This window comes from Plecotus auritus, assembly GCF_963455305.1.
Source record: "Plecotus auritus genome assembly, chromosome: 1".
Classification (NCBI taxonomy): Eukaryota; Metazoa; Chordata; class Mammalia; order Chiroptera; family Vespertilionidae; genus Plecotus; species Plecotus auritus.
In genome coordinates, this window is record NC_137770.1 from 206,545,542 (window position 1) to 206,833,899 (window position 288,358).

A 288,358-nucleotide genomic window follows, 5' to 3' on the forward strand; every position below is an offset into this window, starting at 1 on the left:
TGGCCTGATCACCCACAACCGCCTGCCCCTCTTGGCCTCTAACTGCCTCTACCTCAGCCCCGCCACCATGGCTTTGTCCAGAAGAACATCCAGAAGGTCTCCTGGAAAGTCTCCCAGTCTAATTAGCATATTACCCTTTTATTAGTATAGATAGAGGCCTGGTGCACAGGTGGGGGCTGGCTGATTTGCCCTGAACGGTGTCCCGGATCAGGGTGGGGGTTCTCTTGGGGTGTGGGTCAGCCTGGGAGAGGGGCCTGTGGTGGTTTGCAGGCCAACCATGTCCCCATGGGATGAGGGTCCTCGCTGGGGGGACGTGGCCAGCCTGGGTGAGGTGCTGAGGGCTGTTTTCAAGCTGGCCACACCCACTTCAGGGTGGGGATTCCTGCTGGGGTGCCTGGCTAGCCTGGGTGAGGGGCTGATGGCTGTTTGCAGGCTGGCCATGCCCCCCAGTGGGGACCCTCACCCCATGGGGGGTGTGGCCAGCCTGGGTAAAGGGCTGAGGGCTGTTTTCTGGCTAGCCACACCCCCTTCAGGGTGGGGGGTTTCCGCTGGGGTGCCTGGCCAGCCTGGGTGAGGGACTGAGGACCATTTTCAGGCTGGCCACATCCCCTTCAGGTTGGGGGTCCCCACTGGGATGCCTGGCCAGCCTGGGTGAGGGGCTGATGGCTGTTTGCAGGCTGGCCAAGCCCCGCAGTGGGGACTCTCACCCTATGGGGGTGTGGCCAGCCTAGGTAAGGGGCTGAGGGCCGTTTTCAGGCTGGCCATGCCTCCCGGTGACCCAGGCTCCCAGCCCCTCCTTCAGCCACTGCCAATGTGGGCTGGAAGCTTGGCTTCCTCAGTCGCCGGGGGCAATGCAAGTCTCCTGCTCACTCCAGCTCTGTGGCCACCACCATCTTTGTTGGGTTAATTTGCATACTCAATCCTGATTGGCTGGTGGGCATAGCGGAGTGATGGTCAATTTGCATGTTTCTCTTTTATTAGTGTAATTATTTACTCTGTATTGCTTATGTTGCAATAACAAAGAATCCCACAAATCTCAGTGGTTTAAAGCAATAACTGTTTCTTAGTTACACTACCTGTCCCTTTTTGGTGAGCAGGGAATCTGCATAACATAGTCACTTGGTGACATAGGCTGCAGGTGTTTCATCACAGCCATGTTTCCATTATTGTTAAAGCTTCTCCATGCATGTAATGCATATTACTTCTCCCCATTGCATTGGTCAAAGAAAATAAAATAGTTACCATCTAACTTCAAAGAGGCAGACCAGTGAAATCTTATGAGATATACAGAAATGAAAGAACCAAAATATCTGGTTGTAGGCAGATAACTGTGTTAGGCGGAACTCTAAGAAAGCTCTGATTCCCATCCCCTGGTGTACACATCAAATAGAGTCCCCTTGCTTTGAATGTGAGCAGGACCTGTGGATAGGACTCACACCTGTGATTAAATTATGTTATGAGGTAGTGGTGTTTTGCAGAGGTAATTTAGATGCCAAATCACTTGAGTTTGAAGTAATCAAAAGGGAGATTTATCCGCTTGGGCCTGACAATTAATGAAAGAGATACTAGGTTCTTCCTGAAGAGAAACAGTTTCCTGTTGGCTTTGAAGAACTAAGATTCTATATGTCCTATAGCCTCAAAGACATGAATTCTGTCCCAAATCACATCACCTTGGAAGAGAATCTCAAGCTTCAGGTGAGAACCCAGTACCAGCCAACACCGTGATTGCAATCCTGTGAGACTCTGAGCAATGGACTCTGAGCAGGACCCTTAGACCATTAAAATGGTGAGATAATAAATGTATTGTTTTTGAAGTTAAACTCGTTATTTATTATACAGCATAGAATAAATGCCAAAATAACTCTATAATTTAGGTAATATTTCCACTTTAACTGGCTCATAAATATGCCAGGTCTAGTATGGTGGAGCTGAGATTATTTGTTATATTGTAGCTTTTCTACTATACAACAGTTGTTTTAATAATTCTTGATCATTTAAATTTGTTATTTGAAGGCATTAGGAAGGAAGAAAAAAATTTTCTATGCTGAAAATAGAAAATCTGGATTAAAGTCCAATAATGTGTAGTACCCTTAGGATACAGAAATTTACAAGAGTGAAACAGGACAATTTCATCTTATCTTCCTGCTGTTTTTCCATCTCCTCTAAAAACTAGTGAGTCAATCCATTCATATTATTGACGTATACAGAATCTGTATTTCATCACCTTTGCAGTTATTCTTATGATATAAATTCTTGAAAACTTGTGAAAGTATGATTCTGAAAAAATAGTTTACCAAGTTAAAGACTAAAGCTCAGTAAATATCAATAAACAGTAACTAATACAATCACTTTAATCAATAATGTTGTTATATATAATTTATTTTATAAAAGCTAATGGCTTGTTAGCAAAAACATTTATTATCTTTTTTAAAAAAATATGTTTTTATTGATTTCAGAGAGAGGAAGGGAAATGGAGAGAGGGATAGAAACATCAATGATGAGAGAGAATCATTGATCGGCTGCTTCCTGCACAGCCACTACTGGGGATCCAGTCCGCAACCTGGGCATGTGCCCTGATCTGGACTGAACCATGACCTCCTGGTTCATGGGTTGACACTCAACCACTGAGCCACACTGGCCAGCCAACATTTATTATATTTATAAAAGTAGTGTTCTGTGAAAATATTGAACATGTATACCCATATGTGACCAAATGCAATGTCATTTATTGTCAATTGATAATTGCTTTATTAAACTATATTTGTTTCATTGAAACAAAATAAGTGCAAAAGAAAATCATTTGTATATATTTTTCAGCTTAATGAGTTAAATATGCACTCATACCACATGCAAAACTAAGAAAATAAACCATTTTAAAAATAATTTATTATAGATATATCTTGCTCATTGAAAATAATTAAGAATGATAAAATCAGCCCTAGCCAGTTTTGCTCAGTGGATAAAACGTTGGCTACAGACTAAAGGATCCCAGGTTCGATTCCAGTCAAGGGCAGTTACCTCTGTTGCAGACTCCTAGCTTTGGTCAGGGGCATGTAGGAGGCAACCAACTGATGTGTCTCTCTCACATTGATGTATCTCTCTGTCTCTCCCTCTCCCTCTCCCTTCCACTCTCTCTAAAAATCAATGGGAAAAAATCCTCAGGTAAGGATTAAAAAAAAAAAAGAATGAGAAAATCAAAATTTGAAATGGTTTCCTAAAAATAATAAAAACTAAATGTTAATAGAGCTTTCCCTCCAAATTATGTCAAGTTATAAAATCTCTGATAATTATATATGAAAAATTCTATGGGTTGAGAATACCTTGAGAGAATTACATGAAAAAAAATCACATTATATTCTCAAGGCTAATGGTAGTCAATACATTTAAATTTGGTCACACATATTGTGGATCAAAGTAAGCCCGATTATTCTTCCAGGCCAGACAAATGAGAATAAGATGTTCTCCAAATACAAAAGCCTTTGAAAAATCCCATGAGGTTGACAGTTATAATTTGAAACATTCACTTTGCTTTTAGCAAGAATATCTGGATCAAACAGATATTTTAAAAAATAGATAAAAAGACAAACATATTTTGAAGGGTGTTTTAGTTTTCATAAGCAATATTTATAGGAAAGTTGGATGATGTTCAAAGAATGGACCAATTGAATACTATTTGTTGTTCCCCTGAAAATTTTCATTAAACTCAATTAAAAAACCAAACACTGAGGGAAGATATTTTGAGTTTTATAAGTACTTCTAAAGACGTTTCTCTTTATTTTGGGCTTTATTCCAACATTGATTTTAGCTTACTTCACCATCCATGTTAAAGGATGATACCTTTAAAATCAAATCAGCAATCAAAGGTTGAAAATTTATTTACTAATCTTGACTTGATCATTTGTCTATTTAGCTATTATTCAGATGAGAAGCCTATGCTTTTCTTTGCTTATTAAAGATACATAGGTATTCAACACAGTACACCTGCAATCTGAATACAGATGCTCTTCTCCTGTCCCTCATGGCCGCTACAAACTTCACGTTCCAGTCTGCACAGTATTTCACCTCCTGAGGTCTTGAAGCATAATGTAGGTCATATCACCTTAGTTTCTCTCTGAGCATAACCTAGAGCATTAACATTATGCATCATCCAGAAACTTCTGAAATATTTTTTTTAGTCCTGTTTCCCTTTCAATACTTTCCCATCTGGGCTCTGGCTGTATCCTCAATCCCTTCTTCTATCACTGATATGTTTTATGTTTGTTTGTTTCCTAATCCTCATTAGAGGATTTTTTTCCATTTATTTTTTGAGAGAGTGGGAGGGGGGGGGAGAGAGAGAGAGAGAAAGAGAGAGAGAGAGAGAGAGAGAGAGAGAGAGAGACTCAGAGAAAGAGAGACTCAGAGAGAGAGAATCATCCATGTAAGAGAGACACATGTACTAGTTGCCTCTCGCATGCTCCCTGATTGGGGCCAGGGTCTGAACCTGCAACCCAGGTACATGCCCTTGACCAAGAATTGAACCCAAGATCCTTTAGGCCAACACTCTAACCATTGAGCACACAGGCCAGGGCACTGATATGTTTTTACATACACTGAAACTCTGTATCTGTAGCCTAATCCCAATTCCTCCTTACTCCTATTCCCTCTTCACTTCTAGCAAAAATATCCTCTAACAGGTAACCTACATGTAGTCAGATACTGGAATCAAGTAGAGTGAAATATTTATTTTTTAACATAAAGGGGATTTTAAATAGTTGATTATTATTCAGTTTTTTATTTGAATAGATCAAGATAGTTTTACCTGTTATGTACCTTTATTATCAACTAGAGGCCCGTTGCAGGAAGATTCCTGCAATAGGGCTTCCTGTGGCGGTCTGCTTCCCTCCCTTCTCCCCCGCACCCCTTGCTTGCTTCTCCACAGCTTCGCTCCCTTCTGCAGCACTTGGCTTCCTTCTACGCTGTCTTCAGTTTTCACTCTGCGCCTGGATATGCAAATTAACTGACATCTTGGTTGGGTTAATTTGCATACTCACTCCTGATTGGCTGGTGGGTGTGTCTTGTGGGCGTAGTAGAGGTACGGTCAATTTACATGTTTCTCTTTTATTAGATAGGATGGTCTTTTATATAAAATCTAAATTCCAAACTTTCAGTGTTCTAGAGGATGGTATTAGTTTTCCCTTTTATCTATTTAATCCTATTTATTGATATTAGCCAATGTAATCCATTTGCCCCTTTTTGGAACTTTATTTTCATACATTCAACATGGATGATAGCCTCTGTGCTTTGTTACACATGACCCCCACTTTGGAATGAATTCCTTTTAGTCTTTTAATTATACAAATTCTACCCATTATGCTAAATTCAGCTCAGCTTTTACATTGCCTTCATATTCAAAATGTGTTGCTTCAGTCCATAATAATCTTCAAAATATTTTGAGCTATAATTATTGCTACACTTCTAAAAATTCAATTATTTTCTACCATTTTGGCATCATTAATTTTATATTTCTTAATAAAAATAAAAATCTTCCAGGTTCTAGAAACATAACTTATGCTTCTTTTTTGTTACGCAGTATTCAGGTACTGTGCTAACTCACTAAAATGGGCACAATAATATCCCTAAGGTAAAACTACATGATATAGTAACATAAAATATTGAGCAAAATTTTTTATTGAGCAAAATAAGTGCTCACTAAATTTTAGCTAATAATAGTAAATCAATTCATGTCTTGGTTTGCTATTGCTGAAACTACTTAGAAAGTGGCTCGTTTGATCACTTTGAAAGTTTTAATTTCATATATATATAACTAATCAGGAGTGGGTTTTTATAAGGATGAATATACTAGTAATATAGTCCTACTATTAGTATGTAGAAAAATGTGATTTTGTCATTTGGACTGTGTTAAGGTTACACAATGCAAAGGGTAAAAGAAAACTTCTTTAACAACTGTACATTTATTTATAACAATGCTTGGATCACACATTCTTACAGTACTTACATCATCTTAGCTGAGAATATGTGATTATATATATATATTCTATTTTAAGATCAAATACAGGAAAGCATATAAATCCTAAACATGGTCCTTAAAAATGCTAACCAAATGATCACCCTTATGATTATATGACTATTCTGTTTTTAACTGGGAAGAGTCAAAGCAGGGGTGGGGAATGTCCCACCTGGGGGCCATATAAGGCCCACACAATCATTTAGTCTGTCTCGTCCAAGGCATTAGGGATGAGTTAATGAAAGTTTGACCAAATACAGCAGGCTAATTTTTAAGTTGGTAATTTTGTAAGGCCCTCAAATGATATAAATATTCAAATAGCCCTTGGCAGATAAAATGTTCCCCACCCCTGCTTTAAAGCCATGGTTATGATGGTGGTGATGGGTGTGGTGGTGATGTGTGTATGTTTTATGTGTTGTATACAATGAAACTGTCTCTCCTTTGTCATCTATAGATGTCCCAAACTTTATTCACATAAAAGCAGACAACCTCATATTCATGGGTATATTCCCAGATTGGTTTGTTGCTAGTTAAACCTCTAATTTATGGGACACAGTATCTGGGTAATGAGTTAAAAACTTATGAGTTTCATCAAGAAAAAAATGTTATGCTTCTATAAAGGTAAATTGCCTTGCTTTTCTCAAGCCACCAATAGCAATTTTTGGTCTGTAAGAAATCATACTGTCGAGTCTGCCAAGATGACAGGCATCTTGTTACTCCTAGGTGGCCCCTGTCTGTTTCCGTGATTCGGATCTGATTTGAATATTTAACTTCCTTTTGGAAAAATCATTATTAAATTACCAGGAGCCTTTTTAATTGTGCTAAGGCTAATAAAATAATGATATTTATTTAGGAAAAGAACTGGATGAATGAATGCAATATAAATAATATGGTCAAAATAACATTGTGGCCCAGTACCAGTATTAAAGCATCTGGCCCCATTTGATGTGTAAGAAAGTTTACCAGATGAGTTGGGCCTGTTTAATTGATGAGATTGTTATGTTCTCATGGAACCGGTTTTATGGAAAATGGCATCATTGATTTAATAATAAGGACACTGTTGGAAAAGATGTAACAATATGCTATTTCCTCTCTAATAAGACAACAAACATTAGGATTTCCAAGGCAAAATTACTAGAGTTGATGCTTTCCATCTGGTGGAAGGTCAAGGAAAATGGCAAGGACATAATTTTACCAAATAGCTAAGTTTTGTGACATGCATCCAGCTTTAGATGAGATAAAGGTTATTTAAATATCTGGCTATAAAAGGTGGGGAAAGGCCTGCATTTTGAAATTATCTCAAACCTCCCTTTAAAATATTTTCAAGGAAATTCTAAGGAGTGTGTAGGGCAAGATTCTCTTTGTCACTAAAACCTTTAAAAAAAACCAAGTGAGATATTTCTTGTTATATTATAGAGGGCCATATATTTTGTCTCAATTTTTTTCTTCATTACTTGTGGTAATAATCAATAGCTTTGTCCTTTAAATGTATTTAACCTGTTTTATCCTTTAAAATTTGACATGCACAATTTTAAAACAATTCCTTTAAAATAATTAAATAATATGTTAAAAATAAAAATTGTAAAACCACATTGACTGAAATCAGATCCCGGTTGAGGCATTTACTTGCTGTGTGACCTTGGACTAGTGACAGTATTTCTGTTCTTCAGTTTCTTAATTTTACCCCAAAGAATGGCTGTGATGAGACATAAATTAGTTCATACATGGAACTTAGCCTGGTAACTATATTATACTTGAAAGTTAAAAGTCTTCCAAAAGTTCAAAATTCACCTTGAATAAAATACCCAATGTTACAATCAGCTACTTTTGACATTATTATTAAAATAATTTCACATTGCTAATTGGTTGGGTAAACATTTTTGTTGTTTATTTTCTAGAGATTTTATTCTTCTCTCCTATGAAAATAGACCAGATAGAGGCTAGAATTTTTTGTATCTTAAAATCTATATGATTCTGTGCTTCAGTTTCTTCATCCTATCCCAGGGCTGTAATGATACTTTTTAATCTTTCTTCTTGATTATTTATTTTGAGGGCTCAAAATCACAGGCCCTTAAATCATAAAGTGCAGAATCTAAGTAATAAGACAGAATTCAACATCTTCTGATCCCAGAACTTCAATAATCTGAATCAATATATGCTATTTTGATCTCTAGTTCTTAAATATACAATCATTCTAATATCACAAATATGCTTTAAGCAAATTGTGAGAAACTAAATGTGATTTCTTTTAAATTTATTTTTATTTTTGATAGTATTATAGATATTCCAAATTCCACCCCCCCTTTTCTGGCCCCCTGCACCTGGCTCCCGCCCCACCCCAGGCCTTAGCAGCACTGTTGTCTGTGTCCCTGTATACTGAACTAAATGTAACTTCCAAAATTCATCTTGAGTCAAATACCCAATGTTACAATTAGCCTGTAAAAATCTGTGTACAGTTAACAGTGTGCTAATGTACATCTCTAGAACTTTGGTTTGATATGTATTATTTTAGTGCATCACTGATGTCATTTTATAATTTTTTTTTATAACAGTCTTCAGTTTCTGATCACATTCCAGCAAAGGGAATCTAACCCTCATTCACATATGGTAATAACAGAAAGCTTACTTCTTGGAGAAGTTTCATGGGTTTAATTTTTATAGTGAATAAGTGATTCTCTTAAAAAAGATTTTGTTAAAATTTTACACAATTAGTATTATCTTGTTTTCTAGAAAAGCTGTTTAAGTTAGTAACTATTTCTCATGTTTTTTTTTTTATTTCCTTCATTTTTTTTCCCAAGCAAAATAATAATTCTTTCAAACCTTCCTCATATGAAAATTTTCTGAGTATTGACTGTAGTTTGAATACAATCCTGTGTGGAATACTAAATTTTGAAGACAATCTGTCACTTATCTTCAATACTATGCATTGTGGACTCAGATTGAATTATTATTAGTCAACTGGAATCTCTGGAACGTTTTCTCACAAACTGCTATGTCTAATTCCACGACTTCTCCATTCTGTAGTTGAATTTGCTTTTTGAAACAACTTCATGTGTATAGATATTTCTATTACCTGACATACAGTATTTTCAGTGCTGTCACAATTTTTTTCACCTGAAAATATTATCATGCTATTAAAATTTGACATTTACTGAGCACTTGGTAATTCACAGCGAGTGCTAAGGAGTTATCTGATATAACATTTACAACAATCATATACAAAATATAATATTTTCATTTTCTATCTAATTAACGGGTCTTAGATGTTTGTCATCTGAAAATTTGATAAGCCTATCTTAACTCATCTTTTATGCCACTAACAAAGAAAATTTAAATGCCAGACATACACTGATGGATCAAACAAGACAATGCCTGTGTGGAGCTTACACTCTAACTTGAGAAGGTAGAAAATAAGCAAATATACAAGTAAATATATGTTTGTTTGTTTTTTAATCAAATTTGCTTCTTTCTTCTACTACCTTTATTGACTAAAGTGTACTGACATTCTATGTGAACATCCCCTCCTCATGGAGGCTTGCCCTGACTCTGAAGATTGCTACTCCCGGCTTCTGTGGGTAAAACATCCCTCACATTTTATTTTTAACACATCATATTTGTCATGATTTGTTTCAGGTATGCCATCCCTAATAGCCTGAAAACTCCATAAAGGCACAGCCCATTACCAATTGTCTAGTTGTATATCCTGAAACCACTGAATGGTTCCTGGAAAAGAGAAAGTAATCGATAGCTATTTACTAAATGATTGATTGATCAAGTACAAATTAAACATGAAGCCACATACTTTGCACTTTAACCAAATGATTCCATCTTAATTCTGCAGAATAACATTGCAGAAATTGAAAGAAGGTTTTATTCATTTTTTTCATATTTAGAATAATGTCTGGCTGCATAATGGATGGGAGAAGGGAGCTATATCATCTTACTAGATAAAATTCACATTAGAAAGTCATCATAATCAGAACAAGTGATACTTCCATAAAGATAAATAACCCATGAATGAGATGAATGGACCTAAACTTAGTACTATTTAATATATGTCAAATTTTAATTTTGAGAATTATTAATATTTGACATTAAAGATTAAAAAATGTATTATTTGAAAACAATGCTGGAACAACTCACTCACTTTTTGAGAAAATCTCTTAAATGTCTACTTACAGTATGAAAATAAATCCCATATTCCAAATAACAAATATTCCAGGTGAGTTAAAAATTCAATTGTGAAAAATTAAACCATAAAATAATAGAAGAAATGTTTGTAGATAATTAAATAATTTGGGGGATAACAAAGCCCTGTTTAAGAAAGGTCATAATATTGTTCAACCTCAGGAAAATTCTTACCTAGAGCATTGAGTGATTGGTGTCCCTTTCCTTGATGACTATATGAATGCCATTTTCTGGAAAGCAGCCCTTCAGTCTTTATCCTAAAGTGCCATAGGAACCAGAATCAAATCATGACTATCTTTTCCTATAATAATTTTTAATCATCGAAATTGCAAAACTTTAAGTAAATAGTTTTTAAATGCCATTCATGAATTTGGAATAGTATTTGATTTTTATATTATACCTTTAAAATATTCATAGTATATAAATTTCTCTTAAATATCAATAAAAACATGTTTATATGTATATATATAACACATTATAAAAATGTCAAATACTTTATTAAACATTTCACTAGAAAAAAACAGAACCAATCAAGATACAGTATTAAAATTGTCTTATAAATAAAAGTTCCAATTAAAATGAGATGTTTGTTGTCTAAAAATTCCAACATATCAGTTGAAATAAGTGTGGTGAAACAGGCAATCTTATTGTCTACTTCTTATAAATTCTAAAAATTGTTTCTTTGGTAAACTGTCTATAAGCATATCAAAATTCATATAATATAAACTAAAATTTTGTCTTATAAATGATGCATATCTCTAAAACAATGCATGTACAGAGTTTTAATTTTTGTATTTTGTATGAGAGTAAAAGTTTGAACACAAACTAAATGTTCAATAATAAAATTTGGTTAAACAATTAAGATAAATTCAAAATTTGTCTTTAAAAGTATTCAATCTACTAGTATAATGACATGGAAGAATATTGATGACAAAGTTTAAATCTGAAAAAGATTATAAAACATTACAGCACAATGGAATTTTTTATATAAAATGCATGAATTTATGTATATGTTTATATGGAAAAAATTCTCCAAAAATCCAAAACAAACTCTTAAAGATTGTTATATCTAGGTGGTGGAATTTCTGATGCTATTAGCTTTTGACAGCTTTTCTTAGATGTTAAGAGTTGGAGTCCATGACTTCAAAATCTAGGCTTCCCAAGTTACACAATATGTGAATTTTAGTGCCTCATTTTCTTCATTAAAAATGGTAATATTAATAGTATTTCTTGAGTTATTCTGATGATTAGTTTAGTTGTTATATGCAAATCAGAACTTTGTATAGAATAAGCACATAAAAAGTTAACTTTTTTCCTTTTATCATTCTAATTATTTTTATAATGATTATCAATTTCTTTTGTAATTAAAAATAAAAGTCATCTCACTAGGAAGTATCCTGTGTAATCTCTTCATATCAGAATGAGACCTACTGGATGACAAAGCTTAAATTATTAAATGTGCTAGGCAAGGCAAGAAAAATCTATACAGAATTTTCTCTATTTTTTATTGGAATTATTTATAATTTTATAAAATATTATTTTTATAGTGTTTCATCTTCTTGAAAGTCATTCCCTTAGAGTTTCTTTTGTATACAAGTCTAACTCATCCTATTTCTAATGTAGCTATTATGAATAGCCTTCTGATCCCATCTGCTTCTATTTTGATTTTTTTTAATAACTGGGATTGTTATCCAGATTCCTGTTATACTAGTCTATATGGTTACCCTGTCCCCCAATTCCCAGACAGATAAATTTCCAGAGGTTTAATCCTTTGAGGGGAACCCTCTATTTCCTTGACTTCATGTTACCATACTGAGGAACTCACCCCAAACAACCCCACCTTTTCTCTGTTACTCCTCCTCAAGGGTGAATGACTTCTTTGCTGGGTGAGTTAGGGAGGACTTGAGCAGATGACAAGTTCTGTCTATGCCTCTCTTTTTGAATCTTCTTGCCTTCAGGGACAGTGCAGTCTGGTTTGATTTTTTTGCTCTGAAATAAGCTAAAGTGATTGGCTGAGACCTTCAGTGTGAGACCTGTGGTGTCCTACTGAGCCAGTAAAGTAAAGCAGGATAGGAAGAAGTTAGGAAAAACTCCTGACAAGTGGAATAAGAAAGTAGGACATGACATCACAGGCCAATAAGCCAAAAGGTTCTCTCACCAGAGCCCCTACTTCCATGCATTATCAAAGGGAAATAGTTTATGGCAGGGAACTCCTTAAACTCCTTCCATGGTTGCAGAAGTCAACAACAAAAAGGACCAGCAAAAACCAGATCAATCTAACATAGAGGAAAAATTGACCAGATAACAACCACAAAGCTCATTATACCATTACGAGAGTCTGGGCACATGAAATTCATGCTCTCGGGGGGTTGGGGGGTGTCCCTCAGCCTGGCCTGCTCCTGCCACCGCTGCTGCACTTGGCTTGCCAGCTGTGAGCCCAGCTTCTGGCTGAGCAGGGCTACCCCTGTGGAAGCGCACTGACCACCAGGGAGCAGCTCCTGCGTTGAGCATCTGTCCTCTGGTGGTCAGTGAGCATCATAGTGCTGTCCAGTCAATTTGCATATTACCCTTTATTATATCTCTATACATACAAAGGCAGTGACCGTGACAACTGAAACAACCAGTCGAATGAACAGCAGGCTGCGTGAGGTGACCAGGCCGGCAGGGGGGGCAGAGAGGGATGACCAAATGACTGAACAGCAGGCTGTGTGTGGGCGACCAGGTCGGTGGGGGGGGGGCAGTGAGGGGCAACCAAATGACTGAACAGCAGGCTGTATGGGGTGACCAGGCCAGCAGGGGTTGCAGTGAGGGGCGACCAGGCTGGCAGGGTGGGCAGTTGGGGGCGACCAGGCTGGTGTGGGGGCAGTTGGGGGCAACCAGGCTGGCAGGCAGAGGCAGTTAAGGGTGATCAGGCTGGCAGAGGGGGCAGTTAGGGGTGATCAGGCTGGCAGAGGGGGCAGTTAGGGGTGATCAGGCTGCAGGCAGAGGTGTTGAGGGGTGATCAGGCTCGTAGGCAGGTGAATGGTTAGGAGCCAGTGGTCTAGGATTGTGAGAGGGATGTCCAACTGCCAGGGATCAGGCCTAAACTGGCAGTCGGACATCCCTCGAGGGGTCCTGGATTGGAGAGGGTGCAGGCTGGGCTGAGGGGGACCCCCCCCCATGCACGAATTTCATGCACTGGGCCTCTAATAGGATTATAATGACAACTGACATCACAAGTAGAAGAGAGGTGGAGAGGAATGACACTAGGACACTTCCAGAATGGATCATATTAGGGATAAGACCCCTTCCCAACCAGAAGGTGGAGTCAGAATTTAGCTCCACAAAGTTCAGAAACAACCCACCCTTGGAAATATAAAATCCCAAGAACTGACTGACCACATGCTCAACTCAGGAGTTAGCTTGTGTCCACTCAGACATCTACTTTTGCTTCTTTCACAGCACTGCCCTGTAAGACTTGCAAAGAGAGATGGGGGCAGCAGGGGCAGGGGCATCAACCCCTGATCCTGTCTCCAGGATCCCCTGTCCTGGCCTCTTTTTTTTTTTTTTCTCTACCAGAATAAAACTCTCTTTGCTCTCACTCAGACTCTTTTTTTGAATTTTTTTCCTGTGCTAGTCAAGAGCCTTGGGGTCCCAGATCTTGCAAAGGCACAGCCACTCTGAGTAAAGAGAGTCAGGAAAGAGGATGGCAGAAAGGCACTCTATTTCAGTATTACCAAGTATTACCAAGCACTTTGTTAACAGATCAAAAGTCATGACCGCCACTCAGCTATTTATAATAGTATAGCCGACATTTTTATCAGACTATTTCAGTGTCTGGTTCAGAACTTGAAAGAGATAGGTCATTACCTATTTATCCCTTATACAATCCTAAAAAAATTCTATCCTTATTATCTCTTATCTTATTTTAGGGAAACATCAAAACTCATTTTATATTAAAATAACAATAACTATAAAAAAACCCACAAGTGCATTACTTTGTGAGAAGGCTGAAATAAATAGTAAGTGATATAAAAGTATTTTTTTATGAATAAAATTGTATTTCCTCCACTTGGCATCTAATATAAAACGTGTTAGCTTTGAGTAATATTTATCCAACTTACCAACATCTATTATTTTAAATGATGTTTTATTTCAATTTCTTAATTATCTAAATCCTGTTATATAAATTTTTTTTTGGTTTTGTTGTCACATCTGGAAAACGATTTTTTGTCAATGAAAACAAACAATAGCAGTTTGTAATTTATATTACAAAAGAATAAACAGAATTTCTAAAACTCTCAATTGCCAGGACAAAAATCCTTTGAAATACTTGTATTTTCTTTGCCATCTATCAAAAACAGTTAGATGAATGGAGGCACAAAACTTTATTAGCTACTTAGGGAAATTACTTGTTTACAGAAAGCCTGTAATTGGATCCTAAATATATTAGTGCCTGAAAGACTTTTGAAGCAATTTTCATGATGCAGGAAGATAGTCAAGTAATTTGAAACTCCAATTTTGCTTGAGGATTTAAAATGTGCCAAATGTCATATAAAACCATAGACATTGTTGAATTATGGCCAATTTGTTGCCTTATCTTGGGATTTCAAATGACATTTTTCTTTTAAGTAGGAATAATAGAAGGGAGTTCCGTTTGACTTGAGCCAAGGCATCATTTAAAACAAGCACATGCTGTGTCATCTTGCATGCAAACCTTCCTCAGATGAGAAACTGAATTGGACACATTGTATGGAATATATTGAAAGGAGATCTAAAACATAGTTGTTTATCAGGATCCTTAATTGTGAGACTCTTTGAAGTCTTGAGGACAGCAGTTTGTTTCCAGCGAGTTTGGGGATGAGAAGGGTGGGAAATTTCTCACTGGTATTCCCTTTTTTTTCAGAGGAGCCATTATGTAAAATATTAGAAACATATTTCTCTGCAAGAGTCAGAGTTGAAACTGAAATACAACAGATGCTTCTTATTGATAAGATGAAAATTTGAGTCTCTTAGGAGGAGTGTAGTATGTTCTACACGTTTTGGATATACTAACTATGTATGTAGACTTTGGTAAAAGATGTGTGTGTGTTCTCATTAAAAAAAACTTTTTTAATAATACAAAATATATTTCTGTTGCTACTCCCAACAGCCATGCTCTCATGCTCCATCTTTGATAAAAGACTTCTTTCCAAAACTCTAGAATCTGAACAAGACACATGCTTTCCCAGACACACTTGCTGCAAAGGCTAGTTATGTAATTGAATCCTAGCCAGTGCACCTGAGAAGTATGAGAAATTTTCCTCCTCATTAAAAGTGAGTGGAAGGCATTCTGTCTCTTCCTTACTTGATGTATGTACATGAAGCCTAGGACTTATTGAGCCCAATTTGTGACCATGAGGAGAGAGACAGCACACAAGCTGTTGGATGGCAAGGTGGAGATGATCACCACCCCATCATTAACTACTTCATAAACTTGCAACATCAATGTTGGAACTGGCCTACCATTATTCTTCTGACATTGTGAGATGATACCTGTAGCCACACATATCCTAATCAAAACACAGGATGATTCTATTCTATACTTCAGTAACTGGAAGGCGAGATGTGATGAATTTCCCCCAGGGTGACCATGAATTGTACCCTTGTATAATCCCCTCTCCTTTTGTGTGGGGAAAATGTGTACATTGCTTCTAACCAATAAAGTATGGGAAATGGTTAGGTCAGGTTAGGTTCCATCATAAGACTCTATTTTGGCAGACTAGAGTGAATTCTCCTAAGGGCCACATTGCAAAGAACTGAAGGCAGCTGAGCGCAGCCCTGGCTGACAGCAATGAGAGAGAGAGAGAGAGAGAGAGAGAGAGAGAGAGAGAGAGAGAGAGAGAGAGAGAGAGAGAGAGAGAGAGAGAGAAAGAGAGAGAGAGAGAGAGAGAGAGGTTTTTCAGTTCTTTAACCATTGAATTCTGTCAATTATGTGATCTTGAAAGAGAATACTGAGCTCCAGAAAAGAATCAAGCCCAGCAACTCCTTGATTGCAGTCTTATCAGACCCTGAGCCTAGTCCAGTCAAGCCATGCTCAGATTCTTGACTTACTGATGTCATGAGATAATAAATGCATGCTATTTTATGCCTCTATGCTTTGGGTAATTTGTGATGCACTGACCTGATAACTAACACGTCACATCACCAATACTTGTTATAACAGGTAATTTTAATTTCACAATTACTTCAAATTCACCAAATCTAAAATTGAGGCCTCTATATCTTAAAACCTAAACAATATTAATTTTCTAATGATTTGTAAATTTTATTAATTATTTCACCCTTTTATAGCCATCGATGACATCTTTGGATAAAATTTACATCACAGATTAAGCATTATAAAGTGACCTTCTATTATGCTTCTTCCCTGAAGGGTCTCATCTTGTTTTAGTCTGTAAAACTGGCAAAGGTGTTTGTAGATATTAAATATTAACACCTGGCAACAGTGTGAAAAAATAGGCACTCTCATACATTGCCAGTGGGCATGATAAATTGACAAATTCTTTAAAGGGTAATTTGGCAATATATCTATATCTATATATAGATATGTCTATATATGTCTAGATATGTCTATATATCTATATATAGATACTTATATTTTTAATTTAAATTCTTTATTGTTTAATGTGTTACATAAGTCTCCTTTTTCCCCCATTGACCTCTCCCTGGCCGCCCCCAATTCCCAGCACATGCCCTCACTGCCCCGCATCTGTGTCCATTGGTTATGCTCATATGAATGCATACAAGTCCTTTGGTTGATCTCTTACCCCTTCACCCCCACCTTCCTTCATAGGTTGGACAGTCTATTTGATTCCTCTATGACTCTGGTTCTATTTATTTTAAAACCTTAAAATATTCTTATTCATTACTTTTATTTATTGAATAATTCAACCCAAGTGCCAAATCTAGTACCTAACATCTCATCAAGTTGTGCATGTCCAAAACAAAACTAACATTTGTCCCTCTCAAACTTACCACCCCAAACTCCCCGCCAAAGTTCACCATTTCAGTAAATGTTACTTCAATTCACCTATTGTTCCAGCCAGAGAAATTTCCTTCTCTCATTCTCTGTATTATTCAAATATTGACAATTTACATCTGCCATTTCTGCTCTCTATATAGAGCAATCTCTTAATAACATTGTTACTGCTACATATTAATAACTAGGTTATTATTAAGAGAAAATTCTTCAATTATGTCTCATTACATAGGTTACAAGAATGACCTTACTCAGTCTCTTTTTCATGGTTATATCAGTGGCTTTTTCTTTGATAATTCTGAGTAAATAATAAGACTTAGAATGTTAAATCTAAAAAGAGCTTTGATATCAACTAGTCAAAAAGTCTTATTTCATTAATGAGATTACAAAGTCCTGAATATTTAAAAATAATGCATCCTTAAGTTATATATTGCTAAGGATAGGTTTATTGATGTTTTGGACATTGTTAAGATTCTAGTTCATTATATCTTCTGCCTTAAACTAGGTAAATTGATTTTGATGTATTGTGTAGTTTCAGTTTTATCATAAATCATATCATTTTAATGAATGGAAAAATCAAGGTATAGAACCCTGGAAATTCTATATTGTTTTTTTCTCCTGAACTAAATCCCATGCACTTTATTCAACATGTGAATTTGAATTCGGACTCCATCACAGAGTAACTGAGCTAGAGTAGATTATTTCCCCACCCTTCACTTTTCTTGTTTACTATACAGTGTAATAATTACATCTGCTTCAAGGCTGTTGTGAACATTAAGTAACACTTGACATTTTCTAATGGTTTGTTCAATTTGTCACAGAATAGATGTTCCAAATAAAGCAGCTATCATGTTGTTGTTCTTATTGCTGTTTCTGTAATGACAAATTACATGAAAAGCTAATTGTAATATTAATGCTACAACAAAACTGTATTTTAATTCTATTTGGTGGACTTTTAGTTTTCTACACGAAATAGATCTATTTATAATTTCATTGTAACTGTAATGAAAATTCTTCTGAAAGAATATCCAGTAATATAACTAAATACTTAAGCAATAGTTGGAGCCACAATATTCTTGACTTTATAAAATAGGAATTGCCACTAATTTGTGGGAATATGATTTGCCCTGCCCTTAAGAAAGACTACCCAATAATGTCTGGTATAGCTTCTTTGAAAATACTAAACCATTTTTTTTAAATGAACATTGGTACAAGGCTTTAATTTAATTAGATTAAAATTTGGGGCTGTTTGACATTTTTTCTTTCTGGTTCAGGCATCCAGTTCAGCTTTGAGTTGCACTAATTATTTAGTAAATGTTTTTTTTTTAATTCTTTATTGTTTAAAGTATTACATATGTCTCCGTTTTCCCCCATTGATCTCTCCCCAGCCATTCCCAACCCCCAGCACATGCCCTCATACCCTTACTGTCTGTGTCCATAGGTTATGCTTATATGCATGCATACAAGTCCTTTGGCTGATCTCTTCCCCTACTTCCCCTGCCTTTCCTTTGATGTTGAACAGTCTGTTTGATGCTTCTGTTTCTGGATCTATTTTTGTTTATCAATATATGTTGTTCATTATATTCCACAAATGAGTGAGATCACATGGTATTTATCTTTATCCAACTGGCTTATTTCACTTAGCATAATGCTCTCCAGGTCCATCCATGCTGTTGCAAATAGTAAGAGTTCCTTCTTTTTTTATAGCAGCGTAGTATTCCATTGTGTAGAGGTACCACAGTTTCTTAATCCACTCATCTGCTGATGGTCAGTTAGGCTGTTTCCAAATCTTAGCCATGGTAAATTGTGCTGCTATGAACATAGGGGTGCATATATTCTTTCTGATTGGAGTTTCTGATTTCTTGGGATATGTTCCTAGAAGTGGGATTACTGGGTCAAATGAGCATTCCATTATTAGTTTTTTTGAGGAAACTCCATACTGTTTTCCACAGTGGCTGCACCAGTCTGCATTCTCACCAGCAATGCATGAGGGTTCCTTTTTCTCTGCATCCTCGCCAGCACTTGTTGTTTGTTGATTTGTTGATGATAGCCATTCTGACAGGTCTGAGATGGTATCCCATTGTTGTTTTGATTTGCATCTCTCAGGTGACTAGTGACTTTGAGCATGTTTTCATATGTCTCTTGACCTTCTGTATGTCATCTTTTGAAAGTATCTTAGGTCCTTTGCCCATTTTTTGATTGGATTGTTTATCTTCCTTTTGTTAAGATGTATGAGTTCCCTATAAATTTTGGAGATTAAACCTTTATTGGAGATAACATTGGCAAATATGTTCTCCCATGCAGTGGGCTTTCTTGTTGTTTTGTTGATGGTTTCTTTTGCTGTGCAGGAGCTTTTTATTTCAATGTAGTCCAATTTTTTATTTTCTTCTTAGTTTCCATTATCATATGAGCTGTATTAGTAAATATATTGCTATAACATATGTCTGATATTTTGCTGCCTATGGATTCTTCTAAGATTTTTATGGTTTACTGACTACATTTAAGTCCTTTATTTATTTTGAGTTTATTTTTGTGTATGGTCTAAGTTGGTGGTCTAGTTTCATTTTTTTGCATGTATCTGTCTAATTATCCCAACACCATTTATTGAAGATACTGTTTTAACTCCATAGTATGCTCTTGCCTCCTTTGTCACATTTTTAGTAAATGTTTTGAAGATAAGTAAACATAGCATGCAGGATACTGTTAGAGAGTGGGAATTTTTGAGCACTAGTGAGGCCGTGGACTATGTCCCAGATAGAGTTGTCAGTGCTGACACCAGGCCAAGCCTTGAGATACGGTCTCATTGCCCCTTCCCAGCACGTAGGCCTTCTTTCATAGATCACTGTCAGCTTTCTGAAGAACAGGATGACCCTGTGAATAACATGGTCGTCAATGGCATGATCCTGACATTGCTTAGGAAAAACTGTTTTGTTTTGGGTTGCTTGCTCTGCAAAAACAGGATGTGGTTAATGTGCTTAAAAGCGGTCCTACACAAAGGTTCGGGGCTGCTCTCTGGACTCCCTGCGTGGAGAAAGGCAGAGTAGTTGCCGGCCCGCTGGCCGGCTGGCCGGCCGGCTAATAAAGGCTTCCTAAATTTTAATTTGGTCTGGACTCCAGTGGTCATTCACTCGCGTTCACTCCACAACAGATACTTATCAACCTTGGTCATCTAGGCTTGATATCCTTGTTTTCTACTTTTTTTTTTCCCTCTGCTGCTATGAGCAGCATGGAACTACTTATTATCCATAGTAGTTTCCAGATAATAAGAATGCATATAACCATAACCAATGGACACAGACACTAAGGGGGTTGAGGGCATGAGCGGGGGGAGTAGTGGGGAGTAGGGACACATATGTAATATCTTAATCAATAAAGAAAAAAAAGAATGATACTTTGATTTGGGAATACATTGGTTAACAAAGTGAGTGAGGCAACTACTGTGGCACATATAGAGTGATCTAAGAATAATTTAGTTCTTACTCAAGGATTGCTTGCTTTACCCAAGACCATAAATAATGGCAGAATTTTAATTGCAACTGTATTATGTTGAATTATGTTCATATACTTAATTATTGTTATATATACAGAATATATGAAGCTCCATTTCTGTCAGAGCTGTAGCAATCATAATTTCTTTCTCATTCTTTACATTTTCCCTTACACAAATCTAATCTAGAGAACTACTTTGAATTTGGCTTAATATTTGATAAAGAAATTAATTGGTGAAGAGAGTTAAACTATTTTTCATTCATTCTATTTTTTTTCTATATTTGATCAAAATTTACTTAGGTTTTGCCTTTGTTGATTCACAGGAATACTATATATAGTTTTTATCTTTTGCTTTTATTATTTTTGCTTTATCTCCAGTAATTAAATATCCAATTATTATGTAGTAATATGGCAGGTTTCTCATTCAATTACTCTATAACAAAAATGGTACTGATGCATAAGTCCAATTCAAGTAGGGTCTACATCCCTACACAATTATATTAGATTGTTAATATAGTCATTGAGGTAAAATCAAGACAACTAAGCCTCAGGATAATAAGAGTTCAGATATTTTTATGTTTGAAACTCGAAAGTATATAAATACAATAAAACCTACTATATGTATAACACTAAAAATAACTTCCTGGCAATTATTTTATTTAAAGAGTCATGCCAGTTGAATATAACAAAAACCTCATATTGTCTTTAAATATCTTTATCAATTTAGAGACAATATTTATGAAAGATGTATTTTAACTCAGATTTTGGGCTAGTGTTTTCTTTCTCCAGCTTTAGCTACTGCTTAGACTGTTTTTAGAATTTTTACTGGAAATTGACCTGATGTCTGTCCCCAACTGCAACATCCAAGAAATTATTTAAAAAATATAATGACTAAAAGAGTTTACTCTAAATAGAAAATTTACTTGGAAAGTAATTTCTGATCTCAGAATGCATCTCAGTAATGCAATTTGTGTTAACAATTCAATAGTTCTTTTAAAAAAAACCCAGATTAAGCACTTGCTTTTCCCCATTCTCTTTGTGCTTTCAAATAAACTTGCTTGTATTGATCTTTTTCTTAACATTTCTACATTCCTATGACTCGATTGACTTCATCCTCTTTTTTCAATAGTTTTACAATGCAAAATGAGGCTATCTACAGCTAATGGGTAAAAGCAAGGAAAGGGGCAGTAGATACTGCTAATAGGGAAAGCAGGAGTAGAAGTCAGATCCTTATTTCTATGGAAATGAAGTGATGGAAGAAGTGTTCTTCCTGCTGTTTCAGGATAAATGGTGGATCCATGGCAGTAATGCAGCAAAGGTCTGTTAAGAGACTCCGGGATTTGGGCTAGTGCCTTCTTTATACTTACGTGCACAGCTGGTGCAGGTGCATTTTCAGCCATAATAACTAATAACATCCCCGGTGGAAACATTCAACTGTGGTAAAACAGACAGAAATCTATTATAAATGTGAGTGCAATGTCAATGTTTACAGAAGAAGGTCAAATAACGGAATTCTATTTGGTAAATGTCAGTACTGTATGAGTAGAAAGCATTCACAATATTTGCATTCTTATTAAAATGATACATAACAAAAACCCATAAATATTTCATAGATCTTTTGACTCCTATTTTTCCTCCCTCATCAGAAATTATTTTTCTTGCAATTTCTCTAAGTCTCAAAGTACACTCTGTTGCTTATGTGCTTTCAGCGTTTGGGGTTATATGGTGAGCCACTGGTCTAGTACAATGTTTAGGTCAACCATAAGCTTACATTCAGATATGAACCCTAGAAATGAACGTTTCTTCTATGAATCCACTCAAAGGCATACATAGATCTTTACTCAGTCACCTTAAATCAACCATTTTTGTCTTGCACTGCCACATTTATTCTGCAGAGAATTCAGCATAGTGAGGTGAATTAGACCAACCACATATGATCACATTGTTTTTTTTTAAAGAGGCAAAACCCTTAAAACCTTTTAATTTATAGTGAGTTATACATAAATACTTAAAAATACATTTTAAGATATATTCATATATTCAAGTGATTTTGTTTGTTTACCAATATTGAAACTGTATGATTATTTAAAACTAGAACTTGAGAGTGTGACATATTATGCTATTAGTATTTTTGGTAATGAATGTAGTCTTTGCTTTCTGTGAAGAGAAGTGAAGATTGTCCATTTATAAATTATAGAAATGGAGTCAATCCTTCACTGGTGTCTTCTTACTAAAACCATGTCTCATGTCAGGTATTTAATACCATTAAGTTCAAGGGATGTATGTGTAGAGATCATAGAGTACTTGCTCTCTAGAGGTGGGTTTATTTAAAAAAAAAGTATGATCCTAGAAATACCTTGTATGAAAGGTTAGAAAATTAAATTTACAGAAATATTCTGATTTCAGGTGTAAAAATCAAATTTTAATCTAATTTTAATCATATTTTAATCTGATTCCATGTGAAAAAATATGTTGCAACTTTCACTAAAGAATTATCTTATACAAATATTTGTAAGTGCATTTTCTAAATCTATGGTTTTAAGGAGTCTTCACTGGTCAGCCAACATGATTTGACAGAGGTTCTTTCATGAAAGATGTTGAAAATGATTAACCCTATTACCTCTATTTTAAGACATTTATCTCAGTAAAAGAAACGACCACACAACGCAGTGATGTACTAGCCTGGGGAATTCCATAGGTACCTAATTATGTTTAGTAATTGGGGTGAAACAAAATGATTTTCAAATTTTGCATGAGAAGATAAAATGGAGATATAGGAGGTTACAGAAAGACTTGTGGATGATAATAATTTATAAAATATATATTCTAACATAAAAATAAACTGTTATCCCAGGTCACTCAGATAGGATTCAAACCAACATGACTCATGGTCAATTCCCTAGGATTTTCAGTAAAACCACAAAGCAAAACCCTAGTTAAAGATCTCTCCATGGATTTGTTAGTAGAATGTTGGTCACATACTTACCTGCTTAGAAGACATCAGAAAAGGACTCTTAAAACCAGGTATATCCTTATGAAGGTATGATACATTACCTTAAATTTCACCATTTGATACGTACTCTTATTTTCTCCATTTTATAGTTGGATTTCTTATAAAGTGTAACACTGGTTTCGAAACTTTTCAGAAAAAGAACCTAAAGGTACTCATCCTATATAATAAAAGCTTAATATGAAAATTGACTGAATGGCGGAACTACCTGTCGGCGGTGGGTGGGGCTGGCAAGTGGGCAGCGGCCAGGCCAGCCAAGGCGGGTGCCAGCCGGCAGAAGGAGTGGATGGCAATGCGGGGGCAGCGGCAACCAGCAGCGGCATGGTGCTGGCTGTCTCCTCCTGCAGAGGGAGGCCACCAGTGGAAGCAGGGTGGTGGTGGGGGGTGGGGCCGGCCACTCACTGGCCGGCGCTGTCCCCTGATTGGCCCGCTGGTCAATTCCTGCAGAGGGAGGCCAGATTGTGGCTTAGACCAGTTCCTCGGGGAGCAGGCCTAAGCCATCAGTTGGACATCCCCTGAGGGCTCCCAGACTGCGAGAGAGTGCAGGCCAGGCTGAGGAACGCCCCCCCCCCCCCCCGAGTGCACAAATTTTCATGCACCAGGCCTCTAGTTGATTATAAAATGCATACTAATTTCAGAAACATTACAATATCAGAAAATCACAGTTCAGGGAATATAGCATTTATTAAAGGTCAACAAAATTAAATTTCACATGTTCTTCAGAAATTCACATTTAGTTAAAGCTGTTCACAACTGTAGTGGATGCTATGGTGAGATACTCTGATCTCCTCTTTAGGATTAAGATGCTCATACTCTTGCCATTAAGAGAATAGCAACTCTCAGGCTAGTCCCTGAAGGCCATCCTAGCTTCAGAGATCTCTTTGGGATTGGCTGAGATCTTACTGAGACTGTATTACAGTTTATCTTCTCCTTTTGCCCAAGAGTGTTCTTGAGACACTCCTCCAAAACCATTCTGTATGCAAATCCAAGTTTCAGAATCTGTTAATCAATGTCAACAGCCCATTCTATAATAGTAATAATTTCTATAACATAGGTTTAAATGTCTCACATTAATGAAAGAGCTGAACACCGAAAAATAGGAACTAAAAAGCTCAAATTTGTTGGATGACTGAAAGTTAGAGTCAAATACATGATGCTATGGACTTTGAACTACTGACTTTGTCAATCAATGGGAAAATGGTGTCTTATTATGTAACTACTGGAGGCCTGGTGCACGAATTCATGCACTAGTGGAGTCCCTCGGCCTGCAGGAGTGGGCTGAAACTGGCTCTCCAACATCCCCTGCGGGGTCCCAGATTGCAAGAGGGTGCAGGCCAGGTCGAGGGACCCCACTGGTGCACGATTAGGGCTGGGGAGAGACACGGGAGGTTGGCCAGCCAGGGAGTGACTGTGGGAGGGCTCCAGGGCCTGTCTGGCCCATCTCACTCAGTCCTGATCGGCTGGACCCTGGCAGCAAGTTAACCTACTTGTCGGAGCATCTGCCTCCTGGTGGTCAGTGCACATCATAGCAAGCAGTTGAGCAGCCTTAGCATATCATTAGCATATTACGCTTTGATTGATTGAAAGGCTTACCTGACAACTGGACACTTAGCATATTAGGCTTTTATTATATAGGACTAGAGGCCTGGTGCACAAAATTCGTTCATGGGGGGGGTGACCCTCAGCCTGGCCTGCACCCTTTCCAATCTGGGATCCCTCAGGGAATGTCCGACTGCTGGTTTAGGCCCGATCCTAAACTGGCAGTCAGACATCCCCCTCACAATCCGGGATTGCTGGCTCCTAACTGCTCATCTGCCTGCCTGCCTGATTGCCTCTAACCACTTCTGCCTGCCAGCCTGATCACCCCCTAACCGCTCCCCTGATGGCCTGATTGACACCTAACTGCTCCCCTGGCAGCCTGATTGCCCCCAATTGCCCTCCCCTGCTGACCTAGTCTCCCCCAGCTGCCCTCCCCTGCAGGCCTGGTTCCCCCCAACTGCTCTCCCTTGCAAGCCTCGTCACCACCAACTGCCCTCCCCTGCTGGCCTGTTTGCCCACAACTGCCTTCCCCTGCCAGCCATCTTGTGGTTGCCATCTTGTGGTGGCCATCTTGTGATGATGTGATGGCGCTGTGCAAGGACCACCTAGGCTTTTATTAGTATAGATAATTGTTTTTTAAAACAAAGAATTCCTAATAGAGGTATGATACTGGTTTTTGGATCATTAAACTTTGAGAAACTTTCCCAGTGGTTCTAGAATTTTGAAATTTGTTCTAAAGTGATACTGAGAAAAAAAAAAAGATGGATTCACTTTGAGCCCATATTAACTAAAACTTCCCTTTCTCTATAACAATGAGAAAAATATGCCTTACATTTCAACGCTAAAGAATTTACTATCTTCACTCTTAAGCATTTAAAATATCTAATATTAAAGATACATACATTTCTGTCTTATCTCCCTAATAATACTGTAAGTAAAAACAAAACAAAACAGAAATTATAAATTATATATCTTTAAAATTTCCCACAAAAACTTAAATATTATTTTGCAATCAGAAAGTACTTAATGCACATTTTGGATTAAATAGAAATAAGTTTTTTGATTGACAAGATTGATATGTCTCATTTAACTAATAAAATACATATTATATTGTTACATTTAATATATGAGTTAATGAGCTTGAATTTTAAAATCATGTATCATTGCACTTCCATGTACTGATATTTACTAGTACTATAACTTTCAGATTTAATTTTCTTATGTTTTAAACATATTCACATTGGTATTCACATTAGTAGAAATAACATTTTTAAAGTGCTTGGAATACTGCCTGACACAATGGTTACAAAATATTAATTTACTTTCCTCTTCATTCTCCAAGCTTATTATGAATATTTTATTTAATAATATAAATAATGCTTCTGCTACAAATGTCATAGACCTTTAATTAATGACAATCTCTATTATTGTTATTATTGTTATTATTATTGTAAAACAATACACCAGTATTCTACTTTTGTTTAATCTCACAATACTATACAAGAATAACCTTAGAGCCCTAACCGGTTTGCTCAGTGGATAGCACGTCAGCCTGTGAACTCAAGGGTCCCAGGTTCGATTCCAGTCAAGGGCATGTACCTTGGTTGCAGGCACATCCTTAGTAGGGGGTGTGCAGGAGGCAGCTGGTTGATGTTTCTCATCAATGTTTCTAACTCTCTATCCCTCTCCCTTCCTCTCTGTAAAAAAAAAAAAAAAAAAAATCAATAAAATATATATTTTTTTAAAAAAAGAATAACCTTAGAGGACTGATTGATGATTTCGTGAATGGATGTTTTATTATTTCTAAATTTGGTTAATTTCAGAAAATTGCCTATATTTTAAAGGGACAAGTTCACTAAATGAGTTTACCAAACCAATTAATCAAAAATACTTCTTGCTTCTATACTATGCATGTAGTTTTTAGGATAAGCAATTTTTCTCCTCAGGTTATTTGCTTTGGGGAAAGGCAGTGTAATAGAAAATTATAAATGGCAAGTTATGAAAATCTTAAAAATGACTTTTAATAGCACACCTTGTAGTGCTATAGAATTATGTGTCCTTACCTCAAGATTTTTTAAGATAGCTTCAGGATATTCCTATTCAACCCTAAGACTCAACATAAGAAGGAAGAAGCACTTTAGGAATCAAATAGTTTTGTTTACAAATATACAAAATATTTTAAGTGGCATTTAAAAACTTTGTTAGAAAACTGTGGTTTTTTTTACTGCCCCCAAAGAAAAACTTTTTCTAAGTCAATCTCAGAATTGACTTAAATTGGAGATTCAGAAATTGCTTGCTGATTATGATTGTTTTTCAAAGTTTATATTGGCCACTTAATATATTTTGCTTTAGAAATTCTAGGTCCGTATCAATAGTTTTCTTTTAAAAGTTTTAATTTTTAGAGGTTTAAGAAAAAAAAATTCTCTGAGGGAATTTACTTTTGGAAATAACTTTCCTATTTTAAAACAGCTGCAAATGTAGACAAAACCAGAAAACTTCTAAGAAACAAATTACCCCATTCCCTTTACTCAGATACATAAATGTAGAATTTAAAATGCCCAAACTGAAACAAAAAGAGTAAATGTAATGAGGACACAGAACAGAACACAAATATATTCAGTAAAAGTTAAAAAGCAGTCAATGAAAAAGAAACATTACATTCAAAGGAATAATGATCATAATTAAAGGTGATTTTTTGGGCAAAACAATGGAAGCCTGAGGTAGTGAAATGACATTTTTAAATAGCTGAAAGAAAATAGCTGCCTTTTTGAATGTTACAGCAAACAACCAAACAAAAACCCACAAAAAACCTTAAAATAGAGAATAAGTATAAATAGTTTTGGGCAAATACAGAAAGAGTTTTTTTGATAAGCTAAAAACACCTGAACTAGAAACAAAATAAAACAATTAAAATTAATAATAAAATGTAATTCTCCTAAAGGAAAATGATAAGACCAAAAAATATGAAAATGCAGAAAGGAATGAAGATCACCAGAAAGGATAACTTTGTGGGGACATAAAATTGACTATGGAGTATGTAAGACAATATTTGTTGTCTTCTGGAATGTGTCATACCCTAAGGAGACCCTTAAAAATCTTCATATTCTAGTATCCATGTTTCTATATACTAGGTAATGCTCTCCCCTATGGAGCAGGATCTTTGACTCACTTTAAAACAACAGAATATGGCAAAGATATGGGATGTCACTCTCAAGATCATGCTGTGTTACGTGAGACTCTGCCTCCCTGGCACACTTGCTCTAGGGACTCTCCTTGTTGGCTTACTGAATGAAGTAAGCAGCCATGAGGTGACAAAGAACAGCAGCCAATCTCTAGAACTGTGGTCAGGCTCTAGGGGCTTAGAGAGGCCTCTAGGAGCTAACAATGATCTCCAGTCCCCAGTCAGCAGGAAGCTGGGGCCCTCAGTCCTTCTGGCACAAGGAATAAATGTCCTCAACCTAAGTGAGCTTGGAAGTGGGGTTCTTCCTCATTTGAGCCTCCATATGTGTGAGACCTTGATTGCAGCCTTATGAAACTGAGCAGATGACTGTTGAGCGTGCCTGAATACCTGACCCTTGGGAACTGTGAGATAATACATACATTTTGTTTTAAGCCATTAAGTGCATGACAGTTTGATACACAGCATAGAAAGCTAACACATGCAGCTTGAAATATATGTAGAACTACTGTGCATGGTAACAATTACATGAAAGATGAGAAATGAGCAAATGAAGTTTAAAGATTAAAGTTCTAATGGTCTTGGGAAAATGATAAAATGAATGTGAATAAATTTCACAAACAAATGTTGAATAAAAAAATTCAGATACAAGAGCACAAACAATATATTGCCATTTTTATAAGGTATAAAATATGTTGAAAACAATCTATATTGTTAATGTCTGAACAGTTATTACCCATGAAGAGGTGAATTTATGGCAAGGAAATAGAATTAGGGAGCTTTTGGTATGTTGGCAATATTTTGTCTCTCAATCTGGTGCTAATTACAAAAATGTGTCCAATGTATGAAAATTCAGCAGTTGTGAACATATATAATATACATACAGAACAAATATTTTTATAAAAATCTTTTTCCCCCCAAAGTATTTGATGTGTTGACCTTGTAGGAAACACTGAACTACATGTTGGGTGGTGGTAATATTTAATGAGTAATTATTCTTACTCTTAAGAATTTTAAAAACTGATGGTAGAGATAATTATGAAAATAAGAAAATGCTGAGTCAGAAATCTATGGAGGCCACAGTAGGTAGGTACATTTGGACATTGATAGAGGATGAGAAGAGGAAATATAAACTCTTACTTGATGGGAAAAATAAGTAAGTGTTAGCAAAATAAGAAAGTGGTAACAGAATGTGTGCTCTCTTATCTCTATCTTCACCCCAAGGGACTGGCAGTGAAGGGAATAGGAAAGTTGTGGTAAAAACTGGAGAGGAGATGAAAGAGAAAATGAAAAAAAAAATTTTTTTTTGTATCGTGAGAGCATGCTCATACATATTAGGAAACAAATAAGTGTTTGTTTTTTAAAGAGGTGGGGCTCAACATGTAAACAAGAGTTGAAATTACTGATGCAATAAGGTACTAGTGGAAATAAGGGGGAGGGGAATGACTTTATGAACACAGGTGGAAGAATCACTCTTGAAAAAAAAAACACACAGATATTTCTCCTTCTCGGCAGGAATTTTCTGAAATGCACTAGACTGGGTATGTGTGGCTGGGCCAAAGTTACTTACTCCTTAACCGTGTCCAGCTTGGTTTGGTAACCTGCCTTCTCATTCTTCACATGTAGAGACTACTCTATGTAGCTTTGCTGAACTGGAAAATACTGAGGCACAGAATGTTAGAACTTCTATGATGTATATGAATATATACTTCAGAGATTGCCTAATCTTAATTAGACCTATGGGATCTGGTGATTAACTTAATCAATGAAAATAATCAGAATTCTACTTTACATCATAGAACAAAATTAGTTCTATGTAACGTAGAGATTAAAATCTCAGAGCCAAAGAAATATTTTTCTCTTTTAATGAAAATATTGTTTGATTAGTTAGAAAGTTAGAATGAAGATTTACATTCAATTGCAGTAGCTTTACTCTGTCTGGATTTTCTGGTAGCATCACTTTCCTTCAATATATTCCTCCCTTTTGCTGTTGTTGGTAAGCCTCACCTGAGGATATTTTTTCCACTGGTTTTTGATCGATTAGTTTGAATGTTATTTCAGTATACATATATGTCTGTTTTTGTTATTGGAGATTATCCTAAAAGAGAAAAAATAAAAGACTAGTGTATTTTTTAGGATATAGAAGGCTGAATCAAGGGTAACATTCTATTGTTGTTATGACAGAAACACAATTTTTCACTTTCAAGCTGCTCTGACTTCCAGTTGTTAGGTATTGAAGTGATAATTAGCAGTTAATGTTGCCAAGAGAGAAACAATGGAGTCTCTGCTAAATTTAATATCTTGCCCTGATATTGAGATACAGTTATAATCCTTAATTATATGGTTTGGTTTTACTGAATATGTGTTGAAATGTAAGTATAGATTCATATAAATATACCATGGTTTGTCTATCATTGATAATATAATTTGTTTTGTATAGTGAGTTATTAGGTTTTAGATGACACTTTCATTTTAGAGAAAAATCAAAGGACAAGGTCTGACATATGTTGGAAGGAATGTCTCCTCTAGGTCACAGATATTCTTTCTGGTTGATGTCTCTAATAATAAATATGTCTTCATATTTTACTGTGCATTCAGAATTCTTTCATTTTCACAAATGTTTATTTAGAGTCTACTATAGTCTAGGCATTGTTATGTGTAAATGAGGTTCAAGTTGGGGTTTGAGAGAACTAACAAATAATGTACTTATTTTCTTAATTAATTTTAAAAAGGACAACCCCAATGGGTGGATAGATGGTGGATGGGTGAAAAAAATGAAATAAAGGGTCAAATATAACTGGGGGGGGAAAGGACTTAAACACTAAGATCCTGGGAAGCTTCCACCTTTTACCACACCCATGTCTGGTATAAAATCAGGCTGTGCTGTCCAAACAGTGAAAAAAGATTACACTGGGACCTGCATTAGTTTCAGGTCACTGTGCCCACCCAGATGCTAACACACCCAGGTGGTGTGCCCCAGATGTGTTCCTAGGACTTAAAGTTTTATAGTGTTTTATAGTATATTGATATAGATTCTTCACATCTGAATCTATATCAATCATTCCTGTTTTAGTATGAATGGTGTTGAGTTGTATAAGTTATTTATAAATTTTGGATTTTAAACCCTTGTCAGATTTATCATTGGAGAATATGTTCTCCCATTCAATGGGTTGTCTTTTCATTTTGTTGATAGTATACTTTGCTGCGCAAAACTTTTTGACTTGATAAAATCCCATATGTTTATTTTTTTCTTTTGTTTCCTTTGTCCGAGGTGATATGTCAGAAAAAATATTGCTACGAGAAATGTCTGAGATTTTACTGCCTGTGTTTCCTTCTAGAATTGTTATGGTTTTGTCTACTAGTATCATGTAAGTCTTTGTTTAAAATATATTTTTATTGATTTCAGAGAGGAAGGGAGAGGAAGAGAGAGATAGAATCATCAGTGATGAGAGAGAATCATTGATCAGAGGCCTCCTGCACACCCACACCAGGATGGAATGGAGCCTGCAACCTTCCCTGACCAGGAATTGAATCATGACCTCTTGGTTCATAGGTCAACGTTCAACCCCTCAGCCACTGGCCAGGCTATCATGAAAGTCTTTAATCCATTTTGAGCTTATTCTTCTGTATAGTGTAAGAATATATCCTAATTTTATTTTATTTTTGCATGTATCTGTCCAATTTTCCCAACACCCTTTATTGAATAGACTATCTTTACCCCATTGTAAGTTTTCGCCTCCTTTGTCAACTATTAATTGACTATAAAGGTGTGGGCTTATTTCTAGGCTCTACATTCTGTTCCATTGATCTATATGTCTGCTTTTATGTCAGTCCCATGCTGTTTTGATTACTATGGCCTTCTAGAGCAGTTTGATATCAGAACACCTCCTGTTCTTTTTTCTCAAGATTGCTATGGCTATTCAATGTCTTTTGTGGTTCCATATAAATGCTTGGAATATTTGTTCTAGTTCTGTGAAATACACCATTGGAATCTTGATAAGATTTGTGTTGAATTTATTGATTGCTTGGGGCACTATGGACATTTTAATGATGCTAATTCTTGCTATCCATGAACACAATATATGCTTCCATTTATTTGTATCTGCTTCCATTTCTTTCTTCAGTGTCTTATAATTTTCCAAGTACAGATAATTAAATCTTGGATTTCAAGTTGGTGATATATATAATGGGATGAGACTTTTGAAGATGCGATAAATGTATTTATAGGTGGGAAAAGTGTAAATGATGGGCACAGAATGGACTTTATCGGAGAATCTCAAAATATGAATAGCAATAATTTCTACCATTTTAGTATGTACATGCTGCTGGAAGCTAATTTCAGCAGGTCATAAATGCACAAAGTTCATCAAAAAGTTGGTGGACCTTGAGCCTTCAGCAAGGGCTGAAAGATACATATTATTGCCTGTTGGAAATGGCTAAGGGCATTTCCCCAAACCTGAAAAGGATGCATAAATGATTGCTTGCTGCCAGACAGCTGAGGGCATTTCAATCTACATGTTATTGCCTCCTGCTGGCCAAACACGTGAACAGCTGTAGGCAGTTCTCCAATCTGATAATGGATTCTGTATACTAAACTTTGCCTTTGATATGTATATCTACCTTGCTTTAGAACAATTTGTGTTAATAAAAAGCAAGGGGTCCAGAGAGACAGGACTTGATTTCTTTAGCTGAGTCTTCTTTGGCTCCCCAAAATGCTTTCCTAATATATATTTCATCTCTAGACTCTTTAATAATTTACAGCAGCCCTTCTCCAGATTCCTGAACATTCAAGATGCTGGATTAAGACCTCTGGCACATGCCACTCTGCACATGTAGAGGTAGAGTCAGTTCTCCATAAGCTAATCTGTAAATGGTTTTGACTACTAGAAACCTGTGGCAGTGATGTTTTAGGATGTTTGAACCCCAGCTTTAAGAGGGCTGGCAGCCCAAGACCACATAGTAGGGATAAATTATTAAAGTCCCATGGGCAAGCAACATAAATTCAAGAATTCCTCTCTTCCTGAAAAGTAGTTTGAAATATACAAATATTGGGGTTTGGAAAGCTTAGATAGCATCTCATACTTAGGTATGCATTGACAATGTAAACACTGAACATGGCTAATAATCTGCAGCAATTGTGAAACTAAAGTCCTGGCCTGTGGACCTGCCTAAAAATACACTAAAGGTAGAAAATCTTTCTGCATACCATAGGCTACTAAGGTCTGATTCTCACTTTAGTCTGCCTATGCTTCCATGTTTCAAGGTCAAGCTGTTTAACCTACACATGGCCATTCATCTACTAAGGCCAATGAGGGCCAAAGCTATTTTGTGAGTGCCTTTGAGCCTGACATTTAAAAAAAGCTTTACTGTATAAAATATCTGTCACCTGTGTGGTAAAGTTGCAATTAGATTTCCCCATACACCAAGATCATAAATCCCTACTTGCTAAAAACCTAAGTCCTAAAGTTGTTCACCTGGGCTTCCCCACTTAAAATCAACCTTCCCTTCCCCATTCCTCAATCAAAACAAACAGAAAAACTTCACATAGTTCAATTATCCCACTACAAACTTCTATGAAAAAGAGACTTATTTTTTAAAGTCTACTCCCCCCTTCAAAAAACACGTTGGACATAATAGTCATACTATTTCTGATTAAACTCATATATTTCTCAAGCACAGTGTGCTACAACAGAGCTTAAATAACCAATTGCTAATGTTACTTTTCAGAATTTTGGCAAGCTTACTGTGTAGTCACAAGCTATACTGCAAAATGTCATCAGAGCGTTAGGATGCTTACAAATTACTAAACACAGACCAGAGCATGTTCTCTATTCACGCAGCCGGATCTCACAGAAAACAGAAAGAATGAACCGGACAATACCTGATCCTCTTTCAAACTCACCTATGAGTTAAGTCATTCTTGTTTCCCTGTAGGAGGAGAGAGTGAGGGTCAGAAAAGGGCTTTAGAATTATTCCAAGGTATAGTGAAGCAAAAAAATCACTCCTTTCAGGAAGCTGAAAGAATGTATGAGAAGGCACTGACAGTATGTAAACAAGCAGAAAAAAAAATGAGAACACTTTACAGGGTGGTTAGATAACAATACAGGGCATTGTGATAGAGAATGCCTGCATTCAGGGCAGGACTACTTCACATAGGGTGGCTAGTGAAGATTTGAAAGAGGTGACAACTGATCTGAGTTCTAAATGATGGTAAGATCCATCCTTGCAAAGACCTAGGTGAAAAACATTTTAGACACAGGAAAGAACAAGTGAAAATATCAAAGAATGGACTGAGCTTAACAGGTTGGGAGCACCCATGCAGTTTGAGCATAGTGAGAGAGGGAGAATCCTCTATACTAATAAAATGGTAATATGCTAATTAGACCAGAAGACGTTCCGGATGTCCTTCTGGACAATGCCATGGTAGTGGGGCTGAGGCATAGGCAGTTAGGAGCGATCAGGCCAAGAGGGGAGGGCAGTTGGGGGTGAGCAGGCCAGCAGGGGGCAGTTGGGGGCTATCAGCCCAGCGGATGGGCCAGTTGGGGGCAAGCAGGCTGGCATTGGGGGACAGTTGGGGCAATCAGGCTGGTGGGGGGGCAGTTGGAAGTGAGCAGGCTGGCAGGGGGGGCAGTTGGGGGTGATCAGATCAGCAAGGGGGGGGGCAATTGGGGGCAAGCAGGCCGGCAGACAGAGTGGTTAGGGGCGATCAGGCAGGCAGGCAGGAAGGTGAGTGGTTAGGAGCCAGTGATCCAGGATTGCGAGAGGGATGTCTGACTACTGGCAGTCAGACATCCCCTGAGGGGTTCCAGATAGGAGAGGGTGCAGGCCAGGCTGAGGAACACCCCCCACCCCCATGCACAAATTTCGTGCACTGGGCCTCTAGTGTTAAATAAAATGAGGGTGAGAGATGAACAGGACTGCATCAGGAGGGTCCCATAGCCCACACTAAGGAGGTTGCTTTTATGGCAATATGAGGACATGGAAGATTTTAGGCACAGGTGTTATATAGCAGGTTTATATCTTAAAGAGCATGCAGTATGTCAAATGGATTGATGGAGAAAAGTAGAAGCTATTGTCAAAGTCCAAAAAAGAGATGGCTTAAACTGGGATGATAGTGAAGACAGAGTGAAAGATTATTATTTTAATGTACATTAAGGTGTTGAAAACAGAATTTGATTATGGAATGAATGTTAGAGATAAAGAAAAGGAAGACATAAAGGATACAGCCAACTTTCTGGGCAATAAACAACATTAGTGGGAGTCATTTATGAAAGTGGGAAGAATGAGGATAAAAGCATGCTTGAGTGGGAAAAATTACATGATTTTGTTTTGGGTATGTGAAGTTTGAGATGCTTAAAAAACAGGCAAGAATAGGTTTGTTTAAATGAGCACGTGAATCAGTGTAGAGTCATTCATGGAGATACAAGGTTTTTATGCAATAGCCTACGGAGGGAAGAGATCCCTAAACAGACAGCAAGCATGCTTTCTACTAAATAGACTAGGAGAAGAGGAGGAGCCAGCAGAGGAGTCTAGAAAAGAGGTCACGGAAAAGGGACAGAATAAGGAGGAGAGGTGATAACATAAATTAAGAAAATAAATTGTTTCAAGATGGAAGAAAGAGCTAACTTCCAGATGCAGAAGGCTTCAAGAAGTGAGAAAAGTTGATAGTAGCTGTGTAGCCATGGTGTTTTCTCTTTCTTCTCTTGCTCCTGTCTCTTTAAATTGGAATTTCAGAACCTACCTCAGAAATTTGAATTCAAAATATCTGCATAGCACCCCTAGACCTCAGAAAATCCTTGTTCACATTATTTGAATGTTTTAAAAACAAAACAACAAAACACACTGGCATAGAATATTTAGGGAGTAAATTGTTCCATTTTGTAGTTAGAATTTTGTTGTTGTGTATTTGTGTGAATAAAAATAAATCAGTTAAGGGAACATTATTGCATTTTTAAAATTCTGCCTGTGTCCTCATTCCTGAAATTAGCAGCAGCAAACCTGTAAAATTTGGCAAGAATAATGTAATGGATAAGATTATAAGGGTGGCTGACAGGAGTGCTAGCAATAAACTGTAGGAAATTAAGAAACAACAATAACAAAAACAATTAAAACTGGCTGGTGTTTTATTATCAACACTAGAGGCCCACTGGATGAAATTCATGCATGGGGGTGGGGTGGTCTCTCATCCCAGCCTGCACCCTCTCCAATCTGGGACCCCTCGGGGGATGTCCGACTGCCAGTTTAAGCCCGATCCCGACCGGCAGTCGGACATCCCTCCCCTGCCGGCTTTCTTGTGGTGGCCATCTTGTGACGATATAAGGGTGGCCATCTTGTGACAATGTGGGGGAAGCCATCTTATGACGACATGGGGGAAGCCATCTTGTGATGACGTGAGGGCATCACTCGAGGGCGAAAGGGCCACCTAGGCTTTTATTAGTATAGATGTGTTGGCAATTCTAAACTATGTCAGTAACAAAATGTTCCTCTAAGCAACCACTGCAGTGACTGTTAAATTCTAAATATATATTTATGTTTACAAGTTTATGAATATATGCAATTTTTAACTGAGCACATTTTAATATTTACCCTTTAGTAACATATTTTATGTGGAAGTTAAATTGTGTCTTGAAGTTTGTCCCCAGAAAACATGGACTCAAAGATAGGGTGGCCCCCCAAAAATATACAGACAATTTAAATAATTATAAAGGCAGTATTTATTAAAGTACACTTTATTTTCAAAATTGACCTATCAGCTGTTAAAGTGTGTATACATTTATTTGGGACACCTTGCATGCATTTGTTTTGAAACTAAATTTGTTAAGAATTGTGATTATTTGAGCTCACTTTGGAAATAAAACATGTTTCCAACTCTTCTAGCCCTGTAAATTTCAGGTATTAAACATGTAGTTAAAAATAAACACTGATATCAGTGATTTTACAGGCAAAGGAAAAGAACATAATTCCATTGTGTCATTCATTGTGACCACTTTGAGTTTAAAATTTTTTTCTTTTTCTTTTAGTCTCTCTCTCTCTCTCTCTCTCTCTCTCTCTCTCTCTCTCTCTCTCCCTCTCTCAATATATATATGTATACATATATATATATATATATATATATATATATATATATATATTTATATACATCCTATCTAATAAAAGAGTAATATGCAAATTGACCATCACTCCAACATACAAGATGGCTGTCCCCATGTGGTCAAAGATCCTGCCCCCATGTGGACACAAGATGGGCACCACAAGATGGCTAGCAGGGGAGGGCAGTTGGGAGGGACCAGGCCTGCAAGGGAGGGCAGTTGGGGGTGATCAAGCCTGCAGGGGAGGGCAGTCAGGGGTGACCAGGTCGGCAGAGGAGGGAAGTTGGGGGTGACTGGGCCTGCAGGGAAGGGCATTTGGGGGGACCAGGCCTGCAGGGGAGGGCAGTTAGGGGCAAACAGGCTGGCAGGGGAGCAGTTAGGCATCAATTAGGCTGGCAGGGGAGTGGTTAGGGGGTGATCAGGCTGGCAGGCAGAAGTGGTTAGGGGCAATCAGGAACGCAGGCAGGCGAGCAGTTTGGAGCCAGCAGTCCTGGATTGTGAGAGGGATGTCCGACTGCCCATTTAGGCCTGATCCTACTGGGACTGGGCTTAAACAGGCAGTCGGACATCTCCCGAGGTGTCCCAGATTAGAGAGGGCACAGGCTGGGCTGAGGGACACAACCCCCATGCACGAATTTTGGTGCACAAAATTTGTGCATGGGGGGGGGGTCCCCTCAGCCCAGCCTGCACCCTCTCCAATCCGGGACCCCTAGGGGGATGTCTGACTGCTGGTTTAGGCCCGATCTGCCTAAACCAGCAACTGGACATCCCTCTCACAATCTAGGTTCACTGGCTTCTAATTGCTCACCTGCCTGCCTGCCTGGTCACCCCTAACTGCCCTCCCCTGCCAGCCTGATCACCCTCACTGCCTCTGCGTGCCAGCCTGATCGCCCCTAACTGCCCCCTGATGCCAGCCAGGTGGTCCCAACTGCCCCCCTTGCCAACCTAGTCGCCCCTTACTGCCCCCCCCCTGCCAGCCCAGTTTCTCCCAACTGCACCCCCCACCAGCCTGGTCACCCCTAACTGCCTACCCTGCCAGCATGGTTGCCCCCAACTGCCCCCCCTGCTGGCCTGGTCACCCCTCACGGCCCTCCTGCCAGCCTGGTCACCCCCACAGCCTGCTGGTCAGTCATTTGATCATCCCTTACTAACCCCCCTGCCGGCCTGGTTGCCCCACACAGCCTGTTTGTTCAGTCATTTGGTCATTCCTCACTAAACCCCCCTGCTGGCCTGGTTGTAGGCAGCTATCTTGTGAGGGCATGAGGGTTAATTTGCATATTACCTCTCTTTATATAGGATATATTTCAAAAGAATATATTAATATATTCATATATGTATATTCCATCTATAATAATAAAAGTGTAATATGCTAATTAGACTGGACATCCTTCTGGACGACCTTTGTGCAGAAGCCAGGGTTGCGAGGGAAGCCCAGGTCCTGGGTGCTAGAGGGAAGCCAGTGCCGGCAGCCTGGGGAAGGAAGGCCTACTCTTGCATGACTTTCATGCATCGGGTCTCTAGTATGTATATATTCATATATATATGTGTGTGTGTGTGTGTGTGTGTGTGTGTGTGTGTATCCTGCAGAGACATTTGGAAGCTGCTATAATTAATCCCGAAGAAACAAAGATAGAATTGCCATTTCTAAAATTCACTGTTAAATGGGATTTTTATGCATTTCTACTAAAATTATCTTTATGTATGTCTAAGACTTTTTCAAACTATTTGTATATCTGTTCATGTGAGTGAAACTTTTTGAAATAAAAATTAATGCAAATCATTGTTCAATAAGCAAAGTTAGTCTCACAGTCTCTATCAAATATTATTATGTGAAGAATACCAATTTTGATAAAATCATTGACAACTCTCTAGAATTACAGCTCAAAAATTGAAAATGTGATCATTATTCGTTACTTTGACCAACCAATATATATATATTTATCTTTCCATTTCAAAAAGTACACTAATATAATTTTTAAAGTTCATAATTTGTATAGTTATTTTAATTTTTACTGCAATAATTATACATACAAATATCAATAACAATGTGTTCCCTGTCAGCATTTCTTTTCTGCCCATTGTTATTATTCATTTTCTGTCATGGTTATTACTAAAAATAATTTTGATATACAGACAAGTATAGTGTTAAAAAAGTATCTGCTCCAGGTGTTAAATATGCTAAGTATTCCACTTATCCTAATTCCTATGGGGTCAAAGAAGAGATTCAGGTTTCTAATCAAAGATAAAAGTGGTTCATGCACATGAAAGTAAAATCAGTGCCCTCATTTCATTGTCAGAAATTATCAGAATGAAAAGAAAATGATGTTGATTTGTTTATATTTATTAAAGCCCACTTAGAAGAAAAGAGAATTAATTTTTTTCTAAGTCATCAAAGGCCTTTTATCTAAAATTGTATAGATAAGGACATACTTTTTATTAGATTAGACCGAATTGTTTTATAAGAAGAAAATCAAGCAGAGCAATGATAGGAACAGATATTGTTAGATGTAAGTAGCAAAATATAAGTATTTTTACAGATTTCAATGCACAACTTCATTTAATTATTTCAACCATCCTATGCAGAAATAGGCCAGGGCAAATATTTGGGGCAGAAACCACGTTTAGAAGGTAGAGAAGTGAAGATTTTGATGCAGTTAAAACAAAGAAACAAGGTAACTTGATTAAACTGTGATAATTGTAACCTGTGATTAATTCTAATTAATGAGTGTAGTGGTATTGGGAGTTTGAATTATAGATTTGCATTGGGATGCTGTATGCAAATCTCCCTACAGGACTCAGAGACTATTATCCCACTGCTGGGAGTGCTCAGGCCAGACAATGTCCGCTGTTAACCCTCTTCAATTTTGGCTGCCAAGAGCCACATCACCTGAAGCCATCTCCTTTCCAAGGAGGCTTGATCCAATGAATGGTCTAATAGGGTATAAAGACCTCATTGAAACCCAGAAGAAATCTGAAGGACTGTCCTAGTGTCAGAGTTCTCTATAAGTGCAGCTGAGGTTTTCATTAAGACTATATTACAGCCCAGCTTCTTCCCTTTTATTTTTTTTGTTATATTTCCTTACTTTCCTTTGCATAGGTTGTGATTCCTCCTTGCTAATATCTGTATAGAGTTTGTTCAGAGTGGAACCCCATCTATGACAGGTGCTTCTGCAAGTGACCAAAGAAGTCCATACTTAGTTTGAAGCTTATTGTCTGCCACTCAGATTGTGATAAGAACTCCATTACTGATTGTAGGTAGAATACAAATGACCTGTAGCACAAGTCTCAGTTCAATTCTTAAATATTTTATTGGTGGCAACAGGGATAAGCTACCTGCAAGAAGGCATGTACTACCTGGAATGATGCATTAGGAGTTTGGAAATATCAGGGAAATTGTAAGTATAAGGATATTGGAATTCGGTTGGTTGCTGTTGCTTAGCACTCAGCAGTCAGTTCCCCTGCACGTGGCCTGGGCAGAAGACAGCCACGTTGCTAAGAGCCATTCCCCTTTTCAGAAAAGCCCACATTCCATGACTGTTTGACTCAGGATAACATGATCCCACCCCTTAGCTAAATTCAGAAAAACTCTAGAGGGCCATCCCAGCTTCAGACCCACTGAATCACCAGAAGCCTCACAGTCCTACTTCCTTCTCTTTTCTTATTCCTAAGCTATTGATCCCAAGAGTGCTCCCCAATAAGCTGCTTGCACACCAATCTTTGTCTGACTTGCTTTCTGGGTAAACAAACTATAACAAATAGTAAAATGTTCAACTTCTTTTCAAAATCTTCTGCGGTGTGTGTGAACTATATTATTTTTATTGAATGAATGAAATAGATTATTAACCTAAATCAAATAGCTTTAAGAAGTGTTATCACCCATGATTTGCATAATTTTAAAGTACCATTATAAATGTATTTTTGCTAGGTATTATTCTTGTAAGTTCTAGTTCAAATGAGTGTTTATATCATTATCATTTTGTAATTATCATCATCATTAAGGTGTCAATTACAAGAAAAAAAAGCACCTGATTTTTTTTTCCCTTTTGCCTGAAGATGCAATTTCTTGTCTGCTCTATTAATGCACTCTAAGGATTTAGAGAGTGATTCTCTATGAAAACTGCAGTGTAAACCCTCACAATGATGTCAAGATTTCAATCGGGAACATTTTGAAAGCTGACTTTTCAGGTGACTCTGTGAAGGAAACAGCAGCAATAAACACAAATCCAGAAACACTTGAGGTTTTCCATTTTATAAGCACTTGAAATTTAATAAGGGGTTGACATTTTTGTTATTGTCATCATTGTTTATTTGTTTTCAAACAAAAAAAGGTTTTTCCATATTCATAATCTGTATTGTCAATCTGAAAAACAAATATGGGAGTAAATTTTAAAAAAAGAAAAGAAAAAGGCAACACATTCTCTGAGATTGCCAAAATTCATTTGGATAAACCATGTACTTGCTTAGGATGTGATGTGTACTTTGATAATCATATTGGAATATTTGAATGATCATACAATATGGTTTACTTGAGCATGGTGTGAATTGTAATGTTATAGCTCTCAATGTTAATTGTCAAAGACTCTTGGGCTGTTGATTTTACTCTGTGATATACTGAATTGATTTGATTAATTTAGTTGTACCCTCGATGTCTTTGATCTTCTGTTGCTATTTCTCTTTGTAGTAATAAAACAGAACTACCCCCAAATCTCTGAGTTCCAGTAACTAACACTTATTGCTTTTATTCAAAGTATCTGAGACAAAATGTAAACAGCATCTTGGGAAATACAGAAAACAGATCTGACAATGCCATGATCAGAGAGAAAAGAGAAATTTCCTAAGGAGAAATTCAACAAGGGTTATGTGAGGAAAACAGATAAGTGAGAAGAGCCCCTAGATGAACTTCAGTCTAAAATTATGTTTGACTATCTCTGTCATTATTTTATTGGGAGGATTGTATCTGAAGCCCAATTTTCTCTTGCTTTAGGAACTGCTTATTATTCCCTTTGACGTTTCTGTTGTCTAACTTAAATTTTCTAAAACATCTTACTTGACTTTTTCCCCAGATCTCAAATGTATTTACCGTAGTCTTGTTTACTTTCTCACTCGTGTACCAAATTATTATTGTCTAATAATATTCAGCTTCCTCAACCATTAAATACAAAGCAGTATTGAAGTGCCATATACCTTTATTCTTTACATATTTCACAAGTTTATCATGCTTAATACCACCACAGCTATTTATCATCTAACACCAGGATTATTGCAAGGACTGTTGAATAGGACTTTTTATTCAAATATTTTACCAAGTCAATTCTTCCAGAATTTTCAGTTAGATTAATTATTCTTAAACAACAACAAAAGTAGTTCAGTCATATTTTCATTTAAAAAATAACTTCCTGAAACATTCATAATTTAATTTGATTAAATCTGGTCCAAATCAATCTTTTCATTTTTATGTCATAATTCTATATATTTCCTTTTATGGGAACTATACTTTTTGTGAATATTAAAATTGTTTTGAGCATCACAATTCACAATCTCTTTTTATATAATATTTTACTAACTCTCTGCTTTGGCTGTATGAAATAGGAATTGTCATTCACTACTCGCCAACTTCATAGCTTGAACTCAGAGGTCAAACCACTTGCTCAGGTTGACCCAATGTGCAGAACAAGGATAAAAACACAGTTTCCTGACACCATTGCTTTTTTTTCTCTCTTTAAGTCACAGCTTTTCCATTCCATCTATTTAACTTCTTAATAAACTTTATTTTTTTCCTACACCCTTTCTTTGGTTCACACTTCTTCCTCTGCTGATAATTTTCAACTAACTTAATCCTACCTTTTATAATATAGATCAAATTGAAGGTCTAACATAAAGCTTTCCTGAAAGTCAAAGGAGAAATAATCTCCCTCTTCAGATTGCCTTGAATATATATGCTTTAAAAACTTATTAGTTATTTATTACATTTATTTATTCTTTTAAATATTAAGGGATAAACTGTGCCAGTCATTGTGTTTAGTATCCAATGAGTAAACTATGTTTCTTTCCTGGAAATGCTTAAAGCCACATCTCAATTGGTACTTATCATCTGTACCCTGCATTTTTCTTCCTTCACTGTATGTATGTCTCACCAACCCAGTTAGATTGTATATTCCTTGAGGTCTTTACTTCTGTGTGGTACTCGATAAAGCTTTGCACACTCAATATTACATTTAACAAAATGACTCATGTTACTGAAAATAGTATATCTGGGCTTCACAGGAGTTACTTTTATTCTTATTAAAAATATATATATGAAGGTAAAATTAATGATTGCTGTAATGATAGACATTTACAGTTCTGAAAGTTGTTGTTCATAACAACTTTGGTAGGTAAGCAGAGAGGCAACTGTACCTCAACTTTTGAATGTGGATAATCAGGCTCACAGAATTTAAGAGATCATCCTGGAGTCATTTAGATATAAATCAGCTCAATGTTAGCTATATTCCAAATGAGATACATGAATGTGATTCCTTCCATCAAAACACTAGGTGGATACAGACCCATACTTAATGCTGGACTAAAATGGCAGGTTGGAAAGCAATGATCATTCTTGTGTTTATTAATCATTCTTAAATGTGTATATAGCTCACATTTATTTCAGTGTTTAATATTTGAAGGGTTGGTTTTTTTTTTTTTTGGTGGCGGGGGGGGGGGGGGCGGTTGTCTTTATTTAAAAGTTTGATGACTTTTTTGTGGCCAGAAATATGCCATAGAAACTTAACTCAGTTTTTATCCATTAGCCTTTGGCAAACTGTTTCATTATATGTTATTTCACTTAAATTTTCAAGAATCTATCCATGACAGTACATGAGGATTTATTTATTCTATTCATGGAAGACACTGGGAAGTTTCAGAAAAAAAGGAAGAGAAAATGTGAAGGTCCTGTGGAGGGAGAAGCTCAGTGGTTTGAAGGAACAGCAGGAATTCAGTGCAGCTGGAACAGAGTCAGAGGAAAGTATGTGGTATGAGATAAGTCAGTGAATGGGACCCAGATCTGTAAGGCCTTGTAAACCATTATTAGGATTCTGGATTTTACTCTTAAAGTAATAAGTCATTGAAGGATTTTGAAGACAGGAATGACAGAAGTGTGACTTACTTTTTATCAGGAAAAATATGATTTCACTTTTAGATGCTACATTAAAAGTAAGACAAGAGCAGAAGTGGTAAGGTCAGTTAAGAGGATATTCAATAATCCAGACAAGAGAAGATTGTAACCTAAATTGGGATAATAGCAATACAGATTATGAGATATATCTAACAAAATTTAGTGAAGTGTGAGAGAGAAAAAGAATCCAGAATGGCACCAAGTTCATTTGTTTGGGGTAATTTTAAAGAAAAAATTGCCATTAACTGAAATAGAAAATACTGAAGAAGGAGGATTATAAGGCAGAGATCAAGAACTCAATCTTAAAAAAAAAAAAAAAAGAACTCAATCTTGTTTTTATATGTTCAGTTTGAAATATATAGTACACATTCATGTGGGACTCTGAATTCAGGGAAAAAAGGTCTACCGTATAGATGTCAATGTTGGAGTTGTTGGCCTATTGTAAGCTAATAATAGAGCAAACGAGAACAAAAAATCTCAATGCTTTGAGGTTGGAGAGAAGAGGAAGAATCATCAGGAAACAAAAGAGAAGGAATAGCCATTGAGGCATTAGGAAAGAAAGTGAAGAGAACAGCCAAATAACATGTATACATAGCCCATGAACACAGACCACAATGATGTGAGGGCCAGAGGGAGAGGAGTGTGGGTCTGGGTGGAAAGGGCAAATGGGGGGATTAGGGACATCTGTAGCAATGTCAACAATAAAAATAAAATATATATTCTTTTAATAAGCAAGATTGCACTGTATCCTAAAAGTCAAATGGAGAAAATTGTGGCAAGGATGTAGTGATTGACTATATCAAATGTTGCTGATAAGTGAAATAAAGTAAGGTTGAATGCTGGCCAGTAGATCTAGGACGGTGGCCACCATTGGTGACAGTGATGAGATCTAGAAAAAGTTTCAGCGGAGTGATGGGTTTCCAGCTCCAATGAAAATGGATTCAAGACAGAATGAGGAGAAAAACATCGGATACAGTAAATATTGACAATTAATTTTTAAAGTTTTAATAAAAATGGAAGAAAAGAAATATAATCTAGCTAAAGAAGAAATGGGGTCTGTATCTCACAAAGAACTTCAATCTAATTACCACATTGCTTCTCACACAGATTTCATTAACTATGATATTAAAAAGTTAAGAATAAATCTAACAGGCATAACTGTGCTGGATAATTGTATGTGCCAATTTAACTAAGCAAAGAAATGCCAAATAGCTGTAAAACATTATTTCTGGGTGTGTCTATGAGGGTGTCTCTAGAAGAGATTAGCATTTGAATCAGTAGACTGAGTAAAGAAGATCAGCCCTCACCAATATAGGTGGTCAGCATCAAATCCACTGAAGGTCTGCATAGAACAAAAAGGCAGAGGAAGGATGAATTCTCTCTCAACTTGAACTGAGATATCTGTCTTCACCTGGCTTTGGGCATGTTCATTTCTGGTTCTTAAGTCATTGAATTCAGACTAGGACTTATGTCACGTGCCCCACAATTCTTGGGCCTTTGGACTCAGACTTACACCACTGGCTCCCTTGGTGCTCACATCTTTGGACGTGGACTGAATTACTACCATATCTGCCTGTTTGGTTCTCCAAATTGCAGATGGCAGATCCTGGGACTTTTCCACCTCTAAAATCTATTGAGCCAATTCCTATAACAAATATATAGGTAAATACATAGATATATAGATTTGGAGATATCTCCTGTTGGTTCTCTTCTTCTGGAGAACCCTGACTTAACACAATAGCTAAACTTAGAAAAGGATGCTATAGGGAGAAAAGGCAGGAAGTGTTGAGCTAGAATTCTTTGTTTCTACTAACATATTTTCTATCTCCTGCAGTAATGTTCAATGTGCTATGGGAATGCCCAATACAAAGGAGTCTTATTAACAGGAAAAGTCTAACATTCTGTAGAGAAAATAAACAAACATAATGAACTAGGAATATTCCCTCAGAACCAGGGCTCTGACAGCAGAGATGGCAGATATTCAGAATAAAAACGATCCCATCAGGCTAAAGTAGACAATCAGGACAGGTCAGTCACAAAAAAATACACAGAAATCACAGTGGTCAAATGTCTGAGCTATGAGAACAAAAACTAAACACACTCTAGGGAGTGTTGTCCACAGATAAGCTACGAATAGCACAGGAAATAATTAGAATTAAACCTCATCTGAAAACTAAAAAAAACAAAAAACAGTGAAACCTTAATCTCAAACCAATGAAGATCCTGGCTAATAGAACCAGAGTACTAGATAAGAAACAAACTAAAAGCAAAATAACCCAGATTGCAAGACTCTAAATCAGTGACTTTCAACCTTTTTCAATTCACGACACACATAAACTAATTAGTAAAATTCTGTGGCACACCAAAAAATATATATAAGGAAGGCAGGCAGGCGAGCAGTTGGGAGCCAGCAGTCCTGGATTGTGAGAGGGATGTCCGACTGCCCGTTTAGGCCTGATCCCACCGGGATCGGGCTTAATCGGGCAGTCAGACATCCCTCGAGGGGTCCCAGATTGGAGAGGGTGCAGCCTGGGCTGAGGGACACCCCCCTCCCCCATGCACAAATTTCGTGCACCGGGCCTCTAGTTTTATTATATGACAATCTAAGAGAAAAGAGGCCAGTGCCCCTATTAAACTTTCTTGTGGCACACCAATGTGTCTGCCATGGCACACAGGTTGAAAGTCGCTGGTCTAAACTATTTTCCATGAATTCTATTTCTCTTCCTCTGGGAGACTTGGGAAGATTAAAGGCAGAAAACACTTTCATGTATTATACTGTTCTCAGAAGAGTGTTGCCTTTGTGGAGCAACTGCTCTTCTCATTTACTCTGTTGGGATTCTCTCTCTCTCTCTCTCTCTCTCTCTCTCTCTCCCCTCTGGAGGATAGAGCAGTGGCTATTTGTTATCCTGGCCTTTGAAATTGCTAGCAAACTTTAAATAGAGTAAGTTCTAAATGAAATGGACATTTTTTGCATTGAACACAATCCTTTCTCACACACAAACCTAATAGATGTGTGTGTGTGTGTGTGTATATATATACACACATATATATATAACCTTATATATATATACATACATATATATGTATGTGTATATATATATAATGAACATAGTATCACTATAATATCTAATTTCATAAAGCTGTGAGTTGATGATTATGTTGAGCGTCAACATTATAAAGAAAGAACCTATATTATGGAAGTTCTCATTCAACTCTTGTCCCTCTTGTTCTCTTGATACATTATCTAGTTCATTTTATACTCATTACCAGCAGTGCCCATATACCCTTGATTCAGCACCTTATTTATTTTATATTCATTACCAGCAGCAATGCCACATACCCAGCCTAACACAAAGATTCAGAAATTTCTCAAAATCTAAAACATTTTCTCCCCTAAATCTCCCAAATCCTGATTCAGAGATGAAGTTCCAAATATTCTTACACTACATTTTGAATGATTAGATTAAAGAAGATTTTATGTTGAAGTAAGGATTTAATCTAAAAAGATGATAAAGAGGGGGTAGGGAGAGTAAAGATGTCTGTCCTAATCAGAAGAATCTGTGAATATGTTAGGTTACTTTCAAAGGAAAATAAGGTTATAGAGAAAATTAAGGTTGCTAATCAGCTGATTTTAAGTGGGAAAAATGTTCTGAATTACCTGGGTGAGATTGATAATATCACAGATTTCTTAAAAGTGGAATATTCCAGAAAGGGATATAGCCCTGATGAAATTTTGATTTTAGTCTAGTGAGACCCATTTCATTTTCAACTAATAGTGTTTATTTCATTTTGAATGATTAAATTTGCAGTAATTTGTTTCAGCAGCAATAGAAAACCAACAAAGAAGAGAATAAGAGAAGTAAAAACTAACTGGATACCTATTATATGCTAAAGCATTATATAAAATATTTTAAACACTGACAAAGGCATGGTGCATCTACTACATGGCATGTTTAGTGGGTAGTTGTTCATTACCTGAGCTTAGGATCTGGAATGGAGACAAATTATATACTGTGTATAATCTTATGACGAGGGCAAGATAAATACAAGAAGAGAATAAGATAGCAAAGAAGATAGAGACAGAACATTAAAAATGCCACCCTCTAAGTGTGAGGGGAGAAAGGAGCTAGGAAAATGGACTAAGAAGGATCCGGAAAGCTAATCTAAGAATCAGCTATTTCATGTGTCATAAAGCTAACAGGGAAAACTGAAAAAGAGGGTGTGGTCAACCATGTCAAGTGCTTCTGAATCCGATGAGCACTGGCAGGTGGGAAGTCAACGTGGCCCCTTAGTGGAGAAGTCGTAGTGAACTAATCATAATAGCAGGTGCAGGAGGATGCGTGTGGAGAGGGGTTGTGGATAGAAAAGATATGCAACAAGACAGCATCGAAGTGAAAATATTTATGTAAATATTCCTATATGTTTTCTTTTGTAAATGCTTCTTAGCAAGATTTCATAAAATGGCTTAGGACCAGAAGTCTCATCCTCAAGAATTTCCAACTAAGCTCATGTTGTGTAATTTGTAAACAGCTATTAGTGCAATTAGGTACTGTTTATAACAATTGATGTAATGGGGAGGGCCGGCTACTTAAATATTGGTAAATTAAATAACCAAGAAAATGTTCATGATGAATAGAATTTCCAAAAGCTACATGCTATAAAGCTGTTCCTTAAGCTCTTGAAAAGTATCCAGTTTATGAGTCAGACATCCAAAGACAAAGAGCTTCTTAGAAATACAGGTAAGGAGGCTTTTCTTTGAGAACCGTACATTGACAAGTGGTCTGTGAAAGGTGACGAAACAAATCGGCAAGCTGTCACACTGATGTGCGTACAAGGGCCAAGTTTGCCCAGATGCCTAATGTAGCACAGATGGGCAGGCCAGGCATTGGGCTGTGTTTTTATTGTAAACATAAGAGAAAGGAGTATCCAAAGCTAACTTTTGAAAGCCTTCCAACTGGGGAAATGTACCAAGCTGGCTGACGGTCACAGCGTTAACTGCCATCGGCACCCTGCTGCTCTGCGCCTTGGCATCCGGAGAGAGGGGCAGCCCCTTTGCACTCAGCAGAGCTACAGCCAGAAACAGCTGTCAAAACCTGCAGCCGCTTGCTGACCTGGTTCCATGACCTAGTTAAGGACTTAGGACAATATTTTCTTCTTACACTTTGTGAAAGTTAGTATGCTTTTTATATGTAAGATGTCATATAGGGAAGGTGAACCTCCATGGCATACAGCACCACAGGAAAAACAGAGAGTGGGGAAAAAGAGGGAGAGGGATTTGCATGGAGTGTTCTGCATAAATTTCTGTCACATGTAGCAGCTAGGAAAATAGAACAAATCATTGGGAGAACTAGAGAGGCAAACATTTCCAAACTTTGAAGTCATGGTCAGAGTGTGCTTGTCAGTATGTGCACGTGTGCATGTGCGTTAGCTTTTATATCAAAAATCTCTTTTTGTGCTAATGAAAATATATATGATATTTAGCACTCTTACAATCCTGTCATTTAATTCACAGAAGCATAATATATTATACAAATGTGTTTTGCTATTTGCCAAGAGGTTTGCCTTAAATAAAAATAGCTTTATTTAAAAATAGCTATTTGTAAGTTAGTTTTAAATTTTCTTGTCTCTTTTGAATTTGTAGCTCAAAAAGTACTTCAAGTATTAATCAGCTTATTAGAAGATTAAAAAAACAGATATGAAAATATGATGTATGTCATTAAAGTTCAGCATATTAGTAAAATAAACAGAGTTACAATGTTCTCAACTTTTAGTGTCCTTCACAACATCAAGTAGATACCGAAAGCACTTATTTTCATAAATATACACTGATGAGAAAGGAAAATAAAATGGTAATTGAGGATAACCTTTTCCTCTGGAATGTTGTATAATCAGCCCCATTTTCTTCTGATCTTTGAAAATCAGCAGGTTCTGTTCCTTCAAACATCTCATGTTTATCCTAGTCACTTACTACTGAAAACCAGAGCTCACCCAAGATAATGACACACATCATACATACTCCATTCTTTGCATTCATAAATTTTAAACATTTTTATTTAAGAGATAATATTTTAGCATTTACATATAAAGTATAAATACAAATCTGTGAAGCCTAATAATAGCAATTTCAGAGCCAGAAATAGTACTGAGACTTTAGGTATATTTCAAAACTTTGGCTTACAAAATATACCAAAGTATTTAAAAAATATGGGAAGCAGATGAAATATCAACATAAGCCTTAACTGGTTTGGCTCAGTGGATAGAGTGTCAGCCTATGGACTCAAGGGTCCCAGGTTTGACTCCGGTCAAGGGCATGTACCTTGGTTGTGGGCACATCCCGAGTAGGGGATGTGCAGGAGGCAGCTGATTGATGTTTCTTTCTCTCTGTAAAAAATCAATAAAATATATTTTTTAAAAAGAAATAACATAAATTTAAATAAGTTGAACCAATGGGCTGATAAGAAATAGGGGTACATAGGATAAAAACATTTACTGTCACTAATCATCAGATAAATGCAAAAGAAAACCACATGAGATAGCACTGCGTACCTGTCAGGATGAATATTACAAAAAATAAAAAAGGACAACAGTGTTGGTGAGGTTGTGGAGAAATTAGAACCATTGAAAATTGTTGGTGGAAATGCAAATTTGTGCCGCTTCTAAGGAAAACAGTATGGAGGTTCCTCAAAAAATGAAAAATAGAACTACCATATATATGCTCCAGCAATCTCACTTCTGGGTATTTATCCAAAAGAATTGAAATCAGAATCTTGAAGAGATATTAGAATTCTCACATTCATTGCAGCACTATTCACAATAGTCAAGATGTGGAAACTTGACTTGGATAAATGTCCATCAACAGCTGAATGAATAATGATAATGTCATATACATACAATGGAATAGGCAAACTGAAAAAAAGAAGAAAATTAGGCAAAATGTGACAATATGGATAAACGTTGGGAACATTATGCTAAGAGAAACAAGCTAGTCACAGAAAGACAAATACTACCTGATTTCACTCATATGAAGTATCTAAATAGTCAGAATCACAGAATCAAAAGTATGGAATGTCGGTTTCCAGGCGTTTGGAGTAGATAGAAATCAACAGGCATAAAGTTTCAGTTAAACAAGATGAATAGTTTCTAGATATCTACTATACAACATCATACCTAGAGTCAACAACAGTGTATTGTATATTCAAAAATGTAAGAGGGTAAATCTCATATTAAGTGTTCTTATCACAAGAAAATCTTTTTTTAAAGGATACTTGAAGAGAGATAAACATTGTGGCATTCAAACAAATAGCTATGTGAGAAAGAAGATTGATCTTCCTGGAAGTGTCAATCTTCTAGAGACATTAAGCCCCTCTCTTTTCACAGGGAATCATACACTGTGTCACAGAGTACACATGGGAAACTCTGCCTCCCAATCTCTGTTCCCCACAAATAGAATGGACCTTAGTTTGAGTAGATCTTAGATTGTTGACAAGTACCAGATATTAATTGACTGGTATAGTTTAAAAAATAAATAAGAGAAATGAAAAACCTTAAGAAAAGCAGAAGTTGAAAGTGAGCTAAAATATACATTGGCCTTTACAATTTATGGCATATAAAAAAAGACTTTCATAAATGCAATCTTTTTTTTCTTTACTTCTAAAATGTTTATTTTAAACTTTTTAATGACATCAAATGGAATATTTAAATCAGTATTTTGTTGGTCAGCAAGTCTGTGAAAATGAAACAACACAGAGAGTGACTTTAGCTTTCCCAAGCTGGGTTACAATGTTATAGTCACAAAACACCCAAATATTCAAGTAGTCTAGAATAAGAGGGTATCAGTAATAAATATGAACTTTACAATGTTTATGGACATTTTACAAGTGTGTTTTTAATGTGAAGGTTTGATTTACTACATATCACAAGATATTGTTTTTTGCTCTCCCTTGAGTATAATTTCAAAAACCCTGTGCCCTTGTAGCATATTTGGATTATTGCTTTAAAAGTGTTTTGAAGACAGAAACTACATCTTTAGTTTGTTGCCCAAACAATGGTTTAATTATATTGAAAGTGTTTATTGAGAACCTTCATGATTGACATTCATAGAAAATTCATCCTTTGATCTCCCAGAGTTACACAACGTAACTCCTTCTGTGAAAAATGGAATCTTTCATGGTGGTATAGCTTTTCTGTTGCTACTTACCATTATGCAACACTTATTAATTTGACCTTAATAAAAACTAGTAAAGTAATACTACTGCAGCACCTGGACACACACACACACACACACACACACACACACACACACAACCCTCACTGGGAAATTAAAATATGAGCAAATAGATTATATATATATATATATATATATATATATATATATATATATCACAATATTAAACTACATTTCATAAAAAGTGTCTTTTCTCATAATAGCACACCAATATGCAGGTGTAGTGGTTGCTATTCATCTGTTATTCAGGGATTTCTGAGTACACTTGTACAAGATATAGACTAGGTATTCAATAAATGCTATTTAGAAGTATAGAACAGGAAATAGTGATTTCCAGGCCACAACACCATGACTCTGTAACGAATTAATTTCAGAACCTCTTTTCACTTTATAATTTGATATAATTTTAGACTTGCCTAAAGGTTACAAAAATAGTACAGAGAATTCTCATATAACCTTCAACCAGTTTTCCTCCATTATCATCATATATAATAAAAGGTTAATATGCAAATCAACTGAATGGTGGAACGACTGGTCACTATGATGCATATTGACAACCAGGGGCAGACGCTCAATGCAGGACCTGCCCCTGGTGGTCAGTGTGCTCCCATAGGGGGAGCACGGCTCAGCCAGAGGCTGGGCTCAGAGCTGGCTAGCGCAGCGGTGGTGGCGGGAGCCTCTCCTGCCTCAGAGACAGTGCTAAGGATGTCCGACTGCCGGCTTAGGTGGGGAGCAGGCCTAAGCAGTCAGTCGAACATCCCCCGGGGGCTCCCGGACTGCGATAGGGCGCAGGCCAAGCTGAGGGACACCCACCCCCAAGGGCACAAATTCTGTGCACCGGGCCTCTAGTTTTACATATTCATAGTGCAATTATACTAAGTAAGAAATTGACATTGGTACAATACTATCATCTGAACTGCAGACTCCATTCAGCTTTCACTAGTTTTCCTGCTAACATACATAGTTTCTGTTCCAAGACCCAATCCAGGATTCCACATTGCATATACACTGAGTGGCCAGATTATTATGATCTCTGAACGCATAATAATCTGGCCACTCAATGTATATCCTATATAATAAAAGGCTAATATGCAAATTGTCCCCTCGACCAGGAGTTCGACCAGCAGGCAGGCCGGCTAACTGCCCATGTCCCCTCCCCCTGGCCAGGCTGGCCGACCCCACCCATGCAGGAATTCATGCACTGGGCCTCTAATACACACACACACACAAACACACACACACACTGAGTGGCCTGATTATTATGCGTTCTGAGATCATAATAATCTGACCACTCAGTGTAGTTGTTACATTGTTATATCTCCTTAGTCTTCTCCAATCTGTGAAAACTCCTAAAACTTTTCTGTTTTACATGACCTTGACATTTTGAAGATAGGGTATTTTTCAGAATGCATATCAATATTGGTTTGCATATTCTAGTAGATTTTCATGATTAGATCAGGTGTGCATTTTTGCAAATGTCCCAAAGAAGTGATGTGCCCTTCTCAGTTCATCCTGTCACGGGGTGCATGACGTCCATATACCATATCGCTGATCATGTTAACCTTAATCACTTGAATAAGGTCATATCTCAGGTTTTTCAATGGTAGGAGTTTTTGATTTTGATATCAGACACAGTCTTTGTCCTCAACTACCTAACTAGTTAACTAACCTAATGGGAAAAACTAACAACCTACTAGAATTAGTCAACTTCTCCTGGAAGGTGATTGTAAACTGAGGTGTGAAGACAGGGTAGGAATAAGCCAAATGAAGAAGCGCCAGAGAGAGAAAGGATAACATGTTCCAACTGTAGTCATCAGGATATGTAAAGCCACAGATGTGTCGGAGAACTGCAGTTGGTTAAAATGCAGGGTGACCCAAAAATGTATATACACTTTACCAGTTGATAGTTCTATTTTGAAAATGAAATGTATTTTAATAAATACCGCCTTTATAAGTATTCAAAGTGCGTGTATACGTTTTGGAGACACTCTATATATTACCTATTGGTGAATCTGGGCAGTTAGGCTGAACAGGTTGTCAGAAGTCAAATTTTAAGTGCTCTGTATGCTTTCCCGAGATTTTGGACAATATCCTTTGGATTTCTCATTTCAGAAAAAAAAAATCTAAACTTTTTAAGCATGCTAGTCAATCCCTTGAACAAAATTATCTCACGCTTCTTTCCCAGCTTCATCCTCTACTAAACCCCACCATGCATATTGTGGTGCCAGTACTCAATGGCTCTCAAATCTACCATATGCTTTTATCCTCTGTGCTATTACATTGACCTGTGATATTACTCTTTTATGTCTGGCAGAATTCTATTTAATTAATAAAGTCCAGGACAAATATCAACTTCTCTAATGATAACTCCTTCTTTTTGACGCATTATGATGTTTCTATCATACTGGCATTATAACATTCATCACAGTATAAATTTTACATATTTTTATGCCAACCCAACAGAATATGAGTGATTTGAGGGTTGAAATAACATCCCTATGTTTTTCTCTTCTCATTTTCTATTTCAATATTTTGCTTACAGAGTCCAATAAGTAACGTGAATAATGAATAAAGAAACAAATAAACAAGTACTCAGTTTAATGAAAAGCTCCATTTGAGCCATTATTTTTAGTCATTATTGTAAGAGTTAATAAAAGTACTCAGTTCAAGAGTATTATTCATGTAATTACTGCAAATAGAATCAGCATAGAGAGAAATTAATTGTGACTTCTAATTTCTTGTCATAAATATTCAGTGACATTTGGTAAGATTGCAAGTGATTTTTAGTTTCCTTAAGAGTTTATATATTAAAATCAAACTTTATAATTATAATAAAATAAATATGCAGTAAGTTATTACAGGGATTATTATACAGTAAAAGGCAAGGAAATAAAAAATATTTTATAGATTTCCCTAATTTTTTCAGTACTTCAATGTAATAATCATAATTAAAATTAAGGATCTAAAATCTTTTCAGTTGATGAATGAGGTAATTTTTCTCACATCAAACCCAAGAAAGAACAAATGTTACTTGGATGATATAATATAAATCTGTACAGTTAAGCAGTAGTTCATTAATGATAAAATACTATTGATCAAAGTAAAGGTTTCAGTGAAGTGTTTTCTTTGGCTAGTTTCTGAAAATTTCCCTTCAAATCAAAGAAACAGATTAGCTCAATTCATCTCTGAACTTTCCCACCATTTTCACAAAATTAAATTTGAATTAATGCCAATGACCTTCTTAAGCAGTCTTATGTTATCCCATGTGGGAAACATGAACTCAGAGGCAAAGAGAAATTGAGTCCATTGTTCAAAGTTACTACAAAGTCAATGTTGCTTCTTTCACAAAATACAGATTCCTGTTTTACATAGATGCAGGAAGCTGAGAAATTAGCAAGATATTGAGAACATTATTAGAGCCATAATCTTCCTATTACTAAAGTAATTTTAATAGCATGTCTTGAAAATTATGCTTCCTGTTCTTTATTCTTATAGGGAAAGTTAGAGCAGTAACAATGATACTGAAAGAGGGCCAAGAAAGAAATAGTTGTAGTGGAATAATTGCTTATACTAGGAAAACCTGTGAGCAAGGGGGTGGAGGGAGAGTATGACAGACAAGATAAACCTAGAATTATCACACAATCAGATAATAATGAGTCATCATTTCCAGTGGTACAAACAAAACATTCTCAGCTTTGCAGAATCAGAGTGAAGTTAATGGAATAAGATAGTAATTACACAGAGCAAAGATACTGAAAAGTGAAAGTAAAACAATGTCCAGTAGACCGTGAAATTCCTGGACAGAAATGATGTAAATGACAGCAGAAGTTATGTGTTTCTATCATCTCGGAGTTCTTAAACAGAGGATGAATGCCCTCTGTGCTTACCCTCTAGAATAAGCAAAATTTCATTCATATGCTGCTAGCCCAAAAGCAAAGCCAGGATAACTGAGTTCTAAATAATAAAAAAGTAAACAAAGTGAAAAAATAAGTTATGATGGATCCTTCGAGGAAAAACAAAATCTGAGTTGAAGGCACAATTCTGAACAAAAAAGGAGTAGACTTGCCCAGCCAGTGTCACTCAGTGGTTGAGCATCCACCCGTGAACCAGGAGGTCAGGGTTTGATTGCCGGTCAGGGCACATGTCAATGTTGTGGGCTTGATCCCAGTGGGGGGCCCGTAGGAAGCAGTCTATCCATGATCCTCTCTCATAATTGATGTTTCTATCAATCTCTTCCTCTTCCTTCCTCTCTCTGAAATCAATTAATATATATATTATAAAGCAGACTTGCCAAGGTTAGACTTCTTTTAGATTGTGTATTTGGATGGGCATCAACAAAGTGCTTCATGGCAGGTTTAACTGCTCCTATGGAGACAGTGTTCAAGAAGCACAACTAAAGAAGGGAAAGAAGATATAATTCAAGCTTTTGGAAAGAGAAACCAGTTGCAGAAGGTAAAGGTTTTATAGTGCCTTCTCACAGATAATAAAACTGCATGAGAATTTTCTGTGAGGTATACTTGAATGGCAAGCTGCCAGGAGGGGAAAACACAATGATGGCGATAGATACAGAAGCTTCTAGGTATTAAGTTGCAAGTAAAGGGGAGTATAATGTTTCCCCTTTGCTAGGTTCCTTCTAGGATATGAAAATTTCTGTCAAAGGATTTATTTCAGCCTAAATTTATAAACCATTTGCGTACAGCATGCAACTTTGATAAAAAAAAAAAGGACATGTGGTGACTATGTCTTAGATGGATTATGCCAAAGTGTGTCAAAAAACTATAGAACATTAACAAATACAATTTTTCAAACTATTTTTGTGCTTCTGACAGTATGCTAGAATTATCAATGTCCTGCAGAGGAATGTGCTCAATAAGATGTACTAAAAATACACCCTTTTTGTTCACCCAAAAATAGAAACAAGAAAGGAGTCCTTTTCTGTTCTAATTTTAAATCTCTCCACTGCAAGGATTGAAATTAGATCAAAGGTATTAAAATATAAACACCAAATTTGCATTATTTTTTCAAATAGTATAAGTAAGCTATGTATATGAAGAGGGAAGTACATTAATATAAGGTTTTTATGTTAATACATATGAATAATGAGGCATTTAAAAGTATAATTACATCAATTTGATATCACAGGTTTCCAAGAGCTAGTTTCCTGACATCTTTGACTATTTCCATCCTTTGATTGAAACGTTATAATATGGATAATTCCAAATGTGCCTAATTTTCAATAAAAAAGTGACCTGTTTTTTTCCAAGTTACATATTTTTATCTATGGCCCCTATGGCCCCTTTTTTTCCTGTTAGTACTTTACTCGGTTGGCCTCTACCCTTTGTTAATAGATTTTTCTTTGTTCCCTATACTCAGATCCACAGTGATGCCACCTGTGAAATTTTCCTTGTAGCAAACTGTAAAATCATAAAATAAAGGCAGAGTAGAGAGTATTATTAACAATGATAGTTAATATACCTTGAGTGCTTCATATATGCCGAGAACTTGATGATTTTGTTTCAAATTTTACTCTAGCCATTTGAGATACAAGTATTATTTTCATTTACAGGTTAGGAAACAGATTTTAAAAGGTTAAACAGCTTTTCCAAATAAACTCTATTAATAATTGATGAAGCCAGGATTCAACCCAGTTCCATCTGAAGCTGGGGACTGAGTTCTTAATCACAGCAGAATAGGGAGGAAATAGACCTGAGGAGGGAGCCTTTGGCCATTTTCAGGCTAATATTTTGCAATTTGAAACTGCAAAAAGACTTTCCCAAATATTGGAGGCACATTTGGCCACCCACAGGAAAAAAAAAAAAAAAGGAAACAAAAAAACCCTCAAATATCTCCAGAGATATTTGTATCGAGCCTATTTCTACTTAAAAAATTAAATAATTTTGTCTTATGCTACATTAATTTTAGGGATCTATCAGCTGGTATGGTAAGACCTTTCTTGTATTTGGGACTCATGTATATAAAGCTAGTCTAGCCACCTGGAATTTTCTAAATTCCCCAAGAGAGGGACTAAGTGTGTTGAACATTCTTGCAAGTCTGCGAGAAGGAGGGGTGGAGGGACTAGGGGAGGAGCAATAAATGAGAAGACAGTGAGAGAGAGACAGATCACAATATATGATTTCCACCCCCATTTCTATTTTAAATGGGAAGTTTCCCAGATCTAGACCATCAAGGAGGCACTAAATTTCTGATTTCCTGGGTCCCAGAAATACCCACTAAGATATGTTGAATATATACCTGAAATACATACCTTTTCTATTTGTCATATACACTGAGTGGCCAGATTATTATGACCACCACATCAGTACTTCATTGGGCCACCTTTTGCCTTCAGTACTGCGGCAATTCTTCTTGGCATTGACTCCACGAAATGTTGAAAGGTGATGCGAGGAATCTGACACCAGGCCTGATGAATAGCACTGTCCAGTTCTGTGAGATTTGATGGTTGTGGAACCAGCTGCCTGATGGCTCTTTTAGCTTCGTCCCACAAATGCTCAATGGGATTGAGATCTGGTGATTGTGGGGGCCACCTAAGCAAGGTAAAGTCTCCCTCATGTTCTTGAAATCACTCCTGAACAATACGAGCACCGTGGCATGGCGCACTGTCTTGTTGGAAGAAGCCATCTCCATTGGGATATGCCATCAACATGATAGGATGAACTTGATCAGCAATGATACTTAGGTATGTTGTGCTATTCAGATGTTGTTTCACATGAATTAAAGGGCCCAAATCATGCCAGGAAAACATGCTCCAAACCATAACACTGCCCCCACCAGCTTGAAGGTTGTACTCATGCATGTGGGGTGCCTTCTTTCATGCTGTTTCCGCGAAATTCTCACTCTGCCATCTGCATGATGCAACTGGAAATGTGATTCATCAGACCACATGACTTTTTTCCAATGCTCAACTGTCCAATCCTGGTGTTCCTGTGCGAATTGGAGACGTTTTATCTTGGTAACTGCAGACAGCAAAGGTATTCGAACAAGCCTTCGGCTTCCATATCTCATATGATGCAGTGTATGGCTAATTTGCCTATAAACGTCAGGTGGTCATAATAATCTGGCCACTCAGTGTATATCTTAAGACAGCTGGAAAATAAAATATTGTGAATTTTTAAAAAAGAAGATCTGTTTGAGAGTGTTGCTACAAATCAACCTCACACATTATTAAAAGCCCAAACAGTGAAGCTAAAAACTAAAGTGAAGATAAGGAAAAAATATATATCTTTAAGTAATTTAAGAAATTCTCAATTCTATTAATTTATAAAATATAGATTTAAAAACATACATTTAGAAATTGTGATGATGTCCATGTTCCTCAAAGTTTCATATTCTTGCTGTTGAATGACCTCCACACTTAGTTCCCCTAAATATCTGTTTCTATGCTTTTAGCTCAAAGGAGTATCATAAAATTCAGAACCTTATATCCTATGCCTAATAAAGGTCTCCACTTAGATAATCTGCTATTATCTTAATATCACATATCTAATCTGAATTCTTCCTGTTGACTTAGGCTTATTTTTTTCTAAACATTCAATATCAGTCCTATACTCTAAATATTTCCTGGAGGTAGAACCAGAGATTCTTCATAAATGCCTAGAAATTATCTTATTTCTTGCAGCTACTATGGGTGAGTGTCATCATTCTACCTGGGAGTTGATTATAATGCTTATTGGAGAATTGTGGTTGCCCCTGCCAACCATTAAATTGGCAGTCTAGTTTGTATTATTCTTACTCCAGTGCTACTAAATGTTTCAGTTCTCCTGGCATCCTATATAATAAAAGAGTAATATGCAAATTGACCATACCTCCGCTACACCCACAAGCCATGCCCACCAGCCAATCAGGAGTGAATATGCAAATAAACCAAACCAAGATGGCTACAGCCACAGAGAGCAGGAGGGAGGCTTGGGTTTCCCTGGCAATGGAGGAAGCCAAGCTTTCCACCTGCCCTTGCCGGCCCAGGCCTCCACTCAATGCTATAAAGTGTCAATTATAGAAGATAAAAAAATCACAACAGAAATGGCGGCAGCCCCGGAACTGGAGAGAGCAGGAGGCTAGGGTTGCCCACAGCGATGGAGGAAGTCAAGCTTCTGCAGCACTGGCCTGCCTTGGCCTCCGCTTAAGGCTACAAAGTTTCAATTATAGAAGATACATAAATCCAAACAGAAATGGCTGCTGCCACGGAGCGAGAAGAAGGCTTGGCTCCACTCCAGGCTACAAAGTTTCAATTGTAGAAGATAAATAAATCCCAGATACCAGGGCCTCTGCTTGGGTCGCTGTGGGGCGTGGCCGGCCTGCAAATCACCACAGGCCCCTCACCCAGGCCTGCAAGGGAGAGCAGTTGTGGGTGATCAGGCCAACAGGCGAGTACAGTTGGGAGGGACCAGGCCTGCAAGGGAGGGCAGTTGGGGGCAATCAAGCCTGCTGGGGAGGGCAGTTAGGGGTGACCCGGCCAGCAGAGGAGGGAAGTTGGGGGTGACTGGGTCTGCAGGGAAGGGCAGTTGGGGCGGGACCCAGGCCTGCAGGGGAGGGCAGTTAGGGGTGACCAGGCCTGAAGGGGAGGGCAGTTAGGGGCAAACAGGCTGGCAGGGGAGCAGTTAGGCATCAATCAGGCTGGCAGGGGAGTGGTTACGGGGTGATCAGGCTGGCAGGCAGAAGTGGTTAGGGGCAATTGGGAAGGCAAGCAGGCGAGCAGTTGGGAGCCAGCATTCCTAGATTGTGAGAGGGATATCTGACTGCCCTTGAGGGGTCCCAGATTGGAGAGGGTGCAGGCTGGGCTGAGGGACACCCCACCTCATGCACGAATTTCGTGCACCGGGCCTCTAGTAAATAGTATAATATACTGGTGAGGTGTGGGGAGATAAGTCTTCCTTTCCCACCCTGAGCCTTACTGGGCCACCAGAGTCCATGATACAATTCTTCTTATGCTCAAGGCTTATGGATTCTTTGGGTCCTTTGCCCATGCTTTTCTCTAAGACACGCAAAACAATTCCAAGTGACAATTTTCTGGCAAAGGTCATTTATGCTCCTCTATATTATTATTCCTTATCTCTTAGCTCCTCAGTAAAGCTACATCTAGTTTTCCACCCACTAAGTTAATTTCTGTGTATATGAAAGAAAACAAACACCCAATGGAGGTTGTAGAGGGGAAAAAGAACAAATTAGTGGGAGGCATTTCTCTTTATGCTTATCACATTATCAGCCTTTATAAATGTCAACACCATCATCTCAGTTACATAGAAGGGTAATCATTCTAGATTCCTTGCTTCAAAATTCCAACATTTTGATTACTCATTGAATCTATTAAATCAACCTATTAAATATTTTTCAAGTCTACCCCTTCTTTCTCAGGACTTAATTTCTTACTTAGGTTACTCTCCTTAGCTTTTAAGCGATTCCATATGTTCACTCCTTTTGTGTCCACCTGGAATCCATCCTACCACAATCTGCCAAAATGGTCTTTATTAATAAACATCTTAGATCATGTTTTTGCCATTTACCAGATTTCCCTCAACTGTTTCCTATTGTCTTCAAATATTAAACCCTCCTATTTTAATATGATATTTTTTAACAGTTATGTAAGTCAGGATCTGGAAAAGTATAGGTAAGTATAGGTGACATAATTACAAGCTCCAGTGAACACTGCACAGCATGCCTTGAAGTTTCTAGAGATGAAGGTCTTTGAAAATATAGTACATTATGGGAAGGTCACAGGTTTTCTTGGTGTAGACAGCATACTATCCTAGTCACTACCGGTCACTTGGTTTATTTCTAGAAGTTTGTGACTTGCAAGATGTGCATTATTTCTACAGTCATTGCCAGCACTATAGCTTATAAACATCAACATCCTGTATGAAAGCTAATTACAACAGAAACTAAGCTACAGACCTTTGCATCTTTCCTGCAGCATCAGCATTAGTTTGAAAGATATTTCTCCTTACTGTGGTGCTGGTTTGCTTTGTTAGTTACTAAAGTTTTATCTCATTTGACTCTATAATTGGAGTATTCTTGACATCCACTTGTACACCTTTTATGTAAATGATTTTTTTCAGGATCTGCTTGTATTCTCTTTCTTTTTGAAGCATGTACCTCTCACAGCCCCTTGTGTATCTCTTCCATGGTATGAAATACACTCATTGCTCTCTGTTTATATAAGCTCATTATCTTATTCACTCATGTATATGTACTTATATCTTTAATGTAGAAATAACGATAATAATACCTTCCATTTTCTAGGTGAATGATTGAATATGCAAAGTGCTTAAGTAGACAATAGTAGCACTTAAACTCCATGGCAAGGTAGAAATGCTCATGTTATAGACATCAGGCCAGAGTAGGTATCATACTAGTTTGATTCCTATGGATCTTTGTTAGTGGAAATTGATCAGACTCTTTGCCAGTAAAACTGATTAGTAGCTCTTAATATCGAACTTTAGTTCCACAAGAAAAACAAAATAAAACAAAGAACAACACTAGGTCTAATGAGCAGTCGTGATGGAAATCTCCATTATAGATTCATAGCTCCTTTCGTTCTTCAGGACATTAGTCAGTTCACAGATCTGAGGCCTTGAATGAAGGAGAGTTCAGGTACACATGAGAAAGAACTGTCAATTCACAAGCATACATCTTCCTCCTAGCCTCCATTCAAAATTTCTGCTGCCAATTACAAGAAATATTTGCAATGGGGAAAGAAAAATATTATACTAAACCTTTTAGATATCCACAGATACTGGCATTAGGCTGACACTAATCTCTAAGCATCCACAATGCCAATGTGGCCCACCAATTTAAATGGGGACTTATGGAGATCAGGGGATAAAATAAATTTGGGTCCACGTCTGTCTCAAAGTCCAGTAAGGATAGTGTTTCTATGAACAGAACCTATATTCCTGAGTGTATAGTTGGCATACATATATTTTTAGCATAGGCAGAATCCTAACATTGATTTTCTTTCCTAATCCTCACCCTAGCATATGTTTTTTTTATTGATTTTGAGAGAAAGGAAGGCAGAGAGAGAGAGACATTGATGTGAGAGAGAAACATCGATCTATTGCCGTCTGTTGCCTGACAGGGATCAAACGCACAATCTTTTGGTGTATTGGACGACACTCCAACCAACTGAGACAGATATTCAGTGCCTAACACTGTTTTTCTTGTTCATTGAGTGAGGTTGAGTATAGTAGTTTGAGCCAAGAAGAAGCCCTTGAAGCTTTTTCTCCCTGTAGAAAAAGTAACTGAAAGCACAATCTCCAGGGCCATTAGAGAGATTGTAACTATCAGAGACTGAAAGCTGCAGGGGTGTTGACCTCTAGCACATCCTCATGTAAATTACCTGCTTACATTCATAGGACAAGTGGAACCTAGAGAATGAAACATGGGTTATAGAAAATGTGACCAGGTGGTAACACCAATGGTAGCTGTTTTTTTACAGACATGGTTTTTACACTGGTAGTCATATCTAATACGTATATGGCTATAGATATGATGAATGTATTTTTCCTGTGTGATGCTACTCTGTGCATAATAGAATCTGCTTGTTTGCAACTGACAGGGAAGCAGTATAGTTTCACCTTCTTTTTTTCTCAGAAATAACAGCATCCAGCTGACTGGTGTCATAAGTTAGTCTGGAGAAACTCAAATGATCTCTTACCATCTCAGGACACTTTATGCTTGTGCAATAAATTGATGACATCATAAAGTTTGGACGTGGTGAGCAGGGCAGAGCATGCTCATTTATGTCTTGTGCATGCCACTGGGTGGGGAAGACAGGCAATGCTTTTGCTAGCAAGCTTTATCATGGAGGACATAGTGTGCTTTGTTGTGATGTGTTTGTTTTTCCATCCATGGTGTCAGAAAGGTCTTGATGGATTATGTGGATGGCGATAGGCATAGCAAAGGCATCCCTTTTGCTTTGACTATGGCTGAAACAGTATGTACTTGGGGCCAATATTTTAAGAGTTGGCTTCCTGATTTCCTTGATTATGGAGGGTATGGTGGCCTGGTTTATACCAGAAGTTCAAGCAGAGATTTCCTGTGTCCTGAACTTCCTGATCATGGAGAAATTTCTGCTTGTGAATCAGTTCTTTAGATTGTTCTAGGAATCATTTCCAGAAGGTTAGTTTGGATCCTACTTTTTTTGTACCTTAGAATTGCTTAGCAAAAATCCAATTTTCAATGCTAAATTTCTTTCACCTTAACCAACAAACCTGGCTCTTGTCAGCTGCCATTAAAGCTTAACCCATGTAAGATATGGGCATTTAAGCCATTTACCTATGTTGGGACTAAGATTCAGTCTGGAATTGCATTTCAGTTGTATTTCAAATTTCTTTTTAAACCTCCTTTAGCACTACTTGGCATTCCCTTCCCAGTTCCAGCCTTCCTATGTTAGATTCCAAAGGCACTATATATGATTAACATGAGGCAATTGACTCATCACCCAGAACATGGGTAAAGATTCATGGAAACATATGGTTTAGGTGAGACTTATCTCCAAATATGCTTTATATGGATCCATAATATAAAAAAAATCTGTCAATGGCTATCACATGTACACATAAATATAAAGAACTGGACAAATGATCATAGTCAAATATTTGAGCACCTATAGGCAAATGACTCTTTTAGAGAATGGTGACCCTACCCATTAGTAATCATAATCTAACCAATGTCCTCTGAACATAAACAATCCTATTAGTCATTCCAATTTTCTGGAGAATGGTTTAGAAAGAGAAAGAGAAGGTATCTAAAACTTTCTTTCAATATAATATGAAATAGTTACATATACAATATAATGTCTTTAATAAAGTGCACAAATACATTTTTAAAAACTGCAGCAAATTGGAGAGGGTAATATCAGGGGCAGAAATTTATAAGTGAACATGAAGTTACTTTAATTCTTGCTTTGATTTATTATTGTACAATACCCAGAATAAGTTTTAACTAGGAAAATATTTTATTCAGTATTTCTCTGTTTCTATATATTGTGTCTGACTCTCTTGTTTAGATTTAGATTTTTCTCTTCTCTCCTTTATAGATAAAGACATTGAGCTAGGGTAAGATTAGGTAAGTTATCTAGAGACCAGAGTTGTCCTTAGACTTAGAAAAAAGAGGATGGGTAAATGTAACCAGTACTTAATATACATATTGGCTCCATAGTATGGAAAATTAGATGTGTAAAATCTGTATACTTCCACAAATTATGGCCTTGGACTGCTGAAAGTTGTAGCATGTCAGAAGGATTAAATTAATACAGGAGACTATTAATGGATATAGTTATTTGGATAAAAATCTAAGGCTCTAATTAATTATATTAAGGTCCTAGAAATCATTGCAACATGAATTTTCTTAATTGATTTATGTCAACTTCTATATGTAGCTTCTTTATGTAATTTGTGTGCATTTATAGTTGCTTCATTCACACAAACATCCAAAGTCTTGAAAAACCAGGAAGAAAAAACTCACACTTTCTTTGCACAAGGTTGGGAAGGAATTGACTTGAGGGTGGAATTAAATTTGAAGCACTTGGTGCCTTTTTGTTCCAGTGGCAACTATGAGGAGGGTGGTGTTTGGACTTTCTGCTTCTCTCTCCTACTTATCTTTGTTACCAAATCTGGTCTCTGAATGGAAAAAGTAGAAAAAGTAATGGATTTTTTGAGAACTGAAAGTATTAGCTTGGCAATGTACCTATGTGTTTACAGAGAAGATGGAAACATTTAAAGTGAAAATGGAATTTATATCAGGACAAGAATGCACGTCTGGCTTTGTCATTATTTGCAAAATATTAAACATAAATTCAGATAGCAAAGTTCATAAGATTTCTCTGGGAGCTCTAATTGGTTGTGTCTACTTCACTGATGAAGCTAAGCACGTTGGTAATGCAGTATTTTTGTGACCTCAGAAACAACCTTTCTCCTTTCATTTCTTCATTTCCTACACTTGATAGGCCTATGGCAGCTTATCAGCCAAATATACTGCACATTTAAGTGCAGGGCCTCTTTCTTAACAATATATCAAATAATGTGTGTGCCCTTGGTGGCCTCAAGTCTGACAATGTCACAACTTTCTGTTTGTAAGAGAGTGTTTGAAACTTTTGTCAGACTGCTAATTATAAATAGAGTGAACTTGTTGCCATAGTTATTTCTTCAGATGCATAGCAAGCACTTGACCCGCCAACTCTGTTTTCTTTGAGGTCATGGATCACTGAGCAATTAACTTAGCTGGAACATCGGCATTTATTAAACAAACTTACTTGGTAAAAGTTATTTTAAGTTTCATGGTTTGATGTAACAGCTGTTCAAGACATTGTTTCTCTTTGGAGTAAGCATAAAGAACTATATTTTATAAGGTGGGTCAGTTAGTCACCAGTTTTTTGACAGGTCATAATTTTACATGATTAATATTGGAAATAAAAACTGCCACACATATTCAATATATAATAATTGGTATTTTGAAACCACAAAGTGCTTAACTTTTTCCATAACCAATATCTTTTAGTCCAATCTTATAAAGCCAAGTAGGATGATATTTGAATACACAATATTAGTATTTCAGTTACCCACTAACTATTTGTACAGGGAGGATTTATTAGAGAGTGTTTGTCAATAATATGAAGCCAAAGAATTTGGTAAGCTGAATTGTTTTAATTAATCAACTAATTAATTAACTTTATTTTTTTCCCCAGCCATGGTGATTTAATTATGTAAATATAGTCATAAATCATTATGGGAACCAGAGATATTTACAGTCTTTGAGGTGAGGGGAAAGATAGCACACACAATAATGAAATGGTTTCCCGAAGATATAAATTTTGTACTAAAAAAGATGTTTCAGGATTGTGGCACTAGAGATGTAGGAGATATTTTTGGTGCCCAGCCAAGTTACTGTGAGCATCAGAACCTAACAGCTTACAGCTGACTCCTTTTCTGGAGACCAGCTCTTGGCCAAATGTTGTACAGGAGTCAGCTTGGCAGGAAAATTACATAACTGTCTCCACAGTTTCAGATACAGCTTGCCACCAAGGACGGACTTACAGCAAGCCAGACCCTGTTGTCTCCAACAACCAACTCAGTGGTCCGATTCATGCTCCAGAGCTCTCTGTGAGATCAGCCACAGCTATGGTCTCTGAGACACATTTTGTTCCTTGAGAGTATTCCCTCAATAAACCATGTGCAACAAATTTTCGTTTTAGGTTTTGCCTCTAGAGAACCCAATTTGAAACAATGGGTTTAATCAATTATTGCTGTGAATAAAAATATAATTTGTTCAAAGGGTCTGATTCTGAATGCAAACTTTTTTTTTAAATTAAGAAGAATATTGAATCTTAAAATAGTGGATTTGAGTCTGCATACAAAACTGGTTTGCCTGTTTTCCCTAGATTGGTTCTTACTAGCTCAGCAGTATAATATACTCATTTTGTGTTTTGACATTATTTTCATTTTTCATTGAGTAAAGAATACTGAGCACGTGGGCTTACTTAATGTTTGTTTCTGATGACATCATTATGGAAGCCAAAAACTGAGAGGTGAAACATGTTTAGAGGCTGTCTGGCACACATTCTTTATTCCTAATCACTATTGAAACAACATCATTTATAAACTTATTATAACAGTATCAAAAATAGGTTTTCCTCTATTAGGAATCCTTACCTCTTATTAGTCACAAATTTTTATCTTAAAAACCCAGAAGTCTATAAACCATAATATACAGAGTCTTATAAATATAAAGCAATTATACCTAGAGCATTCTTAACAGTTCTTCATGCACCTTCTGTTTGAAATTTCCAGTTATATGGAAGGGATCTCCCTACTACTCTATTAAGAATTTTATGCTTAAAATATGTGTGGAATCAAATCTTGATTTTGTAACTTTTGAGACCTTTACCTAGTTAACTATAAAAAAAATCTTCAGAAGGGGGAAAATAGTATCTGTGTTAGGCTGAAAAATGTGCCTCCAAAATATCTGTGTATTAATCCTCAGCAGCTATAAACATTACCTTATATGGTAAATGGGACTTTACAGATATGATTAAGTTAGTAAATAAGATAAAATGAAGGTCTTGGGATGGGGAAATTATCCTGTATTACCCATTTTGGCCCTAAATATAATCATAAGTATTCTTGTAAAAGGGAGACAGGAGCTTTGACTACAGAAGATGAGAAGGTCATGTGATGGCAGAAGCAAAGATGAGAGGGATAAACTTGGAGGAGGAATGACAAAGGGACCATACCACAGGAAATAAAGGCAGCTGTAGCCTCCCCTAACAAACAGCCCTGTCCACAGTTGATTTAGCTCAGTGACACTGATTTTGGACTTCTGAACTTCATAACTATAAAAATAAAGTTGTGTTATTTTAACTCACTAAAGTTCTGGCAATCTGTTACAATGGCAACAGGAAACTAATACAGTACCCACCTAATTTTAAGTTAGACTTAAATAATATAATGAATATATAGCCCAAGAACTATGTCAGTGCTCGGGAGCACTACTTAAGTATTAGAGTGAAGAATCTACACTCCATTCTGCATGGCAGAAGTTTGGGTATTTCGTGCCTGTGTGCTGCCTCTCAACACCTAGCCTATCAGACAGGACCCCTGCCACCACAGCTGCAAGAGAACATCTGCAGAATAATAAATCAAAGATGAAATCAAATGCTGAGCTACCAGTGTTTCAAAAAAATCATAGAGATGCATTCATTATTTGTTTATATCCTATATAATAAAAGCCTAATATGCTAAGTGTCCGGTTGGCTGGTCAGCCGTTCAACCAATCAAAGTGTAATATGCCAATTATATGCTAAGGGTGCTCAACCGCTCACTATGACGTGCACTAACCACCAGGGGGCAGACGCTCCAACTGGTAGGTTAGCTTGCTTCTGCGGTCTGGCCAATTGGGACTGAGCGAGATGGGTGGGACATGCCCTGGAGCCCTCCTGCAATCTCTCCCCAGCCCCAGTCGTGCACTGGTGGGGTCCCTCAGCTTAGCCCATGCCCTATTGCAATCCGGGACCCCTCAGGGAATGTCAAACAGCCAGTTTTGGTCCAATCATGCAGGCCAGGCCGAGGGACTCCACTAGTGCACAATTCATGCACTGGGCCTCTAGTCCATATAAACCCTAATATGCAAATTGACCAAACAGCGGAATGACCGGCGGAACCATCAGTCACTATGACACACACTGACCATCAGGGGGCAGACGCTCAATGCAGGAGCTGCCCCCAGCCCACAGGTCCCAACTGGCAGCAGTAGGGGGTAGGACCAGCGAGCTGGAGGCACCAGACCAACCAAGGCAGGTGCAAGCGGGGGTCCCCCAATTGCCCACCGGCTGCCCCATAGATTGGCTCTGATTGCCAGCCAGACCTAGGGACCCTATCTGTGCATGAATTTCTGGCACTGAGCCTCTAGTATAAACATATGCATGACACAATAAAGAAAAGTGCAATAAAGTACATTAAAAAGTACACAGGGGTCTAGTGCCATTATTCTAAACCTCATATAAACTCTTTATGCCGATCAATCACATCTTAGTTAAAGCATGCTTTCACTCAGCCAGGTTAAAAAGGATTGTGTTTATCAAATAAATAAAGATAAATAAATAAGTAAAACATATATAAACTTTCAAAGAACTGAATTCTATTGATGTTGACTGCCAAACTATTTTTATCTTTACTTTGTACCCCCTCCCTCTTTGAACAAAAGAAAAATATTAACAAAAAAAAACAGTTATATATAAAGATAGTATTTCTGAATATAGGTAAATTAAACAAAGTGTCAAATCTACCCCCCCTTTTTTTGTCTACAATACACTTATATCAATTTTCTGAAGAATGAATCAAACTAAATGAGCTTTTATAGTTATTAATCTAGTTAGCAATATCACACCTATAGTCTCAGTGAGTACCAAAATATGGTGATATAAATAAGAGTTTAGAATCTTATAATTTGTATTAACAAGATGGCTAATAAGCTATACTTTCACAATGGAAGTTTACGTTCAGAAATTGCAAAATATCCTAAGTACCTAGAGAGAGACTATGTATGTGAGGGACAAAGGGAAGAAGCAGAAATCAACATTTGTTACTTACTAGTAAAGTAAAGCTAATATTTATTCTACAATATTTGTTAGCTTTTAAATCCCTCGAAATATGAGAAATCACATATTAAAACAGAAACATATTACTGCTTTCCATTTTTTTTAAAATATATTTTATTGATATTTTTACAGAGAGGAAGGGAGAGGGATAGAGAGCTAGAAACATCGATCAGCTGCCTCCTGCACACCCCCCAATGGGGTTGTGCCCGCAACCAAAGTACATGCCCTTGACCGGAATCAAACCCGGGACCCTTCAGTCCGCAGGCCGACGCTCTATCCACTGAGCCAAACCGGTTTCGGCACTGCTTTCCATTTTTAATGTACCTGAACTTGTAGCCTCTCCAGGGAAAGTGAATTAGGAAATGTTGTTGGGAGTAGGCTACGTTTGAACAGTATGTTCCTACTTAGCAAATAAACCATGATAATTTGTATTCTCTGTCAATCTAGCTCCGTCTGTGGCTGGCCCTGTCTCAGCAGTGGCAGTCATGTGAGGAGGACCATTTAGATGCAACATTTATTTTTGGCACAAGTTTGGTTCCACACTCAGGTTTTCCTCCAGATGGGCTATCTCCACGTGCACATAGGTTTTCCTCTTAATTCAGCTACTGAGACTGGGGACATTCTCTGCGATAGCACTTGGGCAATATGAGAGGCAGCTGGCTGTCCTAGTGCCTGGATACTTGGCAAAGAACCTGCCTTACTTCGTAACCAAGTCGGACAAATGCAGCTTCAGAATAAATTATTTCTACTCATGGCCATTGTATCAGCACTAGTCCTGCGGTTTCTTAAGAATCCCTAGTGAGCTCTCAAATAATACGCTCAGATTGTTAAGAAGCATCACATAAATGTTTCCCGTGGTATAATACCTCAATTGACTTAAGCGAATGTCTTTATTTTAGACTTTTCAAAGAAATCCTTAAGGAGAAAATGAAAGTATCCTTGAATTTGGGGAGTTAGACTGATCCTCAGTGTATCAAGCCTTAAGAAGTAGATGAAGAAATTTAACATAATTGCTGTCTAGAAGGGTGAGATACATAAATAACAATGAAAATAATCCTCTAAAACTATTCATGGTTACACGATAAGAATCGCTATAGAAATTCTTATCATGTAACCATGATAACAATTTCTCTGAGTTTAAGAATGGTTCAATTGGTTGAGCATTGTCCTGTGTACAGAAAGGCTGTCGGTTTGATAACCGGTCAGGTCAGGGCACATACCTGGCTTGCGGGTTCAATCCCTGAGATTATAATGAATTATCCAAGTGGATGCAATTTAATCATAAAGTTCATTTAAAGTAGAATTGAAGAATCAGAAGGAGATTTGAAAACACTACACTGCTGGCTTTGAAGAGAGGACCACAAGACAAGGATCCGGCATCTCCAGGAGCCGAAAAGGGCGAGAGAATCAGTTCTCTCCTAGACCTTGCATAAGGAACACAGCCCTGTGGACACGTCTTCTTCCTCTCTTTATTTATTTTTTTAGTCCATTGAGATCCGTTTCAAATGTCTTACCTTCAGAACAATATTAAATTTGTCTTGTTGAAGCCACTAAGTTACGGTGATTTTTTTATAGCAGCAATAAGAAACTAATACAGGGTCCTAGAATAAGCACACAGTAAAGGAATATGAGTGTCCAATGTATGTTTGGTTACAATAAGAATTTTAGCTGATTACAGTCATTTGGCGCGGATGTACAGAGAAATAAGGTATGAAAGGGTAGGTTGTCTCCCTTCCAAACAGTGCTAAGAAACTTACATGTTTCTCAGGTGGTGGTCAGAAGTAGAATGAGCTATCAAGATACCTTACACTGTCTTCTATGAACATTTTTAATGCAAAACAACTTGTTTTCAAATCCTTTCTTTTTTCTTTCTTAGTATAACCCATATGATTTCACCAGTCCCCTGTGTTCCAAGATTTAATTTGAGTAAATCTTTCTTTTTCTGGTCCTCCATACAGAATATTTTGTTTTCTCATCTAGAAGATGTAGGAAAAGAAATAGACTTAAGCTCAGCTGCTGAGTCTCAGTGGTTGAGCATCAATTTATGAGCCAGGAGGTCATGGTTCAATTCCCGGTCAGAGCACATGCCCTGGTTGTAGGCTTGATTCCCAGTATGGGACATGCAGGAGGCAGCGATCAATGATTCTTTCTCATCATTGATGTTTCTATCTCTCTCTCTCTCCCTACGTCTCTGAAATCAATAAAAATATTTTTAAAAAAGAAATAGACTTAAAATGATATATATTAATAATTATTACATCTATGTGTCAATAATCCAAGACTTTGGAGTCATATACACATAATAATCAATGGATAAGGATTTTTAAAGCCTAATTCCTTCTCTATATCCTCTAAAATTTATATGGAAAAACAAGGGATTATGTGTATAATAATGGAAGATCTCTGAGTGTATTACAGGCTGAAAACAAGTATTTTACTATTTTCTATTTTTTTCTGAATAAAAATGGTACTATATTATAATTCCAGAAAAATTAGGCTATATTATTTTAGGCAAATTATCACATTGCCAAAATAAAACACAACAAAAACTTGCATTTATTTGATTTTTCACTTTTTCAGATTAAATCTTTTCAAAGTGTATGCTATCAAATTAGGAAATGTCATCATTCATATTCACTAAAGAGAATATAAAGGATGGAAAGCAGATAATGGCTTGAATTGAAAGAAAAAAAAAGAATTGGGGTTTTCTGAATAATTACAATTGAAATTCATTATGTTGGACATATATCAGGTAGAAATCAATTAGGTTTTCCAACTCAATAAGTTTGTTTAATGAAAATAGGGAGAATAAATTGGGGGAAAAAGTTCAAGAATTGTTTTACCCTCATTACAAAGGCCCATCAATATGGCCTAAAAAATTTATCTTCCACAAAGGTTGCAAAATTAATCCCCCATAGTCTGATGGAATTTTTTATCTCCTTGCTTTTTCTTAATTGGCAGTGAGGCTCTGAAAATGTAGAATTGAGCATTAGTACAATGCTGTCCTTTTGTTCTTTTTTCCTGGCACAATTTTTCTGAACCAAGCTTTCTCTTGGAAAATTAATAACAATAGCACTGTCATTGATTCTGTTTGTTTCTTATTAATAGCACCAGCTTTCTACTTCAAAATATAAGTGCCTTTCATTGCTTTATATTTTTCAAAATGGTCATTTAATTACTTTTGCCATCTTCTTTATACAAGAGATTGTTTTAAACTAACTTTACATATTACTATCAGAATTTTAGAACTAAGAGATCTAAATTTTCTTGTTCCACAAAATTATCAAGAGCTAAATCTTTTTTTTAACCATTTTTTGTTCATTTAATTGGACACACTAAGGTAATCCTCAAATGTAATCTAGTAGATGCATTTTGACCCTTAACATTGTGATAACAAACAAAACAAAGAATACAGCAAAGTGAAAGCAAAACTAAAGAATGATAAACATAAATGTGACTTAGCCAAAGATGTCATCCTATCTAATAAAAGAGTAATATGAAAATTAACCATCACTCCGCTACACCCACAAGCCATGCCCACAAGCCACGCCCACCAGCCAATCAGGAGCGAATATGCAAATAAACTCAACCAAGATGGCTACCGTCACAGAGAGCAGGAGGAAGGCTTGGGCAATGGAGGAAGCCAAGCTTTCCGCCTGCCCTTGCCGGCCAAGGCCTCCATTCAAGGCTACAAAGTTTCAATTATAGAAGATACATAAATCCCAATAGAAATGGCTGCCGCCACAGAGCAAGCAGAAGGCTTGGCTCCGCTCCAGGCTACAAAGTTTCAATTATAGAAAATAAATAAACTCCAGATACCAGGGCCTCCGCTTGGGTAGCCAGGGGGTGTGGCCGGCCTGCAAACCACCACAGGCCCCTCACCCAGGCTGCCCCATGCCCCAAGGGAACCCCCACCCTGATCCGGAACACCCTTCAGGGCAAACCAGCTGGCCCCCACCCATGCACCAGACCTCTATCCTATCTAATAAAAGAGTAATATGCAGATTGGCCATCACTCCAACACACAAGATGGCTGCCCTCATGTGGTCAAAGATCCTGCCCCCATGTGGACACAAGATGGCCGCCACAAGATGGCCAGCAGGGGAGGGCAGTTGGGAGGGACCAGGCCTGCAAGGGAGGGCAGTTGTGGGCAATCAGGCCATCAGGGGAGGGCAGTTAGGGGTGACCAAGCTGGCAGAGGAGGGAAATTGGGGCGACCAGGCCTGCAGGGAAAGGCAGTTAGGGGTGACCAAGCTGGCAGAGGAGGGAAATTGGGGCGACCAGGCCTGCAGGGAGAGGCAGTTGGGAGGGACCCAGACCTGCAGGGGAGAGCAGTTGGGGGGGACCAGGGCTGCAGGGGAGGGCAGTTAGGGGTGACCAGGCCTGCAGGGGAGGGCAGTTGGGGGGGACCCAGGCCTGCAGGGAGGGCAGTTAGGGGCAAACAGGCTGGCAGTGGATCAGTAAGGCATCAATCAGGCTGGCAGGGGAGTAGTTAGGGGGTGATCAGGCTGGCAGGCAGAAGTGGTTAGGGGCAATCAGGAAGGCAGGCAGGTGAGCAGTTGGGAGCCAGCAGTCCTGGATTGTGAGAGGGATGTCTGACTGCCCGTTTAGGCCAGATCATACCGTGATTGGGCCTAAATGGGCAGTCGGACATCCCTCGAGGGGTCCCAGATTGGAGAGGGTGCAGGCTGGGCTGAGGGACAACCCTCCGCCCCATGCACAAATTTCGTGCACCAGGCCTCTAGTCTATAATAATTAAGTTACAATACCAAATTCCTTTAGTAAACTCCCATAGTTTCATTATTTATTTTTCTCTACTGGTTTCTAACTTTCAATCATTTCCACAATGCCATTTCTTATGCTCCATTGTGGGGTTTTCATGCATTTTATTCTGATCCATGGTCACTGACTTGGTTATTCTTCTCAACTCCACATTTAAACAGTCTGACATTTCCTTGATGTTTTCTTGATGATCATCCCCACCAAGCTTCTGAATTATATTTTACAAGTCCCCAGCATTGAATACCTTTCTTCCTTTTGATGCATTTCCTTACCCAATTCACTGATTCCCCCGCGCATGCTTGTGATTGTAGTGGTGTTGGGGTGGAAGGGGAAAGTATTGCGTGTGGAAGAAGTAGATGTGGTGTTGAAAGTTGAATTAAGAAAACACCCCTTGTTTAAATTAGAATTCTATCTAAATTACAACTCAACATATTTATGTATTTTGTAATATCCTTGTTTTCTTATTGTGATTCTCCTTCCAAATCTGATACTTATAAAGGGTTTAAAATATTATCATTATATATTTTAGACTATGTTCTACTTCTTCTAATTTATCTACTGAGTTTCTCTAGATAATCAAGGAAGCGTTTTTTTTAATATAATTTGCAAATATTTAAAATATACCATCCTATACAATAAAGAGGTGATATGCAAATTGACCCTCATGCCTTCACACAAAATGGCCGCCCCCATGTGGTCAAAGATGACGGCCCCTATGTGGTCAAAGATGGCCACCACAAGATGGCCAGCAGGGGATGGTAGTTGTAGGCAGTCAGGCCTGCAGGGGAGGGAGGGCAGTTGGGGGGGGAACAACCAACAGGGGAGGGCAGTTAGGGGGGACCAGGCCTACAGGGGAGGGCAGTTGGGGGGGACCAGGCCTACAGGGGAGGGCAGTTGGGGGCAACCAGGCCTACAGGGGAGGGCAGTGGGGGCAACCAGGCTGGCAGGGGAGGGCAGTTGGGGGCAACCAGGCAGGCAGGGGTGGGCAGTTGGGGGTAATCAGGCCAGCAGAGGAGCAGTTAGGTGTCAATTAGGCTGGCAGGGGAGTGGTTAGGGGGTAATAAGTCTGGCAGGCAGGTGAGAGGTTGGGAGCCAGCAGTCCTGGATTGTGCAAGGGATGTCCTACTGCCAGTTTAGGCCCGATTCCTGTGGGATCGGGCCTAAACCAGCAGTCGGACATCCCCCGAGGGGTCCCAGATTGGAGAGGGTGCAGGCTGGCTGAGTGACACCCCCCCCCCCAGTACACAAATTTCATGCACCAGGCCTCTAGTATGTTAATAAAGAAGTAGGTTGAGCCCAGGCTGTGTTGCTCAGTGGTTGAGCATCTACCTATGAACCAGGAGGTCATGGTTCAATTCCCAGTCAGGGCACATGCCCAGGTTGTGGGCTCAGTCCCCGGTGTGGGGCATGCAGGAAGCAGCAGATCAATAATACTCTCTCATCATTGATGTTTCTATCTCTCTCTCTCCCTCTCCCTTCCTCACTCTGAATCAAGAAAACATAATTTTTTTTAAAGGTGAAGATAATCATGGAAAGATAGAACCAAATTTAAGAACCTTAATATTTCACATTTTATCAACTTTTTTTGTTAGTATGCAATACTTGATTAAGGTAGAAAATAAGATTTAGAAAAAGAAGAAAGCAAAAAAAAAAAAAGATCTCTAACAGAATTGTTCTTATTATCTTATGTATTCATTGGTTAGAGATTACTCTGTGAAGACATAAAATAAAATTGCTTCTCTATATACATTTCTTTGTCTATAACCCATAAGGCTTCAAACATATCAAAAACAAAAAGAATGTTAAAATAAATTATCATAAATTTTCTGCCAAAATCCCTACCTCTCTGTATGAAAGCTTCATAGCTTACCTTTCTCTAACTACAGTTCTACTTAGTGGTGGACCTTTAGAATATCAAGGGTTGTGGAGCATGACTGCAGTCACTCTATGAAAACTACTGCAGATTACAAGTGTTGATGAGACACATTTTGGACACATGTGTACATTGGCTTCCCATATTGAATCTATTTGAGACTTAGATTACTTGAATCTTATAACTCAAAATTTTGCTTGGAAAATAAAACATACAAAGTAAGCAAAAAGCCCTTCCATTTACTGATTTTGTATGATTCTAGTGATCTTTATTTAAAAGATTATTAATTTATTTAAAAGTTTTAGAAATTGTCTATTGGTAATATCAATTTATATTTGCAATTAAAATAATTTACACTTTTCTATTTATAATAAGCAAATGTATATGAATAAACCTGAAATTAAATTTTAAAATTAAATCATTAGCCTGGTTTGGCCCAGGATAGAATTTTATAAATCATCACTTTGAACATAGTATGCTTTTATAATACAATGAGAAATAAAATATAGTAAGGTCTCTAATTATATTTACATAATTTTTTTTTTGTATTTCTGTACAGAGTTTTCTTCAAGATATTGATGTAATACTTAATAAATCTTGGATAGTTGCATCATTCAAAGCATCTAAAATCAGCTCATTTTACCTTGTTTGTACAATTTATGAAGTCTAATATTCATTCAAAATATCTCATATGGAAAAAATCAAAATAATTCATCAATGTGTGTGAAAATTTTTCTCATTTATTTTTTACAAATATGTATATGGGGTATTTTTTGTAATAATGCTACACTGCCACCTCCTGGAGTGACTGGTAATAATGCTACACTGCCACCTTGTGGAGTGTTTGGATGAAAAACAGTTAAATAAACATCACTTACCAGTTGCCTCCCCTGGAGCTCAAGCGAGTCTTTTGAGGACTGACAGCTGTTATTTAGGTAATTTACAACTACATGAATGGGTACATTATGGTAATAGATTATATTACTTATGAGTGAATTCTCTACAAAGAATTAGTCAAATATCACCAATTACTTAAAGAGAAATTTAGTTTTTAAGTTATATGATTTGAAGTGGATTTTACTTGGAGAACAGAAAATATTAGAATTCAAGTACTAGTATCTACCATTACTAGGTGTTTATAGTAATCTCCTTTGACCTCAATTTTCCAATCACTAAAATAAATAGGTATCCTTTTGTTCTCTAAAAACATCAACACTGCCCTAGCTGGTTTGGCTCAGTGGACTGAAGGGTCATGGGTTTGATTCTAGTCAAGGGCACATATCCAGGTTGCAGGCTCCATCCCCTGTAGGGGGTGGGCAGGAGGCAGCCAATCAATTATTCTCTCTCATCACTGATGTTTTTATTTCCCTTCCTCTCTGACATTAATAAAAATATATTTAAAAACATCAACACTATCATTCATTGTGTATATAATTCCACTTTTATTAGTTTTGTCATATATGCATTCTGTTTTGTATCCTTGAATTTTCTTTTTTTACACACAAATTATTTGCTAGGCAATATACTTTATGCTTAGAAATTACTGATGAGAAAAAAAAATCCAGCATAATGTTATCTCTGTTTATGATCCCTATTGTCTAGTAAAAAGACATATTTAATTACAGTAAAAGATTGCTATATGAGAAAAACTTAATCCTTTCAGTTAAAAGTATGAATTATATATATTTCAAAACCCAATTATATTACTTTGAATTATAAACCATGAAAGATAATTATGTAAAGTATTAGTAGAGAATTTATTTTAATAAGTTTTGTAAGTATTTTTGTTTGTTTTAATAAAAGGGCAAATATCTAAATCATTTGAAGTATGTAAATAAAAGGATATAAATGGGTTTTATAAAATTCATATTTCTACAATTAAAGTTTTACAATGTAAATAAATCTCTAGATTTGCTTAGGAAAGGCAAACACTATATTAAATTTAGACTCTTTCTAAATTCTAAATTATTCAAATGAATATAATTAATATTCATACTTAATATAATATTTATATAGAAATTGATAAAATATTTTTTATGCTTTGAAAAGTGAAAAGTATTCTAAAATATATAATGCTATGTTTTTAGGCCATTATAAATATCAAACTTGGAAAAATCAGTAAATTTTTGCAATCAATAGTTACCTCAGTTATAATATCACTAGAGGCCTGGTGCACAAATTCATGCATGGGTGGGGTCCAGATGGTCTGCCCCAATGAGGGCCAATTGGGCTGGGTCAGCTGGGGGGAGATTGGCCAGCCCCACCCCCGATCAGGGTGGGGGGCGATTGAGGGTGGGGCTGGCCGGGGTGGAGGATCTGAGGGAGTCTGGGGGGCTGATCGGGGCCCTGATCGGGCTGGTTGGCTGCCACAGTGTGCATCATAGTGAACGGTCATTCCAGTCGTTCCAGCATTCCGAATGCTTGGCTTTTATACACTGAGTGGCCAGATTATTATGATCTCTGAACGCATGATAATCTGGCCAGTCAGTGTATATCCTATATAATAAAAGGCTAATATGCAAATTGTCCCCTCGACCAGGAGTTTGACCAGCAGGCAGGCCGGCCAACCGCCCATGTCCCCTCCCCCTGGCCAGGCTGGCCGGACCCCACCCATGCACGAATTCATGCACCGGGCCTCTAATACACACACACACACACACACACACACACACACACACACACACACATATATATATATATATATATATATATATATATATATATATATATATATACACACACACACACAAACACTGAGTGGCCAGATTATTATGCATTCAGAGATCATAATAATCTGGCCACTCAGTGTATATATAAATAAATTAATGACTGCCTTTTATATGTGTTTATGTATGTCTGAGTGTATATGAGTATGTATCTTGTGTTGTAACTTGTGTTTACTATATATCAGTATTTTAAAATACCATTAGCCCAAATTTCTACCCCTTCTATGCTAGCTATGTAGATTCTTTGGCTTTCATTTTAGTTTCTCTACTGAATAATTGCACAATATCATGATGGCACATATGTGGCGGACCTGCCATCACTCCTCCTTCTCACCCTCCTGGTTGACATCAATAATTAATCATGATATTATTCCTTGCTAATTGTCATTTTACTTATCCTCTTCCCAACTGAGTATAAGACAAACTCTAACAATTGATTAGAAGTGGCACACAAGTTAAAACCAATTGTCTATTTCCAATAATTATATTTAATATAGAGGTCAATTTCATTAATCCACCCAACTTACATTTATTGCATTGATTCTCCATATTAAAGAATTATTCTTGTCACTCTGTATTATTTACCTAAATGTATTTTCATACTTCAGAATACCATGGCTTTACAAACTGAAACCTAGTTGAGCAAAAGAAACTGCTAAAAAATACAAGGAGGGGAAATATTAAACCAAAATAGCACGGAGACATGATTCTAAATTCTAGGTTTATGGAATGCCTTGGGGAAAACATATCTTGTTTATTTGTCAATATATGTATGAAAAATACTTTTAAAAAGTAAAACATAAATATATATATACACAATTGTTTTGATCTTTCATGATTTTTAATAGAAAAATGTTTTACTCTTGTCTGACTATCCAGAGCATATGCCTGAGCGTATTCCTTTCATTAATCATTCATTTGTTCATTCAAACAAATAGTTACCAAATATCATCTATGGATCACCAGGTTTGAGGTACTAGATGTATGTGGTAGGGGAAATATGGGGTAAATAGCATGGGTAAACACAATAGGACTTACCTTAGCCTGAAAGAACAGGAATAACCCTAGAAGAAATGGTCATTAACTTGTGCCTGAAGGATGCCCAAGAGCTATCGAGGCTAAGCAGAGAAATGGGAAAATATCCCAAGTAAATCTTCAGAATACACTAAGTCCTAGAGGCCAAAAATTGGATCCAAAAATTAAAAGGGACTTACTGCTGGAGATTAAAGTGAAGAGGTGAAGTAACAAGAGGTGAGTCTATCGACATCGGAAAGAGACAATAAAAAATAATCCCGCAAGTTATAGTAAAGAGTTTGAACATCATTCCCAAGGAAACTTGAGAGCATTGAAATGTAAACAGGGAGGGAAATGATTCACTTTATTTTTGAGGTGTCACTCACTCTAATTGGTGGCGATTACATTGAATGGGTGAAAACTGGAAGGAGTTAAAACAAGTAGAGAAATGACACGAGTCCAGGCAACATATTATGGTGACTTGAAGTCATATGATCACTGTGGGGGCAGAGAAACATAGCTGATTCCTTGTTTGAACAGGCAGTGGTGCACTTAGCAGAGTTAGGCATTGTGAGAGGAGCCAGTGTGTGGAGTTAGATGCCCACAGGAGAAGAGCATAAATTAGTTCACGATGGGACATGTTGAGCGTTGAATATATCCAACAAATGTAACAGATGGGCAGTTTAAAAATGTGTTTGTGAGGCCCAACCTATGTGGCTCAGTGGTTGAGCGTCAATCTATGAACCAGAAGGTCACATTTCAGATTCCTGGTTGGGTTGCGGGCTCTATCCCCAGTGTGGGGTGTGCAGGAGGCAGCCAATCAATGATTCTCTCTCATCAATGATGTTTCTATCTCTCTTTCCCTCTCCCTTCTTCTCTGAAATCAATAAAAAATATTTTAAAATAATGAAAATGTGTTTTCAAGTGTGTTATTTTTGAAATATATGTATGTGCTTAAGGAGCATCATATAGAAAATAAATAACGTTATAAGAATGGCTACAGTTGCCAAAGTATGGGTATAAAGAAGACTTAATGAAGAGTGTTAAAATATAGTGCCAGAGAGACAGAAAATGCAAAAAAAAAAAAATAAAATAAAATAAAATAAAGACCCTACCCCTAAAAGATTAAGAAAAGGAAATAAAATAGAGAGATAGAGAGATTTAAATACATGTTAAAAGGAAATAGTAGGAAACTAAGATAAACTGCAGAAAAGAAATTTATGTGCATAACCATACTTATTAGCCTATAAACAAGACTTGAAATTGTTCAACATTATTATTTTTTAAAGTGACAAATATAACAAGTGTCCAGATAATTGAGTATATGGTGAATTTAATTAATATATGCATATATTTTATACTCATAGTTATCACTAGTTCATTCAAATTCTGTCCTTGCCAAATTGACCACTGAATTTGCTATATAATGGAACAAAATCTGGGATGCTATCGTTTTTCTCTTTTAATGATATCACCGAATCTCATCTGATTAGAATGAAAGTATATTACAGTTCAGAATTTATTCCATCAATCATTTGCCTAAAATAAATATATAATGTTAGGTTAAAAAATAAGCTGACTTAAAAACATAGGCAAACAATCTAGGAATGTTTCTATGCAACAATAGCATGTCTGACTGATTATTTTTGCTTCAGTCTAACTAGCAAATGCAATGGAACAAACATATAAGAATATATAGTAAAGGCACCCAAACTTTTTTTCTTTATGACCCACATCTTGATTTGAGAATATAGATATGCTTTAACCCTATTAGGAACAATATTATACCATCCAAGAAAAGTGATCTCAGAGCATCTAATAGTTGCTTCCATTACATACTTTGTCAATCAAAATTTGATTCATGTACTCCAATGGCCTTATTCACAAAGCAGATCACAGACTCTAACTGAGAGCTTTAATATCATGAGAAAAACCCTCCATTCCTGTTTTGTCACCCCACTGATATCTATAGTCATTATCACTTCCTCTCTGCCTTCCAAGCCCATTAGTGCTGAGAATTCTACAGATTCTTTATTCTTGTAGTTTTTGAACTTTAGATTTTCTTGGCCTGATGCCAAGAAACTATGCCAGATGGGAGAAGGCTGAGAAGAAAACATGATCACTGATATAGAAGAGTTTTAATCTTCAAAGCAAATTGGCATTTTTAAAATCACTGTAGAGATTGACTGACCCACAGAAACTTTGTTACTGTCACTATTTGCAACACTGACCTACAGTGTCAAAGTCAGTATATACATCCAACCATGTCCAATAGCAATACAATTAGCTGGAAGCAGGTAAATATGAAATCTCACATTTTATATTGATTTATCCTGCAAGCGAAAGGTTTCATTTTTTTAAGTGGAAGCTGAATTATTTCTTAGAGTAACAAATTTTTCCCAGAAGCAAATTTTTCAAAATGAACAGTGTCATCATTTCATGATTTGCATCCATTCATTTTAATTAGTGACTGTTATAAATGTTAATTTAAGCATCTATTCAATAAATGTATAATGCTAAGCAATGGATAAGAAGAAGCCATACTATTTTCTCCTGCTAGATTTTGCCTCAACATTTGATTTGTAGCTCACTGTGAAAGTTAAACATAACAGAAGGAAAGAAAAGCAATGCTTACTGAATTACATCCCTAGGAAGCTGCAGTTTTATACTCCTCAGGGAGCCACACGTCCATTCCCTGCAAGTCACTGGGGAAAGGCACTGGACAAAGAGGAAATGGGTGCATGCCAGTGAGTCTGGGGAATGTAGGGAAGGTGGCTGTCAGTCAGGCCTAGAGAACCACGGATTGGCTAGAGGAGGTGGAGCCAATGCAAACCCATGAAAATTTGAGGATACATAATCCGTCTGACAAAGGAGTTTCTTCTCTTGGCACTCTTGGATTTCTTGTGGCTCCCTTGCATTCGCCCGCTGTGTCCCTAGAGGCCACATAGTACAAGGCCCTGCGGAACTCACAAGCAATGGACTGATGGACTGCAGCTGGAAATACAAACTAGGCTAGTCTGCCTGATGCTGAACTGGAGTGTGCAGACATGAAACAAGAACTCTGGGCAATGGCTCTAATCCTTGTTCTGCTGAGGGCAAAATGGGACTTCCTCTATGGTGGGATGGAAGGATATAGAGCCTTGGAAGCTCAGGGATGTAACTTCACGCAAATAAATGCAACTCATTCTCCAGTGCAAGTCTCAGAAAATTCCTTTTCTCATGGCATCACAAGAAACACACATTCTCCAGCAACAGGTGGGGACAAGGAGAACTCCCCACAGATAATACTTTTGCCTCACCAACTATTTAGAAGTCTATGCTCTGTTTTATTGTATTATTGAATGGCACTAGTTTTTAGAAATATTTTATGCCATTTATCATAGCATAGTCTCATAATTGGCCCCTCACTTATTTTGGAGCAACTTATATTATTTTTCCCCCTTACATTTCCGATACAAACTCACATTTCTTTCCCACCATAAACACCCATGCTAACTGATCTGATACATGTCCTTTACTATGAATGAACTCTTATAAAATCTGCAAGTGACATTTGAGTGTATAAGTTTCTATTTTTATAAATTGTATCATTCAATAATATCACTTTGTTTTTTGAACTTTTAAGTTATATTTTATTTTAAAATATATTTTAATATTTACTCTATATAAACTAGTTGTACTTGCTAATCTAGTATTCTGAAGTACACACATAACAAATATACTTAATCATTCTCCCAGAGATGAACTTTCAATTTCCCTCTAATTCTTCTTTACTAGAAATATTACCAAATGCACACTATGCAAAATCAAACCCCAGTCCGTGTATAAGGCATACCGAGGGCCTTGATTTCTTAAAAATCACCTTTTATCCAAAAATCCCAGTAACACTGTAAGCTTCCTTAAACTTGGTCCATACTAATGGGAAGATATTTTCCTGTTTTGGATCCTGAGCTAGAGGAACACTGCCTTAGTTGATTTTTTACTGTGCTCTGATGTGGGCTGAATGACAGATTTCATCTCTTATAGTGAGCATTGGGAATCCAGATCTCTACTCTGAGATCTCGCCTTGACCTCACTCCTTCATGGGGGACCACAGATCACCATTGTCTTAAAGATCTTGATTCATTTGATCTCCTAATTTGGTTCTTTAGGCTATTTCTTTTAAATTAGGCCTTTTCTTTAATTATTATAATTTATCTAGAATTTCTATTTGACATAATAGGATATGTATACTACCTGAATTTGTTATGTTGCTAAAACCTCCTCAAGGATTGCTTTCCAAAATTTAATGTAGCTACATAGTTGTCAGCTGAGATTTTTGGCTAATGAGAACATATGGTACTGTCAGTACAATAGCATGCTACTTAGAATAAAATCCATTTTCTATCAAAATTAATTATCTATCCTTTTAAATAGAATGTACACTGCAGGGTATAGAGCACAATACAAAAAGTGCCTCCTGGAGTTACAAAATGTGGCAGTATTTTAGATTATTTGAACAACTACTAGCAGAGAAGAAATACTCATAAGAAGTAAGGATTTCATAAAGTCAGTTATTCTGTGATCCAGTAGATAAGAGTAAATCAGAGCAAATACGGTTTTGAAACTTGGAAGAAAAAGTATGAGACTTTAAAATCAGCATTGCCTTTATCCTTGGTTTCTGTTTCCTATTTTCTTCTCTCCAAGCAAAATTAGGATATTAAACACATGCCATGTATCCTGTTAGGTTCATTGTTGGTATTATGATGTATTTATTAAAGTCCGATTGTTGGCAAATCATTTGGAGAATGAGAGGGCAGAAGAAGTGGGTAAATTTGAAAGATTGGCACCTTGTTTAGTAGCAATTTTCTGAAACTGTTTTGACAGGAGTATCATTTTAATAATTTTATTTTTGACAATAATTGCTTCTAGCAAGCGGAGGTATGGCAGAAATAGAGGAAAACAAAATATAGGTGTAATATGAACATTTGACTTTCGGAACTCTGTCTGGATTTGTTGATAGCAAGGAAATAAATCTATGGATGACTCTTGTCTATGAGAGTGTTTAGGGGTTAATTATTATAATAATTTACTTTGATTGGAGAATAAAACTCATAAGTGTTTATTTGAATTAGCATAATTTTTGAGCTAAATTAAAAATGTCGACATTAAATTCATTTAAGATGATCTGAGGCTTCAGAAATTCCAGATAAACAAGGTGGCATTTGTAATTTAGACATTTTAGGATGTCATTCATTCAAAATAAAGTTAGGTTAGGCCTAGAAGTTTTTTTTTTTTCAAAATAGAAGAGTTTAGCTTTATAGTGCTACACATCCTGAAAAACAAATATTAGAGAGTATTCTTGGTATATTACGTTGGAACTTCATGAAGTTGAATATTAGAATTTTATTTTTGGTTGAGAAATTAAAACAAACTTTAAAATCAAATGAGTCATTTTGTTTATTAAAAACTAGACCATTATGGATAAAAATTTTCAGGTACCTATAAAGAGTAAAATGTTTGAATTCATTCTCAAAGTTTATATCTATAATGATATTATAAAATAACTAGAGGCCCGGTGCATGAAATTTGTGAATGGGGGGTGTATGTGTGTCCCTCAGCCCAGCTGCACCCTCTCCAATCTGGGATCCCTCTCACAATCCAGGACTGCTGACTCCCAACTGCTCACCTGCCTGCCTGCCTGATTGCCCCTAACCGCTTCTGCCTGCCAGCCTGATCACCCCCTAACCCAGGGGTGGGCAAACTTTTTGACTCGAGGGCCACAATGGGTTCTTAAACTGGACTGGAGGGCCAGAACAAAAGCATGGATGGAGTGTTTGTGTGAACTAATATAAATTCAAAGTAAAGGAGCGGAGGGGAGAGCAAGAGAACCGGATAGAACAGCCGGATCCGGCCCGCGGGCCGTAGTTTGCCCAAGGCTGCCCTAACCACTCCTCTGCCAGCCTGATTGATGCCTAACTGCTCCCCTGCAGGCCTGGTCACCCCCAACTGCCATCCTCTACAGGCCTGATTGCCCACAACTGCCCTCCCCTGCTGGCCTGGTCACCCCTAACTGTCCTTTCCTGCTGGCCTGGTCGCCCCTAACTGTCCTCCCCTGCCAGCCATCTTGTGGTGGCCATCTTTGTCCACATGGGGGCAGCCATCTTTGATCAGATGGGGGTGGCCATCTTGTGTGTTGGATTCATGGGCAATTTGCATATTACCTCTTTATTATATAGGATATATGCAGATATATACATAATGAGGGATATATTGGATAACTGGATATCCAAATAGTTGGATAGATGGTGAGAGCAGGAAAAATGTATACAAATCTAAGCAAAACATAGCCTTAAAGTCTTATATAGAAGATGTGTGTATGTGTGTGTGTGTGTGTGTGTGTGTGTGTGTGTGTGTAAACTATTGGAATACTGGAGTGATTTGCTATTTGCTATTGATTTTCAGGATCATAGAATAACAGAGTCAGTAGAAACCTTGGAGATTATATGACCTAATCTGTAGCTCTGACACTTGTTGGTTACTCAGTTATCTTGAATATATATGTGATTGCATGCTGCCATCTCAAGATTTGCAGGGACAATGTCTTATTATCATGAAAGTCAACAAGATGTTTTATTTTCTTACTTCTATATCTAGTTAAAATCTCTTTCCTTAAGTTGATTTATTTTGGCTTGTACAAGCCTATGTGGATAAGGAGATCTTGTAAGCATTTTCCCCCTTCAGTTGCACAGACACACGGCAAGGCAATTGAGCTGGGTTTTAGCAAGGTCTTTGCTTTCCAGCTATTTATGTTTCAACGGCATTTACCTTATTGTCCTTTCTTGTTTATTTAGCCACCTACTTCAGTTTCCTTCTCACAAAAGTCAAGATCTTACTTCACAGGCGAACTTATCTGTCCCTTAAGTAAGTTTGACATTTCTCAATGTTGAGGCAGGAAAGTTAGAATAGGGAACAAAGGCCTCAAGTTCCATCCCTCCCCATCTCTGTCCTCTCTGGAACACTACTGATGTGACTTCTACTGACCACCTGCTACCTGCTTCCCCCTCCTCAATTTTCTGTAACTGAGACAAACAAAAACCAGTCTGAACCAGATTTGGCATCCATATTGACATGAAAGTGACCAAAGGGGCTATTATAAATATCAGTATAATAAATTTGTATTGTGGTTTTGGAACCACTCTGCCCCTCCTCCACATTTACTATGAAAATTCCAGGAGGACCAAAAAATTAATTGCTATCTGGAGAGGAGCCACGAAGAGGAGCTGTGTGGGCAGACACCCCACAGGTGTCAGAAGCCAAGGACTACCCTATGGTCACCCCTCCCCCCTTGCCCACTTTATGACCTTGACCAAGTTACTTAATTTTGCCAAACTTAGATTTCCTTAGACCTCAACAAATGCAGTAATCATAACACATGCCCACTTTGTTGTGTTGTTACAGGTTTAAAGGATACCATCCATATTTAGTATTTAGTCCAGGGCCTGTCGTATTGTAGGTGCTCAATAAATGGTCACTGTAATTCTTATTTGTATTATCAATAATTGCACATTCTTCAGAAAATAAGGACTTATTATTTCTGGTAAATCAAACTACATCACTGTTTTTAGGTCACTGAAGTGGATGATGTACATTTACATAGGAATATCATATTAATTGAGCAAAATGTCATATTATCTGTTCACTTCTAATTGTCACTCACATGGGTCATTTCAATCTCATGTATGTGCCTAAGAAGCTGCATTAGTAAATCTGACATCATATGATGGAATTAAGGCTATGTTTTTTCCTTTCTGGTCTTACAGTGGATAATAATGCATAACGCAAGTCATCTGAGAGAACTCATTGACTCTCATATGAAGAGTTGCAGAAATCTAGTTGACTTTGTGTGTTCTACACTTGTAATTTTAGTAAATTTTTCTATTCTTTTCAATTCTGGCACATAGCAAATAAAAATTGCTGAATGGGTTGTTAAAAAATTAAAAAGTATACTTTTTAAAAAATGTAATGGGTAATACAGATAATGAAATATAATAAATTCTTATCACTTCAAATGAAATTCTCAGATACAATTATAAAAAATGTGACTATCATAAAGTGCAGCATTACTTCTTGTGGGGAAGGCAAAAACTCACTTTCTAACTAATATAGATGAGCATTATGGAATTAAATTTGTATTCTGTTAGGAGAAAGAAGCACTATTGATGGGAGAGCTATATGTGTATTTATTTAAGTACTAGAGGCCCAGTGCATGAAATTCGTGCACAGGGGAGAGGGGTGTCCCTCAGCCCAGCCTGCACCCTCTCCAATCTGGGACCCCTCGAGGGATGTCCGACTGCCCTTTTAGGCCCGATCCTGGTGAGATCGGGACTAAACGGGCAATCGGATATCCCTCTCACAATCCAGGACTGCTGGCTCCCAACTGCTCGCCTGCCTGCCTTCCTGACTGCCCCTAACCGCTTCTGCCTGCCAGCCTGATCACCCCCTAACCACTCCCCTGCCAGCCTGATTGATGCCTTACTGATCCCCTGCCAGCCTGTTTGCCTCTAACTGCCCTCCCCTGCAGGCCTGGTCCCTCCCAACTGCTCTCCCCTGCAGGCCTGGTCACCCCCAACTTCCCTCCTTTGCCAGCCTGGTCACCCCTAACTGTCCTCCCCTGCATGCTTGATCACCCCCAACTGCCCTCCCTTGCAGGCTTGGTCCCTCCCAACTGCCCTCCCCTGCTGGCCATCTTGTGGTGGCCATCTTGTGTCCACATGGGGGCAGGATCTTTGACCACATGGGGGCAGCCATCTTGTGTGTTGGAGTGATGGTCAATCTGCATATTACTCTTTTCTTAGATAGGATAGAGGCCTGGTGCACGGGTGGGGGCCAGCTGGTTTGCCCTGAAGGGTGTCCCAGATCAGGGTGGGGGTTCCCTTGGGGCATGGGGCAGCCTGGGTGAGGGGCCTGTGGTGGTTTTCAGGCCGGCCACGCCCCCTGGCGACCCAAGTGGAGGCCCTGGTATCTGGGATTTATTTATCTTCTACAATTGAAACTTTGTAGCCTGGAGTGGAGCCAAGCCTTCTGCTTGCTCCGTGGCAACATCTATTTTTTTTTGGATTTATATATCTTCTATAATTGAAACTTTGTAGCCTTAAGCGGAGGCCTGGGCCGGCCAGGGTGTGCGGAAAACTTGGCTTCCTCCATCACCGGGGGCAACCCTAGCCTCCTGCTCTTTCCAGCTCCGTGGCTGCCGCCATTTCTGTTTGGGTTTATGTATCTTCTATCATTGAAACTTTGTAGCCTTGAGTGGAGGCCTAGGCCGGCAAGGTCAGGTGGAAAGCTTGGCTTCCTCCATTGCCAGGGAAACCCAAGCATCCCTCCTGCTCTCTGTGGCCATAGCCATCTTGGTTGGGTTTATTTGCATATTCACTCCTGATTGGCTTGTGGGCGTGGCTTGTGTCATGAAGAAATCCTATCTAATAAAAGAGTAATATGAAAATTAACCATCACTCCGCCACACCCACAAGCCAATCAGGAGCAAGTATGCAAATTAACCCAACCAAGATGGCGGTTAATTTGCATATCCAGGAGCAGAGCGAAGACTGAAGACATAGTAGAAGAAGGAAGCCAAGCGTTGCAGAAGGGAGCGAAGTTGCAGAGAAGCAAGCAAGCGGGGCTGCGGAGAAGGGAGGGAAGCAGGCGGGGTGGGGGAGAGGGAGGGAAGCAGACCGCTGCAGGAAGCCCTATTGCAGGAATCTTCCTGCAATGGGCCTCTAGTAAAGATTATATTAGTTATAGGAATATTTTTTCTCTGTTTCTAAATTTTAATTTTGAATTTTAAATTTATATAATTGTTCCTACCAAAGATGACCATACATTTATTTCTAAGTATATCTAGATTATATATTTATTCTACAGAGAATAAATATATAATCTATTATTATTGGATTGGTTTTAATTTCTGCCAAAAAGACAAGGAAATCCATTCTCTAAATTTGACTACATTTTCGTAAATCAGTCTCTCTCTCTTTATCCTCTCTCTCTCTCTCTCTCTCTCTCTCTCTCTCTCTCTCTCTCTCTCTGTCTCTATCTCTATCTCTATCTCTAATCTCTCTTTACAGTAAAGTCATAAATTCCCTGCTAGCAACTAACTGTACTTAACATGAAAGCAAATGGTAATGAGTAATCACCAGTAATCAAAGCTAAGCTACAAATATGGTACTTTATTTAGAGAAGAGATAAAAGTAAAAAGAATCACTGTAGATGTCATGACAGTTTTCTTTCCCTCTGCTTATGAGTGATCTTTGATGGAATATGGTGCTACAACATAATTACTTGGCTTTTCTATGATGTAAACATTTGTAATATGTGATTTGGAGGCATACTGGTGGGAAGAAAGCCTAAAACATTTTGATAGGTAAGAAAGTTTCACCCAACTGTCAGGAAAACAGATGATTTATGAGGCCTATCTTTCAATAATTAAAAACCACTTACAGACATTCTGTGGTTTCAGGAGACACAATGCTGAGCTAACTCACAGAACTGTGAGAATGTATTGAGTTAAGGCTAGTAAAGAAATTAGCAAGGTAACTAACATATTACATAACATGCTTATGATAACAATTATAGATGTCTTATTGTTGTTGTTTTGTTTGTTTTTTTCTGTTTTAATGGTTTCTTTTTGGAGTTTTGCTCCAGCCCACCACTACTTCTTGGTTACAACTAGAAAACTTGAACTAGCCTAGTCTTTAGGCTGGGGACTTCAGCATCCAACCAAACCACTGACCACATGCCATGAATTTGGTTTACAGTCCAGCCTCTGGTTAGTTCCTATTCCAAACTTTGCACTGCTCAATGTTCTGGGAGGATATCTGTTCACCACTGTCATTCACAGAAGGAGTGAGGCCCATGGGCATTTGGGCCATTTCCCCATGTTTCATTCTTGTTGTATTCCCTTCTCTCTTTCAGCCTATACCTAAGGCTTTATTAGGGAGGTTTCTACAATAAGTTGATTAAGAAAGAGAAAATGGACCCCAGTTCACAGTATACAGACACCACCCAAAAGTGGACTACTGCAGCACCTCAGCCTCTTCCTGAGGTATCCATGAAGGACAGTGGTGACCGAAACCCTCCCAGTAAACTAATTTGTTTCCTCAGGTCTTGCTTGAGTCAATCATGTATACCCTTCTTCCATTTGATGACACACTGCTGCTGTGCACATCCAATTTTATGGCTTAGTGGTCAGACAATTCCCAGTTCATAGTGGACAACTCAGTAACTTGGTGGCCCACAGTTCAACATTCAGTTGCTTCTAAGGCCCACTAGCAAGAAAAATCTGTTTTGAAAAGAGAATAGTTATCTTCAGAAGATGTCAGGGTTTTGCTTAAAAATCCTAAGGGTCTTTACTATGATCCTTAACATGTAAGAGCTTGCCAAAGCATAAATACAGCATTTCTCTCTGCCACTGCCACCTTGAGCACCATTGAACCTGCTGTAAAATATGGCCACAGTGATAGAGCAGGTTGCACAGCAGACTGGACCTGCTGCCGAACCTTCTCTTGTTCTATGCCCCACTGAACACTAACAGCCTTTTGGACCACTTGGTACCTAGATTAGCATAACCAAATGAGAAATGTATGGCCTTCAACTCCCAAAGAGACTCGCTAGGCACTGTGTCTCACTTTTGTTTGTAGGAGAGACCAGATGCAATAACTTATGCTTCACCTTGGAAGGGATATCTCAACATGTTCCACACCACTGGATCCCTAGATAGTTCACTAAGGTAGAATTTTTGTTAGTTGTGTCTCATCCTCTGACACGCAAATGTCTTACCAATAAGTCTAGAGTATTTGCTACTTCTTGCTCACTAGGTCCAATCACCATAATGTCATCAATGCAATGTAATATCAGTGGGATGTTTTGTGGAAGAGAAAGGTAATTAAGATTCCTACAGACATAATTATGATGTATGGCTGGAGAGTTGATCTATACCTGAGCTAGGAGAGCCAAGGTATATTGCTAGTCTTGCCAGCTGAAAGCAATGTACTTCTGGTGTTTTGGATGACAGATATCAAGATAAAAGCTTTTGTTAGATCAGTTGCTGCTTTCAAGGATCTAGGGGCTATGTGTCAATGTTTTCAAGCGATGAAAATGGTACAAAACCTGCAATTAGAATCACCACATGGTTATGTTTACAATAGTCCACTGCCATTCTCCAAGACTTAGCTGTTCGCTGCACAGGTGAAATAGGCAAGTTGAATGAGGATGTGGTGGAAATTACCACTCTGTATCCTTCAAGTCCTTGATGGTGACACTTAATCTGATCCAACTTTTTGTTCCTTCCATCATTATTCCATAGCCTGACTATCCATTCATGTACAAATACCTCAGAATTATTTCTATGTTAACCAGAAAAACCACGCAGTTATTTTGCAATGTAGAGCACTTCTTTAAGTTTTACACATTTACCTTACGTTTCAGGGCCTCCCGGGACTGAAATCTAGTTATAGGTCTAGAAGCAAAGAGGGAGGTGGATTCTGAAATAAGTCATCAGGGTCTCTCAGGAAAGACCAGCTCAGGCTCCTGAGGCAAAGCAGGGTTAATTAACCTTCTCCAATGAGGATTGTATGGAGGACTGCTTCTACTGTCAAAACAGACGCAGGATAATTTAGGAATTCAATATCCAGAGCTTGATCTGAATCGTCCCACAGAATCCCATTCCAATTCACAGAATCCCATTCCTCCCCTATCAAGTCCCTCACTTTAACAGTAGACACCCTGCAAGGTTGGTAATTCAATTCGCACTGCATTTTAGCCACTTTATCGACCCCAACTATAGTAGATAAGGGTTTTGTGTGTGTTTTCCAACTAAGACATATAAATTTTTAGGTCGTTTATGTGACACAAGCAGAAAATTGGAAGCTATCAGCTCACCTTTTTCTTACCACACTGTTTCAAGTACAATTAGCAGCAAAAGTAATTTCATTACTCTGTAGTTTGACAAAAATGTTCTAAGGTAACAAATGCATGGTGATCAAGAACATTGTTTCCTATAAGTATTTGATTAGGAGTATCAAAAGGTAATATTTTGCCTATCTCTATTCTACATCACACCATAAGCTATCATAACTCTCTTTACTACTAGAAATAATCACCAGTGCCTTTAAAACTAATTAGAGAACCAATTCCAAAAAACCCTGAACCAATGTAGACAACAAATTCCTAAGATTCTGTTCCCCTGGAACCACCCTCATTACCAAAATCTCTTCCCCAAAGAAACCTATGTGTGTGCCTTTATGTGTATAAAATTAATGTTCCTTTTCAGTACTGCCCATTTCTATGTTGTCCCCAGACATGCTTCGCCCTCCTGTTCTCTTCCTTTCCCTGTTATAAACCTTAACATCTGGTCCTTTTCAAACATACACAGTTTGAAGGGTTGCTACTAGTATATCAGCTATTTAGAGTGAATTTAGCTAATGCATCTCTACAATTCAGATTTTCATCATTGTTCCTGAGGAGTAGACAATGGGACACTTCACAGAGAAACACTAATACCAACTGAGAGGCAACACTCTGCCTTGCTTGAAAGGGAACTATATAGTATGCATTACAGTTCTTTCAGAGGTACTAAATAAATCCCAAGCAAACTTTGTAACTAAGAATTTATCACACATGTACATTGTTATTCTGGGTCACATATATAGTTCTGATAAAAGACATTTTGTGGAAATGTGTGGCCTGGGGCTGAATTATAAGTGGATGAACAAAGTTTTACTGATGTTGAACAGGGCCTGCTACCAACTGATGTGACATTGGAAAATATCAGCTTAATTTGGAGAAGAAGAGCAAATTCAACCTTATTGTTGATGCCTGGGGGATTATGATTCTACATTTTCATTCTGATTCACTTATTTTGATCTTAAATTGTGAGACTCAATTACTAGAGATAAATTCCATCTAGTCTCATTGCATAATTGGTTTTTGTAGAGTCCATTATCCTAATAATTATATTCTAATTGGTGTAAAAATGAAATATTCTGATAAGGAACATCAGGAAATAATAACAGTAATTAATAGTAATTAAATTCCACATAGCCCATTATAGAGTACAGAGGTTTGAGGTGAATTTAAACATAAATTTATCTTGCCCTGGCTGGATGGCTCAGTTGGTTAGAAAATCATCCCATGCATCAAAAGGTTGTTGGTTTGATTCCTAGTTGGGGCACATACCTAGGTTACAAGTTTGATCCCTGATCGGGGTGCAAAAGAGAGGGAACTGTTCAATGTTTCTCTCTCACATCAATGTTTTGTTTTTTTTTTCCTCTTTCTCTTTCCCTTCCTCTCTATCTGAAAAGCAATGGAAACATATCCTTGGTGAGGATTAAATCATAGTAATAATAGTAATAAAATAATAAATTTATCTAGGACTTAAGCAGAATAATGAACACTTAGTATGCATTCTTTGGTTGTTAATTTATCTATATGAGGTAAAATATATTAAAACTCACAATCAATAATTTTGTCCATACTTAAAACAATTCTGAGTGAATTCAATAAGTATACTTATACTAGAAAGGTTGAGCATTTTTAAAATATATTTTATTGATTTTTTACAGAGAGGAAGAGAGAGGATAAAGAGTTAAAAACATCGATGAGGGAGAAACATAGATCAGCTGCCTCCTGCACACCCCCTGTCCCCCCACTGGGGATATACTCGCAACCAAGGTACATGCCCTCGACTGGAATCGAACCTGGGACCCTTTAGTCCGCAGGCCGACGCTCTATCCACTGAGCCAAACCGGTTAGGGTAAGTTGTGCAATTTCATTCATTCATTCAGTCCAACATGTTTATCCTATGTTATCATTGAGTTGAACTCTGAGGGAGTAAAAATATATATAAGATACACATTGAGCCTTAGGGATGTTACAACTTGATTAGAAATTCAAGTTTTGAGATGAGGTCTCTTGATAGGGGTCTATATGCAGGAGTTTATGTAGCCCCTGTTGGTGGTAATGGTGGACACGGAGATGGGGAATACCCTTTCCCCTACTATGGTCTCTAAGTGGAGGAACAGCATATAACGATAGCATTCTTGTTTCTATTTCCTCCATTACTCTGCGTCCCCTTAATCCCCTGCGGAAAAGGAGTGAGTTGTCTGATTAAGTTAGAAATAAGTTGAGTGTGCATGGACACATCCTTCTTCCTTTCCTTTTTAGAATGTGCCTGTCTGCAAGGGCATATTCAGTCCTGCTGAATAAGACACAATTTTTTTGTGGGACAGATTCAATACCTGTGGGGAGGGACTTATAGTTACCAGGCATTTTCCATAAATAGGGGGTATAAGACTGTCCATTCTGGGGTTCAATTTTAGAAAGCCCATTAGGTTGTATACCTATAAACCTAAGCCATTTTCTCCAACATCTCTGTTGTTTGATCTACATTAGTGTTTCAATGATTTATTGCTATATAACAAACAAGCCTCAAAATTCAGTGTCTTATAAAATTATTTTCTTTTCTCATAACACTGTGGATTGGGCTTAGTTTGACACTTCTGCTGTACATGATTTAGCTGAGGTTATTCATGTAAGCTGCATTCAAAGTAAGTTCAGAGCATGTCACATTACCAAACTCGAGGTCAAAGTGGGAGGTGATCTTACATGCGTCTGAATACTAAGATGTGTTTATCACTGGGAACTAAAATGTAACGGTCTACCACAATCTCTTTGACCCCGTTTACCTACCTCTTTATTGATTCTGAACTTGGGAAAAGGGTTACAATTTATTAGAGTCTTGAAACTTATTCTTATTCTTCCCATTTTTCTCTCATTGGTTCAATTTTCCCCTTAAATGTACTCTATATATTTTAGCAATATTTTGTTGCAATTCTATTGATTATTTAAACTTTATCTACCATTTCCCTACTATATTTGCTCCTAATTTTAATACATCTCATACATTTTAGCATTTAACCAGGTTCTCTGACATTAGCAAATTATATCCAAATCCTGGATAATAGTTTATTTTTACTTTCATAGTGGCTACCTTTTCCACAATAAGCAAGAGTTCTTTCTCGTTAAAGAGTTATTGTTTTCACCAGATGTTTTTGTCTTTATTATTTCCATTATTTTGTGTTTTAAACCAGCTAATTATATGTGAAATATTTAATGAAAAATTTTATAATTTTATTCAGGTGCAATTTATCATGTTCCACTTTAATGTAATAAATCTGGCACACTGATTTTCCTCAGAGTCACTTATAAGATTATAAGTAGTACAATACTAAGAAGTTACATTTTGTTTGGATTAAGAAGAATAGCTTGAAATGCAAAAATTAAATTAAGACTTTCACAAAAAGACAGGAAAGTAGCCTTAATAAAGTACATATTATAGCAAACAGTGTAACACTATTGGATCTCAAAAACAGAGTGGCCCACTTAGCCATGAACTACTCTAAATAGCTAAAATTTCAAGAAATATATATATATATATATATTTAATTTTCATACAAATTTTCATGAAGCTAGCAATGTGGAAAATATATAGAACACAAGGGGAAGGGAAATAACTGAATTTTTCTATGTGTCCAAATTTAAAACAAATATGTAGAAGTATATAAGTAGATGACAGGCACTCCAGACCTGTAATATGGAAGGCACAGAGTTTGGATTACTTTTTCAGTATTGGAACAATTATGCACTGATACATTTGCATTCTTTTAGCCTTTCCCATTCATGATGCCAGATCCTATATAATAAAAGCCTAATATGCTAAGTGTCCGATTGTTCAACCGTTCGACCACTCGCTATGACGAGCACTGACCACCAGGGGGCAGACACTCCAACTGGTAGGTTAGCTTGTTACTGGGGTCTGGTCAATCAGGACAGGGCGAAATGGCCCGATCGGCTCCAATGGCCTCGATTGGGACTGGGCGAGATGGGCTGGACATGCTCTGGAGCCCTCCTGTGGTCCCTCCCCAGCCAGTCAACCTCCTGAGGTCCCTCCCCGGCCAGCTGGCCCTGATCAGCCCCGATCAGGACTGTGCAAGACAGGCTGGACATGCCCTGAAGCCCTCCTAGGTCCCTCCCTAGCCCCAATCATGCACCAGTGGGGTCCCTTGGCCTGGGTTGTGCCCTCTCGCAATCCAAGACCCTTCGAGGGGATGTTGGAGAACCAGTTTCAGCCAGATCCCTGCAGACCAGGCCAAGAGAACCTTAAGCAACATACTAGTATTTCATCTTAAGAAAAAATATCAATAGCAAGAATTCAAATCCAAGTGATAAACAGGATTAAGAACATAATTGGCATTACTTTCCTGATCTTAGGCTGATAAATATCAACCAGAATTTCACCTTTGGTGACAAGGGACAATAAGGAATTGTGCGAAGTGTGGCAAATAAGAAAATATATGTCTTGTCTAAAGGTTCAGACATAAAACATTTGGACAACGGTTTGACCATATATGGAAATGAGATATTGAGACTATTATGTAATGTATGATTTTTAAAATTAAGTGATAGATGTAGTTTAAAGACATTTGTAAGCCAAATAAACAAAGAAAAGAGTCTGTATATTCTGCCAGTTTAGCCTCTGATCGATAGCATATATTACACATAGTTGGGGAGAATTATGGCAGCTGCCATGGTACATGCTTCTTTTCTGCCATTGGTCATATACCTTTCAACATGTGTACAAAGAAAAATACTAATGTTCACTGAACAGATCCTATATAATAAAAGGGTAATATGCAAATAGATGGAATGGCTGAACAACTGAACAACCAATCAAAGTGTAATATGCTAATTGTAGACAGCGCCTGGGAAGGCACATGGGCATTCCTTAATTATTGTCAGCTGAACCCAGTGGCGTCGGCAAAGCCACGCCCTGGGAACATGCCTTGCCAAAAGTGCAAGGGTGTTGTCACCTTGACCTTTATTTCAGCCCGTGGTGTGGGGAAGTGGTTTTGATATCTAAATCCAGCCTAGCACCAGGAATGATCAGGGCCTACTCAAGAATGCAAATAATCTCCTTTTGTCTTGACCTTTTGGTAAAACTTCCTGATATTTGGGATATAAAATAAACTCGCTGGATTGGCTCTGGGTCCCTGTCCCTGTCTCTCCATCAGAAGAGGATGGTGGTCCTACCCAGTCCCAGCTTTTCCCTTCTATCTCTGTGTCTTGTCTCTTCCTTTTATTTCTCAATCCCCAGCCACCCCTACTCCGGAACTGGACCCGCTCTCTAGCTGTGCTGGACGCGGAAAGAGAGAAATACCTACAGCTAATGATATGCTAAGGCTGCTCAACAGCTCGCTATAACGTGCACTGACCACCAGGGGGCAGATGTTCCAACTAATAGGTTAGCTTGCTGCTGGGGTCTGGCTGATCAGGACTGAGCAAGATGGGCCGGACACGCCCTGGAGCTCTCCCATGGTCCCTGGCAGGCCTGATCCCTTAGGCCACTCCCCTTGGGAGGGCACCAGATGCAGGGCTCATGGCTGATGAGCGCTGTTGCAGCAATGAGAGCCTCTCCTGATCGGAACTGATTGGGCAAGAGCCCACGCAGTCACTGTGGGGCCGGGATGAGCTGGAGCAGCAGGTAGGAGCTGCAGGTTTTGGCCTGATCCCTGCAGGCCACCCAGAGGGACCCCACCCATGCATGAATTCATGCACTGGGCCTCTAGTATATAATAAATACCTACTCATGAATGTTTCTGTGATTGGGCAAGGCACTGAAGAATTCAAAATTTATAGTTATACTTTTAGCATATGATACCCAAAAAATAAGTAGAAAATTTTAAAAATAAGCAAATAATTACGTTTCAGACTATACTGGTTGGAGACTTAGCATATTAGGCTTTTATATCCTATGTAATAAAAGAGTAATATGCAAATTGACCCTAACGGTGGAATGACCGGTTGCTGTGATGCACACTGACCACCAGGGGGCAGATGCTCAATGCAGGAGCTGCCCCCTGGTGGTCAGTACGCTCCCACAGGGGGAGTGCCGCTCAGCCACAAGCCAGGCTGACAGCTGAGAGCACAGCGACAGTGGCAGGAGCCTCTCCCACCTCCTCAGCAGTGCTAAGGATGTCTGACTGACTGCTTAGGCCCGCTCCCCAGGGCATCAGGCCTAAGCTGGCAGTCAGACATCCCCTGAGGGCTCCTGGACTGCAAGAGGGGCCAGGCCAGGCTGAGGTACCTCCCCACCCAGTGCACAAATTTTCATGCATCAGGCCTCTAGTATATAGATAAGCAGATATATCCCATATGTCTTTTTTCTGGTCAGGATTTGTACCCTTTAAAAGAAAAATATCAAAATTTATGGTGATGAATTGGGAATAGGGTACAATAGGTAAAGGTTTATAGCAATGCCTTTTATTTACATACTAGAGACCTGGTATACGAAATTTGTGCATGAAATCTGTGCATGGGTGCAGTCCCTAGGCCTGGCTGGCGATCGAAGCACGAGCATCTGGTGTGGAAGGGCAGAGCCCAGCTGACCTCTGGGCCCTGGGCAGCACTTGGGCCCCCGGGGCGCCCACACACTCCCCTCCACCTGAGTCACGGTGCCTGAGACCCCATGCAGAGATGCAGTGAGCATAGCCAGACGCTGTGGGTCAGGGCACAGTGTGGGCCTCTGGGCCGCCCAGCGGAGCTGCACGGATGCTGGGCGGGCAGTGCTCTCTCTCCTGGCTGGCCTTGCAGACCAGCTCCTGCGCGAACACACAGGGAGCCTGGCATTCCCGGCAGCTGTGGCCCTGCTCACCTGTCACCTGGAAGACGTCACACAGGTGTGTGGTGGGCTCCTTGTGGGCGCCTGTCACCTGAGTGCTGGGGAAGGGGCTACCCCGGTGCGCGAGCCCTGGTGTCCCGGGGGAGGGTAGCAGGGGAAGTGAGAGTGAGCTCGGCGGACACCCTGCATTCTCACCAAACCTCCATCCCTGTCACCCCCACCCCCAGGTAGCCAGCGAGAGGTCACAGCCCCCTGCCTGGGCACCATGGGAGGTTGTTCACCACTACCCACTCCCAGTTCCCCATCCCAGCCCAGGGCCCATCCTTGATTGGGTCATCAGAGCCTGCTGGCTGCTCATCACCATCTGTGGGGGTGATTGGGTCCCTGCTTGCACCAGCCTTGGTCTGGCACCGCCCGTTCACCTGCTTTACCATCCCGTCGTGGTCCTGCTCTCGTTGGGGCCCATCAGGCCCTCAGCACCTCCACTGCCGCCCACTGCAAGTGCCGTGTCATCGATGTTCGCCATGTTCTGTGCCACCCCCTGGTGGTCAGTGCAAGTCATAGTGAGTGGTTGAACTGGTCGAACTCCCGGTCGCGGGGGAAATTTGCATATTAGGCTTTTATTATATGGGATATGAAAGTCTCTTTTATTTCACACACATTCTAATAAAATATAATACATGTTATAACCCAAACACCATTAGCTACTATATAATTCTTGGACAGCAAGATGCCAAAATGTATTCATTCAAACAGTGGTAAAATCAATGAAGAGTACAAACTGACTGACTATTTCAGGAGAAAGCAATATAAAATAATGGTTAGTTGTAGAGGCTCTAGTGTCAAAATTCTAGCTCTGATGTAACTAGACTGATCTGGGACAATTAATTAATCTCTTTGTAAATCAGTTTACATGTCTCTAAATAAAATGAGAAATATAAAAATGCTTAATTCTTAGCTTTTTTGAGGTTTAAATTAAATATTACTGGTAGAGTACTTTAAAAATGACAGGCATAGCAAAATGACTCAAAAAATATCAGTTTTTTGCATATACAGATATGTGAGCTTTGGAAATTGATTAGTAATACTTGCTGTTATTGTTTAGTATCAATCATTCTTAGCATAAGTGAAAAAAATAAAATTTTGAGTAGTACATTTTCATAATTAATAAACCAGATGCCAAGTATTTGATTGTTATTTGGCATATGTGAAGCTGCAGAATTGAAGAATGATCAATTTTCACTATTTATACAGTGCTGCATTTAAGAAAAATTTACTTTAATCTTGTTATTTAACCAAAAAAAATGTATTTAAATGAAGCTCTTACTTCCCAAAACTTCACCTGGTAGAAGTAGTATTTAACTTTGAGAAGGCATTATTGAAATTATCTCCTAATCTATATATTGGTATAAATTCTTAAGGAGCAGCCCTCCTTAAATGCTAACAGAAACTGCAAGTGAGATCCTCCAAACAAATTACTTCTAAAAACTGTCTCCTTAAGTTACATGAGAGGGACTTGATGTTTCTCCCTAACTTTAGCCTGGAAAAGGCAACTGGACTGTTACCTGGACATTTCTTTCATTGCTTGGAATTACTTTTTCTTTATTTTGTTTTCTGTTTCCCACTATTAAATTTTCCTTGGTATTAAAACCTGAGGTGAAAAGTAATCTCATTTCAACATGGGCACAAGTTAGAAATTTGCTACTTAATTTAATAGTCTATATACTGCTGCAGATACAATGGGCAAGACTGAAAGGAGTCAGGAAGGGAGGTGGCAAAGGGCATGTCAGATGATTTTGAGTGGGGTTGATGGCCAGCCTGTGATAGGATATCAAACATTTCTCTTACTTGCTTTTGTGATTGTTTCTAGATGTCCTTAGAGATTATGGTTGTTCAAGAGTAAACCAAGAACTATATCAATGAAATATTTTTTACAGGACTCATGTCACTTCCCAATGTTGTTTAAAATTTGGGTGTCATATTTTTCAAACTGGGACACTTTTTCAAATGAAAAGAGGCACTATTAATAACTATATTAGCAATATAGGAATAAATCAGACAGTGACAGGCAAACTAGGATGTATAGATAACCTGATTATAAGGAAGTTTACTGGGTATTTTCATTCTCAAATAACTTGCTTGGGTTAGCAATTAAGACTTATGAAAGAACTGCTTTTCTCTGACACAGTTTAAAAGAAGTATTCTTTAAAGAAAAACAGAAAAGGAACATAGAAATGCTTATAGTACTTGTAGTATTTTAAAGTGAGCCCAAAGACACTAATCATTAGAAGATGCAAATTAAAATCACCATGTGGTATCACCTCACACCTGTCAGAATGGCTACCATAATAATTCAACAAATGACAATGTGCTGGCGAGGATGTGGAGAAAAGGGAACCCTTGTGCACTGTTGGTGGGAAGTCTTCTCAGTGCAGCCACTGTGAAAACAGGATGGAGTTTTTTCAAGAAATCAAAAGTGGAACTGACATTTGACCAGTGATCCCACTTGTAGTAATATACTTTAAGAAACCAAAAACACCAATCAGCAAGAATATATGCACCCCTATGTTCATAGCAGCACTATTTACAATAGCTAGGATCAGGTAACAGCTCACCTGCCCATCAGTAGATGAGTGGATAAAAAAGCTGTGGTACATTGACACCATGGAAAATTATGCAGCTATAAAAAAGAAAGATCTCTTACCCTTTGAGACAGCATGGAGGTACCTGAAGAGCATTATGCAAGCAAAGTAAGCTAGTGAGAGAAAGAAAAGTATCATGTGATCTCACCCATGTGTGGAATCTAATGAACAAAATAAACTGATGAACAATAGAGATCTATAGACATAGTAGCATGGAACAGACTGCGGAATATCAGAGGGAAGGTGGGGGTGGATGGGATAGGTGGGGAGAGATTAACCTGGGAACTTATATGCATATACGCATAACCTATAGACACATAACCTATAGTCACATGGTGAAGGCCTGGGAGGGGCAGGTGTGGGATAGAGAAGGTCAATAGGAAAAAAAATAAAAGGGGACATCTGTAATACTTTCAACAATAAAGATAAATTTAAAAATAAATAAAGTAGGATGAGGGTAAAGGTAGTTTTCCTTTCTTACTAATAACAATGGTTACATGTGTCAACCTAGACTTTAGAATTGATCTTGATCACATTTCAAACATGGCAACCTCTCATCATGGTGTCCTACAACAATTGCATCTGAAGCTAATATAAGTTTATTCTTCCTAACTCACTCACTAGTAGATTATGTCATTCCACTAACTTTGAGATTGGTATAAAAATAGGTATATCTTGCCTGGCAATTCAGTCAGGATCTACATGGATTAGTGTATTTGTTCATCTGCTGATGTTTCTGTTGCCCTCTGAAATATTACTTTACCAACTTCACAGAATTTGCTGGTCAATTTACCAAATACAATTATATTATATGTAAACTATTTATATTTGCATTGTTTCCTATAGAAAACTCTACTATGGGCCTATGAGTTAAGAATTTTATATCCCATACTTTTGTAAGTTAATGATGTAGATAAAAGCCTGTATCAAATAATCAGTAATAACCCATCCTAGCCATGTTTTCTTCTCACAGGGTTCCTTAATTTTAGTGTGTTTAGGAGTCGCATAATTCTATTTTCAAAAAATTCTCTTTCAGAATTTATTGGGTGATATTCAAGGACTTAGATGTTTTAACAATGTCTCAGATGATTTTGGCTGTGGGTCATCCATGAGCTTTGTTTTGTAAAACTGCTTTGCAACAAATACAAGAAATACGAGTACATGCAGGTAGGTCTCTTACAAGTTGTTCGTGTCAGTTCCTAAATAAAATGTCTTAATATTCCAATTGAGGAAGCTTAATATATTATTGAGTCCATTCATGCACTCAGTTCCTGCTGAGTGAGAACTCTGATGGATGCTGGTTATGGGATGGTACACAAAGGAGTCTGGTTCCTTTCCTCCTAGAATCCAGTGGGATAACGGCTCAGGCCAAATGATAAGACTACAGTAGGACATGTAGAGTGCTTTGGAAGCACATAAACACATTCTTAACCCAGAAAAAAAAAAACAAACACTTCAGAAAAGTCTTCTCAGAGAAAATGTCATCTATACGAAGACCCAAAGATTATTATGATTTAGTTAGGTGAAAAGAAAAGAGAGTGGGCAAATGATCACACATAAAGACAGTCAGTTTGAAGAACTGAATAATGAGACATCATATGAAGTGTATTGAGATGGGGGCAGGAGACAAGAAGAGATGATGGTGAGAGATGTATCTCTTTTTGGAAGATTTCATGAGATATGAAATGGCTGCTAAGCAATGTGACAGAGTTTAGATTCAATTCTAATTCTATAACAACTTTTATTGTTAGCTTTTATTTAGTCTAATGTTCTCTTTGATCAAATTAATATTAAATACCTTCTGTTGTTTCTTGTGTACTTTGTTGCCAAATGATTTCTGGTGGTTTTCTAATACTTAGGAACTATTATAAGGATTACTAAAATAGTTAACATATGGTGTGTGTTTTCTTGGTAACTTTTTATATTAATTATTACTATTTTTAAAATAGTAGTACTTTTACCAAGCAAAGTGCCTAAGATCAAATAAAATATCCTATACCCATTTTAGTCACTAGTTTTATTACAAACATGCCATTTTTAATTGAATAGATTCCTCTTTGTTGTTTTTCTTATTAAGGATAAACTTAATTGATGAGTTCAATACCCCAGCAGCTTTAAAGTCATCATTAATTTAATGCCACTCACTCTTCATTTATTAGTAATCCTAATTTCTCATCAACTTTGAATTATTTGGAAAAGCTGACCTATATTATTTGTTCCCAGTTGCAAGTATTAATTAGTGAAGCTCTCTGACTTCCCTGTGTTTCCCTGACAGCTTTAATATTGGAACAATCTTTACTGGGAATTTTTATCTCCATCAGTTACAGGACCATCCTCTTATGTCAGTAAAATTTAGAAAGAGACCTTTGGAAAAGTGATGTGCAAATCATATCAGAATAAAAACCTAAACATTGCTTAATACTTATTTAAATAAAATTTTATTTTAATTCTTGATTCTATCAAGCAATTTGGAAATGTATACCAGAAGCAATTCTTAACTAGTATACAGAAAATGTAATTCCCACCACATTTATTTTTAACAGAAATTAAATTCTACTACATCTCAGAAAGATGTTTCCAAATGTGTTGTCCAAGGACCACCTATGGTACTTAGGGTACTGGTTTAACACATACCTATTGAAGTAGAATCTTAGGGGTAAGTCTATCCATCATTATTTTAATACAATTAATAGGTGATCCTTCATACCAAAGTTTAGATTTAACTGGTAGAAAATTTAAGAAATTTCTCTTTTTCACAATTCAACATTACATCTAAACTCTCTCAGACAGTTGTGAATATGATTCATATAAACGGCATATGGAATCAGTTTCTTTTATATATAATTACAGTATGGATTTTTATTACCTTCATATGTAATAAAATTGTGACTTTTCTACTATAGGAAAGAAATTGAGCATTTACATTCATATACAAAAAATGCTGGATGGATACAATTCCATTGGCTGGGGTTGTCATTAGACATAAAGCAAAGATTTGAGAATTATATTGATTTAGAAATTGATTTCTAATATTATGAGGGATGTATATAAAAGGTAAAGAAAGAAAACATTAAAATTTGACTCAGTTTTCATTATAAAATTAAAAGGGTAATTGAAATTAAAAATTATTGTGTTCTTGTGTTAAAAATTACCTCTCTAAAATTTAATTTCAGGACATCACACAATATACTAGAAATATTTAACAACTAGAGGCCCAGTGCACAAAAGTCATGCACTGGTAGGCTGCTGACCGCGGGGCTGGAGCCTCCCTCCCTTCCCCCAGACAGCCCCACCCCCGGCCCCTGGTCAAACTCCTGGAAGAACTCCGGTGGAGGGAACAATTTGCAAACTATACTTTTATTATATAGGATTGGCTCTCCTAAAAGAAACCCTACTTTTTAGTGCTTGCTTATTTATATATTGTGTAAATAATCCTATGGCTAACTTCAAGGTGAAAATATGAGACCATTTTATACAGATTTTAGAAGAAATGCACAATAGCATCCAATTTACAGTGTCCTAATCATACAAATATAATAGATGTAATTAACTTAAAGAACCTAGATAATAGTAAAATGGAGTAATATAAATAAGAATTTATGACTTTTTATTACCTTTTTTCACTACAAGTTATTTTGTTGGTAGATTACATAATTTAACCTTTTTAATGACTAACTTTAACAACCGAATGGTATAATTCCTGAAAATTTTAAATTGGCTCTCACAAGCTAATATGAGTCAGATCTAGTACACTGATGGTACGATGAGTTTGTATTCCTTTTGATATAGAAATGCATACATCATTGTGTGTGTACATAGAGGTATATGTGTGTATACGTTTAAGTGTGTGTTCCATTTATGATATTCTTTTTCATTTGTAGTTTATGTAATCCAGTGTCATCTAATTATAATCCACCCCTCCAATCCTTATCACCACTGAGAAGATAATTGTATTCCCTTGACTAGCTACATGTGAAATAAATAAAAAAGTATAAAATACACCTGGGGAACAGTTAGGTGAAGAAGGAAGTTAGTTAGTTGAAAGTAAAAGGAACAATATAAACAAAGAAGCTTTAAAGCTCTAGGTCTTTTTCCATTGAGTCATATCTATACTAAAAAAAGATAATATGCTAATTAGACTGGGAGACCTTCCGGACGTCCTTCTGGACAAAGCCATGGTGGTGGGGCTGAGGCAGAGGTGGTTAGGGGCAATCAGACCAGGCAGGGAGGGCAGTTGGGGGTGATCAGGCCAGTGGGGGGATAGTAGGGGGCAATCAGGCCAGCAAGGGGGGGAGATGGGGGCAAGCAGGCCAGCAAGGGGGGCAGATGGGGGCAAGCAGGCCAGCAGACAGAGTGGTTAGGGGTGATCAGGCAGGCAGGCAGGTGAGTGGTTAGGACCCAGCAGTCCCAGAATGGGAGAGGGATCCCAGATTGGAGAAGGTGCAGGCCGGGCTGAGGGACACCTCCCCCCACTCCACCCCACCTCCGGGCACGAATTTCATGCACCGTGCCACTAGTACATAAAATAAGTCACTGGACACAAGCCTTCAGATTTTCTGACATTTTGCTACTTCTATTGATTCAAAGTTTTCTCTTTTAGATATTTGTTGATGTAAAGTCCATAGTAAAAGTTGCCTTTAACACTCTGACATAAACAGATGCTACCTTTAACACTCTGACATAAACAGATGCTACCAAACCATATACATAATTTTAAAATATCATGCAAACTGTGAAAGAGGAGTGTATTTCAATTCACCACTAGATTTTCAACCTTAAATCTTATGGTGAATCACAACTGAACCTCTATTATGTAAGCATGCCCATTTATACTCAAGCAGTAGAAAACCGAACCTCCTCTAAAAGTCTGTCTAAATGCTCTCCTCTAACCAAAATAGAAGACAGGGTTATGTCAATATTTGCAGCCACCATCCACACAAGACCCTCAGAGTCTGTTGCTATCTAGTCCCTTCTCATTCTGGTGGCTTGGTGTTGTGTTCTGCTTTTAATCATTAGATTTTAACAGCTTGCTTTTAAATTTCTTCAACTTCCTCAGAGTTGTCAGGCAAGATTGATACTTTTAAAATTGTTTCAAGAATGTGGCTATGAAATATGCTCATAAACCTAAAGTTAAAGAACATTTTAAACACTCTTAGTGCAGACCAATATATTTTTCCATGTTGTCTTAATAAATACAGCTTTCAACAACTTTGACAACTTGACATCATTATTTCATGGAGTAATCGGAATTTTTCCAATCATACAATTCGTAAAACTTTGCTCTGGGTGTTAACTGACAAGTCTTCCAATGAACAGAAATATTTTCAACATTTGCAAAACTTTAAAGTGCTTTATTATTACAGTAAATCAGTTTAAATCATCTTAAAGTCAGACTTTAATTAGAAAATAAATATTAGAGTGCTGCTAGAAAGTCTAGAAAGTAAAATAGCTAGGGATCAACAAAATCCATTAAATGTATGGGACTATAATATTGATAAGACAGTTTTCATCTCACATTTTCAAGCATTAGAAACTGTTTTCATAACGGTTCTGAGGGAAATTAAAATTGTGCTGAATCCTTCAGAGGTGTCCTACGTGAAAATATATAGTAACCATAACTTCCAAGATAGCGCCTCAGTTCCAATTTATTGTACATTTAACTACTTAATCTGTTATTATAGTTTTTTTTAAAGCAATTGCACTTGAAATCTATGTGAATTTGTACTCTATTTTCTTGTTTTCTCTAAAGATCTTCTTAATGCAAAGTAGTTGTCACAGCACGAATCACTTCTAATAATTTTTAGCAATTTGAGAAAATTGCTGACCATTCAGTAGCTGTTCCACATCAGCAGGAATTTTTGTGGCCTTTCAATTAAAAGGAATCATTCTAATAGTTGTATTTTGATACTTTTCTTATTCACATGTTTCTAAGTGGTGATAGAATGCTTTTACAATTTATGGTAATGGTTTCCTTTAAAATTTCTAAATTATCTGTAAAAGGGGGGTGTTTGAAATATCTGCTAACAAAAAATAATTTAAAAAATAAATATCTGCTAACTGCCTTTTCTTCGATATTACTGGAAAGCATTTAAATAAGGACTATAAGAAACTTTGAATTAATTTGGGACAACTGTTTAGAAAGCTCTAGAGTAGTATTAATAAAAAGTACTAACAAAAATATATTTGCACTTTCTGATAAACATTATTTGGGGTAGGGGTAGTCTAAACTGTGAATGCACATTCACATTTTTCTGTTTATTAACAAATGACATTCATTTTCCTGTTCTACAATTCCTTTAGATTTCCAAATGTTTTAAAATACACTCAAAGGAAGTGTTTAAATGACTGTTACTCCCATTCTATTACCATGATGCCACCAGAAGTACAATGGGAATATTTTTCAAAGGGGAAAAAATGGTTAAAGCATTGTTCCCAACTTCAACCATTCGGTTTATCCATCTCTAATATTTATGTATCTGCACATACATTTTAATTGTATTTAATTTTTAAAATGATATTAAATTAGCTTTGTCAAGAGCTGAGATAGAGAGAGAAAAATATTGAGAGGGAGAGAGAGGTGGGGGGAGAAAGAGAGAGGAGAGACAGAGAAATGTGAACATGGAAGAACTCATAATTGCCTTTTATAATCTTGACTATTGACTTGGCAGTCACATTGCATCACTTAGGTCACATGGTATTAATTAAGGCAATTTATTGATGGAAGGGGAGGGAATATAATAGACTCCACTTTTGATGGTAAATGACAAGGATCTGGAAGTACATGTGGGGTGGTAAATATTGTTGTGACCGTTTAAAAAATATCTGCCACACATAACGAGCAGGACAAAAATTAAAATAATCTCTACAGAAAAACTCAATGATAATCTGCCTCCAGGAGACACAAACTACGAGCAGGCATGCTTACTACCACTGGAAAGTAACCCTGTGGCACTGCCAACTGTGTGAGAGGAAGTGGAGGGTGGTTAAAGTTTCTGTGATGACCCTGAGCGCTGGAGAACAAATAAATCAAGTTTTCAAAGGTACTAAGTCACAAACTGAAGCATTTTCCAATTGGCAAAAAAATGTCAGGAAAAGCTGAAAATGGGAGGCAGAGTTTCTCGGATCACAATTGTATGCGTGCAAGGAAACTTCCAAAATGAGCCTCAGCACATTCAAAATTAAATGACTAAATCTTTCTTCTAAAGACAAAGTCCTGCTCTGAGGAAAATCTTCTGAATAGAACCTATATTTAACTGCACAGAAACACAAGACACAAAGGACGAGGATGTCCAGGGAAAAGTGTAAGAGGGGAGCAGAAAAAGAGAGCCTGGGATGTAAAAGGGCATATTTTTAGACACTTTAAAGTAACAGCAGCAATGGCAGTCAGAGAGTCATGAAACGAGGACAGCTGGCTTAGCTTGCTGGCATCGCTTGAGAATGTGTTTTAAAAGAAAATCTTGAGAAATAAAGTTGGCTAAAAAAAAGTATAATTTAAACTTTGTAAGAGTAGGACTGGCAATAAAACAAGTTGGGAAGCTCCCCACATTTTAGAGTCACCTATTTACAAAGGCAATTGTTTCAATCATCAGAAATTTACCTATCTACTGATCAGAATTTTCATTAGATCATAATTAATTAGAAGGTTAGATTAGTAATTACTTGAAAGATACATTTGTATACTTCATTTATTAAGATTCAAAACCAATTAGAAGTATTAATTTCATTAATTAGATCTATGTCTTTTTTTTTACTCAGAGAACCTAATTTTAACAAGACAATTTTACAAAACCATATATATGTGTATATATATATATATATATATATATATATATACACACATATATATTTATAAAAATTTTGCTACCTGACATTTATCTTCACACGATTAATACCTGATATAGCTATGGTTGTCCTATATTTGAAATAAATATTACAAAGGGTTTTGATCATTTTTGATTGCTTAGTTTCACATGGTTTTAAAATGCCTTTGTTTTAGCTCTCCAAAAAATGCCTTTACTAATTACTCCTCTCTCTACAACCTTCACTGATAGGAGAGAAGTGTGTTTACTGAAATGTCATTTTAATTTCTCAAGTAAAACAATTGATATTGCTTACAGTTGCTCACCCCACTGTTTAGGAAAATTCATTTTAACCTTTGATAACCCCTTTATCCAGCAAGAAAATGTCAATTCAGCCTTATTTAAAAGAGTTTGACCTTTTCTACCTTTACTGGAAAGGGAAAGTTTAATTGATTTAGAATAATTCACAGAGTTGTGTTGGTTGACTCTGAGGAAAAAACAAGAAACACAAACATTTACACATTCTACAAATCTCTAACTTCATTATCAGTTAGGTCCTATAGACAGAGGGTAATTAGAGACAGGTTAGCAATTATAGCTGGTGCCACAGTTGGGCATTGTTTAAAAAAGACATAGTTAAATGAACAATAATTGAAACATGTTCATGTAGACAAAAATCTTCCTTTTGTCTTTGGGTTTTCCTGCCATGTGTTTATGTTTCAAATGAAAGAAGTATTTATATATAACAATACACATATTAATAAATATAATGAAGTGATCAATATTTGATTTTTATGTAAGGCTACTCTCCTTCATTATTTTGTGGACATTGTCCTTCAAACTGTATTAAGTAAAAAAGAGGTTTCATGACCAGATGGATTATGGGTAATGCTGCATTAACAGACATTTGCTCCAGTCTTTATAGGCATGTGTGCTAACGGACTTGAAAATCAACTGGCTACCGTCACTCTTGCTTTAGTGATATAAGAGGTAAATTTCTCATTTATTTTCTCCTTTTCTCAGCCCTTTTACTGACAACACTCAAGTCCTTCCTCTTCCTCTTCCAAAGAACCACACAGCAGTTTTTTCGTATGTTTCTCATTTCCGTTCAGGGAGTGGCTGTAGACGTGTGGTGCTAGAAGGCATGCATGGAGGGACTGAAAGTTTTTTGTTTTGGAATGGAAAGATTGTCCCTACAATGCGTGAAAGATAAGTTTTCTTTGCTTATTTTCTCCATCATTCCTGAAAGAGATTGACAGTATTTTGTTTAGTTACAATAACGTAGGCTAATTTTTTTTTCACTTTGGGGAAGTTATGTTCTTATACCAATAGAGTGTTTCCAAATGATGTTGCTTCTCTGATAATGATTATATGGTTTCTGGTTTATGTAGTTCATCAATTTTCTGCCTAGTAGAATGTACCCATGAGCTCCAAAGCTTGCTCATTTTGTGGTTAAAAATAAAACATATTGTGCCCAACTGGCATGAGTGTCAACCTGTGAACCAGGAGGTCACAGTTCCATTCCTGGTTGGTGTGCATGCTTGGGTTGCAGGCTCAATCCCCAGTGCCGGGTGTGCAGAAGGTAGCTGATCGATGATTCTCTCTCATTATTGATGTTTCTCTCTCTCTCCCTCTACCTTCCTCTCTGAAATCAATAAAAATATATTTTAAAAACAACAACAACATATTGTCACTGAAAAAATCTATTATGTCATATACCTGTATCTATCAAGTTAGTATGTATGTTGGAATGAATGCAGTAGACATATTTAAGAAATTTAAGATTAGATTCTATCTTCAAGGAGTTGTCTAGCTTGACAGAATAGGTCAATGCATGCAAAACAACAGTGAATTCAACCAGAAATATAAATGCTGCTACTGGGCAGGGATGAGAAAGAAGCCTCAGAGGGCTCCATGCTGCTGGACAGTTGTCCACTGGTTCCTTCTCCCCACTACTTGCAGCCTCAACATGCGGATTTTCCTCAGAGAACCTTGGGATGAATCTCACATACCCTACATTTTATCCACCAGTCCTCACAAAATGTCATGGACCATCTGTCTACTTCTCAACTTCACCAGCTAGGCTCACATCTCCATCAGACTCTGTATGCCCATTCTAAGGCCATCTCCCACTCATACCTACCATGAAACCAATCACTCAGACCTATGGAACTCATAGTATAACTTAAATACAATTTCTTTTATCTTCAGTTTTCTTTGAAATATTCCCTTCCACGTCACCTTCTTCTTTTTTCTTTTTTTCATCTTTATTGTTGAAAGTATTAGAGATGGCCCCCTTTCTTCCCCAATCACCACCTCCACCTTACTTCTGCCCCTCACCAAAGGCATTCACTGCACTATTGTCTATGGCCATGGGTTATGCATATGTGTATATAAGTTCTTTGGATAATGCCCCCTGACCTTTCCTCTGAGACTTGTCAGTCTATTCCATGCTTCCATATCTCTGGATCTATTTTGTCGATCAGTTTATTTTCTTCATTAGATTCCACATAGAAATGAGATCATATGAGATCATTGTCTTTCTCTGACTGGCTTATTTCACTTAGCATAATACTCACTCAAAGGATAAAAGATCCTTCTTTTTTTACAGCTGCATAGTATTCCATAGTGTAAATATACTACTGCTTTTTTATCTATTCCTATACTGATGGACACTTGGGCTGTTTCCAGATCTTAGCTATTGTAAATAATGCTGTTATGAACATAAGGGTGCATATATTCTTTCTGGTTGGTGTTTCAGGATTCTTAGCATACAGTTTCCTTAAAATTTTAAATATGGAACTGCCATTTGACACAGTGATCCCACTTCTAGGAATATATTCATTTTTAATTTTTTGAGGAAACTTCACACTGTTTTCCATAGTGGCTGCACCAGTCTGCATTCCCATTAGCCATTTAATAGGGTTCCTTTTTTCCCACAATCTCAGGCAGCACTTGCTTATTATTGATTTATTGATGGTAGCCATTCCGGCAGGTGTGAGGTGATACCTTATTGCCATTTTAATTTCCATCTCTCTGATGATTAGTGACATTGAGTGATCTAACTGAAACCTGCTTCTGTTTTGAAGAACTAATTTTTCTTTGGTCCTTTCAAATATGGCTGCTAACCCACATTCTTCATGTCACTTGGCTTGGAGGTAATGTGACAGTTTCCAACATTCATTATTGTTGCTTCTAAAAAAATATTCCCTCCCTTGTTCATAAAAATGCAGGACTTGACCCACAGGCCATGAAATCATATTTTTCAGTATTGCTCCTTAGAGGAACAGCCACAGGTTCCCAACAATACTTGGTCTCTGCCTTTGACTAATTCAAAACCTAGTTTACACTCACTCTCCCTAATGCTATTCCCATCGTTGTTATTAATAATTTGAACTTCAATGTAGACTATAACTTTGTCATTAAAAATTACTGCACCCTCTTTATAATCTTGTTTGCAAGCATTTCATTCTTGAAACATCCTTGCTATTTTTCTACAATTCTCCTTGGATTTCAACTCTAACTTTTGTTTGATTCTACTGAGACCTTCTATCCATTAACCTGGCAATATTTTAATGTCCCTCACTCTTTGGTATTCACATTCCTTTTTTCTTGGTTTAAGTGGCATAGCCTATCAGCATAGCTACTTGCTTGCAGATTATTTTACCCCTATTCCTTCTCTACTTTTCTCATACTTACCAGACAAATATCCGACTGGCTAAAACCATCTCCCTGTGTGCTTTTCTCTTGAACTCTAAAGCTAAATATGACTGAAGAAAAATACACTATGATGTCAACTCATTTCACTTTAATCATAACCAGGTATTATAAGCAGAATATTAGTGATAGCGGAAGGGCACAACATAGAAATAGAATCACATTTGTTTAACAGCTACTCTATATAGATCAGAGATTTTTCTTACAGACCCTGGGAAACTGGAGGATGTGTTACAAGAAGAACAGGCCGTGGAGGTAAGGCAGCCTGGGAGTCCAGATGAACCTATCACTCAAAAGAAAATATGTTGTAAAAGAAGATCCAGGACAGGATCTATCTGAAAGGAGACATGTTCTGGGCTAATCTTTGCAAGGTCAATGGTAGAAGGCAGGCCCTGGGAACTCACTAACTTTAGATTTTTCCCCACCCACTAACCCTATATAAGAGCTTTTAGAAATGAAATGTCAGAGCGGTCTTTTCAGGTTGTTACACCTGCCGCTCTCTGGGATGGCCGGCTATCTGATTAATAAAGCGCAGCATAAAGATTCAACCTCCTCTCTACTCAGCAGGCAGCCCAGAACCTTCGTGTTCGGTATCATTAGGGCTGCCCGACAATTTGATACCATTTCAGTAGTTGTTAAATTTTCTTCTCTCTGTGTAACTATTTCATACCTTTCCTTCAATACAACATCTATTGTTTATTCTTAGCTAATGATGCTGCTTCTTGTTTTTTCCAGAAAACAGAAAATCCTAGAAAAATCAACCATAAACTCATACTAAAACTAGCATCTTACCTGAATGCCTCTGAATGCACATTCTTCATTCTCACCTCAATGGATGGACTGCCCTAGTTCAATGCAACATTATTCCTTCACTCCTTCTATGGATTCTATCCCATCATCCTGCCACGAGGATGCTGCATCACTACCCATGCATCATCATGTCTTTCCTTTCTCTACTGGGTCATCCCCCAAGAGCATACAGATAGTCTCTGATAGCTCCTGTATTAAGAAGAAAAGGAAAAAAAGAAACTTCCTTTACTACAACTATTGCTCCATTTATTACCCCCACATTTATCACAAATTCTTTATGTTCTTGTCTCTACTCACAAAGGTCCACAATAAATCAACTAGTAATCTTATTGGCTTTAAGTTATAAGTCAATATCGCCATGCCTCAAAAGAGTTACTGCAACCACTTGAATGGTTTCTAAGAATCTATCCATTCTCTTCAGAGGCTGCTCCACAAAATAGCGAAAGTGATCCTTCTAAAATAGAAGTCTGGGAATACCATTCCTCTGCTAAAATCCCACTTTGTTCAGAGCAAATTCCAAACCTTATATGGCCTACAATACCCACATGATGTAAACACCATAAACTTTTTCTACTCCCTTTTTTTTTCTCATTTCTAACCTGTTTGGTGTTTGTGGGTGTTTTTTTTGTTTGTTTGTTTTGTTTTGTTTTTCTAATTTTCTCTTCTCAAGCTTCTAAACTTAGGCTTCTTTATAGATATGCCCCTCATCCATATTTCCACATGATTTTTTCTGTACTACTTATTGCAGATCCCTGCTCACACGTTATGATATTATCTGGACCTTGCTAATCGTACTATATAATAGCAACACTTCATTCCTTCCTGGCCTTATTTTCCTCTGCAGCACTTCTCACTCTCTGATGTATTTATTATATAATTACTTGCTCATTTCCTTATTGTTGAGAGAGAATTTTACCACTGACTGCCAAATACCTACCTATAAAGTTGCCTGGTACATACAATATGTTTATTGAATATCTATTAAATAAATTATTTTGATAAATACCTCATAGTAAAAATTTCATATGGAATTATATATTTCATCTATTATATGATGGACATGGTGTTGTAAACTTGTAACAAGTTGTACTCCAGGGTGAATTGTACTGAAGCGGGGGTTTCAGTTTCTTATTGTTTTTAATCCCTAATCTCTGGTTGAAATAAAAGTTTACATAAATGTACTTTCTGAGACTGATTTTCTACATTAATGTGCAAATGACACTATATTGATAATGCTAACAAGACAGTTGTAAGTGATTAAAGCTGGTGGAACACATTAATGTTTAATGAAATGTAACATAAAAACATATATTTGTATTAAAAAGTAAAAGTTTACGAGAAAAGGAAACATCTTTAATGTAAATGTTTTTGAAACTCTATTTATTTACTTTTTGTTATATCTCTGGAAATAGAAATCAAATATAACAGTTATGTTGAATAATTTTTCTATTCTGGTCTATCTTACAATGGCATGTAAAAGCCAGTGCCTTTCACCAAAGTAGCCTCTCAGATCTTATTGTTCTCCTTAGATGGCCTGTCCTTAGCCTCATATCTTCAGGATGTGAAGTTTAGTGACTTTAAATGATAACAGAGTGGGAATAATTTTATGTAACATCTGCCAGCAAGAGGTTCAATAAATCAATTTATAGCCATATACATTGCCCTTCGAGGGTTCTATTGAATGTATGATATCATTCTTTTCAAAATGTTTGTTCTGGTTTTAACATGGATTAGGAGCATTTGACTAGGTTTATATTTTGAGAGAAGAACTTCATATCTTTGGGGATGGATTTTTAAAATTCCCCTGAAAAGTACATTTTGTTCATTTTTCTTTTTAGGATGAGTTGCTATTTAAAATTATTATTATTGATGAACTCTTTATCTTCTAAGAATAGAGTTTTATGTCAGAGAACATATCATTTCTTTATTCTTATTACCTAGCATTATGTGTGCTGCAGATAGTAAGTGCTAATTAAAACTTGACTAAATAAGAATGAACTATTTATAAGGAAATAGATTTTCTGCATGTCATTCAATTTTGTATTGGCTTTATTTGCTATGGCAGATCTAAGTAACTTGTTTATATGTGGACTTATACAATAACTAGAGGTCCAGTGCATGAAATTCTTTACTCAGGGGGGTCCCTCAGCTCGGCCTGCACCCTCTCACAGTCTGAGAGCCCTCAGGGGATGTCTGACTACATTTTAAAAAAATCATCCTGTACTTAATTTTCTTACTAACTCCTCCTTTTAAACTCCCCTCACTCTCACATTCTGTTTCTTCTTTTATTTAACTATTTTCCTGGCCTCACCCCATTTTAGCATCCTTCTCTTTCCTGCCTTCTCTCCCTCCCTCCCTTTGAACCTCCTGCAGCCCCTCTCCTTCCCTCCCTCCCTCCTCTATTCTCTCCCTTCATTCCCCATGTCTGTCTCCTTCTTCCTCCTCCACCCTCCCCCCCATTCGCCTTTCTCTTGTGAGCCTGAACCCTGCCTCCCTCCCTCCTTCCCTATTATTGCCCCCCTGCCCCCCGCCATGTTCACTGGTTTATCTTATAAACCTTCCCCTTCTCTCTCTGGGACCTGCTTCCAGCCCCACCTGAGCACACTGCAGTCCTCCTCCCATTCTCTGCCTGGGATGCCCCAACTTCTAGTCAATAAAGTACACTTAACGTGCCACCAACCTAACCCTGGCCAGTGTCTTTGGGGTCCAGCTCTTGGGGACAAAAGCAGTACCCTCCTTAGTGTCCGACTCTGCCCCAGCTAACCTGTGCCTCCCCTCCCAACTCAGGACTCCCGGCCCAGCGACGGTGGCTGAGGCCCGCATGGCCCGGGCCCTGCAGCCGCGAAGCAGGAGTGCCTCCGCCCGGAAGGCCTCGGACCGTCCACCCCTCCATCCCAATGGCCTGCACTGGGAACCACCGCCCTCCTCCCACGTCTGTGTGGGGCTCCCCACTCTGTACTGCCTGCACCCTTCCCCTCGCTGGCACAGCTGCTCCGCCCCCCAGCAGTCGCCACCCCCCCCCCACATTTCCTTCCCTTTTCCATTCCTGTGTCTTTTTCTTGTTCCCTTTCTGTATTTCTGTTTCTCCTCTCAGCCTGTCTGCATGCAGGCCTGCCTTCCTCTTCCTCTCCTTTCTTATCCCCTCCTATCGTTTCCTATCCTACCTACCCTGGGCCTTGCAGCTGCCTGAGCAGGGGGCGGGGACGCAGTCTGCTGAACCGTCATTATGTGGCGGTGTCCCAGACAATTTGCATATTCCTCTATTATTAGTATAGATTACATGTGGAACAATTATATACAATTTAATTATAATATAATTTATTTTATAGTTGGGAATCTGAGTAATTAAATAAGTTAGATACATAGTTTTTGTTTTTTTTCAAATCTTCACTGCACCTGGCCTTGATTTTGTCATTGAAAAAATAAAGTGGGAAAGACTGTTTTAAAGTTCTTTCCAATTTTAAAATTTCATTACCTCCAAGTACAGGATATCTAAAAAGTTGCCCAGTCATATAGGGCTCCATTCCAATGCATTCAATTATAGTCTATTTCTCTCTCTCTCTCTTGCTTTTTTCCCTCTCTCATCTTATTTCTCTATCCTAACGTAAGTACAATAGGCCAATTCAACCCCAGGTCTAATAACTTGTTTGTAATGTGATCTTGTGTAAGTAACTAAATATGTCTGCAGCCCATTCTTTTTATCTTCAAAATGAACATGAGTATAGTATCTACTTCATTGAGTTGTAAAAATTAAATTATATATCATTTGTAAAGTACATAGTAGAGTTATTTTCACAATGTAAGCAACCTATAAATTTTAGCTATATCAAGTGTATCAGATTTTTTCAACTCCTATTCTATTGTTAATTTTCATTTATGTATTCATTCACCCAACATTTATTGAATTGCTCTGAATTCATTTATTTAGTTAACAAAGCAATCTGTATATTTTTCTAGGAATCTGGAAGACAGTAGAGACAAAATCTTTCTTTGTCTTGTGGAGATTAAATTTTGTTGAAGAAGACAGACAATAAACAATACATGTAATACCTGAATAAAGTATGTAGTACATAGAAGTTATAGGTGCATGGGAAAAAAAGTAGAAAGAAAAGCAAAATAATGAGAACCCAGATTCAGGGAAGATAGAACACAGCTTTAAATGGTGTGGTCAGAATAAGACTGAGTGATGAAGTGACATTTAAACAAAGCTTAAAGGAAGTAAGTAGTAGGAATCCATATAGGTCTACCATATGTTTTCACATAATTTGGGGCTAGATCTTTTATCAGGTAAAAATTCTCTTCTAAGTACATTTGCACTGACAATATGGTTTAGTGGGAGAACATCTACTCTAAGAAAAATTCTAAAACTTCCTTGAGTATATAGCAGTCCCTTTAATTATTTTAATAAGAACAACTTACCAGTTGCCTAGTAATGTTGGGTGAATGAATACATAAATGAAAATTAACAATAGAATAGGAGGTGAAAAAATCTGATACACTTAATATAGTTAAAATTTATAGGTTGCGTACATTGTGAAAATAACTCTACTATGTACTTTACAAATGATATATAATTTAATTATATGGTCCTATGTGCATAGAGTATACTAGATCTATTTTTATTTTCATTTTAATTATTTTAATAACAACTTACCAGTTGCCTAGAAATTATTATTTATTAATTAGTAAACAATTGACTTAATTGACGTGGCTTAAACTGCTGAGATCAAATAGTGATAGATAAGAATTTAATTAAAACAAGATGATTTGCAGTCAGCTTTTGGACTCGCTCTACTGTGAAATAGTTACATTACATTACAAGTATACTATTTTAAATGAAGAGAAAATTCCTTTAAAGCCTTGATACTCACTCAATCATTTACACATTAATCTGCCAATTTTTTTTTCTTTCAAAGCATTTCCCTTATATATTTGAGGAACTTCAAAAACATTACTTATTTTAAATTGTTTTTCTCTATGGAAGACATTATTCTCTGGCATTTATTCAGGAAAATTTGATTTACCAATTAAAATCAATTGGAAATTTTATCTATTAGTATTTAATTTTTTAATTTATTTTAAAAGATTTAGGAATAAGTTATGTGCCATTTTAAACTAGATTAAAATATGTAACTGTGTAGGACAAATAGCAAAATAGGACAAAAAAGAAGAAAGTCCATACAAATGGCTTTAATTTGTAAAGAGCTCAGTATTTAATGCTAGGAATGATGCTAGGAATGGCTCCAATGACTGGGGCTACAAATGTTGAACTGGTTTCTGAGCACAGGCTTCCCTCCACTTTCCAAAGGGAAATCTTTTCAAACTTAGTTATTGAAGGAACATCATTATCGGTGTAGTTCAGGGTGACATATGTGATAACTATATGCCCAGTGCATGCATTAGTGCACCAGTGGGATCCCACGGTCTGGTCTGCAGGGATCAGGCAGAAACCAGCTCTCCGACATCCCCTGAGGGGTCCTGAATTGCAAGAAGGCAGTTCTCGGGTGATGCACCCCGGAATCGGGCTCCCTCCTCTCTGGTTCCAGGTGCGTCACCCGAGAACCGCAGCTGCCAAGTCACTGAAGCTCTGCAACTCCTGCATTGAGTATCTTCCCCCTGGTGGTCAGTGCTTGTCATAGCTACCAGTCAGAGCGTCTGCCCCCTGGTGGTCATTGCAGTCATAGCTACCGGTCAGATGGTCACTTAGGCATATAGTATGAGCCAGATGAAAGGAAACAGCTTAACTTAATATGAAGTCAGGAGAAAGCCCTTAGTAACTCTGTCACACTTCTATGCAGTTCAGCAACTTTTATGTTCCCGGTTGCCCAAATTGAACAATTGAACAGATGCCACATTTTTCTTTCAGGTGGCATAAACTTAATCAATTGTAATTATTTTAAAAGAAACACAAAACACCAGAGCTCTAGAGGAGAAATATAAATCTAAGCAGTCTCAGGCTAATCTTTTTTTTTTTTTTTTTTTGCCTGACACCTGAACACAAAAATATCTTTGTTCATTCACTCTGGCTGATAAGCTTTAAATACTGAGCTCTTTACAAATTAAAGCCATTTGCTATGGACTAACTCCCTTATTTTTTGTCCTATTTTGCTATTTGTATTATACAGTTATATATTTTAATCTAGTTCAAAATGGCACATGATTTACTTCTGAATTTTTTAAAATAAATAAAAAATTAAATACTCATAGATAAAATGTCCAGTTGGTTTTATTTTTTTCCAATTGATTTTAATTGTTAAATCAAATTTAAAAATTTCCTGAATAAATGCCAAAGAATAATGTCTTCCATAGTGAAAGACAATTTAAAATAACGTTTTTGAAGTTAGAAGTTCCAGTTCCACATCAATAAAAATTATGTAAGAATACCTTTCTAACTGGATAGATATTGTTATGACTAGAAGGAATTTTTAAAGTACAACAATTGAAAGGCATATATATTTGCCAAAAGGAAAATTATTTTGATAGTGAAGTGGGACTGTGGGTGATTTTTTCATTTCTTATTTCCCAAATTTTTCATAATACTGTATTTTAGTAAAACTACAATAGAGAAAACAGAGATTTTACAACACAAGAAAGATCAACTCTGAGGATTTAGCTGGATAATATTTGGAAAGTTATTTGACCACTTAGATTCAATTTCTCATGTGTAAAATGGGAGTTAAGAACATCTACCTCATAGGATTGTTAAAACCAATGATATAACATTGAAAATTTCCTCTGTTTAATTTAGCACATTCTATTGCATGGTAGCAGAGTTAACAATACGTTAAGAATTTATAAATAATATTTATTTTTTATTTATTTTATTTTATCTTATTGTTTAAAGTATTACATATAGTACTATACATATCTCCTTTTTTTCCCCATTGACCTTTCCCCAGCCTCCCCTATCCCCTGACATTTAAATCGAATCATTTTTAATTCAAACTTATTTTAGAGACTATCTCCAAGGCTAATAGTCAAACATCATAGATGATGCAAAAAAATTGCTCTTCATGATAATTCTATGAGCTATGTATTACTGGTATTTTACTACTTTTTTTCAGATGATAAAAGTGGGTCTGTAAGGGATCAAACAACTTGCCTATAGTAATGTAGTAATTAGTCTTCCACACATAAAAAACTCATGCTCTTTAAACAACCTTTTGCTAAACTATGCAGTACACAATAACAGCATGTATGCATCTGCTTCCCTCCTTCCCCAAGTCTCAGGGGGGTGATGAGAGGTGGTCCCAGTTGTATCTGTTCACATGGGATCTGTTTTATAGCTAACTATCTCTGACATTAGAAACTCTCCTATCTTGTAAGAGGATTGCCGGCAAAATTGTCCTCCTCCCCTCCAAAAAGAGATATTTTTATAATCCTGGAATATAAGCAAGGGAAGCAAAAAGACATTCTCTATCTTTACTATTCTAGTTCAGCAGCAAATTTACTGCCTGACACACTCATACTAATACAAAGGGAGTTAGTTGGCACACAAAGACACTATCTGTAGCCTCGAAGACTGCTGTGCAGACATCATTGGAAAAACAGTTCAGGACAAAACCTGTTACAAGACCTGTAGAAACATCATGCAAGATTCACACACACACACACACACACACACACACACACACACACACACACACACCTCCTCCTGCTACAATAGTTGAGCGTAGTGGGTATCACTGTCTAATTTGCTCCAACTTGTGTCTTGAGAGCACTTTAGGTCATTTAAGAATTTGCTATAATCTGCACTGAACCCCTGGCCTGGCTTTTATTCTAAGCTTCTGCTGCAGATTTACTTCATTCCTTGCTACATGGACCCCATGGTCATTAGCTCAACTCACATACCCTCCAAACTCTCCTTAGGACTTGAAAAAAAAATGAAATTGCAGCTTAATCTCTGTTCAACAGCACTGTTTTTCTTGTTGACTTTGGCAACAAGGTGGAGTATGAGCAACTTGTCAGGTAATCTCATTGTATAATCTACATGCAAATATGAGCAAGGGCCCTTTATTTCCAGGTTATCCTTAACCTACACGCTTACCTTTCATACAGCTGAAGGCCATAAAGGGGAGGTCAGAACCTAAATGACCCCATGCCTCTGTCCCCAACCCTTTCCCCACCATGCACTAGGTGTTGGACTTCATGTTTCAACTTTCAATCACCTTTATGTCAAAAGTGTATCACTTCATCTATCTATCATCTATCTATCTATCTATCTATCTATCTATCTATCATCTATCTATCACCTATAACAAATGCTATTATCTGAGTTATCCCTTGATTCTTTTTGTTTATAGCAACTTAGAAAACCCTTGCTCTCTTGTTCTTTACAAAGCCTATCTTTCAAGCATATTGCCTTACAGGAAAAACTTTATACAGAATGTCAAAACCTGGATATTATTAGTACTTTTATTTTATACTTAGTTGATGATAACACAAAACTCCCATTATTTCAACTCCAGCTTCAAATCTTGCTTTGACTGGGGAAAATGTCACATTCTGGTGTTAAAATAAATAAAAGAAATCTCATTTAAAATGGAGATGGAGTTGGGAATCCAAGAAGGGAGAGTTTTCACACACATACTGCTTGTGCCACTCATTGCAACTTATATAGTCAGCACCTATCTACTCAACAGGGAGAAGGAAGAACCTCTTGTTACTATTTGCCTCAGTAACACCAACTGCCCATCCTCTTTCCCCAGCAATAGCAATCAGCTACCACCAGCCACCAATGAAAGACCACCATAGTCTTTTCTTAAACCCTGCAACCGCTGACTTCTTTTTTTATTTTTATTATTTATTTATTTATTTATTTATTTATTTATTTATTTATTTATTTCAGAGTGGAAGGGAGAGGGAGAGAGAGATAGAAACATCAATGATGAGAGAGAAGCATTGATCAGCTGCCTCCTGCACATGCCCTACTGGGGTTCAAGCCCACAACCCATATGCCCTTAACTGGAATTGAACCCAGAACCCTTCAGTCTGTAGGCTGGTGCTCTTCCACTGAGCAAAACAGGCTAGGGCCTGACTTCTTTTTTATCTCCTTTGATTTGCCTATGGTTTACCATAGTTTTCATGTCCTGAATTGCAATTCCTCTGTTATTCTCAAATAGGCTTGGTTGCCACTCAAATAACCTTGCTGCTTTATTTTTAAGGTTGACACCAGAAAAATGCAAATAAGAAATCATGTCACTCTGTCACTAAAGATTAACCCATTTACAACTAATAATTTATTACATCTTAGTTATCTAGGTTGAAATTCAGGACCACCATAGTTGGCCAATAGTCTAACCTAACACTGTCTGTCTCAACTATTGCATTCCAGAGTATTATCTTGTTTTTCGTCAGCACTAGGGTTTATATAAGTGCTGGCTCCATTGTTGTGAGTGGGAAAAATTGGATGCAGTTCTCGATAAAATGCTGACAGGAAGACTACCCTTTGACTATATTATGATCCCCTCCTATGGCTTCTTCTTATTCCTGTTCCTAGAGCTATGGGCATGAACAATAAATTCTAAAAGCTGCATCCCATGTTCTAACTGCTATCCATATTTAACCATTTAACTTTTTAAATATATTGGTTATGACCATGCTCATTAATTGTTAACATTATATTTTTTTGGTACACTGTGAAAATGAATCAATTTGGTCATTGAAGCACTCAGTTATTTTCAGCTGCTGAGCACTCATTACTATCCTCCCAGATGCTCAATTTTATATCCATTTTTATCTTCTGCATTCATTTCAATGTAATGAATACAGGCAATAATAATTTTAGAAAATTAGCATCTCTTAGCAGCTTCAAACAAATCACTCCCCCTATAGTTTATGTTACCATTCTTCTTTATTTTAGAATATTCAGAAGAGATTCTTGAATATTCATACATTTTTGCTTTTAACCATGGCAAAAACACAAAATATTGGCAAAAATTTCACTCTGAAAATTAGGAGGTCTGACTTTTCTCTTGGCCTAATAATAACTAAATATAAAGCCTTGAGAAAGAAACAAGCTGTGTCAAACTGTTTTTTCACCCCTAAAGTTAGGAGGTTGAATTGGATAGTCCTAAAGTCCTTTTCTATTCTATAATCCCATGAATCTTTATACATATATATAAAAGCCCAGCGACCGAATGGCAGAATGACCAGAACAACTGGTCAACCAGTAGCTATGACATGCACTGACCACCAGGGGGCAGTCATTCAATGCAGGAGCTGCCTCGTGGTGGAAACAGCTGCTAGCAGGCCCAGGGTGAGGCTGAGTCCCTGCGCCTATCAAATACCTGAGACAATCCAGATTCTGGCCTGACCCCACCAGCTGATGCAGGCCCTCGAAGGTGTGTTCTAGAAAGAGCATGGCAAGCTGGCATAGGTGGATGGCAAGAGGAGGCGTGACTGTGGACCCCCCCAGGGAGGTTGTCCTGATGGCTGAGGATCCTGGAGCACAGCTGCCCTGAACATCCCCTATGGTGTCACCAACCTGGCATCACACATCAAGGACATTCACCGAGTGGCTTTGGGGTGCAAAGCTCTCCGCCAAGTTCCCCCAGGACACAGAACACACCTTTACCCAAGACATTACCCCAAAATATCAGGTCAGACTAATTTCCTCATTCAGCAGCCACTCAGGGGGCGGGTCCACAGCTGCTTGGCTGATAGGGATGAGTGGGGCTCCCACAATGGGCTGATCCCCACAGGCCACACCCTCCACCAGTGTACGAATCCATGCACTGGGCCTCTAGTTTATTATAATTATGTATCTAAATAAAAGTATAATTTAAACAAAAGAGTAATTGCAATAAAAAGGTTTAAATAAATCTAATTGCAATGAATTGGCTCATTAATTTATTCAATAAACATCTATTGAAGTTGTAAATGTTAAGGACACAGAGTCCCTCCTGAGTATATAGTAGAATGAGTGACACACAGTTCCTGTCATGAAGAAGTCTGAGTATATTTCAATAGTCCAAATAGAGAGCAATTATTTGCTACTAAATCATAACTAAAATAATCACCAAATTAATTGAAAAAAAATTTGAAGACATTTTTAGCTAACAAGAGCAAAGCAAACTGTATTTAAAAGCTTAATTTAAAGGATTAAGAAAAATATTTTCACATTTTGTTTGATCAACTAATCCACTCATTCGACAATCGTTTATTGTTTTCATACTGAGTGACTAAATGTTGGTAAACAAAACAAAAAATCCTGCCTTTGCACTTGCTCTTGTGCTCCCTCGCTTCATTCATCACTGGAGGCTAAGCTCTGTGAAGACCGAAGGAAGCGAGTGAGGGAAAGAGAAACGTCAAGGATGATTTCTAGATTTTTTTTTCTTTGCCTGATCACATTGGTGATAATAATGCCAACTCCTCTAATGCTGAAGACTGGAGGATGTTCAGAGTTGTAGGAAGAAATACACAACTTATCTTTTTATGTTTTATGTTTGAGAAGCCAGTTGTGTTTAAAAATGAACATGTAAAATTAGCAATGGCTTGTCTGAGTCTGAATGCCTGGAAACTCATTGGGACTGGAGATATAAATTTGGGATTACTCAACATATAAGTTATATATAAAGTTGTGAAGCTTTAATAAAATTGCTTGAGGAGTTAAAATTGACAGAGAAAAGAGTTTTTCATTATCTTAGGAGTTGAGACACCACTGAATGTGTTATAAATATAAAAAGATAATACATTTTAGAAAAAAATTGATTTGTTTTTACACTTGAGTCTGACTTGAAAGCTAATTTTATTTGATGTATATCTCTTACTGCTAAGCCTCATGGTTTACAATGAGAACTATTTCAAAGAACTGGAAAATAAAATTTGGGTAGAAAAAGAAAAGAAAATTACCACAGAACAGGTAATGGGGGATGTTGAAAGAAGGAATTTACAAGATCAGTGTTATCTTTTATCTATGTACTTATTTTCGTTTAAGTGAATATCTAAAGCACTTAGTTTCTTTTAGATCATAGTTTTCTTTATTATTTTCTTTTTGCCAATAACTCATGAAATATTTCTATGTGAAAATGAAGGGTTTTTAAGATTTTCTTCTCTTTTTTCAATTGATAGAGATGAAATGAGTTACTGGGAAATTGTGTTTCTCAGTAGAAGTTAGAAATATTATCTAACTTGTTGACATAGGTGGAATATATGTGTCTTTATCGGCACTATTGAACTATAGAGGAGTAAGAAGAAGAATAAAAGTTAAATTGCAGGTAATGTTTAGACATGCATCCATCTTTATTGAAAATAGCCACATTTTCCTACTGGTAATTGGCCCCTATGACTGTGGGGACTTTATGTGAGTACTTTTTGAGAATGATAGACTTGAAGATTTTTTTACAATTTATACTACATTTATATACCTAAGGTATTATTAAAAGATTCATGCAAAAGTCCAAGTTATCTATTATATTGGAGCAATGTGCTTTTTCTTAGCAAATAGTTTTACATTTTAACACTTTCATTATACCTTCAAAGAAGACACAGAAGCATATATATATAGAGAGATTCTCAAACTCTTTAATAAATAGAAAAAGTAAATTAAGACCAAAAATCACTTTATAAATATTAGACTGGTGAAAGTTGAAAGGTTGGAAATTGCCAGCTGTTATCCACAACATGTGTTAATGTTGGAAATGTAAATAATACAGTCATATTTGAGGAGCAATGTTTCAGTAATTCTTTTCCTAAATGTTCCAAATAAACTATTTCAGAAATCCTAAAAGACGCATATACATATATGTTCATTTCAACTTTACTCAGATCAGTGAGTTGGAAGTAATGTAGGTGTTCATCATGGGAGAGGAAATATGTAAAAAATGTGGTAGCTGCAAATGGTAGATACACACACTGGAGCAATCAGAAGTAACAAACTAGATGTACACATGGCAATAATTACAGCTCTTACAACAGCATATATAGTAGAAAAAGAAAGGGGAAAGTAAGAAACAATGAGATATTTAACACAATACAATCTACTTAGAAGTACATGTACATAGGAATTTTATAAAACATGAAACATGTATATTATACAGAATTGTATGGTTGCTTATTGTAGGGGAGGGCAATGGGGTGTAGAAGGAAGAGGATCCTTGAACAGAAAAAAGAAAAGATAATAACCTTACGTAAACAGTGGTTCAAAGTATCTACACTAATAAAAGAGAAAGATGCAAATTGACAGTACCTCCACGACACCCACCAGCAAATCAGGAGTGAGTATGCAACTTAACCCAACAAAGATGGTGGGTTAATTTGCATACGCAGCCACAGAGCGAAGACTGAAGGCTCCGCCTGAGCAAAGACTGAAGACTGAAGACTAAAGACTGGAGACTGAAGGCTCCGGGCACAGCAGAGGCTGAAGGCTTGCCTCCGCTGAAGGCTGAAAGCTTGGCTCCGCTACAGCCTGGGTCTCGGGTGCAAGAGGAAAACCAGTGCTGGCAGCCAGGGGAAAGAAGTCTTATTGCACAAATCTTCATGCAACGGGCCTCTAGTCTATATATATAAAAGGCTAACATGCAAACTACCTTGGGAGTTTGACTGGGAGACTGGGAGTTCAATCACTCGCTATGATGTGCACTGATCACCAGGGGGTGGCGCGGAATGAAGGAAGGCCCCAGCTGGCAGCTGGCAGCCAGGGAAGGAAGGCCCCCACCAACAACCAGAAGGCCCAAATCAGCCCTGATCACCATGTACTGGGCCTTTGGTTAAATATAATATTGAGAGTCAGAAACCCATAGATGTTGGTTAAACCACAGGACTTAATGAAGTCCTTCAGGGAAGAATGTACAGATAAGGTGAAAGAGCTACCTATATAATTCTGTACACTACAAATATGTGGATGGTAGATAGAGAATATGCAGCAAAGGAGATGAATATGAAACTATACATTAAATAATACCGAATGCTTACATAATCCATCCTTATTGTGCTATGATTGTTCTAACTCCTTACCACAGTTAGCTTATTTAACACTAGCAACAATATAAGTTAGATAACATTATCTTAATCATCATCTCCAGTTTACAGATTTTGGGAAACTAAGGAAAACTTTTTTTTTCTAAAGTCACCCGGAGTGGCAAAATTGGGCTTCAAAGTCAAGGAACTTTCCTGAAGAGCTTAAAGACCTAACTACCACACTATGCCACTATGCTGTCTGCATACTTACAGAGAAAAAATAGAGGTTTGGAATCATGAACAAGAAAGTTTTCAAATCAAGGCGGTGACCAGTTGGGTTAGATGTAATCTGTCATAAAGAGAGAAGAGCTACCTGCAAGAGGAAGGCAGTTAAGTCACTGACTTGGTAATTTTATAGAGCTCATGGCCCTGAAACTTTTTCCCATCCTCCTGATCATTTCAACTTTATGAAATGTTGAGTTGGAGGCAATCAAAGTTTGTGCATCATATTCAGGTTTGGGTAAGGCATGAAACAGAAAATTACAGTGAAAAGCAAAGAGAGAATACAAGAGTTAAGAAAAAAGAAAATGATGCTGATTAGAAAAAATGGGGTTCTTGAACAGCAGACTAAACCATGCTACTGAGCAATGGCAGAAAAGCTTAGCGCTCTCAAAGAATCCCAAGGAGAAAGCACTGTTAAAGAAGCACCATTGTGTCAAGGTTTAGAATGAAATAAAAGATGAGCCCAGAGCCATTCAGTATCCTGTGAGGAAGCATAGCATCATGGATAATGTCAGATACTACTGCTGTTGATTTTTAGCCATGAAAGATAAACTATGTTTAGTAAACTTTATAATCCTATATAATAAAAGCCCAGCGACCAGAACGACCAAAGACCAGAACCACCAAGGCCCCTCGCTGGGCTGGCCCCGCCCCCCAGCAAGCAGTTAGGGGTGATCAGGCAGGTGAGGGGTTGGGGGTGACCAGGTAGGCAGGTGAGTGGTTGGGGCAATGAGGCAGGCAGGCAGAGCCCCGCTTACCTCAAAGAGGGAGACCCAAGCCACCAGCCACAGCCTTCAGGAGGGATGCTTGGCAGCTGCGATGGAAGTCAACTGGTGGCAGTGGATGCTGCAGGGTGGGGCTGGTGTCACGGCACCTCCTGAGCAGGCATGGCGCCTGCAGCCTGGCCCAGGCCTTGGGGTTGCAGCCTCTGCCCGCGGCTTCTGCAGGACTGGACTGCTACTCCTCCTGCTATGATGCCTGGGCAGATCCCGTACCCTTCCATAACTGCGGGCACTCTGCCAGGGCTCAGCTCCCTGACTTGAATCCCCAGCTCAGCCCTGACTGCAGAGGAGCTGAAATATGCTGACATCCACAACATTGGGGCCATGATCACCCCTTTGCACTTCCTGGAGGTGAAACTGGGCAAGAGGCCTCAACCTATGGAAAGTGAGCTAGACAAGGAAGGTGAGTGGAGGAAAAGGCACTGGGAAAAGAACAAAGTGGCAGCAGCCCCATGCTGGAATAAGAAGAAGGAGCGGACAGAGTTTCCGCAGCAGGAATCTGAGTGCCTGGAGCTCATGAATGCAGAGCTGAAAACCCAAATGGAGGAGCTGAAGCAGGAGCAGCAGCAGCTCATCTGATGCTCAATCGGCATTGCCCCACCTGCATCGTTAGGACCGACAGCATTAAGACCCCCGACTCAGAAGGCAACCCACTGCTGGAGCAGCTGGAGAAGAAGTGACCATGGACTGGGAGGAGAAAGAGGAGGAGGAGGAGGGTCCCAGAGGGCTCTTCCTTACTGCATAAAAACTCTTCAATGAGGCTAAGCATAGCCAGCATCAGACAGGCTTTTTTGTGAAACTCAGATCAGCCACACCAGGGGAAGTAACCCAGGCTGATGAAACCCAGGATCAAGTGCTGAAACCAAAGTAGTCCTGAGGCGGGGAAGGGGGGGAGTTGTTCTCCCTGGGGCCAGGCTTGCAGGAGGCAGGACAGAGGCTCTGGGCTGGAGAGCCGCCCAACCAGGCAGCTATGGGCACTTCTCTGGCCTCTCCACCAGGGCACCCACCCAAAGGACCTCCGAGCAGCCAGGAAAAGCCATGAGTTGCAACCAAAATTAGGCTGAGTATGGAACTCAGAGTGAAACTGCAATCTGCCTGCTCCCAGCCCTGACCCTGATCCTGATGCAAGGCTGGAGAAGGGCACGGTGCCAGGCCCTGCTGTACCCACCCACCGTGGTCCAGCTCAGTCCTGCCTGGAGTGGCAGCCAGGGCGCACCCTCACCGGCCTTGCTGGAGTTGCTGTGGGCATGAGGCATGGGCGCCCTTCCAAAGCACATACTCACTGAATGTTTACAGACTGGCTGTCCTGGCAGGGCTATCAACTGCACATGTTTTTTATACTTTCTTTTTTTAAATATTTTTTACCAAAAAAAAAGATTGTATACAAGCAATATATAAATGGATTTCTATAATCACTCAATGTGATACAGTATAAATATGCTAAGGTCTGTTCGTTATGAACAGATATTCAGCAGTTATGGCCATTGTGTGTAACTTCTAAGTACTGTAGTCTCTGGGTGTTGGGGATGGCAGGGGCAGGGATGGCCGGGGGGGGGGGGGGGGGGGAGCAGTGCATTTTCACCCTGGTAAACCCTTCATAGTACTCAGTTCTGTATCGCTCAGTAAACTTTACTCTTACTTAAAAAAAAAAAAAGAAAGAAAGAAAGAGGGAGGCCCAGGCTACAGGCCGGCGACACTGTGGCAGGTGTGCGGCCGGCCAGCGATTGTCCCACAGAGGGAGGCCCAGGCCAGCCAAGCCATTGCACCCCATGCCTGTCGCCTGCAGATGGAGGCGGCCAGTGGCAGGGGAGGGGAGGGGCAGTGCTGCACAGATGGCAAGCAGTGGCAGCGGCGGGGCCGGGACCAGCTGCCTGCAGCCGGAGGAAGGAAAGCCCTGATAGTCCCTGATCTCAGACCAGGCCTAAGGACCCTACCCGAGGCGTCCTGGATTGTGAGAGGGTACAGGCTGGGCTGAGGGACCCCCGCCCCTGAGTGCATGAATTTTCATGCACCGGGCCTCTACTACATATTATAAAGTGTTCAGGGATCCTCAAACTTTTTAAACAGGGGGCCAGTTCACTGTCCCTCAGACCGTTGGAGGGCCAGACTATAGTTAAAAAAAAAAAACTATGAACAAATTCCTATGCGCACTGCGGGCCCGGGACGAGTTGGCTGCTAAGCAGGACAGGCAGCGGCACCCGGCGGGCCGGATAAATGTCCTCAGCGGACCGCATGTGGCCCGCAGGCTGTAGTTTGAGGACCCCTGAAACAAAGGAGATTGAAATTCAAAATCAACTGGGACCATCAAATATATATAACACAGCACTCCTCACTGAAGTCATGTTAGATAATGAAAGTATCATAATGAGTAATTATAGATTGTTATGGTATGAAGAGAACATGAGTTCTGTATGCATAGTGTAGATTTATTCAATGTTCATAAATCATCATTCAAAGTAGTCTTGATGGAAGCCAGAAAACAATGAAAAGATGTTAAAGAACTTATTAAATAGGATAGAGGGTACCCATAAATTTGGAAACCATGTTATCTAAAAACAGAAATAAAGAGGAAATATTAATAATTTCTACTTAAGCCTGAATCAGAAATTATTTTCTAACTTGTTTATCAAGTGGTTTTATTATGTTTGAGTTGTATTGATAAAAGGACAATAACTGGGCTGACCCCACAGGTGTAACTTAAGTTTCTCTAAAGCTAGAAAAAGGATAAATGAAGAATTCAAACAATACTTGGTCTTTATAACCATAGTTGTGCCATTCATTAATTTATTTTTAAATGGAATGGTAATATAATCAAATAAGTCATATTATAACTGACAAACTTGAAAACATTTTTATGTTAATCCCAATGACATAGAATTCTTTAAAAATCCCATTGTTGCATGTGTTTACTAATAAGAAGAGAAATCTAGGAAATCTCAAGAGAGCAGAAAAAGTATCTTAATTGCAATTATTACTCATCTATGATTTAATGAAAAATTACTGCCTGTATGATGATACCATCAATCATAAGTTCAAAAACTATAAGTTGGGTGTTAGAAATTGTGAAAAATTCCTCTATTTAACTGTTCAGGAACAATGAGAAATTGTGTGTTGTAAAGACATAGCCAATGAATTTGGAAAAAGACCTAAGCTAAAATCCAGGTCAAGATTGATCTTGACCAAGTCATTCATATTTCATTTCAAATCCATTTCCTGTAAAAGAAAATGAATCAAACATGTTTTGCCTTCTACAGAGTTGTGAGTCAAATTAAGGAAGTTGTAGGTAAAATATGAAAATTGTAGCATGTTCTATAGATAGATGCAAGTTATCCTGATTATCCTGTATAATAAAGAGGTAATATGCAAATTGACCATCACTCCAACACACAAGATGGCCACCCCCATGTGGTCAAAGATGGCCGCCCCCATGTGGACACAAGATGGCCAGCAGGGGAGGGCATTTGGGAGGGACCAGGACTGCAAGGGAGGGCAGTTAGGGGCAATTGGGCCAGCAGGGGAGCAGTTAGGTGTTGATCAGGCTGGCAGGGGAGTGGTTAGGGGGTGATCAGGCTGGCAGCCAGAAGAGGTTAGGGTCAATCAGGCAGGCAGGTGAGTGGTTGGGAGCCAGCAGTTCTGGATTGTGAGAGGGATGTCCCAGATTGGAGAGGGTGCAGGCTGGGCTGAGGGACACACCCGTCCCCTGCCCCCCAGGCACAAACTTCGCGCATCAGGCCTCTAGTATAACATAATTGACATCCATCTAGTTCTTGGATAATCTATTGCAGTGTATATGCCTGAATAATTAATGGTTTCTATTGGCCAGTGAACTTTTATTTCTCTCCTAGTATAGCATGACTAAAAAAGAATCAAACATTTTAAAGCATAATATCCAATAACTAGTTTACAGATTAATGTGTTTTTAAACATTTGTGTAAGAACTATGACATTTATTTATATAATTTTACAGATGTTCATTGTGTACTCCTCATATCACATTGCATACATCAACCCTGCAGTCTAATTCATACCAGGCTGAGAGGAGCCTAGCATTGTTATTGAGTGAAGTGATATACTATAACATTAATCATCCAACCCAGGATATTTTTGATAATGAAAGATAGTATTAAAATATTTTAAATTATATTTTTTAAATATTTACTTTAGCTATCAGTAAATTGGCATACTTATAAAATATTTCTACCTAAAATTATTTTTAAAATATTAAATTATTTTTAATACTAGAGGCCCAGTGCAAGAAAATTCATTCACTGGAAGGGGGTCCCTCAGCCTGGCCTGCCCCCTCTCAGTCTGGGAGCCCTCAGAGGCAGGAGGAGACCTGGCAATCAGGGGAAGGAGACACCCAATCACACCTCTCCTGCAGCAACTGACAACAACGTAAGCCTCAGCCAGCCTTGGTTACCTGAGCCTTGGGTGGCCCTGGGCGGCTGGGGGGCTGAGGGGACCAAGGGACTCCGGAGACAGGCACATGGAGCAGCCAGGCCCGCCTGCCACCCCAGTGGGGTTGAGAGGACTGGACAACGCCATCTTGTGGCTGTGGGCACCACCATCTTTGAGGGCATGGCAGTCAATTAGCATATTCCCTCCTTATTGGCTGTGGGCACTGCCATCTTTGATAGTGGGGTGGTCAATTAGCATATTCCCTCCTTACTGGCTGTGGGCACCACCATCTTTGAGACAGCATGAGGGTCAATTAGCATATTCCTTCTTTATTAGATAGGATAATATCATATATCCATATATTTATAAGAAAGCAAAGTTTGTAGTAATTCTTCATATTTATTTTCTGATCATCAAAAAATATAAGCAGAATAATTATTCTTGGCATATAGTCATTTACTGTAATCATTTTCTGAGCCATTGATGTCTCTAATACTATGCCATAGTTATTTTTCTGAAAATGCTTTCTCTCAAATATGGCCTAATTATTATTATTGGCCTCCCTATATTTTATGAGTGTTTTACATAATATAATTATTTCTTTATACATTTGGCAGCAATATTCTTCAAACTACCACTTAATGGCTAATTGACTCTTCTCTGTAGATCATGACATTTTAATCAATAAAATATTCTTTGTATAGATATTGACATACTTGATAACTTCAGGAAATACTCTACTGAATGGAAGCTATCTCCAGTCTCATAGTTTCCATGTTAAAATATGTACATATCTCAGATTTAACATGTTCTTGGGTACTACATATTTTCAAATACATTTTTATTGATTTCAGAGAGGAATGGAGAAGGAGAGAGTGATAGAAACATCAATGATGAGAGAGAATTACCAATCATCTGCCTCCTGCATGCTCATGGGTACTGTATTTTTACCTCCAAACATAATCTCTTGCTTTGACAAATATATTATGAATGTTATATGCATACTCTAATGGTTTTTACTTCTTACTCAAATTGGACTCTAGAAAATGTATATATTTCCAGAAACAATAAATTTTAAGAAATATTTTTCTCACAAGTAGAATTTACCTCAAAATGAGTTTTGATTACTTTTGTGTATTGTCTATTGGATGTGTGATACAAATAGAATCTTATCCTATCTAATAAAAGAGTAATATGCAAATTGACTGTCACTCCAACACACAAGACGGCCTCTCTCATGTGGTCAAAAGATGGCTAGCCCCATGTGGACACAAGATGGCCAGCAGGGAAGGGCAGTTGTGGGCAATTAGGTCAGCAGGGGAGGGCAGTTGGGGGTGACCAGGCCTTCAGGGGAGGGAAGTTAGGGGTGACCAGGCCAGCAGAGGAGGGCAGTTGGGGGAACCATGCCTGCAGGGGAGGGCAGTTGGGGGTGACCGGGCCAGCAGGGGAGGCAGTTGGGAGGGACCAGGCCTGCAGGGGAGGGCAGTTGGGGTTGACCAGGCTGGCAGAGGAGGGCATTTGGGAGGGACCAGGCCTGCAAGGGAGGGCAGTGGGGGTGACCAGACCTGCAGGGGAGGACAGTTAGTGGTGACCAGGCCAGCAGGGGAGAGCAGTTGGGGGTGACCAGGCCCACAGGGGAGGGCAGTTAGGGGCGAACAGGCCTGCAGGGGAGAGCAGTTGGGGGCCTCCAGGCTGGCAAGGGAGCGCAGTTAGGGGTGATTGGGCCAGCAGGGGAGGGCAGTTGGGGGCAACCAGGCCTGCAGTGGAGGGCATTTAGGGGCAATCAGGCTTGCAGGGGAGCAGTTAGGCATTGATCAGGCAGGTAGGGGAGTGGTTAGGGCTTGATCAGGCTGGCAGGCGGAAGTGGTTAGGGGCGATCAGGCAGGCAAGCAGGTGAGCAGTTGGGAGCCAGCAGGCCTGGATTATGAGAGGGATGTCCGACTGCCCAATTAGGCCCGATCCCACCAGGATTGGGCCTAAATGGGCAGTTGAACATCCCTCAAGGGGTCCCAGATTGGAGAGGGTGCAGGCTGGGCTGAGGGACACACACACCCGTGCACGAATTTCGTGTACCCGGCCTCTAGTTTTTAAATATTGTGATTACTTAAAATTAGCTTGTGAGGATCAAAATATATTACCTATTTGTATTTTTATGTGTTATACTATTATGAGCACTAGTGATGGTAATAATAAAAATAATAGTATATCATATATTATCACAAGCAGTACTAATAGATTATTTGATAATTACGTGAGACAACTCATGTTAATTGATTAGCACACCTCCTGTTCCATAGAGAGAGGTGAGTACTTTAGCTGCAATTGTTATTTCTCTAGTGAATGTTCCATTAATTTTCTTTTCTAATTCTCAATCAGTATTTTATTCTTTTTTTTTAATATATTTTATTGATTTTTTACAGAGAGGAAGAGAGAGGGAGAGAGAGCTAGAAACATCGATGAGAGAGAAACATCGATCAGCTGCCTCCTGCACACCTCCCACTGGGGATGTGCCCGCAACCAAGGTACATGCCCTTGACCGGAATCGAACCTGGGACCCTTCAGTCCGCAGGCCGACGCTCTATCCACTGAGCCAAACCGGTTTCGGCGGTATTTTATTCTTTTTTATTACTTTAATATATATATGTTAAAGTCATTAATCTTCGTTACATATGTTGCATTTTTTCCAGTTTATCATTTCATTTTAACTTTAGACATTGTGAGACTTGATTATCTAGAGCAGTGATTCTCAACCTTTCTAATGCCCCGACCCTTTAATACAGTTCCTCATGTTGTGGTGACCCCCAACCATAAAATTATTTTCGTTGCTACTTCATAACTGTAATTTTGCTACTGTTATGAATCGTAATGTAAATATCTGTGTTTTCCGATGGTCTTAGGCTCTACAGCAGCGATTCTCAACCTGACATGTTGAGACAGGCCTAAGACCATCGGAGAACACAGATATTTACATTACGATTCATAACAGTAGCAAAATTACAGTTATGAAGTAGCAGCGAAAATAATTTTATGGTTGGGGGTCACCACAACATGAGGAACTGTATTAAAGGGTCGGGGCATTAGAAAGGTTGAGAACCATTGATCGAGGATGATATGACTGAACGCGTACTTTATTTAGTTCCCAGGTAAATTTGCATTTCTTCAGGCATAATCCTGAATGGAGAATTTAAACATTAGACATTAAAAATACGAAAAGATTAATATGAATCCAATCTTTGCCCTAGAAACTTCATAGCTAATCCTATGTTATAGTTAGGTAATAAAGAATCAAACAAACAAATCTATTTTAAAAGCTTATTTTAAACTTTAACTAAAGTAACACCTTAAAAATTAAAAATTGACTGCTCTAAGAGTTGGCATGGTCTTAATAAGTACCTGCCTTAAACTCAGGATGACATGCGGAAAAGCAGGATTATTCACTGAAACTAATCTCATGTTTCTTTTATATAAAGGCAAATCCAAAATCAATGTTGCTTTAACAGAATTGATTTGGGATCAGGACTACATATAAATACTGAATCAACATTCAAGATAACAAACTATATTGGAGACATTCTTAATGCAGATTGACAGTCACTAGATGAATGTGACATGATTAATCCTAGTTCTTGTTCTAATAAGTATTTATTCATTCGTGTCCAAGAAAAAACAACAAACTCTTCTAATTTTCTCTATTTATAAATTATCTCCTCTCTCCTAACTTTCAAATTTCTAAAAATTTCCAATTTAAATGTATTAAGTATAATTCCTAGAAAACTAAGTCCTGAAAATTTTGCTAATTTAATTATCTGAATAACTCCCTGGGAGATAAGCAAATTAAAGATGAATAATAATAAATAATAGATAATAATTATTATCATTAATAAATAACTTTTCATTTATTATTAATAAATACAATTAATTATTATCAACAATTTGTTAATAATTTATTACTTATTAATACATAATAAAATGTTTTTAAAATATTAGGAAATGTTATTTTGAAGATATTCTCTGGAAGATTTTGTAGATATACATGAAAATTTTTGGTTTCAAATTTGAAAGAGTAATATATTTTGTTTGTTTTAAAGTTTTTTCTTTCTGGGTCTTAAAGCTACCCTTTCCTTTGTAGTTTCACTGTAACTACAACTTCCTAAGTTCAAAGATGTATTACTTTAATTACCTTGCAAAAATGCTCTTGTTTTCAACATATCACTCATAGTGCTATAGGAATTTTATTTCAATGGGACAATGATCTTTGACCTTGACAGTAAGAGTAACAGAGTGTGGTGAATGCCTTGACTGCTATCATATGGGTTACAAAGAAAGCTGTCTGTCCTTTACCAGCACTGCTAAAGCTGAACTGTTATTTTCTGCTCCTATAATTCACACAAACTCTTCACAAATCCATTGGCCTTCACCGGTCTGAAGTTGGTCTTATATGATTTTATCTTCTATGATAGAGGGGAATTTTTTTAAAGTTAGTCTTACCTGGCCCAACACTTGTTTTGTACCATGATTCTTTACATAGTCTTATACACTCAATTCCAAATGAAGAAGAATAAGTTGTCTGATCAAGATTCAGAAAAATCTCTCCCTCTCTCCTTTCTTATACACCTTGCTTTTTCTCTGTCTTGTTCTCTTGTTCTCTTTGTATCTTTCCATATGAAAAAGTTTCTATTCATTCTATTCTGTTACTTCTTTCAAAAGATTTGCACACACACTCCCCCCAACACCCAAATCTGGCTTCTTTTAAGGCAAATCTGTAAGCACATTTTTCTCTCTTTTCCAAGTGAAAAGACTCTAAAGATGGAAGGTAAGGATTCTAAATTGAGTGTATCTTCTCTATAGATGCAAAATCTCCTTTGGTTGGATTGCCCAAGATTCAATCATTTAATCATGCATAGAAATTAAAATAATGCATGCTTATGATCTATATTTAATCCACAATTTCTAATTCAGTATTTATTGTCAATACCAATAATTTGATATCTTCCTTTTGACTCCATTGCTTGATTTCTTAATTGATTCTGAGACATTAGAGGGGTGTGGGGAAATCATTATTAGTAAACCCCCAAACAAAAATAACCCCCAATCCAATAGATCTGTAGCCCTGACAGCCATGTTAGCATATCTTTTTAACCCTAGCACAGTTAAATGACCAGAGTTAAACATTTTTACTCATAAATAGAAGAAATTCTATTTCTTCAGTATTTAAATTTTGTACTGAGATATTCTCTATCTCCATGAATCTGAAAACTATAAAGTGGCCAACATTTGCTCTGCCCTATAAAAGGAAGAGTAGAAAGATATAAAATGTGTGAAGAAAAATGAAAATAAATGAGATCAGACCAGAGATAATACATTGATGTTTCCATAGCTTGATTTCAAGATTTAGTTTGAGCTGAACATAAAACTTTGTATTAATTGCATCTATATGGCACTTAAGGTAGGTTTCTGTGCCTTAAAACAAATAATTTATTACAGAAAGAATTTTGCCTATAGCAGAGACTAATATCTAGTTAACTCAAAACAAATTTCCCAGCTCATTCTTCCTTGTCTGGTGAGGTTAAATATTAACTTCCCCAACTTTTCTAGAAAGTATGCATTATAAAATCTAAATCTGCTTGGGGCTTCTATGAAATTTTTGTATTCTTCATAATAATGACTGAGAGAACTTATACAAAACCTTCCCTAAACCTGGGTTGAATATTTCCTATAACTAATTTTAACAAGGGACACTACTCATTAGTAATTAGCTACTCCAGGAGAAAGGGAAATATTGGATCAGATAATGTATGTCCTTATACGAGAAAGGGAAATATTGGATCAGATAATGTATGTCCTTATATGATATTCTGTATTTCTTATACTCTTAGATTTCAAGGTAGATTTTATAAGATTTTATAACTATTGTTCTAGGGAGTATAAAGGTTTCAAGAGTAGAGCTTAAATCACTGTCACTGGAGTCAGTGTTTAATTAGTTCTAGATATCTTCTCTACTTAAGACTGATAGATTAACTTGTTGGAGCTTTATTTTTCATTACTAAAGTCCCAGACTGATTAACTTGTTCTATGATCTGTGTAATCAATTGTTTATTGTGAATTGAACTAGCAGAACACAATTGGAAGTAACCCAGGAGCAAACAAGTCATGATTTTAGGAAGAGAAAAACAAAATGTAAGGAATCAAGCCAACTGAAATATAACTTATGCAAAAATGAGTTTAAAGGTGCCTCTTGTGTGCTACTTCTTATGTATTAACAAAAATTAGTCACAGCCCTCAGGTCCGAAAGCAAAAATACTGACACAAAGTAGGAATAGATTATCTGTGAGCATAACTGAAAAGTCTATGCTCCTCTTTTTACATTAAAATGTTTATTTACTAGAAAAAAATAATGGTGCTCCTCAGGGTCATTTTATTGTTGTTGTTCTAATAATATATACAATTTAACTCCAGTTCCTTTATTTTTTCATATATGAAGCAAAACTCAATATATTAATTTTTAATACATCTATTAAGAAATGCCTATTTAAGATAATTTCTAAAATATTATCTCAACTAACTTAAGTGTTATTAATTATAGTGATGAATTCATTATTAAATTATTAGTGTGAGCTATAAACAGTGAAGTTTGTAGCAAAAAATATTTATTTGATTGTTAAATTTATTTTTAATTAATTTGTTAGCATTTAATACTAAGGTAAATTAGGTTTGCACAAAAATATTTTATATTTAATTTCAAAATTATGTTTTCAAAAAGAACACAGAAAACATGGAATGAGTGAAATTAATCAATTTTTATCATAATTCAAAATTTTTATTTTCTTCCTTTTGCTTTGGAGTGATTTTAATTATTTTTTTCCAGTATTTGCCCTGCTTTTTTCACAGGACTTATGTCCTATAAAAATTGTTTGCACATTATGCTCTACCTTAATTTCTGCTGCTGGAGAACCTAATTTGTGACAATATCCTATATTGATATTGAAATCAGGTAAAATTCATTCTATAGCATTTTCTTTTAACTAGTATTTGCCCTATTAATTTAGTCTACTACATTTTTCTTTCTTGATATAATTTTAATGACTTAGAGAAAGTACAAAGTTACTTTATATAAAATGATTGATCTTATTAGCTTTAGCAGCTTCATTCAAAAAAATTAATGTCTTCCTGTACAGCTCATTGACTGTCTCTAACTAAATCAAATCATTTTCTCAGTAAAAATGAGATAATGAGATTACAATATGGATATATGGAAATAGGTGGAGCTATGTAACAAAAGTGAAAAGCAATGTCTTTCAAGCTTTCCCAAATTATTTGTTTTATTATTTTTCTATCTTTTGTCTATTTATCTAGCATCAATCTACCAATAATCTATCACTCTTCTATTTATTATCTATTGATGTTTTATTTATTACCTATCATCTATCTATCTTAATGTCAGGGAAGAAAGAGGTAGTATAGTATTATAATTTTTTAAAAATAATATTTGAAAAACATTTTAATTTTTTAAATATAATTTCAAGGTCAGTTTTATTGAGGATTTTTTAGTTGCCCAAGTCATCATTACTTTTAAGCACGTGTAAATTCACTACATTATTCAGAAGTAAATATTCATTACCTATATTTCATTGTAGATATTTTAAGCTTTAGAATATAATTCCATTTTTGATGTAAAAAATACGTGAGAGGTATACATAGTCAGAAAACATGAATATATTCATTCATTTACAAATTGTTGGAGTATTTATCAAGGTCCATTGTATAAAAGATAATCTGATACACATGGCAGATGCATAGATAATTAACAAGTTATGCCAAGATAATTAACAAGTTCAAAGGGCTTACAGCTTATTGAGAGGGCTAGATAAATAAATACTAGAGACCTGGTGCACGACATTCATGCACTTGGGGAAGGCGGGGTCCCTCAGCCCGGCCTGCACCCTCTCACAGTCTGGGAGCCCTTGGGGGATGTCTGACAGACGGCTTAGGCCCAGTCCTCGCAGGGAGCAGGCCTAAGCTGCAGTCAGACATCCTTAGCACTGTCGCGGAGGTGGGCTGCTGCGCTCGCCAGCGGTCAGCCCGGCTTGTGCCTGAGCAGCACTCCCCCTGTGGGAGTGCACTGACTACCAGGGGGAAGCTCCTGCATTGAGCGTCTGCCCCCTGGTGGTCAGTGTGCATCATAGTGACCAGTCATTCTGCCATTCTGTCGATTTGCAAGTTACCCTTTTATTATACACTAGAGGCCCGGTGCATGAAAATTCATGCACTGGAGGGGGAGTCCCTCAGCCCGGCCTGCCCCTCTCACAGTCCAGGAACCCTCAGGGGTGGGAGGCGACCTGGTGATCAGGGGAAGGTGATGCCCCATCACAGCTCTGTTGCTGCCACTGCCGGCAGCGCAAATCTTGGCCGGCCCTGGTTACCTGAGCCTCAGGCAGCCCTGGGTGGCTGGGCAGCCACCACCCAACACTTGCCTGTGCCTCGGGCCAGCGCTAAGAGCCTGGGCAGCCACCATCCAAGGCTTGCCTGCACCTCAGGCCGGCCCTGGGCAGCTGGAAGGCTAAGGGGACTGGGGTACTCCTGAGGCAGGCGCGCGGAACCTTGCTGCATGTCTGCTGCCCCAGTGGGGCTGAGGGGACTGGGTGCCGCCATCTGGTGGCTGTGGGTGCCACCATCTTTGAGGGCGTGGCAGTCAATTAGCATATTCCCTCCTTATTGGCTATGGGCGCTTCCATCTTTGAGGGCGGGGCAGTCAATTAGCACATTCCCTCCTTATTGGCTGTGGGCACCGCTATCTTTGCGACAGCATAAGGGTCAATTAGCATATTCCCTCTTTATTAGATAGGACCTAGTGCACGAAATTTGTGTGCGTGTACAGTCCCTAAGCTTGGCTTGCGATCAGGGCCATCTTCCCCAGCTTCCCGCAGCCGGCCCAGCCCCCCACCACCACCCACCCCTGGGTCCCCATTCGCCATCAGGTGATTGGTGCATGACGGCTGAAGGAAGGGACCGAGAGGTTGGCTGTTCCTGCCCACTCGCCGGCCCTGCCCCTGCTGTGGGTAGCCATTAGGTGATCAGAGCCTGCTGGCTAGGGAAAGGGACCAAGAGGTGGTCAGTGAGCCTCATAGTGACTGGTCTAGCGGTCGTTCTGGTCGTTCTGCCATTAGGGTCAATTTGCATATTACCCTTTTATTATATAGGGTAGAGGCCTGATGCATGGGTTGGGTCCAGATGGCCTGCCCCAAAGGGGGCCCCAGATCAGGGTGGGGGGGTCACTGCTGGGGGCAGGGCTGGCCTGGGCAAGGGGCTGCAGGAGGTTTGCAGGCTGGCCACGCCCCCAATAGGGGTGGGGGGTCCCCATTGTGGGGTGCAGCTGGCCTGGGCTTGGGGCTGCCAAGGGTTTGCAGGCTGGCCACGCCCCCGATTGGGTTGGGGGGGTCCCCACCGTGAGGTGGGGCCGGCCTGGGCAAAGGGCTGCCAGGGGTTTGCAAGCTTTGTCAGGAGGGACGTCTGGAATGATGTCCGGAAGATGTCTAGTCTATCCAGTCTAATTAGCATATTACCCTTTTATTAGTATAAAGGATGTAACTGCAGTATGGCATAATATCTGCTGATAAAGAAACTGAGATGAAGAAAATAATAAATGCTTGAAGAAACAAATCACACTTGTATATTAGTTGAGAGGGGGATGAAAAGAGATCAGGGAACTCACAAAACACACACACACACACACACACACACACACACGCACACACACACACACTCCTTCCAACTTCCAATATCACAATTGTCTAATTATATTCCAATTTTGGTTTAGTCAACATTGTGAACAAAATGGGAATTTTAATATAATTTATGACTATGTAAATACTAATTCAAACAATAGCTACATAGTATATTATGTTTTCATGTCATCCTTTAATAATATTTTATTTCTTCTGAAGTAATTTGATGCATTTCTTTTTGGTTTCCTAATTTTCTACCTGCTTATCATTATTTCTTACCCAGGTGCTCTTCACAGTTTCATTTCATCAGATCTTCTCAAACCCCTTCACCATCACTTGCCCTCACCCCTCACCCTACCAACATACCACACATATTTTGGAGTCTCATCATCTAAACTAGACTGTACTAGAGTTTCTAGGTGTACTATTCATTTCCATCCTGAGATACCCCTTATGATCATCCTTGGGATTCCTTCATCTCTATCCTGATGGAATACAAAATTTTGGATACAAAATTCTGAATTCCATATTATTTTAGTTGATTTTTTTTATGTAGATGATATCATCTAATTATGTAGCTATTAATAGTTTTATATATTTTTTACTATTTGAAAATGCTATTATTCAACCCAGTGACTTATTAATGTTTCTGACTGATTATTGATATTTGTCATGTCTTTATACTTTGGGGAGCTCTTAAGACCTATTAATTATTCCAACTATTCTAAATGTTTAATGCAATTAAAGATTTTTTTCATTCATTTTCTTGGTTGCCTAGGTGACTTATATTTTTATTTTAGGGAAACTTTTTGCATTTCCTAGTATTTAATTACTAGAGGCCTAATTACTAGCAAGTGGTTGAGCGACCTTAGCATATTATTGGCGTATTACACTTTGGTTGGTTGAACGGCCAACCGACTAGAAACTTAGCATAGTAGGTTTTTATTATGTAGGATTACCTTCTCTTTTTCTTATATTTTTTAATTTCTGGGTATATTATTGAATTGGATCACTAGATTTTAAGTGATATTTTCTAAAATGTTTCCTTTTCTGTTTTGTCGTTTAAAAAAATTCCTAAACCTTCTCTTCTAATTATTCTTTTTTAAAATTACAATAATAATATTTTAATTTTTAGTAGATATTTCTTATTTTCTAAATTTTTCTTTTTATAGCATCCCAGTATTTTTTCTCAGCTGAAATATCTCCATTTATCTCTGATTAGTTTTCTAAGCCTTTTCTTTTTCTCTGAGGCCCTTGATTGTTTATGTTTACATTTCATTCAGTTTTTCTTTTTGAGTATTTTGGTTTTGGTTTCTTGTATTAAAGACTCTTCTCAAATGTCTGATGATCTGGAAACCTCCATTCATATTTACTAGTAAGATAAACCTTTTTGAAACTGGTTGGAAGGTCATGAGCATGGGTTGGGCTTGTGAACTGGTGGCTCCCCTTAGAGGATGTGACTTGCCAAGTCATTAAGGAAACCCTAAACAAGTAGCAAGCCCACATCTCTTTACTGACTTCCTTTATTAAAAGGATGTCACTGGGGGAGAGGGAGGATGAAGGCAAGTGACCAGGTCAAGTTAATCAATCTGAATTCTAAGTAAACAGACTAGTGATATTTGCTAGGATTAAGAAAGCTAAACTCTGAAATATCCTTAGCAGGATGTTCCTAGCTGAAGGTAACCTACCTATCCTATCTAATAAAAAAGTAATATGCAAATTGACCGTACCTCCACTACACCCACAAGCCATGCCCACCAGCCAATGAGGAGCGAATATGCAAATAAACCCAACCAAGATGGCTGTGGCCACAGAGAGCAGGAGGGAGGCTTGGGTTTCCCCAGCAATGGAGGAAGCCAAGCTTTCCACCTGCCCTTGCCAGCCCAGGCCTCCGCTTAAGGCTACAAAGTTTCAATTATAGAAGATAAATAAATCCCAACAAAAATGGGGGCAGCCACGGAGCAAGCAGAAGGCTTGGATCCACTCCAGGCTTCAAAGTTTCAATTGTAGAAGATAAATAAATCCTAGATACTAGGGCCTCTGGTTGGGTCACCAGGGGGCGTGTCCTGCCTGCAAACCACCACAGGCCCCTCACCCAGGCCTCCCCACGCCCCAAGGGAACCCCCATCCTGATCCGGGACACCCTTCAGGGCAAACCAGCTGGCCCCCACCCGTGCACCAGACCTCTATCTTATCTAATAAAAGAGTAATATGCAGATTGACCATCACTCCAACACACAAGATGGCTGCCCCCATGTGGTCAATGATCCTGCCCCCATGTGGACACAAGGAGCGATCAGGCAAGCAGAGTGCTGAGGGGCAATCAGGCAGGCAGAGGTGGTTAGGGGCTATCAGGCAGGCAGAGACAGTTAGGGGTGATCTGACAGGCAGGCAGAGTGGTTAGGGACCATCAGGCAGACAGGCAAGTGGTTAGGGGCCATCAGGCAGGCAGGCAGAGGCTGTTAGGGGTGATCAGACTGGCAGGGAAGTGGTTAGGGGTGACCAGGCATGCAGGAAGATTGGTTAGGGGTGATCAGGCAGGCAGGTGAGCAGTTAGGGGCCAGCATCCAGGATTGTGAAAGGGATGTCTGACTGCCGGTTTAGACCTGATCCTCAGGGATCAGGATCGGACCTAAACCAGCAGTCGGATATCCCCTGAGTCATCCCGGATTTCGAGAGGGTGCAGGCCAGGCTGAGGTACACCCCCTGCCCATGCACAGATTTCGTGCACTGGGCCTCATAATAAGATGTTAATAACAGGGGAAACTGTGTAGAGGGTAAATTTGAATTCTGTATTCTATCTTTACAATTTTTCTAAAAATCTAAAACTGTTATAACATGGAAAGTTTATTTTTAAAAAGGAAAACAGTGAGAATATGAATAAATAAACCACAGACTATGAAAAAATATTCATAAAACCCTTCATAAAGTACTTTTGTTTATCAGATATACATTTCCTACAATTTAGCAATAAAAGAAAAATACTTGAAAATGGGGGAAAGTTATTTTCTTATTTCCAGGGAAACTGTTTCAATTGATTTTTTTTCCTGGATGAATATTTTGCAGGGGAGATCAAAGTAAAAAGTCACTCTGTCCTCTAATGAACGTGCTAACATCTGAACAGAAACTCACATGTAACCAGACACTTAGAGTGGTATCATCTTGGGGTACAAGTGCAAACTTTCTCTGTGAAATGATGTGGCTTTGCTTTGATTATATTGGAGTAGATGAATAGAGGAAGAAAGAAAAGATAAAGCCATAACTCATGTAGCTCAGATAAGAATTTAAATTTCATAGTCTGTCTGAACTGAGAAACTAAATTTCATAATCTATAAATAGGCAATATTAAAGCATTTGTCAGGGTTTGGTGTTTTGTTTTTCTGATTTAACTTTGTTCTTAATTTTTTTTAAAAAAAGTGCTTGTTTCTTAACTATTAAACTTTAGAGATGGTATCATATATACAAATCTGTTTTCTTTCCTTTTCCACTTTGGGAGAACATTTATGTGTTTTACTAATAAGCCTTTGCTTTTGTTCTGTAATAGGTGGGAATTGGTGGAAAAGCTCTGGATTGAAATGGGGCATAAATATGGTCTGGAATGTCCCCTAGATAAACATATCAGAATAAAATAAAAGGGTAATATTCAAAGATTATGTACATAATTCTTTGTTTCAAGTAATAAATTGTTATATTTTAAGTTCTCATTAGGAACCTCTTCATTTAAAAGTAAAATTGAAAGAACCAGATACTGTATTTGTTGCTTATTTCAAAATTAGCATTCAATTAATGAGAGATGTTGGCAAGGGTTAAGGATCAAGGACTCTGCATTATTCATTCATGTGTTTATTAAATAAAAATTGGGAACCTTGTAACACAATGAATACAAATGTATCTTAGCTGTGTAGAAATGTATTACTTGCATATGCATTAGAATCATAACACATTAGACTTGGACCTTATAGGTCATTTAGTCCAATTTTATCATTTTTCAAATGGTATAGAATGGGCAAAGGAGTTGTTTTGCAGAACTGAAAAAAACGCTATGTTAAATAGCTTCTCAAATTTCCCAAGCATACTTAGTTTCAGAACTAAGTTGAGCTACAATCTAGGCATCTTTATTTTCAATGAAACACATCCTTTACTTCACTAGGCTGGTAATTTGAAAAATGTGACAATGTTATATCAACTTTATGTGAAAATGTATAAACTCTGATAAAAATAAAATAAAATATTAAGTAACTGCATATATATTTTAAACTACTAGTTACAAATAAAATTTAAAATATAATTTGTCATTTTTTTATTAATTGAAAGAAAACCAAAGTACTAAATAATAGGGGTCAAATACTTAACATTTTGCATTTCAAAACTTTGAAGTCCTTTTTCTTTCCATCACACTAATATCCCTAGTGTAAGTATTTTTTTTCCTAAATATAATTACAAATTATACTAGAGGCCTGGCACATGAAATTCGTGCATGGGGTTGAGTCCCTCAGCCTGACCTGCACCCTCTCCAATCTGGGAGCGCTCAGGGGATCCCTCTCCAATCCGGGAGCCCCGACAGCTTAGGCCCACTCCCCATGGTTCTCTGCTCTCTGCGGGGCGGGCCACTCCACACCCGCTGCCCAGAGGCTCTCCATGGCCCAGGGGCTCTCCATGTCCCAGAGGCTCTCCATGGCCCAGAGGCTCTCCGCAGCTGGGCAGGACGCTTGCCTCGTTGTGGGCTTGATCCCCAGTTGGGGACGTGCAGGAGGTAGCAGACCAGTGATTCTCTCTCACGGATGATGTTTCTGTCTCTCTCTCCCGCTCCCTTCCTCTCGGAAATCAATGAAAATATATTAAATTATAAAAAATAAAAAGAAGAAGAAGAATGAATAAAACAAAGTGAAAAACAGCCATTCTTCAGATCATTATCCCAACCCCTTAAGATTCTGCTTCCCAGCAAGTGTGGACAGTTTGGCTCAAGTAAACTCATAAAAGTTCTCTACAAGTTTGAATGTTTTTACATGAACACGACGTATACACTGCTGGTTTCTGAGGGCGAGGCAACAGAATCAGTCCATGAGGTCTGCTGTGAAACTCTAGAGGAGTCTGTTTTTGCTGTCAAAAGCCAGGTCACCCTTAGAAAGAGTGTAGAAAACCGGAAATGGGATTTACAGAGAAAACAGACAGAAGGGAACAGAGGGATGCTCCCACACTCTTTTCCACTCAGACAGGCTGATTTCTCAAACATCCTCCCTCCCTGAAGTTGGTGAGCTGCAGCCTAAGGGTGGGGGAGTCAGAAAAACCCGAGGCGAGGTCTGAGGCTCTGAGGTCACAAGAGAACTTTCTGCATTTGAATGAAGTCTTAGAGTGAGATCCATTGGAATGAATCCCTTTACCTCCTTTCCTCCCACTTGCTCCCTACCCCACCCCCTACTCCCGGAGCCCAGGATCTGTCTGCTCCCAGTTGCCTTCTAGAACATGCCAGGCACAGGTGGATCCCAGAGAGTGGGCACTGCTCCCTACAGCAGCGCCCAGCTCCGGAGGGTGCCAGCGTCCTGCAGCCTGTGGCGCTCCAGTCCCAGGGACAACACCCAGCAACAGCAGGTCCTCAGCCTCCCTCCAGACACAGGAGGAAAGACAACCTAAGCAGCAAGCCTAAGGGATGCCCGGGAGGGTCATGCTTGCCAAATTCCATGTAGAAGGCAACGTGCACGTGCTGCCCAGAGGCCCTCTGGGGCCGGGGTGGGACGCTTGCCTCGAAGCAAGCATCCAGCCCCGCGGGGGGCAAACACTTGCCTCGTCGCCATGGCGACTAAGCAAGCATTCCGCCGGATGCTCACGCTGCCTGCTCTCATTGGCCGTCCCCCCAGGACTGGGGGACTCCAGTGGGCTGAGGGGACTGGGAGCCGCCATCTTGTGACTATGGGCATCGCCATCTTTGTGACGGAGTGACGGTTAATTTGCATACTACCCTTTTATTAGATATGATGAATAACCATAATATCTGATTCAATTGTATATATTTGATGTATATAATCTTACTGCTCCTACAGGTAAGAAGGTAAATAATTAAATTCTGACACTTTCCTATCTATAATTAATTTTAATGAATTCTAAATATTTAACAAAATGAAAAAGAATAGAACATGGTCCGAACAGTGTTTTATCTGGGGTTGGCTAAGATATCACAGTGTTTCTATCCCTCCATTTCTAAATCTCCTATTTCTCTTATGAATAGGCATTAAAGCTAACATTAAATAAAATAAATAAAAGCCAATCTTATTTTGTAGAATTAGAAATTTTTCTTTCATATCTTTTCCACATATAACTGATATATATTATTATTTTAGTTTCAGGTGTACAAAATAATGATTAAATATTTGTATACATTGTAGAATGATACCACAATTAGCTCAGGTAATGTCCATCAATTTATAGGGTTAAATTTCTTTTTCTTATGATGAAAATTTTTAAGATCTACTTTTTGCAACTTTCAAATATGCAATGCAGTATTAACTACAATCACCATTCTGTGCATTATATCCTAATAACTTATTTTATAACTGAAAATATGTAGCAATAAAAACTAGCTTTAAATAAACCTGATGATTAGAAATAGCTTAATATGCTACAAAGAAAAATAAATGGGAGTTAGAAGGTCATATACCATACCTAGCATTGTAACTGATATGTGTCACCGAACATTCATTGGTCCTTATTTTCCTTAATCTTGTGGAACAACAAGGACAAATAACTTCACTTTGTTAATGTTGTATCTGTTTCATAAATTCCATGCTGATGAATTTCTTTACTATGAAAAATGTCAAGTCTTGTAGTTTATTTCACTGATCTTACTTTATATAAGCTGAAATTAAAAAATAATGACAATAATTAAAAGAAGACACAGTGTTCACTGAAAACATATTATAACATAACTCAAAGAACATGCTATTACTTAAATGAATGTAGACTACAAATCAACTGCTTAAGTCACTGCAATTTAATTAAAGACTATTGAAAACACCACTGAAACTTTGTTCCTCAACTCTTCAAGGTAAATAATAGTTCTTCCATGTTTACTTTTAGAACTAGTTCTTCAAAACTCTAGCAGAGGTTCAAAAATAAAATTTAATTATTGGAAAGACATACATTTTTTAATCAGATGTCCTATATCAGGGTCAAATAATGAGTATCTGGGCAAAGTTTAAAAAGAATCTGGCTAATTAATGATTACTGGTCATGGAACCAATTAGGCCTGAGGATTTTTCTAAAAACCATGATCCATGTACTTGTTTTTGTATTCAAATTAAATGCAGAGGATCAACTACAAAGACTTCTATTTATGACAATGTGGCAGATTCAATGACATGAATCACCTTTAACAAATATAGCTGAGCTGCTAGGAAAACAAATAACATTCTTATTGGCAAAAGAAGAAAGAACTGACAATTGGAGTGATGAGCACATGAGATGATATTATAATAGTTTTGGATAGCGCTGGTTACTTCTAGTGTCAGAACACACAATTCTTAGTTTTAATGACAAGACATGAAAATGAAGGATGAGATGTAGGGTCACATAACTACAATAGGCCATGATCTCAGTGAAAAAGTAGCACATACATAAAAATAAATCTTACAGACAGAAACCTTACGTCTACTTTTTTTTAAAAAAAAGTTTAAATGCTATAATTTTTAGTTTTATTTTGTTATGTTATTTTATGTTATGTTATTGTCACTGCTGTTAAAAGCACTTACTGAAAATAAATTAATTTATTTGCAGATTTCTGCCAAATACTAGTATATACAAGATCACTTAGTTCAAATATTCTTTGATGTGAGAGAGTTTTAAGAGTGTATGCAAATCAGGGTTTATTTAAGAAAGGTAAGACTAAATATAAGATTGTAAGCCATTTTTATATATTTATGCTATTTTTTTCATGCAAAAATTATACATGCAGAATAGCAATTAAGAAAGTTTTTATAGTCACTAGTGGGAGGAATCTCTTTTTTTTTCATACAATGAGAATAAACCATACTTTTGATTGAAAGAATGGCTATTGTATATGATGCATCTGGAGCTTTTCATTTAGAAGTCAGATGTTTCATTCATGAATACTGCAGTCAATGAATGTTAAAAGAAGGCACTGATTCTAGATTGATAAGGCTGTACTAGCATCCTATTTTATAGGGCATCTGTAATAGCTCTATAATTATAAGGGAATTACATGTTTCTACAAATTACTTGATAATTATACTCGACATTACCAAGTAATTCAAAGATTAGTTACTATGTAACTTGCAATTTTGAGAACTCATTGGCATGTATTGCCTTCCCAATTTTAAGGGTTTGCTGATACCCTATCCTAAATAGTGGACACTCAGAATATATTTCTACTTATTTTTATGTTATTTTTCTACATAAATTTGTTAAAAAAAAACAAACTGTTGTTTTTTTTTCAGAAAGGACAAATGCAAATGAATGTATTGCAGTCATTTATCTTCATACTTAATTTGTGTTTATGCTATATTTCAGCATTACATTTACTTTCATTTAGATGGTTCAATGAGGCCAGCAAGAGGTTTCTAATGAAAGTGACTTTTAAACCAAAATAGTAAATTAAGTAAACTAATATGTAATATAACCAATATGAAATAATCAAAATGTTACATTGTACCCAAGTGCATATATATATATATATATATATATATATATATATATGTATGTATTGACAGCAGACTTTAAAGATAAAATGTTACACCAGAGACTCAACAACATTTATAAATTATTTGGCATATGGAACTCATAAGATTTCAGAAATAATATAATTAATGAAAGTATAACTGCAGAGCAACTGATATATGTGTTTTAATATTTGAGTCTAGTAAAAATCAAGGAAGAAAAAGAATTATAAAACATTTCTTTTATATCCTATGCCAGTTAATTGTAATTAATGTTTTATATTGATATTATGGAATGCACAGATATTTATTTGCAAGAAGACAACCCAAAGAGTGTAGTAGGGTGCTAGCACTATACACTCCTTCAATAGATGGGACAAGAATTGCTTAGTTCAGAAAAGCAGAGCTCCAATTAAAGTTGAAGGAGTTAAGCCACTCAAAGAAAAAATTAGGGTCTCTTACTAAAAATTAAGAATATTAAGACAGTAACAGTTGAGCATTAAACAGACATTAGGGCCTTCTGAGATTGGGCTCTTTGCAACAGTGTAAGTTGCATGCCTATATAGTTGGCCTGGTACCAGGGTCCAAATTATTTGCTTTTGTGATCAATATTGATCAGGACACAACAAAAAGGATTCCAGAATGGAAAATTATTAGAAATCCAAGCTAGCAACTTGAAATAAAGAAATATTCTTAACCTCTAGAATAAAGTAGAATTGATTGACCAATTATGTAGAAAGTGATAAAATGATTGCATCATAAAATATTTTGAACACTTGTAAAATTTCACTTTGGAAAAATGTGACCACTTATGTTTCATTTTTTTTTAAATGATGTATATACCCATCTAAAAACTCATATAAAGATTGAATTGTACACACAAATTTTATAAGATGAGTTATAGTTTAATTGAGAGAGAACTATTTTAACTAATGAAATATTATTAAAATCAATAAGTATTGACTTTTAAACAATTGTTTTTCAATTTCAGCTGACATTCAAAATACAAAATAATATTGTATTAGTTTCAGGTGTGCAGCATAGTAGTTAGAAAATCATATACTTTACAAGGTGATCCCTCTAATATTTCAAGAACCCACCTGGCACCATGTTTAGTTATTATAATATTACTAGAGGCCCAGTGCATGAAATCGTGCACGGGTAGGATCCCTAGGCCTGGCCGGCAATCAGGGCTGATCTGTGGGGCAACCAGCAGGGCAATCAGGGGCCCCTGCTCACACCGGCCTTGGCTGGCCTGGTGTTACCCACTCGCTGGCCCCGCACCCTGCCACTGCCACCACCAGTCACCTCCCTCTGCAGGGTGACCAGCGGGGTGATCGAGGGGCCCCCGCTTGCACCCACCCTGGCTGGCCTGGTGTCACCTGCTTGCTGGCCCCGCACCCCACCACCACTGCTGGTCAGGGCCTGTGGGGTGGGGGCAGCTCCTGCATTGAGCGTCTGGTGGTCAGTGTGCATCATAGTGACTGGTCGTTCTGCCAGTCATTCCGCCATTCAGTCGATTTGCATATTAGGATTTTATATAGATAGACTAGAGGCCCAATGCATGAAATTTGTGCAAGGGCCTTGGCCCTTGCAGCTGCAGCAGCTTCCTTAGCCCTTGCAGCCATGGCACTGCCTTCATCCAGAAGGTCATCTGTAAGGTTGGCCAAAAGGTCATCCGGAAGGTTGTTCCGCTGTTCGGCCATCCAATCTAATTAGCATATTACGTTTTTATGTTTATAGATAGACTATATTATCTATGCTGTACTATACATCCCCATGACTATTTTGTAACTACCAATTTGTGCTTCTTAATCCCTTTACCTTTTTCACCTATCCCCCCAACTCCCCTCCCTTCTGGATAAAAAAATGTTGTGGTACAAACATACTATGGAATATTGGAATATTACTTAGGCATAAAAAAGAATGAAACCTTATAATTTGCAACAGCATGGATGGACTTGGGTGGTATTATGCTAAGTTAAATAAATCAGACAAACAAAGACAAATACCATATGATTTCACGTATATGCAAAGTCTAAACAATAAAAGAACAAATAAAAAAAAGATTCACAGATACAAAAAATAGGTATTGATTATTATAGAATTGAGCTCAAAAAACAAGAAAATTCAGGAACTTTGTGTAGGTTCTAACTTAACAGAAAAAATAGTGACACAGAGGGAGAAATGGCACTAAAACTATTATTCTGGATTACAAAGTAAATGTACTAAACAAGTAATGCATAGTTCAGATTAGTGATGGGGATAGAGTTCTTCATGGGAACTGTCTGTTAGGTTATTTTTTTTTTTTTAATATATTTTATTGATATTTTACAGAGAGGAAGGGAGAGGGATAGAGAGCTAGAAACATCGATGAGAGAGAAACATCGATCAGCTGCCTCCTGCACACCTCCCACCAGGGATGTGCCCGCAACCAAGGTACATAAAAGATGCGTGAGGAACCTGAAATGTTCTGTTATTGGTTGGGGGGTGTAGCCTTTTCCTGGGAAGATGAGCAGCTCATTGGTGGAAAGATAAATAATCCAAACAGAGGTAATAAGTTAGATTTTGCTATAATCCTATCTGAAATTTTACTGTACACTTATCTCAATTTTTTCAGTGTTAAATATTGAAGAGCCCCTCTTCAAGGAAATAGAAATGTAATATGTTATAGTAGCTACAAAGTATGCTAAACATAGCTCTAATGCAAATAGTTCACTTAAGGAATATTAGAATGAGATTTGATATAACACAATAATAAACATAACTCAAATAAGAAAGGATGTAGCAAAATATGAAAATGTATAAATATCGGTATGGATTTGATGGAAGAAAAGGAAGAATAAATATATTCACTTAGTGAGTCAAACAAAGTCATTTTAGAAAAATAGTTTTCTTAAAGAATAGGAGGAGATATTCCATCTCAAGAAAGAATGATTCAAATACATAGAAAGCCATGTTTTAGTCCTGCAGAGGAAGTCCTCATAATTATTTAAATATATTATTTAATCTATATTTCAATTAAATTCATAAGTTCAATGCAACTAGAATTTAAATACCAGCAGAAATCTGTGGGTAAGCAATAAGAAGGGAGGACACAGAGAAAAAAGTTACAAATATTCCCCTGGGAAATTAAACAATATAAACAGAAGTTTTCAGAAAATAAGGATGATAGAAAATGTTAAAATGTATTTAAGCAATAGTAAAACAATTTCATAATGCAATAGGCATAAACAAAATGATGAAAAAAGGCAGGATACATCTCTAGAGAAAGTTCATATAAATCCTTTTAAATTAGTACAGTGATGGATTACATGATAAATAGTGTTGGTATATCTGTCAATCTTGCCAGAAAAACAAAACATTCTTCACCTCACTCATACTGAAATGTATTCAGATTTAATCAAGATTTAAATATTAAGAATGATCATTAAGCCTTGCCAAATCTCTGAACAAAAGCCAAAAAAGTGATAATGACATACTTTATAATTATAATGGAATGAAGAATTTATAGAGGAAGAAACATGTAATATACCATAAGTAAAGTTATACTAGCTTCTCATTACTTGTAACAAAGAACTAATTCTCTTAATATACAATAAACTTTATAAATCAGTAAAAAAAAAGTCTAAAATGTAATTGAAGAATCTGAACTGAGAACACGAACATATGGTTCACGGCAAAAAAACAATATTCATGGATAACAGCCATGTGAAAAGATTCTCAACTTGCTCCATAAAGAAATGAAAATTCAATCAAGACTCCATTTTTATTACCCTATTACATTGTCAAGGGTTAAAGATCTGAACTATAGCTTGTATTGGGAGGTTATGCAGACAGGGGTACACTTAGGCATTGTTTACAGTGTAAAGTGACTCCACCTGTTCAAAAGGCAATTTGGCACTATTCATTCACTTTTTTAAAAATGTCTTTATTGATTAAGGTATTACATATGTGTCCTTATTCCCCCCATTACCCCGCCATCCCCCCACTCATGCCCTCACCCCCCTGTTGTCTGTGTCCATTGGTTAGGCTTATATGCATGCATACAAGTCCTTTGGTTGATCTCTCCCCTTTACCCCCAACCTCCCCTACCTTCCCTCTAAGGTTTGATGGTCTGATGGATGTTTCTCTGTCTCTGGATCTGTTTTTGTTCACCAGTTTATGTTGTTCATTACATTCCATAAATGAGTGAGATCATGTGATATATATCTTTCTCTGACTGGCTAACTTCACTTACCATAATGCTCTCCAGTTCCATCCATGCTGTTGTAAATGGTAAGAATTCTATTTTTTTTTTTTTACTGCAGCATAGTATTCCATTGTGTAGATGTACCACAGTTTTTTAATCCACTCATCTGCTGATGGGCACTTAGGCTGTTTCCAAATCTTAGCTATGGTGAATTGTGCTGCTATGAACATAGGGGTACATATATCCTTTCTGATTGGTGTTTCTAGTTTCTTGGGATATATTCCTAGAAGTGGGATCACTGGGTCAAATGGCAGTTCATTTTTAGTTTTTTGAGGAAACTTCATATTGTTCTCCACAGTGGCTGCACCAGTCTGCATTCCCACCAGCAGTGCATGAGGGTTCCTTTTTCTCCACATCCTTGCCAGCACTTGTCCTTTGTTGATTTGTTGATGATAGTCATTATGACAGGTATGAGATGGTACCACATTGTCGTTTTGATTTGCATCTCTCAGATGATTAGTGACTTTGAGCTTGTTTTCATATGTTTCTTGGCCTTCCTTCTGTCTTCTTTTGAAAAGAATCTATTTAGGTCCATTGCCTGTAGGGAGCGGTTATAGGGTTAAGCCTCGGACTGACCTGCTGGCAAAGTCCCAAACAAGTCACAGCATGGAGGGCACAGCTCTCTAAGCATAATTAAGCTTGATCTTGTGATTGCTCCCTAGATCTTTCCTGGGTAGCTAATGGGCTGTGGGAGGTGCAGCAAATGTTGCCAAAACAAGTGAAGCTTACAAGAACATTGTAAATTACCTTGTTTACCTCTGACTATAAAATAAACCATCAGCTTGCAGTCTGGATCTGTTCTGTGGCCTCAGCCAGGCACAGAAGATCCACCCCTAGACCCAGCTTATTCTCTTTGTCTGTCTTTTTCTTCATCCTTCACCAGCCCTCCCTCAGGCTCGCTGAACCCTTGGTTGTGCTGGCGGGGCATAGTTGGTTATTTTTTGATTGGGTTGTTTACCTTCCTTTTGTTAAGTTATATGAGTTCCCTGTAAATGTTGGAGATTAAACCCTTATCATATATAACATTTGCAAATATGTTCTCCCATGCAGTGGGCTTTCTTGTTTTTTTTTTTTTTTTTTTTATGGTTTCTTTTGCTGTGCACAAGCTTTTTATTTTGATGTAGTCCCATTTGTTAATTTTCTCTTTAGTTTCCATTGTCCTAGGAGCAGTATTAGTGGAGATTTTGCTGCCTGTGGATTCCTCTAGTATTTTTATGGTTTCCCGTCTTATGTTTAAGTCCTTTATCCACTTTGAGTTTATTTTTGTGTATGGTGTAAGTTGGTGGTCTAATTTAATTTTTTTTTTTTTTATGTATCTGTCCAATTTTCCCAACACCATTTATTGAAGAGACTGTCTTGACTCCATTGTATGTTCATGCCTCCTTTGTCGAATATTGATTGGGCATAGAGGTTTGGGTCAATTTCTGTGTTCTCTATTCTATTCCATTGATCTATATGTCTGTTCTTGTGCCAGTACCAGGCTGTTTTGAGAACAGTGGCTTTGTAACACAGCTTGATATCTGGTATTGAGATCCCACCTACTTTGTTCTTCTTTCTCAGGATTGCAGCAGCTATTCAGGGTCGTTTTTTATTCCAGATGAATTTTTGGAGAGTTTGTTCTAGGTCTGTGAAATATGCCGTTGGTATTTTAATGGGGAGTGCATTGAATCTATAGTTTGCTTTGGGTAGTATGGACATTTTGATGATATTGATTTTACCAATCCATGAACATGGTATGTTCTTCCATCTGTTTATGTCTTCCTCTACCTCCTTTTTCAGTGTCCTGTAGTTTTTTGCATATAGGTCTTTTACCTCCTTAGTTAAGTTTATTCCTAGGTATCTATTTTTTTTTTTTTTGGTGCGATGGTAAATGGGATTGCTTTTTTAGTCTCTTTCTGTAAGTTAATTATTGGTGTATAGAAATGCCATAGATTTCTTGGCATTAATTTTATATCCTGCTAATTGCCGAATTCATTTATTAAGTCTAATAGTTTTTTGATGGAGTCTTTAGGGTTTTCTATGTACAGTGTCATGTCATCTGCAAATAAGGACAGCTTTACTTCTTCTTTTCCAGTTTGGATACCTTTTATTTCTTCTTGTCTAATCACAATGGGTCGTACTTCCAGTACTATGCTGAATAGGAGTGGTGAGAGTGGGCATCCCTGTCTTGTTCCTTTTCTTAGGGGAAATGGTTTTAATTTTTGCCCATTGAGTATTATGTTGGCTGTGGGTTTATCATATATAGCTTTTATTATGTCGAGGTATGATTGTTCTATTCCCACCTTGCTGAGAGTTTTTATCAAAAATGGGTGTTAGATTTTGTCAAATGCCTTTTCTGCATCAATTGATATGACTGTGTGATTTTATCTCTCAATTTGTTTATGTCATGTATCACATTTATTGATTTGCAGATATTGTACCATCCTTGCATCCCTGGGATAAATCCTGCTTGGTCATGGTGTATGATCTTTCTGATGTACTGCTGGATCAGATTTGCTAGAATTTTGTTGAGGATTTTGGCATCTATGTTCATGAGGGATATTGGCCTGTAATTCTCTTTCATTATGTTGTCTTTATCTGATTTTGGTATTAGGGTGATGCTGGCTTCATAGAATGAGCTTGGAAGTGTTCCTTCCGCTTGAATTTTTTGGAATAGTCTGAAGAGGATAGGTTTTAGTTCTTCCTTGAATGTTTGGTAGAATTCCCCTGTGAAGCCATCTGTCCCTGGGCTTTTGTTTGCTGGAAGCTTTTTGATGACTGCTTCAATTTGTTCCATAGTTATCAGCCTATTGAGATTTTTAGAATCTTTCTGATTGAGTTTTGGAAGGTTGTATTTTTCTAGGAACGTGTCCATTTCCTCCAGGTTGTCTAGTTTGTTAGAATAGTGTTGTCCATAGTATTTTCTAACAATCCTTTGTATTTCTGTGTGGTCTGTTGTTATTTCACCTCTTTCATTTCTGATTTTGTTTATTTGGGTCCTCTCTCTTTGCTTCTTGGTGAGCCTGGCTAGAAGTTCACCAATCTTGTTTATCCTTTCAAAGAACCAGCTCTAGGTTTCATTGATCTTTTGTATTGCTTTTTGGTCTCCATGTCATTCATAGCTGCTCTGATCTTTATTATCTCCTTCTGCTCCCTGTGGGCTTTTCTTGTTGCTCTCTTTCTAATTCTTTGGTTGTAGAGTTAGATGATTTATTACAATTTTTTCTTGTTTTTTGAGGTAGGCCTGTAGAGCTATAAACTTCCTTCTCAGGACTGCTTTCATTGTGTCCCATAGATTTTGGATTGTTGTGTTTTTATTGTCATTAGCTTCCAGGATGTTTTTAATTTCTTCTTTGATCTCTTTGGTAACCCAATAGCATGCTATTCAGCTTCCAAGTGTTTGAATTTTTTGGATTGTTTTTATTGTAGTTTATTTCTAATATTATGCCATTGTGGTCTGAGAAAATACTTGATATGATTTCAATCTTCTTGAATTTGGGGAGACTTTGCTTGTGACCCAGTGTGTGGTCTATTTTTGAAAATGTCCCATGTGCACTTGAGAAGAACATATATTCCATGGCTTTGGGGTGAAATGTTCTGAAGAGGTCAATTAGGTCCATCTAATCTAGTGAGTCATTTAGGATTGCTGTTTCTTTGCTAATTTTTTGTCTAGAGGATTTATCCAGTGATGTCAGTGGTGTATTAAAGTTCCCTACTATGATTGTATTGTTGTTATTCATTCACTTTTAAATATACACATCAGCTGTATTGTTTAGGATTTTAATATAGAGAAATACATATGTTCTCAAAAATGTCTCTACTAAGGTCTTGGTTGATCACTGTGTATAAGAAAAACTATAACTATTGAGATATTAACAATTAGGGGCTAAATTATGCCATAGCAACTTTGGGAAATGCAGCAAAACTAAATCATGAATACCATATATTAAGTATAAAGAAGAAATTGTAGAATGGTGTCATAGTACACTCCTACTTTTATAAATATACTAGAGGCCTGGTGCACAAAATTCGTGCATGGGTGGTGTGTCCCCCAGCCCACCCTGCACCCTCTCCAATCTGGGACCCCTCGAGGGATGTCTGACTGCCTGTTTAGGCCCAATCCCAGTAGGATCAGGCCAAAAAGGGCAGTCAGACATTGCTCTCACAATCCAGAACTGCTGGCTCCCAAGTGCTCGCCTGCCTGCCTTCCTGATCGCCCCTAATCACTTCTGCCTGCCAGCCTGATCACCCCGTAACCACTCCCCTGCCAGATTGATTGATGCCTAACTGCTCCCCTGCCAGCCTGTTTGCACCTAACTGCCCTCCCCTGCAGGCTTGATTGCCCCCAACTGCCCTCCCTTGCAGGCCTGGTCCCTCCCAACTGCCCTCTCCTGCCGGCCATCTTGTGGTGGCCATCTTGTGTCCACATGGGGGCAGCCATCTTGACCACATGGGGGCAGCCATCTTGTGTGTTGGAGTGATGGTCAATTTTCATATTACTCTTTTATTAGCTAGGATAGTGGCCTGGTGCACAGGTGGGGGCCAGCTGGTTTGCCCTAAAGGGTGTCCCAGATCAGGGTGGGGGTTTCCTTGTGGCATGGGGTGGCCTAGGCAAGGGTCTTGTGGTGGTTTGCAGGCTGGCCACACCCCCCGGCAACCCAAGCAGAGGCCCTGATATCTGGGATTTATTTATCTTTTATAATTGAAACTTTGTAGCCTTGAGCGGAGCCAAGCCTCCTGCTCGCTCCGTGGCCACAGCCATTTTGGTTGGGTTAATTTGCATACTCACTCCTGATTGGCTGGTGGGCATGGCTTGTGGGTGTAGTGGAGTGATGGTTAATTTGCATATTATACTTTTATTAGATAGGATGTATATATACATAAGATTGTACAGATGCATGTGTAATATCTTACCTAATAATAAACAAACATGTAAATTGACCTTACCTGCGCTACGCTGACAGCCAATCAGAGTGAGTATACAAATTAACCCAAATTTGCATATGCAGGCACAGAGCTGCCGGGAGGGGCAGGATGTCTGCTATGAGGAGGAGGTGGGCATGGAGGGAGCTACAGGAGCAGTGCTTCGGTCAGAAGCAAGGACTTGCCAGCTCCCGAGCAGCCGGGGAGCCGCGACTTCCGGCTCCTGGCGGCGGGGAGTGAAGCCAGGGGAAGGAAGGCCTATTCTTGAACAAATATCATGCAACGGGCCTCTAGTAAATACATAAGCAAGTATGTATGTAGAAATATTATAAAAGAATATACCTGTAAGAATCATCAATATTTATTACCATATAGCTGGCTTGAAGCATTTATATTATTATGTGCTTCTGTTGTCTATGTATCTTTTAATTATGAGCCTATATTCATTTAATAAAATAATAATGGTAGTTATAATCTTTATTATTGAATAAAAATTAAAAATATTACTTAAAGGATTTGGTAAGGCTTAAATTGATGTGGAATCAATATTAGAAGGAGTTTGGTTTTAAATTCAAAGAGGATTCCAAGGGTTTGAACTTGGATGACTGCAATAATAGAGCCACTTGGAAGAGACTATAAAATGAAGGCTATCATCATTTACTGAGAAAAGATTTTCATTCTTTCTTTTTGGTGTTGGGCTTGACATAGCATTAAAAATACAGGTCTTTAGCTAGAGACTAGAAATTTTGGTGTGGATCTCAAATAGTGTTTGAATTAAAAACTCCTTAATTTAAAATTTAAGTCATAAATAAATGGAAGAACAAAAGGGAAGAAATAATATTAAGAAGTAGCTATCATTTTACTGTGATACATTGAATATTTTAAAAGTCTTAAAAACACCAATAATTAAATTATAATGCTAGAAGTTGGGCTTTCTTAAAATTCCATCACAAAAAAAAAAGAAGAAGAAGAGGATAATCAGAGGATTGGGGCAATAAAGTTTGAAATAATCAGTTGTGATGTCTAATGATGACAGGGAGGAAATTAATATCATGTTGGTGTTCGTAGGCTAAGCTAAAATGTTTCATGGAATAATGGTAACAGTTTCAGAAACTGAGGGAAGGGTGGAAATCTGTAGTTAGACATGGATTCCTAGAATTTAATGTGTTAACAGTAGAAACTCTCAAGAATGGCCAGGCCAATCTTCTGCCTCATCTACTGCTTTGTTATAGAATAGGCTCAACATATAAAATAATCCTCATTTAAATAAGCAATGAAACATGCTTTATTTCCAAATAATAACCTGTCAAATATAATGGGAACGTATATATGGAAATTTATAGATATACTGTTTTTACATGTGCATAGTCTAAACATAACGTGTTTATAGTTATTTTCTTTTACCCTCTTCTGTAACCTATGTTTTGAGAAAGGTTTTGAAGAAAAAAATTAAGATTGCTTCTGAAAGTAACCGAAAGCATTCACAAGTCAGTACTAGTCAGAGGCTGGAGAGTTGCTGGCAAAAATTAAATTACTATCTAGAAAAATTAAGGCAAATGGTATTCTTTCAACAACAAAAATGTATTAGTATTTTTTGCTCCAGGCCATGTGAATGAAAGCCACAGGGTGAAGTGCTTTAGTTCTCCATGGCTATGTTATAAATTGTGCCTTTTCTTAAAAAATTGTATCAAACCTAAAATATTTCGAACTGGTTTCAACTAGAAGGAAAAAAAAAAAAAAAAAAAAAAAAAAAAAGCCTGCAAGCATCAAGGGCACTCTAGTTGGAAGCTTAAAAATCAGTGAGGAAAGTACTGAACACAGAAACCGTGACACGTGTTATAAAGTGGCAGGTAACACTTGCCTAAGGTAATGCGGGCAATTTGAAAATATACCTAACGGTCTTGTGGAAATGGCTATGGAGAATTCCAGGCAGAATGTAGACAGTGCCAAATGCCTCTTTTACAATTTGGGAGGAGAGAAATGTACTGAACAAGGAATCGTCCTGTTTCAAGGAAAATTTAGAGAAATATTTCTACCTAAGGACTTGCTTGGCTGGAAAACAAAACTATTTCTCTTTTCAACTTTACCAGTTGGCAAAATGTTCAAAGTAAGAAACTGCCTCAGGGCAGCAATGAACTTCAGGGTAAAGATTATGCTGGCAAAATGTTCTCAAGGTAAGAAATTGCTTAGGGCAGCAATGAAATTGAGGGTAAGGATTATATCCATAGTAGAGAGCTGCAAGACTCTTTTAATATAGCAGAAGGACTTAAGGCAATGCCTCCTAGACATTCTGTTCCAAATTCAAGTGCTTCTAAAAATCACATGGACCTCGGTCCCCAGTTGTTTGATTGAGGGCCCAAAGTAGAGAGCAGAAAGTCTTGGAGTCAGTTGTGTGTATGGCTTTTGTCTAATGATGCAAAACTGAGTAAGATTCATGGGAAATCTTCAGCTTTTTAAAAAGAGTTTTGTATTGTCAACAGTGCCATTAGTTCGGAGGAGACAACAAAAGAAATATAAAAATGAAAAGAAACTTCTGGGTCCCTATACTTCTTTGGGCAGCAGGAAGTAGTCTAAAAATAATGCTACTCACTGGCAAAGAGAGACTACATCTTAAGGATAAGCAAGAATGACTCAAATGGGGGGTGTGGGTGGAGAGGGTCAAGATTTCAAACAGTGGAGCAGAGAGCCAAGGTGCATCCATCTTGCAGACCCGGTCCTACTCTACTCACAGTTCATGCTCCTAATCAGAGAGACCTGGTGACAGATGCTTGCCAGAAATGCTATGGAGCAAGGCTTACTTCATGTTTTTTCATTTTCTCTGTTTTGAACTGTTGCTATTGCCACAATGTCATCAGCTGATTCTTGTTTCTGTTATTGTATAACCACTACCTTCCACTTGGTCTTTTTAGATTCAGCACCCCAGTTTTATTAAAGTATACACACATACAAAGCAGTTCATTGCCCAAGTGTTTTAGACAGCTGATCATTACAGTTTTGTTAGAAATGTGGTTCACTTGGTAGGTCTTTGTGAATCTGAGATATATTGGGCATTGTGGATGTGAGATATCATCCAGGTTTTTTTTTTTTTTTTTAAATGACTTATGAGTCAATTTTGAAAGCGGAGTAACACTGGTTGGATGAGAAGGCATTCATGTGCGGCCTAAATACAGTCTTCAAAATGTATGAGTGCTGTATTTTGAGTGGCGATGACCCACTTCTCTATATTCATTTATGACAAAACTAAATGAACACCATGAGCACTTCAAAGTAACCCTAATAACTCTGGTCAAAAGTTTAAAATGTGAAATTTTCTTTCCCAGACACATCTGTATAGTTGAGGTTTTGCTTAGGAAGAAGCAGCAGGTTGACATACTATTTATAATTAAAGAGAATTCTGATATATCTACAAGACTGGAAGTTAAGTCAACTTTTCAGAAGGAAGAAAGTAAATAAAGTAAGGACCATGAAAAACCACAAGTATGGTATTAATTCTTGGTTTTAGGGGAGGGGTATATAAATACTGGCAATGCAATTTCTAGAGTCTAGGAAGACAGCTTTTAAAAATTGATAATTTTACTGCAGTAATATTGCCATTTACAACTATATAAATCGGTGAGCTGCATTTTAAGTTTAATCCATTCTGTTTGATTTCCAATCTACATATGCTGTATAAATTCATACACAGAGATATAGTATTCCAAAAAAAATCCAAAAACATTGTTTAACTATAGTGTCATACTAGCAAGGGAAAATACATTAAAACTATTCATTTCTTTTATCCTGAAACAATGTAGCTTTATACTTAAAAGTACTTATTAAACTTCATCTGCATTTTTGCAGTAGAAATTTCAGAGGATTTTAGGGAATTTGTTCTCATTTCTGAAAGTAGGTATTCTTACAGTAAATTGTAATGCAACTTTATAGGGAGAAGGAAGTTGTTAAGACACATTTTCTTGCATTTTGAGTAGACCAAATATAGCTGTTTCAAAAGAGCAAATTGCTATACATTCAGTAATAACACCTATGACGATCTGGAAAGACTTCTAGCCTTATGTTAATTATCTTTGTTGTGAAACTCCAGTGTTTGAATAGTTTCACCTGTTTCTCTCCTGTGTTTCCCATGCAGAAATTATTGAAATATTTTCTAAAAGACATTAACAAATGTCTCATAGGCAGTCTGTAACTGTCAAGGGAGGGGATATATATAGCCAGGCTCCATCATCTAACATTCTTCTAATGACTTGTCAAATCTGTACATAACAGAGATCATTTCTGCATTATAGGCATGAAAATGGTTGTAATTAACTTCTCAAGCCCAACTGCATGGGGAGAGGGATAATTATAAAAGAATTCAAAGCAATCTCAGCTTAATTATTCTGCACAGCAATGGGGTGGGGCATTTCCAATAGCCTCCTGTTGTGCTATTGGAACCCAAGCAAGCTTGTTTAGCACAGATTGTGTCAGCTTCTTCCTCATCCAAACAGGCATATTTACTCTCAAAGTAAAATGCAAGTGAACTTGCATTGGTGAACTTATAGAACTACTAGAGGCCTGGGCCTAAACTGGCAGTCGGACATCCCTCTCGCAATCTGGGACCGCTGGCTCCTAACTGCTCACCTGCCTGACTGATCGCCCTTAACCACCTCTGCCTGCTGCCTCATCGCCCCTAACTGCCTCTATCTGCCTGCCTCATTGCCCCTAATCACTCTGCCTGCCTGATCGCCTCTAACTGTTCGCCTGCCTGCCTGATCACTCCTAACCACCTCTCGCTTGGCCCCTGTTGCCATGGCTTTGTCTGGAATGGCATCCAGAAGGTCGTTCAGCTGTCCTGTCTAATTAGCATATTATGCCTTTATTAGTATAGATTTCAGAGAACTTAGTTTAAGGGTATTTGAAAGAGGAGTGTATGCTATAGATTAGGTTGAGGTTAAACACTTTGCAGAAAATAGATGCTCTTAGACAAGAACGCAAATCTGAGTTGACAGCAATGGCAGCAAATTAAAATACATCTCTGTTTTTGACAGGTTTGATATGCAAAAGCACCTGTTGTTGTTTATCCTTACCCCAGGATATTTTTCCATTGTTTTTTAGGGAGTGGAAGAGACACACAGAGAGAAACAACAATGTGAGAAAGACACATCAATTAGTTGTCTCCCACATGCACTCTGGCCAGGCCCAGGGATCAAGCCTGCAACCTAGGTCCTGCCCTTGATCAGAATCAAACCCGAGACCCTTCAGTCTGTAGGCCAACACACTATCCACTGAGCCGAACCAACTAGGACTAAAAGGCACCTTTTATCTGGTTTGTGCCATCATACTCTTTAGTGTGAAGAGAAGGAAAGCACTGCAATCTCCATCAAAAGAAAAACAATCCAACTATTATTGTTGGTATTAGCCCAAATATCAGTTAGTTTTGTTTTTATAATTTTAATGTGTATCATTCTAAAATTAGTAAAAAATTTTCTTCTTCCTTTTATAAAAAGACAGGGATAGCATACCAGTGTTGTAGTGAGGGGCACAGAATATCACAAAAATGGATGAAGCACACGGTACAAAGTGAGAGGCACGGAAGAGGAAGCTGGTAGAGGACTAACATATTGTGTGAGTGCTTCTTATGAAATGCTCAGTACTGACAATCTTAGATGCACTCATGATATGCCTTATATAATTATTATGCCTTATATAAGTATACATCTAAATTTAAATACTTAAAGTATATAGCAAAACACATTAAAACAAGGATTAAAACATACACAATGTCAAGAAGACTTCTAGTATTACATCCACAAATAAGCCAAACATATTTACCACAAACATCTCAAATATAGCTCTGAGCCTCCTGGAAGCCTGGAAAAACAATAGATCTGAGATGCAAAATATGTGTGATACACAATTCTGAAAAGGAATCATTATGGGGAATCTTGAGTAACCTGGCCTCATACCAAATTTTATTTGAAGAATAAGAGCATGGAAATTAATTATTATTTTATTTAACCATTGCTCCATATTTAATGAAATATCTATGCGAATCTAATGTTATATAGACCAATATATAGCCTTACTATATATTACTTATATCTATATTCAGTTTTGTTATAATTTCCAATTATGATTTTCATATTGTAGCTCACTTTTAATTTATTCTTTTAGAACTGATAAAATAGAATATACATTGAAAGTAAATTATATGACAGTCTAAAAAAATATTGAGGAAATAAGGTTAATGTTGTGTGACAGAGCTATTACCAATATTGTACACCCTCTCACTTAAAGAATCCTAGATTAATAAGGCAGCTTATAACTATTTAGTCCAAATTATTTCCCCTATGTAGACTTTCCTCTGCCAACCCTGCCAGGGTGAATACTTCTGAAAAAAGAGTAGCTGTACTTTTTCAGGGAAATGCAAAAGTTCCTCAAAGTAACAAATCCTAATGATACTTTGTAAACATAATTATTGTTCTTAGAAGTCCTATCTAAAGCAACAGCGGATGGACACAATTAAGAAGTGTGATTGTGTGTATGTGTGTATGTGTATGTTAGTGTGCATATGTGCGTTTTACTGATACTGATCAATTTAATGGCAAAGCCTGCTTTAAATATGACTTTTGATAGAATCATCCCTAAGTTTTCACAGTAGTGAGATTAACTTTTGATTCACAATCAGAATTCAATGACATGGTATACATATTGCCTGTTTTGTTAAGGGAGTTTTCTGGAAATATAGTCTCCCTGCTGGCTGTTAAATTAATCTGCCATGTGGTTAGTAAATAGTCCTAGAATTTACTCTGGTTCCTGGCGTTTTTCTGACTGCTCTCACACCGACTAGTATTTCTCTTTCTTCTCCCTGCTCCATTAGTGGCTGAATCCTACAATGTAGGTTTTCCTATTTTATTTGTCAATGGACTAAGCTTCTACCATTGACAGACACTGGCGAGAGATTGGAGTGTGCAGGGCTGGGTGAGAAAGCAGATTAGTTCTACCTCTTTTTCTCTCCACATTTGTAGCATCTTGAGTGGTGGCTTTTTCTTATCCATAGTTCCAGCTCCTCCCAGATCTTCCCTGTGCTTCTGCTGACTGACCAGAGAGCCTGAGCTCAGGCCACCTTATCTCCTTCATTTGTCCTTCCGTCCCTCAGAAAGACCGCTGCTTTCTGTGTTTGCTAATCCCTGGTTGCCTCACTGTCTACTATTTGCACTTCTCCGTTTCTATGCATATAAAATTTACATTCCTGTTATTTTAAACCTCACCCAATGATATTTTTTCACATTGATTTTTAGAGAGTGGAAGGGAGGGAGTGGGGAGAGAGAGAGAAAGAGAAACAACGATGTGAGAGAGACATACCAACCAGTTGCCTTCTGCAGGCCTGGATAGAACCTGCAACCCAGGTAAGTGCCCTTGACCAGGAATGGAACCCATGACTCTGGTGTGCAGGCCGACGCTCTACCCATTGAACAACATTGGTCAGGCTAAAACCCTTTCTTAAATTGCCTTTATTGAATTACTTAGTATTCTTTTGGTTTCTTGCTGGACACTGACTTAAAACATTTCCATTCTTTGTGATGGACAACTTAAATGACAATCTGGAGAAACAAGTGCATTATGTTAATATCATTTACTGCAACAAGTTATACAAAACAAAGAAAAGGGGATTGATGAGAATAATAAAAAGCTGGCAATAATATCTCTAGGTGTTACTTTAGAATTACTGTTCTGAGACAGAAAGACCTGAGCTAATTTAGTCACAGTTTCCCTCAATGACAACTAGATGGTTGAGTAAAATATTTACAATAAAAATTTAGTTAGCAATTAGTTCTTAAAATGTAACCATATTTTATATTGTATATGTAAGTATATGTAAATGCAATCCAAAATTCCATATTTAGTTCTGCTAGAATTTTTCAGAATTCCTCAAAGAAAAATGTCTAATAATATCCATCCATTTCAAACATTTATAAACTCACTTAAGTCACACAGATAATATTAACTTCAATAAAGAAATAAATATGACATTTCCTCAGCTTTTTCTACCACTGACACAGAATGTTATAGTCCTTTCTGATAAAAATCTCTAGCACATTTTTCTTTATTATTAAGTGCAACTTCCTGCAAATAGCAGATTTTGAGCCCTTTGATTTCATGGGATGTCTCTATTAAATAGTAATCTAAAAAAATAAAACAAGTACTATTTATTTTTAAGGCATTTTATCATTTACTGTATTTTCTCTTGTAGTATTTATTTATTTATTTATTTACCTTGTGGCAAGAGAAAGCAAGATAAAATATTTTCTTTCCCTAGATTTTGTGATGCCTAGAAGTGGTTCATATTTAAAGTTTATTCTTTCACCTTGAAGAATCTGACAAGGACAAATGATTCATAAATCAGGAGATACCTTGAACTGAAAGGTGAGGCTCTCATACTTTGTGTACACAGTGTCCTACAGAGGTGACTATAATGACTGTAATACATCATCTGGAAATGGGGCTGCAGAATCAGGGTGAATCCACGTCTCAGGGACAAAGGTTATTTATTTCTGCTGTTTTGAAAGGAGCTGCTAGAAGCATTTTTCTAATGATTTTAATGAGTCTCTGAAGACCTTGCTTCTTGTCTTATTTCTTATGGCACCTAAATATAGAGGTCAGTATTTGTGCAGCCATGGAGCTAGATAAATAAATAGATTCAAGAGCATTCTACAAACTATTTTATTTTGTGATGTTGTTTTTTCCCCCTGAATGGACTTCTGGAGAGTTTAAGCTTATATTCTGTGGTTATCGATGATCTCCCCAGGAAACACCAACAATTGAATATGAAATATATGTAACATGCACTAAAAAAGTGATTCATATCCTTTGGGTCTTAAAAGTGCAGCACTTTCTAGCCATGTCCAGAGTCATTCAAATTCATTTTAATCCTGTCCTCTGACTATTTAAGACACGCACTACTATGACCTCTAAATATCAAATATAGAAACAGTTCGTTGGGAAAATAGTTTTATTATTTTACTACAAGAGTATTACCTCCACAATGCTCTTGGCAATTTTATAATTTTGGAATTATGTAAAGTACTTTAGCCACACAGTTATTTGCAGGTTTCTGCCTTTAACAAGAAATTATTCTTTACATTTTTAAAAAAATTAGGGATAGAAGAGATTTGTATTTAAATAAGATTGGGATCTGCAGGCAGTGACTCCAGGTGGCTTTTAAAGCTGGGCCCTATCACCATGGGATCCTGATGTGGCCAGTAATCCCAGACTGGTCAATTATCAACATAGGTCTGAGTCTAGAACATTCCATCCCAGGAGGGTAAAAACCCTTAGAAATATCTGTTCAAATATTAAAACTTACAAAAACTTAACTTGAAACAGTAGAACAACTTAAAAATATTTTTGAGAGAATGAATAAGTAAAATGGTTATATATTTACATTGAATAACTGATTTACATTTTAAAGTAGAGAAAAATATATGCATATATCCTATAAAATAAAAGCCTAATATGCTAAATCTCTGGTCGTCCGGTCAGCCATGCAACCAATCAAAGCGTAATATGCTAATGATATGCTAAGGCCGCTCAACCACTCACTATGACATGCACTGACCACCAGGGGCCAGACCAGCCTTGGGCAAACTACGGCCCACAGGCCGGATCCGGCTGTTCTATCCGGTTCTCTTGCTCTCCCCTCTGCTCCTTTACTTTGAATTTATATTAGTTCACACAAACACTCCATCCATGCTTTTGTTCCGGCCCTCCGGTCCAGTTTAAGAACCCATTGTGGCCCTCAAGTCAAAAAGTTTGCCTACCCCTGGGCCAGACGCTCAGACTGGTAGGTTAGCTTATTGCTGGGATCTGGCTGTGGAGCCCTCCCGTGGTCCCTCCCAGGCTGCCCAACCTCCCACATCCCTCTCTGGCCCCAATCATGCACCAGTGGGGTCCCTCGGCCTGGCCTGTGCCCTCTCGCTATCCAGGACCTCTTGGGGGATGTCAGAGAGCTGGTTTCGGCCCGATCCCACAGGCCAGGCCGAGGGACCCCACTGGTTTACAACTTCGTGCACTGGACCTCTAGTCCTATCTAATAAAAGAGTAGTATGCAAATTGACCGTACCTCCGCTACACACACAAGCCAAGCCCACCAACCAATCAGGAGGGAATATGCAAATAAACCTAACCAAGATGGATGCAGCCACAGAGAGCAGGAGGGACGCTTGGGTTTCCCTGGCAATGGAGGAAGCCAAGCTTTCCACCTGCCCTTGCTGGCCCAGGCCTCCACTCAATGCTACAAAGTTTCAATTATAGAAGATAAATAAATCCAAACAGAAGTGGCAGCAGCCACAAAGCTGGAGAGAGCAGGAGGCTAGGGTTGCCCGCAGCGATGGAGGAAGCCAAGCTTCTGAAGCCATGGCCTGCTTTGGCCTCTGCTTAAGGCTACAAAGTTTCAATTATAGAAGATACATAAATCCCAACAGAAATGACTGCCGCCACAGAGCGAGCAGGCTACAAAGTTTCAATTGTAGAAGATAAATAAATCCCAGATACCAGGGCCTCTGCTTGGGTGGCCGGGGGGCGTGGTCAGCCTGCAAACCACCACAGGCCCCTCACCCAGGCTGCCCCACACCCCAAGGGAACTCCCACCCTGATCCAGGACACCCTTCAGGGCAAACAAGCTGGCCCCTACCTGTGCACCAGGCCTCTATCCTATCTAATAATAGAGTAATATGCAGATTGACCATCATTCCAACACACAAGATGGCTGCCCCCATGTGGTCAAAGATCCTGCCCCCATGTGGACACAAGATGGCCACCACAAGATGGCCAACAGGGGAGGGCAGTTGGGGTCGATCAAGCCTGCTGGGGAGGGCAGTTAGGGGTGACCAGGCCTGCAGGGGAGGGCAGTTAGGGGCAAACAGGCTGGCAGCGGGGTAGTTAGGCATCAATCAGGCTGTCAGGGGAGTGGTTAGGGGGTGATGAGGCTGGCAGGTAGAAGCGGTTAGGGGCAAGCAGGCAAGCAGTTGGGAGCCAGCAGTCCTGGATTGTGAGAGGGGTCCCAGATTGAATAGGGTGAAGGCTGGGCTGAGGGTCAACCCCGACCCGGCACGAATTTCTTGTACCGGGCCTCTAGTATCTCTATAAACTTCAGTGGTTCAGTGACTTTGTCAAACCACTTGGCATTTCATAAATACCCTTTTTTACTTCTGAAAGGTCATATCACTAGTCACACATCCTCTGTCCTGTGCCTCTTTTTGCATCTGATTGCTAAGCTCTTCCCTCCTCTTCTTGTCTTTCTATACTAAAACTCTTTATTATGACTCACTTTCTATTAAAGACATCATGAAAATACTATCCAAAGGTATCAGTGATATTGTAAAGACAAACTTTTCAACATCAACTGAGTTCCTCAATATATCAAATAAAGCTTGGAGTCCCTACACAATATTTTAAAAAGTGCATACAAGAGGGAATGCTTTTATTTCTCCTTCTTATCAACAAGAGTGCTGTACATTTTAATCTTTTAATTAAATGAAATAAATTTATGATCTTCTAAACATAAACTATAGGTTTTAGTGTATGTCTTGTCATAATATTTTAAGTGAGATAAATAGGCTTATTTAAGTAACAAATACAAACTAAAATTCTATTGAAACCAATCATGAGAATCTCAGATTTTCCCCGACCCAAACTGGTAAGTAGGAGAGAATGTGGGAATTCTTAACTCTGTATGTAGTAGCCTATTTTAAAATATGTCTTAACATTCCAGTGAAGATGTTCTAATTTGATCCTCACCTAAGGTCACTAAAAAATTATGAAAATACAATGTGAAACAGAAGACTGTTTGTGTTGAACAACAAAACACAATCTTGATAAACATGAAAAATAATGTTTCATCTCCGAGTTAAACTGCTGGGTCTATTCTTAAAGAGTCAGAATGACATCTCATTGAATTTGAAAACAACTGCAGAACATTTGGAAACTTACTTAAAGTTAATTATTCGTGAGTTTTTTCCTTGCTTACATAATTTGGGAATAGAAATTACAAATGATTCTTTGAAATTATTTTAAGAAAATTATCTATGGTTGAAATATATTGAAATTCTCTAAGCTAAATTCCCACGAGAAGTCTTATTATAATAAATTGCTTCTATTGCCTCATTTTGGTGAGCAGGACCATTTATTTTACTTAACATGGGTGAGTAACTTACTCTTATGAACTATATTATTTTAAATAAGTTTATGTTGCAAAAATAATGATTCTTATTCTTATTGCCTATTACAATGTGAGTAGTGTGTAACTAGTTCATAACTCTTTCATTTAGAATCAGTGCCTTAGAAAAAACACATAAGGATAAATTGTTGCAAGATTTTAAAATATGCCATTTTCCAAACCCTAGAAATCTATCAACTCTGCTAATAAATCTGCAATAAAAGCAACAATATTTTCCTTTTATTGTATATCATTTATAGTAATAATGCTTTCTATTCATTATTTGTCATTTATAAATAGAGATAAACATTTTCCCCTCAATAATAAATCTAAATGTTATGGTATACTATGGACTACTTTATAATATAAAATCAGATGTACTCCATTTACATAACACAATAAGAAAGATCATATTTATAAAAAACATGGTCTAGCATATTTTATTTTCCCTTTAAAATATTTTTTATTGATTTTTAGAGAAAGAGAAAGAAAAACATCAATGTGAGAATGAAATATCAATTGGCTGCCTCCTGGACATCCTCACTGGGGATCAAGTTGGAAACCTGGGAATGTGGCAATTGAACCAGCAGGCTTTTGGTACATGGGATAACCGATGTCCAACCACCTGAGCCACACTGGCCAGGGTAGTCTAGAATATTTTTTTAAATATATTTTATTGATTTTTTACAGAGAGGAAGGGAGAGGGATAGAGAGTTAGAATCATCAATGAGAGAGAAACATCGATCAGCTGCCTCCTGCACACCTCCTACTGGGGATGTGCCCTCAACTAAGGTACATGCCCTTGACCGGAATCGAACCTGGGACCTTTCAGTCCGCAGGCTGACGCTCTATCCACTGAGCCAAACCAGTTAGGGCTAGAATATTTTAAATGAATAAATAAAGATAGCAGGTTCGCACTTAAAAGAACAAGTAAACACTACAATTGAGAAGAAAAATTGAGTCCATAAACAGATTCCACTGTCAAGATTTCAAGGAGTTGATAATCTGAATAGAAGTAATAAATTGAAAGGCTATGGAATATATTTTGACAAAATTTTAGCTTTAATTTACATTTAAAGCTGATGAATGGAACACACATATATAATGCAAGCAGTCACGTTATTTAGGGTTGCTTTTAAATGTATTTTTTAAATTCTTTACTTGCCTCCTTTTGAACAATAATGATTCAAAAAATAACAAACGTTACATTTTTGCTTTACTGTTAACCAAGACCATATCCTTCTTCATAAATGCAAATAAAACTATTTTGGAGTTCTTTGTAAGATGGTAGCCAGGAAGTTTGTTGTACTGAATAGAGAAGGGAAGACATTGTTTAGGGTAGACCCAAGGGTGTATAACTAGGAGTAATGGCATGGAATGAAGTAAAAAGAAAATCTAGGCTGATCTTCAGACCGGTATCCTAAGTGTATTAGGCTACACTACTCTCTCCCAAGGGAAATGGTAAAAGCCCCATTATTTCAGTCACTTACAATTAACCAGGCAGGAGAATACTCTGGGACATAATATAAAAAATAAACCTGTGTTGCCATAATCAGATGGAAGAGATGATCTAAAAGGTCTTTCAATCATTAATCTCCAAGGTCTATGAACCAGGGACTGTGGCTGCAATTAGCACTGCTTAAATGAACGTGCAATTTCAGTGCCACAACCAGCTTCCCTGGAGCTAAAAAGCCTGGACCTTATTCAAAGTACTAACAACTAGAGGAGGACTGGAGCCAAACCACACTACAAGAAATATGCTTAGAAGTGACAAAGAAAAGGGGATTCTGATGTTGTCAGTGCTACTACACAAGGCTGTTTAGTCTCAACGCCCCCCAACCCCCCTTACAAAGAAAGCTTTGGTGGCTGTCCCAGTATTATTCTTTTCCACTCATGCATCATTGTGATTCACTAATTTACTTGCAAGTTTGGGAATAATGAGTATTTGGAGAATGTAAGGCTTGGCTCTCTAGTTAGCCACTTGAAATGTGTCCATGTCTTCAGTCTCCCATTTGTATGTCATTTTATCAAGCAACTTCTAAAATTTTCAAAATGTACAAATTTATGTCTATAAAATTAAACTGCCCAGGAGCATTGAAATACTGGATCTCGAACTCACCTGACATCCATGTCATAATACTTTTAAAAAGTATTTAACTCTTTTCACATATCTGTGAGTTATTTATTCTTTTTTATCATGCAAAACATGGGAGAAATGAAAAAGAGCAGCTTTATATTATTGTCTCTGATTCTGAAAAATAACTTTCAAAATAAGAATAAGACTAATAGTTGACTATCATACTTTCTAGAAGTACGTTTTTCAAAAAGGTAAAATGAACACTGAATTGCAAAACAGTTACCAAGTAAAAGAGAAGAGCATTTTCATTATTAATAACTATGATCATAGAAGTCTATCTGACATTTGCAAAAAGGCAGAAAAAGAATTTTGCTGATCGTACTTTTAGTAAAAAAGAACATACTAGCAATATTTCCCTAATTCTTCAAACAAAATAATTCTTATGTTTCTGAAATACACTCATTACTAAGCCAGTTTCTGTCCTCAAAAATCACTAATCTACTGGATGGAAAAATGTAAAAACATGCACTAAATACAGTACCAATTATAATCAAATAGTTTAATAAATATAACTGCATGTGACAGAAAGATTAATTTGCCTGACTGATTCAAGGACAAAGCCATAGTTTGCTAATCTGTGACTGTGTGTGTGTGTGTGTGTGGTGTGTATTGTGAAGATATGAAATGATACCATTGTAATTAATCTAGTTATAAATAACTTGAAAAGAACAAAGGGAAAGCCAAATATTATAGGCATGTCATTCGGGCATCTTTGCCAGGAAGCTACAACTTTACACTCCATGGGGGTCCAATAGAGGGGCGATAAACACATGCCCAGTAAAGCTGGGGGGACTAGCAAAGGTGCTGTTGTCAGTCACACCTGTGAACAGGTTGTTGGCCAGAATAGGCGTGGCCACTGCAAGAGCATGAAATTTGAGATGCTACTTAATTCCCTGAACAAAGGAGTTCACTCTTGGTTCATCTTGTACTCTGGGCTCTCCTGGGACTCTTGTGGCAGGGAGGGAGCTCTCTTGGCTCCCCTGCATTTGCCCACACGGTCCACAGCCAAGTGGGTCCCACACACGAGGGACTGATGGGTTGCAACTACCCTGATGCTGAACCGAACCCAGCTGCAACATGGAACGGAAACTCTGGACCCTGGCTTTGCTTTTAGTTCTATGGAAACCCCAGGTACACTTCTTCCAGGACTGGATTAAGGGAAATGGGACTTGAGATTCCACACAAATAAAAATTACTCATCCTCCTGTGTGAATCTCAGAAAATTATTTTTCTCAAGATATTGTAAGGACTTCACCCCCAGCATCCACTGAGGAAAGGGGTATCCTAATTACTCTGGTGACAAAATGACATTCGTGCAAATTGGGGCAGAATGAACAATTGCAGAGTAAAGTGAAATATAAAATGTATTCGGAGATAACAGTTGTACATTGTCAAAGGGAGGAGTTTAGGAAGGAGTGGTAAGAAAAAAGGTAGAAACAATAGAACAGGGAGTCTGAATATTATGGACTCCTTTCATTGGCAATAGAGATACATTAAAACATTCTGTGTTTGTTTGTTCATTTGTTTAGCTGGGGACTACCATGGTCAAGTGTGCATACTGCTTGTGTCCAAAGATTACTCTGATGGACAAAACGAAAAAAAGAGATTGCTGAAACCACGGGGCTTAGCTTAAAGGCTAACACAATAATGCAGAAAGACAATGAACATTTCTCCTTTCCCCAAATTCCTTCGAACTGAACTTGTCCCCCTCAACTTCCTCCATGAACAAACAAACCAACAAAAAAAAACCACATGAAGAATATTGCCAGATCTTGGATAAGTATGAGTCTATTATAATTCAGAGGAGATTAAATGTAATGAAGCTGAAAGAGATAAAATAAAGTTTATCCATGTCACTTATGGCAAAATAAGCAGCATAATGACCTTGGAAGAATTAGTAAACAGAGCAGCAAGTTGAATAGTTATCAGATGGCAGCGGAAACCACCCTGTAAGCTAAGGAAGTACCAAGTACAAAAACTGGCCTAAGGCCCTTTAGCTGCTGTTGTGAATTTAACAGGGCAAGGAACGGATCCAGAGCTGTTCTCAACTGTTAGGCTAGAATACTACAGAGGCAAAAGCTTGGAAGACTGCAGCGGGTGCTTTTATTGAAAGCAGCATCATTCATGATCAGAAAGGAACATCTCTAAAAAAAAGATTCTTCTGAAGAAAAAAAAAATGTATTTTCCTATTATCACTTTTAGACATTTCTTTTTTCTATCATATTTTTTTGATGGCAGGAACATGAGCTTAGCAACATGAACATTCAGCTCATAGAGATCTTATAGCTATAGGCACCTTTAAAGGAACACTCTTTTAATCATTTTTGAAACCACCTCTATCATTGAGTACTACCTAGGTCTGAACTTCTACTTTTTAAACCATTGCATTGATGATTTATTTTCAACTTTTAAACATACCTTTATCACAAACACTGGAGCGTCCCCAAATCCTGTTACTACAGAATGAACATTACTACAGGGGAAGCTGAGACCTTATCGTTGAAAGTATTTTCACATATCAGATGTTTCTATAGCAATTGTGTCTGCAATTATTACCGAGCAAGCTCCAGTATGTTTAATGCCCCAAATTGTTTATGTAGCCTCTCTCTGTATAGACAAAAGTGAATATGCATTATCTTACATGTTTCTCTGGAACCTATTGGCATCCCATTCACCATACATGATCTTATATCCCAAGGTCATAAGAGAACATGGAAATGAATATATCTAAGAACTCTTAGAAATTTCTTAATATCCACATATAAACTTTCCATTCACTTATATCTATTTTCCCTCTTTTGTTCCACTTCCATGTGCATGTGGACAATGTTAAATAGCACAAAGCACACACAGTTAAAAATGAGAAGAAAGTAGAGCACTTTCAAGCATAAGCACTTCCAAATCATGAGTACAAGTGTCATACTCCTTGTGGTTCACCTAATAATGTCCCCAACCATCTTCCTAGACATGTGAAACTTTATGACATGAGAGACAACTGCATTTGGGACAATATTGTAAAATATTGCACTTTAGAAAGGTATTTCTTAACAAAAATATATTATATATTTATATATTTAAAAATACAATATATACAAATGTATAATATATGTTTATTAAATAAATATGTATTAAATAATAAATATGACACTGGTGAAAGATATTTCTTAAAAATATGCCATATATTTATATGTTTAAAATATATATTTCTATTATAATATATGTATAATAATATGCATTAAATATTTATATTTTAATACATATAAAATATATGTATATACATAACATACACATACTTTAAATACATAAATATATTTATATATTATATTACAATATAAATATTAAAAATATATACATATATCATATATATCCTATTGCCATTTGAGATAGACTTGTTGAATGATAGGCTCTTAGCAGAAAATAAAATCTCCCAAGAGATGCAAATCATAATCATCTTTGTCTTTATTAACTTACTTTCGCATGTCTAGGGAGTCTCATTAGTAATGGACAGTGCTAACGCCAGCCTTACTCTGCAAAGCATGATTCATTTTTTGACCATTTTGATTAGCATAGTGTTAACTAGGTAGCAAGCAACTTACCTTGCTACCTAGTTAACACGGTCTGAATTCATAAACATTTTTATATTTTAAAATGTTTTGGCAACTATTTTGTGCATTTGTTTTATATTATGTGCTTTAAATAGATTTTCTTTACTTTTTTGGATAAGAGAACTAAGGTGAGTCTGACTGGTCCTGGGAATAAAGAGTGAGTTTAAGAAAGCCCTGAGCAGATCACACCACTGGCCTGGTCCATGTTCCCATAGAAAAGAGTGGCAGGCCTGGCAGCAGGCTGTAGTCACTGCAGCAGTGGCTGAGCAGTGAGAAAGGTACCTGCGTGCCACTTACCACTGGGTCTCCCCCGATTTCAGAAAATGCACCACAGGCAGAAGTGAGTTGCAGAGGAAGCTACAGTTCAATGACCTCAAACTCATGACATCTTCAAGTAGCATCTTCCGTAAAACATATTTAAGGTATAATCAAATGAATAACACAGTGCAAGTTCTTGTTGTCCAGAAGACTGCAGTAAAGTAGGTAAATCAGGACGTAACTTAGGAGGCAAAGAGACTGTGGAATTTGATGTTGTTGAAGGGGGTTAGGTACAGCAGCAGCTAATGTTACAGATGCTGCTAGTTCAAGGCAGTAAAAATGTAGCAGATGACAACCATCATAGGCATTAACCACCCCAAATTGCCAAAAGCACCAGTAACACAATAAGCATGAGAAAGGTAAATTCAAAGATGGCTCCAGGAAAGCAACCCAATAATGCCATCATTATGGAAAATGCTGGTGACTGTCACTTTACTAGATGTGGAGTCACTATGAGTACCGTCAAACATGGTTAAGGTAAAGAAAGTAGACCAGTAAAACAGAACATACACTAAGCCAGCAGATAGCCACTCCACAGAGGTCCTCTTTACCAATGACACCCTAGAGAGAGCATCAATAAAGAGAATGAGGAAAACAGAGAAAATGGAACCCAGGGAAAATAGCCACCTCAATGTGAGTACTGCTACATCTTCATATACCTACCTAGACATCTATAAAACTCTAAATTACAAGATGACAAAGAGAAGAAATGTAGCACATCTATCATCTGGAAAAAAAAAAATCACTTAACCCAGCAAACCCTAAACTCTTGCCACTCAAAAAGTGTGATGCAGGGGCCAGCATCATCAGCATCTCCTAGGACTTTGTTAGAGATGCAGAACACTCAGGCCCCACACAGACCTACTAAATGAGAACCTGCATTTTAACAAGATTTCAAGATGATATGTGTATATACCGAGTTTAAGAAGCACGGCCTTAATTCACAAAAGGGCAGAGACATTAGCATCAGATCCACCAGATGAGAAAAACACATTTTCTCTAAGGCTGAGCAAGGAATTACCAATTAAATGCTGTTTTAGTAACGTTAATCTCAACCAGTTCTGCTATTCACTAGAAGTAATTGACATGAAATTACAGAAATAAGATTTGAACTATAGGAGATAGAAAGAGGTCAGATGTTAGAAAATGATAAAATGTATATATTTGTAAAGGTTACTACCTTTGAAAATTTTCCATTGCTTTGATCAATCCTTAATAAGTAAAATAAGAATAATAAATATGGCAAAAATAAAATTAAAAACGCTTGCCATCAAAAGAAATAAGTAAATGCAAATGAATGATCTTTTTGTTGTTATTGAGAACAAAGTTTCCATGTAGGAGACAGACTCCACAGATGTAAGATTTAAGATATTTTTTTGGGGGGGAAAAACAAAACAAAATAAAATAACCCGGAAACCCTAAATTTGATTTGGAAATACTGGTTTGGAGATGTATGTTGAAGTACTTAGATTTAAAAAGGTTATTATTTCTGAAATTTACTCTCAAATGTTTTAGCAAAATAATATTAATAGTGTATATATCCATACATATTAATACAGATAGATGGATGGATGGATAGATAGATAGATGATAGATAGGTAGATAGATAGATAGATAGATAGATAGATAGATAAAACAAAAGTCACAAAATGTTAACAATTAGTAAACCTAGGAAAGATGCAGAATATGTTGCCCCATGTGAAAGCAAGGACTCCAAAGACTGCTAGAGTTACATCATAAACTCCTTGAAAAGTCTTCCACAAGTCAAAAGTGGAAAAATGAGAGCATTAACAAGAATAACCACTGCAATATATTAAAACATAAGATGTCAAATTCCTTTAGTTTATCAAGATATAAAAATATTTTAAAATGTCCATTCTTCACTTTTAAGAGATATCTAGATTTACTTTGCCATTTGAAAACTGGAAAATAAAAGAAAATAAACTTGTCGGACACATCTTGACAACTATATCACACATAACCAAATAATTATCAGGGAGATGTTTTTCTCTATGGAAATACTGCAGCTAATAAAGAAAAAATATATAAAAATAATGTTTTTCAAATCTCCAATGAAAGTCTGAATTTAGGCAATGATAATCAACAGCCACTAATAAAATAACAAGACAAGTAGCTAATACGTATCTTCTGATGGAAATACACAAACCACCCATGATGAATTCTTGCCAAAATATCTAACATGAATCTGATTCTAGTTCTTATATTTTGAAAGAAATAAAGAACAAAAGAGAGAGAGAGATGAACAAAAGAATAGAGTTGAAAAAAATTTAAGTATCGGCTAAGTATTCATCCACTAGATTACTAGAACTGTCTACATTATCTGTGTAGCAGGAGGACCATTGTTGTTGTATTTAGAAAATAATGGCCCTTTTTAATAATTGTCTGAATTTTTAATACACCTTTAAAGAATTCCACATCCTATATAATAAAAGCCTAATATGCAAATTGTCCCCTTGGGCAGTCATTTGACCAGGAGTTCAACTGGGAGACCAGTTTTACCACTCTCTATGACATGCTCTGACCACCAGGGGGCAGTGCGGAACATGGCAGGTGTCAGTGATGCAGCACTGGCAGCAGGCGGCAGGGGAGGCACTGCCAGCCCTGATGGGCCCCAACAAGACCAGGACCACAGCGGGATGGTGGAAAGGTGAGCAGGTGGTGCCAGGCCAAAGCAAGTGAGAACAAGGGCCCGATTGCCCCACCCGGCTCCCAGGTGTTGAGGGATCTGGGCAGGGGGCCTGGCCCCATCCGATTGCCTCGCAGATGGCGACCAGCAGCCGACAGTCCCGGATCTCCTGATCAGGGCTGGGCCCCGGGCTGGGACGGGAAACTGGGGGTAGGTGGCAATGACCAACCTCCCATGCACCCAGGTAGGGGGCTTCGACCTCTAGCCAGATACCTGGGGAACGGGGGTGACAGGATGGTGGTCCACCAAGCTTGCTCTCACTTCACTTGCTACCCTCCCCCAGGACACCAGGGCTCACGTGTGGGGAAGACCCCACGCTCAGGTGCCGGGCAGCTGTGAGGAGCCCTCCCCACACCTGCGTGGCCTCTTCCAGGTGAGCTGGGCCGCAGCTGCTGGGACCACAGGGGCCAGTTGGGCTCTCCACGGGTTCGCGCAGGAGCCAGTCTGTGAGGCTTCCGTGCAGTGCTGCTGGGCAGCCCAGAGACCCATGCTGCACCCTGGGCCACGGCATCTGGCCGTGCTCACCATGACTCAGGTGAAGGGGGGTGCGTTAGGGTCTGGGGGCCCAGGTGCTTCCCAGGACCCAGAGGTCAGCTGGATGAAGGGGGGTGCGTGGGGTCTGGGGGCCCAGGTGCTGCCCAGGACCCAGAGGTCAGCTGGATGAAGGGGGGTGCGTGGGGTCTGGGGGCCCAGGTGCTGCCCAGGACCCAGAGGTCAGCTGGATGAAGGGGGATGCGTGGGGTCTGGGGGCCCAGGTGCTGCCCAGGACCCAGAGGTCAGCTGGATGAAGGGGGATGCGTGGGGTCTGGGGGCCCAGGTGCTGCCCAGGACCCAGAGGTCACCTGCCCTTGCATGCCAGATGCTCACGCTTTGAGCATCGGCCAGGCCTAGGGACCACACCCATGCACAATTTTGTGCACCGGGCCTCTAGTCTCCTCATACACAGTCACGTTGAACAAGTTGCACATTTTTATAACTTCATTTATAATTTCAATATGATTTTGAAACTTTTTTAAAATTTAAACTGTAAGAATATGGTCATTGAAGTGAATGAAGAGGCATGAGTTTAGCCTTCATAAAAAAACAGATGTGTTTTAAAGAAGTGGTGAGGGAATTTTAGAATTTCATATAAAAAGTAGGTCGAGCTTAGATGTTTAATAGAGATTAAAAAAAAGTCTAATTCAAAACATTTGATTGAAATTTTACATAGGGAAAAGTTATAAATGTGAATTCTATACCTACATGAACTTTTACAAATGCTCCAACTAATTGAACCATCCAGCCAGGGCTTTAGCTATTATCTTTTGAGAGATAAAATTATATTGACATTTACTGCATTGCATTGGCAGAATATTTATTATTAAATTCAAATATTCATGCATAACCAAATTAATCCATTGGTTAAAACAGTGCTTCTAAAAGGCAACAAACAGAATGCCAACCTACAGACAATAAAACAAGCTCAGAGCTAAAATCAATGCTCTGAGCATTGAAAGCAATCTTCATTCGTTAGAAGACTAAGACTAAAGCTTGATAAAGCACCCTAAGCAAATGTAATACAAACATTAATAAAGATGCCCTGGTGCGTGTGGCTCAGTTGGTTCGGCATCATCCAGTCATTGAAGTGTTTCAGGTTTGATTCCCAGTCAGGGAACATGCCCAAGTTGTGGGCTCAATCCCCATCAATCCCCAGTACGGTTCGTGCAAGAGGCAGCCGATCAATGTATGGCTCTCACATGATGCTTCTATCTCCCTCTCCCTCTCCCTTCCTCTCTCTCTAAAAATCTATTTAAAAAAAAATGGCCTGAAGTCACTGTCTACTTTCTAAACTAATATCTAAATTAATAAAGATATTATATAGACTACTTGGACAAAAAAAAGTGTAGGGCTTCAGGTTTAAAATTAAATTAGTCTGCAAATAATATTCACATAAATGAAGAAGGAATTTAGAACATTTGCAAAATAGGATAGGGTTTCAGATACTGAGAAAACATTACAAAAATGTGGGGTTTTTTGTGTATTAGAATAAAATGAATTTAAACACTATGAATCAGAATAGCATCTCAAAATGCCTATTGTTTTCTATTTTCCACATTTTACTTTTATTTTATCTTTGCACTAAGAACTGTATTGGATAGAAAGAATAAAATTTCATTCAACATACTTAATCTTGGCCAAGCACAAATGACTTAGCATCGAAATAGCATCAGGGAGGGGACAGAAGTGAACAGAAGAGAAGTACAATTCTATGTTCTGAGGCTGCAAATGGAAACCCTTATCAAAGAATATAGTCTAAACGTGTGATCCTCTGAATAGAAACAAGGGAACAATGTGCATGATTTGTTAACAAGGTTTATCCTATGAAGTGTAATAATGTAATTGGCTGCTACATCAAACAGAGGTATGCTGATTCATTCACTTAGTTACCATCTGTATAATGTCCTAATTCTCTTAATTTTTTTTTTATATTTTGCTTTATTTTGATGACAGGTCATAGTTTAAAAGAAGAAAAATGAAAAAGTAACATAAATTATTTTTTAAATGATTTAAAAATACTTTGGACTTTAAAAATGTGTTTATGATAAAGCTAATTCCCATAAGAAACTATTAGAGTCTACCCAGGTGTGTGTCCATTCTCAACCAGAGGACAAATAAATACTTTTTTTAAAATTGATTTCAGAGAGGAAGGGAGAGGGAGAGACAGAAACATTAATGAAAGAGAATCTTTGATTGGCTGCCTTCTGCACACCCCCTACTGGGGATAGAGTCTGCATCCCAGGCATGTGCCCAGACCAGGAATCAAAACTTGACCTTTTGGTTTATAGGTCAATGCTCAACCACGGAGCCACACCAGCTGGGCAAATGAACACTTTTTAATGCAACCTGATATTTTACGGTCAGGTATACATAAAAGTTAAGCAATATTGTTTAACTTGTGTTATGCTTCCAAATTTCCACTTATTTGAGGCAATAAGTAATATTGTAATGAGCCCTCTAGTTCTTGACTACAGTAAGCACTGTGTAGGCCGGGAGCATGCCTATATGGTTCATTGCTGTATGAACTGAATTTTTTTTAAACTTTTGCCCAGATAAATGAGGGGAGGACTGTATAGTAGTTCTCTCTCCTAAAAATTCATAATGCATATTAACAAGTTAGAGTCTTACAGAAGTCTTGAAACAAAACAAAACAAAATAAAGCAAAATAAAAACATGTTAACGTTGTTTAAACAATTCCAAAATTCAAATTCAAAATAGTGCCTCTCCCTGCCCTCAACCCCAATCCCCACCCTAATCCCCAGACATTCCTATTCATTTACCCGTGGGCCTTTTTATGAAGACAAATGGATTCTCTAGGCATCCAAGACAAATTCAAATGTGAAAAAATAAATAAACATCTTATTTACTTACTCTCTGTTAAGGGATAAAATTATATTTAAGCGTATTGCATTGAGTTGGCAGAAGATTCACCCTAAAATTCAAATGTCTCTGTATAACCAGATTAATCTTAATGTTTAAATCAATGAATCTAAAAGGCAACAAACGAAATGCCAACCTACAAACAATAAAACAAGCTCTGAGCTAAAATCAAGAACATTTATCTTTTGCTTCACAATTTTTTTTGTATAATATTTGCTTGGATATTCTTTATATTTTCTTTTGTGTCTTCTCCAAGTGCTAAGCAAGGCTGTTTTTTTACAGGTCACCATCCACTACTCGTAACTTTACCAAACTACTTTACATTGTGACAAAATTAAGAGTTAATTGGTTTGTAAACACCACTTTGATTCTTTGACCACTTACTTAGAGTTCCGCTTCTCTTTCTTCAATCAGAGATCTTACTTACCTTTTCCCATTTAAAGTCATCTTGGATTTCAAGTCAACCACATATCAGATACCAAAATTAATACTATATACGCTATCATTTGATTCTATGTCTCCCTCTTCAGTCTGAAACTTATTCTGTACCTCCATTTATTCCATGGCATGTTATTTCTTAAAAGTGTCAAGCATTATTTATTGTTAATGAATTAAATTCACTGATTTTCTAATAAAAGCAATGTAAACAGAGATTTAATCCTATAGGAGTTTTTTAGGGAAGTCTTGTATGTAGGGGATTCATTCAAAAGGATGGGGAGAATTGCTGCCATAAAGTATTGACAAGGGAACAGATTTGTACCTCTCTGACAAATTTCAGTTACTTCACAACTGGCCTATGGCTGGCCCTGGAACTACAATTTTGATGTGTGTATTTGGGGAGTGGTGATAAGAATGACTATATAAAAAAAAGACTTATTTATATAATCATTCTTATCACCACTATCAGAAAAAAATTAGCATGTAACTCCCCAGAAAAAAAGAAATTCAGGTATATTATATTTTCATCTTGTGTCTCATTGAAAAATTGACAAACAAAAATATATATCTTTGCTAAGTATGGATTAAGATTTAATTCTCTGAGGCCAGGAATGGCATAGGTAAACACCTATACTCATTTTAAGATTTTTTATTTAAAGCAGATCTGAAAATAAAGTGTAAACTGTCTACATAAGACACAGTTAAACCTATAGAGAATTTTTATAAGTTTATTTGAGCCAAACTGATGACAGTTGCTGGGAAACAAAATCTCAATGGATTGAGAAAATGCTGTGGAAAATGATAGTTTTACCACTTATTTTCTACATCACAATCAAAGGGGAAGAAATAAGGGGATTACATGAAATCTATTAGTAATAAATTAGGAAGGGAGGAAAAGGCAAACTGGAGAAATCTCTGAGATTGGATAAAAAGTAAAATGGACAGACACATACTTCTTTCACACTGGGAGTGGGGTACAGGATTAGTTAACATTTACAGCTTGAGGGATTCTCACTCTCCTGCATTTGCCCACATGACCATGTGAACCCCACACACAATGGACTAATGGGCTGCAATGGACTAATGGACCACATAGAGCTGGTATGTGGGAGAACAAGATAACAATGAAGGGTTATGTGGTCTCCTATTTTGGTGGGGGATTGTGCCCTGAGGAGTCTGGGATAAGGGAATTACTCTGACATTTCAAAGGGATGTTATCATAGATGCAATAGACAGGCTCAGTTAAGGTAAAGATTGACCCTTGTTAAGGAAGATAGTACGGGCCTAAGTCATAAATACCCACCATGAGTAGCTTTCGTTAGGAAGTTTTAATTTCAGACCATCATATCTGACTTTGTAAGGCCTGCCACGCAGGCCTCCCTTAAGCTTGTCAGATTTAGTATGTGGCCCCTTTTTTTGTCTATAAAACAATATTTAAAAAGTAACTTCAATAGAGAAATCTCTGATGTACAAGAATTCCAAATAATTTATGTACCTACTCCACTATGAAGAAGGTGGGATGTGACTCCCTACTCCATCAGTGTGGACTGTGCATTGTGACTTCCTTTCAAAGGCTACAGTATGGAAAGGGAAGGGAGAATTAACATTAACTGGACACACACCACGGCAGCCAGGTGACCAAGGTCAGCTTCAACAGTGACAGGTCAAGCGGGTAGTATGTATCCTTGGTATGATGTGATGAGAATGGTACTTTTCCTACGTGGTTTGTTCTTCAAAATCCAAGACCACTTTAGTTATGAGAAAACCATCCAAGAGCCAATAACGGGGTAGTCTACAAAATACTTGACTCCTCAAAATTGTCAAGGTCATCAAAAACAAGAAAAGCCTGAGACACTGTCAGTTAGCAAACAGTTAACTTTGTGATACATTGACTAAATGCTCTGGGTATCCTGGTGGGATCTTGGCACAAAAATATTATATTAAGTTAAAACTAAGGAAATCTGAATAAATCATGGGCTTTAGTAAATAATAGTGTTTTTACATTGGTCTTTTCACTGTAACAGTGGACCACATTAATGTAAGATGTTAATAGGGAAAATGAATGTGACTCCTTCAACGTTTTATCTTCACACTGGGAATAAGTCAGTGATACGGTTACGAATTAACCCAGTTATTAATTAACCGGAAATGAGGAAAGGGGAGGCCAAGTATAGGCATGCCATTTGTGCAGCTTTGCTAAGAAGCTGCAATTTAAATTCATGCCCAGTAAAGTTTGGTGATACAGAGAAAGTACTTGCTTCTCAGTCACACCTGGGAACAGATCAATGGCCAGAGTAAGTGTGGCCACTGCTAACAAGGGAGGATTGGAGATACTTAAGCTCTTAAACAAAGGAGTTTGCCTTCTCTTGGTGCACGCTCCTGGCTCTCGGGATTCTCATTCTCCTGCATTTGCCCACATGGCCATGTGAACCCCACACACAATGGACTAATGGACTGCAACTAGTCAAATGCCGTACTGAATCCAACTCCACCATGGAAAAAACACTCTGACACTGGCTTTGCTTCTAGCTCTACTGAATCCCCAGCTTTGCATTTTCCAGGACTGGATTAAGGGAAATGGGACTTTGGAATCCCAGGAATGTAATTCCATGCAAACAAAGCTTTCTACTACATCTTATCCTCCTATGGAGGCCTCCAGAAATGCTTATTCCAGTGACATCCCAAGAACCTCACTCCCACACTAGCAATGGAGAGAGACAACCCACACATTACTCCAATAATAAAAGTCTTGACATAATTACAAAATCTTTAGTTCACCATGTGCTTGCTAATATATCAAGCTTCATCTAATATATTCTCCAACACGCATGGTGATCTATCAGTACTAATTTTCCTGTTCTGTGAGTGTGTCCTGACCTGTATATCTATATTAGTTCTTTCCTCTTCCTGGAATAGTCCCCATTTTCTGACTTTGTATGGCGAATGCCATCTTAGATGTCATCTTATCAGAGACCTTTCTTGGGTGGTTGTGCAACCACCCTCTATTTTTATTCTATCACAACACTTTTATTTCTTTCTTTGGAATTTTACCATCTGAAATTGTTTTGCTTATAAGTGATTTGCATGTTTATGAGGCCTTTACATCACTTGAATATAAATTTTATGATGATAGGAATTTTTTTATGTAGCATAAGGTCTAGGTGAGGTGCTCAACAAATATTTGCTGATGAATATATAAATCAATATAGAAAATTTAGCCAATGAGGAGATGGCAAGAATTATTCTTAGACTTTCAGCTTTAACAACTGTTAATTAAGGCATTCAGTTAAATAGTAAATGAGGATAAGTATACAGTATTTGTGGGTTAGAAAGATAAATTCAATTTGGGATGTTTTCAGTATGAGGTGAATATAGGACATCAGAGTGAAGCTCTCCATTTGACATTGTAGATTTGCCTCGTTCATAGAAAGATTTAGGCTGTGGATACATTTTAATAATAAGAAAAAAATCACGATTGAAGTTTGATTGCATTAATCAGTAAAGTTAAATATCCTATCTATTTGACAAGAATAAGATTTGAATTTGCATGCCAGAAACTAATTGTGAACCAAGAGCTTCAGTAAATGTTTGCTTGATTTTATCAGAACATTATTTTCAAATATATTTTCTAATTCTTTTACCTTCCTTCTTTTATTGTCATGAAAACTAGTGCATTTGTAGGTCCATAGTCCCAGCATCTGGTATGACATTATGCAGAAGATATTCTATTTTTTTGAAGGGGAAATCTAATAAGTGTACCTTGAAATATTTACCTTTTGCCATTGAGGCTTGCATGGCAATAAATCTTTTGTCTAATGTGTGGAAGGCCCACAACATGAAAAGAGAGTGAAGACTAGCAGAGTGAGAAGTAGAGTGACATGAACATTGTTCATCATCCTACTTGTATTATAATCCGATACCCCAACTCTCTAGATTTAACATAATATGGGTGGAATATCATGGTAGCACAAGAGTGATATTTATAGATTTAGGACACCAGGCATTCTATAACCTCACAACAGCTCTCAAGGTATTATTAGTCTTATATTAGAGACAAGGAGATTGAATTTCAGCAGGATTAAATCAACTTCACAGAGCTAACAAATGGCTGAGTTGTGGTTTGAAAGAAGATATATCTGATTTCAAGGCTATGTTCTTAGCACTATACCCTGCTGCCTCATTTGTCAAACTTACTTCCACTGCATTAACTTTTTAAATCCATTTAACAAATATTTATTGATTGCTTACTGTGTACCAGACATTCCTCTAGGGCTTGGGACACACAAATTAACTAAATAGACAAATATCCTTCCTCTTGTGGTTCTTTATGCTACGGATGAGCAAAGGCAATAATAATAATATATAAATTAGATTATTATGGGGTGATGATTGCTATAAGGCAACTGATTTAATTAAAGGTAATCTGAATGCCAAAAGAGATGTACTAGTAGAGGTTGCAATCTTAAATAAAAATATCAGGACAGGCCTTACTTTTAAAAAAATGACATTTGAGCAACTACTTAAAGGAATGAAAAATTAGCCATGTGAATATCTGGGAGAAAGGTGTTCCTGGGGGGAAAAAAAAAGTACATGCATACACCTTGTATCATCAAAATCATAGTAAAGAATACATAGTTCACTCAAAATGGGTAATAGAGGAGTTTAATAAAGGGACTATTTCTAATGTTGACAGGATATAGGGAAGCCATAAAGTAGATTGGGGGATCCCAGGGCTAGTAATAGAATGAGAGGCTGAGAACAGTTAAGGTTAGACAATGCAACAATATAGAAAGACCACTACCTCGCAGGAGCTCCAAAGCCTTTCATTAAGGAATTCAGCCTGCTTGCAGCGATCCCACATTGGAGGAGCCATGGTAGAAACATGTGGACAACTCCCTGCCCTCCTTCTGATCCCCATTAGCTGAACCAAAGGGTGAAGGAACCACTGAGAGGTCACAGAGAAAGGTGGGGAAACATAAAGAGGATCTAGAGAGGCAAACCAATGTCTCCAGTAGAGTTCTGAAGGTCAAGAACAAGCCTGGTCTTTTCCAGGAGGGATAAATAGACAAATGCAACTGGAGCAAATTGAGTGACAGGAAGAGCAGTGGAAGAGTCAGAAATGTAGTAGGAAAGAGGAACAGCCTACCTAGGAAAGAGTGAATTTGAATTTCAGATGAAATTTTTGTTTGAAATTACATGTGTGCTTGTAGCTATTGATTTGTTTAATGAAATTTCCAAATATCCTTACTAATTTTATATTTTCTATAAAAAGCTGACTTCTCATTTGAAGAATTTCCAGCAGTTAGCAGTTCTTTGAATCGAAAGAAAGCCAGAAACTCTTTTTTTTTAAAGGTACATAATCTAACATTAAATATCAATAGTGCACTCTGTTTAAGAATCTGAGCCCCTGGCATAAGCCAACTTATTAGTTAGTGGGCTAAAATATTTTTTACTCCTCCTGCAGAGCTCTACCTTGTAACTTTCAGACATCTAAATAATTTAAGAAAAGGAGATCTCCACCCATGCTGTGCCTAGGAGTCTAGGGTAAGACTCAAGTAGGGCAGTTAGCCGCTTTTATTGACCATTTCCCCCCTATGTATTATACAACACTGTTGAAGTACAAGAACAACTGAAATGAGATTAAAAAAAAAACAACACACAAAACATTGTCTAAACTGCAATTTCATACAAGCTACCCAGTAATTAACACAATTCAAATGTAAGCACGTTGGCAATAGCACATGCCCTTGGGAACTTCTGCAGTTTGACCCAAATCGGGCCTATAATTTAGGAGATCCACTGTTCAAGTATAAAGTTACTCACTGTAAGGAATGAAGTGTTTGGGAACTCCATATAAATGGGGTATTCGTTGAACTTGGGTTGTCTCTCTGCTGTATTGTTTTGTCAGTTAAGAACCTAAGAGCCTTTGAAGTATTCCCTTCTGACAACTCGTTTTGACATAGAGCTGCCAGGCATCATATATCCCAATAAGAAGTGACAGTCCGAAGATTAAACTATCATTTCCTTATGAACATTGTGAAGGTGCATTTACTTCTAATTAGTATGCATGCTTTGACGGGCCAGACATTTGCAGTACGCTTTCAAATAAAAAGACTAATTAACTAGAAATTAATATTTATAAGGGAATCTAGTGCCTGAATTTAACTATATGTATAGAAAATGATTCCACAACGAAAAATAATAAACTAGGGTTAGCTGCCTTTCAGTAGTAAAGAAAAAGAGGAGGAGGGTACTTTAAAGTAAGAGCGGAGCTGTTATTCTTTCTTGATTTGAAGTATTTTATTTTATTTTAGGCTTTTAAATCTTTATTTAGGGAACATTCTTTTGTCCAACACACATTTTTTTTTTCTGTGCAGACAGATGGTTGCATTGGTTGGCCATTTGTGTTTTAGTTAAAAAGCGTTATTCTGAGTGGAATGCTGAATTATTCCATGTGCAAAGGGAAGCTGTGTTTGAACTTTATTCAGCTTTAAAATAGATGATAGATAAATAGATAGATAGATAGATAGATAGATGATAGATAGATGATAGATAACAAGAACCATCATTTGTCAGTCTCCTCCAAAACCAGGTGAAACCTTAAACATGGTATGGTAAAACCCAAAGAAATGCATAATGGTGCCATTATTGATAGATTAGAGAACAATCTGACATATTCTACCTTGGTTTTCTGTTTTCTATAAATATGCAGTATCAAAATTATAATTTATAAACTTATCTTTTCAATCTCAATATGTTCTACCATAATCACCTTAAATGAAAAAAAAAAAAAACAGCTCCCTCTGACAAGCCCTCACTACAACAAGCCCTCCTTATATGCTACTTTTTTTTCCAAAACAGTTAGAGATATAATATGATATATAATTTGTCATTTTTGATTTATTGTTTATTAGCCATCTCCTTCACTAAACTCAAAGGACCTGAAGAAAGGATTATTTTTGACAGATATTTCTATAGCACATTAGAAATTCTCACTAAACCTTTCTAAATAAAGAATAAATTTAAAGGTTTTCTAAGATTTTACTTTGTTCTAAACAATGGTATGACCAGCAGAAAAAAAAGGATACATAGAAAAGAGATACAAAAGAATTTTAGGCCCTAACCGGTTTGGCTCAGTGGATAGAGTGTCGGCCTGCGGACCAAGGTCCCAGGTTCGATTTCAGTCAAGGGCATGTACCTTGGTTGCGGGCACATACCCAGTAGAAAATGTGCAGGAGGCAGCTGATCGATGTTTCTCTCTCATCGATGTTTCTAACTCTCTATCTCTTCCCCTTCCTCTCTGTAAAAAATCAATAAAATATATATATTTTTAAAAAGAATTTTAGATACTTTTCAGGTCTCCTAACCTCTTTGGCACATACCATTTCGGTCAAGTCCTAGGGAAAAAGGCATGGCGAAAAAATATGATTTAAGATTACATATGGTTGTGATCGGCCTTTTTTAAAAAAAAAAAAAAAAATGAGAGAGAGGGAGGGAGAGATAAACATCAGGTTAGCGGCCTCCCATGCACACCTGGACTAGTGAACCAACAACCTGGGAATGTGCCCTGACCTGGAATTGAATTGCCGCCTTTTGGTGTACAGAAACGGCACTCCAACCCACTGAGCCACACCAGCCAGGTCTAGTTGTAACCATTCTTAATATCATCTTGGCAAATAATTCTAAATAAAAAATTAAATATAAAGTTATAGCCTGATTTCAGGAAAGCCCTAAAACTCTCTCTAATTGATGGGGGGGGGGAAAGATACAACATCTTCCACCTTTTAATTAGTTCTAATCATTGTTTTGTGTGGCATATGTAGAAAGAGAATCTGTGCATCTGTGCATTAGAGAAAGAAGAATAAAGAGTTTGCCTGGTATCAGAAAGTAGTGTAATTCAGAATAGGACAGCAGAACCAAGCAAATAGCATACAAGACACAAATATGTTAATGACAATATTGCCAATGGTTAGATGTGGAGGAGATATAGGGACCATGTATCAGAATAAAAGATGATAGATCACATTAAACATAAAGAATCCTGATACACAAGGTCTGGAGAAGTTTGAAAAATTGGGTTCTGCAATCTCATTCCAGAATGTTTTAAGATGATAACTTCCCATCTGCGTTTAGCAGAGTCCAGGAGATACCTTGAGAAACCACCGTAGAAATTCACACACCCTCTGGAATTCCTCCAGACCATAAATTATTTGTAGTATATTCTCAGCCTTTCCTTCCCTCTGTCTCCCAACCACTAACCTCCTCCCTTCAACCCCACCCACTGGGATTCATTGTACGGTATTTGGAAACTACCCCAAATACATTGGTAGTTAGTTGAATGTAACAATGGTAATGCAGCAGAACATTAATACTTACCAAGAATGTATTTCAAGAACTTCCAATATGTCATCTTTTTCTTGGAAATCATTTCCATCACTACCGCTACCAGGAAGCTTTCTTTTTAAAGCATATTTTACATAATGGGAATGCATGCACGATAATGGCAGAGATAGGATGAGGAACATTTCCTCTAGGCAGTGAAGTCTTGAAAGCAGAGAAGACAGGAGTTTCTGCTCATCATTTTATTTCTTGCATAACACATGCAGCTTCATACAGTGTGCAGAGTAAAGGCATCCTGAGTGGTTCTTTGGCTCTGTTAGTTAACTACATGACTGATTCATATTAACTACATCACCTCTGGAATGTTGCAAATGCAAAAGCATGCCATGGTCCTTCAGGGCTGCTCATGGATAGTCCAACCCATACGTATCCACCATGCAGAAGCCATAGACCTAATTTAACTGACATTTGTAACATGTTCAGGTGTTAATGTGTAAACTTTAATGTTCAGCTTTATCTGAGACATGTGCTACTCCTAGCATGGAATGAAATAAGCTGTCAAGAAAAAAGGAAAGAAATAAATGGCAACAAACACTCCCAGACTGTTTTCTTTCTAAACCCAGCTATTGAAAACAGGAATTTAACTGCACTAAGCATGAACATGAGTTCAAGTAACTGTCTTCAACAGAATATTCAATCCTTTCCCAGACACACCTTAGGGGGAATCCAACCCATCTTTAATTAATTTAATTAGAATCAATTTTGTCAATTAACCTGATAAAATGGAGCTACCGATGGGCTGTCTGCTTGTGTGCTCAAGAGTCCTGCCGCCTGGCTCCTGCCTTTTGGAAAGCCAGCTGCTAATTATTTGCCACATTTGCAGGCAGTGCTTTTGTTAAGGGTGGTGTATTTGTTGAAGCTTTAACATGTTTTCAGCTGACGTTCAGCATTCCAGCATTTCTGTCAAGCTGTGTCTGTTGTATGTTGTAACCTCTGCATGCCTGTATTTTAACATGCTCATGAGAAGTGTTAGCCTTGGTATATAGTGGGTAACATTTCCTACAGATAATTAGAACTAACAAATATCAGTCCTATCAGGTAAGGAGGAAATGATGCTCTGGCAACATAAGCACAGACACACACGTTTCCTGCAACACCAGCCACATCATTTGATATCAGTGGGAGTGAAAAGGTTGCTGTGTGCTCCCTATTCTATTCCTAAAGCTGATGAATTCTTTGCAACACAAATGTTTAACCACTGACAAATCAGCAGGACCCAGTTTTTGTACAAATTGCTGACCTAGCTGGAGGAAGAAGAGCAATAAAAAGAAATCAAATATTTTTAAAGCAAATTTTAGCCATCACATTTTTGCTGTTAGCAACTATTTAATGTTTATTTGGTGGCTGTGGGCAAGAGATAGCAAAACCAATAAGAATAATCTAACGGAAAAATAAAGCACTTTTTAATAAAAATAACATATTTGTTATTGAATGTATATTATTTCTAGAAAACCATAAGATGAGGAGAGTTACAATCTCACTAAAGCTAAATGTATAGCTAAATACATAGTCTTAATATTTATATTTATATAATTTTATATTATATATATAACTGATCATCCTCAAATAGTACTTAATGTCTTAGAATAAAAGGAGTACATATTATATCCAACTCAAAATTATCCTCATAATATTTTTAATAATAAATTGCAAAATGAGGAGTTGAGCATGATAGAGAATATGATATTTCAAAATTCCTAGGAAGACAGTCAAAATTCCATGACAGTTTTCTAAAATAGTAGATGACCTATGAAGTGATTAGTATGTCCTTGACTTTATGTTTTATTAGATATATTATAAAGTACATTACACATATGTTATAGAAATATGTATATACATATATATATCATTACATACATATGTATATATATTTATTTCAAGTAGTAGACCATAACTGTCTGTTTAATACTAGTAAATAAATCATGATAATTTCTTGAAGAAAAAACACTAATCTTATTAAAGAAGAAATAGTACTTAAGAGTGTCTTATTTTTATTTATTTTTTATTAAATTTATTGGGTTGACATTGGTTAATACGATCATACAAGTTTCCGGTGTGGGTTTTTATGTTACAAGGTCTGCGTATTGCACTGTGTGCCCACCACCTAAGTTTAAGTCTTCTTCCATCACCATATGAGAGTGTTTTAGAAGAGTCATTTTAGGATAAAAGATAAAGATATTGATGCTTGATGAGCAGGGATATGATAAAAACAGGAGGCGAGGAGGAAAGGGAAGGAGGCAACTAAAAGACAGACTTTGACAGCTGTTACACCAGATGCTTTAAACAAAAGTCACTGAGATTGGCAGAATTGGAGAACAGCTTTTCAATAAAATTATGCAAAATGGGTAAATTGGACAAAGAGCCTTTATGTTGGCAAAAATAAATTCCTTCAATTACTTTTAAGACTAAAAGCCTAAAATGCTTGAGATCCCAGAGTTAGATAATACATTCGAACTAACAAAAAATAGTGTGGAAAACATGATTCCAAAATGTGAATATATGAAAAAGAACAATGAATTCATCACTTTTATCTATTATTGTTGATTCTTAGGCATGATTTATTTATAAGCTGATCAGTGTGTAACAAAATCACAGAGAATCATCTAGGGAAATAAAAGAAACAATGAATGATGAAAATTACTTTGTCTAATATAAAGAAACATTTAATTGCATACTTATAGATTATGATAACCAATAATGATGGAATCATGACAGCCATATTAAATATGTTTATACATAGTACTCTCCATCATAAGATCAAGGAATTCTATAACTATGAAGAATAAATCTAAAACCTGAATTATACTACAACCAAGAAAATTATAGTGAACTGTTAAAGAAATCCCACTAAAGTTTGTATTTTACAAAGACTGACTGCCTATTTTTATTGTAATTGTTTCATTTGAGATAAAATTATTTAGGGCAAGTCATTGCTTTAAATAGAAAAAGGCATTATACTTATTTCTTAATTTTAATTAACAGATGCCTAGGGTCAGTAAAGAAATAGTACTTTGTATTTTTCCCAATTGTTATTTTTTAGAATTGTGTAATAATTATGAAGATCTATATGAGTCTCTTTCATTCCCTCCCTTAACTTGGTCCTAAACTTTGTGACCTGAGGACTAAGTTAAGGGAGGGAATGAAAGAGACTCACATAGGTCTTCATAATTATTACACAGTTCAAAGTTTAGAACATATTCTGTATTAAAGAGCTATTAAAATACAATTTTATTAATCCCACTTATTAATTCAACAAGTCCCAGGAACCTAAAATGTTAAAGTTCTCCTAGGAAATTGCATGTTTTCCACACTTTCATTGTTGTTAAAACAACAGACCACACTCCCCCTATCTGAAGGCTCAGTTTTCTTTGGAACCTAGGCCTTTAATGAAGTGCCTACTCTTCCAGGCTATTGTTTAACACTAAAAGTATATTGCTTCAGTGTCAAGATAGTTATACCTCATTCTCTTTATTTTTTTCTCTTTAATATGTCATATCACTCAGTTTTATGGATGTAATATTACTTCTTTTATCTACCCCCTTTTGAGATTATTTGTTATTTCCTACACAATGTTACAAACCATATCACTTACATATATTTTTGTTTATTCAGAAATATATTTGTAGGATGTTTTCTAAAAATTAAAATTATATCAAACACATTCTTTATAAAAAATGGCCAAATTATTCTATAAAAAATAATTATATTTTCAATATGTAAGCATTTTCCCCTATATATTCTGATCTGAGTATTATATCCTTTTAATCTTTGCTTTTGCCAATTTGATACATGAAAAACTGTGACATCTTTTATTTTTTAAATTTGTATTTCTCCCCGGCTAGTGTGGCTTACTGGTTGAGCATTGGCCAGGAGGTCATGATTCAATTCCCAGTCAGGGCACATGCCCGGGTTGCAGGCTCAATCCTCAACAGGAGGCATGTAGGAGGCAGCTGACCGATGATTCATGTAGGAGGCAGCTGACCGATGATTCTCTCTCATCACTGATGTTTCTATTTCTCTCTCACTTCCTCTCTGAAATATATATATATATGTATATATATATATGAATATATAATTTTCCCAATTAGGAAAAATCATCTACCATAGGATTATGGTTATAGTTATTTTAATGTGTTGTATCTGTTCATATTCTTTTCAAAATATTGAGATTCTTTTTATAGTGAATGTAGAGAAGTTAGAGAATAATTTTTTCACAAATTCTCCTTTAACAAGAACTAGAATCAGCATTCTGATGTCAATGTTCTTTCCAATGAAAGACAGAAGAACACAGCTACTGTCTATGGGAGTCAAACATGGCTCTGTGTGCCCCTAAATATCCAATTGAAATTGCGTGGGAAATTGTAATTCCAGAAACTCAGACTACTACCTAGGAGGGAAACTATCTTTTTTATTTTTTCTACTGCATTTTTGTTTTGCTAGTGATTTTTTTTTACTTTCATAAGCCAGCTACTACTACTCTTTTGTTATTCCCTATTAGTTTACTTATTTTTAGTTGATACTTCATAACATTGCATTTGAAATGATAATTTTAATTGATCCTAGTGATAGTAACTCTTACAGGTACGTGTTAGACAGTGTTCTAGGCACTATATATTTTGATTCCTTTCAGTTTCACAATAAATTTCTGTGGTGGTACAGAGCGGTTTATGCACAATCCCCTCTTACTATCCTGTGATGAAGTGATCTGATCTATTCCTTGGCCGAGAATTTAGGATTATTCTCAGACTTCCACAATTAAATACCAGCTTTGATTCACTTGCAACTAGGATCAAAATGTTATAGATCTCAGGGTAGAATACTGAGTCTGGAGATATTTGATGTTTATGAACTCAGTGTGATGTTCAACTAGCCAAATCTGATTTAAGCATCTTTAGATAAGAAAGGTAGTTTATGTCCAGGTAAATCACAGAGAACCCATACTTTAACAGAGACTAACACACATGATAGACCAAATGTGATCTACTGGTTTATTCTGGCTGTATCCCACCACCTCAATCTACGGTGCAGGAGGCTTTCTAAGCCACCAAAATCTAAGTTTATAGGTCCCAATCTCTAATTCTCAGATGATTTTAAATGTCTTGGATTGTCTATTCAATGTGTGACATGTAAAGAGCAAATGACCAGGCAACATGCTTGCTGCTGTTGAATGTTGCTACTTAATGGAGAAAGACAGAGGGCAAGGACTCTGGTTTCATGGAATTCTCAGGTGCTGATAAAACACTGTGTTTGCTTATGAGGAGTCTTGTGTTCTCCTGAACCTACTGCTTCTATTGTGTGGCCCCCTCCTTTACTTCCCTTCTATAGTAAATGGAGTATGAACAGAAAAAGTACTAATGAAGTATGCATACAAATTAGGTGCATATCTTTAAAACTTTAATTAACAAAAACTTCTTTCCTGCCCTAGCAAGTTTTGTTCAGCCGATAGAGCATCCACCTGTGAACTGAAAGGTCCCAGGTTCAATTATGGTCAAGGGCACATGTTCAGGATTGCAGGCTCAATCCCCAGTAGGGGGCATGCAGGAGGCAGCCAATCAGTGATTTTTTCTCATCATTGATGTTTTGTTTCTCTCTCCCTCTCCCTTCCTCTCTGAAATCATAAAATAATATATTTAAAAATAAAAAAGAATATTTTTTTAAAAAAAACAAACAAGAAAAAACTTCTTTCCTCTTTTTCTGCTTCATAATTGTCTTTTTCCACAGAGCAGTGAATAATTCATATCTGGCTAGTAAGACTGGGAAATTGAGTGGTGGGACCTTTAGTATTCAAGTGAAGGCATTTGATAAATAGAAGGCCAGAGGATAATATTGTGGGTAGTATTTTGAAATATTTTACCATCACCAGTAGAATGCAACAGATAAAAATTTTTAGTGAAGTTATAGCCAAATGTACATAAGAAGGAGTAAGGAGTCAAGGAAAGATTCACATATATGATGACAGTAGAACATAAAGCACGCAGGGCAAAAGGTTCTCGTATATTTATAGAACTCAAAATTGATACAACTTTTTGTAGCATGATACTTAGAATGAAAAATACTTTACCTCTGATCTTGCTAAGTCTGTTTATATTGTATTTAGCTCAGATTCTTCCCAGAATTTTATTTATCTTTATTTTTTGGCTTTTTGTAGTCTTCAGAGATATTGCAAAGTTACTTTTTTTTTTTTATTTTTACCTAGTTTTCATGAGACCAATACTACACTAAATGGGAGGTTTTGTAAATTTTTACAAACTATTTAGTAATGAGTTTCTAAATGTATTAAGCTGTGATCAAAGATGAAATCCTGTATCAGATTTGTCTATTATAGGATACATTTATAATGTCTTATAGGCATTTTAAAAAGGTACAGTCATTTTAGGATGCAAAATTTTTATTTAGATGCATAACTCAATCATATTACTTACATTATTCAAAAATTCTGTACTTGATAAAATTTAATTTATTTTTCTGTCATTGACTTCCACTATGACAATAGCTAAAAGTAAAATTAAGTTTTGAAATACTCTACATTGATTGACTTGAATATATTGACCTGAAATTTTACATATAAGGGTTTATAGAAATCTGTGTTGTGCTACTTTACATTTTTATGTTAAATCCCTGTTATAGAAATCAATTAATTTTTATTTTGGAATTCATTGTGCCTGAAATTGTAATTGCCTCCTCCATATTTGTTTGTATTTTCATAATATATTTTGCTCATCCTATATAATAAAAGGTTAATTTGCAAATTGTCCCCTCGACCAGGAGTTTGACTGGGAGTTCAACCAGGGGCCGGGGCTATCTGGACAACCACCCACTTCCCCTCCCCCCAGCTTGCCCCACCCCTGATTGGCACTCCCAACCCCCATCAGGCATGGGGCTGGCCTGCTAACTGCCCTCGGCCCCTCCCCCTGATCAGCCCACTGCCCCCTCCATTGGGGGAGGGTCCGGCTGGCCAACCTCCCACGTCCCCTCCCCCTGGCCAGCCCTGCCCGATTGACCCCAATCAGGGTGGGCTGGCTGGACCCCACCCATGCACAAATTTGTGCACTGGGCCTCTAGTCCTCTATAAATACAGATATAAATTTGTCATTGTGAGCCTCATATCATTGGGTTTTATTTCTTATAGTAAATCAAAGTGTTTGCTTTCTAATAAGAGAAGGTCATCTCATTTATACTTGCTGGCAAAAAAATATTTTTATTATTTTTCTTTAAAAATATTTTCATATCTTAATGTTTCATTGATATTTTTGTTATTCTTTTCCAAAATGGGAAAAATAAAATCCTAAAAGATTAAAGCTGATCTTTGGTTTGGGGTCAGTGCTCTCAGGAAATTTCACTCCAACATAAATCTTAGCAAGTGTGTTCTGTTTAGTTAAAAATGGGTATGTTCTCAGTGGCATGCTCATATGATTCTGTTCTCAAAAATAGAAAATAGGGAATATAATAAATCAATTTATTTTCAGAAAAATATAGTGGCAGATGCTAAAAGTTCATGTCTTATTCCTTCCTGCTAACTTAAATGTCAGTTTAAGAAATGACTTTTCTCCCGCTTAGAATTTATCTCTTAACCCAGTAATTCTCAACCGGGGAAAGTTTTTACTTCCTTGAAAACATTTGTCAATATCTGCAGACATTTTATTTGTCATGACTGGTGAAAGCGTGCTACTGGCATCTAGTGAGCAGAGGCCAGGATGCTGTTAAACATTCTACTTTGAGCAGGACCACAAAGAATTATCTGGCCAAAATGCCAATCATGCTGAGATTGAGAATCTTTGCCTTAACCTAAAGTTTCATCTACAACATTGAAAATATTGTTATTAAAAAAAAATTTCAAGGCTGAAACTTGAGATCCTCATAAACAGCTGCCTGCTATATGTATACGTTGTCTGAGATCAATCAGTGAGGGTTAAAAGGTAAATTATTTTTTAAAAATTGCCATTGATTCTTTCCCTCTTTTGTGGGCTGAATTATGTAACCCCAAAATCCACATGTTGAAGTCCTAACTCCTAGCACTTCAGACAATGACTGTGTTAAAAGAAAAAGCCTTTAAATAGGTCATTTAAAGTAAATGAGGTCATATGGATGGGCTTTGATCTAATAAGACTGGTGTATAAGAAGAGATTAGGATACAGAAACACAGAGAGAATACCATGTGAAGACATTGGAAGAGATGAACATCTATTAGCTAAGGGTGAGGGCATCAGAAGAAACCAAACCTGTACAAACTTTGATCTTAGATTTCTAGGCTTCAGAACTGTGAAGAAATAAATGTCTGCTGTTTCAGCCCCCCAGTCTGTGGTTACTTCCTTATGACAGCTCTAGCAAACTCCTATGCCCTCTCTGTAACCAGATCTTCTTGCCATGTAACTTTGAGTGCCCTCCCCTGATTTGCTTTGGCTAAAGCGATATTAAAAAGCATGATATAAACAGAGACTTGACAATTTCTGGTGCATGCAGCTTATCGTTGATTGCTATTCTTGGTAACCCTATGTCATCTTCATGTGAACAACCCTGGGCAAGCTTGCTGATGGTGAGAGGTGTGTGGCTCAGTGACACTCCACGCCAACCACCAGCCCCATTTCTCCTGGCCAACCATCATCCAACATCCAGAAACTGAGGCACTCTGATGAGTAGAGTATTGCCCATCTGAGCGAAGCTCAAATTACCAAACCACAGAATCTTGCGTTAAATAGGCCACAATAATTGGAGTGGTTTATTATGGCAGCAAAAGCTTATTGCTATGTAAGTTATACATTTTACAAGTTAGAGGTAAGTTTCCTTAGATTTCAGGGTTTCCTTTCTACAATGAAATTTAGATCTCTTTATTAGTAATCTAACTAGGAAAAGTCTACCAGTTGCTATTGCCATCAGTGGAACTGGACATTTTTCTTAGTATTTTATTGTAAATATAGATAATTTTCTTGAGACAACATGATTCAGCAAATGATGGCCAATAGTCAAAGCCATTAGACTGTGGATATCCAGGGAACAATAGAATGCATTCAGTATTCAGATAAGTGCTAAGCTAAACTCAAAAGATTGATTATAACAAAAGTTTGGGGAGTGTATTTTTTATATCATTTATTATATTGCACTGTTTGACACAGTGTAGTATATTGCACCTATAAATCAGTTGCAGCAAATTATTTAATGATGCATTAACTGTAGAATTTCACACATATTAGTGTTCTTTAGTCAATGTTGAGTGCTTTTTCAATAGCTTAATCCATCTCTGAAGTGCTGGAGCACATATAGCCATCTATCATTGTAGGACATACCATTTAAAATGCAGATTTTTTATATTCTTTTGTTTTATATAAAAGTAGCCCTACCCTCGCCAGTTTGGCTCAGTGGATAGAGTGTTGGTCTGTGGATTGAAGGGTCTCAAGTTCAATTCTGGTCAAGGGCATGTACCTTGGTTGAGGTTCCCTGGCCCTGGTCAGGGTTCGTAATGGAGGCAACAAATCCATGTGTCTCTCTCACATCGATGTTTCTCTCTGTCTCTCCCTCTCCCTTCCACTCTCTCTAAAAATCAATGAAAAAAATATCCTCTGGTGAGGATTAACAGAAAAATAAATAAAAGTAGCCCTATCAATAGTAGGTCAGATACTAAATGAGAACTGCCACTAAATATATACTTACATGTGTATGCAAAAGGTGTGTCTTTAATCCATCTTTAATGTTTTATTTATTTATTTATTAACTTGTTCTTCTGCTGCTGCTCTCCCTTCAGTGTACCTTACAGGTAAAAATTTAAGCAAAATAAAACTGGAAAATAAGTTTTACAAAGATGAATTGAATAAATGACTTTAAACATTTATCATTACATATTTAGATAGGGATAATTAAAATGACTTGCAGTAAACCCAGTATTAATTTATTTCTTGCAAAAATTTTCCATGTTATTTTTGTTGTTTGCATTAGTTTAATAAACCAAACAAATTCCACTCACTTCCCAGGTAGACAGTAAGTAGACATGAATTATTGGAGCTTTCATTAATCAGGGAGTGCTGAACACACTTATTTGTCCCTACTCCCTCCTGAAATTGAACTAAAATAATAATGATAATTAAATGTGAAAGTTACTAATCCACAAGGACCCTTCAAAACTAAATCTGGGATTAGAGTTTTAATTTTGAAAGACTCAGCATATGGATATTGCTTTCCTTTGAATGTTCACCCCCAAACCTTGGAATTGTCCTTTACTACTTTTGCTCAAACTCCACGTAAAATGCATCAGAAAAATGGTTGTAGTTTAAATTGCAAATTATATTTGACTTCTCACCATGCTCCCTGTGGTCCAAAGCACTTTTGTCTTTCACCTAGATTTCTTGCTTGTTTCCCTTCTCATATCCTATTCCTCTCCAAAAAAGCAGCAGTGAATCTAAAATGAAAGTCAATTATTTCAGCCACCTTCTCAAAATTCTTCAATGTGAAGAAATTCTCCTGGGCAAGAACTAGTCTTAAGTGGTTGACAAGGCCTCTTCTGATCTATCCCTCTGCTCTTTGAACTTCTCTCCCACTTCTAATGTACTCTACTTTAATTACTAGAACATACAAAGTAAGGGCCTGCCTTCAGCCTTTGAATGTGCTCTTCTCTCTCTCTGAAATATTCCTCTCTCAAAACTATTCACTCTTGCCTGTTTTCAGGTTTCTCCTAATAATCCCCATATCAACAAAGCCTTCCCTGTTCACCCAACATGAAATAGCAATTCCCCACCCCACACTCTGACTCCTTAGCTCTTAGTTTGCAGTATTTTTTATAGGACTTATATGTGATCTCTATGCCTAGCTGTTTCTTTTTTAAATTTTATATCTTTTCACATTTCTACCCATCTCCATGAGTATATAGGGCCTTTTCTATTTTGTACACTGCTCTATACCCAGTTAATAAAAAAAAATACTGGTATTTAATAGTAGGGGTGAATATAAGTTTGTTGAATGAAAAAAATGAATGATTACATTGGAATGTGTCATATCTGAAAGGTTCTCTACCACTAAGATATTTTCATTTTGAAAATCTTCACTTTGCCCTATTTTCTGTTTCTGTTTTTCTATTTTCTGAATTACTCCTTTAGGGCTTAAAAAATCTGCAGGCTTTTAAATCTCAATATTCCTACTCCATCCATGGACAAACTCTATTATTATATCCTTTGATATAGATACCAAGGAAAACCCCCATGGTTAGGCTTCTCATAGGTGTTATCATCAGTAAATTAGTACTACATTTCCATGTTAAGTTCTATCATGCTCTCTTGATAATGATCAGACATGAGAGATTACTACTGTCTGCTTCCTCTGTTTTTGTTGTTAAGCTGCTGGTTATTGCTACAAAATTTCACAGAATCATACTCTTTGGATATGCTATGCATTCCCCTTTCTATATGTCCATATTCAAAATGATATTAGCTATATCAGGCCACTAGGTAAAGAAAGAATATGTTAATTTTAAGGTCACTTAACTTATTATAATAATAATAAAGTATGTTTCTCTTTGACCTGCTTACAGAAAAATAGGTCTAGCCCTAGCTGGTTTAGCTCAGTGGATAGAGCTTAAGCCCTCAGACTGAAGGGTCCTGGGTTCAATTCCGATTGATATGTACCTCAGATGCAGGTTCCCGGGCCCTGGTTGGGGTGTGTGCATGAGACAACCAATTGATGTGTCTCTCTCACATTGATGTTTCTCTCTGTCTCTCCCTCTCCTTTCCACTCTTTAGAAATCGATGGAAAAATGTCCTCAGGTGAGGATTAACAATAAAATTAAAATAAAATAGTTTTTTTTAGCAGATCATATTGTCTACTTAGTGCCCAATTATAGATCACAAAAATTTAAGGGAATGGGAATATAGTATAGTGTACTGTGAATAATATATTAATTCCCAAAGACATTTATGGAGAAGAACCCACCCAATGTTGGTACCTCAGTATTACCTAAGTAACTGATGATACCTAAGTTTTATCATTTTGAGACAAGTTAAAATAAAAATAAAACAAGAAGACAAATAATACATATCACTGAAAATTAACCAGCAGGTATTTTCAAACATTTCAATGAAGAACCTAAGAGGGGAGAAAAAAACTATACTCTTATTTGGAATCAATCAAATAGGTGCTGTTTCTTATTGTATAAACCCATTGTGTCTTTTCTGAGTCTCACCTATTTCTGCATATGGAACTCCAGTATCATAGATTGTACCTATAGTGTCTGTCACTGAGGATGGAAAATCCTATTATCACACTACAGACAATAAGAAGCATCTCAGACTATGAGGAGGCTTAAAAACGAAAGAGAATTGGTGTTTCTTGTATTCTAACTTGCAGTTTCTAGTTAATGAGTGCTAGCTTTGTTATTGTCATTTTTTAAAATTCGTTTTAGAAAATGAACCCCATCTATTCACTAATGTTTGAATGGTCTGTCTAGAACCACCATTTTCTCTGGGACCGAGGTTCTACCTACCTTCTACCAGTATTCCATTGGTTAGATAATGCCATGAACTTTTATTTTTAGTTGGTCTTTGCTACTTCTTGCCACATTTAGTCAGTACCAAATACATGCCTACATAGACCTCTGATATATCATTGTTGATTCAATACCTTTCTGACCCTGATTGTCTCCCTGGCTTCATTGTGTTGTCTGATCTTCAGGGCCTTCTCTTCCTGGACATAGCAGTCTGTAGCCAATCCTGTCTATGTCTTCTTGACTTCCTATTCAATACTTTGTTTCATCTTTAAGCTTTCATTCTTCTCTTTGTGTCTTTTTATCTCAGATGTGATCTCCCACCTCTTAAAGGTAATCCTTTCACTAATATCAGGTTTCCATTCTTCTTTTTTTCCCTAGACAATTAGTTTCTTCTCTTTTGTCCCTCTCCCTGTCCTTTTATTTCTTTCTCCCCATAGATAAAACTATACCCACTTCTTTTGTGAACTAAATTGAAAATAATTTATCTGAATTCAATTACCTACTATGAACTACTTAATTATCTCCTGTGTTTATGTAATTTATAAACTTCTTGAAAGGGCAGTCTGTAGTCCTTATTTCTACTTCCTCCTCAAATATTAACCCAGCCAGTTCACAATGCATTACAGCAGTTCATTCTCACAAACCCCTTCCATCTTTCAAATCTCTTAAAGTAATCAATATCCTTATATTCTCCAGATTAACAATGACCATTGTGTAATTCTTATCTTTCTTATAACATTTAGATTACCTCTTATTTTTAACATTATTTCATTCCTTGACTTTAATATTTACATACTTCTAATTTTCTTATTCCTTAGATCCCTTTTTCTTGTGCATCTTTTTGACATGTCCCCCTCCTTCTTTTATCATTCTTTCCCTAATTCAGTATGCATTCTTTAGGTTTTGTTTTCAGTCCTTATTCTTCTCTTTATATTTTCTCTCTGAGATGTATCATCAGTTCCTTAGTTGCATAGAGATAATAGTTGAAGGTAACAGACAAATATATATCACAATTATTTTCTCAAGTTCTATGAGTGGCTTCCATAAAGTATTAAATATGGCATCTCACATTTAGAATTACCATACCAAAATTTGTTGTTTCTTTGTAAATAAGTTCTTTATCTTGAGTCTACTTTTAATAATTGGAATCTTCCTTATACAGTCTCCCAGAATTAATATTTAGAAGTAAGTTTGTCACATCACATATCCTAATAGTTGTACAAATTTTAAAATTATGCTTTCTGTGAAATTGCCATTACCCTGATCTAAATTATTATTACATTTTTGTTGGTTTGTTTAAATAGAGTATTCCAGAAACATGTATACACACTTTAACAATTGGTAGCTCAATTGATGTTTCTTTTCTGCCAGACTAAGCTTGAACAAAGAGAATTCATCCTAAACTACTACTAGAAGTTTGCAAATGCACTTGAAATACAAACACTGCCTTTATAATTATTCAAGGTATGTATACATTTGGGGACACCGTGTGTCCCCCCAAAAATGTATACACTCTTTAACAGCTGATAACTCACTTAATTTTTACTTCATTTTGAGTTTAACTCATTTGAAATAATAGATGAAGCTAGACTAAGCTTTGAACAAAGAAAATGTATCCACTAGACTTTTTTATGGGGACACATAAAGGATAAAGCTTATGGTAGAAAACCAGTAACAGCTGACAAATTGAGGGCACACAAATACTGAACAAAATGATTCTTGATGTCTGTGATTCCATTGCTTCAAGTTATCAGCAGTGCTTGCACCAGAAAGGTCATCAGTTTGAAAACAGGCATTGACAAAAGCATTATTTATTATTGTAGATTTTTTTTAAAATTTGAAAACAAACTGTATGTTAATAAACACTGACTTTATAATCATTCAAAGTGTGTGTACATTTTTTGGGACACCCTACAGTTTCTTAAATGGTATGAGGTCCTCCAATCTTTACTGACATGCCAGTAAAAAGAAAAAACAAAAACAAAAACAAAAACTCCCAAGTAATTGCTAATTATTCTCACTGCTTATAGTATTAAACTTTGTCTTTTTATAACCTTTAGGCTTTCAACAATCAAATATTAATAGGCCTTTTCAATGAGTATTATGAGTATTTTCCTGCACTCACTCATATACCAGTCAAACTGACCAGTCCATGCTTTCACATTTGTTTTTACTAAAAGGCTTTTCTAAGAATTTATGTTTAATATCAATCTCTCAAACTTATACACTCTTCAAAACCTAGCTCTAATGTCACTTATTTATATAAAACTATTTCTAGTTTTTCCATTATTAATATTTTTTCTACAAATTTCCATGATATTACTGTGTATCTCTTGGAGTATTTGTTAAACTGTCCTTTCTTAAAGTTCATCCATTCTTTTTTTTTTTTTCAAATTAATCCTTTAGTGACCGAGAACACTTGGTTTGCAAAATCAAAATGTCTCTAGGTTTTGTCATTAAAAATCACAGGATTTTAATTATAACAAGTGGATGGTGTTTTATTTATTTATTTATTTATTTATTTATTTTTCCTTTAGTGATTAAGGTATGACATATGTGTCCTTATCCCCTCATTTGCATTCTTTGGAAAAGTATTTATTGAACACTTTACTTCTTTCTCAATGAAGCCGATCCTACCTACTGGTTTAACATTCCAACCCTTCTCCTACCTCCATGATCCTCATTATTCTGTTTTCATAGCATTCATCAACTTCTAAAATACCACACACACATGCACATAAACACACAGACATTTTAATATATATATTAAAATATCTTTCTTTTGCACACTAAAATGGAAACTTCATGAATGCAGGAATTTCTGTCTATTTTGTTTACTAATATATTCTTAGTACCCAAAATCATGCCTGGCTCTTAGTAGACACTCAAAAAAATTATTGAATTAATGAGCATTGACAATATTCCAAGTGTTTTCTACAGTAAACAAAACAGACACAACTCATGGTTTTACTTGTTCAGGGAGGGAAATAGATATTAAAGACAAAATTAACCTACAATTAGAAGTGTGGAAAAGGAAAAGAAGAATCTAGTCTGCACACATAATAGATAAGCCAGGTCCTTTAAGATATGTAGTTGGTATTCTGCAATGAGATGTCCAGTGAAAAAATAGCATGTGTGAAAGCACTAAGCTCTCAAAAAGTTCAAGCAGCTTAAGTTTTGTGAATAGGACATACACCCAGAAGTTAGAGAGAGAAACCCAGCTTATATCATGTAGAATTTTAGCCTAAGAGCATTGAGCAGTCATTACAGGATTTTAAATCAGAAAAACAAAACAAAACACAAAAAACTACTTAGTAGCTTATTATAACACTTCATGAGGAGGAGATAGTGACTTTGATTGGGATGGTAGCATTTAACATGGAAAAAGTGAAAGATAGTAACTTTTGATTTTTTTTTTTATAATTCAAGCGTATTTTTTATTTATTTTTATTGTTGAAAGTATAACATATCTCCTTTTCTTTCCCCATCGACCCTCTCTACTGCACATCCCCTGCACAGGCCTTCAACACACTAATGTCTGTGTCCATGAGTTATGCATGTGTGCCTATGAGTTCTTTAGTTAATCTCTCCTCACCCATCCACTCACCCACTCCCACCTTCCCTCTGAAATTCATCAGTCTGTTCCATGCTTCTATGTTTCTAAATCTATTTTATTCATCATTTTATTTTGTTCATTAGATTCGACATATGAGTGAGGTCATGTGATACTTGTTTTATTCTGACTGGCTTATTTCACCTAGCAAACTCCAGGTCCCTTCATGCTGTCTCAAAGGGTAAGCAATCCCCCCCCCACACACACTTTTTTGTTTTTTATAGTTGCACTAGAGGCCCGATGCACAAATTCATGCACCAGGGGGTGTCCCTCGGCCTGGCCTGTGGGATCGGGCTGAAACCGGCTCTCCAACATCCTCCGAGGGGTCCCAGATTGCGAGAGGGCACAGGCCAGGCCAAGGGACCCCACTGGTGTGCGAACAGGGCCAGGGAGAGACACAGGAGGTTGGCCAGAGGGAGAGGGGCCATGGGAGGACTCCAGGGCATGTCCGGCCCTTCTTGCTCAGTCCTTATTGTCCGGACCCCAGCAGCAAGCTAATCTACTGGTAGACTGCCTGCCCCCTGGTGGTCAGTGCACATCACATCATAGCGAGTGGTTGAGCAGCCTTAGCATATCATTAGCATATTACACTTTGATTGGTTGAACGGCCGACCAGTCGACTGGACACTTAGCATATTAGGCTTTTATTATATAGAATAGTATTCTAGGGTGTAAATGTACCACAGCTTTTTTTTTATCTAGTCATCTACTGATAAAAACTTGGGCTTTTTCCAGACCTTCGCTATTGCAAGTTGCACTGCTATGAACATAGGGGGTGCATACATTCTTTCTGATTGGTGTTTCAGGTTTCTTAGGATATTTTCCTAGAAATAAGATCACTGGTTCAAATATGGCAGTTCCATATTTAATTTTTTGAGGAAACTCCATACTGTTTTCCATAGTGGCTGCACCAGTCTGCATCCCCACCAGCAGTGTACTAGGGTCCCCTTTACTCCATAGCCTCACCAGCACTTGTCATTTGTTGATTTGTTGATGATAGCCATTCTAACAGGTATAAGGCGTTTAATTTGCATCTTTCTTAGGATTAGTGACTTTGAGCATGTTTTCATGTGTCTCTTGGCCAACTGTATGTCCACTTTGGAGAAGTGTCTATTTAGGTCCTTTGCCCATTTTTTTAATTGGATTGTTTGTCATCCTTTTGTTAAAGGGAATGAGTATGAGTCCCTTATATATTTTGGATATTAAACCATTATCAGATTATCATTGCCAAATATATTCTCCCATACAGTGGGCTCCCATTTCATTTTGTTGATGGTTTATTTTGCTGTGCAGATGCTTTTTATTTTGATGTAGCCCCATTTGTTTATTTTCTCCTTAGTTTCCTTTGCCCTAGGAGATTTAACCATAAACATATTGCTATGAGAGATGTCTGAGATTGTACTGCCTATGGTTTCTTCTAGGACTGTTATGGTTTCATGACTTACACATCAGTATTTTATCCTTTTTGAGGTTATTCTTGTGTATGGTATAATATTTGATTTTCACAAAGGACATTGCAGATGGCTTGAGGTTCATAGATTTTGGCTATTATGTGGGTGGCACCTTTATACTGAGAAACATTAGGTTTGGATACAGATACACCAGAATTGCAGTTCACTTTCATCCTCTTTAAACTATGTAATTTTATTAAGAACTTAACTCTTTAAAGCTCGGTTTCTCCTCCTACACACTCACATACTACTTATGGAGCTTCAGTTAAGGCTAAATAAGACTATGCATGCAAATCCTCTAACAGAGATCCTGATAGATGGATCCCTTCAATAAATATACTCCTTAATAGATTACACAGTTCTTTGAGTGTTTTTTTTTTTCTTTTTTTTACACTCCTATTTACTCAGAAAATGGTAAATATTGGTACCAGATAAGTTTGGAAGAAGTCTGATTTCCTTTTCAAAAATGCAAGTAAACAAACCTTTAAATTGTTTTAAAAACAAGCTTAGACATTTTTAAATGATACATTCAAAACCACTGACTAGAATAATAGGTATCTGAAATAACTATCTAGTTTGCTGAGTTTTATCTTCCAATTTTTATTCTAATATATCTTTTTGGGAGAAAAAAAGAACAACAAATTGCTTAAGGACATACATGTAAAATTTATTAAATGGAATTAATGACATTACGTTGCTAGCAACTTTATAATAAACATTATTTTTCCGTTGGTATCTCCTTCATATATCTTCCAGAAATATGCATGCTGCATATGTCTGATAATTGAATAATCTTTTTTATTGTATAAATGAGAAAACCAAGTCCCAAGGTAATTAATTGGTGTGCTCAATAATACATAGTTACATAGTCAAATTTTACTTAGTTTTTTACTTCTAAGTTAGCACATCTTTTGTCTATAACTACTCTTTCTTATGAGTTGTTTCATTTCTCACACATAACTTCTACTAATATTGCACTTCTGATACTCCAAGAAGATTCAGCAAAAAGAAAGCAAGAAAAGGAGGGAGATGAGTAAAGAAACGGGGCTCGGAAGAGGAATTGAGGATTAGAGTTAGGCTGCTGCAAACTATGGAATGCCCAGGGCTGCTGGCTACCCCTGAGGCTAGGAAGGATTCTTTCCTAGTGGCCCAGAACTGTGGGGAAGTAACACTCTGTTGTTAATCAGGTTGGGTACTTTGCTACAGAAGGCCTGGTAGTCTAATAAAGTCACTATCATTATCATTATCATCTTCTTGTTGCTGAAGGTCCCTGTTGTCCATTGATGTTTTTTTAACTGCTTTCAAAAGCTCCTATGGTATGCCAGATTGGAGAAACCACAGTTGTTCCAAAGTATCTTCATTTTTTTATAAAGAAAAGATAATTTTTTCAGGGGCATATAGATTTGGAGGTTTCAACACTCAGTGTTATAAACTAGAGACCAGGTGCACAAGATTCGTGTACTGGGTGGGGGATCCCTCAGCCCGGCCTGTGCCCTCTCACAGTCTGGGACCCCTCCGGGGATGTAGCCAGCAGTCAGACATCCCCCTCACAGTTTGGGACTCTTGCAGCCCAGAACGCCTCGCTTCTTACCGCCCGCCTGCAGTGGAAATGGGAGAGGCTCCGTCACCACCACAGCACTTGCCAGCAGTGAGCCTGACTTCTGGCTGAGCAGCGCTCCCCCTGTGGGAGTGCACTACCACCAGGGGGCAGCTCCTGCGTTGAGTGTCTGCCTCCTGGTGGTCAGTACGTGTCATAGCGACCAGTTCCGCCATATGGTCAATTTGCATATTATGTTTTTATTATATAGGATGAGCTGAGCTATGGATCTTTGCTGGGTTTTCAGATTTTCAATTAAACCTAGGGCTTTGGAAAGGAGCAAAGAAACACTTCAACTAATAACATGATCTGGAAATACCATTTCAATGATCAAGTAGATGGTGCTGAAATGAAAAAACACTTGTTAAAATGTTAAATGATTAGGTCATTGAGTATTTTTTTTTTAATTTGGACACAGTTATTATTTATAATCATTACCTGTATTATACCATTTAGTCTTACATATATTAAGTGAACACAGAAACTTTAAGCAGCGCATGTAAGTAATACAAAACCGAAGTACTGAAAAACATCTTTGGTTATCCACATGGAGACATTCAAGTTTTGATTTAACCTCATTTGATTGTAGTGCAGCACATAAAAATATGGGACAAGCTTTTAAATGGCACCTATTTAAAATGACATGCCAATGAAACACGGCAAAATGAATCTCAGGGGAAGGCAACTTAATAAGACTATAAATTTCTCAATATAAATTTAAATGAAATGCCTTATGAGATCTTGAAGGATTGCTGGTTAGCCCCTGGCTATCGGGGAAATGGTGGGAAGGTCCCATGAGAACAAGAACTGAGAAACGAAGGTTTTCTGAAAAAAGGGGGATGTTATGCTGGGAAATTAATCTCAGCTGGAAAACCTAAAAGGGTCAAATTTAATGGGTTTTTGATAACTCTTATGTATATACGTGGTATTACCTAGCTCGAAGAACATTCTCTTTGTGTAATGGGCTTTGATATAATTTACAGCCGCCACTCATTTTTTGTTATAAGTGGTATACTTTCCTAACCATCCCAGAACTGACACGCTGTGTGTCAAATCAGAAAATGTTTCATTTCATATGAAAAGAAAATGCTTTCCTCTAAAATTGTTTTTTTCCAGAGAAATACTTGTAAAACACATTTTTGACATACATTTTGGAGAAAAATTTCTTTTTTATTATCACAAAAAGTCACTTCAGGCTGCGCTGAGGTACTGATTAATGCTCGCCTGGGTAACACTGAAGGTACTCATGTTTCACTCGCTCTCCAGACAGACATTAATCGCGACAACACACCGTGTTGTCATTTCTGCTCTCAGGTTGGAAGCACTGTTAAAAAAAATGCTTCAAACATGGGGCACAGAAAAAAATTTCAAGTGGAAGTTGAAAGGACTATCATCTTCATTACCTCATTTCTATTACTTAATTTGTTTAAATTATTGCTGAGTTAGGAGACTGTGCTAAGCCAACAGAAAAGGGGAAAAAACCCTATTTCAATCTTTTGTCTGCAAGCCTTAATAGAGGTAAAATTAAAATTGAAGTGAAGATTAATGTGAGGTTGCTAGAACTTTGCAGGCAAAGAAAGGCTTTTTTGTCCTTGATTATAATTTGTAGAGAGGATTTTATGAGTCTCTGATCTCCATTTGTTTGATCCGAATAAATTGTTTGATGATGGACTTGACATTGATAGGGTATAGCAGCCTTTGGCCATGACCCATATGTAGCACTGGCTAAAAATCCAGAGGCATTCAGACATAATTTCCAGACATTTTTCTTTTGCAATCCCTTGAATTAGCTGTTAAACTTACTTCTTTGCACACTGTCAAAATGACTAACAATATCAGTTAAAAAGTACATGACTAATAATACAGATTGGTAGCATGCTTTTTTTAAATGTTCTAGACATTAAAATGAGTCTTACTTTGTAGATTTTTTTTACAAACTAGGGTACATAGAAATTAGATAAATTTCTGCAAAAACACTCATTAATGTGTGGAAAAACCAGAATTTAAACCCAGTTTTACCTGATTACTTTTGCTACATCTTAGCCACTACTCTAAGATACTTTACTGACACCACATTGAGTATTTTAGATTCTTCACACACATAAAAAGCCAAGACCCTTGTCTGTGAGCCTTATAGATATACAAATAACAGAATTAAATGATTTATTAAAGGTATGGGATGACACTTAGGAAAGTTTCTCAGATGCACAATACTTCAACCATTATGGCCATAAGTTATTCTTTAAAAACTTTTAAGAGAAAAATCATTCTTTTTCTAAAAAAATATATTTTATTTATTTTTTATAGAGAGGAAGGGAGAGGGATAGAGAGTTAGAAACATGGATGAGAGAGAAACATTGATCAGCTGCCTCCTGCTCACCCCCTACTGGAGATGTGCCCACAACCAAGGTACATGCCCTTGACTGGAATTGAACCTGGGACCCTTCAGTCTGCAGGCTGACACTCTATCCACTGAGCTAAACTGGTTAGGGCAGAAAAATCATTCTTAATAAAAATTAAGGAGCATTGTCATAAGAAAGGTATTTTCAATAATATTGTCTACAAATATGTTTCTGTCAAATCTACACATAAAATTTTATCCCTTAAGTACCCTACTATAAAATGTAGTAAAGATTGCTTGTTATTACTAAATTTTATATAATAAAACCCCAATATGCAAATCAACTGAACAGTGGAATGACCAGCTGAACAACAGGTTGCTATGATGTGCACTGACCACTAGGGGGTAGATGCTCAATGCAGAAGCTGCCCCTGGCTGGGGGCAGCTCCTGCGTTGAGTGTTGCCCCCCGAGAGGGAGGTGACCGGGGCGGCAATCAGGGGGCAGGGCTGGCTGGTGGGCGGTGCCAGGCATCCAGCCAAGGTGGGTGCCAGCAGGAAACCCCCAACAACCCCACCCACCTGTTGCCCCACAAATGTCTCTGAACGCCTGACAGGCCTAGGGACCCTACCCTATATATTGGGAACAGTCTCTTAAATTTAAAATCTAAAACCTGGCAAGGCTACTCTAACACTGAAAAACAGGATGATGCAGCGATGACATGCATGGACTCTGACTTGCACTTTTTGTGGTCAGCCCTGGTTCTGACACTTATAACTGTGTGACAAAGCCAATTACTTAATTTCTCTCTGCTTCAGTTTTTCCACCCATAAGATGGGGAAAATGGTACCACTGCCTCAGAAGGATCATGTTATGTACTACTTTTTATAATCAGGGCAAAAAAAATGTAGCTGCCCATACAACAGCAAGATGCCTTTCCCCTATATGAAAAGTATGGTCACTGGTGCATGCAGTGTCCTGGATTGCGAGAGGGATGTCAGACTGCCGGTTTAGGCCCGACATCCCCTGAGGGGTCCCGGATTGCTAAAGGACCCAGGCCGGGCTGAAAGACTCTGCCCCTTCCCCCCTCCCCCCCCCCCTCGCACATATTTCATGCACCGGGCCTCTAATAAATATATAAACAAACAACAGGTTGACATTGGTTATCATTGATCTTTATTGCTTTCAATACTCAGTATTGCAAATGATATTTTTCTAGTTTTGGTCATGTCCAGGCTTATATTAAAGAACATTTGCAAACTAGAGAAGGAGAGAGAGAGAGAGAGAGAGAGAGAGAAATGGTTACCTTTATCTGAAAGGCTAACCAAAATAATGTAATAACAAATACTACTCTAATTATTTATTCTCATCTTTCTGCATGTCAACTGTATTTTTAAAATTTTCCCAGTGTACCCTGAAGTCTATTTATCATAAAGAAAGCTTTAATTGATAGTGATGATATGGCAACACTGAAATTAGAATGTGGAAATATGTATCATATGGGATGCGCCACCATTTCATTATGCATTCCCTCCCGAAGGACATCTTGGTTGCTCCCAGGTTTTAGTAAATATAAATAAAGCTGTTTGTGGGGACATAAGTTTTCAGCTCCTTTGAGTAAATACCAAGGAGTACATTTGTTGATTGTATGATAAGAGTATGTCTTGTTTTAAAGAAGGATGATGTATTTTCTTTAATTAGAAAGTTAGTTTTCTTGATTTATAAAAATTCCTATAATGCATGTTAATTTTTATTTAAAAAGGCAATTAACATTAAATAATGTACTTTTGCCCAAATAATTTAAAAAGCAAAATGAGAAAAATTATTTAAAGTATTATAAAAGGAAGTTTATAAATTAACGTATTGGTATATTTTTATATAGTTACCAGTAAGTAGATTGAGCCCTTCAAAATAATGGTACCAGTTTGCCCTTTGTATTATTTATAAAACACCTGTAGTGGAGTAGTACACATTCATATAACTGTTAGAAAACCCCTTTTTGAGGAATGGAGAGAAAATTTTGCTTTTCAGTGTTCACATTCATGCTAATCAAAGTTTGAAGACAATTTTAAAGTGCTATGCATTTTATTTGATCTCCTTCTCTAGATATTAGAATAAAATAATCAAATTTCAGAAAAATAGGGCCTGGCTAATTATATAATGCTTAATATCTAATATAATCTAATATAGATAGATACATACATAGAAATATTTACATAGATACATTAAATATGTTTTGATCATGCATTGTACATGAAGTTTCATTAAGCCACTTTAAAAAATAATCACTTTGTAAATAAAGTAATGCTTTGAGATATTTGCATAGAAAAACATTACCTAATTTCAAGTAATGTAAGTTAAAAGAAAAATATATAACTGAATTTGGTAGAATTTTATAGAAATCAGGAATTTTGTTAAACCATAATTAACACATAATAAATTGAAAATACAATATTGGTGTAAGGTAGAATTTAAATAAACTGATATGCTTGGTTCTTTATAAGGGGACGTTATACTGGAAGAAAAAAAAAGCTGAATCTATGCTAAAAACTAGTTTCTTTCCAATTTCTTACTCTATATTTTACTGTCTTTGAATTTCAAGTTAAGTCCACACCTGTTCCTTAAAAAGAGAAAAAAAGCTGTGACTAACCTAAAACTTCTCAAGAGTTTTAATCAAAGTATCCTATCTAATAAAGAGGGAATATGCTAATTGACTGTCACACCCTCAAAGATGGCGGCGGCCACAGCCAATAAGGAGGGAATATGCTAATTGTCTGCCATGCCCTCAAAGATGGCAGTGCCCAGTCCCCTCAGCCCCACTGTGCGCCTGCCTCCAGAGTCCCCCAGTCCCCTCAGGCCCCCAGCCGCCCAGGGCCGGCTTGAGGTGCAGGCAAGCATTGGATGGCAGCTGCCCAGCCGCCCTGGGCCACCCGAGTCTCAGGTAACCAGGGCCAGCCAAGGCTTGCACTGCGGCACTGGCAGCAGCAGAGGTATGATGGGAGTTTCGCCTTCCCCTGATCACCGGGTCGCCTCCTGCCCCTGAGGGCTCCCAGACTGTGAGAGGGGGCAGGCCAGGCTGAGGGCCCCCCCCCCCGCTCTTATGCATGAATTTTCATGCACCGAGCCTCTAGTATTATATATATTGATCCCAAAAAATGTATACACACTTTAACAGCTGATAACTCACTTAATTTTCACTCCTTTTCGGATTTAAATTATTTGAAATAAGGGTGAAGCCAGACTAAGCTTTGAACAAAGAAAATTTATCCACTAGACATTTTTATGGGGGTATATAAAAGATAAAGTTTACGGTACAAAACCAGCAACAGTTGACAAATTGAGGGCAACCAAATACCAAACCAAATGACTCCTGATGGTTGTAATTCCATTGCTTTGCATTATCAGCAGTGCCTGGACCAGAACAGTCATCAGTTTGAAAACAGGCATCGACAAAAAAATTACTCATTTCTGTAGATTCTTTTAAATTTTGAAAATGAACTGTATGTTAATAAACATTGGTTTTACAATCATTCAAAGTGCATATACATTTTGGGACACCCTGTATATGATATGCAGTTCTTGTTTAAAGCCTATTTTGCATTAAAAAAATGAATAAAGTAAACGAGAAGGGAAAAGAACAGGAAACTTTGGAAGAATGAGTAGCATTCAACAGTGGTCCCTGGGGTCCCTGTCCATACTCCCTGTAAAGGTTAATATGTAATATCTACCAGGCCCTATACACTCTATTATTTTGTGTAAATTAACATGAAATAGGAGGAAAAAGCAAGTTGGAATAGTTTAATTTATATGATACTCTATAAAATACAAACACATACATAAAAAGAAAATAGAAATTATTAAAAACACTGAATGCAGATTATTTATAATATAGCTGGAGAGTATTGAACATCCTATATAATAAGAGAGGAATATGCTAATTACCCGTTACGCCCTGAGGCGTAATGACCGATCACATAACGACCGGATCACGGATCTGCTGGAGGGTGGAGCAACAAACCACAAGCTGGTAGCAGAGAGCTAGAGGACGGGGCAGGGCAGCAAGCTATGGGGGGGATGGGAGGGGGGAGCTACAGGAGGGTGGAGCTGTGGGCGGAGAGCTACGGGAGGGCAGCAGCGACCTACTGGAGCACGGGTTCATAGCAGGGCTACTAGATGTATTATATGAACTATTGAGATGATAATTTGCTTGTATGCTATCTTCATTTCTAATTTGAAAAATTACCATCTTAGTGCGAATGTATTAAGAATCAATATTACGTATGCTGCCTATAAAAAAATTAGAGTTTCTTAGAGATCTTACAGATGCTAGAGAGCCGAAATTCTGCTAAAAAATGATTCTCGTGTTTACTCAATCTGTCAGAAAAATCTGGGATAACCTCTCAGTGTCATTCAATGTAACGCATGTGGCTTTTTGTTTCTTTCTTTTCCCATGATTCTTATCTTCTAATAAGGTCATTTCTAACTTGACAATTCAGGTGCTTCATCTCTGCTGAGCATACTTTCTATATGTCACCGACGTGGTAATTTATCTCTTCTTGTCTTTTATAACCGGGTATGAAACATTTAATAATTGACACTTTGCACGGTCTGTATTAAATCATTTTGTCAGCACTATTTCATTTATTGGGCTTCACACAATCATAGCTCTTGGTCTCCATGGTTTGAAAAAAAGCAAATCTATATTGTCATGAGAAACATTACTTTCTTCAATGGTGGAAATGTCATACAGTCACCTTGTTTGTTTTTTAGAGAGTTTCAAATAACTTGAGGAAGAGACAAGAGTTGCCAAAGTTCAGATTCTACATTTCTGGAAATTGCAATCAATATGGAAAAGAGAGGTACTGTCATTAGACTGAAAATGTTTTTTTACTGAGTTAGAAGAGTCAGACTCCTCTGTAATTTTATGACCTTGAGCAAAGCCTTATCTCTGAACTTGTTTCTCATCTATAAAAAAAGAACAGATTGTACCAGATGAGCATTAACTCACATTCTAGCTTGAACAGTACCTAATTCTATGTGAAAGACTCACTTTATCTCTTGGAGAACAAAAACATTGTAAAAACTGTTTTGTAAATTATTTATAGGCATTTAAAACTAAACATGAGTATTGAACATCTTTTCCTGTATTTACCCTGAAGGAAAGAGTCCAGTGATGGTATTTGAAATACCATGTGCCCTAATGGCATAGAAATATCTGAGCAGGTGGAATTTTCTATGTCATTTTATTCCCACTGTAGTAGTAATCACACACACACACACACACACACACACACACACACAGTTCCTGTGGTAGTTCCTTGATAGGCATGGTCATATTAACACAAAGAACAATTAGCTAAAATCTGGAAACATGACTAATGAATCGTATGGAGGGAAATAAAGAATACTTCAGGAAGCAAAAAGGAAATTGGATGGAGATTTATATTTGATTTGTGTAAACTATCTGTTTTTCTTATAAGTATGGGATAACTATGTAGTGAGATGTTAAAAAAAAAAGACACAATTGCCACTGAATCAGTTTAGAAACAATAACACCTGTGTTTGTGTCGGAACCTCCTTAAAGGTGCAATCTTTTTTCTCTTCATTCCTTCTGATAGACATTTAAGAAGCCAATTAAATTTTTATTTGTGACCTTGAAATAGTGTTAAAAATGTCATCTGGAATAGGCCTAAGACATAATTATCTCATTCACCAGTTTTATATAGTTCTGGCTGGGAGCAGAGCAACTAAGAGACTTTATTCAAAATAACAGGTAATTATTATTATTAATGTAAAAGGAGTTTTATATTATATTTCTATTTAGAAGTTTCCTATTTAACTTTATAGCTTTGCTGTTGCAATGGAAATTGATGTACAATATTCTGAATATTTCCTAATGTCTTATTTGTGATTATATAAAGTTTGTGGTTCATTGGCTGAAAGCAATATAAAATCAGGAGTCAGTGGTTCCCTGAGAACTTTTCCTCTGCAGAATATTATTGTTATGATCTTCATACATTGCTCCCTAAAAATATGTAAAAGATACACAAATCATATTATTTTTGTTGCTCTAATTATATATAAGGTTTGATTGGTATTTTATAATGGTTCAGAGATTATTTTAAACTGGTGAGCACGATTTGACAGAGAATTGTGTTAATTTCAAGAACTAGAAAAACTACCTCCATATTTATTGGCAAGATAAACAAGCAAAATAACAAAGAAGAAAAAGTAAGCATTTATTTCTATTTAAATAAAATTAGCTTTTATATTTCATTATAAAATAATGCATATTCATTGGAGAAATATGAAAAATAAGGGAAGATATGAAGAAGAAAATAAAATTAGTTCAAAATCCTTAAACCCACAAATAATTGGTGGGTCTTTCAGACTTTTTTGGTAATCATTTTAGTTTTATGTGTTTTTAATGAAACAATAATATATAAATAAATGCTTCACTAAAAATTAAAATATTATTACAGAACTCAATGAAATTCCCCACAAATCATTTAAAGCCACACTCTGTAAACTAAACCAGTTTTATCTGTTAAAAGTTTGTTATTTATCCTAAATATTTTCTTGTATATTAATACATGTACTATATAAATAGATGTATGACTCATTAAAGAGACATCTTTGATTGTGATATAATCAAGTTTCTTCTTTGTAATTTTGTTCTTTGTGTCTTCTTTAAAAAATTCTTATTTTGCTGTCAAAAGTGATTCTTCTTCATTTTCTTTTCCTGTTTAGAGTTTTCATGATTAGGTCTTTAACACTTCTGCAGTTTACATTTTATTATGAAGTAAGTTAGGGATTTAATTTTATTTTTATCTATATACTGTGCCAGATTTTATGTCACTATTTTAAAATCCATAAGGTTTAATTAGTTTGTTAACATTTCTATCAAATAACAATTATGACATGTAAAAACATTTTGTGTATTCTATTCTATTAATTTATTTAACTTTCACTAGTGGTACACAATTTTAATTATTATAAATATTGCAATATTATATTAATATTTGTATGAGAGCATTCCCAGAATTGTGAATATTTTATATGAGTTTTTCTAGATATTTGTAAATCTTTATATTTCTACATACATTTTTTAATCTATTTGCACAATTGATAACATAAAATGTAGCCTGAGTTTTGATTTGAGTTGTAGGAGTGGCATAGATTAATTTATGAATATTGACATCTTTATAATATGTTTTTATTTCAACCACAAACATGGTACCTCTATTTATTTGGAACTTCTAATATGTATATTAACATTGTTAAAAAACTATCTGTAGTAGACTGAATAATGACATCCAAAATGTCCAAGATTAAATCCCAGGAACCTGTGAATGTTATCTATAATAATAAAAGCATAATATGTTAATTAGACCAGACAGCCGGATGTTCTAACAGATGAAGCTACAGCAGTGGGGCTGAGGCAGAGGTGAATAGGGGCGATGAGGCAGGCAGGCGAGTAGTTAGGGGTAATGAGGCAGGCAGGCAGAGGCGGTTAGGGGCAATCAGGCAGGCAGGCAGGCAGAGTGGTGGTTAGTGGTTTTCAGGCAGGCAGGCAGAGGCGGTTAGCAATGATCAGGCAGGCAGGCAGGCAGAGGCAGTTAGGGGCAATCAGGCAGGCAGGCAGAGTGGTTAGCAGTGATCAGGCAGGCAGGCAGGCAGAGTGGTTAGCAGTGATCAGGCAGGCAGGCAGGCAGAGGCGGTTAGCGGTGATCAGGCAGGCAGGCAGGCAGAGTGGTTAGCGGTGATCAGGCAGGCAGGCAGGCAGAGTGGTTAGGGGTGATCAGGCAGGCAGGCAGAGTGGTTAGGGGTGATCCTGAGGAACCACTCCACCCCCCCACCCCGTGCACAAATTTTGTGCACCAGGCCTCTAGTCATATAAATGTGGAGATTACCCTGGATTATCTGGATGGACCTTAAACAGAATCAGAAATATCCTTAGCAGATAAAAGCAGAGAATGATTTGACAGAGAAGTTAATGTGACCATAAAAGCAGAGACTGGAATAATGTGCCATAAGTCAAGGAAAGCCAGCAGCCACCGGGAACTGGAAGAGTCAAGGAACCTAGTCTCCCCTAAAGCCTGAGAGGAAGCCTGCCAACATCTTGACTTCTGCTCCGAAGACCGATTTTTGACTTCTGATCTCCCCAAATATAAGAGAATAAATGTGTGTTCTTTAAAGCCACCAAGTTTATAGTAAGTTGTTACAGTAGCTAGTTATATGTATTTATTTAGGTTAAGCTCATGTCTAGATTCTTTATCATTTTTTCATAGTTGCAGATAATATAGGTTATCCATTGTGTTTTTATTGGCTACTGTAGTGAGGAAAAAGTTTCTTTATTTGTATATCTTGATCTAGTATTCATCAAAAGTATTAATGTTCTTATTGATTTTGAAGGCTTTCTATGTAAATGATTAATTTATAAGGTTTTCTTGTCTCATCCATTATTACATTTTTTCTTTTTTCTTTGTTTGCATTGATCAGAAATTTACGTTGAATAATAGTAGTGATCATGATCTTCCTTGTCTTTGCAATATCAAAGGAAATACTTGTAATGCATTTCTGTTAAATGTGCTGTTTCACCCGTATTTATTTTATATGGGTTATTTGAGATTAAGGAAGTTGCCTTTTGTGGGGGTTTATATTATGCCAACTTGATTAGGTTGGAGCTGTGTTCCCCAAAATACATTTTTGTATACAGTTTCAAGTTAGAATTGGTTGAAGGAGGTTTTGCTTAGAAGTTGGAATTCGTAAGTGAAGCTGTAGCTATTACTCTCTGAAGTTCAGTGTGATAATGGGTGGAGATAGAGAAATGCAAAAGTATTGGCAGTTTCCAGGTTGTCCGCACTTCATCTGCTCCACATCCAACGCTCACTTCTCTATTGTTGACCATGTACAAACTGGAGTCCCACACTTACCACTGAATTCTAGGTGGCACATCTACTTGCCAACTTCCCATAGACCTAGCCATGAACTTCCCGTCCTTACATGGGTACATTTGGAAGAGGTTGTGGTTTCAGTGTGTTAGTTTAACTGGCTAGAAAGAACTCCAATAGGTTGGTTATTTGCTAGCTAAAACCAAGATACGAAGGTGACCTTTTTAAATTCTGTTGACATGCCAGAAATTCTTGGTGTACTGTAGAGTAAGAAATACAGAGGCAAAGAGATATTGAAAGCTAGAGTGGATTTATTATGTAATAGTTGCGTATTTTTAAATCATATCCTGTAGGAAAATGCATAGAACACTCTTAACAAAGGCTTTGAGAAATATACTGAAAATGGAAAGACATCCTGTAGCATTTCTATAATGGCTATTCCCTGCAGATCAGGAACAACAGTGAGAAATGCTGTCATTGAAATGGAAAAGGGCCAAGTGGTAGCATTTACTCACTCCCAGTCAAGGTGCATGTGATTACCATAATGAGTACACAGAGATCATTTGCATTGGCTGATTGATCATGATGTCCCTGGACTGCAATTGGTGAGCAACCTACTAAGTTTCATTGATTTGTACAAAGTAGAAAAGCTCAGGGCAGTTGAACACAAGTCAGATAGGAATCTCAATAGAGTCTCTACTTAGGAAATGAGTCCATTCAAAGACCTATTTCACCTTAAATTAGGAAAGATTATGTCCTTCAAAAGAAAGATATTAATACACTAACACATTTTAAATCTTCCTTTTAGCCTTCCCTAAAATGACTGTGGTCATTTACCAGGATTAACACTGCATTACAGAAGTAAAACTAACCAGACTTTGAAGATGTTACTGGACACTGATTCCAATGTGACTCTTAATTCATGATGACCCAGAACACCATTGTGGTCCACCAACTAGATAGATGCTTATGGAGGTCAGAAGAATTGTTAGAGTTTTAAATCAGATTTATCTTACATTGGTCTAAATGCGTCTTAGTACAACTACTTAGGTTATAAAAGTTAATTGATCACTCAAAAATCTCAAAACAGTTAAGACTACAAATGGTACAGACCCTTCAGGAATGATGGTAGCTTACACCAGGCAAGCTACTATGATAAAATAAGGTACTTGCTGAGAGATGAGGTAATATGGGAGAGATAGTGGAAGAAATTATAAATATCACTTTCCTCTGACCAAATGAACAGCTGGAGGAATGAGAAATTCAGAACATATCAGGATCTTTTCCTTATTTTAATGTTCACCAATTGTGTTTTCTTTTCCTCTACTGTCTCCCTCTTTATATTTTGTTCCACTGTCTAACATATGATAGCTCAATATTTAAATTACAGAGGGAATGCCACTCAACTAGAAGAAAAATGAACCATCAACTCAAAGATGGATAAAATGTAATATGAAACTGTTCAATCATCTTTTGGGGAAAAGGTTTGTATGCTTTCAGTTGTAAGAGAGCTGGTTACTTTATTTTACATGGAATTATAATTTTGCTATTGTCTTTGTTTGAACATTAACCATAGGTAAAAGCAGTGTTTGTGAAGGCCAAGATGATTACAGTTGATAATACTTTTTGGAATTTTGTCAAATTAATAATGTTAGAATTGACCAAAATGAAAATTTTGGTGAGTTTTAGAAGGTGGATATGAAAGTACTACTTTCAAAAGGTTGGCCTAGTTAGGTGTGGGTGACATATAAATATAACAGTTGCCAGCAACTTCCGTCTTGTCTTCTCACTTTTCCACATATTTATATACATGTGTGTTTTTATTCACATCCCTTCTTTCTAACTATTGACCAACACTGGTCCTGGGTCCTCCACCATGTGCTTGTCAGTGGACCCATAGAGGTGGATCCTCACGAGAGCACTCCAAGAAGCTTTCCTTTGTCTCATTTCAATGGTCAGATGTGCTGGTGTGTTTTTTGTTTGTTTGCTTGCTTACTTAAGGTTTTTAAAATTGATTTTAGAGAGAAAGGAAAGGAGAAAGAGAGAAACATTGATATGAGAGAGAAACATTAATCGGTTGCCTCCTGTACCCGGCCTGAATGAGGATTGAACCAGAAACCTAGGTATATGCCCACTGAATCAATTTAGAAACAAGGGCATCAATTTTGTAGCTGACTAGAAAATGGAATAAATGGTATGTAAGAATTCACATTCAGTCTGAGGCTATTTGGGTAAAATAAGTGAGAGATAATGATGACTTGGTCTGCAATGGCGAATGCAAAGAGCAAAAGAGGATTGATCCATGACCTGTGGAGATGATGGGGACAGAACCTGCTAAAGATCAAATGCAAGATATAGAAGGCAAGCAAAGAATCAAGAAAGACTTCTAGGAGTGGTAGCTTTTACTAAAATAGAAAGACCAAGTGAAAAATAGTCTTGAGCGTTTATTCTGGAGTCTACTGAACCTCCTAGTTAGCAGCTCCTATAGAAGCAGAGACATTGAAGCATGAAATGGACTGATATATTTCAGAGGGAAGGAGTGGCAGAAAAATTAACCAAATAATTTATATGCGTATACGCATAACCCATGGACACACAATAGTGTGGGAAGGCTTGGGGAGGGGAAGGGAGTGAGGTGGAGGGAGTCAATGGGGGGAAAAAAGGGGGCATCTGTAATACTTTCAACAATAATTATAAATTAAAACATATACATACTAGAGCAGCCATGGGCAAACTACGGCCCGCGGGCCGGATCCGGCCCATTCGGCTGTTCTATCCGGCCCACGGAGCCGAAAGAGCGGAGGGTTCTCTTGCTCTCCCCTCCGCTCCTTTACTTTGAATTTATATTAGTTCACACAAACACTCCATCCATGCTTTTGTTCTGGCCCTCCGGTCCAGTTTAAGACCCATTGTGGCCCTCGAGTCAAAAAGTTTGCCCACCCCTGTACTAGAGGCCTGGTGCACAAATTTGTGCACCAGTGGGGTCCCTCCACCTGGCCTGCAGAATCGGACCAAAATCAGCTCTCCGACATCACCTGAGGGGCCCCAGATTGCAAGAGTGCACAGGCCAGGCCAAGGGATCCCACCAGTGTAAGATTGGGGTCAGGGAAGGACCTCAGGAGGGCTCCAGGACGTGTCCGGCCCATCTCGCTCAGTCCCAATCAGCCGGACCCCAGCAGCAAACTAACCTACCAGTCAAAAGGTCTGCCCCCTGGTGGTCAGTGCATGTCATAGTGACTGGTGAACCAGTTGACTGTCTGCCCCCTGGTGATCAGTGCATGTCATAGCGAGTGGTTGAGCAGTCTTAGCATATAATTAGCATATTACACAGATTGATTGAACCAACAATCGGACAACAGGACACTTAGCATATTAGGCTTTTATTATATAGGATATAAATAAATAAATAAATAAATGTCAGGATTGTGGTTTCTAGGAAAGGAAAGGCTTGTGTTATCCACAGAACAAGGCTAGTGTTATCCATAGAACAAGGCTAGTGTTATCCAGAAAGGTAGGCATACTTCAAAAGGCTGTTCAAAATAAGCACAGACATTTGAAAGCAATCAGTATTTACCCAGTGCATTTCAACAATCAATCACTTTGCTAAGTTTATAGAAATTGGTTTATGGAGATGAAAACTCTTTTCTCTTGTTATGCGGGATGATGGGATGATCCCTTCATCAGAGTCATTAGTGACAGATGGTACCATGTGGACCAAACTGGCAAGATCAACATATGTGATTCTACCATTGATCATCAATGTCCTTTATGAGATCCCAAAGAGAAGAGAAGAATCTGTTCCCAGCTGACACATCAGGGGCTCACTGCTGGTCCTCAATAATTACTGGATGTGCTCTTAGAGATCACCATGTAGAAGTCCTTTCAGTGAAAGTTTCTTCAAATTTACCACTATGGTAGATGCTAGGATTGAAGAACTGTGATCTGGCAGCATACAACAGGAAATATAGTGCATAATAAAGAGCATTACAATTAAGTACTTAAGAGAAGGACCCATCCAGAGGACCCATGAGGCAATACTTTTTGGAGAAGAGAATGCCTATAGTAAGTCTAGAGACAAATTAGTAATTAGGTAAGCAAAAGCAAAACAAGATTCACCATCACCTCTGCTTGGTCACTGACAGTTGCAACTCTCACTCAATTTATCTCTGGATATTTCAACTTGAGGCACAGCTTCCATTAGGCTGAGGCTAAAAAAAAATCAGTTTCTGTTTAATTTTCATCCTTGATTACATTTATGCCTCTGCAGCTGTGTAAAGTGTGCCCACTTCCTGTCACATGACAGAATCCAACTTTTGTCTTCAAAGGCATAGGGCCACAATTTCTTTAATTATTTTCCAATAATGTAGCTTTAGAACGTTCACCATCCTAATCACCATCTGCTGGGCACTCACTTTCTACAATGTTCTTAAAATGTGATGTGTAGAATTAAACATGCCATTCAAACTATATTTAAAACACCAAGGAGAATGAAGGCGGGCAGAACTATTTTGTTTTTAGAGTATTGAAAACAACCATGCTAGTAGCTTTAAAGTGGTAGTTTTCACATAATCCATAATTTGAGCAATCAGACACATTTGTGTTTTATCAAAGGTTTCCATGGTTAGGCAGTGTATGAAACATGTTTAAAAGGTGGGTTTATTACTCAATAGTCTTTATGGTTTATCTGCAAACATTAGTGTATATTATGTGAATGTGTGTTCTGGCAAACTGCATAAGTGCAGTGAATAGGGCATAAATATTACCAAGATCTTCATGAAATTTCTTAAGAACCTAATAACACTGAGTGGCCAGATTATTATAACCACCTGACATTTGTAGGCGAATTAGCCATACACTGCATCATATGGGATATGGAAGCCAAAGGCCTGTTCAAACACCTTTGCTGTCTGCAGTTACCAAGATAAAACGTCTCCAATTCACACAGGAACACAAGGATTGGACAGTCGAGCATTGGAACAAAGTCATGTGGTCCAATGAATCACATTTCCAATTGCATCATGCAGATGGCAGAGTGAGAATTTCGCGGAAACAGCATGAAAACATGCACCCCACATGCATGAGTACAACCCTTCAAGCTGGTGGGGGCAGTGTTATGGTTTGGAGGATGGTTTCCTGGCATGATTTGGGCCCTTTAATTCTTGTGGAACAACGTCTGAATCACACAACATACCTAAGTATCATTGCTGATCAAGTTCATCCTATCATGTTGATGGCGTGTCCCAATGGAGATGGCTTCTTCCAACAAGACAATGCGCCATGCCACGGTGCTTGTATTGTGCAGAAGTGGTTTCAAGAACATGAGGGAGACTTTACCTTGCTTAGGTGGCCCCCACAATCACCAGACCTCAATCCAATTGAGCATTTGTGGGACGAAGTTAAAAGAGCCAATTAGGCAGCTGGTTCCACAACCATCACATCTCACAGAACTGGACAGTGCTATTCATCAGGCATGGTGTCAGATTCCTCGCATCACTTTTTAACATCTCATGGAGTCAATGTCAAGAAGAATTGCTGCAGTATTGAAGGCAAAAGGTGGCCCAACAAAGTACTGATGGGATGGTCATAATAATCTGGCCACTCAGTGTATATCTCCAAAAACAGTGACTCCAACACAACAAAAGATCTGGACATGCCTGTGTCCTTTAAATAATTTAATAAGACCATAGTGCATTAACCCAGGTGACCTTCAACATATATTTTAGATATAGAACAATGATTCTTAAGAGAGAGTGGGAACAACAGGTATAACAGAGAGCAGAGAGGAAAGATACAGTTTGAGTCAGTAGAGAGACATGTTTAAGCTCCTCACATTCCTAAAACTTGAGATTTGGGCCATGGTTGACATTTCAACATTTGATGTGAAACAGCATATGAAATAGTTGAAAATACTTTTTCTCTGTCAAGTTACTGATTATTTATTAATGAAAAGAGAAAGGGAAAAATTAAATTAAGCATCAATTTTGTGCCTCTCCCACCAAATTATCTGGCAAAGAGTTTTTTGCCTTTTGACTATGTTTTGTTTTAATGTACATGTGTACTAGGCACTGGAGAGGCTGGAGTGATCACGGAATACAGGAGGAAATGTAGAAGGTTCCTGGTTGGGTATAAAATCAGATCTCTTTTCAAATGCCTGTAAGAGTGGCTGTCCAAATGTTTTCCATGTACACTGAGACTTTCTTGTCTCCTGACAGCTTGAAGGGCTGTCTTTGGAGGATGCACATTTGAAGGTGTGGGGAGACTTGTGCTGATGTAAAGTAGAACTTGCATAGTCACAGCCTATTAACAAAGCTGGAGGAGGCAGGGATGCTGTAGCTACCTTCTTTTACTCCTACACTATTTTATATTTTGGTTTAATATGTTTGTTTGTTTTTATTGATTTCAGAGAGAGGAAGGGAGAGGAAGAAAGAGATAAAAACATCAATAATGAGAGAGAATCATTGATAGGCTGCCTTCTGTATGCCCCCACTTAGGATTGAGCCCACAACTTGGGTATGTGCCCTGACCTGGAATTGAACCATGACCTTCTGGTTTATAACTCCACACTCAACTATTGAGCCACACTAGCTAAGCTACCTTTTGGTTTAAGCAAGAACAATGTCTCTCACTTCCCAGAAAAAAAAAATACAAGCTATCAAGTGGGAATAAATTCCCTAGGCTTTTTGTTAGCAAATTTACATCTCTACATGCACCATCAACTCTCACCTGGTTTCCAATTACAAAAAAAAAAAAAAAAAAAGTGTGCTTTCTGTCTAAATTTAATTTCTCCACTTGTACTCTGAATCCCATCCCTTCTGTTTGTTTTTTAAAGACAAATCTCCATGTTCTACCCCATGTATTATGCTACTAAGAATTTGAATGAGTGAATGAAATAATATAAACATGTGGAAGAGACTCATGCTCAACTACATGTACCTAAAAATCCCTTGTCTAATTCCCAGAACCCTTGTCTTCATTGTTTATTCTAATGAAATGTTTGAGGTTTGGAAAGGGAAACCAGTTTACCTATGCTACCAATGCAGATTGTCATTTTACGCAGATAGGTTAAAGTGCTTCACAGTCACACCATCTTGAATTTTTTGAGACAAGGCTCTCTTTCTCTCTATTCAGTCTCCACTGTCTCCTTTGAAACAGAAGAGAATGTCCCTCACTCTCCAGCCTTCCAAGCAGACCCTCTGTTTTGCTTCATTAAAAAGGGTAAAAACTCAGGAGACACTGGCTCAGAGACTTGGACTTCAGGGTAGTAGAGGAGGAATCACAATGCCAGTGTGTATGATTTCATCTGTATGGTGTGACTTGGTGCACAGGAAACAACAAACAAAAAACTCTACTTATTCTTCACTGACCTCAGAGAGAGGTCAGTTAGGAGGTTGAGGACATGCCTATGCATAGTCTTCTAGCAGCCCTCTGCAGTGAGAAAGAAAAGGAAGGAATCACCTGTTTCTACCCTGTTGCCCCTAAAAAAAAAACCAACAAAATCCAAAAATGAATGGCTTGAGCTGTTAACCAATGTAAGTGATGTGTGTGTGTGTTTTTTTTTTCTATTTGGTGATATGTATTACTATTTCATTTTGTGTCTAAAAGGAATAGGAAAGGGTTATAATTACAGAGTAAAAAAAAACTGTATTTGCAATCTCATAAAATAAATAATATTAGCATAATTTATCTTTTGCAAATGGATAGTTGGAAGATTTTTCTAAAAATAAATTGAACACCTACAGGCATATCACAAGATAAATGCATATTAAGTTGTTATATAAATCCCGTACTTATACGCATTTAGCATCCTTGTGGAGCTTAATTCCAGGCTAGAAAAAGAAAGTATATACTTTCTCCAATGGAACACTCACTCTGAATAGGCAAATTCTCAAGGAATGAAGCACATTAGATATTAAAATTTACACATGTCAGAGAGAGTTTCATCTAAAGCATGTACTCTTTAAAAGGTTATTTTGCCTCTTTAATTACATTCCATATAATTTTTGAACCAAAGTTGTGATGAAATTTAATTCTTAAGAAAAAATAATGAATACTTTTTTATATATTTCCTAAAAATGCAAAGTATTTGCATTGTGGAAGACTTTGAAGTAGGCAAATGAGATTGCTGGGGACTGTTTAGCAAACTCTCTAGAATTATCTTATACTGTAGGTATATGCTTGCTTGATTATCTTCTAATAGGCTATTTTGTACTATAAATTGCCAAATAGTATTGCAAAATATACTGTACTTTTCCATGAAAATATAAATAAACTTTGTCCAGGAGAGGTGCAATTTATTTTATCCCTATAAAAGGATTATTTCCAATATTATATGTATTGCCCTTTTGGCTATGAGTCAATTTTTCATCTATTAGCAAATTTCTATCAGTATTATTAATTGCCTCTACACATGTCTGTGCTACAGACTATCCTTTGAACCTGTTGCAAATTCTTTTGCTTTCTTTCTTAATTATGAGCTAAATAAGTTCCTTATTGTTAGGAGCATCATATTTTACTATTTTGAAAATTTTATTATTAGCATGCAAATAAAATTGTTCAAGAATGTAAATCTCTATTGACTCTACTAGGGGTATACATTTCTGGTAAAACTATCAATAAATAATATGTGAGTAAAATTCTGGTCTCTGGCTATGAAAGTAGGAGTGCATTTCTATAGCATGATGAATATTGTACTAGTCATCACTGTAAAAAAGTGCAAGGAATACTGGAGTCATTCTAATCACTATCAGTTATATTTCAAAAGTAAAGTAATAAAGATGGTTGTATAAACAAAGCACATCTTGGATCATCTGCATTTACTGAGTGATTGGTCTGTGGACCACACTTTGAATAGCAAGGTCCTATGGAACCACAGTGAACATCTGAAATTAATCTGATTTGGACACTGCCTTGAATTTGCTTATTTGTTTGCGATGTGTTTATTTGGATGTTTAAACCAAGGAAATCCAGAAAACACAGTATTTATTTTGGTATGAAGACCTAGAAAAATATAAGAAACTTGTTGGAAAATTATTGAAAGCCTGTGGGTGTAAGAGTCTGCTTAAGGAATAAAACTTTATGTATTGAGGAGGGATTTGATGTATAACTTTGTCAATAAGGACATGAAGAGTATTGTCAAAAAAAAAAAAAAAACCCAAAACTGAAATGTGCATTTTGCAAAGTACAGTGAATTACAGCCCTGTTTCAAACACCAAAGCCCACTTTGATGTATATGCATTGGACCCCTGTTGCCACCTACCCTATCAGATCGCCTGCACTGATGCTAGAATGCAATTGTTGATTTATCACCACTGTCAGCAGAACATAACGCGCAATCTCCAACGAGGTGGCACTCCTCTAACCTTTCCTGTGGGTGATTTAGACTTTCTCCTTTCCTTTCTATTTTGCTAATTCAAACCATGCCTAGATGGGTAGTCATAGCATGCATTTGCCCTCCACTGTCACATAATAGTTCTAGCTCATCCAAACAGCTTACATCTCTTTCCGGAGTCTCAGCTCCCGCTTGCCTGATGTGCCGGTGACCTCTGCTTCATTGGTATTCTATAAATGTCAGAGATATGCTTGCCTCAGCTGCCTGGGCCCTGGTGAGCAGGTGAAAAAATGACCAGTTGAAAATGAGTTGTTAAGACCACTACAGTGAAAAGATTGATGCAATTAATTTTTTCATTATGCACAGTGTCTGAGGATTCTAATCAGTTTGGGTTGTTCCTCCTTGGAGGCACAAATAAAATGCAAATGGCTTTGGAACGAAATGGAGCATTCTTTATGGTATAGACTTTCCAAAGCTGTAAAGTGGCTCAAACGAATCTGTGGAGTTAGTAATATTTCATGAATTGGGCCCTGGCAGGCTGATGTAAGTTTTGTCTGGAAAACCCACCCTGTAGCAATGGCAGGAAGCAGCTTGCGAGGCAGATTTGAAGGGCAGACTACAAATGGGAACAAGCCTTGAGGTAAACCTTGAGAATAGGGAGGACCAGGGAATTTTCATTTGCTAAACTAATTGTATAAGTGAATATGGTGTAAATAATCTGAACTCAATCACTATGGCTATATATTTTTTTTTCATAATCCAAGCAAACACCTTGCAAAAACAGGAATATAGATTTAGAATTTTCTTTAGTCTCATGAATTGTTTCCCCTTTGTTACACTGTCTCCTAAAAATTTACATAGCAGATAAGGCAATCATGCATCATGATTTATCATGGACAGTCCAAATAGAAAATTATAAACATGATTATAATATACATCTTATTTTCCCTTAAAATAAGGTAATTTTAATTATGAAACAAATGCCTGACTATTCAACTGTGTTTTTATTTATTTTTGTGAATGATACTGCCTTTCAGTTATATATTTATGTTATGAGGTAAGATATTTCCTTTCATTTGAATTAAAATTGCTAAGAAAAATGTAGAGAATAATTTTAAAATCTTGAAAATATTTCCTTATTCTCTTTGCAAGTCATATGTTGTAGCAGCGTGATATAAAATCATTTAATTGTTCTTTTGACTTCACATCTGAGATTCCACTTCTAAGAATATATCTGAAGAAACTTGAAACACTAATTCAAAAAAATATATTCACCCCTATGTTCATGGCCAAGATTTAGAAGCAGCCCAAGTGCCCATCAGTTGATGAGTGGATAAAAAACTGGGGTACATTTACACAATGGAATACCACTTGGCCAAAAAGAAAGAAAGAAAAGAAAGAAAGAAAGAGAGAGAGAGAGAGAGAGAGAGAGAGAGAGAGAGAGAGAGAGAGAGAGAGAGGGAGGGAGGGAGGGAGGGAGGAAGGAAGGAAGAAAGGAAGAAAGGAAGAAAGAAATCTTATCTTTTGTGACAGCATACTAGTAGATGGGCCTGGAATTATGCTAAGTGAAATAAACTAAGCTAATAACCTAGTTGGGGAAAGACAAGCACTGTATGATTTCACTTACATGTGGAATCTAATGAACAAAATAAACAAAGGAAATAGAAACGACTCATAGATACAGAGAACAGATTGACAGCTGTAAGACTTCTTATAGAAGAGCTTGTTCATCTTATACAATAAAAGGGTAATATGCAAATTGACCCTAATGGTGGAACAACCAGAATGACTGCTCGACCAGTCACTATGAGGCGCACTAACCACCTCTTGGTCCCTTTCCCCGGTCGGCAGGCTCTGATTGCCTGTTGGCAAAGAGGGAACCGGGGTGGGTGGCTGCGGGGGGCGGGGCCAGCTGCGGGGAGCTAGGGAAGATGGCCCTGATCACAGGCCAGGCCTAGGGACTGTACACGTGCATGAATTTCATGCACCGGGCCTCTAGTATACTATAAAAATAAATGGTGGTAGTAATGAGTCATCATGATACATTTTAAAGAGATGTTAAATTTCTATTTAAAAGTGTCATTACATGCAATATGCTAAAAACTATAACTTTGCAATTAGAGGCAGCATTTACTTTGGAGATAATGAAGCTTAAGATCAGGGCCCTTTATTTGCACAGGCTTTTTCCAAGCCTGGAAGACACTCTCACAACATATGTATGAGGCTATATTTAGTTACTAAATTTTCAAAACCAAGTCACCTTAATTGCAATCCATTAAGGCCACAGTTCAGCTAGACTAGCCCTCCATCCCATCCCTTCTGTATATGATTTTAAAGTGGCATTGGGAATTTTGTGACTCAAAGGAAAAACCGAGTTGGCGATACATTTAGTTTGGGTTTAGTTTAATAAATATACACAATTCAAACTCACTTCATGTAGAGCTATTCCTGCCAGCTATTCAAGTGTAAAAATGGCATCCATGTGTAGTCTTCCCAGTCACTGACAACTCACCACTATTGGCCAGAAGTCATTTTGTGATTTGAGCATGTCCACTAACACGTGGCACTCAATGTATGTGGATAATTGAGAGGCAACAGATTTGAGAAACTGAGAGCCAGAAGCTGGTCTGAGGAAAATTCCTCTTAGTCATTAGATGTATATAATTGTTAGTAGAGGATTCATATTCATGCCTAATTTAAACACTATTCTACCTCTCAGGAATATGCTTGACAATGCAGTTTTTACAATTAGAAATATACCATAACATCTTCAATTGTGGGGGAAGGGGATCACACAAAATATAAATTTTAGAATTTTGGGGTATGTATGATAAAGCCTATGCAGTATTATAAATAGTATATATCTTTGTAAAGTCACATGTATTATATATCTCAAACAAAATAACAGAAAATAAGTTTCAACCAACTATGTTGAAAGAGAGATTGACTCTCTTTGTTTTCTCTTTTGGAAGTATTAAAAATAGAATGATAGGATCAAAAAGTACGCTGCCAAACAACACTGGGATCAAAAACAGTATAGATTAGTATAAGGCAGTGAATTAATAAAAAATATGTTGTTTTTCTGGATATTTTGATATTTGAATTAATAGTTTTTAAAAATGTGTAAATCATTGTGAATTCTCATATTCTATATGAATATTCTTTCATATCTAATTAAACAATACAATAATTTTATATTGTTTTTCTTTGAGAGTTCAAAACATTGTATAAATTTTATGCTCCACAAAATGAAGTCCACTTACATTTGCAACTATTCAAATTTAAAGAAAAAAAATATAGGTGTGTGTGTACATATATACATGTCTTTTGTATACCTCCTTGCTCAGTAGTTTTGGAAAATATTTTCGAGCACTTAAAAGTAAAACTATTTCAGGCCGTTGCTATACATGCATGTGACTGGTAGCAGCTTCCCAATGCCACTGAGGGGAGGCCGAGTTTTCTACCCCAGAATGTGCCATTTGAGGCATTGAATATTTTAAGATGGTTAATTTTAAGAAACAAAAGACTCAGCAAACCCCTAGCTGGTTTGGCTCAGTGGCTAGAGTGTTGGCCTGCAGACCAAAGGATCCTGGGTTCAATATGGGTCAATGGCACATGCCTCGGTTGCAAGTTCCTTCCCAGCCTGGGCCCTGGTCGGGACACATGCAGGAGGCAATGAAGTGATGTATTTCTCTCACATGGATATTTCTCTTTGTCTTTCCCTCTCTCTTCTACTGTCTCTAAAAATCAATGAAAAAATATCCTTGGGTGAGGATTAAAAGAAAAATGAAAAAAAAAAGGCTCAGCAAAAACCTTTCACCTTCCCCCTCACTTCCTAAAATAATTTAGATAGCAGATTTACTCCAGGAAGGGAGATATACCCACAGATAGCTATAATCTATCTATATCATCCTATGTAATAAAAGAGTAATATGCAAATTAACCATCACTCTGCTACACCCACCAGCCATGCCCACCAACCACGCCCACCAGCCAATCAGGAGCGAATATGCAAATAAACCCAACCAAGATGGCTACGGCCACAGAGAACAGGAGGGAGGCTTGGGTTTCCCCGGCAATGAAGGAAGCCAAGCTTTCCGCCTGCCATTGCCGGCCTAGGCCTCCACTCAAGGCTACAAAGTTTCAATGATAGAAGATACATAAACCCAAACAGAAATGGCGGCAGCCACGGAGCTGGAAAGAGCAGGAGGCTAGGGTTGCCCCCAGCGATGAAGGAAGCCAAGCTTTCCGCACACCCTGGCCGGCCCAGGCCTCCGCTCCAGGCTACAAAGTTTCAATTGTAGAAAATAAATAAACCCCAGATACCAGGGCCTCCACTTGGGTTGCCAGGGGGCATGGCCAGCCTGCAAACCACCACAGGCCCCTCACCCAGGCTGCCTCACGCCCCAAGGGAACCCCCACTCTGATCTGGGACACCCTTCAGGGCAAACCAGCTGGCCCCCACCATGCACCAGGCGTCTCTCCTATCTAATAAAAGAGTAATATTCAGATTGACCATCACTCCAACACACAAGATGGCTACCCCCATGTGGTCAAAGATCCTGCACCCATGTGGACACAAGATGACCACCACAAGATGGCCAGCAAGGGAGGGCAGCTGGGAGGGACCAGGCCTGAAAGGGAGGGCAGTTGGGGGCGATCAAGCCTGCAGGGGAGGGCAGTTAGGGGTGACCCGGCTGGCAGAGGAGGGAAGTTGGGGGTGACCAGGCCTGCAGGGAAAGGCAGTTGGGAGGGACCCAGGCCTGCAGGGGAGGGCAGTTAGGGGTGACCAGGCCTGCAGGGGAGGGCAGTTGGGGGGGACCCAGGCCTGCAGGGGAGGGCAGTTGGGGGCAACAGGCTGGCAGGGGAGCAGTTAGGCATCAATCAGGCTGGCAGGGGAGTGGTTAGGGGGTGATCAGGCTGGCAGGCAGAAGCGGTTAGGGGCAATCAGGAAGGCAGGCAAGCAAGCAGTTGGGAGCCAGCAGTCCTGGATTGTGAGAGGGATGTCTGACTGCCCATTTAGGCCAGATCCCACCGGGCCGTCGGACATTCCTCGAGGGGTCCTAGATTGGAGAGGGTGCAGGCTGGGCTGAGGGACACCCGCCTCCCGCGGGCACGAATTTCGTGCACCGGGCCTCTAGTACCTAATAATAGACAAACATGTAAATTGACCGTACCTCCGCTATGCCCACAGCCAATCAGAGTGAGTATGCAAATTAACCCAACAAAGATGGAGGTTAATTTACATACGTAGGCGCCCAACAGCCTGGGTCCGGGGAACTTTCTGAGCACCCAGGTCACTCCGAGGTAGGTCCTCCATGAGTCCTGAGCAACCTGGGAAGGGCCTGAGCCAGGGGGCTCCTGGGCAGGGGCGGAGCCAGGCCATCACCTCGGATTTCTGGCTCTGCCCCTGCCAAGGCCTAAAGCCTCGGGGCCTGGGCGGAGGCCCCCCAGCTCCCTCTGATCGCCTGATTGCCCGGCTCCGCCCCTGCTCAGGCCCCAAGGCTCTGGCCCAGACAGGGGACCCCCCAGCTCCCTCCTCGGGGCCTGGGCAGGGGCCCCCCAGCTCCCTCCGATGGCCTTGACAAGGGTGGAGCCGGTGATCGCAGGGAGATGGGGTGCCCCTGCCCAGTCCCCGAGGCTTTAGGCCTTGGCAGGGGTGGAGCTGGCTCACGAAGGGACCTGGGGGGCCCCTGCCCAGGTCCGGAGGCTTTAGGCCTTGGCAGGGGCAGAGCCAGAAATCTGAGGCGATGGGTGTGAACTACAGAGGAAATACCTTTTCTGACCACTCATTGGCTAAGCTCCCTGTTTCCCACTGGTAATATTCTTAGTAACTTGGGTATAAGAATCTAAAAAGGTGATCTAGGGCTTTTCCACCACACTCCTGGAGAAAAAAGGAAGGTCCGCTGCTGGAGGGCTAAGAAACGTCATATCCTGCCCTAGCCAGTTTGGCTCAGTGGATAATGCCTAGGCTTGCCGACCGCAGGGTCCGGTTTGATTCTGATCAAGGGCATGTACCTAGGTTGCAGGTTCCTCCCTGGCTGGGGCCCAGGTCAGGGCTCATGTAGGAGGCAACCAATCAAAGTGTTCCTCTGACTTTGATGTTTCTCTCTGTCTTTCCCTCTCCCACACTCTCTAAAAATCAATGGAAACATATCCTCAGGTGAGAAAAAGAAAGAAAGAAAGAAAGAAAGAAAGAAAGAAAGGTCATATCCTATGAAAGACACATCTTGAAAATGCCTAAAGAAAGTTGTCATTTTTTCATGGTGAAGGGACTGGAGTCCATGTTGATGAAAACATCTTGGTGGCTATGGTGACTGGCAGTGGCTGCAGCAGCGGGGTGATGGGGCTGGTGCCTTCCCCTGATCAGCCTGGTCGCCTCAGTAGGACATCCCTGAGAGCTCCCAGTATGTTAGAGGGGGCAGTCTGGGCTGAGGGACCCTCCCCCCGCAGTGCACAAATTTCATGCACCTGCCCCTAGTGTATATATATATATATATATATATATATATATATATATATATGCCTAAGTGACTGTTATAACCAAACGACCAGAATGACAAGAACGACCTGTCCTCCAGTCGCTATGACGCGCACTGACCACTAGGGGGAAAACGCTCAACGCAGGAGCTGCCCCCTGGGGATCAGTGCACTCCCACAGCCAACCTCCTGCAGCCCCTTCCCCCAACCAGCCGGCCCCCCTGATGGCCCTGATCAGGGGGCCGGCCTGCCAACCTCCCGCGGTCCCTACCCCTGGCCAGCTGGCCCTCCACTAGGCCTCAGTCACCTGCCAGGCCATGGGACCACAGCCATGCATGAATTCATGCACCAGGCCTCCAGTTTAATATAACTGGAATGGAAGGAACCTAGCAAAACCCTTTTGATACAAGTCTTCTCTGTGTCCCATTGTTAAAGATGGCCCAGGAACTATTTGTTGAATAAGCATTTTCTTTCTCTCTTAATGTGAATTGCCTTCCTACCCTTTGAAGTCCCAAAGCAGGACCCTCCTTTCTCTTTAGCTCAATGTGGCATGTCAACCTTAACCGCCCAACTGGCCCCTGGCCCCACGTTCTTTGGAGCCCCCGTATGTAAATACATACTTAAATTTGGTTATCTTCTCCTGTTAATCTGTCTAATGCCATTTTAATTATTTGACCAGCCAGAGAACTAGAGGGAAATTTCCCCCTCCCTCTATCACCTTCGTTCCTCTAGCAAGCAAGCCTACAATGTTATTGCTGATATGTCCCAGATGGAAGTACATGCTCCATGGCAAAAAGGTTCACAGCCTTAAGTAACCTGCCTGGCATGTCATTAGTTTGGGCAGAAGCCACACAGGCACACATCCTACCTACCATCGGTATAAAGAGTAACTGCACCAAAGTCTCATAGCTCCCTGCCCTGCTTCATCTGCAACATTGTGACTACATCATCGCCCATGTTTTGCAAAAATCTGAAATGAAATATTGACTATTTTAAACTGTCTTTTCAATATTAAATAATATTGAATATTAAATAGTATAATTTAATATTGAAAATTTTATTTCAATATGATTTTATAGCTAATAAAATGATATCATCTATGGCTATTTTAGTCTGTGGCCATCTACATAACTTTGTGATATGATAAACTACACACAATCATTTTATTCAGATACTACTTTGAATGATCACTTACACTAATTAAAATACACATCCCATTAAAAATTCAGATGAATATGGAAATTGTGATTTTTAAAAATCAGCAAAATTACAGTAGTTATATTAAGATGACACGATACTTGAAATTAACATGAAATTATCACATCTTAAACTTCAAGTAAAATATGACATATAGTAGAAAGAGAATTTTTAAAAGAAGAAAAGTCGTGAGGTTTACAAGTGAATCATAATACTACTCAGGAACCATATCATACTTAATGGTGTGAAAATGGAAAGATGAGATAGTCCACACATCCTGGGAACACAGAGTCATACAACATAAGAGTTTCCTGTCTGAGCCAAAAAAAAAAAAAAAAAAAAGGCTTCTGTCCAGTATCAATATATCCTCATACTCTCAGTGAAGACTAATTCAGAAATCCATTTTTTTGAGAGCATTAGGCATTTTTCCTCCCCCCCCCCTTTTTTTACTATGACCTCATTTGGCTTTTAGAGTCTTCTTGTTTTGCCCACAGATTTTCAATTTTGTATGTTTTGTGTTTGGTTTTTTTTTAATTTGATATATTGTTAATGCTTTTTCTAAATGCTCTGGTAGAGTGAAGCCTTCAGTGTCTGAAATATATCCTTAAATAAATGAATACACAAACAAAAGATGCATTCTATCAACCTTAGTGATTTCAAAATGGGGAATTTTATCCAACTAATAAGTGCCTTTAGAACTACTGATTCCTGTATTAGCAGTCATACAAAAACATTTTCAGATGATCTCTGGCCGTGATAACCATGAACATCCTGCTGCACTGAATGTTAATGGAATTTATTCTCAGAACTGAGCATGAATTCATCAGAAGAAATACTCTTCTATTTGACACTTTTTAGAGCTATTTTTGATAAAGAATCAGGAAGTAGATTTCAATGGCAATTCTACAGTGGCCCTCAGGGGTTGACAGGATGACCTAATGGTGTTCTGAAACCACTTATTCCTATAATTGATTAATTAATGTTCTTCTTGTAAAATATTTTTATCCTATTTTCCTTGGTTTATTTGCCTCATCTCCTGTGAGAAATAACAGGGCATGTTAGAAAGAATTGCAAAATTATATTCTCAGTTATTCATCATGACTGAGGAATACAGTGTTCTGAATCCACCACCAATGTTCCAACACTGAAGAGATTTAGTCATAAGGTTTTGCATATCACACATATGTATATGAATCTATATATCAGATTTTATTTGACTGAATGCATTGTAGTGTTCATGTTAGGACATGAAACCTAAGCTAACAGTTAACTAGGAAAAAAAATAGGATATCCTATCTAATAAAAGAATAATATGCAAATTGACCATCACTCCAACACACAAGATGGCTGCCCCCATGTGGACACAAGATGGCCACCACAAGATGGCCAGCAGGGGAAGGCAGTTGGGAGGGACCAGGCCTGCAAGGGAGGACAGTTGGGGGTGATCAGGCCAGCAGAGGAGGGCAGTTGGGAGGGGACCAGGAGGGCAGTGTGGGGGGGCCCAGGCCTGCAGTGGAGAGCAGTTGGGTGGGGGGGAATAAGACCAGCAAGAAAAAGCAGTTAGGGGTGATGAGGCTGGCAGGGGAGGACAATTAGGGGTGACCGGGTCGGCAGGGGAGGGCAGTGGGGGGGACCAGGCTGGCAGGGGAGGGCAGTTAGGGGTGACCAGGCTGGCAGGGGAGGGCAGTAAGGGGCAATCGGGCTGGCAGGGGAGCAGTTAGGCATCAATCAGGCTGGCAGGGGAGTGGTTAGGGGGTGATCAGGCTGGCAGGCAGAAGCGGTTAGGGGCAATCAGAAAGGCAGGCAGGCGAGCAGTTGGGAGCCAGCAGTTCTGGATTGTGAGAGGGATGTCCGACTGCCTGTTTAGCCCAATTGTACCGGGATCGGGCCTAAACGGGCAGTCGGACATCCCTCGAGGGGTCCCAGATTGGAGAGGGTGCAGGCTGGGCTGAGGGACAGACACACCCTAGTGCACAAATTTTGTGCCCTGGGCCTCTAGTTTACAATAAAATGCCACCTCACACCTGTTAGAATGGCATTATCAATAAGACAAGTAATAATAAGTGTTGAAGAGGTTGTGGAGAAAAAGGAACCCTCATTCACCGCTGGTGGGAATGTAAACTGGTACAGCCACCATGGAAAACAGTCTGGAGGTTCCTCAAAAAATTAAAAATAGAGTTACCATATGACCCAGCAATTTCTCTTCTAGATATCTACCTGTAAACCTCCCAAACATGTGTTCACAAAAATATATGCACCTGCAATTTTATATACATACATATATATACTAGGAGCCTAGCGCACGAAATCGCGTGGCCCCTCCCACCCACCTGCCGCCCTGCCTTGACACCCGAACCTCTCCAGCATGCCTGGCCCAGCCCTGGACCCCTCTGGCCTTCTCTGGCTGCTCCGAGCCCCACCCCCAGTCCCTTGAGTCGCCTCGAGCTGGTCCCACCTTCTCCTGGCATCTCCCTGCTTTCGCCCCATCTCTGAAGCAACACAGCAGCTGTACCCTATCATGGTGCTGGAAAAGAGCATGGAAGCCTCCCGCCTGCTGTGCTGTACTCCTTCCCCTGGCAGGTGGGCGGCGGGGCGCTCTGAGTGTGAGTGGTGGGTGGTGAAGGACTGGTGAGGGGGCTGCTACAGGCTCTCACCCCTGCCCTCCCTGGCACGGGATGGTCCTGCCTCCTCCGGGTGCCTCCCTACTTCTGCCCCATCTCCAGAGCAATGCTCTGCTGTGCACACGTAGGCAGCCTCTTGCTATCAGTCGTTACATGTTATGGTATCCCGACCCTTAGCATATTAGCTCTTTATTATTATGATACTAGAGGCCCGGTGCACGAAATTCATGCAAGGGGCTCAGCCCCTGTTGCCGCAGCAGCCGCCTTCTCTGCCTTGGCCCCCGCCTGCCATAGCAGCTGCCTTGGCCCTCGCAGCCCTGGCTTCATCTGGAAGGTTGTCTGGAAGATTGTCCGGAAGGACATCCAGTATAATTAACATATTACGCTTTTATTGTTATAGATTATACAGATAATTCAAAACAAAATTATGTATACATATATATGTTTACACTGATACAACATCATACACACACACACTTATTCAACAGATTCAACACCTTTTGCTTAATAAAATATATGTTAATTTTTAAAAATTCTGTCTGTATATTATGCTTTGGGACATTAAGAAAAAAACCTCTACTATGGAAATTCTTGTCATTTAAAATCCCCAGAAAAATACCTATAAGAGCATCCTATTTAATAAAATAGTAATATGCAAATTAACCATCACTCTGCTACACCCACAAGCCACACCTACAAGCCACGCCCACAAGCCAATCAGGAGCGAGTATGCAAATTAACACAACCAAGATGGCTGTGGCCACGGAGAGAGCAGGAGGGAGGCTTGGGTTTCCCTGGCGATGGAGGAAGCCAAGCTTTGCACACACCCTGGCCGGCCCAGGCCTGAACTCCAGGCTACAAAGTTTCAATTATAGAAGATAAATAAATCCCAGATACCAGGGCCTCCACTTGGGTCGCCAGGGGGCGTGGCCGGCCTGGAAACCACCACAGGCCCCTCTCCCAGGCCACCTCATGCCCCAAGGGAACCCCCCCACCCTGATCCGGGACACCCTTCAGGGCAAACCAGCTGGCCCCCACCCATGCACCAGGCCTCTATCCTATCTAATAAAAGAATAATATGCAGATTGACCATCACAACAACGCACAAGATGGCTGCCCCCATGTGGTCAAAGATCCTGCCCCCATGTGGACACAAGATGGCCACTACAAGATGGCCAGCAGGGGAGGGCAGTTGGGGGTGATCAAGCCTGCAGGGGAGGGCAGTTAGGGGTGACCAGGCTGGCAGAGGAGGGACGTTGGGGTGACCAGGCCTCTAGGGAAGGGCATTTGGGGGGGACCCAGACCTGCAGGGGAGAGCAGTTGGGGAGACCAGGCCTGCAGGGGAGGGCAGTTAGGGGTGACCAGGCCTGCAGGGGAGGGCAGTTAGGGGCAATCGGGCTGGCAGGGGAGCAGTTAGGCATCAATCAGGCTGTCAGGGGAGTGGTTAGGGGGTGATGAGGCTCACAGGCAGAAGTGGTTAGGGGCAATCAGGAAGGCAGACAGGCGAGCAGTTGGGAGCCAGCAGTCCTGAATTGTGAGAGGGATGTCCAACTGCCCATTTAGGGATCGGGCCTAAATGGGCAGTCGGACATCCCTCAAGGGGTCCCAGATTGGAGAGGGTGCAGGCTGGGCTGAGGGACAACCCGAACTCCGTGCAGGAATTTCGTGCACCAGGCCTCTAGTTAGCTTTATAAGTTCCAGAGTTTGACTCTTTGGGAGAGTCTATTCTGAGCCTGGTCACTTACTGCTTGGAGGAGATGCTAACAAATAATATCTTGATCCTAGTGTTTGATCTGTGGGGTTGATTTTTCTTCCTCATGGATTTTGCTAAAGCAAAAATAATAGCCTCAACCATCTTCTACTTAAATCAGAGTACAAATCTAAAATTTGATCCTCACCGTTTGATAAGGTAGGGTAAGCTCCCAGATTTCCTCAAGCCCTACTCTTACAACTCCTCCTCTTGGTCACTGTTGCACACTCCTGTTTCAAAAGTGAACCGGTGGGAAGGAACTCAGAAGCCCATGTTTTTTCTGGCAAGTGCATCTATCTACTTATTATCTCAGTTTACCTCACTTTCATGTAATCATTTTTTTCCACAAAATATCCTTATTGGAGGTCTGTTGTGTGCTGGGCAATGTGGTAAGATACCTAGAATTGAAAAAGTTCTTGCTCTCATAGATTACATTGTATCCTGAGAGAGAATAGTCGATCAAATGAGCAGGCAGGTGAATAAAATAACTGGAATTTGTGGTGAATTCTATGACAGAAACCAATTCAAATTTGAGACAGAAAATGAAAGTGAAGAATGATGCTGAGACAGATGTGAGTAGGGTCAATCAGATGTTTTATCTTTCATTGTTTCTGCAAGACTGAAAGCCTCCAACTCAAAAAGGCTTGGTCACTTCCGCACTAGCCAGCGAAAGCTCCAGTCAGAATTGTGTGACCATATGACAAGAGGTGGGCAGGATGTGTCTCTCCAGCTGTTGACTGCACTTTAGGGAAAGTGAGATGCTCTCCTGCAGTGGCCTCTTGAATTGGGAGTCGTGATGGAACACAAGGCTTAGTCAGTGGTCCTCAGTGTCTACACATTACAATCACCTGTAATTGTAATGAGAGTTTTAAAATCCCAGAACACAGTATGGGAAAATTATATAAGGATTTCTTGGAGTGGAACCCAGGACTCAGTATTTTAAAAAGCTCCTCACACCCTCAGGGGTCCTCAAACTTTTTAAACAGGGGGCCAGTTCACTGTCCCTCAGACCGTTGGAGGGCCGGACTATAGTTTTTTTTTTTTGAAAAAAAAAAACTATGAATAAATTCCTATGCGCACTGTGGGCCCGGGACGAGTTGCTGCTAAGCAGGACAGGCAGCGGCACCCGGCGGGCCAGATAAATGTCCTCGGCGGGCCGCATGTGGCCCGTGGGCCGTAGTTTAAAGACGCCTGCAGCTGGTTTGACTCAGTGGATAAAGCATCGACCTACGGACTGAAGGGTTCCAGGTCCGATTCTGGTCAATGGCACATGCCCGGGTTGCAGGCTCAATCCCCAGTAGGGAGTGTGCAGGAGGCAGCCAATCAATGATTCTCTCTCATCATTGATGTTTCTATCTCTCTCTCCCTTTCCCTTTCTCTCTAAAATCAATAAAAATATATTTTTAAAAATAGCTCCTCAGATGTCAAATGAAGGCTTAGAACCATTGAATAAAGGAACAACTCTTAAGTAAATTTTTCTTTTTTGCTAAGGCATCTGCCTGTAATTCCTTTTAATAAAGAGTCGGTGGGTCCCCCTGATATCTTAGTGATTAGGTAGTTATTAATAATAGAAAAGGAGCAAAGAGAAGGCCAGACATTAGGGGCATATCATTTGGGCAGCTTTACCAGGAAGTTGCAAATTTGCACTCCCTGGGGAATCACTGGCCTGTTCCCTGCAAAAGACTTGGGGAAGGGATCCAACCAAAGGGGAGATAGGTGCATGTCCAGTTAAGTTGGGGTGACTAGGAATGGTGCCTGTCAGTCAAACCAGAGGACAGAGATGGTTGGCCAGAATGGGTGTGGCCACTGCAAGTACACAAAAATTCAGGGATACAGAATCTCTTAAACAAAGGAGCTTGTTATCTCTTGATGCTCTTGGCTTGTGGATCTTGGCTCTCTTGCATTGGCCTCTGTGGCCCACAGCCATGTGGATGCCCACACGCAGTGGGCTGATGGTCCACAGCAAGCCTGCAGTTGTATTGAACTGTGCAGACATGGAAAGGAACTCTGTGCACTGGCTCTGATTTTGGCTCCAGTGAAGCCCCAGCTACACTTCTTTTATGATGGGACAAAGGGAAAAGAGGCTTTGGAAATCCAGAGGTTATAATTTCATGCAAATAAAAATCATTTGTTCTTCCACACCAGTCTCAGGATATGGCAAGAAGCCCACTCCCACTAGCAACCAGGGGAGATGAGGCCCTCTCCCCTCCATTAACACCCCTCCTCCATTATAAAAAGTCTCCATTAGGAGGGTATGTTGGACCTCAGGCCTTTATAATGTTACTAGAGGCCCAGTGCACAAAATTCATGCATGGAGTGGGGAGGTTGTCCCTCAGCCCGGCCTGCACCCTCTCCAATCTGGGACCCCTCAGGGGATGTCCAACTTCCTGTTTAGGCCTGATCCCTAAACTGGCAGTCGGACATCCCTCTCGCAATTCAGCACTGCTGGCTCCTAACCACTCACCTGCCCTGCCTGCCTGATCGCCCCTAACCACTCTGCCTGCTTGCCTGATGTCCCTAACTGCTCCCCTGTCTACCTGATCACCCATAACCTCTCTGCCTGATGGCCTGGTCACCCCTAATTGCCCTCCTCTGCCGGCCTGGTTGCCCCTAACCTCTCCACCTGCTTGCCTGATGCCCCTAACTGCTCTCCTGCTGGCTTGGTCACCCCTAACTGCCTCTGCCTTGGCCCCTGCCACCATGGCTTTGTCTGGAATGAAGTCCAGATGGATGTCTGGAAGACATCCAGTCTAATTAGCATATTATCCTTTTATTGGTATAGATGCCAAACTTATGTGTGTGTGTGTGTGTGTGTGTGTGTGTGTGTGTGTGTGTGTGTACATCCCTAAATATTTTAGTGCTACCTGGTAATTTAATGACTATATTTGGAATGATTAGAGAAAAACTTTTTTTTAACCAAAATTTTCAAGAGGCAGAGGTTGTAGGATAATAGTTGTTTACTTGTAAATATAAGGGAGCCACATTTCTTTCAAATTTGGGGGCAAAAATCACCTCTTTTGGAGAAGCACTGAAGATTCCTTAATATATTCAGAATTGAATACAAAATTTTCTACAACGTGTGGTTTTCATTAAAAGTACTAAAGTATTTATAAGAAAATGTACTTGTTCCCCTTCCTTAGAATGTAAATACCATATTTTGCAAGTGTCCAAGTGACATGCAGACTGTGACTGAAGAGGACTACCCCTCAGATGCCCGAGGCAAAGAGAAGGGTCAGGCCGGTGGCTGGTCGTTGTATTTCCTCTGACACTTACCTTATATCTTATGAATGGCTTCATTTTTATTTGTCTGTTACAATTACTCTCTGTTGCTTTGGGAAGAGAACAATACCCAATGGTTTTGCAAATGTCAGATTTTTGCTATTATTACCAGAACTTCATTTAGTTTTTTATTAAAATATTTTTTAATTTTTTTGACAAAGGTATATATTTTTTTAAATCAGAGAATTTTATTCAGAGATGTTTGAAATATGCTGTTTTAAATGTATAAGATTTGAGCTAAGGGCCCACAGGCATTCTGAATTCCAATTTGATGTATTAGGCATCCTTTAAATTGCATTTTCATGGTTTCAGTTATTTTCAGAAAGCTGAAGTCCTTATTTTCATACAATATTGTTTTATAGGTGAGTGATAATAGCTATCAGAACATCTCTCTTTCTGAATATTCATGAAACATTTTCCTCTGGCAAGAAAAAAATAGGAAAATATATTATTGCGAGAGAGACCTCGTTGACACTGAGGTGGCCTGATTCAGGAGTGGTCTCCACTGACAAAGAATTTGTTATTCTCTTTAGTAACAGAAGGAAAATGCCATTAACGACTTCTACACAAAGAAGCAACGAATGGGAAAGAGGTCAGGGAGGGTTGATTGGTTATTTTTGAGAAGCAACTTCAAGTTCTTGAAAAACTATTTCAGATACTTGGTTTTTTTAATAACATACTTGGATTTAAATTCATGCTCTGGCACTAATAAAAACAAATTATCCAAGTTCTCTGAGTTTTTGTTTCCACATTTGAACCGTGGAGCTAATGGCATGAACCGTTCAGGGTTGTGTTGAGGTTCTGACAGAGCACCTGGTACACAGTTAGGATGAGGTAAATATTCGTTCTATCCTCAGGTGCTTAGTCTTTTGAGTGTTGGTGAGGAAAAATATTGCAATTGTTTCTTTACCCACATGTTACAATCAGTGAGACAAAGCTAGGTAAACCTCTTCTCATTAGCATCTCATTCTCCTTCTGTGAATCAACGGAATATCTTAACTGCTTTAGCCACCTGCCTGACTGATCACATTCCGATATTCCTTCTGTTATTCTTTCCTTTGCCTCTTTAGCCCTAAGTAGTAAGAGGAATAGTTCTAATAGAGAAGCTACATGTCTATCTCATACAGATGGGTTCATCCCTCCCATTTTTATGCTAAGATTCACCATTCTCCTTCCTCACAGGGAAGGAGGGATTGAGCTTCTGTTCAGTTTGTGATTGGGAAAATTCAGAGGACAGAAATTATCTAATGAATGTAGCAAAGCCCTATACTGAAGAGATAGCAAACCATTTTTCTGCATAAGGTACTTAACATTTTGAAAACAATTTATTTGGCAGCCCCACTGAACATAGTCATAAACCAAGTCAAACGAGATGAGCATGTGCACATTGCTGAGCTGAGTGGTGGAATGGCTTTTCCACAGCAACACACCTGTGCAACAACATCATTTCCAGGTAAATAGCTCTTTTATTGCTAATTAGAATTGAGTTTGAGATACTGTTTTGAAGCTTCAGTTGAGAAGCCCAGCTATCTGTTCATTCATGACTGTAAAATCACGTCCCTGGGGCTGGAAAGCTCATTCTCAAATCATCTTTTGTTGATGTCACACTTGCTGAAGAACACAGCCCTGGAAACTGTTGCCCTGATTCTCAGTAAACATGGGTGTTGGGTGTCACACCCAGATAAGTCCCCACATGTAGCCCCCTTACCCAGCTTTTTAATAAAGAGAGATTCATTGCTTTGTGCACTAAAAGTAGAATTTGAGTAAGTTTGGAAGCTGGCATTACAGATTATGCCATGATTTGCTCTACTGTTCTTACTACACACAATTCTTGGGATGCATTATGAGCCAAGAAGAAAGCAGTCATTAAGCTCTCGTTTTTACCTTCGATCTAAAGTCTTAATTCCTAAGTCCTTTCATGATTTGAATGACAAGTTTAAGGAGCAGTGAAAAAAATAAAGTAAAACAAGAGACTTTCAAACACTATCAGTTTGAAATCAGTTGGCCTTTAAAGCTGCTCTACAGAGAAGCAATATCCTTATCAAAACAATGCTAGAATAGAGCTGAAAGAGGTACAGCATGAATTAACTCTTCATAGTGAAAAGAACTTTAGGGATAAAATAGTCAGGTTTAGGGAATCTTAGGAATAAAGAGGGTCCATGGGGAAGGAAGGCATAGCTGAGGGCTTAGAGCCACCAGAAGGCATACATTCACAGAGAATAGAAAAGTGCCACAGGATAAGGGGAGAGGAAGTCATACATTCACAAGGATAAAGAAAAGTCACAGAGTATGGGGGAAAGGGAAGCAAACTTTCACAGAGGATTGAGAAATGTCAACAGATGCTAGAAGGAGGGAAACATATGTTCACAGGAGATAGAGAAATGTTATAAGATAAGGGGGAGAGAGAGAGGGGGTCACCACGAGGGTTTGGGCTTTGAAGCTGATATTCTGCAAAAGAGTGACCAATTAGAAAAGCACAGGGTCATAAAATGGGGAAGGGGTCCAATCAGAAGGGAGCATGAAGAGACAAAGAACTGCAGCTTTATAAACCCTAGAAGAAAGGAGTTTAGTGGGTTACCCCTTGGGAAACCCTCCCTACCTGAGAGTCTGTGTTTGCTTCCAATAAATGTCCACCCTTTTACTAATAAGTCCTTTTAGTCCATGAATTTTATTCTTCAAACTTCATGAGGCAAGAATCTGCAAGGGGGAGATCTGCTCCCCACACCCCACATTTCAATACTGTAAAAGAAATATATCAATGGCAGAGGAAAGAATAAAAAAAAAAAAGTCAAGGAAATATCTCCAAGTATGGCTATTTAAGCTCTTCATTTTACAGACAAAGCAACTGAGGGAATTAGTGAGACTACTTTGGTTTTCAAAAAATATACTACTTAGTTAATTAATAATAAATCTAAGATGATATTTAGTTCTATTTTATATAGCAATAGAGCTTTTATACACTGAACTGACCAAATTTACAGAAGATCGAGGAATGTAGATATTTTTTTTGTACAGATCTTGGTAAACATATTAAACCAAGCACTCAAATAGAATAAAAAGCAAAACAATCACATCTTTAAATTAGGGGAAAAATAATGAAATTGTATCAGTTTAGTCTAAAGAGAGAATATAACTTACCCAAATTAATAGAATCCATGTATGATTTCAGATTCTCTGCTTTTCTTTCTCCCACAGCTTCCACAAATACACTATTAAGCTTCCACAAATACACTATTATTTAAAAAGTGGTTGTACTTGGAAAAATATCACTTCTTTAGAAAAGAGATCCTAACAACTAAAATAGTATTTTACAATTACTAATGTATCCTGGTTGATCCCCACTTATTTCCTTTTATCTGTATTATCTCATAAGAAAGCAGATTTAAATACTTGGAGTTATAAAAGACTATAGGTTATAAATTCTAACTTCAATTAACATAGTTACTAAGATTTCAATTTTAATAGTGTATGCTGTGACACTATGTAAGGAAAACAAAAGCATTAAAAGTTTTCTGTGAGAAGACTACCCTCTCGTGGCATAAATTGGAACGACAACAGTCTACCTTATTCAGGTCTGGATCCCTGCAATGGAACGTGGAATAGGTAGCCTTGAGAGCATAAAATCACTTTAATAATAGTCTTATAAATTTTGCTACTATAGTAGTATAGCTTTATTTTTAAGATATTGAACCTGAGTCCTGAATGTTGCATAACAATGGATTACAAACACCTCCTTTGAAATTTGTCGCCTTAAAAAACAAAGCACTAACAACATTTAAAGTTGTATATCATCTACACTAACATAGTATATGACTAATCAACTTAGTTTTATAGCCATTAAATTATTTTCAATGGAACTTTACAATTCATGACTCATATTGACAATCTTAAAACTAAAAGAAACCCCTCAATATTAGCAATAATATATTCTAGTTCTCAGTGTCACCAATTAAATTACAGATTTCTTGAAGTATGAATATACAACAAAAAGGCAGCCATTTCTCCATTCAAATCCAGTGATAGTTAAGAAAATTTGTCAAACAAGTGTTAATTCTTATCACTAAATGGATAAGCCAGAGTAAGTGGTTAGGAAAATTCTCAGTATCAACCTAACCCTCTTACAAATTTCAAGTTTTGTGGTAGCTAAAGTCAGTCCTCACCTTGATGGAGGAAAATACTGTACTCTTGCAATCAGTTCAGAGATGTAAACAAGGGGTAGTCTTACATGAATAGTTGTATGTACCCAAACAGCAGCCACAGTGGTGCCTGTGGCTTCACGTGGTGTCCCCTGCTCCTGGTGAAGAGAGTATCTGCATGCATTTTCTCTGTGTACTAAAGTAACAATAACAATTATAAAGGCAGGATGGCATGTAGATATGGACTGCCTTTGAGTGCTAAACATATCTGATAGGTTATCCTTTTTCTCACTTATGTTGTAGGTTAGATTGTTGTACAGAAATAGCCACACCATCCCTTCACCTCTATAAAAGGAGGGAGGAGGGTACTTCCTCATTCCTGGACATTATGCTTGACAATATTACTTTAGACAACTGGATGTCATCACACATAACTGGGCAGGTGCTAGACATGTGCTTGTGAGCCTGTGCTTTCTTGCTCCTCTGGGTGCTTAACTTACCTTCTGGTCCCAGAGGTTAAGTGACATGTGAAGCAATGTCTACCTCTTCCAGCCAAGCCCAGCCTGGATCTTTTGATTCCCAACTATCACAGATTTCTGAGTTAAGTAAAAGCTTGTTATTACCTGCTGCTGAGCATTGTGGTTTTTTAAATATAGAGACAAATTTATTTCTCCACATAGAAAATATCTAATTGATTCGGTCATGTGGAAGCAGTGTCCATAAATGTCACCTTCTTAGAGACCAGTTTCTGAAAACTCTGTCTCTCACCAAATAACCCCCTATATAATCCACATGCTTATTTCCTTTATAACACTATGGCTTTTCATTTCAATGCTCTTATTCATTAGTTTATCTGCAAGCCTCAATCGATTTAAATTCTACAAAGGTAAAGTCCTATCTTTTTGTTCTATGCTCTATGTCCAGTTTCTAGCTTACAGAATTCTCTCATTAAGTATTTCTGAGTGAACAAATGAATGATTCACTCAGCTCATACATACATCAATCAGTTCCATTACCTGGTCTGGTTAACTTCCACTTCAAACATCACTTAAAAATAAGTCAGTATTAGTTTTAATAACCTCAATATCTGCCCTTTTATTTCACCTGTGTATAAACTGTCAAGGATCCAGTAGTTGAGTTGATAACAAATTATTCTCAGTTGAATTGCAGTTCCATGCTCTAAATAAGGTAGGTACATACATAGTTAGATACATGAATGATCTCCTATTCCTTCTCATCATATTAAACAAACAAGATGAGATTTCCCCTTAACATTTATGTCAAGTCTGTATCTTGAAAATGAGAAATTCAGAACTATTCCCTCAACATTTGCTGCATATAAGTTGGGCTGCATAGAGTAAATATGTATATTATTTTAATTTTGGGGGGCAAGCTATTTATAAATAATATATAATACAAACTGTAGACATTATATATTACTGAAGTATGTTGATTTGTATGTTGAATTTGTTTTTTTTTTCCTAACACTTTGTGTGTGTGTGTGTGTGTAACCTTTAGGTTTTTCTACATATAAAATCATGTGGAGTTTCCTCAAAAAATTAAAAATGAAACTACCATTTGACCCAGTGATTCCACTTCTAGGAATATATCCTAAGAATCCTGGAACACCAATCACAAAAAAATATATGTTTCCCCATATTCATAGCAGAACTATTTACAATAGCTAAGATCTGGAAACAGCCCAAGTGCCCATCAGCAGATGAGTGAATAAAAAAGCTGTGGTACATTTACACCATGGAATACTATGCAGCTATAAAAAAATAAGGATCTCTTACCTATTGAGACACCATAGGAAAGAAACCTAGAGAATAATATGCTAAGTAAAACAAGCCAGTAAGAGAAAGACAAGTATCATGTGAGTCACTTAGATGTGCAATCTAATGAACAAAATAAACTGATGAACAAAATAGAACCAGAGACATGCAGCATACAGCAGACTGATAAAACTCAGAGGGAAGATATTTAAAAAGAACTTGTATGCATATATGCATTACCCATGAACATAGACAATAGTGTGGTGAAGGCCTGGGGAGGGTACAGTAAGAGGATAGAGGGGATGAATGGGGGAAAAAAGAAGACATGTGTAATACTTTCAATAATAAAGATATATTTTAAAAAATCATGTCATTTAAAAACATGGGTAATAATTTTACTTCTTCTTTTCCAATTTGGACATCATGTTTTCTTGCCTAATTGCTCTAGCTATGACTTCCTGTACATGCTGAATAAATGTGGCCAGAGTGGGTATCTTTGTCTTGTTCCAGATCTTAGATAAACATTTTTCAGTTTTTCCCTAATGTTAGATGCAGGCTTTCCATGTTTGGTCTTTACTCTGTGAGGTAACTTCCTTCTATACTTAATTTGTCGACAGCTTGTATTATGAAAGGATGTTCAATATTGTCAAACATTTTTTCTGCATTTTTTAAATGATCCTGTAACTTTTATTTTTTCATTGTGTTAATTTGTTTTATAATATTGATTGATTGATGTGCATACGTTTACCCTCCTTGCACCCCAGACATAAATCCCACTTGATCATAGTGTATGATCCTATTAATGTGCTGGTGAATTGCTAATATTTTATTTAGGATTTTACATTTATATTCATCAGGGATATATTGTTTCCTATTTTAGAAGTGTCTTGGTTAGGCTTTTAGTATTAGGGTGATGCTGGCCTCATAAAATGCATTTGGCAGTGTTCTCTCTTCTATTTTGGGAAGAGTTAAGAAGTATTAGTATTAATTCTTTAAATGTTTGATAGAATTCACTTGTGAAGCTATCTACTTCTGGACTTTTCTTTATTGGAAAACTTTTAATCACTTATTCAATTGCCTCATTTGTTGTTGGTCTGTTCAGAATTTCTATTTCTTCATAATTCAGTCTTAGTAAATTATATGTTTCTAGGAATGTATCCATTTCTCCTATGTTATCTAATTTATTGGCATATGATTGCTTTTAATAGTTCCTTAATGTCTTTTTAATTTCTGTGGTGTCATTTGTAATGTTTCTTTACTCATTTTTGATTTTTTAGTCTTCTCTTTTTGTTCTTTGATTAGTCTACTTATGGATTTGTCATTTATGTTTATCTTTTAAAAAAATAAGTTTGTCTCATTGCCTTTTTCATTGTTTTTTTATTCTCCATTTCATTTATTTCTTCTTTAAATTTATTATTGCCTTCCATCTGATAATCTTAAGCTTAGTTTGTTCTTTTTCTAGTTTCTTGAGATGTAAAGTTAAATTGATTATTTGAAATCTTTCTTCTTTTTCAGTGTAGCTGTATTTATATTTTATTTCTATTGAATAGCTCTGGCCTAGAAAAATAGCTGAGACATAATTATTTTTTATATTTTTTGTTTGATCAGAGCATGCTAATTATAGCCAGTCACTGCTCTAAAGGTTTTTACATTTTATCTTTATAAGTTTGTGATGAGGTTAATATATATTTTTTTTAATTTTACAGATGAGAAAGCAGAGGAAAATGTTACTCAGTATATGGACTTGGAATCATTGTGTGAGGAAAATAAATAATAGCAGGGTAGATATGCAACACATTTTATAAGTGATACTTGTAGGTGGTTAGAGTAATTAGTAACTTTATTTAAAAATCTATACTTCATGGCATTTTTCACTTTTGCAAAGATTACATGTTATTTAATGTTTTAAAAATATATTTTTTAAGAAATAAAGGAAAGCAATTACAAAGTATTGTTAGGAGCATGGAGACAATAGCTAAGGCAGAAAAATGCCTATAAAATTTAGGAATAGCCTCCAAATTAATCTTCATTATTCTAGTTCCCATATTATTAATCAATGCTAATATTAGTAATTGATACTTACCCTACAGTCATATATACTCATTAAAATTTTTGCAATTTTAGCCAGGCCGATGTGGATCAGTGATTGAGCATCAACCCATGAACTAGGTCACTGATTTCTAGTCAGGGCACATGCCCGGGGTTACTGGTTCTATCCCTAGTAGGGGGCATGCAGGAGGCAGCTGGTCTATGTTTGTTCTCATCCTTAATGTTTCTATCTGTCTCTCGCTCTCCCTGAAATCAATAAAAAATATCTTTATAAAAAAATGTTAGCAATTTTAGCTATGCTGTTCTGTGAGCCAGCCTTCTTTCTCCTTGCTCTATAATCCTAATTATCCTCCCATACTAAACTTTTACTATTTCCTTCCATGCTTTGGTTCTCTGATTGTAAATGAAAAAGAACCAGGATCAGAAACACACACACACACACACACACACACACACACACACACACACCAAAACACACCTAAAACAAAAACACTGGAGTCTCCAATTACATGGAACAGCTGTACTTTCTTCTGCTCTCTTTTCCCTCTCTCTCTCTAAAGGCAAAATGTGTATCTTGATAGAACTATTCTGGCTTTTGATACTATTGTGGAAAGGCCAACTATTACAGGCATGTCATTTGAGAAGCTTCACCAGAAAGCTAAAACTTTACACTCCTCAGGAATCCACCGGTCCATTACCCATAGATCACTGGGGGAAGGCGGGGTGGAGGATAGATGCATGCCCAGTAAAGCTGGGGTGACATCGCAAAGGAACTTTCCCAACAGTCACACTGGGAACAGGTCATTGGCCAGAATGGGTGTGGCCACTGCAAGAGTGAGGAATTTCGGATACTTAAACCCCTAAACAAAAGAGTTAGCCCTCTTGGCTCTTGGCATGTTGTGCTTACTCCTGACTTGTGGGGCTCTCATGCTCCTGCTCCCCTGCATTCAGCCACGTGGTGAACATGGACCCCACACACAATAGACTAATTGACTGCAATTAGCCTGACACTGGACCCAGCTACAACATGGAATGGAAACCCTGGACACCCCGGACACTGGCTCTAATTTTAACTCTACCGACTCCCCAGCTACACTTCTTTCAGGACTGGATTAAGAGATATGGGACTTCGGAAAACCAGGGGTGTAATTCCATGAAAATAAAAATCACTCATCCTCCCATGTGAGTCTCAGAAAATTCTTTTTCTCAAGAGGACTCCATCCCAGCACTCAGTGGAGAAAGAGATACCCCACAACCATGGATAACACTTTGAGAGAAAAAGAATCTTCTTAGAAAAAAATTCAGTGATGATCATTTAAAAAGGGACATCTATACTAATATAAGGGTAATATGCAAATTGTCAGGACGCCCTCACAGTAACAACCAAACAGCAGGCTGCGTGGGGCGACCAGGCCGGCAGGGGGGGCAGTAGAGGGGTGACCAGGCTGGCAGGGGGGTTAGCGAGGGGCAACCAAATGACCAAACAGCAGGCTGCATGGGGTGACCAGGCCAGCAGGGGGCAGTGAGGGGCAACTAGGCCGGCAGAGGGGGGCAGTGCAGGGTGACCAGGCTGGTAGGAGGGGGAGTTGGCAGCAACCAGGCTGGCAGGGGGGGCAGTGAGGGGCAACCAGGCCGGCGAACATCCCCCAAGGGGTCCCAGATTGGAGAGGGTGCAGACTTGGCTAAGGGGATCCCCCCATGCATAAATTTCATGCACCCAGCCTCTAGTCTATAATAATAAAAGTGTAAAATGCTATTTAGACTGGAAATCCTTCTGGACGACCTTCCGGACGAAGCCTGGGCTACGAGGGAAGCCTGGGTCCCAGGTGCCAGAGGGAATCCATTGCTGGCAGCCAGGGGAATGAAGGCCTACTCTTGCAAGAATTTCATGCATCGGGCCTCTAGCCTATAATTATAAAAGCATAATACGCTAATTAGACTAGACATCCTTCCGATGACCTTCTGGACAAAGCCTAGGCCAAGCTCCTTACATGAATTTAGTGTATCAGGCCTCTAGTGTATATATATAAAAGCCTAAGCGACTGAGCGACTGGAACAACTGGAACAACTGGAACAACTGGCCACTATGACATGTACTGACCGTCAGAGGACAGATGCTCAATGCAGGAGCTGCCCACTGGTGGTCAGTGCATTCCCACAGCAGGTGCACTACTCAGCTGACAGACCCATACCAGTGGCCCACCAGCCCAGTGGCAGTCACTCCCTCAGTAGTCCTGCATGTCCAATCTCGAGAGAATGGGCCAGGTGTAGAGAGTGGCTACAATGTTTGGACAGGTTCAAGCCTCGGACTAATGAGAGGGCACAGTCCTCCCGTGGTAAAGCTACATGCAGGTCCCAGCGCTGAGGGCAAAGCCCTCCCAGCACAATTATAGCCAAAGGCTATGGTTGTAAGCTTGACCTTATGGTCCAAACCTGTGGTCCCAGGTGGCTGAGTGATGTAGGCTGTGGGAGGTGCAGCAAGTGCTGCCAAAACAAAGCTTGATAGAGTTCTCAGGTGAATGTAATTAAGTAGATTCAAAACTTGTGAGAACATTGTAAACATCTTGACTATGCCCTTGCTTTGCCTCGTGGGATTTGACTATAAAATAAAGACTCAGCTTATAGGCTGTGGCACTGTCTCTCCATTTGAGAACAGTGTCCTACCTGGCCCCCACTGTATTCTCTTGTCTGTCTTCACCACCCCTTCTCAGGTTCACCCCTGGCCATGCTGGCCATGGCTCAACCAGGCACTGACAGGCCAGCGCCACCGGCATGATCCCGACAGCGTCACCAGCCACCTGGAAGTTGCCCTCAGGCACCGTATCCACTTCCCTTCCCTAGACACTCCTCAAGGAAGAAAGAATATAAAAGCAGCCACCAGGTTGGCTCCTGGACAACTGGCGTGAACATCAGTAGGATAGATCCGGATCCCGGGCCAACAAGGGCATCCGACTGCCTGCCCAGAGGACCAATTGCAACCCGCCCCTCCCCCACCCCTGGACCCCACCTGTGCATGAATTTGTGCACTGGACCTCTAGTAGAGTTTTATAACAGAAAATGCATTTAATAACTCTTTTGCTACACAACAAAATCATCCTTCCTTTAATAGTTTTTTCTCATATTGAACTTTTAGCAAAGCTGAAAGTATATTAATCTCATTTTTTAAAGCATTCTTTGTTGGAATTGCTTTGGTGTTTCATATTTTCATAATCAACTCAGTATAATCTTTGCTGCCTCCCATAAACTTACAAATGTCTATGAATGTGTCAATTAGTCCTTCTTTTGAATGTACACGCTTCTATAAAGTAAAATACATATTAAATAAAAATAATATTGGTAAGGTTATTAGGGTGATCTATCAATAACTGGCTTTGTCTGAGTTCCCTTTCTTCCTTCATTTCTTCCTTTCTTCTATCCTTCTTTCCTTCCTTTTTTCTTTCCTATAAATAAATGCACACACTCATATTTATATACATGTATACATATACCTTCATATATATAAACATATATTTATATATACATATGTGTTGTAGAAAAACTTTTCTTGGACTAAAAACTTTTATAAATGGTGTTATTTAAAAAGTAAATATAATCTTAGCAAAAGCAATTTATTTCTACCTATATCCACCCAGTATCAATCACCTCTGTTTTCTTTGTTGAGTGAAAGAATGACCGGCTGCAGCTCACCACACATCAGTTTCCTGAGATGAAACTTGTTGTTAAGAACATGATGAATTTTTCCATTTTCTTGTGTCCAATCAGTCTGCTCATTGTCTCAGAGCATACCCCATGACTAAAGATGGCAGTTGTTTCTCTCGAGGTTTTCCCAGTAGCCTTGTGCTTTAATACAGCTGCTGCTTTGCATTTGAAAACTAAATCAGCCTCAATATTTCATAGTCTTTTTTATCTTGGTTTTTATGATAATGACATGTTGGCTACAGAACTCTCCATTCAGAGAATCCAAACAGATTTTAGCACCTGTTAGCAGGTGTAGAAAAACAAGTACATCATTTAAATATTAGTATTTCCATTCTTTTACAGTTGCTCATCTGTAATTAAAATCATCTTTTCCATGAAAAAAACTGTTCTAGAAAATAAAGTCAATCCTCATGTATTTTTATTCCATTGTTATATTATGTGAATTGTTAGCTTCTTTTCTGTAAAATCTCAATTTAACCATCTCTAAAATAGAATGGGAGAATTTAGAGTTTTGCTGAGTCCTCAAATGGACATTTCTGTAGTAACAAAAATATCACAAATTTCTTTATAATTTATTGTCACTCTTGTAAGTAAACAATCACAAAATTTAGAGTATAAATAATGTTGTTATAATAACCTGGTTATTATTTAACGGGAGAGGAGGAGAGGGAAGACCAGATAGACGCATGCCCAGTAAGGTCTGAGTGACAAGGTGCTTGCCCATCAATCAGACCTGGAAACAGGTAATTGGCCAGAAAAGTCGTGGCCACCGCATGCGCGCAAAACATGAATATTTAAATTTCTAAACAAACGTGCGCACACTTTGGTTTTTACTCTCTTTCTCTGGTGCACTGGTCCCTGCACCAGAGAATGAATGTGTCAATTAGTCCTTCAGGGGAATGTGATCCCCTGTGCCCGCTCCACAGTGAACTAATGGACTTTAATTGGCTTGGATGCTGAACGACACCCGCTGCAACATAGAACAGAAGCTCTGGACACTGGCCTGCTTCTGGCCCTGAGGACCTCCCAGCTGCACCTCTTTCAGGACTGGCTTGAGGGAAATGGGACTTTGGAAAGGAGGAATGTAACTTCATACAAACAAAACCTTCTCCCACATCCAATCCTCCCATGGGGGCTTCTGAAATTCTTATTTCAGCGGTTTCCCCAAGAACCACCACCTAGCTCCCATGAGTGACAGGAAGTTTGATTCTCTGGTAAAATAAAGAGCAAGCCAAGTTTAGGATTTACTTACCAGGGAGCACAGAATACTGTTTTCTAAGTTTGTTGTTGTTTTAATTCTGGAAAATGAAGTGGTTGGCCTTAGTGATCTCCATGGTTGTTGTTGAATCTAAGTTTCTACATGTCAATGTAAGTAACTTCTTTATAAAACCTGTTTCATTAGACAAATTCGTGGTATGTTATTAATCATGAAAGAACCCCAAAACAAAATTGTAATGAAGTTATTAACTATAGAAACATCAAGGATCCTATTTTGATTTTCTTTGTTAATATTGAGTAAATAGTTCTTCACTAGAATTGCAGTTGCAAAAGTATATGTATATTTGGGTCTAAAATTATATACATTTAAATATATATGATACATATTTCATCAATTAAGTAATAAAACATTTTTTGCTCAAGAATTGTTTTTTTTTTTTACATTTTTAATTGATTTTAGAAAGGAAGGGAGAGGAAGAGGGAGAGAGAGAGATAAAACATTAATAATGAAAGAGAATCATTGATTGGCTGCCTCCTGCACACCTCACAGGGAATGGAGACTGCAACCCCAGCATGTGCCCTGACCCTGAATCGAACCGTGACCTCTTGGTTCATAGGTCAATGCTCAACCACTGGGCCATGCCAGCCTGGTTCAAGAACTATTTATAGTGTTTCTGTTTCTTTGTTTCCTAAGAAATCATTTAAATGTTCATGGTACATGAATCATTAGCACAGAAATCTGAACATCATATTTCTATTAACAATAATAAAAATAAAAATCTAATAAAAATAAAATAGTTAAAAAATGGAATTAGGGGTACAAGGTTTGGTTGCAGAACAAAAACCTGACATTAAAATGTAAATGGAATTTTTTACAGATAGGAAGGTAGAGGGATAGAGAGTTAGAAACATCAGCTGCTTCCTGCACACCCCCGACTGGGGATGTGCCCGCAACCAAGGTACATGCCCTTGACCAGAATCGAACCAGGGACCCTTGAGTCCACAGGCCGATGCTCTATCCACTGAGCCAAACCAGTAAATAGATTTTGCTTGGGGATGCGATGGATGGGGGAATAGGTATACCAGGACTAGAAAGAGATGGATACAATTTCTTCCTTTCCTTTCTTCTTTCTTCTTTCTTTTTTCTTCCTTCCTTCCTTCCTTCCTTCCTTCCTTCCTTCCTTCCTTCCTTCCTTCCTTCCTTCTCTCTCTCTCTCTCTCTTTCTCTCTCTCTCTCTCTCTCTCTCTCTTTCTTTCTTTCTTTCTTTCTTTCTTTCTTTCTTTCTTTCTTTCTTTCTTTCTTCCTCTCTTCCTTATGTTTAAGTTATTGGCAACTTGACAGCAAATGTCACCTTCACAAGTACATATAAGGATGCATAGCTATGTTTTTGAAAAATGTTCTGATTTAATAAAGAATTTCTATTTGGGTCTTCATTTACCTTGCCTGAACACACCCCTCTGTTTGACATATAACCTCCATCTTTGGTTACACAATATGCTCCCACTTCACCTTGTCTTTCAGAGTTCTTTACAATTTTTTAGGGCCCGGTTCTCAGCTTTGATTCCTCATTCCACACATTCTCTGAAAGATATTCCATTAATTCCGATAGCCTTAATTGCTTAAACTTATAGAACAGTCCAAATCTTCCATAGTACTCAGACTTTAAATGCTTGTATGTGCCTTAACTCTTTGTGGCTGATTTCAGAGTAAATTTGATTACAAAGTGTAATCAAATAAGAGAAAGATATATTGTGGAAGAGATACTAGTGTTGTAATATATAAAACCTTTTCTAAAACAGAGGAAGAATGTTACAGGTCTAAGGATCTGATATGTCATCCTTAAAAGCCCAGTGGCCCAGCTGCCTCCTTCCTATCAGGTTTTACTAGTGCTCTGATGGGCAAAAGGGCTCTGTTACACCCTGTGACATCTCAGGTCTGTAATCCTTGATGAGCCCAGGGAGGATGCGTGGTTGGCATTGCACAGCCAATCTCCAAGGTATGTGACTGCTGGGACTGTGGTATCTGTGGCTCTGATCTGACTTTCAAGCTGATTGAAAAAAAAAAAAAAGAAAAAGAAAGAAAGAAAGAAAGAAAGAAAGAAAGAAAGAAAGAAAGAAAGAAAGAAAGAAAGGAAGCAAGCCCAATGGAGTATACTGTATGTCTTTTCCATTGATATTATTGAGTGCTTATTTAAAGCTAGATTTTGATTTGGCACTTAAACAATGAAAGATAAATAAAATAAAGACTCTGCCCTATAAGAATTCATCAAGAAATTGGTAGGGGGCAAGATGAATAAAAATTTACCATTCAAAGAGACAAATTTACTTTTTTAATGGATTTAAGTGCAGTATAAATGATAAAAGTTATTTTTTCATATATATTCTCCACTATTTAGTGCACACACACAAATTCTGACTATAATTGTGTGTGTATGGGTGTGCATGCGTGTGTGTGTGTGTGTAGGAAGGGTCATAATGTATATCCTATCTAATAAAAGAGTAACATGCAAATTAACCATCACTCCCCTACACCCACAAGCCACACCCACAAGCCAATCAGGAGCGAATGTGCAAATAAACCAAACCAAGATGGCTACGGCCACAGAGAGCAGGAGGGAGGCTTGGGTTTCCCCGGCAATGGAGGAAGCCAAGCTTTCCGCCTGCCCTTGCCAGCCTAGGCCTCCACTCAAGGCTACAAAGTTTCAATGATAGAAGATACATAAATCCAAACAGAAATGGCGGCAGCCACGGAGCTGGAAAGAGCAGGAGGCTAGGGTTGCCCCGGGCGATGGAGGAAGCCAAGCTTTCCGCACACCCTGGCCAGCCCAGGCCTCCACTCAATGCTACAAAGTTTCAATTATAGAAGATACATGAATCCCAACAGAAATGGCTGCAGCCACGGAGCAAGCAGAAGGCTTGGCTCCACTCCAGGCTACAAAGTTTCAATTGTAGAAGATAAATAAACCCCAGATACCAGGGCCTCCGCTTGGGTCGCCAGGGGGCGTGGTCGGCCTGCAAACCACCACAGGCCCCTCACCCAGGCCGCCCCACGCCCCAAGGGAACCCCCACCCTGATCCGGGACACCCTTCAGGGCAAACCAGCTGGCCCTACCCATGCACCAGGCCTCTATCCTATCTAATAAAAGAGTAATATGCAGATTAACCATCACTCCAACACACAAGATGGCTGCCCCCATGTGGTCAAAGATCCTGCCTCCATGTGGACACAAGATGGCCACCACAAGATGGCCAGCAAGGGAGGGCAGTTGGGAGGGACCAGGCCTGCAGGGGAGGGCAGTTAGGGGCAAACAGGCTGGCAGGGGAGCAGTTAGGCATCAAACAGGCTGGCAGGGGAGTTGATAGGGGGTGATCAGGCTGGCAGGCAGAAGCAGTTAGGGGCAATCAGGAAGGCAGGCAGGCGAGCAGTTGGGAGCCAGCAGTCCTGGATTGTGAGAGGGACTTAACGGGCAGTCGGACATCCCTCGAGGGGTCCTAGATTGGAGAGGGTGCAGGCTGGGCTGAGAGACACCACCCCCCCCCCGTGCATGAATTTCACGCACCGGGCCTCTAGTCCTATCTAATAAAAGAATAATATGCAAATTGACCGACACTCCAACACACAAGATGGCTGCCCCCATGTGGTCAAAGATGACTGCCCCCATGTGGACACAAGAAGGCCGCCACAAGATGGCCAGCAGGGGAGGCCAGCAGGGGAGGGACCAGGCCTGCAAGGGAGGGCAGTTAGGGGCAATCAGGCCAGCAGGGGAGGGCACTTAGGGGTGGCCAGGCCGGCAGGGGAGGGCAGTTAGGGGCAATCAGGCTGGCAGGGGAACAGTTAGGCATCTATCAGGCTGGCAGGGGAGCGGTTTGGGGGTGATCAGGCTGGCAGGCAGAAGTGGTTAGGGGCAATCAGGAAGGCAAGCAGGTGAGCAGTTGGGAGCCAGCAGTCCTGGATTGTGAGAGGGATGTCCAACTGCCTGTTTAGGCCTGATCCTACCTGGATTGGGCCTAAACGGGCAGTCAGACATCCCTCGAGGGGTCCCAGATTGGAGAGGGTGCAGGGTGGGCTGAGGGACATAACCCCATGCAAGAATTTCGGGGGTGTGTGTCCCGGGCCTCTAGTTGTGTAATACTTGTTATTAAAGTTTTGCATATATTTTAATACTTGAAGAATTTAAAATAATTCGTCTATATATGTATAGATACATCTAGATATGTATATGAGTTTTTTATTTTAAGGTAATTTTGTTTATTTTTAACAATCTTTAAAAGTTACAAAATTGGCTTTCAAAATTCAATGTAATAAATTGAGAAATTAGTACAAATAGTGGCAAGTTGTTTTATATAGAAATTTTATTATAAATTATGTTAGGTTTATCTGACAGTGATAAATAATCAAGTAGTTAATGACTGTTTTTAATTTTTATCTCATATAAAAGCCCAAGAGGTTTTATTAAGGACCAATTACAAAATCAAAATGAAGGAAACACATTTATAATTTTAACTAGGCAAAAACCAAGATTAATTCTAATAGTGCTTTACCAGAGAATGTTGAACATAATTTTATCATATCTCAGGTTAAATTTGTAGTGAATGTACGTAATGCCACTGAGCGGTACACTTAACGGTGAATAAAATGACAAAATTTATGTTATGTATATTTTACCAAAACAAAAGTTAAAATCTAGTTCAGTTGAAAATTGGCCTCACTTGAGCCTTTGTATTAAAGTCACTGAATTCATTCCATTCCAGGATCTGGGATGATTTGCAGCCTCATAGTTTCTGAAACTAATTTAATATTGAATGTCAACTGTAATTGAAAAATAATAACTTTTAAAGTGCTAGAAAAAAATTCTGTCAATTTAAAAATATTATATCCTGCAAAAATATCCTTCAAGAATGTAAATGAACTAAAGATGTTTTCAGATAAAATTTATTGACACCAGAATATAATAAAAGAAATGATATAAGAAAGATTTTTAGGGTGAAAGGAAATGAAATGAGAATATCCAGGAAGGAATTAAAGGGGCCAGAAATGTAAAAGATGATGTTTTCCTATTGTCTCTAAAGTACATTATGGTTTACTTATTAAGGAAACACAATAATATCTTGTAAAGATTGTAATACATATTGTGATTATTTCATTAAGAGTGGAAAATGGACCCAAATGCTGTAATGTTTCTTTATTTTACTTACAGAGGTACAATATTAAACATAATTAGAATATTCTGAGGGCATGTACAAATAATTGCAATAATAATTTTTATTTGTATTAATGAGTTAGATGAATATATATGTGTATATACATATGAATCATATTGGAATACCTAGGTAAATTATGCACATTAAACTGTAGGTGGTACAAACGGAAAACTCTTTCTCAGAAAGGTTTTCAGTGGGAACACCCATAAAACAAAATGCCTTCATAGCACTGCCAGGATGCCACGTCATGTAACGTTACGCAGAAAAGTTGTGTAAAAATGCTGGACCTCAGTGCATGAATTGTAAAGGTATCAGAACATTACATGATGTAACCAGTTAGGATCATATCAATTGTACCTTTGTAATGACTATATAAATGATATTGAAAGGAGTTTTTAGGGGTAAAATGGGCAGGTTTAGGGAGTTTTGGAAATAAAGAGGGTTCATGGGGGAGAACTACAAAGCTGGGGTGCTGGGAGTTGCCAGAAGGCATATATTCACAAAGAACTAAAGGCACCACAGCCCAAAGGGAGAGGAATATACCCATTCACAGGAGATAAGGGGAAAGCCACAGGGAGTAGAAAAACAAAATGGAGAGCAGGAGGAGGACCCCACGTGGGGTTTGAGCTCTGAAGCTGCTATAGTAACCAATCAGAGGGGATATCAGGACACAAATTGCAGGCTTTATAAACCTTAGGAAAGAGGACCTTAATGGGTCTCTCTACCCCTCCCCACCTGGAAGTCTGTGCTTGTCTCCCAATAAGTTTCTACCTTTTCCTATGACACCTTTTGTCCCTGGCTTCATTCTTTGAATCCACCTGGACAAGAACCTGGGAAATCACCTTTGCATCCTGCCCAGAGGAAAACAAAGCATTTCAGTTTAATTTCCGCATTTCAATATAGTTAGGAATGAATCTTTTAAATGAATAAAACTGTAGTAAAAAGATATAAGGACGCTCTGTTATTCGTGGAAGTGGAGTTCTTGGGGTTTCTTGAGGAAATGAATTTACTGAGACCCTCTTGGGAGGGTGGGATTTCATAGAAAGCTTTTTTAATGATGTAAAATTAAGGGATGGGACTCCTCCAAAGTCCCATCTCTGTCCATCTTGTCATGGAAAAAGTCCAACTGTGTCTTCAGCAAGGCCAGAATCAAGGCCTCTGCCCATAGTTTCTGCTCCATATTAAAGACCAGTCCAGTATCTGGCTAGCTTAGCTTGTGTTCCTAGCTGCAGTCCATTGTGTATGGGGTCCACACGGCCATGGGCCATGCAGCTGCTTAAGGCCACATGGCCCTGGAGAGAGAACAGGCAAACACATGGACGAGTGTGGGTCATAGAGCAGAGAGCGCCAGAGCGAGCAAGAGAGAACAAGCGAAAACAAGAGAGAGGGAGCTCTTGTTTTGCCCAGGACAAGGGAGAGCTTGATTTTTTTACCAAGGAGCTTCTTCAAACTATTAACTTTCCAAGGTCTCGTGCTCTGATGATGGGGTCCACCCCATAGCCAATCCGTTCCCCAGGCTAGACTGACAGGCAAGCACCTCCCCTGCGCCACCTCTATGTCGATTGTGCTGGTGCCTATCTCCCCTTTCTCCCTCCATAGCCCATACCTGAAGGGGGAAGGGCGGGGGGGGGGGGGTGGTTAATCCCCTTGGAGCAGGGGTCCTCAAACTTTTTAAACAGGGGGCCAGTTCACTGTCCCTCAGACTGTTGGAGGACCGGACTATAATTTAAAAAAAAAAAAACTATGAACAAATTCCTATGCGCACTGCGGGCCCAGGACAAGTCGGCTGCTAAGCAGGACAGGCAGCGGCACCCGGAGGGCCGGATAAATGTCCTCAGCGGGCCGCATGTGGCCCGTGGGCCGTAGTTTGAGGACGCCTGCCTTGGAGGAATGTTATTTTTAAGCTGTAGCTTCCTGGTGTAACAAAAAGGCTTATGCTTCCCAGCTGAATATGCTCAACAATGTCTGACTCTCCCTTTTGCTCTCTTCCTATTAACTAGCTAATCGTGATGATAATGATACTGTTATAATAACCTAATTATTATTAAGCAGGAGAGGAATAAAGTGAAGACTAGATAGTATAAGCATGCCATTTATAGTTTTGCTAATTTAACACTCTCCAAGTCTGTTCCTTGCTGATCAGTGGGGGAATGGACTGGACAAAGACAGTTTAGATACATTCCCAGTAAAGTCTAAGTGATGTGGGAAGGTGCCTTCCTGTCTGTCAGTCACATCTAGAAGACAGTCAGTGGCCACCAGAAGGGCACAAAACCTGAATATTTAAACTTCTGAACAAAGGAGCACTCCCTCTTGGCTCTTGGTCCTTGGAACTCTTGGGACTCCTGTTGCAGGGGGGCATGCGCCCCTGCATTCGCCCAAATGGCTCATGGCTGTGTGGGATGCACACAATGGATTGATGGACTTTAATCAGCCTAATGCTGGACTGGACCCGGCTGCAACATGAAGCAGAAGCTCTGACACTGGCCTTGCTTTTGGCTCTACTGGAACCCCAGCTGCACCTCTTTCAGGACTGGGTTAAGGGGCATGGGACTTTACAACCCTAGGAATGTAACTCCACGCAAATAAAGCCTTTTACTATGTCTCATTCTCCCATGGGGGCTTCTTAAAATGCTTATGATACAGGAAATTTTAGGGGTAAAATAGGTAGGTGTAAAGAATTTTTAAAATTAAGGGGGTCCATGGAAAAAGCACAGGCTGCCAAGAGGCAGAAGTTATATTTCCATAAGACAGGGAAATTGGGAGTAGCAAAAGTCTATATTTACAAAATAAAGAGGGAGGGTCTCACTTGTCCCATGTGAGGTTTGATCTTTGAGCTCAGGAGTTGCTAGTGACCAAATCAAAGGGGAATAGTGGCCAATAAGAGGGGATATCAAGGCACAAAAACTTCAGCCTTTATGAACCGGGAAAAAGGAACTCGGTGTGGCTCTTTCCCCTTCCCCATGTGGGAGTCTGTACATGTTCTTCAATAAATTTCCACCTTTACTATACCATCTTCTGTCCGTGGTTTCATTCTTCGACTCCGACAAAGAGCCCTGGACAAGCCATTCTGCCCAGGGGAACACCACATATTCCAGTCCAAAAAAATCCCATATCACTTATTTCAGCAGTACCTCTAAGAAACCCACTCCCACTATGTCTGGGAAATCTGGCCCACTGATTTCTCTAGTAACAATAACACTCCCAATAATCACTGGTTAAGTACATATAAATATATATGGGATATGTGTGTGTATGTGATACCGAATTTTTGGACTGGAACCCGGATTCTTTGTCTGCCGGAATCGAAGAATGAGTCCACGGACAGAAAGTGGTATAGCAAAGGTGGAGATTTATTGAAGAACAAGTACAGACTCTCACGTGGGAAGAGGGAAGAGTCCCACAGAATGGACTCCCAAGTAGGGAGGGTGAAAGGGTCCCACTGAGTTCCTTTTCCCCACGGCTTATAAAGGCTGCAGATCCTGGTGCCTTGATATCCCCTCTGATTGGTCGCTATTCCCTTAGCCTGGTTACTATAGTAACTCCTGGGCTCAAAGGTGAAACCTCACATGGGACATGTGAAGTTCTCCCCCACTCCTTCCTTATTGTTTTTCTATTCCCTTTGGGCTTTCTTCCTCTCCTTCTGGATGAAGGGCTTCCTTCTCTTTATTTTGTAAATATAGACCTTTTGCTGTTCCCAGCTCCCTTATTCTATGGAAATGTACCTGTTGCAGCTTTTTAGCTTCCCTAGTCTATGGAAAGATACCTTCTGCTGCTCTGAAGCCCTGTGCTTCCTCCACGGTCCCCTTAATTTCCAAAATTTCTAATATTTCCTAAGCCTGTCCTATTTTATCCCCAAAATTCCTGTTTCATATGTATGTACCCTGGTTGCAAATAAATGGTTACATGTATACTCTTATAAATATTATATTACATAATAGTTCCAACAGTTATATATCCTATTATACATAATATAGTAAATATAAGTTATTCATAATATAATATAATATATATGCTTGTACTTAGCGGTTGTGTCTGGTGAGGGAAAGAACATTACAACCACATCACATTCAAATTTAAATGAGGCCCATGTCCCAGATGCTAAGGTTAGGAGGGCACACCAATCAACACAGCTGCAATGTTTTACTCTAATTTTCATCTCTGTTGCTCTTTTATAAGGAATCCACATGCTGTCAGAAAGAAACAGATGATTTCAAATCTACTAATTATTATCATGATGTTATTAATTTAGACCAAGATAATAATAAGATAGTGTTTGTGAAGAAAGACTTCATTATGGAATTAATTGCTTTGATTGGGGTCAACACAGGAGAAAAAGATTTGAATAGCACTTAAGAAACAATTATTTTGATGGCTATTCAGAAGGTAAAGACATGCAAATTTAAAGAAAGCATTTTGCAATTTCCCCTTTACAATCAGATGCTAAGTTCTCTGATAAACCCTTCTTGTTCAACAAAAAATTAAAATCATTGAATTGAAGAAGATCTGGGTAAGGATGTATTAATGATGTATTCTGTAAATGTTCAAATTATTCTTGGCTTGAATTTTGAATTTATTTTATGGAAACAAAAAATGGCATTACAAAGTCAATTTTTATCTTAACGTTGGTGATGTGGATTCCCCCCCACCAAAATAGATGTTGATAGAAGTAGATTACAGTTATCTTTATGAATTTACTGCTACTCTTTTTATACTTATGGTTCTTAAGAGAAGACATATGAAATGAGGAACTTCTCTAACACCTGCTTCCAATTCATTGATTAAAAATGCAACTTAATTATTTTGCTTTGCTGTTACTTATTAATTTTATTGCATTTTCCTCTTTGATGAACATGTAAACTTAATTTGAGTGAAAATGAAAGGAATTTTAGTGGTGAAATAGGCAGGTTTAGGAAATTTTAAAAATGAAGGTTCCATGGAAAAAACATGTCTACAGAGCAGAGGTTACATTTCCATAAGACAAGGGAGAGACAACAGTTACATTTCCATAAGATAAGGGAACTGGGAATAACAAAAGGTCTATATTTATAAAATAAAGGAGGAAGAATGCCCAGAGGGAATAGGAGGACAATGAGGGAGGAGGGCCTCAGGAGTTACTAAAGTAACTTGAATTTTGACCAATAGAGGGGATATCAGGACACAGGGTCTTGCAGCCTTTATAAACTATGGAAACAGGAACTCGGTGGGTCTCTTTCCTCCTCCCCCCGTGGGAGTCTGTGCTTGTTCTTAATAAATTTCCACCTTTGCTATACCATCTTCCGTCTGTGGATTCAGTCTTCGACTTTGACGGACAAAGAATCCAGGGAACCATCCTGCCCAGGGGAACACCATGTGTTCCAGTTCAAAAATCCCATAACAAAAGCATATCTGTTTTCTGTTTCTCTGAACTTATACATGGTTCGCCATTAGACTGCATGTGCTGAATTGGAACTTTTTGTAGTTTCTGAATAAACCCATTTTTGCTGGAGAAATATCTGGCTATTTGTTAAAGGCCAACAAGTTAAATAAACTATGTAGCTTTTAGAATGTTGACTACTGCACTGCAATATTATTTGGGATAATAAAAAAAATATGTATATGAAGTTTCAGGCAGGGATACACTGCCATGGATAAATAATGGCAAAGAAGGAGTGATTTTTGGAAATTGGATAAAAAGTCAAAGTGGTATTGAGGAGGAAACTGGTCTTGCAGAACTTGTTATCTAAATGCAGAGGCCATGGAACTGTGAACAATGCACTGCCCTGGGAGGGGCAGGGAGGGTTGTTATGCTGGTGCCAGGAAGGACCATCTGATGTGGCCTGACACCTGGGGGCCTTCCTGCAGGGCCAGGAAGGGGACAGGGGCCATATCTGCAAGACAAAGACCCCAGCAGGATATATATAGACAGGCTCTCTGCATGTTTCTTCACTCTGATTTGGAAATTATGCCTGGAGTCCACTAGTGTTAATAAACAGGGTCCCTCCCTTTCTCTAGGAAGCGTGCTTGGTATTTCTTTGGTCTTCTGTAACAGTATGAAGGTTATCATTAGCTAGTTCTCTAAAATGAAGGAAGAGAGCAAAGGGAGAGTCAGACATTGTTGAGCATATTCAGCTGGGAAGCAGAGGCCTTGCTTCACCAGGAAGCTACAGCTTTGCACCCCAAGAAATTGCAGTATTGTCCCTTCAAGGGGATTAACACCCCTCCCTTCACTCCCCTGGTAGGGATTGTGCGTGGGGAAGGGGGTGGAGGGGAACATGCCCAGTAAAGTCAAATGGCTCAAGGGGAGGTGCTTGATCCTAGAGGCCTGTCAGTCGGGGAAAGGGATCATTGGAACCAATGGAAGCCTTTGAAAGTTTGGGAACTGATTGGTTACTTTGAAAAAGCTTCTGGCTCCTCCCAAGCCTGAGAATACTTAACTCCTGGTGAACAAAGAAGCTCTCTTGCTCTTGCTCTCTCATTTGGTGACCCACACTCACCCCATTTGTTCCTGAATCTCCCACCCAGGAGCACCCAACCATGTGGGTCTAGTGGCCACCTACAGTCCTCAGCAGACTGCTCAGGCTCCAAAGGACTATGAAGCAGAAGCTCTGGGCACGACCTTGGCCTTGTTGAAGACACTGTTGTACTTTTTCCTTGGCAGGACTGAGGGAGATGGGACATTGGGAAGCCAGAAGAGCTCTTTTGACGTCACATCACAAAGAAATCATGCCACTACACCACAGTCTCCCATGTGCAAATTCTTCAAATGCTTTTCTCGCCATCCCCTAGAAGAGCCCGTTTCCCATGGACAGTAACCAGAGTGTTCTGAGAAGACTTAGGGAATCTGCATATGCCAAAATTCCTTGGGGAACAATCTTATCCAAAGAAATATGAGTCTTATGTACTAACCACATTTAGCCAAAAGTACAAAGTCAAAAATGGGCTATTGGATACAGAGATTCATATAAATGACATGGGATTGGTTGAAAGAAAAATGGAAAACACATTGTTTTCTCAGGCTGCCAAAGAAATGGTTCCAACCAGGTAAATTAGCAATGAGATGCTAGACATAAATACTAGCTTTAGAGGGTGCAATATGTAACTAACTACTAATATAGTTTCTAACCTTTATATTGTCTAATTGTATTTTACTAGATGCCTGGTGCACAAAATTTGTGCACTCGGGTGGGGGGGTCCCTCAGGCCAGCCTGTGTTCTCTCCCAGTCCTGGAGCCCTTGGGGGATGTCCACCGGCTGGCTGAGGTCAGCTCCCCACAGGGAGGAGGCTAAGCTAGCAGCTGGGCATCCTTAGAGATGCCACGGAGGCGGGAGAGGCTCCCACCACCACCACTGTGCTTGCCAGCTGTGAGCCCAGCTTCTGACTGGCAGTGCTCCCCCTGTGGGGGTGCACTGACCACTAGGGGGCAACTCCTGCATTGAGGATCTGCCTCCTAGTGGTCAGTGTGCATCATAGCAACCAATAGTTCCACTGTTTGGTCGATTTGCATATTAACCTTTTATTGTATAGGATTATATACTTGTCTATTGTTTTGTGTCATATTATCTTCATTGTATTATGTAATTGTATTGTTCAGAGCCCCAAGTCAATTGCTATAAAGATTTTAGTAGAATGAGCTGTTGAATATAATAAACATCCTATATAATATAAAGCTAATATGCAAATCGACTGAATGGCAGAACAACTAGTTGCTATGATGCTCACAGACCACCAGGGGGCAGACCTCAATGCAGGAGCTGCCCCATGGTGGTCAGTGTGCTCCCACAGGGGGAGTGCCGCTCAGCCAGAAGCTGGGCTCACGGCTGGCAAGCGCAGCAGCAGTGGCGGGGGCCTCTCCCACCTCTGTGGCAGCACTAAGGATGTCCCTCTGCCGGCTTAGGCCCGTTGCCCGTGGGGAGAGGGCCTAAGCAGTCAGTCGGATATCCCCCGAGGGCTCCTGTACTGTGAGAGGGCACAGACCAGGCTGAGGGTCCCCCCGTCCCACGAGTGCACAATTTTTGTGCACCAGGCCTCTAGTTTATCAATAAAATAAAAATATATAAAAATGAGCATTGAAACTAAAAGGACATTCATAAAAAGAAACAGACATAATTAATAACCTCAATAAAACAGACATCATTTCAATCAAAGAAATACAAATTAAATAATTAGAAGATGTTTGTTTTAATCTATTAAATTATAAGTGCCATTTTTACTACCTAGCAAGGGTAGAAATGGTAGGATTTTGAGGTAGACTAACAGAATAATCACTTTGAATTCAATTCTATCCAATAGAAATGTAGTAACCATTAAACAATCGTGAGTGAAAACTCAATACATTGTTTCCCATTAAAACACTAGCATTAAACAAATACTATAAAAAAAGAAGAAATTTGCCAAAACCCGTTTGGCTCAGTGGATAGAGCGTCAGCCTGCGGACTGAAAGGTCCCACGTTCGATTCCGGTCAAGGGCACGTAGCTTGGTTGCGGGCACATCCCCAGTAGGAGGTGTGCAAGAGGCAGCTGATCGATGTTTCTCTCTCATCGATGTTTCTAACTCTCTATCCCTCTTCCTTCCTCTCTGTAAAAAATCAATAAAATATATTTTTAAAAAAAGAAGAAATTTATTTAAAACACCGAAAGTATGGGCTTTACAATGGGGTTTTCAAAATCCCAACTAGCTTCATGAGAAATTAATGAGAAGTCATATGACTGAACTCCATTCCCCTCCCCCACCCATACACACATACCTTTTTAACTTTTAGAATTTAATTTAGACCCTGGCATATACTAAGCATCAAATAAATATTGAGTAAGTAAATTAATACTTTGAGTCAGTTCTCTCCCTTTTAATTAGAATTTGACAAAATTTAATGCAAATCATTTACCTTAAAAGGTTCCCTCAGAAATCAAAAGCAAATCTTTACTTGAATTAAATATTTAAGATAAAAAAATTAATAATTTATACATAGAGACAAAATTAGAAATTAATATTTTATATATTTGGGTAAAATTTAATGTTTAAATTAATATTTAATATGTTTTATATTATACATTATATAATGTTAAATAAAATAAAAATTTAATACTTTATATACAAAAATAGAAATGCATCTTCTTAGGGGAAAAAACAGCAAACTACAAACCCCAAATATAATCTAGACTATGACATAGACTGAAATTATTTGTAATTTTATTTTAAGGATTACAAAAGATAACATCCTCATTAGTTGAATTATTGAGAACCTTCTCAGTGCCAAACACTCTTCTGTGCATTGAAATATACAGTATTTGTGAACCCAAACAGGTATTTCCACACACCCAGTGCTAAATTTTCAGTATATTGGGACAGATAAAAAATATTTATTTGTGTCTGATGGTGATAAGTTTTTTTTTTTGTTTTTTTTTTTTTAAATGATGGTAGGATAAAGGGTTAAAAGAGTTCTGACAGATGGGTATTGATATGTCTCCTGGGCATGTATCTAACAGTAGAATTTCTATGTCTAATGTTAACTCTATATTTGTTTCTGGAAATGCTAGGCTGTTTTTCAAAGCAGCTGCATATTACATATGCAACAGCATTGTATGAGAATTCTAATTTCTCCATATCCTTCCCAATATATTATCAGACTTTTTTACTCTAGCCTTTCTAGGTAGTATAAGTTTTATGACATTTTGGTTTGATATGAATTTTCTTGGTGGCTAATGATATTGAGCATCTTTTTATGTTCTTACTAGCCCTTTATGCATTTCTTTAGATAAGAAAGTGTATCCAAATTACTTTCTCATTTTTAATTACACTTTACTTTTATGTTGTGTTGTATGAGTTATTATATGTTGTAGACATAAATCCTTTTCACATATTTGCAAATATTTTCTCCTGGGATTGTCTTTGAACTTCCTTGATGGTGTCCTTTGAAGCATTTTATTTTTTTAATTTTATGAAGTTATCATTTTTTTCTTTTTTGTATGTGTGCTTTCTTGACCTAAGAATCATTTTCCAAACATGAGACTCTGAAGACTTACACTTTTGTCTCATTCTAAGATTTTATAATTTTAGTTCTTGGACTTTGATTCATTTTGAGTTAATTTTTGTATATGATGTGAGGAAAGGGTCCAATTTCATTCTTTTGCATGTGGCTATTTAGTTACTCTACACCATTTGTTGAAAAGACTATTCTTTCCTCATTGAATACTCATGGAACCTTGTTAAAAATAATTAATAGTTGTATGGTTTATTTCTGGACTCTTAATTTTATTTCATTAATCTATCTATCTATCTATCTATCTATCTATCTATCTATCTATCTATCCTTATGCCAGTGCCACAAAGTCTTCATTGCTTTGTAGTAAGTTTTGAGATTGGGTGTGTGTCTTCCTACCTTATTCTTCATTTTCAGGATTGTTTTGAATTGCAAGGTCCCTTGCAATTCAAAATAAATTTTAGAATCAGCTTGTCACCTCCTACAGAGAATGCTCCTGTAATTCTGATAGGCATTCTATTTAAACTGTAGTTTAGTTGTGGGATTATTGCCATTTTAACAATGTTATTTTTTTTATTTATAAACATGAAGTGTTTTTCTATTAATTTAGATTTTTAATTTCTTTTGGAAATGTTGTAGTTTTCACATTGTAAATTTTGCACTTTTCTATTAAAATTATTCCAAAGTATTTTATTCTTTTTTACTCTATTGTAAATAGAATTGTTTTCTTAATTTTATTTTTGGATTGTTTATGTCAATTATATAAACACTAGAGGCCTGATGCACAAAATTTGTGCAAGGGCCTTGGCCCTCGCAGCCATGGCTTCATCCGGAAGGTCTTCCAGAAGGACATCCGGAAGGTTGTTTGGCTATCCAGTCTAATTAGCATATTACGATTTTATTAGTATAAATACTAAAGGCCCAGCACAAAAAATTCGTGTGCAGGTATGGCCCCTAGGCCTGGCCTGCGATCAGGGCCATCTTCCCCAGCTGCCTGCAGCCAGTCCCAACCCCCACTGCTACGCACCCCCGGTTCCCCATCTGCCATCCGGTGATTTGGAACTTGCCAGCCAGGAGGAGAAACCGAACTGAGAGGTCAACCATTCTGCCTGCTCACCAGCCCCACCCCCACCACCACCCACCCAGGTTCCCTGTGCACCATCGGGTGATCTGAGCCTGACAGTGGGGGAATGCCGGGAGCCATGAAAGCAGTTCGGTCTTACTTCCTGGTCAGCCCCACTTCCTGATTGAGCAAGGACAAAGAGCAAGGACAAAGAAAGCCCGCGTGCCCAAGGGCCAGAAGAACCCCCCACATCAGAATAACCAATCAGCTAGGACAGATACCCAGTCCCCAACCAATCATCCCATGACAACTCCTTATCCTACCCCTCCCCTCCTGAGTGCTTATATACCGCAACACTCGAATAAAAAAACGAGGCTTGATCAGAACCTTGTCTTGCCTCCGTTCTTCGAGTTCCTTGTTTGTTTCATTCTCTTAGGTGGTTCCTGCGTGCCCTCGTTGCTGCCCCGCGGGCTGGGGCATCGGAAGGTACTAAGAGGATGGCCGTTCCCACCCGCTTGCTGGCCCTGCCCCTGCCTCAAGTTGCCCTCTGTGTGTGGGCAACTGGTGGGGCAGGAGCTTTGGCCTGGCGCCACCCGCATCCCCTGCCAACCACCCCCGATTCCCCATTTGCCATCAGGGGATTGGAGCCTGCAGGCTGGGGAAAGGGACTGAGAGGTGGTCAGTGCACCTCATAGTGACTGGTTGAGCAGTTGTTCTGGTCATTCCTTAGTTAGGGTCAATTTGCATATTACTCCTTTATTTTTTAGGATAGAGGCCTAGTGCATGGGTAGGGGCCAGCTGGACTGCCCTGATGGGGGTCATGGATCAGGGTGGGTGGGTCCCCACTGGAGGGTGGGGCCAGCCCAGATAACGGGCTGCGGGCAGTTTGCAGGCTGGCCATGCCCCCAATCGGGGTGGGGGTCCCCGCTTGGAAGCGGGGAGGCCTGGGCAAGGGGCCATGGGCAGTTTGCAGGCCAGCCATGCCCCTGATCAGGGTGCGGGTCCCCTCTGGGGCACAGGGATGGCCAGGGTGAGGGGCTGCGGGCAGTTTGCAGGCTGGCCACACCCCCAATTGGGGTGGGGGTCCCCACTGGGAGCGGGGTTGGCTGGGGCAAGGAGTCTCGGTCATTCTGGTCATTCCGCCATTTCGTTCGCTGGGCTTTCATTATATAAGATAGCTTTTTTTTATATAGAGATATTTTATGCTGCTATTTTGATGACTTGGTTATTAGTTCTCACAGTTATTTATATTTTAGAGGTTTTTTTTCCATAAGATCATGTTATCTGCTAATGTTGGCAGTTTTAGTTTTAGTTTTCTCTTTCTAATTTGGGTTACTTTTTATTCATTTATCCATTTCTCCCTCATTCCTTTCCTTCACTCCCTTTCTTTTTTTCTGTTTCCTTCCCTTCACCTTTCCTTCCTTTCTTCCTCTAGCCCTCACTAGAACCTCTAGTACAGTGTTGAGTAGAAGTAGTAAGAGTAGACATCCTTATTTTCCTCCTGGTCTTATGAGAAAATATCCAGCTTCTCATCATTGAATAAGATGTTATCTGTAGGTTTGTAAACAGAGTTCTTTACCTGGTTGATAATATTCACCTGCATTCTTAGTTTGTTGAATGTTTTTTATTATGAAAGTGTATCCCAAACTTTTACTTTCAGGATCCTCCTAGGAATATCTTACCGGTCCTTTCTACCACTGTGGGCATTAATGCTGGCCTCTCTCTAGGCAAGTGTCAAGAGTTTAGCTAAGCTACTTGATGGTATTACTGTTTCAGTATGCATTTTGTTTGGACAAGTGGCCTGCAGGGACCTTAAGCTGACACTAGCCCCTCATTCAAACACATGTCCTAGATGACCTGCAGAGTCACATGTATATGTCAATTCCTGGTATGACTTCCCCAGTCGCCCTTGTGATCAACAGTCTCTTCTGCTTCCCAGTGCCTTTTCCTTTTTCACCCCTTTCTTTTGGTTGGAATTGTCCATCTGTCCTTGGCCTGGGAACTCCAAGGTATTTTACTCACAGATTCTCTAATAAAGGTGCCCAGGTTATTTTTCTCTAGCTTCACTCTGCCCTGACTTCCCTCTTGAGGTATTATGTGTGCACCATCTATGCACTGGGAATAATAAACTTTTCAATTCAAATTCTCTTGTGGTCTGTTGTTGAACCACAGTTCATCATCTAGCACCCTGAGCTCCACTTAACAAATGATCTATATATATAAAAGTCCAGCGACTGGAAAGGCAGAATGACTAGAACAACCAGAATGACCAGAACGACTGGTGGCTATGACGCACACTGTGGCAGCCAACCACCCTGATCCAGGCCCTGATCGATCCCCCATCCCCTGGCCAGCCTGGCCCCCGATCAGCCCCCAACACCCATGGCCCCTCCCCCCAGCTTGCCAACCACCCATGACTCCTCCCCCTGGCTGGGCCAGTCCATGATCGCCCCCCCCATTGGGGTCAGGGCCGGCTGGCCAACCACCCACGGCCCCTCCACTAGCCCATCCTGATGGGCCCCCATCGGGGTGGGCTGGCTGGACCCTGCCTGTGTGTGAATTCGTGCACTGGGCCTCTAGTAATTTAATAGTCTTGTCTCCAAGGCTCTGCTGCTCTTTCAGGTGCTCATAGACACATTGATGCACCTTTCTATATCTCTGCTGAGCTGAGGATCTGGTACTGGTAATGCGATTTGTGCAGTCCACTTTAATTACATAAGCCTCACTCTTTACACTGTCGAGACAGCTTGCATTCTGCTATGAACTGAGGGGATCTACTCACTTCTGAGTAATATTGTTTTGTGGGGATACAAAAATTTGTGAGATAGCAACTGTAGTGAACTCAGATCTTTGTTCTTCCTCTGAGATATATCACACTCCTGAGCCAACTATCAGATATTTAGCTATAAAAAATTATTACTTTCCTTTTATTTTCAGGCCTTTTAGACATCCACACCTCACCATTACCCCATCTATAATAATAAAAGCATAATATGCTAATTAGACTGGACAGCTGAACAACTTTCCGGATGTCATTCCAGACTTCCTTCCCGACGAAGCTGCCACGGAGGGGGCCAAGGCAGAGACAGTTAGGGGCAATCAGGCAGGCAGGCAGAGGGGTTAGGGGCCATCAGGCAGGCAGGTGAGTGGTTAGGGTTGACCAGGCAGGCAGATGAGCAGTTAGGGGAGATCAGCCAGGCAGGTGAGTGGTTAGGTGCGATCAGGCAGGCAGGCAGGTGAGAGGTTAGGATCCAACAGTCCCGGATTGTGAGAGGGTGCAGACCAGGCTGAGGGACTCGCCCCCCCCCATGTATAAATTTTGTGCACTGGGCCTCTAATCATATCATATTTAGGATGAATTCTCTTTAAATAAGCTGTGTCCCTAAACTTCCTTTCATTGAGACCTAATAATCCAATACCAACCTTTTTGTTCTTAGCCTTAACATCACACTATTTATTACTATCTTTTCTGATAGTGTTTATGATTCTATAATTTTCTTTTTTTGTGCTCCCCAATCTAAATCACTGATTCAATTAAATAAGTGTAATAGTATAAGTGGAGGTCAGCTCTCTGTAACAGAGTTTTTGGATTTTTATTTTTAACATAGTGACATTATTTTTAGTACCCATCTTTTCCCTTCTGAAAAAATGTAGTATACTTGGGTATTATTTCACATTGTTAAAAAGTTATTTTGTTTTATGCTGTATCATTGGTGTTTTAGAAGTGTTCATTTTCTGGCCAATTTCCAAAGATGGCACCTTAGGAAATGGCCATAACGATTTATTCATCTGTCATGTTACAACAGTTTATTACTTTACTCTGTTATTGTAATATGCTGCTTAAAATATCTCTGCTTTAACAGAGCTAACAGTTTGCATTAAATATTTCAATGCTCACATGATTTCCCTGTTCAAAAATATTTATAAGCTCCCAATACCAACAGGATATTGTCTGAACAAAGTATATGCAAGGTACTAGAATCAGAAATTCTAAGAGGGGGACTTACAAAGACTGGATAGCCCATGGATTCAGAGTGGTAAGCAAAATTCCAGGCCTACTGTTAGTAAACAAGGTACGATGGAAGGGCTGTATCTGAATGTAATCTTGTCAACTCTCATTAGCAGTGCCCAATCCCTGCCATCATGCTAATGCCATGTCTTCTTGGGGAGGACCAATTCCAGATCAAGCCTCTGTCCATGAGTTTGGAAGCTGGGTGCCCAGGGTCTGTGCTGTGTGAGGTGGTAATCAGGGGTAGGTGCAGGTGGGTTGGGGAGTAGGAGATCAGGAACAAGAGAAAAGATTCAAAATATAGTTTCTTCAAAGTGATTAGCTAATTGCAGAAGGTGAAATGCTGAATTTGTAGATGCGGGAAACCTATCTGATCTGGCCTAGGGAACACTACTGAAATAACAGACTTTTTTATAGAACTTTCTACAATTTCTTAAAACTTATTTTTATTGTTGGCATTATTACAGATGTCCTCCATTTCACCCCTTTGCCCACTCCACCCAGCCCCTGCTCCACCCCAGGCTTTCACTGCACTGTTATTGTGTCCATGGGCTATGCATGTAAGTTCTTTGAACTTCCTGCAGATTCAATGAGCTTTAATTAATCTCCCTTAGAGAACTTGTGCTTGGGTATCAGGAGAAAAAAAAATAATACATTTCTCCATTCGTTGGTAACACTGTATTTGAAGACAGGTTTTTGATAGAATTTATATTTTTAGTCAATAGACATTATCATTTTTAATCATCCAATAGAGAAGAATTATTATCTAGGACTTAAGTTTTCATTTTATTCTATCCATATGAATATCACAATAAATTTTTAAAAATTAGTGAATAAATTAATATATTTCATTTCTATTATGTTATTCAAGGGGTATTATGTGTAAAATTATATTTTGGCTAGGACATTTGAATTTTACAGTTTCTAATCAATGTCCCTGATATTTAAATAATTTAAAATAACTTCCAATCTGACTGTCTATTTCTGCTTCCTCTGTTTTAATCTTTCCTGAAAAAATTATCTGAAAAGACACTAAAACTCCATAGGCTAGAAGCATGTTTACTTGTTTCATGGGGTTCTGGTTGATATAGTTCACTAATTTTCTTTTAAAATGAGACAGAGAGGTGAACACAGCAAGACAGTTCTCTGCTTGAGTGCTACTACAGAAGATCAGAGATTTTTTTTCACTTTTTTTCACTATTCAATTTGGACTTGTCTTCTGTAGCTTGAAGAAGAAAAACCAGCAGCAGTTCCCATAAAAACAACCATTCCAGGTTATAAAGTCCAATTACAGCTTCACAGTTAAGTATGTCTCAGCTGGATAAGGAATTGAAAAATAGTGCTAAGAACATATCAGTGAATATTTTGCTTAAGTAAGGGAATTGGTTAGAATGGAAAATTCCTGTTATACAAAATATTTTTTTTCATATAGATGTTAAGTATTGAACTTATTTGTCCACTTAAGACTGAACCAAGAAACTATTTTAAAGCCAACTAAATGAAAAACACAAGAAAAATTCCATATGGTGCTCAATTGAAATAATATATTCAAAATTAAAGGTTTTAGTTTAAAATGCTTATTCTCATATCCTGATAGCAAACACAGTGGGCCTTGAACTAAAGTTTACTTGCAACAGATTCTGAGAGGCAGGTTAATATTTACAAGTCACTCTAGTAGTTTTTCACTGTAATAAAAAAGTTTGGTAGTGTTACTTGCAGGGTGGACAGAAAAAAAAGACTTTTACATGTCATTTGACATGTCACATGAGGCATTTCCTATATTCTAAATGTTTTTATAACTATAGTCAAATATGTAAACTGGCTTTAAAAAAACTAAATTTATCCTCCACTGTTAAAATAAAAATAAGACAGAGAGAAGATATATGCATAACCCATGGACACAGACAATAGGCTGGTGAAGGCCTGGGGTGGGAGGCAGAGGCGGGCTGGACGAGGTCAATGGGATTCAAAACTTTTTAAAAATTTCATATAATGGCATCTATAAGAAACAACTATTTTTCCCATGATAAAATTAGAAAATAAAGTACAATAAATGTTGATTATGCCAAGTTTTCTCATTCATCTTTACATAGAAATATCTTATATATGGATAAAATTAATTTTAACAGAAAGGCCTTTATCTTTCAGTAAAAAAAACATAAGAAAATGCCTAAATAGCATAAAATTATTAATGAACTTATTTTAATCCTATCACTGCATAAAATTAATTTTCATATTATATTTATTGTTAATAATTTATTTATTTTAATCTATATTTTTATTGATTTCAGAGAGAGGAAGGGAGAGGGAGAAAGAGATAGAAACACCAATGATGAGAGAGAATCATTGATCGACTACCTCCTGCACGCCCCACACTGGGGATTGAGCCTGCAACCCAGGCAGGTGCCCTGACCAGGAACTGAACCGTGACCTCCTTCATAGGTCGATGCTCAACTACTGAGCCATGCTGGCCAGGCTATTTTATTTATTTTTTAAGAATTGAGAATTTCTTTAATTCTTAACATCATCTTTGTCTTTTTAAATTATGAAAATGGGGTCTCCTGGTGGAAGGATAATTTCCCAATGATTCTCTGTGTCTTTTAAGAGTTCACTTGCTAAATTCTTAGGGTTTTTACTTAACTCAGATAGAAATCATGTTTAAGGACAGAAGATCTGTGCTATTATAAATAAAATGTTCAGCAAACGCGGAGTTATTTATACCAGCATGTGTTTGCTTTTTCTGGGCACACTAGATGTCTTAATTAAAATCTACCTAAATATATATTCCAGAAATAAAACAACTCAGCTAATATTTGCAATTATTATACTGAGACATCATGCCACAGACATTTGGTACTAAAAATATTTCTGTGCAGTATTCAATAGTAGGTTTGTCCAAGGCTAATCAATTACTTTGAGTATAACGATACATACAAACAGCAGTCAGATATCAAGGTAATAAAAATCAATAAGCTGATCAATAGACAAATCTCCTATCCAGATTTTGATGCATTTTTGTCTGGTTTTCTGCTATAATTACCTTTTGATGGACTTAACATGTTTATTGACTGTGAAATTGTATTTCTACAGAGACAATGCACATCTGGAATAACAGCATGCAATTCAGCAGCCCCCAGAGAACCACACCATTGAGCACAGGACTTCAAATACAGCCCTCACAGTGAAAATGAAGCTTATTCTTTGATATGCTAATGCCTGTCTTGGCTGAGTCCCATTTTAGACTTGCCAGTACATCAGACAATCTTCAAAGTGTCAGGGGGGGTGTTTTAAAGTTACTGTAGCATTTGCTTATTTTGAGGAATACACACTCTTACTATTACACAAACAGGTTGGACTTTCTCTGTCTCACTATCACCTTATCATCTTTAATTAGTGCAAAACCCCTGAGTACCAGCCTGTGAGATCAAATGGAAATGCCTGTTTGATGCTCCAAATGCCTTAAGAGCCAAATGGAGGAGCAGCTGTTTTGTATAAAGTGAAGGAAAACAGAAGGTATCATAGAAGAATAGTGTGTGAAAACTTAATCATCTCCAAATGCTAAATGGCCTTGTCATCGTTATAAGATACGAAGGGTAATAACTGGAAACATTTTCTACTGAGGGTTTTTGCTCCACAAAGATCCCTTCCCTCTCAGCTCTAGTGCTGAGGGCTTGGTTCCAGAAAAGCATCTGATCCCTTGAGCTAGAACTTGGCACTGTTGAGTTAAGGAATGTTCTTTGAATGCAATTGCACAGTTTGAGCTTCAGTTCCCACCCATGGAGGATAAACTCCTCAGCCTGGAATAGTCACACTATGCGAGTTTGAAGTTCTATGCCATTAAATCAACAGTTGATTCTCATAAAATGTGTAATGTTTTACACCCATGATAATTACATTAAAATATAGTAAGATATTGGTATTTATTAACCTTTTAAAAATGCTAGAAATATATGGATTACAAATTAAATGTGGGGCTAGGTTTAAGTCCTGGACATGAGAAAACCAAAATCCAAAATCTTAGTATTTATTTTATTTAGTCATAGGATTTATAAAATACTAGTAGATATTTT

At 38.2% G+C, this 288,358-nt stretch overlaps 1 pseudogene across 1 annotated transcript; it reads left to right on the top strand.

The window, feature by feature from the left end:
• Positions 1-131,203: 131,203 nt before the first annotated feature.
• Positions 131,204-131,694, top strand: LOC308244528 (jun dimerization protein 2-like; annotated as a pseudogene). Its single transcript has one exon. The product of its transcript is annotated as a jun dimerization protein 2-like (transcript).
• The last annotated feature ends 156,664 nt before the right edge of the window (positions 131,695-288,358 follow it).